The sequence below is a fragment of the Lethenteron reissneri genome, chromosome 48, assembly GCF_015708825.2.
Source record: "Lethenteron reissneri isolate LAM-NWPU_2019-01 chromosome 48, ASM1570882v1, whole genome shotgun sequence".
NCBI lineage: Eukaryota > Metazoa > Chordata > Hyperoartia > Petromyzontiformes > Petromyzontidae > Lethenteron > Lethenteron reissneri.
The window spans coordinates 7,899,430-8,187,787 of record NC_083826.1 but is presented as its reverse complement, the minus strand read 5'-3'; the positions used below and the strand labels follow the sequence as shown (position 1 = coordinate 8,187,787).

General features: G+C 45.4%; 2 protein-coding genes across 12 annotated transcripts; one reads left to right on the top strand and one right to left on the bottom strand.

The window, feature by feature from the left end:
• The first annotated feature begins 35,411 nt into the window (after positions 1-35,411).
• On the top strand, positions 35,412-82,357 carry LOC133354777 (carnitine O-acetyltransferase-like). The gene is made up of 15 exons (XM_061571895.1): positions 35,412-36,173; positions 42,040-42,166; positions 46,346-46,581; positions 58,585-58,703; positions 63,188-63,241; positions 65,206-65,371; positions 67,320-67,494; positions 68,299-68,477; positions 69,388-69,488; positions 70,022-70,144; positions 71,603-71,725; positions 71,978-72,113; positions 74,108-74,170; positions 75,920-76,057; positions 77,191-82,357. Exons 1-15 carry the CDS (start codon positions 36,147-36,149, stop codon positions 77,422-77,424), a joined length of 2,001 nt encoding a protein of 666 aa, XP_061427879.1. The 5' UTR covers positions 35,412-36,146; the 3' UTR covers positions 77,425-82,357.
• A 2,660-nt stretch (positions 82,358-85,017) lies between these two features.
• On the bottom strand, positions 85,018-285,714 carry LOC133354772 (voltage-dependent P/Q-type calcium channel subunit alpha-1A-like). Of its 11 annotated transcripts, none has more exons than XM_061571878.1 (50): positions 285,662-285,714; positions 277,376-277,641; positions 266,638-266,744; positions 260,738-260,877; positions 217,696-217,787; positions 216,812-216,964; positions 215,345-215,538; positions 198,663-198,766; positions 188,624-188,739; positions 181,907-181,963; positions 180,342-180,446; positions 177,436-177,645; positions 175,378-175,490; positions 174,686-174,798; positions 173,223-173,354; positions 171,917-171,989; positions 170,905-171,022; positions 167,382-167,449; positions 161,051-161,157; positions 156,405-156,431; positions 153,643-154,090; positions 152,205-152,368; positions 150,456-150,607; positions 148,601-148,748; positions 143,487-143,616; positions 141,745-141,804; positions 140,130-140,236; positions 138,042-138,138; positions 133,842-134,002; positions 132,705-132,845; positions 131,991-132,192; positions 130,683-130,847; positions 127,970-128,080; positions 127,111-127,194; positions 123,653-123,769; positions 122,858-122,923; positions 120,964-121,055; positions 118,456-118,606; positions 117,178-117,305; positions 115,154-115,250; positions 114,450-114,555; positions 107,513-107,620; positions 106,246-106,355; positions 105,464-105,723; positions 102,080-102,209; positions 95,763-95,873; positions 92,009-92,044; positions 89,857-90,019; positions 89,157-89,374; positions 85,018-88,805 (listed from the first exon to the last, which is right to left on the bottom strand). In XM_061571878.1, the coding sequence occupies exons 2-50, from the start codon at positions 277,638-277,640 to the stop codon at positions 87,924-87,926; spliced, it is 7,239 nt and encodes a 2,412-aa protein (XP_061427862.1). In that variant the 5' UTR covers position 277,641; positions 285,662-285,714; the 3' UTR covers positions 85,018-87,923. The 11 variants fall into 11 exon arrangements, with proteins under 11 accessions (XP_061427862.1, XP_061427863.1, XP_061427864.1 ...); XM_061571886.1 differs by lacking the exon at positions 285,662-285,714 and having other exon boundaries at positions 87,910-88,270; positions 88,381-88,805; positions 277,376-277,846; XM_061571879.1 differs by lacking the exon at positions 285,662-285,714 and having other exon boundaries at positions 150,456-150,604; positions 277,376-277,846.
• Positions 285,715-288,358: the final 2,644 nt, after the last annotated feature.

The window sequence follows — 288,358 nt, the reverse complement described above, 5'->3', positions numbered from 1 at the left end:
TTTACATATTTTAGGCAGGAAATTCGTTTTCAAATTTACATTTTTTTTCTGGGGGGGGGGGGGGGCCCGGATCCCCTGGAAGATTTGGTTCCCCCCCAATGTTGACTCTATGGCTACGGCCTTGCTGTATAAACTTGCTCAGAGATATACACTCGCATTCAGAGCCCGTGTCTATGTAGGGTTGCTCAAAGATATATGCATGCACTTAAGTGTGTCGAAAGCATTGCACAGTCAGGATTGATCTCGTCAGCCATCGTTGTCGTTTCAATAGGACAGCCATCAATGTAAAAACACCAACATTTTTAAAGTAGTGTACATGTTACATATATCTCCTTGGTTCTTTCGGTCACGTAGAAGGGAAGTAATAAAATAATAAAAATAAAACACAATAAAATAATTCTCACGACGTTTCGGCCACAACGCGAGAAGCCGTCCTCAGGTGAAAACCAGGTCTGTCGAGGCGACAGAGTCTGAATGAAACAGCACACGAGCTTGGAGCATATATATAAGCTGGGCGCCTTGACAAAGGAATTTGCATATCAAATTTTTTTTTTTACATATAGTATCAGCACATTAAGAGGGACATGTGAAAATAGGGTAGAGTGTTGAGCATCACTCACATGTCCATTAATTATTAAGAGTATTGGCCTGCAGTGCGTTAGTGAATAGTAAGGCAGGCAAACAGGGCAGCCTCATTGCCATATACGATCCTTGGGCCCAGCATGGCGTATTGGTACGATCCAGTGTGACAAATGCGGTCTATAATTTTCTTGGAGGATTTTGCACCTACATTACAAATGTGTGCTGGCAAGGTTTGCGTGAATGCCGTCATATGTTTATTGGAGGAAATCATTTCGTAAAATTAGAAATGTGTTATGAAGCATCTCCAAAATATAAAATAATATTTTTTTAGTTTTCCGATAATAATAAAAAAAACACAGTAAAAATGCTAAACGTTATATTAATGGTGAATACAGCCCATAGTGCACACTAAGTATAAGCAGAACCCATTATGTACCTCAACATACAAATAAAAAAATATATTTCAATCCATCAGCCTATTGTTTTTGAAGCAGCACTTATTTTTTTAAGTAAGCAAACACTGGCCTGGTTTCAACCTTCTGGGTATCATCAGCAGTCAGGCTTGTTAAACAAACGGTGCTGAATTACCAGATGTTATTGGCACTCCAAAAAAGCAATACCTGTACAACTATGAAATCTAGCAGCATTTGCCACCTTAAGTCGCACTGGCTCATTATATTATTATATATGCTAACTATTTTATTTACTAGGTAAAGCCCACTGAGCTTTAGCCCTTTTTAATGGGCGACGTGGTAATTTAGAGCAGCAGCCAAATCATCTAAATGCACGTTTCTAAAAGTGGAGGGAAAAGTTGGAAAATCCGGAAAAACATCGATGTGACCACCATGAGGAAGACAGAGAGAGAGAACAGGCGGCTTCCCAGTACACTACTACAGATGTCCTACTGGACAGTTGTGAAAAATAGCTTTAGAGTGCATCGGCATTATCATGGTCAGGATAGAACCACCGACCTCCTGCGTACCAGGCGACGGAGATAATAACATCTCCTCGCTCGTGGGCTAATAGCTGCACTGGCAAAGTGTGTGTGTGTGTGTGTTAAGGGGTGGTGGGGGCGGCTGCTGCTGAAATAAAAGCGCTGCCCATTGATGGCGAGGTCATCCGTGTCAAGCGACCCACGCGGGGACAAAGCTCCACGCCCCACCACACGCTGAGCCTTTCTCCGACCCAAAGAAACTCACAGCTGGCGAGGTTGACTTTTTGAAATTAATGCGAGCGTGGCACGAGGGTGGAAGGGAAGGATTTGAGTAGGAGCGCGACGTAAGATACATCACGCTGCCGTGGTCTAACAGGCTGGACTTGCAATCCGTGGATCTCCGGATCGATTCCATCTCCCAGCCAGGGCGGTTGGAATAATGCGAAGGTTTCTTAAATTCCCCCGCCGTCTCTGTCCACCCAGCATTATTAATAGGTACAGCACAGTTAGCGGAACGGCAGTTAGCCTGTGGTGGGGTATAGAGTGGGCACTCCTACCTCTTACAATTTGTCTGGCCAGCATCGAAGTGTCGGACAAATACATTTGATAGTGGAGGCCCTTCCACCAGCAGTGGCATGAGCAAGCAATTGCAGGGCTGCACCTTCACATTCTACGGCCGTCATGAGAATGAAGATAAGAACTTGAGTGAGAATGCATCATAGCACTATGTCAGCTGCGAGGACGTTCAATCTATAAACTCAGTATGCTAAGAACAAGACCACAAAGTCTTCGCCAGACCCTCAAATGGAAATGAACGGCAGAATGAGCTCGAAATACCGAATAAAGAGAGGCTTCAAAGTCGGGCTCAGCATGAACGCGAGCAAGACAGAAGGCCTTGCACAGCAACATCGCATACAAAAAGAGGATGGGAGACGTCTATCAGTGGTAGACAATCGTAAACACACGGCAAAAGTCGCGTGTGACGAGGATCGCGACTGAAGGCAAGCAGATTAATTGGCGATTCTTCATTGGCAGTGCTGCACAGGCACGCATTAAAAAAAAAACTCCCCACACATTCGTCAATAACACCGTGGCCTTCGGCGAAAAAATATCGAATAATATGCGACGGTTTGAGCAATTACCCTTGTTCACAGCTAATGGTGCTTCTCCAGTCCCTGCGTCTTCTGGCCCTAATCAGGCTCCCATCACGCGGAGGGAGTTCAATATCAGACATGATGCCAAACCACAAGGGGCATCACAATCCCATGCTGGATGAAGATCTCCCTAGGTTGTCACCATTCCTCGTGGTCTCGCATTGCAACGATCCATCTCGCTGCTGCACACAAGCACAGCTAATCTCTGCGGTGGGCGTGTTCCGTCTTCATGGAGTTTTAGAAATGTTGAAAGCTCTCTTCTCGTTCGTATTTTATTTAGTTGTGGGTTGAGAAAAGTCTTGCGAATTGAAGACATCAGGCAAATATGTGGGACTTAATATGAACTCCCACAGGCAATGTACGACAACACATACGAGATAAAACATGAAACTCACCATAGTTTTCACGAACACGGCCTTAAAACATAACATATATTTCATATTGGGCTTTATATGGAAAATCAGCTTTAAAATGAGATTATTTTTAAAAATGCGCTGATGACATGAAATGGCTGACGTTTGCAATCGCACTTTTTTTTTCACTCAACATTGATTCCAGATACAGCATTGATGCAACTCATCAAGTATTATCCTGACGCAAAAATAAGAGCGTAAAAAAAAACTGTAACGTTAAACTCGTACAAACCTTTTCATTGCCTTGTTTAAAAAAATAAATGGTAACCAACTATCACGAGTGTCTCACCATGCCAAGCTGGTCACTACTGGGGGCGATGGTGAAAGTGAGCAAAGGATGGTTCGGATATCACTGGCCTCTGATGTTAGCCATGGCAGGGAATCGAACTCAGGTCACCGCGTGCGTAGCGCAGTGCGCTAACCACTGTTCCACCATTCCACCGTCAACTTATGAGAATCACCACTGCATTCTGTTGACCACGGATGAAGTCATACAGCAGCCTGTAGCATCTGTTATGCATGGCTGTCTCTCAACCGCACATTCGCTCAAGCCCACGTAGCTTTTGGAGATCCGATTTGAGATCGGGTACATTCCAAGCGACGGTTTTTACGTGTCGAGCGTGTGACGATACGCCAACGCCATAATTACCAGAAATACCTTGGCTTTTTCGCAAGCACGTTAACACACACGTGGTCACATTGGAAACACACAGAGGCACGTCCGAACAAGAGTTACCATAGCCAGCGGTGGGCCCCCACACATCAAGAATTTTCGAAACATTCTCCATGTCAAACCTGTACTCTCCCATTGGGAAATCACAATTAATAACAGTCAAGCTATACTTAAAACCCCCTTTATGCACATTCCTGTTGATAACCTTGCTGATCAGGGTTAAGTGGTAATGTCTGTAAAGAGTTGGACCATTACACTTTGGAGCTGAACTGAATGTTGGGGGTTCTGGGGCTACGATGTTGCACTACGTATAATTCGGTGTTCTCAAACTTCCATAAGAGGTTTTTTTGGGGTTAGATCGCGTAAATATATAAATGTGTCGTTAAACCAGCCACCACCCGACACTGCCAACTAGTGAGGGTTGTCATGTAAACAGAACGTGGCCAATTCGTCACGCCGGTCAGCGTGTGTGCTGGTGAAGGTGAAACCTATATTATGGATGATACTGGTCGCGAAAGCCTATGTGTTAAACGTTTCCAATCTTTCGATTTAAAGCTTTCGTGACTGCAGGGATTCATATTCTTGGTTCTTTCGGTAAAGTCACGTAGAAGGGAAATAATAAAATAATAACAATAAAACAATAAAATTCTCACGACGTTTCGATTACAACACGAGCAATTACCGAAAGAACCAAGAATATGTTCCCAATCTTGTAACACAATTTTTTGAACACAAGGTTTTAACAGTCGTGCCATGCGGCTCTCCGATGTGTTTTCGGGTTGTACTTCGCATTCTTCCATTCCGTGTCACTCCATGTGCCAAGAGCTTCTTCAGGAAACGAATTGAGCGGATCACTTTTGCCTGTGATTACACATTGCGTTGACTGATGCTGTTCTTGCTGGTTCTTGATGCTGATCGGCTCAAATCTCTGTGATGGAGGCGGGCAAATGCTGTTTTGCTTCGTCTGGGAGGAAAGCAGAGGGCCCGGACAAAGCTCACCACACGTGCATACGAGGGGAAACCAGAGGAAGGCAACACTATTTAATCAAGGGAGTGACTGAATTGTTTAATTCACTCCCCGAATAAGCTCCCAGCTCATGGAAGTGAAATATCATTGGGTATCATGCCGACAAACACCCCCGTGGTACGACAAGAAAGCATGGAGGGCGACACAGCACGGCTGTGAGCGTCCACGTGTCAGATCAAAACGTAGGCTTTCACGACCAGTACAATCTGCATGTCGCCTGGTGATGCTCGTTGTACTTACTGAAGAAACGTCGTACTCCAATGATAAATGTTGTGGGTTTATTCTCCAACACACCAGTGTGCTGTACTAGTGTAATAAAACTCTTTGAGACGACTTCTGGAATCCGTCTTTTATTCACTTTGGGTTACATCTACTTCATGCTGCTGATAGACAATGTGAAGGGACAGATAGACCGAGAGAGACGCACTGCCACGTGGCAACTCAGAGCCCCGCTCTCGCGTGGCTCATTCATCCGTTCGTTCCCGTTCTGACCACGTGTCGTTCCTCTCTACCCCTATTTAATACCCGGGTCACGTAGTACGCTTCAGCCAATCCTCGTTAGCCTGCATCGAATCTTCCAGGCTCCCTCGTAAGCTCCCGGGACCACGTCCCTGACTCATCTCCCCATTGGCTGAGGCCAAAGCCAACAGAACCAATCCTTACAGCTGTCACCCTTCCATCACGTCAGGGCCATGTCCCCAGGCTTCCCCCCATTGGCTGTAAACCAGGACCGGTAGAGCCAATCACCATCACAAGTTGTGATACGTCAGTGAGCCGGATATATTCTCATATTACACTAGTAACGAATTGGCTTTTTTTTTACTTGACAAACCTTACCAATTGGCTGTGTTGGGTGGTGGCGGGTTTAACGACACATTTATATTCACGCGATCTAACCCAAAATAAAACTCTATTATGGTTTAACACGTAGGCTTTCACAACCAATATCATCCATAACACAGTATTTTGGGTTAGATCGCGTATATAAATATAAATGTGTCGTTAAACCCGCCACCACCCGAGACAACCAATTAGTAATGTTTGTCACGTAAACAGAACGTGGCCAATTCGTTACTAGTACAGCACACTGGTGTGTTGTTGTAAATGTTGTGGCTTCGCTCTCATTCACACCGTGTGCTGTACTAGTGACGAATTGGCACGTTCTCTGTTTACGTAACAAATCTTACTAATTGGCTGTGTCGGGCGGTGGCGGGTTTAACGACACTTTTATATATTTACGCGATCTAACCCAAAAAAAACTGTATTATGGACTCTATTAAGGTCTACATTTGTATATTTCCTTCCTGTGCGAAATTGAGTAACCTTTAGTTCTGCCTCTTCCTTATCATCTCCCTATGCAGCCCCTTAACACAGAAACTTAAGGAAAACTAAAACAAACAAAAATCACTTTTATAATATTTAATGCTGGCAGCACAGAGACACACCTCTACCATAGGATGATTTTTGTAAAAAAAAAATCAACGGCTCGCATTCATAATATTATGTCATAGACACCAGTCTGCCAAATTTTTAAACAGGGACTTGCACGTTCATGCTTTAAAGTCCTTAGAATGACCTCGTCACTCTGTGGTTAAACTAGCAACAAGAGTGAGGGGCGCAGAATTTTGTACAGTATAAGTAGTCTGAACACACTTGTGCAACATTATTGTCAAGGGTTCAAACAAACTACCGTTCACGTGATTGAGACAACATTGCCTACGAGCACGTCATCCTGAGTGTGCCCAGTCTCGTCAGATGAGGATATGTAAGGAGGTGTGGGCTTGTTTAGTAATTGGATGTAAGACTTCCTGGCAATAGGGTGTAGCTGGTCGTGACGTTAACTGCCTCGCCTGGTATACAGGAGGCCGTTGGTTCGATCCCAACCCTGACGCCTGTTGTATATTTGGAGTTTGCATGTTCTCCCTGTGGTTGTGTGGATTTTTCTCTGGCTCCTCCGGTTTTTGCCTCCAAATTTGGAAACATACATTTATGGTTTTTGGCTGCGACACATTTCCACGTAATAAGCTACTTCGTTTAGCTATCATTTGTGGACAGGGAGCTTCTAAAAAAGAGCTTTATAGCTCAGTGGGTCTTATCAGGTAAAATAAATAATAGTTTAGTAGGATAGTTTTTAGGATGCCAGCAATGCAATCGATTCACGAATCTATTTGTGCCAAGCCTTGATATTCCTCCCTCGTATGATTCCATTTTCTCCAGGTGCTCCAGTTTCATCCTACCTGTCAATCACGCATTGACTGAATTGGCCAAAACATTCCGATGCAGGACTCCCATACAGAAAACAGTCTTGAGATTGAGTGAGGTCCTCTTGGATAAATAAAAGGCCGTTATGATTATGATAATATAAATTACTCTTTGGTTTTTTCGGTAAAGTCACAAATTGCTACAGCAATTTTACTGGAGCGGTTACACCTGATGACGGAGGCTTGTGTTGCTTCCGAAACGTCGTGATTTAATTTATTTAAATTTTTTACCTACGTGACTTTACCGAAAAAACCAAAGAGTATGAATCCTTGCAGTCACAACTTCAAATCTAGAAACAATCTAAATTAGCAACACTTTCTTTTCAGCTGTAAAAAAATTGCCTGATTGGAAAACTGGTGGCAGTCAGGTAACTCAGTGGCCTTGTCAGAGCCCGAAGCTGGCACTGCTGAGATCGTGGGTTCAAATGGTGGGTTTCAGTTACCCGTGGTGAAACTGGGTTCCCAAGCGCAAAAATTGGTCTCAGAGCAGTCAGAAAATAATTAACTAGTACGCCCCAAGACTTAAAACACACTCAAACTCCGCTCAACTGCAATCCTATTACCTGCAGAAGCTGTAGGGATTGCACAAACGCATTTAATCCACAATTACACACGATTATCCATAGTTTTTTGCTGCATATTATTTCTGAGAGGCTTTGTATCTATCAGATTTTTCGATGGATAAGAGGAGTCACGTGGCAAATCCTTCCCAATATTCGCAATATTTTCCGAGGATACGTAAAGACAGTTCACGACTTTCCTCCCCCACATCACCACAGATATATCAAGAATTCTACCATATATGGGAGCCACTGTGGCGAGATGTTAACTACCTCGCCTGGTATACAGGAGGTAGTGGGTTCGATCCTGACCCCGACGCCTGCTGTATATTTGGAGTTTGCGTGTCTCTCTCCCCGTTGTCACGTGGGTTTTTCTGCGGTTCTTCCGGTTTTTCCCTCCACATTTAGAATCAACATCACGCGTTCTTGAGTATTTGGCAGCTATACATTTCCACGTAAACCACTTCATTAAGCTATCAGGTGTGGCCAGGTCGATTCTGAAAAGAGCTATATAGCTCAGTGGGCCTTACCTGGTAAAATGAAAAGTTAAGTTTTTAGTTTATATGCGCGTACTGTACTGCCACACATCTGCTTAGCAGGGATAATGAGATGTGTGTGCCACTACATTGGGTGGATGTAAGGCAACTGAAGCGGATCTCAACAGAAGTTCTAGAAACTTCCAAAGACTGTTCTCGAACACGGGATGATGCACGACTGCCGGGGGGGGGAAGTTTTCGAACAGAACATCCCTGCATCTCATTACGTGACACCAATGCCAATAGCACATTTAGAATAAAACTGGGGATAGAAAAAAAACATGTTCTAAAAGAAAACCGGCAAGACTGGTAATGTGTCAGAATGTCCTTAAACAGCCTCCAGCTGGGAAAGGGGGGGTGGTGGTGCTTGTTAAACACGTTTTCAAGACGTGGAAATCCGTGCCTTCGTTATTCGTTAAGTACCTATTGGCAAGGGTCCGGAAATGCACGGGATTCTGCGCGGTCGTTGTGAGTGTCCGACAAACAAGCCGGACTGCGTGAGACTTGAGAACTTTGCCATACACAAGAGCGAGATTTTTTTTTCTTCCAAGCTGAACTGGGGGGGGGGGGGGGGTATTCGCCACCCGTCAATTATAGGATTCACGTATATTAAAAAAAAGATGTTTACTCAGTATACGGACGCAGTGCAACCCCTGAAATACCTAACACATGTCATTGGTGGTGGAAGTGCCTCCACGAGAGGGAGCCATAGAGGGCCCTTTAAAACAATATTGTTAGGTTTTTTCGGTAAAGTCACGTAGGTAAAAAATAATAATTAATAAAAGTTAAATTAAAAAAAATCACGACGTTTCGGAGGCAACACAAGCTTCCGTCTTCAGGTGGAACCGTCACAGCACGATAGCTGTATCAAGTAAAAACACATTTTTATCTTCTCTTCCATGCTGGCCAGATGTCTTGGAAGGGGTACAATTACCAACACCACACCGCACCATCTGCAACTTGCCGATCGACTGATTGTGGCTGTAACCCAATCTTGCGCTTCTGCGGCCGTCTGAAACACTCTTTCTTCAAATATTAGGAAGCCACTGGAGTTATGAACTTTTAAATCTACAGCGAAAGCTAGTTTCTTTAGAACTGCTTTTTGTGTGTCAGTTTGTTGTCCTTCCTCTGCACCTCCGATTAGCTACGTACGGTGCGAAAGAAGTTCAACATAACACGTAGGGCTTTCGCGACCAATGTTATTCATAATCAACGTTTTTGGGTTTAGATCGCGTTATTTATAAATGTGTCGTAACCCTCCACCCGATGATGCTGGATGCAATTACCAGCGAAACGTCGTACTCAAATTGTAAATGTTGTGGCTTTAACACACCGGTGGGCTAAAGCAGTGAACTATTGTCTTTTGTCAACGTGACACTTTTTTACTGATTGGCCGTGTCGGGTGGTGGAGGGTTACGACACATTTATAAATAACGCGATCTAAACCCAAAAACGTTGATTATGAAGTTCAACATACATACATTGACAGAGGTAGAGGAAGATTTAAGATACCTGCAGAGCCGAGTGATCAAACCGGCGATCTGTGGATTGCAACTCTTGCGTGCGAACCATGACCAGCACGGCAGCAGCATCCCACTCGGTACAGCGATCGTATATAATAGTGACGGGCAGAAATATGAAGACATTAATCGTGTAACACATGTAAATCGAGTTAACGAGACAAGGGTGCGGAATTGGATAGGCCACGTTGTTAGATCAGAGTGCGCAGAATCATGTGGGGTGGTGACAGCATAGGGGCCGTCCATAAATGACGTCACGCGATTTTGGGCGATTTTTGACCCTCCCCTCTTCCATCACACGGCGTCACAAAAAGTCAGACCCCCCCCAACTATGACGTCACAAAGCTTTTCCCCCCCAAAAAATAAAAAATGCTTCAAATCGCTTTAAACTATTGTCATTGTAGTGCGTATTTAATGTACCGCTGCACTCTGATGTTGTAGGAGAAAACACTTATTAAAAAGTATATTTAATTAAGTAGAACGTGTTGTCTATATTTATTTAAAGTTGCGCATTTTGATGTGACGTCACATTTCTCGAACCCCCCCCCCTCCCTCGTCACACATCGTCACAAATGTCTGACCCCACCTCCCCCCCCCCCCCTAGGTGCGTGACGTCATTTATGGACGGCCCCATAGGGAATCCTTCATCCAACAGCAAATAGAAAATGGCAGGCGATGATTGTTCAAAGGCAGAAATACAACAAGAAAAAACCAACACGCGCGGACGAGGAAGATATTTCAATTAAGAGACGCATCCAAAGTGGGCTTGGGCACGGCTGCTGATGAAGTGGTAATGAAACGAGAGGGTGACCCCGACCGAGATGGAGCTGGTGACATCGGTTTAGGGGCCGTCCATAAATGACGTCACGCACCTGGGGGGGGGGGTCAGACGTTTGCGACGATGTGTGACGAGGGGGGAGGGGATTTGAGAAATGTGACGTTACATCAAAATGCGCAACTTTAAATAAATATAGACAACACGTTCTACTTAATTAAATAGACTTTTTAATAAATGTTTTCTCCTACAACATCAGAGTGCAGCGCCACATTAAATACGCACTACGATGACACTAGTTTCAAGCGATTTGAAGCATGTTTTATTTTCAAAATGGAAATATGGTTTTTTGGGGGGGGCAGAGCTTTGTGACGTCATATTGAGGGGGGGGGGTCTGACTTTTTGTGACGCCGTGTGACGAGGGGGGGGACGGTCAAAAATTGTCCAAAATTGCGTGACGTCATTTATGGACGGCCCCTTATGTGCAGGAGGTGGATTCTGGCATTTACAGCACCATAAGGGACGGTGATTGGTATGAGGAAGCCTCCATTCAGCAGCGGATAAAGCACTGATGACGGCCGTATTGTCAAAATGTAAACATGTCCACAGGGCAATCAGTGGACATTCTTGTACGTGTGATACGCATTGCACAGTGCTCGTTTGAGGACAATTAAGAATTACAATACCAGTTTTTCTCAGGTTTATAATTAAAATTCACAAACGTGCCAAATGCTTTAAATGCAGCAATACAAGCTTGGCAGGCTGTGTTTAGTAATACTATGTTCACTTCATATTTCCACAGGCGTTAAATCGGTTTTTTTTTGCTTTGCTTCACGACCTGCAGATTACGATTGATTCGAAATGTCAATGTTTGGCTATTAGGCCGAGCCACTTAATATACATGCAGTATAAATCAAGCTTTGTGGATGATGCTCATTTTAAAAGTCACACAGACCTAATTGAATGCTTGTGTTTTTATAAAAAGCCAATACGTATTTACTATTCCTGAAACACTGTGTGACTTTGTTCTTAAGGATTACTTTCTATTCCTTACTGCTGACCATGGGTGGGGAAGGATTTGACTTGGGTCCAAGTGTCTTCTCTATATATCCCAGACAGGTGGGGCAACTCTAGTTAATTGAAAGTCTTTCTAAACGAGGAGATGCACATTTATCAGCAGCCTGATCCGGATGAACCAGCTGCGCTTAACTTAAATAAACAAACGAGGCGACTTTAGTTGCAACACCAGCTAAAGTCAACCGATCCAGGATGATTAGCGAGCGGGAGTGGGGCGTCACAGCAGTATGCGCAGGGATGTCTCAACACCAAGCAGAGCCGTGTGTGCAAATAGAGGGGAAGGATCGACCCTAGAGACAGACACAGAACGAGACACTAAGAGACCAAAACAAAGACCTCCGTGTGTCACACACAGGCTCTTTGGCGAGTGGTGTTCGCGAGCTGCCGTGAAATGATTTTGCCAGAGTGGCCAGCACCACGCCCAGTCACCTTTGTCTCCCCAGCGCTGATGTTGACACACCGCACACAGGGACTCATTTAAGGCTGAGTTGAAGTAGGGGTGGGGGGGACAGGACCTGTTTATATAATAACCACTGATGTTAGCCGTGGCAGTGAATTGCGCAGAGTGTTAACCACTATGCTAACGCTTCCTTCCTACACTATAACGATGAGTTGCAGAGAGACGTGGAGAGATGTAATTTTCGGAGAGGGTGGATGGATGGAGGTGTCCCTAAAGAAGTTGGGACACATGCCGCACCTCCGATTAGCACGGTTGGCTACGTACGGTGCGAAAAAAGTCCAACATACATACATACGACACTAATTGTAATTGCTCTAAACGTTTTGTTGTGCAGCAATGTTCCATTTGGGCAGACGAAACACCATTTAGAGGGCATTCATTATTGGCTGCTAGGGTGCGGTGAAACCACCGACGGAACTTCATCCCCATGAAACCCACGGGCGTGCGAGATGCCGAGCGAGCATCACTGCCACTTTGCTTGGAAGGCCCTCGTTGGTTGTGGCCACTCACGAGGAAGACGGCGGTGGGCGACTCACGGAATTGCACGAGACGGCGAGTTTCAAAGCAAAAGCAAATTGAACCCGGCCATTGCCGAGGTGACAAGCCCGGCAAGAAATACAATTCGCTCGGCCATGAAGGGAGGACGTTTTTTGTGAGGATAAAATAAATAAGTAAACACGTAAAAGCCGTCTCCTGCGCACACACGTGAAGGCTCACGTCCATTGCAAGCAGGTTTTTGTGGCAGAAAGCAAACATTTTTTTTTGTTATTCCTTTAACCATTATCGCCGCACATTATGCGCAACACAAATTGTCACGCAATTCCGGCTGCTGTGTCACACGCTGAGCCCCTGCCCAACCACCCCCAGTCGTGCCCACGTGCGCAGCTATACGCAACGTATGCTGCCCGCACGTGTTCAAGCAGTAAATCCTCGATGCGTTTGCGCAACTCTGCTGCTGCGGCGTGCAAGCACCGGTACTAATCTGTGTTGTATGGCAATGCTTTAACTTTTCTATCCAGGCCACTTTGTGCTTTTTTACTTGAAATAATAATAACTGATATAAGTAATATTGACAATCCGCTGCTGGATAAAAGGGTCCCCCTCCCTCTACCACGTCGTGTAGGTCATATGGGGGTTGTTTGATAATTATACTTCACCAAGTTATGATTAAAAGCAGTCCCTGTGCCAAGCACAGATTTTTATAACGTTTAATTTTATTTATTTACGAATGTCAGTGTCCGGCCAGGTGGCTCAGTGGCAGAGCGAGCGGCTCGCGATCGGAGAGAGCTGCGAGTTCACATCCTTGTTGGGGGTTAACTGAGAACCACCATCCCTCCAGTATCAATAAAAATTAGTGTTGCCACTTGGAAGGGGAGACAAGATCAGGTTGTCCTATGGATACACTTGCCTCCGCCTTGGGAATGTGGAATTTCTACCACAGGCTCAGGGCTGTGAATGGGAGATAAGCACCGTCTCTTTGCACACTTTAGCAGGAAAGTACTTGACATAGTTAATACATAGTCCCTGTGCCAATGTTCTGACAGCCACCCTCGGTGTTTAATTAAAACTCTAAATAGAATTTGGAAATGATTTTGCCGTACAGGTTTTTCAACAGACATTGGTTCATCTTCTTGGTTCTTTCGGTAAAGTCACGTAGAATGAAATAATAAAATAATAAAAATAAAACAGAATAAAATCATTCTCACGACGTTTCGGCCACAACGCAAGCAGCCGTCCTCAGGTGAAGAACAGGTCTGTCAGAAAGACAGCGTCTGAATGTCACACCTGTTCTTCACCTGAGGACGGCTGCTTGCGTTGTGGCCGAAACGTCGTGAGAATTATTTTAATATGTTTTATTTTTATTATTTTATTATTTCCATTCTACGTGACTTTACCGAAAGAACCAAGAAGATGAATCCCTGCAGTCACGAAAGCTTTAAATCGAAAGACATTGGTTCTTTATTTGCATTCGCGTTCAATAACTGCGATTGTCAATAAATCATAACCAACACATAATGGGTCGTGAATTTCACGTTAAAATCCTCGCGGGCACCTACATTGTGAATACTAAACGACCCGCACGGCAAGTCACAGTCAATCTGAGATTATGGGCAAACACTGCACAGCACACATCAAAGGCACGAAGACAATTTAGCACCGTCAAGTGAAACCATCCGAACCAATTACCGACAACTCAATTGAATGGTTCTGAATTTGGCGTCAGCCAGCAATTGCGGTGAGACAAATAATTCTGCAATTCTGTAATTGAGAAAGAAAATGCATTCCCCTGCAAAGGGGTGGGTGGGTGGGTGGGAGGGGGGTTTCTTTATTATTTTTAAACATGACACAATAGGGCTTAATTTAATTGCTATGATGATATGTCATTTAAAAATAAGTCAGAATAGCGCAAGGGCACGAAATACGGTCCGTGTCCAACTGTGCGAGACGTAGCCTGGAGAAGATAAATCATATCAAGGGGAAGGAGACGCAAATGAATGTAGACTTCCCAACTTAAGATTGATCATCACGTGCTAATCTGAAATATTGCATTACAGTGATGAATTATTCATTTACTGATTTAGAACACAGAAGCAAACTAAAGCATACATCATAGATATTTTTTTACTGAAATATTAGCAAAGGTACAGCTGGTGCGACAACAGCAGCCGCCATTCGCCACTGAGTGCCGGTGACGTCACCGCAGCGGTTGTGTCAGACTAGGTACACAAAGACATGCACACACACACAAGGCCGAGCGTAGTGTGTTCGCCACTTGCATCACGGTTCGAAGCCAGCGGGTCGCCCTGGTTAATACTGCAGGTATATTAACTGCAACAATACGCACCATCGGCTACACAGTGAACGTTACAGATCACGTGGTGTCGTTCGCAAGAATAGGCCATTGTGTGCCGGCATGATGGTGAAACATTTGAGAAATTACCTGCTAATGATTTAATTGGATCTGTACATATCAGACATTGGTCCCAACTACAAAAAAAACTTGGTAGGACCTTCCTGAAATAGTCACCATACTCAGTGTGGCTCTCCTGGTTAAACAAGCATCATAATAATAGTACTCATGTAAGACACAATGTGAATATTTTTCCTCAAATAATTTAAAGGAATGGCTTTGAAGAAATTGGAACAGTATTTTGAATGGCCAAGAACACAATAATGTGCAGTATAAGACATTTTATTCCTTAAATATACGTTTTCACGAAATATTTTTTTAACCACCCTTCAAAAAACAAGCGCTGGAGTGGTGGCACAGCGGCTTTCTTCTTCTTTCGTATGCCATTCTTGCGGATTGCAGCAGATTACAAATTGGTGTCGAGATTTGACATCCATTTCACTGCTTCAGGGGAAGCCGCGTAGATTTGTTTCAGATCGCCGTTGAATGATCCGATTGGGCAGTCGTTCACGGCACAGTGGTCAGAGCACTACACGGACAAACCTGGCGACACAAGTTCGATTTCCAACCAGAGCCAACATCAGTGGAGTGATATGTTAATGCGGTAACTCTTTCCTAGGCCCTCTCTTTAGAACCCTACACTGACCACCAATAGTGAAGTGTGGTCTGACATGGCGTGGAGAGGCATTGATCATCCAGCAGTGGATTGACAAACGGTTGTAATGAATGACAATTTATGAGCACAAAGGAAAATGACAAAACAATAGTTGAGCTGTTGAGAGTTTTGTGACAACCCTGAATCACCCCACCAAAAGCACGCGCCACATGAAAGAGACGGCCGAACGGTGAATTGGGGCCCATTACATACGGAGCTATACAGTACAATTGTGTTCGGATTGACACATTTATATTCAACAAATGTGTTCCAAAGAGGGAGCACTCGAAAGGTGTTTTTCTTTCTTTCTTTCAGAACGAGACACGAAGAAAATCACCGTAACATAATAATATTGGGCTTCTTTGAAGCCACGGCTGTATTCGCTCATCTTATTATTGAACGATGTTGGGAAAAGTGAATTCATGGTAAGGGGTTTGCTGCTGTACGGTAATTATCTACGAAGAGTATGCTTAGTCATATAAACAACTGTTTTTAGCCACAGTGTAGGTCGATAATTTTATTGATGGCCCAGATGATAGCGCACTTGGTGACGATATCGCAGCTGACCTGGGATACAGCATACACTACATATTGGTGATTAAAGGTCAATTACCACTACGTATACGATTCAATAATCAAGCAATACAGGAAATAAATCTGCACATTACAATATAAAGGCAAAACAAGCTGTGTAAAGTTTAGATAGAACTTTATATTTCAGTAACATTCCATTTAAATGAGGTATGAGTATTTGTTGAAAAAACGCATTGATATTTCCCAAGCAATTAGTGCACAATGGTCCATTAAAACACTGCAGACTGTTAAGGGGTGGCATTCAACTCATGAGATGCACTATTGTTCGATGCACGATGGGTCATGCCCGTAATAAGATACCGTGCCGTATACACCAAATAGATTATCGGTTCGTCAACTAAATCATTTATGAGCAGGCGAGATTCGGTATCGCTAGGCGAGGCATTGCATCGGGAAAGTAAATACAGATGCACAGACTCTGTATTTTAGTACTGTACAAGCTGAAGAAGCGATGGGCATAGAAAAGACACGTTAAGAAAGTCAAAGCTTGCCAATAAGAGGAACACGAAGTGGACTAATATTGCCAAACCAGAAACATTTTAGATTAACACGTAACAGTAACCATTGCATTGTATTAACCATATTAAAGAGAGAAAGAGGCGGCTGTGTAAATGATAACATTAAACGTTCGTAATATAGTTTGTTTGGGTTAGAGCGCGTAAATATGAATGTGTCGTTAAACCCGCCACCATCCGACATAGCCAACTAGTAAGGTTTTTCACGTCAACAGAGCATGACAATTCGTTACGACTCTAGTTCAGCACACCGGTGTGTTGGAGAGCAAATCCACAACAATTACAATCTGAGTACGACGTTTCGCCAGTAATTACAACCAGTTCATCAGGCGGACAGCCAGGTTTAACGACACATTTACGCGATCTAACTCCGCCCCCTCCCCCCCAAAACTGATATAATGGGATGATATTGATCTCGAAAACCTACTTGTTAAACATTGACCATTCGCGTTGATCAGATGTACGTCAATCCGTCTGCTCAACTAAACTCGATTCAAAAGCAACGAAGAGTGTCAACCTCGATGGCAGGCGCGGTGCAGTTCCAAGTGCACGTGTTTGGAACGCGGACAAAGATCCCTTCCCCGTATGTCTTGCAACAGACTGTTGGAAGCAAGTTGCTGTCCAACGAGAAACCTATGAAGGCCGGCACGGCACACGATTGGGGAGGGGAGGTGTGTGGCCAGCACCCCGCCACGGCCGCCTTTGTCTCCCCGGTGGCGACGTCTGTACGACACACCGCACCGGGGCAACCCATGTTGAGGCCGAGTTGACCTAGCCGACGACACCAGGAGCACGGTCCGTGCGACCTCCAGGCGGTGCGGTGTGTTTGACCGTGAACGGGAATAGAACTCGGCTCCCGAAGCCGGGGTTTCGTGTGGCTAAACTCTAAATCATTCACGCGCGGACGCAACACCCCCACCCCCCACGTACCCCCACACGTACCAAACGTGGTCAGGTAGAAGCTGCAGTCCGTGAAGTCCGACAGTCGGCTGTAGAGAGACACGCGTCTCACCGTGCAGTAATCCTTTGGCAGTTGGCAGTAAGCAGAAGCCGATTTCAACACAGCTTCGTTTTCCATCTCAGAACCACTTCTCCCCCCCCCCCACTCCCTTTGCCACTGCTGCTTACACTGCTCCCTAAGTTGCCGCCCGTCGTAATATCAGCTGTTCGGTGCGCGAAACGTCTCTGTCTCTGTCTGTTCGTCGGCGTTGCGTTAAATGTTAGAGACTAGGGTCCAGCCGACAAGGGGGGAGGTGGGTGGGAGAAGCGAGCTCCATGTGGCACGCAACCCCCCAAACGGCGAGCGAGGTTTGGTGATGTCCAACGCGCAACCCTCCTCCCCCCCCTTCTTCTTCATCACCATAACTTGGCAAACATCACTGCCCCTAGCAGCCGTGACGTGCCGTTCCCACGGACGAGAAGAAAACAGCCCCCTTCTCTCTCTCTCTCTCACACACCTTGGGTCCGCCTCCCAGGTTTTTTTTTGAACAGCGCAAAAGGAAAGCCACCTCCCATTTCGCCTTTTCGGGGGAGGATCAACGGCAAAAAGGTGATTAAACCGAGGCTCTGGATTGGATGGGGACTCCTCCTGCCCGTTCATTCATCTCTCTTTTTTTTCAAACAGCGTGGCCGGGTTACAAAACGCGACCACGCTCTTGTCATTCTGGACAGCGCGGTGACAGCGGCAGCTACGGAACAGAATTAGGCCAAGTGTTGGTGCGAATTAACCAAGAAAAAAACATATGGAGGAAAGGGGCCATCCGTTGAGTAGGTACGCAAAAAGCTGTCAAAACTTGAGGCTCTACCCCTCCTCCCTGGACGCACGGGGACTTTTTACACACCCCCCCCCCCCCGAATCCTATAGAACGGCCGATATTTAATCCACGCAGAAACGCACAAGGTTGAATAATATTAACGTGTTGAAGCAAAAAGAAAGTCCACCGCCGGACTATCTTAACTCATTTGAAGGCCAATGTAGACAAATTATTATCAAAGCTTCACCCCCGCCCCCCGTTTCCTATGCGTACATTGTCAGTAGACCCCCCATACGCAAGCGTACGCATTTGGGTTAACCCCCCTCCATGCGTACGTACTAAATGGATGGCCCCTTAACATATTTGTGGGTGGAACGGGGGGGGGGGGTAAATATTGACTTTCATTTCTGGAAAGAAGTGGCTAAGCAGATAGGTGGTCTCAGGACAAGCTGTAGAAACGACACTCGCTGCATAACCGCGGTGCCACATTATGGCCAGGTTTCACGTTTCACATAAAAATCCTAGAAATCACAAGAATAAAAAAAACGAACTCCATGTGCCATTGAAGGTATTCTCCGTCTTTTCTCATTATTGCCTTTGTGGCATTTACCCGCAGTGCCTACATAGTTTCACATTGAGCATAGCAACCTTTGAGATACCCGCATTTATTTTCGCTTGTTGTTAAAGACCCCTTTTGGCCCCCGCGTCTGACGAGGGCGCTTACAATGGGCTCGCTCTGCTGAATAGACATCCAGTCAGTCGGCAAATCCCGCTCTGCCACAGACCGCAGCTATGTGATGAGTGATACTGCCGGTCTGAGACACGAACAAGATTCCATTACAAATGACGTGGGATGAGGAGTTAGGGTCACTCCGCTCCTGATGTACATCCCGATTGACCTTGGGTCCAACTCACCACACTCACCGATTCTGTGTGTAAATGGCACACGAGACTCCATGCGATTACTCAATCTAGAGAGATAAGGGCAGCTGCAGGTTTTGTCACAACCTTCAAGCTGTGCACAACAATAGCCCTTTATAGGCACAGCCTGCTTCAAATGACGCTGTAAACCAACGGAACATGATATGGTACTGTGGAAATGTTGGAACGCTATGCATTGCAGATGAATTCTCCGACAATCTGATATCACATATTATTGCTTCCGAAATCTTAATGTCGCATAATTTGGCGAAACGTATACAGTAATGTGATCAAATAAACGTATACAGGGAGCAATGTGTAATGTGGTGTCGGAAGCTATTAAAATCTAGACACTCTGGAAAGTTTAGCAACTCAGCAGTTTGCTTCCACAGTCTAAACACATGCTTGCCAATAATGATCGTGTGCTAAAAAATCATTGATCTATGCTCCGACTATAAATCTGCCCTACAGCATCCTAGCAATTTCTTAACCAATTGTATGTGGCATCTATCAGCAGCATTCATCTCCTGTCCTTGTGACATTCCCACTGAGAATTACCTTACATTGTCCATCATTTATCAGGCCTGTGCACTGTGCAAAGTATAGTATCCCATCCACAGATTATCTGATGTGCGGTCGGTCAAGTCACATCTAGTGTGGGAGCATTCGTTCCTTTGCAGCATTCACCTTCTGTTGCCAACCCCTCGGTCCTCTCCTGGCAAAGACCGACGAAGCAAGCTCCCTTCCTATCCCCGAGTGTCAACAGTAACGGTCGCTCCGATGCGGCCACAAGGTCTTACTCCTCAGCCGACCAGATTCTCTAGCTCGGTGAACCTGGTGGGTAAAGGTCAACAAGGGGGAAGCGATGAGCCACACTTTCAAAGTCCCGGAGTTGGAATTGCCACATCATGCAGGTACCGAGTTTCACATTCATTTCAAAATGTGGTCTCTGGTGATGAGAAAAGACGTGCACTTTGGGTTTTAAAACTAATGACATTTTTTTTTTACTTTAGCCTCATTGTGTATTTCAGGGAGTAGACATCAGATTCGTCTTTACGATCTCATAAACTCTATGCAACACAAGTATGAAACGTATTAACTGGGAATGCAACAATTCTTGATTTTTCGGTCTTGTATTTTTTCACACCATCAGCTTAAATGTAAAATAGCATTCCATGGGTACGTAATTTTCATTAACATAAGGTAACGCGTTCTTGCGCACAATTCAATGCATACAGCGTGGAATAGATTTTAGAATAGATTTTAGGAATAGATTTTAGATAATGAATCGGTGCATGCCTAATGGGCAGAACAAAGTGCTGCGCTGTTTGGCAATCATCGCTCAAGTCAAGGTACTGGGGCATATGCCTGGACGGAAAATAACAGCATTCGATTTAGAACCTAACCCAATAGATCTCCCCTGACGCAATACCCCAAGTGAGCGCAGAGATTGCAAATTCCAGATCTTAGGGTTGCCACATATCCTGGTTTTCCCCGGACTGTCCTATTCGAGGTAAATGAGCTGGGAGATATAAGTCTTCCTGGGGCATTAAACGTTCATAAGGAGCCGTCCATAAATGACGTCACGCGATTTTGGACGATTTTTGACCCCCCCTCGTCACACGGCGTCACAAAATGTCAGACCCCACCCCTCAAATATGACGTCACAAAGCTCTGCCCCCCCCCCCAAAAAAAAAGTATATAAAACATGCTTGAAATCGCTTTAAACTATTGTCATTATAGTGCGTATTTAATGTGGCGCTGCACTCTGATGCTGTAGGAGAAAGTAGATTTAATTAAGTAGAACGTGTTGTCTATATTTATTTAAAGTTGCGCATTTTGATGTGACGTCACATTTCTCAAACCCCCTCCCCCTCGTCACACAGCGTCACAAATGTCTGACCCCCCCCCCCCCCAGGTGCGTGAGTGACGTCATTTATGGACGGCCCCTAATAAAGTTTTTGGGTGAGATCGCGTAGGTATAAATGTGTCGTAACCCTCCACCACCCGATACAGCCGGTAAGGTTTGTCACGTAAACAACGCGGCAAACGTTACTGGCTGTGTCACCATCCAGCTGGATGGTATTGCCCGCGAAACGTCGTACTCAAGTTGTAAATGTTGTAGATGTGCTCTCCAACACACCAGTGGGCTGAAGTAGTAACTAATTGGCGCGTTGTTTACGTAACAAACCTTACTGTGTCGGCTGGTGGAGGGTTACGGCACAACATTTATAACTTACGCGATCAAACTCAAAAACCGTTATTATGAATATTGGTCGCGAAAGCCTACGTGTTAAGCTAAATATAAGTAGGTTTGATATTTTCTTGTTAAAAGCCCGGCTTTTTTTGTTATTAAACAACAAACGTCGTCGATTCCTTTGGCACGCAGTTCAACATATGTTCACTAGACGGCAGTGCATAACCACACATTTGTTGGCAGGAAGCCGCGTACTTCATTTGAATTCGGTAGTTTAAACTGGGTTAGTTGGTGGTGGTGCTGCTACTGCTTTAAATGTCCAAATGATGGGCAACTTTGTTGAGTATTCTTAGGTGTTTTCGGTAAAGTCACGTAGGTAAAACATCAAAATTAATTAAAATAATAAAATAAAAATAAAGATCACGACGTTTCGGAGGCATCCACTTGATGCAGCTGATCTGGCTGTGACTGTCCCACCTGATGACGGAGACTTGTGTTGCCTCCGAAACGTCGTGATCTTTATTTTTATTTTATTATTTTAATTAATTTTGATGTTTTACCTACGTGATTTTACCGAAAACACCTAAGAATATGATTCCTTGCAGTCACGAAAGCTTCAAGTCTAAAACTTTGTTGAGCTTTTATTTGTGGCCAGGTCGCTTTTGGAAAATAAATTAATTCTTCAGTGCCTGCCAGGATGGTGATGGTTTAGTTGTGTTTGTTTGTGTTTGGTGATTTGTTTACCTTTCTTGTACTCTACTCTACTATCGTGTTTGTGCTGTTTGTTGTTGTAACGTTCCTACCTGCCTCTACTGGACATGTGTGAAAAAGAGCTTTATAGCTCATCGGATTTCTCCAGTGGAAATAAATATTCTGCTTTGGCCGGAAGTGCACAAAGCACAAATAGCAAAACATAAACAAACCATCAACGCATTCGTCAATGACACTGCTTTAAAATTTATGAAAAAAAAGTCGACATTTTGGCTAAAACACATCAATCTAATTATGTACATTAAAAGAAAGTACTTTACTCCATACAATTCAAACAGTTGGTGCGAACTCCACAGGATCGTCTTCTCAATTGTGTGTACATTTTTGGCAGACAGGCAAATCATGCGCACTTGAGGTATTGCCTGGAATATTTGATTTTCGATCTGCCCATTCTTGTCAAACCGGTTTACCACATAATGTTGTTCCGGCTTTTTTTAAATGCCACAGCATATCGTGATTGGTTGTGAAAGTCTGAGCAGGAAAAAAAACGTTTACCACCATCCCAACAGGGTTTCTAAGTCGATAACACTATATTGCAATACCTTTGACCGGAGCTTCCAATAATTGCAGTCAACAGTCTTTGCTATTGCGATTGCAGGTAGCGTTCTAAGTCAATAATTAACTGACGAAGTAACGTACAACACGACAAAGAGAGTTGTTCTATACACAAAAAAGTCACCACTTGCAACACAAATGTTGAATACTGCACTATGTATAACACGTTACGTTAATTAACAAAACTGCATTGCATGCACATTCTTTTACCTTCATTATTTCAATAATTTTCATCAAAGACGGAAAGGAAAATACAGTAAAATAATCGCCCATTAAGTGTGTAAGGACGGGCGTTGGTACTTTAACCTTTGGATTAGATTACGTGTGGAAGGGTGCCCGTGGCCTTTGTGGTTGGCTTGAATAACATGTTTGTTCTCGCTCAGACTTAACATTCTGAAGTCTGGTGCGGGAAAAGACACGGCTCATTGCAAGGGCAATGTTTGAAAGCTATTAATTTAAGACTTTCAAAAGGAAGATTCAGATTTTTGAAATAAAAGTTATTAGGATAGGAGGGTGTTGGTAATGAATTGCCGCGATTTTTAAATCGCAAGTGGAAAAAAATTAGCAAGTTCTAACTCGATTGCTAATTGTAGGGGTGCCGTTAATTGCTGCTGTCATTCGCCAGTCAGGCAGGATATATGGTTGACTGCCGCAGTCGTTTATGATTTGTTGACGACAATACGTGTGCTCTGACTTCCCTGTATTCTATAGAAGAAGAAAGTAAAAAAGAACACTATTCTACGAAAATCTGAAATTAATGTCAAATGGTGTTTTCCATAAAAAGGGCGACAGATTTGTACAATAGGCCGTACACCATTTCCTTCCCTTGTCCTCCAAAAATAGCATAACATTCAAGTTCAATGCATGACTACTCAGAACTCTGTGTATCCATTGGGGAAAGAATGAGAAACTAAATTAGAGAACCAACGTAACTTAAACATAATGGAAGGTGTCATAACAAGCAGTAGGAACATGCACGCAGCATAGAGGAAGTTGAGGATTTTAAAAATGAAAATACTCAAGTAGCCCTTGTAGAGCAGAATGGGACAATGCTGCGTAAAAGAGACTATGGCGTAACTAGTGAACACATTCTATGCAGGTATTTATAGCAAAACAATGCATACAAACTATGAGATCTCTTGATAATTGGTTCTTTACCCTTCTATCTGGCAACAAAACGGCGTCAGTTTTGTTGCCAGATAGAAGGGTAAAGAACCAATTATCATATTTTTACTGGCAAATGAGGTCCCCATAGAGTATGAGACGGCTTTCTTTAGAGCCTAGTCCCCATTGGTGTAGGGCCAGATGACACCAGAAGGCGTACAACTCAAACACAGTGCAATATCAGAGTATTGAGAGCTCGGGGTAAGCATTTACACTATGATATCTCTTTTACCAGTGGCAAAATATAATAGTAGGTTTTTACCCTTTTAACTGGTACAAAACTGACACCTTTATTCAAGGCATCATGTTTGCAATGACCACAACACAAGTAGTCAAAAAAGCAAACAAAAAGAAGCAACTCTGATAAGGATGATAATATGCACTGTCCTTGAAGTTGATTGGCCCACACCCGAGACGGCTTTCTTTAGAGCCTAGTCCCCATTGGTGTAGGGCCAGATGACACCAGAAGGCGTACAACTCAAACACAGTGCAATATCAGAGTATTGAGAGCTCGGGGTAAGCATTTACACTATGAGATCTCTTTTACCAGTGGCAAAATATAATAGTAGGTTTTTACCCTTTTAACTGGTACAAAACTGACACCTTTATTCAAGGCATCATGTTTGCAATGACCACAACACAAGTAGTCAAAAAAGCAAACAAAAAGAAGCAACTCTGATAAGGATGATGAATAAAGGTGTCAGTTTTGTACCAGTTAAAAGGGTAAAAACCTACTATTATATTTTGCCACTGGTAAAAGAGATCTCATAGTGTAAATGCTTACCCCGAGCTCTCAATACTCTGATATTGCACTGTGTTTGAGTTGTACGCCTTCTGGTGTCATCTGGCCCTACACCAATGGGGACTAGGCTCTAAAGAAAGCCGTCTCGGGTGTGGGCCAATCAACTTCAAGGACAGTGCATATTATCATCCTTATCAGAGTTGCTTCTTTTTGTTTGCTTTTTTGACTACTTGTGTTGTGGTCATTGCAAACATGATGCCTTGAATAAAGGTGTCAGTTTTGTACCAGTTAAAAGGGTAAAAACCTACTATTATATTTTGCCACTGGTAAAAGAGATCTCATAGTGTAAATGCTTACCCCGAGCTCTCAATACTCTGATATTGCACTGTGTTTGAGTTGTACGCCTTCTGGTGTCATCTGGCCCTACACCAATGGGGACTAGGCTCTAAAGAAAGCCGTCTCGGGTGTGGGCCAATCAACTTCAAGGACAGTGCATATTATCATCCTTATCAGAGTTGCTTCTTTTTGTTTGCTTTTTTGACTACTTGTGTTGTGGTCATTGCAAACATGATGTCTTGAATAAAGGTGTCAGTTTTGTACCAGTTAAAAGGGTAAAAACCTACTATTATATTTTGCCACTGGTAAAAGAGATCTCATAGTGTAAATGCTTACCCCGAGCTCTCAATACTCTGATATTGCACTGTGTTTGAGTTGTACGCCTTCTGGTGTCATCTGGCCCTACACCAATGGGGACTAGGCTCTAAAGAAAGCCGTCTCGGGTGTGGGCCAATCAACTTCAAGGACAGTGCATATTATCATCCTTATCAGAGTTGCTTCTTTTTGTTTGCTTTTTGGACTACTTGTGTTGTGGTCATTGCAAACATGATGCCTTGAATAAAGGTGTCAGTTTTGTACCAGTTAAAAGGGTAAAAACCTACTATTATATTTTGCCACTGGTAAAAGAGATCTCATAGTGTAAATGCTTACCCCGAGCTCTCAATACTCTGATATTGCACTGTGTTTGAGTTGTACGCCTTCTGGTGTCATCTGGCCCTACACCAATGGGGACTAGGCTCTAAAGAAAGCCGTCTCGGGTGTGGGCCAATCAACTTCAAGGACAGTGCATATTATCATCCTTATCAGAGTTGCTTCTTTTTGTTTGCTTTTTGGACTACTTGTGTTGTGGTCATTGCAAACATGATGCCTTGAATAAAGGTGTCAGTTTTGTACCAGTTAAAAGGGTAAAAACCTACTATTATATTTTGCCACTGGTAAAAGAGATCTCATAGTGTAAATGCTTACCCCGAGCTCTCAATACTCTGATCTTGCACTGTGTTTGAGTTGTACGCCTTCTGGTGTCATCTGGCCCTACACCAATGGGGACTAGGCTCTAAAGAAAGCCGTCTCGGGTGTGGGCCAATCAACTTCAAGGACAGTGCATATTATCATCCTTATCAGAGTTGCTTCTTTTTGTTTGCTTTTTTGACTACTTGTGTTGTGGTCATTGCAATGCATACACCTCAGGAAACTATTATTATTTTTCAGGCGAGGAGGAGGATGTTCTAGATCAGCGGTCGGGAACCTATGGCTCGCGAGCCATATATGGCTCTTCCAGTGACGGCATATGGCTCCCAGACAATTTAGAGTTGAAAAAAAATCAGTTTAGAACTGATTTTAAAATACTTGTGATATTGCTTAATAATACTGTGTCATTTTAAAGCAAACAGAAATTAGTTTTGAAGATAAATTTCACGGGTCACGCCTGCACGAAGCTCAACCTCACCACGTATGAACCAGACTACAAGGCCATCAGCAAAACCATGCAGCACCAGAAGTCGCATTAAAAGTAAGACATATTTAATTTATTATACGTTAAAAATGCTATATGGCTTTCAATGAAATATATTTAGAAATATTTGGCTTCTATGGCTCTCCCAGTCAAAAAGGTTCCCGACCGCTGCCCTAGATTATACACCTGTAAGAGGTAACAATTCTTCCTCCAGAGAAAGCTCCCGGAAAATAATCACTTTGGACATCAAAGAAGTGGGACCTACTGCTGGATCAAAGTTATCTGAGCCATTTATTAAATGATTGCACAGAAATTGCCTCAAGTCGTTGAATGATGCCTCGATTCTTGGTCCGTTGAACAATCGGGGATACGAAAGTAACGAATTACAAACCCTTTGGTTTTTTCGGCAAAGTCACGTAGGTAAAAAGGAAAATAAAATAAATGTAATCATGACGTTTCGGAGGCAACACAAGCTTCCGTCTTCAGGTGGCACCGTCACAGCAAAATTACTGTATCTGAAACGTCGTGATTTAAATTATTTTTATTTTATTTTTTACTTACGTGACTTTACCGAAAAAACCAAAGAGTATGGACCCTTGCAGTCACGGAAACTTCAAATCTAGAATGAATTACAAACCATTAGCATCTTATTTATGTACATGAACTAGACATGAAGACCACATAGACCAGAATAACAGTCAATGCAGATGCCAACCAACCATGAGAGCAAGCTGGTTAATGAAAAGTATTTTCCACGGTGAAACAAAATCTTTGGTAAAGTCACGTAGGTATAAAATAAAATAAATCACGATGTTTTGGGTGCAACACAAACGACCGTCATCAGGTGGGAAAGCTTTTCCGAAACGTCATGATTTATTTTATTTTATACCTACGTGACTTTACCGAAAGAACCAAAGAGTATGGATTCCTGCAGTCACGAAAGCTTCAAATCAAGATATAAATCAGATTCTAGAAAGTACCAATGCATGTGAAATAATACAATTCCTAGGCTTTTGTTAAGATAATTAGTGGGCTTGTGCAAGGACACAATTTCTAGAAGGGACAATAGTTAAATTATGTGACAGCTGCAATAGCGATGCTGACGACATGGATGGGCCATCATCCAGCAGTCGATGGAGAAATGGCTCGTGATGATGATTACAACTGGAAGTGGCAAATCTAAATAAATGCATTGAATGATGCTCATTTAGAAATATCTATGCTGTACAAAAGCATCTAAAGATGGCGTACAGAGCAATTCACATAATTATACTGGTAGGAACCACCTGGTTCCACCAGCCCACAGGGGATTATTGTGTCCGTCCGTCCGTCGTGCATCCAAAAATGGGAAGAGAGGGGAGGGTGGGGAGGGGCTGGGTGGGGAGGGTGAGGAGGGGCTGGGTGGGGAGGGTGGGGCTGGGTGGGGAGGGGAGGGTGGAGAGGGGCTGGGTGGGGAGGGTGGGGAGGGGCTGGGTGGGGAGGGTGGGGAGGAGCTGGGTGGGAAGGGTGGGGAGGGGCTGGGTGGGGAGGGTGGGGCTGGGTGGGGGGTGGGAGGGGTGGGGCTGGGTGGGGAGGGGCTGGTCACCCCGTGGTGCCCTGATAAAACTCAACGTTTAACCTACTCACGCCGGCTTGTGCCCGCCCTCACAATCGGCCATATTTGCGGAATACACCACGCCGCCGTTGACCCTGGCCATTGACCGAGCAACCCAACGTTCCTACCAGCTCCCTCCGCAGGAATGTGTTAAACGAAAAAGAAAAGTGACAAACCAATACAAGTATGACGTCATGTGATCTTTGTGGCAATATGGCAATGCACGCAGCTCATTATCATTAAGACGTTCTTTACTTCATTGCTATACTTTATGTTCCTTGTTATGATTTTGTCATCTTGGTTACCCAGGTCACTCTTGCAAATGTGACTCCATCCTGGCCTCTTGAGTTCTCACCTGGTTAGCGACCGTCCATAAATGACGTCACGCACCTTGGGGGGGTTAGGCATTCGTGACGATGTGTGACGAGGGGGGGGGGGGGGTTGAAAAATTTGACGTCACATCAAAATGCGCAACTTAAAATAAATTTAGAATTGTTATAACAACACTAATTGTTATAATAACACTCCTACAACATCAGAGTGCAGCGCCACATTAAATACAATGACAATAGTTTAAAGCGATTTGAAGAAATGATGCTGCTAATCCTACATAATGCACGGGCATAATATGACTTTGAGACCCCCTCCTACGCATTCCACAAGTAGTGACTAATCCCATATCTGCATTTTCCATAAATATGCTAAATTCATCTTGATATGCAAATTCCTTTGTCAAGGCGCCTTTCCCCCTCTAACCCAGCTTAAATATACGCTGCCAAGCTTGGTGGTGCTCATTCAGACGCTGTCTTTCCGACAGACCCGTTCTTCACCTGAGGACGGCTGCTTGCGTTGTGGCCGAAACTTCGTGAGAATTGTATTTTATTATGTTTTATTTTTATTATTTTATTATTTTCCTTCTACGTGACTTTACCGAAAGAACCATGAAGATTTGAAGCATGTTTTATTTTCAAAATGGAAATATGTTTTGGGGGGGGCGGGGGGGGGGCAGAGCTTTGTGACGTCATATTTGAGGGGGTCTGACTTTTTGTGAAGCCGTGGGATGAGGGGGGGGTCAAAAATCGCTAGAAATCGCGTGACGTCATTTGTACACAAAATTAACTTAAAAAATATAACGTGAGTTCAAATGCCAAATGGGGCCAATTCAACCCGTAATCCCTCTATGGGCAATACAATGCATACTTCATTCTGAAAAATAAATAACGGTAGTCCTATGAAGACAATGCTGTATGTCATTGAAATATTGATTTCCACCATCATTGGTTCTGAACTGCCACCCAGCGTTTGTTTGGGAATATGCATGCGTTACTTTGTCAATGATAAAGCATATAGCCTATAACTATACAGTACTTAGATTGCCTCTCGGCCTAGCCCAGTGGTATCATGTGACCTAAATGACAAATAGCTTTCAAGTTAACGCGTGAAAGTTGTTGAGAATAGCCTGACCTTCATGCCTAAGTTATCTGCCAAAGCAGGCAATACCGGCTCAACAGGTATTTTTGTTTGTCCTGATCGTGCACGTTTCCTTTCTATCACACACATCGGCCAAGTGTTTATTCATGACAGTAATGCCATGTGTCAGTTTTCTATACGTTGGGAACTTTTACAGGAGATAATTTAGGAACTGTTTTAGGTATAGTAGTTTACTGAGTTCAGTTTCCAGCACGTGGAGAAAAACGTTGGACTCCATGGCAAACAAATACGCGATACAACCTCAACAGACATTGGATAGTAATACAGCAGGTCCGCGAAATCCTACGCCCTGGTTTAACAATTAACTACAGGAGCACGTTTTTTTTAAAAATCTATATGGCTTGTTGTGGTTGCGAAACCCGAATAATCCATGTTATACCTTAACCAATGTGTCGTGGTCCATGAGTCAGTTGTGGCTTAGCAGAACCCATGTAATGTATCTAATTAAAATACACTGGGACTTTAATAGCGATTGGCACATATCCATTATCTGAACATTCAAATACAAAAATAGCCTTGGGTGATGGTGCTCACCTCATGTGTAGTGTGGGTCCCTATAGGTACTTAGCATCATAATTATAATCTACAGCCCTTTGCCAATCCACTGCTGGATGAAAACTCCCCATGTTGTGTCACTCATGCTTCACCATGCTGGTCACCGTGGGTTTGTGCAGGGCCTGGGGTCTGATGTTGGTCTGAGCTGGGAGTCAAACTCAGACGATTGGAACTGCACTGCCACGAACAACACGTTCCCAATCGACCATTCAATGTGTATTCACTTTCCATTCCAATGTGTTATTTGAATAACAGTTGTTAGGTGTTAGGATGATAAATGTTTACGTGTTTACAAAAGTATTAACTTACTCGTGTTACTTAAATAATACATATTTTACATTCCGTCAAATAAATGCATTTAGACTTCTATTCGGGATACGACTGTAAAAATACTTTACAGTTTATTCATTACAAGACAAAAACAAGTAGCTATTATGTAAGATCAGCAATTATATATTGGGGACCTTTTGCCAGTATCAACACGGTGAAAAAAAGAAAAGGCATTATCGTTTCTGGAAATAAAACAGGTGTTAAGATGTTCAAACACCAAATACATTCCTTGAAATAGATATCTTTTTGGTGTTTGAATATCTTACCACCTGTTTATTGCAAAAAAGGGTAAGGCCTATTCTTATAAGCAATTATGATTCAGGGAATGTTAAATTACTCAACCCTTTTGAATACAAACAGGTTTTTTTATTCCCACAAGTTGATGGAGGGGGTGAGCAGTGGCTTCCAGGATAAGTCCTGAGCACAGCTAACATCAATGATAACTTAACTAGTCTAAAGTCCAGCTTCACCAATCTATAATGACTGGTGTGGTGAAGTATGGTCAAACAACTGCTCATTACATGAAGCAGTGGGGAGGTCTTCTTGCCTTCATCTAACAGCAGATTGACGTAACTCTAGAATTTTTTGTTATGTCCTCTGCCTCTTAATGGAATCATTTCAAACTTGAAAATGTACGAGAAACCCCATCACAACAGAAAATGGTTGCAGGCCAGACCAGCACACCTTATATTTAACAACTCAATGACAACGCACTTGTCATGAACTTGAGGTCACGCTAATGCGTATAACTGAACTGCTGCAAATGCAATGCACATCTTAGTGTGTTGTTGTAAAATATATTCCCGTACAGCCAGAATATGTGGCTAAACATGATAATGTTTGTTTCTACAGAGCATCACGAGATATAAGGTCAACAACAGTGAGTCAAACAGAGAGCCAAATGAGTCAAAGAGCCAACGATAGGTACACGAGTGGGAAACACAGTCCAGCCCTGGACAACAACAGCCGCCATTCGCCACTAAGTGTCGGTGATGTGACCACACCACTTGTGCCAGGCTAGGTGCACTTTGAGGCCGCGTGAAGTGTCAAAGGATCGCTGGCAGGGCAGTGGACAGGTGCAAGTGCCATGGGTTGAGTGACGACGATGACTTGCGGATGCACCACCTGTGCATGACTGAGATCAGAATCAGAATATTTATACTGGAGGAATCCGACGAGCTGTAAAGCTCTTTTTCACAGATGTAAGTAGGGTGGGTCAAAACGTTACGATACAAAAATATGATAGGTGTGCAAAGTAAGGTGAAAAAATCACTTAAAAGCATACAAATACAGCTGGACTTTTCTTTTTTACATCTTACCCAGTAAAACCCACTAAGGTGTGAACTTATTTTTCAGAAGCGACCTGGTCGCAAATGACCGGACGTGCAGGCTTACGTCTAACGGACAGCACACGTCAATATAATGGCATTAAACTCCACAGCCACGCAGAGTGGCTTGCTGTGCGCTGCTGCAGCAGCAATAATAATAGCTGCTGCCGCTAAACGCGTGGATTAAATTCTCAAGGTTAGGCTGTTTCCATCAGCTCGCCGCGACACCGGCAGAAGAAGAAGCAACTTGGCTATGAACGGCCACACCACCAATGTCCTTTGGACACGCCGGGGTTGGGGTGGCCAATTCCCGTTGTAAGTTGGGCACAGCGGTGCGGTTCTGGCGAGAGAGTGCCAAATCGTGTGAAACAATAAGAATAGGTTTAACCCTCTCTGGCAATAAAACAGGTGTTAAGATTTCGATTTAAAGCTTTCGTGACTGCAGGGATTCATCTTCTTGGTTCTTTCGGTAAAGTCACGTAGAAGGGAAGTAATAAAATAATAAAAATAAAACATAATAAAATATGTTTTATTTTATAATAAAATAATAAAAATAAAACATAATATTTTATTATGTTTATTTTTATTATTTTATTACTTCCCTTCTACGTGACTTTACCGAAAGAACCAAGAAGAGGTGTTAAGATGATCAAACACCAAAGATAAACCTTTTGCAAGGGATCATATCTGCATTAACCACACGTAATTGTGTGGTGAACATGCAAACAAAACATGCATTTATAACAGTGTAACATTTTTTTATTTCTTTTGTTCCTGGGTAGTAAGTGTTATTTCCTAATTGCTTATGCCTCAACAGTACAGAGAATGACTGTTATTCCCGAGAAACTTTGCTTTTGTGACCAGGACATTGATATTTTGAAATGTACCTATTTTCCAGAACATTCCAGATAGATTCAGTGCTGAGTAAACTTGGAGTAACTTCTGGAACAGTATAGAACTTTCCAGTAATATCAATAGTAGTATAAATACAGGGGCCTTAAGCCCACCAGTTAAGTTTAGTTCCAGCTGCTAAGTGGACACATATTTGAATTTTTATGAGATGACATCCAGAGGCTGCAAGCATCCGGCAGACGCATTTTGCTATGTCTGCGACCAATTTATGAAGACGAGCGAAAAAGTACTCTGAGGAAGCATCTGCTAAGATGTGTGAGGCCTACAAGGCATTTTTCGGCATGCCTGTAGGGGATCAAGACAAACCCTTTGCACCTCATTTCACCTGCGAGCAATGCAAAAAAAGTCTGGAAGGTAAGATGGACAATTGTTACTTGGAATTTTATGTTATAAAATGTGTTACAATTTTTAAACTGTAAAAGTGTTTTTATTTTAAAATGTTTTACAATTTTCAATGTTATTGAAAAAATATATATCATATATGAAAAATGTTGCGAGAATCTCTTACACATTAATCATGGGTGAAATAAATGTATTTTTGTAGGATGGTACAGAGGGGAAAAGAGAGCCATGAAGTTAACTATCCCAAGAATTTGGCAGGAACCCACTGACCACTCAAGCAACTGCTACTTTTGCATAGCGAACCCTTCCAAACGTTGGACTGGCAGGAATGCACCAGCTATCACGTATCCGGACCTTCCTTAATCCATCACCCCGGTGCCACACTGCCATGAGCTCCCCATACCCACTCCTCCGGAGAGAGAACAGCCATCTTTAGAAGAGAGAGGGAGGAAGACGTTGTAGATCCAGATGACAATTTCAGAGGTGGAGCTGAGGAGAGAAACTCATACTACCCCAACCAAAAAGACCTCAACGACTTGATCAGGGATCTTGGTCTCACCAAGTCCAATGCCGAGCTTTTGACGTCTAGGCTCAAGCAGTGGAACTTGTTGGATGAAAGTGTGCCAACTCGCAGATCATAGGAAGCGTCACCAACCTTTTTGCAGCTTCTTCACCCGTCAAGATAGGCTCTGCTTCTGCCACAATGGACCAGTCTGTTCGAGGCAATCGGAATAGCCTGTCACCAGAATGAGTGGCGTCTCTTCATTGACAGCTCATCCAGGAGCCTCAAAGCCGTGCTGCTCCATAATGGTAACAAGTACCCCGTCTCTTCCCCTGGCTCACTCGGTGCACCTCAAAGAGGATTACAACAGCATCAAGACCTTGCTGGACGCCTTGAAGTATGATGAGTATGGCTGGGAGGTCACCGGAGACTTCAAAATGGTGGCATTCCTGATGGGTCTCCAAGGCGGTTTGACCAAGTTTCCCTGCTATCTTTGCCTTTGGGACAGTAGGGACACCAAGGCGCATTACCACAGACGGGACTGGCCACAGTGGACCGAGTTCTCTTTGGGGAGGAACAACGTCAAGTGGGAGCCACTGGTGGACCACCGGAAGGTGCTGATGCCACCACTGCACATCAAATTGGGCCTTATGGAACAATTTGTCAGAGCTGTAGATAAGGAGTCGGCATCCTTCAAGTACCTTCAAGACTTCTTCCCTAAGCTGTCTGAGGCAAAGGTCAAAGCCGGTGTCTTCGTCAGACCACAGATAAAGAAAATCCTGGAGTGCAATGAATTCCCCAAGAAGCTCACTAGTAAGGCGAAAGTGGCTTGGGACAGCTTTGTCGCAGTGGTTCGTGGCTTCCTGGGCAATCACAAGGTCGAAAACTATGTGGAGCTGGTTGAGACTCTGGTGAAGAACTACGGCACAATGGGCTGTAGGATGTCCCTCAAAGTCCATATGCTTGATGCTCATCTTGACAAATTCAAGGAGAACATGGGAGCGTATACTTGGAGGAGCAAGGCGAGCGCTTCCACCAGGATATACTGGACTTTGAACGCCGTTACCAAGGACAGTATAACGAGAACATGAGACTACATTTGGGAGCTGATTCGTAAAAGTGATTTACAGTAGAATCGTAAATCTCGAAAAATTATTCACTTCTAAATCTTTTGTACTCATTTTTGTATTACTTTAGCATAAATACATGTTCGTTTTGATTCATATATTTTTTCCTGACTGTATATGAACAAAAATACACAAATTCTCCCAAATTGAAAATAGGTAAATTCAAAATATCACTGTCCTGGTCACAAAATCAAAGTTTGTGGGGAATAATCGCCATTTTCTGTACGTTTGAGGCATAATCAATTAGGAAATAACGCTTACTATCCAGGAACAATAATTGTGTTATATAAGTGTAATTATATAAGGCATTGTTTGTTTTACACTGATTGGCTTACACCAGAGACAGCCTTCTTTAGGGCCTTGTCTCACCAGTGTCAACCCAGAGAACGGCGAACGTCTGGTACAGACCGAACAGTTTCAAAGACAATATTAATTATCAGAGCATGTTTTTCGATTTAAAGCTTTCGTGACTGCAGGGATTCATCTTCATGGTTCTTTCGGTAAAGTCACGTAGAAGGGAAATAATAAAATAATAAAAATAAACCATAATAAAATAAAATTCTTATTTTTATTATTTCCCTTCTACGTGACTTTACCGAAATAAGAGCATCTTCTTGGTTATTTCGGTAAAGTCACGTAGAACGGAAATAATAAAATAATAAAAATTATACATAAAATCATTCTCACGTTTCGGCCACAACGCAAGCAGCCGTCCTCAGGTGAAGAACAGGTCTGTCGAAAAGACAGCGTCTGAATGGGCACCACCAGGCTGCGTGACTTTACCAAAAGAACCAAGAAGATGAATCCCTGCAGTCACGAAAGCTTTAAATCGAAATTCAAGAAGAGCATGTTTTGCTTGCACGTTCACCATCATACAATTACGTGTGGTTAATGCAGACATGATTCCTCGCAGAGGGGTAAAAAAAAACCCTCTTATTTCCCCATACTTTATTACCGGTCAATCACGAAATAAAGGTCTCAATTAAGTTTCGAATTGCCTTTCCTTAGCCATGGCCCACCGTTGTTGAAGGGCATTGGTGGGAGGGGCGAGCGATGTGGGCGTGGCTTGTAATGCACGGGGGGAGGAGCCAACTCGCCTTGCCCCTCCCCCTTTGCCTTGACACACGGTGACACCCACACACGCGTGTCCCGTGTGTCCCCTTCTGCCCAGTGGTGGTTGTTGTTGTTGTTGGTGGTGGTGGTGTTGTTGACGGTGCTGTCATGTCGTGTCCCGTGGCGAATCGGCGTTCACCAGCGCAGGCCAGCGAGCTGCAATGCGAGCGTTGAAGAATAAAACAAACCACAACGAAGGGGCCAAGGCAAGCAAGCAAAAGCTTCGTCGTCTTCTTCTTCTTCCCATCGTCATCATCAGTCACCATCCCTTTCCTTCGTCTCGCTCTCTTGACGAGCCGACGTGACGAGAAGATGCTGTCTCTTCTGAGAATTACAGTGGTAAGTCGTGGTGCGTGCTTCGTCTTACGCCGTCGTTTCGTAACGATTCAAAGCGTGCATTGGGCGGATGATGATGTTGTGTGCCCGGGCTAATTGTGGGTTTCAGAACTGTTATCAATGCTCGTGGTTGCGAGGGTGTGTGGGGGACATACACTGCCTGTCACTGTGATCACCGTTAGATTGTCTCACTGTGCCACCCACCGTGCAACCCACTACCCCCAACGCAATCAATGTTGCAAGACGCTGTGTGTGTGAGACATCTTTCGCCTTTTGCATGCCCCGATAACAGCTGTGTTGTGTTGTTTTTGTCTTCCTCCCCCCCTTTTGTATTTCCTGCTCACAAAAGTCCTCGCTGCCCTTGACACAATAATAAATTGTCGTCGTCGTCGTCATCGCGTTTTGACAGCAACCCCAGTTAGCACCGTGCATTTTGATCTACGCGCAAACATTTGCCTCGGGTGCCTCGCATGCACATTCTGCGATGGTGCAGCCCTGCCAGATTGGTATCCCCTTGCTGCTGCTGCACATTCTGTTTCTGGAAGGACCCACTCACTATCACGCCCAAACACGCCTATCCTTGAGAAACGACCTTTACGTGGGGAAATAATGGAAGGGGATATGCATTTCATCTCCATAATACCTCCTCCCTCCCCATCTACAATACGGACATTGGTGCAGTCCGCTGCAAAAGTCTTGAGGGCCATAGCAACAACGGCCTGCACCTGCGACCTTTTGGAATGTTTCATCTTACGTGGGGGTGGCTGGAAGGGATGTTCTTGAGACATTCACAAGCCTCTTGGTTACACGATGCAAAAAACAACCATTGCGTCATCTTGTTTTCTCTCGTATGGTTCGGCTCCAGTAGCAATTGGGCAAACTCTACGGTGTATATGTGTAGTAATAGGAATATTTTAAGCGGATATCAAAATGTGGTCCTCTGAGCCATTGTTGGCATTTTAGAAAAAAATATGGCACAGAATTTCAAACTCGTCCTGTTGTTTATGGCTGTGTTAGGTTTCTTCACAATGCACATAGCTCGTCTCCGGCTCAGATTTGTGTTACCTTTGGATATTTTTGTTGTTGCCAGGAAGATTTACCGCGAGTGTGTGGTTAATTATTGTTATTTTTATAAGCCACTGCATTATAAACCGTGCAACGTAAATGTGATTCCTGGCCATGGCCAGACCTGACCTTCCCCACTTCTGCCTGTTACCAACTATAGCTGACCAGCATGGCGAAGTATGATCGATGCGGCGTGGGGGAAGCATTCGTTCTGCAGCGGATCATGAATAATGATAATCTTGATTTCATGATGAGCCTTTTCATAATGAAATATCTCTAAACGCTGTACATTAGAAAAAAACACACTCCCAAGTTCTGTATAGGTAAAATCCAATCGAAATACAGTGAAAGCTGATAATCATAACTACACTCGCAATATAGCTAAAATGAAAAAAAAACTCAAATAAAAGACAATAATCTAAATATACCCTTTATCCAGAAAAGCCTTTGTGTCACAGAACTTCTTTAGAATGGCACTGCATTAGAATGTTGGGCAAATTCTCGACAGCAGATACTGATACATGTAAAGTTTTTCCAAGGGTGGTTGAAATAGAAACCCTATTGATCTGGTGGCAACAAAACAAGCCATGTATTCAGTCCACGCGCCAGTAGTATTGAATGTCACCAAGGTACATTCATGCAACTCGACTTCATTTTTAATGGGGGGACTATGCTCGCAGTCATGGATAATGGAGAAAAAAGATACTTTCCTTGGCTAATCAGATAAATGTAATACATTTATTATGTAACAAACTCAATAGACAGCGAGAAAAGTACAGGAACACGTTGATAGCAAATTAATCTGTCTAAATATCGTAGTGTTTATGTTCATATATTTGTTATACTGTGGTTACAAAATCTGGTTCATGGTTGTTTTATTGGAATGGAAACTCACTTTTATGACAGAATGGAAACCAAAATTGGCAGTCACATTCCTGTTAGCTGTAAGTCAGCTACAAACTTCCTCAATGAGTGTCTCCAAATATGGTCGTTACTTTTACAATGTCAAGAACTCGCTCGTAAATAAACTTTGACCAGTTTCAGAAAAAAAAAACAAAGTCAAATGCCAGGCCTCTATATATGTATGTAGTTTTCATTGTAACTGCCAGGTACAAACAGTGTCCACAGTGACACAGCCCTCTCTCCATCTGTCTTATTTTGTCATTGTTTACAGGTTTCCTGACCTAACTCATGGTTATATTTAACTAGGAGGGAACACTTGATCGGGATGGGTGATTAGTTGTTACTGGACACCAAGAGCTGTCAGCCAACCAAATCTGCTCGCCAAAAAAAAATGGTAAAAATAGTTGCCCGTGCGCAAAGCCAACGTGTGGGATGTGTGTACCGCATACGCACAGTCATCTCCACAGCTAAACTCCAGACCCCAAGCATCGTAACTTCTAGATTGTTGCAACAAAAATACTTTCACGTTTTTTGAGTTGTATCAAATAATTTCCCAGTGATATTTTTCAACAAACATCTCCTATGAAAAGATCCACCCGGGACCTTAATACTAAATGCGCAAATGGCCCTGGGTAAATGGTATTTTATTGCGTAGATTTTATGTCAGAAATGTAGTATAACTTCTAATTTTTGTAGTGACGTAGGGGGCAAAAATTGCAGATCCTATTTTCTGTGATGTCTGCTAATTTATTAAAAACTTTATAGCAAACAAACAATTCGGATAATAGGAAGTTGTTCTGCAATATGGGATGGGAATAAACGTGGATAAATATTAAAAATATTAAGAATAGTGCACGGATAATAGGAGTATCTGCAGACCCTACAGCTCCCACAGATAAAATATGAGTTGCGGGTAATAGTTCTGCTGTTTTGTGGAAATGTATAAGATGTTGCTTGTAAGAAACGGTTGAATTAGTTTTTTTGTGCCACATGTCCCTCATGTCCCCACGTCATGTTTAATTATGATACGGTCCACAGTATATATATAGACACATATTAAAAGCTAAGTATGTCTCCATATACCCAGAAAAGTATCAGGCGCTGCTCATCTTGAACCGGCGTTGGAAATTCCACATTTAATTTGGCAGGGACTCGCCTCTCTGAGAGAGTAACTGCTGTTCATTTCCCACATAGGGGTGCTCAAGATCGTACGAAATTTCCCCACCACTGAGAAATATTTACTAAGTCGTGTATTTATGTATGTTGGACTTCTTTCGCACCGTACGTTGCCAACCGTGGAAATCGTAGGTGTGGGGGAAGGACAACAAAGTAAACATAATTCTAAATAAATTAGTTTTCAATCTACCATCGTGTGAACTTGTACGTCACAGAAAGACACCGCAGTGTAATTCAAACAAACAATCGACGACTTAATAAACAAGAGCTTGCTACCCTACCAACTGAGCAACCTCAGTCCTTGCAGTGTATACACACATTGAAATCGTCATCATGAGCCTTTGCCAATAACCATCATGAGATGAAACTCCTTCTCAAAGCGGCCGCCACCTCCCGTAATTACACGATGTAATAAAATTCCGCTATGTGCTGGCATACCAGCTGTGATTTCTTCGTTCCATCTCATTGGTGGGTATCCTCTTCGATGCTTTCCATCCATTGGCTGCTATTCAAGTTTTATTCTTGACCACCTGCCATCCCTTCTCGCAACGTGTCATGCCCACTTATTTTTCTTGAGAGTTTTAATGATGTTTTTAGCCTTCGTATGTTTTGAAATACACTTGTTCCTCTTTTTATTCTTCTATCAGTGTAATTTCAAAACCAAATATTTATTGAGTATTATAAATGGTAATGATGTATATAGAAAGGCTCGAAAAATGCTATTTGGTAAAGATAGTCTATTCTGAACTATAACTATAATGTTATGAATTTGGACCTCCAAAAATTACAACTCCATAACATTTGGGGATGCAAAAAGTTTTGGTATAGACCGAGTTCGAGGAAAATATTCATCTGAATGTTTATAATTTTGCAGAATGCACTTGTTAATCATGTTTTAGAATCCAAACGCAAACAATTCACATTTAGGGCCTTACAGAATTTCAGTATTTATTTATTTTCGAATTAAGTTTGCATGAAACATTGCATTGTCAATAATTTAAACTATTCAGTACTTTATTTTCAAGTTTGGGAAAACCAATAGAAAGCATGCGCGACCGACTCCAGTTTATTAATAGTTTTGTTTATAACTTAGTGAAATCACAACACCTTGCATTGCAGAGTATGTATAATTTTTTTATATATGGCTGAAATATGACTAAATATGCAAGCGGCTGTGTGTGAGTTCAAATGCCGGGTGGGGTAGGTACCTTACTCTTTGGCTATTTCGGTAAAATCACGTAAAGTCAGCAGTTGTTTCTTGCTGTGGTTGTCCCACCTGATGACGGACGCTTGTGTTGCGCCCGAAACGTCGTGATTCAATTTATTTTATTTTTCTACCTACGTGATTTTACCGAAAGAACCAAAGAGTATGGATCCCTGCAGTCACGAAAACTTCAAATCTAGATTGGGGTAGGTACCTGTTTGTGCGGATGAGTTGGGAAAAGGTGTCTTAGCTGGAATCCTCTTGAAGCGCAACTGTAACAAGAGATGATCGAGATCACATGATGCAGGTTCACTGTCCCTGTACACAGCTTATCTGTATACATTACAGTACCATTGATCAGACCAAATCTATCCGCGACAATCGATGCCTCGATTCTGTGGTGTGGGACAAAGTGACTTGTATTCAGAACTCTCCTCAGCGATCAATGTGTCAGAGAACAGCTCTGCAAAATGACATCCATTCCAAAGGCACCCCAATAGCACTCAAGTAAGCCAGTCTTCTCTTGTACAGATAGTGCACCTTTAACCCTCTGCAAACATTGCCCAGCACATAAACATTTTTTTCTTTTGATTCAGAGCTGCAAAATGCCAACAAAATGTAACGCAATTTTTTGTTGACTGTTGAGAACATCAACTTGCTGCAATTGATAAGCTTTGTTTAATCATGAGTGTTCAGAACCTGTATTGAAGCCCTGCTTCTCATCCGTGTTGTATCATTGGGGATCCTCTGAGGCGCATAGCAACCGCACTTGAATTGTACAGATATAAACCGTGAAAGTGTTTTTTTTTATTGTATTTGAAGTGTTGTTCTACTCACAAATGTATTCCTTTTGTGCTACCAGCATCATGTTATAAGATGGAAAAATCTATTCCGAAATCTTGCAGAGCAGTGCATCATCCAGTGTCGAAGAATGGCTGCACTTTCGTTTTATTACAGGGCTTCTCCAAAAATCATCCATCAAACGTCCTTTTTATACTTTACAAAGTAGGGTGCACACCTTTGAAAACACTCTGCTATGAGATTGTTTCATGGCAGTTTAACGGGTATACATTTTTTGTCAATAAAAAACTGGAATTTCGTCAAATGAATCAACACAGCCAAATAGAACACGATGGTTTGTTTGTTTGCAGTCATCGGTGACCAGGTGATGATCAGGCTGAGAAACCGGTTTTAAATGCAGAGTCTCACAGGTGCCAACTCAGTGTTCTGACCTCTGAGTCAACTTATAATATAAAATGTGTGTGTGTGTGTACTGCTGCATAGGTTTTTGTGATTGTGCTGTGTACCTGCCCAGTGTGTTTTCAGGTTTGACCACGTGCTGTTCGTCGTGATAGTGGACAATTAGGAACCAAATTTCCTGGGAGCTTCTTCCAAACACTGAATCGAAAGAGTCACCAGCACGAAACGTTGGACATCGTGCCGATCAAACGGGCAGCACGACTCGGAAGCGCACGGGAGAGTTAAATGTGTGTGTTTGAAACTGTTTATGTAACCGCGCAGGCAAGGCCACTCAACGGGCTGAGGATCTATGGACAGCCGACTGTCGCGTGCCTTCCCAGCAACAGCAGCAGCAGCCACAGGGACCATGAAGCCCCAAGCCGCTGCTTTTCTGGTGGTCCCCTGCTGGGTAAGAAAATCAATCATTAGCCACCTGTGGGGGTGTGATAATTGTTGTGTTTATGTACGGCAGGCTGATGAAGCCATTACTGAAAGACAGCCACAATTATCGTTGGGATTCTGCCGCGGTGTAACGGGCAGGACACTGGACTGGTAATCCAGAGGTCACCGTGTTGATTCTCCTATCGTGGCAGATGAAACAGTGGTCCAAGTTTTTTAAAACCCCATGCCTCTGTCCACCCAGCAGTATAAATGGGTACGAAACAGTGGGTTGGCATTTCGATTTAAAGCTTTCGTGACTGCAGGGATTCATATTATTGGTTCTTTCGGTAAAGTCACGTAGAAGGGAAATAATAAAATCTTTTATTATTTCCCTTCTACGTGATTTACCGAAAGAACCAAGAATATAGTGGGTTGGCAGTTAGACTGCGGTGGGGTGAAGTGTGGGTACCTCTTACAAGTTGTCTGACCAATGTGGAAGAGTAGGCTTTTGTGTCAGCAGCGGCACGAGCAAGAACATTGCAGGGTTACACCTTTACCTTATACCACTTTTCTATTTTTTTTCCAATTATATTTTTGTATTGATTTATTTGGAGGAAATAGAATTTTCAGAGAAAACTCATACATTCAAGTGAAAAAGTCTGAAACTCCACACAGATAGTCTGATATAACCTACTTGCTCTGCTACCCTACTTTACAAGAGGGGGATACAGACTGGACTGTCAAGGACATGGCTCAGAGGGCAAGGGTCTGAGTAAGAGGCAATTGCTCCCACTCTGATAACTGCAGCTTAGTGCCTGTGAGTCCCACGAGAAGGCATATTTTTGGTGTTGGTAAACAGGTCATAATTCAGCTGGTTGCAAGACTCAACTCACAGCTGAAAGGTCACAATTCAAAATCTTCTTCAGGGGCTGACTCAACTTGTCATCTCTCTGGGGGTGGGGTCCATAAATAAAAACCACCCTGTGAAAGGATAATAGTGGTTGTCTTTGCGATTGACTGATCCTGACCATGTGGAACTTCAATCACTGTCTCAGGGATACCAACAACGTATGAGCATCACTGAATTCTCAATTGTGCATTGGCACACCTTGAAATGTGTATATTGGTCTTTGTTATCCTAATATATAATTATTAATATATATAAAAAGCGAGAACCCTGATGTCACGCTAACTCCGTAACGCTACCATTAATAATACTCATGAGCGGAACATTATTTTCGATTGCATTTTTTCAGATTTACTGCAATACGTCCATCCTTGGATGGGCTATAGCAGGGGTCCTCAAACTTTTTAAACAGGGGGCCAGTTCACTGTCCCTCAGACCGTTGGAGGGCCGGACTATAGTAAAAAAAAAAACTATGAAGAAATTCCTATGCACACTGCATATATCTTATTTTGAAGTGAAGAAACAAAACGGGAACAAATACAATATTTAAAATGAAGAACAAGTAAAGTTAAATCAACAAACTTGTCAGTATTTCAATGGGAACTATGGGCCTGCTTTTGGCTAATGAGATGGTCAATGTCCGGTTCCATATTTGTCACTGCTAGTCGTAACAAGTGATGCAAGTGTGCATCCGTTAGTCTAGATCTGGTTGGAGATTTCAAATGTTTAATTCTGGAAAAAGTCTGTTCACAGACATAAGTGCTGCCAAAGATGGTTGCAATTTTGAGTGCATGGTTTCTGAGATGAGGATATGTCTCAGAGGGGAGAGATGCATAGAAATTATGAAGGCTGCTTGACATGAATGCGTCTTTCAGAGAGTCACAATTCTGCAGTTCAGCCAGTTCCATTTGGTAAATTGTATCCACATTTTCAATGTCAATAAAAAATGGATTACGGAAAAGCTTATGTCCTGTTCATGGAGATGAAGCTCTTTAAATCCAAATTGGAACTCCTTTTGCAATTTTTCCAGTGAATCCACACATGTTTTGTTTGGGAATGCAACCAATGGTTTTTCCGCTAACAGATTTTGAGTTTTGGGGAGATGGCAGAAGTTTTCCTCCTTCACTTGTTTGATGAGGAGGCCTAATTTTACTTCAAATGCTTTGACATGTGATTGCATATCACAGATGAGCTCCCCCTTTCCTTGAAGTTGCACATTGAAACTGTTGAGTAGCTCTGTTACATCTGTCAGAAAGGCAATGTGCCATTTTTATTCTGCATCATTGAGCTCTGGTACTTCTTTGTTTTTTTAAAGCAGAAAAGCTGTAATCTGTGGAAGTAAGTCATAGAAACGTTTCAAAACTCTCCCTCGACTCAGCCAACGGACTTCTATGTGATACAAAACATCTTCATAGTCAACATTTAGCTCAGACAGAAATTCCTGAAATTGTCTGTGGTTTAGTGCATGAGCTCTAATGAAGTTAACACAAGATACTACAATTTTCATAACAGAGTCCCACTTCAGTGATTTACTACACAGCGCTTGTTGGTGGATGAGGCAGTGTATGGCTATTGGATGAGAATGGTTATGTTTGTCCATCTCTTGGTTAATGCTAGCAATTATTCCTTTCTTAGACCCCACCATGCTAGGAGCACCATCAGTTGTCACACTGGCTAGTTTAGCCCAGTTCAGCTCCAAACTATTCACAGTTTGGCAAACCTTTTCATAGATACCCTCTCTTCTTGGTTCTTTCGGTAAAGTCACGTAGAAGGGAAGTAATAAAATAATCAAAATAAAACATAATAAAATAATTTGCATATCAAGAGGAATTTAGCATATTTATGGGAAATGCAGGAATGTTATTAGTACTACATATGCAGCACGGGCATATATAGTACTAATCACATTCCTGCATTTCCCATAAATATGCTAAATTCCTCTTGATATGCAAATTATTTTGTCAAGGCGCTCTTTCCCCCGTTTCCAACCCAACTTATATATGCTCCAAGCTCGTGTGCTGTTTCATTCAGACGCTGTCTCCCCGACAGACCTGGTTTTCACCTGAGGACGGCTGCTTGTGTTGTGGCCGAAACGTCGTGAGAATTATTTTATTATGTTTTATTATTTTATTATTTCCCTTCTATGTGACTTTACCGAAAGAACCAAGAAGATGAATCCCTGCAGTCACGAAAGCTTTAAATCGAAAGATATCCTCTCCTGTAGATGTTCCTTTGATGCTTTGCAGTGCAGCAAGCTCTTCTGTGACTTCGAAATAGTCATTCGTCCCACGAATAAAAATTAGAAGTTGTGCAGAATCACGAACATTATTGCTTTCGTCGAGTGCCAAGGAAAAATAGGAAAGTTTTTGTGTGGAGTTTTGCAAATGCTGATGCAAATTGTCTCCCATTTCTTCAATCCTCCGTGTAATTGTAGGTCCTGAAAGACTCACTGTACTAAATAAATCGGCCTTCTCTAGACACATCTCTTTGGCAACAGAAAGAAGGCATTCTTTAATAAATCCTCCCTCCACGAATGGTCTGCCAGTGCACGCTATTAGCTTGGCAACTTGAAAACTTGCTCGCAGTGATGAAATATTTATCTGCTTCTGCTTCACAAAAGTATTTTACTGAGTTGTTAATGTATTTTTCAGTTTTAATATTTTATCTTTTCTCACTTCTCCGACCAAACAATCATATTTATCTTTATGTTGAGTTTCATAGTGTCGACGTAAATTGTATTCTTTGAACACAGACACTATATTCTGGCATATCAGACACACAGCTCTTTCCTTGTACTGCATGAAGAAGTAATCATAAGTCCACTGTTCTTTGAATATCCTACACTCCGAGTCAATTTTTCTCTTTCTTGACATCATTGTTTCCTAGGGAGTCAAGATTGCTATTAGTAAAATACCAATATATATAGTGCTACAAAAACAATATACCAGCAATAACTTTGCCCACACAGAGACATACAGACTGCACTGCCCATCAATGCAGTCTGATTGGGGGAACTCCGCCCCCTCTCCCTCTTCCACCAATGACCGTCCTTCTCATGTAGAAAAAAAGTAACAGACAGGCAGCGGCGGCAAAAACACCCGGCGGGCCGGATAAATGTCCTCGGCGGGCCGCATGTGGCCCGCGGGCCGTAGTTTGAGGACCCCTGGGCTATAGGCTAGTATATATCAAATATCTGACGTTTCTTATTGTCACGATTACACACTACCTGTCTATTAAAAGTATTTTGCGCTTGCACACTGTTTTAAAACGAACTGCGTGCCTGCTGTCCTCTGCCACCAGGGCCAGACCCAAGCCCAAGCCCCAGCACCTCCGCGGACGGTTCCTCTCTGCCGCGTCTGCCGGTGCCGCCTCTCAAGCAGACCCTGGAGCGCTACCTGCGTGTGCTGGAGCCGCTGGTGACGCCCGAGGAGCTGGAGTACACGCGCAAGTTGGTGGCCGAGCTGGCGCGGCCCGGGGGCCTTGGGGAGGTGCTGCAGTCCCGCCTGGAACGCAAGGGTCGCAAGACCGAGAACTGGGTACGAGCGTTGCGCCCCTCGTCATAATTGTTGTACAGCCACAGAAAATTCTGCAGTTGTACGATTGCATCGTGTTGTTTACCTGATAGTAGTAAAATAAATCCGAAAAAATGTGTTCCCCCAGATTTATCCCGATTCAGCTATCGCTGTCAGGTTGTGAAACGAACAATCTGTTTGGAGCTCTCCCAGAGCGGTGTGACCAACCTGTGTTAGAGGACAGTCTGCAGAAGCAGCTAGCACAGAGCTACTTTCTGAGATTACTTCAAGTAACCTCTAGCTATGTACAGTGCGAAAAAAGTTCAACATACATATATGGTCAGCAAAATGAGGGACAGCACTTTCCAAAATACCCTCTAAAGTCTCTTTTAAGAGCTCCCTCTGGTGAGCACGCAATTAAAGGGCTGCACCTTTACAATTATAATGAGAAACAGATGCTACAGAACCTTTGTCGAATTGTGTTCTTGTCAATGTCTCAACGTCCATCTGTCCGAGCAGAACAGCCCCCAGCTGCCCCAGAAATCGAATTTTCCTCACGTGAAATCACTCTGTGTTGAGTTCACTAAACTTCAATGTCCTCAGAGTTGGCTATGCTGTTATTGTTATGGGTAAACACCCCGGTGGCCAGGATGATATTTCCAAGCACAAATAGTCATGTTTATTACCTTCTCCTGTGGCAAGAGATTGTTTATTATTTCATTTATGTTAAATACCTTCCAGTAAATCTTTCTGAAGTTGAATGTCAACCTCAAGAGGCCCTGAATTATACACTTGCACACAATTTATATGAGGAGTGAGTGTAACGATTCTACATATTTTTCGATTTAAAGCTTTTGTGACTGCAGGGATTCATATTCTTGGTTCTTTCGGTAAAGTCACGTAGAAGGGAAATAGTATAAATAAAACACAATAAAAATTATCACGACGTTTCGATTGCAACACAAGCAATCATCATCAGGTGTGAAAACTAAAACAAAATATTGCTGTGGTTTTCACACCTGATGATGATTGCTTGTGTTGCAATCGAAACGTCGTGAGAATTTTTATTATGTTTTATTTTTATTATTTTATTATTTCCCTTCTACGTGACTTTACCGAAAGAACCAAGAATATGATTCTACATATGCTTTCACGGTATGAGGTACCAGCAGTGTCAAGATCGGCTTCTCTGAAGGAGGTTTGTGAAGGACGCGACTAGGGAATAGAGGCAGTAGCCCTCCAGAAACAATGTTGGCCAGAGGAGTGACGCTCACAACAACGAGCAGAGCACCGGGCGGTTAAAATGCAGAAGGTTGGCACGGTGGGGAACACAGTTGGTGAATCGGCCAGTCTTCTCAGTCAGTCAACCCATGGCACCTGGGTCTGTTCCGTGACCTCCTACCAGCAGGCTTTCAACACTTCACGTGGCCTCAAAGTGCACGGAGCATGGCACAAGGGCCTTGGTGAGGTCACCGCTAAGTAGTGTTGAACGGCGGTTGTTGCTGCAAAGCTCTCCAATGCGTTTGTGGGTTCTACCGCATGTTGTTTGGCACGATGTTCGACAAAGCACATATGAGGAAAACGTCAGACATAATGTAAGACATGATGCCGAACAACACGTGGCACAACCCTAAAACACTTTGGAGAGGGTGTAACAATGCACCGATTTTTTTTATGAATATTGATTCTTAAGATCACGCTATATGTGTAGAGGTGATACGCGCTGGGATTAAGGATCGTATGCACAGTGCGTGATGATTGGCTGTGTAGGTGGTGACGCGCGCTGACGGTGGAGGATCAGGGGTCAGCGCGGGGTCGTGGGTTACGGGGTACCGATTGGCTGTGGGCGGTGACGCGCTGAGAGAGAGTGCGTCGTGATTGGGTCATTAAGGAACGACGCTCACGTCGACGCCGCATCAGCTCCGTCCCTCGTGAGCAGGGGCTATAAAAGGGGATGCACACAGGCGTAAGGGCAGTGTGTAACCAGCGAAGAAGGAAGACGGGGATGAAGACCTAGAGCCCTGCGGTACCTAGCCCCGCTGTCCTAAGGGGACCGGGACTCTGTGTAACCCAGAGGCGAGTGTAGTGGGTGTAGCCATAGGTCTACACGAGCCGAATGTACTATGTGTAGCCAGGGCATAGGGCTTACACGAGTCGAGTGTATTGTGTAGCCAGAGGCATAGGGCTTACACGAGTCGAGTGTATTGTGTAGCCAGAGGCATAGGGCTTACACGAGTCGAGTGTATTGTGTAGCCAGAGGCATAGGGCTTACACGAGTCGAGTATATTGTGTGTAGCCAGAGGCATAGGGTCTACACGAGTCCAGTGTATCGGGTGTAGCCAGAGGCCTAGAGCTTACACGAGATTAGTGGAGTGTGTCGGAGGAAGAAGAGAGACCACACGTTGTATTGTGATACCTAAAGGATTTAATAAAAGTGTGTTACCCGTCAAGAAGTTCCTGCCGTCAATTCCCATACTTCAACTGGCGTCAGAAGTGAAACGGTCCTCCAAGCATGGATACAAGGAGGAACCGTCGGACCCACGGGATTGACCACGAGGACAACCTCGACGACGCGGGCCAGCGGGCATCAGGGGGTGAGGAAGAGGAGCTGCCCACGGGGCAGGATCCACCGACGGCGCCGGTCGAGCGACGGGGGACTGACACCGTGCTTCGCGAGGCACACTCCCGTCTGGCGGAGCTGCTGCTCGCAGCCGCGTCCATCTTGGCGGAGATCAGCTCGTCGGGAGGAGCGGGGACGGCGGCCGACGTGCTACAGGATCGCCCTGCAGATTCCCGCCAAAACGATTTGGCGATTCCCGCCATTTCATCCGCTCCAACTTTTGGCGGGAACGGCCATCACCACGTGGCAGCGGTTCTCCATGCGCGGCCGCTGACGTCACCAACGCGCGCGGCGGACCGCCATCACACACCCGCCACTGGGGCCGCCATCTTACACACCGACGGGGGGGCAGAGAGGAAGCACGAGGAGGAGGACGACTTTATCTTTCAGCAGCGCCTTCCCACGTTGTCAGCATTCAAGGCGGAAGGCGGGGATTGGAGCCAATTTCAGCGCAGATTTTTGGCGCATCAAGAGATGTCCGCCTGGTCCGACGCTACGGCACTGCGGGCACTGCCTGCCATGCTGGACGACAACGCGCTCGCGGCCTTCACGTCCGCACGCAGGTCGGACCGCTCCACGCTCAAGGATGCGCTGGCTCTCATGGCCAAAGTCTACGGTCCTCCCTCGGCGTGCCGCCATCATTTCTACGCAAGACGGAAGGCGGACACGGAGACCGTGCTCGCCTACCGCACGGCGTTGCTCGCTCTCGCTGACGCCGCGTTCCCTCGTATGGACGAGGAGGGCCAAGATGCGATGGTTTTGGAGCAGCTGCTCAAGTTGGCGCAGGACCTGGGGGTCCCCATCAACACGGCCGACGACACCGATATTTCTTCATTACGGGTCGCCACGAGCATGCAAGCGCACGAGGTCCTTCAACGAAAGCAGGGGGTCGTCTGCAACGCTGCCGTGGCCTCAACTCCGGGTCCGGTTGACACCGTGCCCCAAGTCGTCAGCCCACGAGAGGACGCGTTCATCGCGGGACGAGCGGGGGACTGGAGGTCGGGGGGTCGTTCGCCTCTGCGAGCGGCCCGCAAGCTGGAGCAACCGAGATCTCCGACTACTGTCATCACCTGCTATAACTGCGGCCTTCGTGGCCACGTGGCCTCCGGTTGCCGCGCCCCACGTCAGCGCGCCATGGGACCTCGGCTGGACGACGACCAAGGCCCCAAGTCATCACTGCAAACCCCGGCAAGTCGCGGCACCTCACATGCTTGGCCCGCATACTCGACACGTATGGGTCGTCGCGTTGCGACGAGGGAGAGCCGAGTAGAGTTCGGGGATTCGGTTCGGAGAGGGGGGTTCGGCCGGGACCGGGGAGACATTAAATGGTCGGAATTGGGGCACAGAATAGTGGCTGCCTCAGCGGGTTCATCCGTCGTTACCGGATCGATTGATGGGGTCGAGGTCAGGGTGTTAGTGGACACGGGGGCATCGGCGACTATTATTTCGGATCTCATTTATAATATTCTCCCGGTACAATGTCGTCCGCTTCTTCCGGTGGATGTGCCATTTTACGCCGCAAACGGGGGATCGTTGGGCATTATCGGTCAGATTAGGGCGTCCATTTGCATTGGTGATATCAAATTGTCGGGACCCGTTTTCGTTTCATCTTCCCTGGCGGTTCCTTGCCTATTGGGCACTGATTTTTTGGCGAAAATGCCCATCAAAATTCTCATTGATCAGCGTTGCATGGAACTACCATCGGGTCGCCGTATTTCATTTTTGACGAGCCCTAATGTAATTCGGACGGCGTGCGCTACCATTCAGGCGTTAGCAACACAGACCGTGCACGTGCCCCCGGGTTCACAAATGTTGATTCCCCTCCGGTTACGGAAGCCATGGGGGAAGGAGGCCTCGGAACAGGCCATGCTTTTGGGTCCTTCTAATAGGGCTGTTGGAGGTCTCGATTTATCGGTGGCTCACACTTTGGTTGGGGCAGACAGGGATCCGTTTGTCATGGTTTTAAACGCTGGGGCGCGGCCGGCCGTCATTCAGCAGGGCACCGTGCTGGCTCACGCGGCACGGGTCCCTGCGGAGGAGAGGCTGGTTGCGCAGGCTGATCCGAGCCCCACGAATAGCGTACCATCAAAGGAGGACCTAGATTGGATTGATATGCTGTGCGCGGACTCTGACGATTTGTCAGCGCTACAGTTGGGTGCGTTGCGCGGGTTGCTGATTGAATTTTCGGATGTCTTCAGTAAACATAAGTATGATATCGGATGCACGGACCTGCTACGCCACCACATTGAAACGGGCGATGCGGCACCGGTCAGGCAAAATCCCTTCCGACTGAGTCCTGCTGAGAAGGAACATGTTCAGTCGGCAGTTAACGATATGCTGGAAGCCGACATTATTTCGCCTTCTTCCAGTCCTTGGGGAGCACCTATTGTGCTCGTTAAAAAGCAGGACGGGTCCCTGCGATTTTGCGTCGATTTCCGCCGCCTGAATAAGATCTCGGTGGCCGACGCGTATCCGCTCCCCAGGATGGACGAGTCTCTCGACGCATTGTCCGGTGCGCGATACTTTTCGACTCTTGATTTATTGTCCGGATTTTGGCAGTTGCCACTCGACGAGGAGTCTAAGCCTAAGACTGCATTCCGGACTCCAGGGGGCCTGTTTCAATTTAACCGGTTACCCATGGGACTTCACTCCTCTCCTGCGACGTTTCAGCGTCTTATGGAATTGGTTTTGTCGGGCTTGCAGTGGGAGACGTGCCTCATTTACCTTGACGATGTCATTGTTTTCGGTAAAACGTTCGAAGAACACCTCCAGCGATTGAGAGGGGTGTTCTTGCGAATGCGATCGGCTAAATTAAAGTTTAAACCGGCCAAATGCCATCTTTTTCGTAAATCCGTGAGGTACTTGGGTCACATTGTCGACTCTTCGGGGATTTCTACCGATCCTGCGAAGACGGACTGTGTCAGTTCGTGGCCGACGCCCACGTCAGTGTCAGACGTGCGCAGTTTCATCGGTTTTGCTTCGTATTATCGCCGATTCGTTGAGCACTTCGCCACCATTGCAAAGCCCTTGCACGCTCTAACGGCAAAAGGAGTGAAGTTCCGGTGGGGACCGGAGGAGGAGGCTGCATTCTGCTCCCTCCGGGACGCCTTGGTAAGGGCCCCACCCTTGTGCTATCCAGACTTTGAGAGTCCCTTCTTGCTAGACACGGATGCTAGCAACACGGGCATTGGGGGAGTGCTGTCCCAAGTCGTTGGAGGGGTCGAACGGGTGGTCGCCTATGGTAGCAGGGTGTTGTCGCCGGCAGAGCAGCGCTACTGCGTCACCCGTCGTGAACTACTTGCCATTGTTTTTTTTGTACAACAATTCAGGCCATATCTCTATGGTCGTCATTTCACGGTCCGGACGGACCATGCGGCGCTCCAGTATTCATTACGGGTTGCCCAGCCCTCGGGCCAATTGTCGCGGTGGTTGGAAGTCCTCCAGGACTATCAGTTCACGACTACGTACCGTAAAGGGTTGCGACACACGAATGCCGATGCCCTGTCGCGGTTGTTGCCTTGTCACAAATGTGCGTGCTTATCGGGATCGGCGCGCTGTAAACCTCCGGTTACGGAAGGTAGGGAGGCGTTGGTTGCGACCGCGAGCACACCAATTGGGGATGGTCCCGCTACCCCAGGGGGTCAGGACTCGCTGCTCTCACTGTCGTTGATTGAGTGGGGCCGTCTCCAAATGGCGGACAGCTCCCTGCTGGCATTGCGCCGAAAGACGGAGGGTTCCGAAGGTAGCCACGACCGAACTGGCTCCTACGAGCTTAAGCAGGGCCTGTTGATGAGATGGGACAGTTTGTCCCGGCGGCATGCGATTGTGGTGCCTTCTGCTGTGAGGGGGAAGGTTGTCTTGGCCGCACACGAACGCCTCTTGCATTTGGGAGTTAACAAAACGCTTGCCCTGCTTCAGCGTGACTATTATTGGCCGGGAATGGGGGGTGACGTGGTGAATATTCTGAAGGGTTGTGTTGAGTGCGCCAGACGGAAACCACCGCCCGTGGCAGCTAATCCACCGCTGCAATCTATTCAGGTCTCGCGCACTAACGAGCTCGTTGCACTCGATATTCTGGGGCCCTTTCCGGTTACGCCTAGGGGTAATAAGTACCTGTTGGTGGGGGTCGAATATTTTACCCGGTGGCCTATGGCGTGGCCACTCGCCAACCAGTCGGCGGCGGCTGTGACGGACGCCTTTGTCCAGGGCTACGTCCTGGACAAGGGGGCTCCCGAACGCTTGCTGACTGACCAAGGGAAAAATTTTTCGAGTAAATTACTGCAGGAGGTGTGCGACCTGTTGGGTACCAAAAAGGTGCGTACCTCCCCGTACCACCCGCAGACGGACGGGATGGTGGAGAGGCTTAACAGGACATTGACCTCTATGCTGTGCCAGCAGGTGTGTGAGTCGCATGTTGATTGGGACCTGCAGGTCCCTGGGGTCCTTGCCGCGTATAGAATGGCCCCCCATGCAGCTACGGGGTTTTCCCCGTTTTTTCTAATGTACGGTCGGGAAGCCGACCCGCCCATGGAAACGCAGCTGGGTCTGCCCGCACCACGAACTAATTCTAAATTGGCAGAGCATATTAAATTTAATATTCATAAACTGACAGAGGCAAGGGAGGCCGCACGGCTTAATTCGCGGGCTCGCCAAATTGCGAACGAGCGGTTGCGGGCACGGAAGGTGTCCGTGCACAATTGGGAACCAGGTGACAAGGCCTGGCTGCATTGCCCTCAGGCACCTTTGGCCACGTCGCCTAAATTGTTGAAGCCGTGGCGGGGACCCGTGGAGGTCGTGCGGGTGGCACGCCCCCAGTGCGTTCAGATAAAATGGGGGAAACGCCGTTGGTACGTCCACCCCTCCCGACTGAAACCGTTCTCGCCTCCGTATGGCCTCCCCTTGTGTCGTGAGGGCCGAGCATGTGACGTGACCGACGACCCTGAGGGGGAATTGTCCTTGCCTGCTCCTCACATGTCTCCGCCTGATCCGCTCCCAGGTGTCTCGGAACTGACTGCTGCCGACCACCGGCGGCCGGATCTTCACGGCGGGGCCGGTCCTTCCAGGCCCGACCCGTGCCGTCTAGAGCTGCCGGAGACACCGGACGGTCGCCAACGTCCCGTTCCATACGACGGACCGGCCAGACGGACTCGCGCTAGGTCGCGCTACTTTGTGTAACCTACCACGTGCGGAGTCGAGGCAGCCGGAGCGCCTCGGCACTGCGTGGGTCACAGTGACACTTGGCGCGTTCGTTTTACGGTGTTCGCTTTTATTGTGTTGTTCGTCGGGCTGTATATTGCTTCATATTTAAGGTTGTGTTATGTTGTTGTTGTTGTGTTACGGGGCACACTGGGATGTGGAGTTCTTTATTACTGCGTTGCGTTATGTTGTGTTGTAGGTTAACAGCCGGGCCGGCTGCAAGCTATGTGGGAGGGGGTGATGTAGAGGTGATACGCGCTGGGATTAAGGATCGTATGCACAGTGCGTGATGATTGGCTGTGTAGGTGGTGACGCGCGCTGACGGTGGAGGATCAGGGGTCAGCGCGGGGTCGTGGGTTACGGGGTACCGATTGGCTGTGGGCGGTGACGCGCTGAGAGAGAGTGCGTCGTGATTGGGTCATTAAGGAACGACGCTCACGTCGACGCCGCATCAGCTCCGTCCCTCGTGAGCAGGGGCTATAAAAGGGGATGCACACAGGCGTAAGGGCAGTGTGTAACCAGCGAAGAAGGAAGACGGGGATGAAGACCTAGAGCCCTGCGGTACCTAGCCCCGCTGTCCTAAGGGGACCGGGACTCTGTGTAACCCAGAGGCGAGTGTAGTGGGTGTAGCCATAGGTCTACACGAGCCGAATGTACTATGTGTAGCCAGGGCATAGGGCTTACACGAGTCGAGTGTATTGTGTAGCCAGAGGCATAGGGCTTACACGAGTCGAGTGTATTGTGTAGCCAGAGGCATAGGGCTTACACGAGTCGAGTGTATTGTGTAGCCAGAGGCATAGGGCTTACACGAGTCGAGTATATTGTGTGTAGCCAGAGGCATAGGGTCTACACGAGTCCAGTGTATCGGGTGTAGCCAGAGGCCTAGAGCTTACACGAGATTAGTGGAGTGTGTCGGAGGAAGAAGAGAGACCACACGTTGTATTGTGATACCTAAAGGATTTAATATATTAAATCTCAAGTGCAAGAAACAATGTTTTTCACTTCGTATATGTTGTTGGTAATGGTTTCACATTACTATTGCAGCACAACAATTCCCCACAATATAAAAAGATAACTGACTGAATCACAACAATGAATCATATTCCAACAGATGGCCTCACAATAATCTTAAGAATTCACTTTTTTATCCATCGTAATTGAATCCATGGTAATGGAATTCATGGAATTACACCATAGAACACGGAACCTAACAATCACAAAGTTTTAATATCGTTTTAGCTCATATATGGATTATAAATGCTGTCACACACCAAGTTAATGTCGTACATAACAGCCCATTGCATTGCTGCATCTAATTTGCCTGCATTATTCTTTTAACTACATTGACAAGGAACTGCCTGTATGCAAAACTGTACCATATACTCGACTGAAATTAACATGGAGAGACAGAAAAAAATAACACGTAGCTTCAAGGAAATAACGTGGGTTAATAACGTCATTGAAACTGGGATGACAGTGAATGGTGAAGAATATTTATGGAGTTGCAGGCAAGGTATGGAGCTCATCCGAGAGTACTGAACCGACTCGCGTGCTGGTGCTATGTGGATTATCACACCGTGAGAGGTGGGGGCGGGGCTTGGCGAGGCCTTCATTGAGCAGTGGATTGACCATGGCCATATGCTGAGTGAACCATGCATGCGCCTGAAGTCACATCAAGACAAATAAAGAACCTGTATGGCCAAAGTCAAGTGAGAGTGTTTCCCTGCTCACAATAGGCTTGATTCAATCGTGGAAATTCCACATTCCCATGATGGGAGCCATGCAGTAAATAGGATGATCACCCGTTGACTTCTCACAAAGTGGCACTCCTTTTAAAGGAAGAGTAGATGGAGTTTACGCTCACCGGAATTTGAACTGGAAATCTCCCGATTGCGGTTGGAGCGCTGTAACCGCAGTGCTCAAACTACAGTATACCATTAGTGGGGCATGCCACCGCATTATGATTGTTGCCAAAGCGACATTCAGAGACAGATTTAATTTCGTATTAAATCGCTTTGCATTGTAATGCAATATGCACCATTATTAATGTGCGACAGCTAGGCCATAGTTATAGCCAACTTAAATCCAACAAATCCTTTAATTTAAAAGCCACTTTTTGATTGGTGTCCTGCAAGAAACAGCTGAAACGTATGCTTATCATAGCTTCTGGGTATTTCACAAAGCAACTCATCAACATCAGCTATGGTCGATCTACTGCTGGATTAAAGGCCTTCCCAAGTTGCCGCCATCCCTCCAAAACCTGCGCTGTAGTAATCCAGCTAGCACCTGCACACATGCCGATTCCATCATTCCATCTCCTTGATTATCATCCTCTTGCATGCATTCCATTCCTTGGCTGCCACTCCAATATTATTATAATTGATCACCGGTCATCATTTCACCTAGTAACGTGATGGGTCCTAAGCCAAAGTTTTTTCTCAAGAGTTTTAATGATGTCACTCACCTGCATAGTTTCTCTAATCCATGTGTTCCTGTTTCCTTCTTGCAGTATAATTGCAAGCAGGCATCTCTCTGCATGCTTCTTTGTGTACTTGTCAGTTTTTGTTCACTTTTGTTATTGTTAATGGTCATGTCATAGTGAGCGGTACTCCCTGAGTTTAGTAGTTCTTTTTGTTGCACATTGATATATCATTTGTCATTTTAAAGTTCAACTCCAAAGGCATGCACCCCAATATGTGCTGTTACATTCACTAACTGATATATCAATTATATATCAGATGCAAATACCACATTAGCATGGGAAGTACATCACACTGATACAGCTGTGAAATACCCACCCACAGCCATATACCCATTGACTATTGGAAACAAACCCGACCTGGTTCAACCTAATCACATTCCGTGAATCTCCCTGTCCATAACTCCCTACAACTGCAAGTGCAGGCAGCTAATAGCAAGGTGTCAAGTTCAGCAGGTCAGGCAACGACTGTGAGCTTTGCTCTCATGCCCATGGTTTACATTGGTTGTTTTCAAGCAGTGGAATCCGCTTCTGTTGCAACACACCCTGTTATTGCTCACACACTATTTTCATTGTCAAAGCCACCCCAATCCCCCATCCCGCCCCCACCGATCTCACCCATTGAAGCTGTAAGTAAACAACTTGAGCACTTCACCTCTGATTATTGGAACGCTGTTTGTGTTCCAGTGCATGATAATTATGTTCAGGCACGCACAGAATTCATAAACAACAACTGAAGTGCTGAGTAGGTTTGACCAGTGGTATGGAGCCCAGAGATGTAGCTTGTACCCTTGATCTACTTTTATGCAGCACGGATGTTTACAGAGCCTGATGCAAATAGCTGACAAGGACTTCACCCTAGATGAACTCAAGTTAGAATGGGCACCCTCACCATACTTCAACTGGGCCCCGGGAGCAGAGATTGTCGTATTTTGTTGTTGTTGCTGTTGCGATGTAGCCCTGGCCACGTGTGAAAAAATTGTGCACGGAAGCATTTTTTGTCGCTGCACGTTATAGAGTTTCAAAAGTGGGTTATATCATGATTGTTATTTATTTCAGAGCCAAACTTTGCCAGTTGATTTGCAGGATCTTTACACAGGCGATGCTTGTCAAATGCATATTGGCATCTTTCAGTGGCCGCTATATTTTCAGATGCAGCAGGGTGGTACAGCAGTATCGTTTGTGTTTCAGAGCAAGAAGCGCCTGGGTTTGATTCCTGACACGGTTACCTTTCCGTGTGCAGTTTATACGTTCTCCCCCTGTTATGCATGAGTGTCCTGCAGGTTCTTGGGTTTTCTCTAATACATGAAACAACAAATAAAATATAACCAGCATTGGCAAAACCTTCCAATACTGAAAATATACCCGCGAATGAATTTTGGATTATACGTAATAACATGGCCCCCTACTGAAAAAAACATGGCGGGACCCACCTAAAAATAGTTGAGTCTCAGTGAGGCTTTCCTGCGTAAACAAGTGTAAGAACAATAAAAACGTGTTGACATGAATAAGCAATGAAGTCAATGATTTTAAACTCCACTGCGGTGCTCTTTTTTGAAAGCAGTCATTGTTCTCGTGCAAGATAGCCTATCGCTTAGGCAGTGGCTTGCTTCAACGTCAAAGCACGCTGATTGTGTGTTACTGATTGCCATCGTTGTGTTGTCAGTTGTGCCCAGGTTATGAGTGCTCATGGTTGTGTGTGTGCGTGCGCCTGTGCTGGTTGCTATTGCAGCTGTTGGACTGGTGGGTTAACACGGCGTATCTGGAGTGCCGCACGCCTCTCGCCGTTTACTCCAGCCCTGGGGTTGTCATGCCCCGGCAGAATTTCCGCGACACCCAAGGACAGCTCAAGTGAGTCCTCACTGATGATTTTGTATGGCCGATGTATGGTAATTCTAGATTTTAAGCTTTCGTGACTGCAAGGATTCATATTCTTAGGTTTTTTCGGTAAATTCACGTAGTTAAAAAATTTAAATTAATTAAAGTAAAATAAAATAAAAATTACGACGTTTTGGAGGCAACACAAGCTTTCGTCTTCAGGTGGAACCGTCACACCACGATAGCTGTATCACTTGATATCACTTGATACAGCTATCGTGCTTTATTAATTTAAATTTTTTACCTACGTGACTTTACCAATGTACGGTAAGCATTGGAGATCCCGTTCCAATTTCTTCATTGGAAGTTTGTGAATTGCAGATAGACCACCCTGAAATGTATATTTAGGGCATCTCCAGGTTCAATGGTCCATTGTTTGGTGTTGGTAGCTGCAGATACACACAGGAGAGTTTTTTTTTTTAAGTTCTACTTGTACACAATCGCCTCATAAACATCTTCCGTTGTTTGTGCAGATTCGGTTAAGCGGTGCCCATTGTTTAAGTTAAAGATGGAAGCTGGGCAGTATGGTGGTGGTGCGGTTGCTGAGCAGGTGTTCTTTGGCACGTTGCTAAAAACCCTTCAAGCAACATAGGACACCAGTGACAAGCCGGTGGTGGAGTTGAAGGCAGGCAGGTGAAGGCATGGCCACATTAACTTTAATGTGGGCCCTGAGTTGTTAACTTTTGAGGGTGTTTGGTTATTTCAGTTCTAGTTTTTTAAGTGATATACGAATCGTATTTTTTTCTGTAATTAAAAATTAACTAAATTATTTTAATTTTGGCACGTAACTGGTAAATAACAATGAGCGACGCTGTGGCTTAAATTACCAGGTGACCTATGGGATTTATCTTTGTGCAACAGTACTGTGATTCATCCATTAGAAAAGTCGAATGCTCCCACATTAAGCCGGCCCTGGCTGCAGGTCACTATTAACAACAAATGCATTCATCAGTCGACTGCTGGATGAAGCCTTCCCCACATAATACAACAGAGAAGGTCGAATTGGTGTACAATTTTGATACCGACTAAATACATAAAGCCAATGTGTGAGCCTAATTGTGCATAATTACATAAATAATAATGTCCTGCCTCTTTGTGAATCTACTGCTGGATGAAGGTCTGGCTACCCCGTGTCGATCATGGGAGTTGTTTGACCATACTTCTCCAAGCTGGTCAGTGCATGTTGGTTAAGGGGGCACCCAGGTCTGGTTTAGATATCACTCACCACTCATTTCGGCCATGGCTGGGAATTGAAATCAGGTCACCGGCTGCGCTATGAACCACTGCACCACCGCTCCTCAATGAAATTGTATGCAGAGGAATACTTTTAATTGGAAACATGGGCAGGAGGCATGTTTGCTTGAAGATGGGAAATGGAATCTAAATATACATTGCGATAACTGAGGTCCAATGGATAGGGTTCTTGGCTGCCAATGTAGGAGACCTCATTAACAGCACATGCCAGTGGGGAAATTTTACTCCCTGTATATACTTAAATTTCAACAAATTGCATTGCAATATAGATAGGATTTTCTTTTAAATGAGTTAACAAAACCAGTATTGTTCTTAATTAGGTGCATGTTACAGCAGACGTATTTTTGTGATCTTTTCAAGAATGTGATTGTGTTACCACCATGGGCAGCCAACCTGATACCCGCTGCTGCGTGGTATCCATGAGATTAAAACAAAGACACAATGGCTCAGAATCTTCACAGTTTGCCAATAAATACACGTACAATCCACTGCTGCATGATGATCCCCCAACGTGTTGTGCAGGTTGTCGTAGGGGGATACTTTACCACATGAATCAGATTTATATTCTTAGGTTTTTTTCGGTAAAGTCACGTAGGTAAAACATTAACATTAATAAAAGTAAAATAAAATAAAAATCACGACGTTTCGGAGGCAACACAAGTCTCCGTCATCAGGTGGGACCGTCACAGGCACAGCCAGATTTGCTGCAAATCTGGCTGTGCCTCCGAAACGTCGTGATTTTTATTTTATTTTACTTTTATTAATTTTAATGTTTTACCTACGTGACTTTACCAAAAAAAACTAAGAATATGAATCCTTGCAGTCACGAAAGCTTCAAATCTAGAACACATGAATCAGTGCAGAATGGTGAAGTTTCAGTTTCATTTATTTGGTAAAGCCCTGTGAGCCATTCGGCTCTTGAATCGGGTGCAACCACAACAAACAAAAAACAAAAACATGAACAAGAAAACATCTTAAAGTGACTATGCGCAAACAGAAAAATCCAGGAAAAAACTGCAAAGTCTTCCAGAAAAAAAAAGCACCGTACACCAACGCTGTGCACAAATCCCAGTGGGATGCAAGTCAAACAACAACAACAACCACAAGACAACTTAGATTAAAGCCATCATTCTAACTCCGTACTACAACAAACAAACATGGCCAAACCAACATTTTTTCGAAATCACCAAAATAAAGCTATAAGCAATGTAACAGTGACCATAGGAACTGTGACCGAAATTTCACAATAAACGACATAAACCACCATAGCTGGCTGCATGAGTCATTCCACAACAGCAGGAGCATCAGTCGGAGTATCAACATTTTTAAATGCACCTTTAAAGATCAGCACACAGGCAGGGAGCATTGATGCAGGAACAAAGTAGAGTGCAACAATCGATTTTGCTGCACTCCTCTCTGCTGTTCACATTGTAATGATACTAATTTTTATCTATAAGGCGAAAAATGCATCCATGGATCTCAGTGCGCCATGTACAAAGTTAGGACATATATATACTACAAAGTCAAGAAGCCACTGGTCATACATGGGAAGTGTAGGCCAGATGAAACAGGTAAGTCTTTAGCCCTGCAAGAGCTGATAACACCATTTGTATGCGTGGTAGTTGCCCATCAAAACACTTAGCTTTCGAGATTGGACGAGATTGCATGCATTCTGGATGATTTTGTCAAAGGGGACATGACCTGAAAGTCGCCAGTTGAATATAACTTTGCAAGCAGCAGGAAAACATCATGAACGCTCCAGTAAAAAACGTGTTAGAAGTAATTTACTATTCAACACTTGCTGCTGACGTTTGAAATGCTGATGTGTGATGATACTCGCAATATATACCGATTCATTTTCACTCCGAAACCTAAGCCCCATGTTGTCAGTTACAAGCAATCACAGGAATCTGTGTGCCCCTCAGGGTGCCATCACGTCGTGTCAAAACGCCTTCTCCGATTATCTTCATGGTGTCCACAATGTGCCGTTACCCCCGTGTTAAGATATACCATCACATGTTGCCCGTCATATAATAAGCGGTGATGAAATATGGAATGACAGGCGACATATTGCGAGTGAATATAATTGGAATATGTAAAAAGGTAAATATAGGTCAAAAGTGCAGCCCTGCAAAAGCTTCGCTCATGCTACTGCTGGCAGAGGGGCCTCTGCTAGAGGGAGCTGTAGAGGGTTATTTGGCCTACTCTTCCACACTGGCTATTCATTTTGGAAGAGGCAGGAGTTTCCACACTTCACCTGACCACAGGCCCACTTGCCGATCGTATCACTGTGGTGTACCTATTTTCACTGCTGGGCGGGCAGAGGTGGGAGGCGTAGACGATTGAATTGGCGACCTCAGATTTTTAAGTCCAGTGTGATGACCATTTATCGGCAGCAGCATCACCATGATAATATTTAAACACAAATCATGACGATGGGTCACTATACATTCACAGCATCAGACCATCGCAGTATTCACTTGAAGCGGCGACTCGTCCAGAACGTTCGTTGATTTATTATTAATCTCATTAGAATTGGAAAATCCTAAATCGCCCTCTGTGTGATTACCATTGTGTTGCCTGTAACATTTACAACAAACACGCTTTAACCAAACAGAGCCTTAGGTAGCCGTCAGGGCAACAGGAGATTGATGGGGCACTACTTACATCGGTGACCTTCAGCGATTTGGTGGGAACTCCACATTTTTTTGCCGGACCAAATTAACATCACGAAAACCACTGCTATTAACCTGAGACAGATGGTGAGCTGTCGTCCCTTGTCCAGGTTTTGAACTCGCAATGTTCAGATTCTGAGTTGAACAGTCGTGCCATGTGGTATTGATGATGATCATCAGCACTGCTAGATGAAGGCCTCCCAACATAATTGCTACTCATCATATTCTCGCGATGCCACAATCCATTCCGCTCCTGCATACAAGCTAAACTCATCGCTCAATCTCTTCGGTGGTCATCTTGGGCAAGCTCCCTCATGCAACTGCCATATCATCACCAATCTCCACTATTAGCCATCCACGCTTAAAACAATGTCTCCTGCCCAATTCACTTATTTTGGACTTGTTCTGTTATCCACGTGTTCCAACCTCTTGTCAGTCCCTTCCCACATTCCGAGCAGATATGACAACAGAGTAACAGCGAACATCTCGGTGAAAACCTAACACTGAAGTCTCTGTTTTCCATTGCAGGTTTGCAGCCAAGCTTATTTCTGGGGTACTGGACTTTAAGCATATGCTGGACACGTAAGTCTCATCCTATTACAAATCTCAGAGAGAGAGAGAGAGGAACTTTCTGCTATGCAGAAGCGCCGTTTCCCCAAAATGTCACCTATTTGATATATTTCTTCCCTTTCAGGGCCACGGTGTTATTGACAAATGTGTGACCTTGTTTTGGTAAATATTAGTGCCTGTGCACCACTGCCAACGCAGCACCAAAAAATATATGTGTATTATGATTACCAATTTGTTTGTGTGAAATGCATATTAAAGACCCGTTCTTGAGCTACAGTCTCTGTAGTCTTCCGATTGCGGCCATGCAAAGCTGTTATTGTAGATTGCCGGATGCTCTTGTGGCTGGGTTTGGATTAATTGAGACATCGCTTCTTTGTCATCACCTTCGGAAATGAAATGGCCAAAACGTTATCCGGTATGCTGTGGCTTTAGAGAGACGGCATTGGTTCTTTTTGGTAATGGAATATGACAGCTTGGTGCCATAAAGCCTGCACTTCTTTATTAGCTTGCAGGACCTGTTCTGCAAATGGTTGCTTTCTAAGTGTTACATTTCTATACAGTATATATCTAGCGTGCCCTTTATTTACCCATACACGACATTGGCTGTGACAGTGTTAGGTGCAAGTGTGATGTGCAAGTCGTGGCACGATTTGCTTATTGTGTAGGTATTGTTTGTAAACAGCGTCAAGAAAACCAGTTTGAAACAAGCTGTCAGGTGCATTACTCTGACAATACGAATGCACAGTATGTGGTGTTCATTTGTGTTTGCTCAATGTATACAGCTGGGATTTCATATTTCAAAGAGACGGATCCATGTACGTAAACAAAGATCCTTTTGATTTATATCCTGCCATATGCATTTAGTGTAATTATTTGCTTTAAGTTTAGATTTTGTCTCTCTACTGTTCTTTTGATTGGCATCCCATGTATTTGCTGTGGTTTACAGTAGCTGTTATTTGTAATTGCAAGCTATAACTATGAAATTTTAATTGTTGTACTGTAACTGAAACTATTAAGCTTATCCTTATTTGACTCATGTCTCCGTTGAAAATGATATTTGAATACTTTGTTGGTTCTTATGTTATTTAAGTTTCTTTTGGTACAGCTAAAATGGTTATAATATTATTGCACATTATTATAATGTTACATGCATTTGCATTGCGGTACATTCTTTGTATAATTTACAACAAATACTTCTGTGTTGGGCTCTCTGTATGCGTTTATTGACTAATGCGTTGACTTTATTGATATTGTATTGAGCTCTTGTCAGTTGAAGCCAATGCCCAGATACAATCCAGAGCGACCCCTGCTGATGTGGGGGGAGTATTTCAGCTGCTCTGCCTGGCCATATATTTGAAACGAACGGGCATCTGCAAACATTTAATCATTTGAGTTATTTTTATTTGTACGCTTTATAACGAAAGATGTTCAAAATGTAATCAAGTTTTAGTGTAAGGTTATCCTACTCTCAGGGATGTTTTATTTTGCAAGCCAACCATATTAATCAAACAACAGAAAAAGGACAGGGTATAAATCTACAAAACACATTTGGTCTTGATAGCTACCCTTTGGCTTCCATATCGGTATTAAATACTTCAAAGGCCAATGACAGGTTGGAAAGTAAGTGTTACAGAATCCATGCAAATGCATGATTTTTCTTGTTCCATATTTATTTTTGGGTAAGGCCACGGAGTGATTTTTCCGGCAATTTTTTTTTCATTTACCCTCCACTCCCCGACAAGATTGCCACGTTAGCAAACACATTGTTCACACGTGCCAGTGTATCGATCAAAGTCTCTGTCCAATAAAGTTTAAGACTTTTCACGACCGAATTCAACGCCTACACATGATGTTTCGCGCAAACTGCTTTGAGCACCACGAGTTGGTTCACCCGGCAATAATTGAACGATTTTTATTCCCTTGTTTTTGTATTCATTTCCCGCCCCCCCCCCCCCACCCCCGACATCTGACGGCAGGAATAGTCTGCCGCACGGCTACTTCCACGGCAAGCCGCTGTGCATGAACCAGTACTACCAGATCTTCTCCTCCTGCCGTATCCCTGGCCCCCGGCGCGACACGATCGTCAACTACTCTCGGCAGAACAATCCGCCTACCCACATCACGGTCGCCCACAACTACACCGTAAGGAATGCCGCGCGACTCCGCGCCTATGATCAGGCTCGACAGCTGCGTTGCACAATCGCTTCAGTCCCCTGAGAACGCCTCTCGCCTGCGGTAACGTGGGTATGCAGGAGGTCGTGAGTTCGATCTCGACCCTGACGCCTGTTGCGTGTGTCGAGTTTGCATTGTCTCTCGCCCTGTGGTCGCGTGGATTTTTCTCCGCGTCCTCCGGTTTTTCCCTCTACATTTAGACTCAACATGCGTTAAGAGTATTTGGCTGCTAGAAATTTCCACATGATCAGCCGCTTCGTTGAGCTATCATTTGTGGCCAGGTCGCTTCTGAAAAAGAGCTATGTAGCTCAGTGGGCCTTACCTGGTAACATAAACAATAGATAGATAGTTAATGTTTAATAATAATAAAAATCCTTGGTCACATCATGACCCTGTGGGATGCACAAAGCAAACAAACAGCTGCGTTGAGTTATCGGAACAGATGTATTTGTTTTAGGACATTGAAATTATTGTGATTAAAAATAAATAAACATCGTGGCTGTGGAGGCCTGATAACTCTATAAATAATCAATTGTGATTATCTGCAGAAGTGTGAACACTACTTCAGGAATGACAGCACAATATAAACAAATCAAAGTCGGGCAGCTAAATCCACAGATACAAATTCACGTTGTATCATCACTGCACTGCGTTTCTGGACATCTGTGAAACTACTGGAAATGTGTTAGAAAGTGCTTGATAGATAGCTCATGGGATTTCTCCAGGATAAATTAGCATAATTTCGGGAAATTATACATTGTTCTATTTTCATTTAATTTTATTATTTTATTAATTTTCCTAAACCAAATATATACAACATTCGATCCTAATATCTACACATTTTCACAAGTTATATACGAATCTGAGCAAAGAATATTTGTTAAGCACTCCTATTTGTGCCTTGTTTTGTGTTTGAGATAGACTTTTTATAATGTAACACAACTTACTCGACTTCCGTGCTTTGTTTTACAAATTTGATAATTCCAAGACATCAATTTTCGGCAACACCTCAGCTGACAAAGTGAGAAATGCACGCTAAATACATCACAGCAAAGTCGACTCTGAAGCATCCGGGGTAATGGGGAGGAAGGGGTGACCAGACAAAAACAAAAACTACTGGTGAAGCAAAACGGACATAAAACTAAGCGAACAAGTACAGGTTTCTCTAGCTTTGTGCGCTAGTTGATGCGTTGCTCAAAGCGAAACAGCACAAGATCGCTGCCTGCTGAGTAGCGCATACACCACAAACAGTACACAATGTTGTCCCACGTCCGACCGCATAGCCGCACGTAAGTGAATTTAAACCACATATATGCTAAATCGCACAAAGTGAATCCGGATAAAGCTAGGGAAGCCTGTAACATGTATTCCTTCCCTGCATGAAATGGCAGTAAAGATGGAGAATGTGTGCCTGCTCCGCTTTTATTGGGGTCCTTTTAAAATAACCACCTTGCTTAACGACGCGGTTGTGATCGTGTGGGCACCGTCATTGACTCTCGCACATTGAAGGTTAGCCCATAACCCGGACAGTCTGCTCACGGATAGTCACGGCTTAACTCTACTCATCTTATATTCTTGGTTCTTTTGGTAAAGTCACGTAGAAGGGAAATAATAAAATAATATAAATATAAAAACAATAAAAAATTCTCACGACGTTTCGACTGCAACACAAGCAATCATCATCAGGTGTGAAATCCACAGAGATAATTTTTTTTCTTGTTTTTATATTTATATTATTTTATTATTTCCCTTCTACGTGACTTTACCGAAAGAACCAAGAATATGAATCCCTGCAGTCACGAAAGCTTTAAATCTAAATCTACTCATCTTATCCCAAAGTTTTTTTATTTTAAGATTCAAGACTGTTCAATAATTATCTTTTGTCCACGTTTTTTTTCTGTTGTTGTTGATGTCATAGTTCTTCAAGCTGGAGGTTTACCACCCGAACGGAGATATTCTCACAACTGGCGAGATCTACCAGCAGCTGGAGAAGATCTGGAACTCCTCCATCAAGACCACCAAGGAGCCGATTGGCATCTTGACAGCCGAACAACGGCACCGCTGGGGACTGGGCCTCAACATCTTGCTCAAGGGTGGGGAACCCACAGGCGGCAGCCTATAAGCACCCGTTTTGTGGAGAGTCGTCGGCGATCCAAGCCGGAGTCAGGCTGAACCCGACCTTAGCATTATGAGATCTGAAGAAACTACATGAGCAGAAAATCACCCCTCCTTGCCATGGCGTATATGTCCATCCACATAAAATATAAATGTATTTTTTTTTATGAATCCCATGAGCCAAATCGACTGTCTTCTGGGACTGTGTTATTTCAGTGTTGTTGATGGGATGTGTAAACATAAAAAAATTGCGCTTAAATTTTTTTTACATCGAGGGACAAATATAGGAAGGGAGGTGTATTGTCTTCTCATTTATCTAGTTACTTGTATTCTCCACAACGATGGCTCATTATTATTTTGTCATGTGAAGAGATCGCCCATGTTCCAGGAGAATTGGTCATGGGCATGTCCACTGTACAAGTAGAGGTGCAGCCCTGCAATTGCTTGTTCATGTCACTGCTGACAGAAGGGGCTTTGGAGAGCCTCCCTAGAGGGTAATTTGGTCTAATCCTTCGCGCTGTCCAGACATCTTGCAAGAGGTGGGAGCACCCACACTTTACCCCACCACCACATGGGACCTACACCGATTAACTATATCTGGTGTGTACCCATTTATGCTGCCGGGTAGACAAAGGTGGTTGTTTCTAATGCCGCACGGGGAAATAGGCATTTAACAGGTGACCAGTGTGCTAACCATTGTTCCACGGCAGCATACATCTCCTATCCGTGTGTCTGTGCAATACGTGAGCGGCCGTGTAACAGCTGTGACGTTTTACCCACAGACAAGCTGAACAAGGAGTCCTCGCGGGTCATCCAGAAGGGCATCTTCGCCGTCTGCCTGGACGGGCCCATGCGGTGCGAGTCCAACGATTTGACCATGAGCCAGATGGCCGCTCAAATCCTGCACGGCGGCGGCAGCAAGGCCAACACGGGCAACCGCTGGTTTGACAAGACACTGCAGGTGAGGCGAGGCGGCCAGGTGGCTTGAAGGTCGCCAGTTAACTGCCTTCGCAAAAACACAAATCCATCACTTTCACTTTGGTTAAAATAATAATCTCATCTTATGTAGATGTATATATCGCTTTATTAAGATGATGACAGTGATCGATATAAAGATCGGGGGTTATTAAAAGTGCGAGTGTATATATCGTTAAAGTTTGGAGCACAGGTGGGAATGGTTAAGGAGGGGTTGGAGGTAGGCATTTTAGGGGTTTGGGTAGTGATAGGGGTAGGGGCAGTGATAGCAGTTGGGGTAGTGATAGGGGTAGGGGCAGTGATAGGGGTAGGGGCAATGATAGGGGTTGGGGTAGTTATAGGGGTTGGGGTAGTGATAGGGGTTGGGGTAGTGATAGTGGTAGAGGTAGTGATAGTGGTAGAGGTTGTGATAGGGGTAGGGGCAGTGATAGCAGTTGGGGTAGTGATAGGGGTAGGGGCAGTGATAGGGGTTGGGGTAGTGATAGTGGTAGAGGTAGTGATAGTGGTAGAGGTTGTGATTGGGTTTGGTGTAGTGACAGGCATAGGCCTGGTTGTAGCGAGGGGACAGGGGCAGGGAGTAGCAGCAGTAGGATGGGCTAGAGGACAAGAGATGTCGGTTTTTAAGGGAGGGACAGAAGCTGGTTCGTGAGGATGATTGTTTTATGTTCAGTGGGAGTTTGTTCCAGTGAACTAACACTAATAATAGGCAGTGTTCCGGGCAATGGGACCCTCTTCATAGCACATAAATTGCATGCTGGGAGCTTATTCAGCCGAGTGAGGGAGTTTTGTTTCTCATGCTTGGGCACCACTGTCAATGCACCGTCAGCAAAATAATGTGTCGACCCCTTGATTGGAAACCTGGTGTTTGATTGTCATTGTTTAACGGCGCACGACAGTTCATCATCGGCGAGGACGGCACGTGTGGCCTGGTGTACGAGAGAGCGCTCGCTGAAGGAGTGCCGATCATGCGGATAGCCGACCACGCGATGGCTTACTGGTAACAGTTCGGTTTTTAACACAACATCTGCAAGCACGGTGAACATTCCTTATCACAGCTGTCATCACTTCGATCGGTTTATATCCCTATAAGATCATCGTCGTCATCATTATCAACGTCGTCGTTTTTTGCGCTTGTCATTAAGATTGAATATTTATCTGCATAGTCATCGCTGTAATCAACCCCTGTCATCAACATCATCATCTTTGTGCTAATCATTGAAATTGTATACTTATTGGCACTGCCATTGCCAAAATCACCGCCTGTCATCGTCATTATCATCCTGGAAATTGAACACTTCACACTGGTGTCACGGCATGGGGGAGGCCTTCATCCTTCGGTAGGTTAACAAAAGGATGAAAATGGTAAAATAGCAAGTAAGCTTTTTTAATATATACATAACACCTTTTCATAAGAATTCGTGATACTAATCTAAATTTTCCTTTGGACTGCCAAAGTTACTGATACATATCAGATGACAGGTCCTGGCTTGAGCTTCATGGCGCACGTGTTTGACTTTCTTCTCGTTCCAGCAACAAGAAGGAGTTTATCAAGTGCATGACTAAAGAGCATCTCCCCATACCCACCAAACTTTACTTCAACATCAACGAAGAGGTGAAGCGCATGATCGAGTCTGCCAAGTTCCACCATGACATGTGAGTGCACAGAGATATTCTTTCTGGCGTGTTATAAGTGCACCGGAGCTCATGGTAGAACACTAGCCAACGTCACTGAAAATCTGCTTCTGATACCGAGGTCTTGAACTGTTACAGCCTCACGTCTGTATACACTACTAGAAACTACACTTTACGCTACTACACACTACTATACACTACACCACCATACACTACACTATACACTACTTGTCTGCAAAATCTGCCGCGTTATAAATGTCATATTGTATTATTTGAGGAGGGGTCGACCATACTTCACCACCTTGGTTCTTTCGGTAAAGTCACGTAGAAGGGAAATAATAAAATAATAAAAATAAACATAATAAAATAATTCTCGGTGAGAATTTTCGGTGAGAATTATTTTATTATGTTTTATTTTTATTATTTTATTATTTCCCTTCTACGTGACTTTACCGAAAGAACCAAGAAGATGAATCCCTGCAGTCACGAAAGCTTTAAATCGAAACATACTTCACCACTCCGGCTTGCGTGGGTTTGGCGAAGGGAAAGCCGAGTGCCTTGCCTGCCTGCTGTTGGGTTCCCCTGTCCCAGTATCCCTACTCAGGTCTACAAGGCCTTTAAAAGTCTCTTAAACCTGGGCAAGAAAGTGAATCTTTGAAGAGGTGGATCATCCTAGGTTCTAAAAATAAGTACTTTAATGATAATTTTGTAGCATTGTGCCTTGCTTTCGTTTTCATGACATTCGTTCGTTTAGGCATCACGATAAAACATTAATTTTTTTACAAAGAGTAAATTTCGATTTAAAGCTTTCGTGACTGCAGGGATTCATATTCTTGGTTCTTTCAGTAAAGTCACGTAGAAGGGAAATAATAAAATAATGAAAATAAAACTATAAAATTCTCACGACATTTTCTTGCTATGGTTTTCACACCTGATGATTGCTTGTGTTGCAATCGAAACGTCGTTATAATTTGATTGTTTTATTTGTATTATTTTATTATTTCGCTTCTACGTGACATTACCGAAAGAACCACTAATAAAGAGTAAATTGTTAAACTACTTTGTATGTATTCACCATTGTGCTGTACAGCTCTCCGATGTGTTTTGTGGGTTGTCCCGTGTGTTGTTTGGCACGATGTCTGACGATTCGCTGCACGTGCTGGGAGCTTCTTAAGGAACTGAAGAAGCCGAAGAAGGTCCAAGCACATGGAGTGAATCGTCAAACATCGTGGCAAATAAAACGCGGTGCATCCCGAGAATACATCGGAAAGTTAAATCTTTAGGCTTGCATGAGATGGTGACACAAAGTCTGAATCTCCAAGACTGCTGTCTAATTTTTTCGATCGCAGCCGTAGTTAATCATCTCACGACCTACAATTATGAAGTTAATTAATAAATTACTACGTTAAGTTTAAATGCTGTTGCTCGGCCTTTTAACCAGAAATGCAATAACTCCTCTCCCTTTCCTTTCCTTCACAGCCAAGTCGGAGACCTCGACATCCAGTGCTTTGTCTACACAAAGTTTGGCAACGCATTTCCCAAGTTCCACCGTCTCAGCCCTGATGGCTATATCCAGATGGCCATACAGCTTGCCTACTTCAGGTGCTGACCTCAAGAGAATACATGTGCGTAGATGCATATAGACTGGCACAAGCGCGGTGGTGACGTCACCGCCACTTAGTGGCTATTGGCGACTGTTGCTATTGTACGTGTGGTTAGTGCACTGTGCTATGAACCTGATGACCTCGGTTATATTTTCAGCGAACTAACACCGTAGAAGCGCAATATCGTAACCAGTGCTGGCTCTCCCCCCGGACGTCTCGGCCTCAAACAAATCCCCCGCTTCATCCACAGGCTGCACAAGGAGCTGAGCGTGGCTACAGAGAGCGCCACCACGCGCATGTTCCACCTGGGGCGCACCGAAGAGATCCGCTGCACCTCCATGGAGTCGCTGCGCTTTGTGGAGACTTTCGATGACGCCAACGTGTCGGTACGGGCACCAGCCGCCAATCTGCCATTCAACCAGTGGCGGCTCCTGCAAAATCTCTCAGGGGGGGCAAATGTCTGGATGATTGATAAGGATAAGGTCCACCTATGCAATGGATAAATTAACAGCTTAAGCATGTAAAGGCAACTTCACTTCTTTAATATTAATGAAAAATAAAGTGACTCTTACAATACATCTTGTTTGTTTCTATACTCACTATTAAAACAAACCACTCAAGTTTATTTTATTAAAGATTCCACTAGATTTTGATGTAAAACTTTCGTGACTGCAGGGATTCATCTTCTTGGTTCTTTCGGTAAAGTCACGTAGAAGGGAAGTAATAAAATAATAAAAATAAAACATAATAAAATTATTCTCACGACGTTTCGGCCACAACGCAAGCAGCCGTCCTCAGGTGAAAACCAGGTCCGTCGAGGCGACAGAGTCTGAATGAAACAGCACACGAGCTTGGAGCATATATAAGCTGGGCGCCTTGACAAAGGAATTTGCATATCAAGAGGAATTTAGCATATTTATGGGAAATGCAGGAATGTGATTAGTACTGCATATGCATGTGCATTATGCAGGATTAACATCATCAAAGGGAGCTGCAGTTGCTGCTGCTGCTGCAGTTGCTGCTGCTGCTGCAGTTGCTGCCTTATCCATTTTAATATAACACTTTGTATTATTCTACCCACCCTAATGTGTTTCACACTGCTATATATTTACTATACAATTACGACATCATACATTACTCTGCACACTGCACCATGCCAGTGAGTGGAACGTTGTGGCCGAAACGTCGTGAGAATAACTTGCGTTGTGGCCGAAACGTCGTTAGAATAATTTTATTATGTTTTATTTTTATTATTTTATTACTTCCCTTCTACGTGACTTTACCGAAAGAACCAAGAAGAAGATTCCACTAGGTGGCGATAAATTATATTGTTGGATGAAACGTGCTTACGTATGATGACGTTAGCACGTATGATGACGTAAGCACGTTAGGGCTTGCCCTCCCGGAAGCCATAGAGAATGCATTGGAGCGCCCCCGTTCGAAAAAAAACATCTTTCAATGTAAGTCTATGGGGCCACTCGGGGCGATTCTCAGCCGGAGTGAAATCGCCCAAAAAGAGGCGGTACTCCACAGAACGTGACATGACGCTGATTGGACTATATCCAGAGGCTGACAGTGACGGCAAGCGTGACTCTGTGGTTCAATGACATTGGTGGTGCGTCGCCCAATCGCCCTAATGAAGAAACCGCCCCTGCATTCAACAGTTGTCTCCGTCTAGCTCGCAACGACATGTAAATAAGCAGACGGCGTGGGGTCTTTCCGTATCTTTCCTCTATGTAGAAATGTCAGTATTTTGTTTTCTTCTTCACAGCCCATCAGAGATACACGGCCTGTTGAGAGAGATTTATTTCTCAGTAGCGTCGGTTTAATGCAAGCAAATTCTGTCCCTGATTCAACATGTAGTGTCTCATCAAGAGTCAGGCTTGCTGAACCCAATGCAAATATGGGTAGTATAGCCCGCTATTTTGTTAGTTATATTCTCCAAAACTGATGCAAATTATTAATTCGTATTCTCTATCTAGTGTCATCCTTCTAACTCAGGGTCAATGTGTGATGTATATACAGTAAAACCTTGGATTGCGAGCACAATTCGTTCCGGAAACGTGTTTGTAATCCAAAGCACTCGTATATCAGTTGTGATCACGTGACGCTCGGCAGACAAAGCGTATACACGTACTACTCGTATTGCAAGACCTCGCTCGTTTATCAAATTAATATTTATTAAAACATTTTGCTCGTCTTGCAAAACACTCGCAGACCAAGTTACTCGCAATCCAAGGTTTTACTGTAGCCTCATTTGTAAGGTGTCTTGGCTCAGTTATTTTTAAGAAAGGCATATTAATGCGATTGCTCATAATTGTTGATATATATTGTTGTTACTCTTGTAAATACGAAGCGAACATTTTCCTTTTCTGCATAGAATGAAGAAAAGATGCAGACGATGAAAGTGGCTGTGGAGGCGCACAAGGAGTACACGCAGTGGGTGAGTGCCGTTAGGTGAGGGTTAAAGGTGAAGCCCTTGCGATTCCTTTGCTCGCGCCACTTGGCGGAAGCGCCTCCACGAGAGGGAGCTCCATTTGTCACACTTTCAATCTGACCAGACTTCATGGAAGAGGTGGAAGTTTCCCGCACGCTTCACCCCACCACATGCGGCCTGCCGATTGACTTAACTGTGGCAGCACACACCCATTCGTGCCGCTGGGTGGACAGAGGCGGCGGTGACGGCGGCGGCGATGATGAGTTAAGAAACCAGCTCCGTCATTTCAACTGCTGCTGCAGCCGCCGGCCAGGAGAACAAACCAGACCGGCGACTTGCGGGTTTCGCAAGTTCCCAGTGCGCTGACCGTTAACACCACGGCGGCATGAAGTGGCTACGGCTGCGGAAAATGTTTAAAAAGATTGGGCTTGGCAGCGTTATAAACGGACTTTTTGATGAGCTATGAGTTTAAACTTGGCCACACTGCCACACAGCAATGATTGTCACACTTGTGCACTTGCCACAGTTGTTTTAGGCACTTTTGAATGCAAAGTATGGGCGTTAAACAAAAAATTGCATGACTAATTATGGTGTGTCATGTTTGGCAAGCATCCCCTGTCGAGAGGCCGAAATACCCTTTAGAGTTCTCCCCCTAGTGGAGGCCCTTCTGTCAGCAGTGGTGTGATTAAACTAAAAACTATAAAAGAAAATTATTTTTCCAGGTAAGGCCCACTGAGCTATATAACTATTTTTTCAGAAGCGACCTGGCCACAAATGATAGCGCAACGAAGTGGCTTATTGCGTGGAAATTTATAGCAGAAAAATAGTCTAAACGCACGATTATCAATGGAGAACATGCAAACTCCAAATATACAGGCATCAGGGTCGGAATCGAATCTACGACCTCCCTAGCAGAGCTGCACCTTTTACATTTTATGCTGCCGTTGTGTCTATGAACAACTCATCTTCAATTTGCCTAATCTCTTGGGTGGGCAATTCCCTTGCATAAACAGGTGTTATAGGCTGCTGCTTCATTGTGGGCAGCAGAGGGAGTTCAGTAAAGTCTGTCGCTATACTGTACCACATCCCTCTCTATGAATATGAAGTGACCAGCGTGAAGTATGGGTAAATAATGGCCACATTCTGCACAGAATGGGAAGGCCCCTTATCCGGCAGTGTATTGACAAAGGGCTGTACATGTGATATTTAAACACAATAGACTATATATATAAAACAAATAATTATGGAACGCACGTAAAAAAAATTCTGTATAATATAAGACACAGATCTAGATTTGAAGTTTTCGTGACTGCAGGGATCCATACTCTTTGGTTCTTTCAGTAAATTCACGTAGGTATAAAATAAATTAAATTAAATCACGACGTTTCGGGCGCAACACAAGCGTCCGTCATCAGGTGGGACAACCACAGCAAGAAACAAATGAGCGGCAAGGGGATTCCAGAAACGGGGTGATGTTGATATGTGGTTTTTACCTAACTAGATATTTTTAAAGTAATTTTCAAACTTTGTTACATTTGACCGTGTTGCCAGCACACATGGATCACTCTTTGTTGAGTAACATCATGGGATCTTCAGCTCACCTGTGAAGTGGAAGGCACATGCTATCCACACCACAGCGAGACTTCTGCAAACAAATTGCGCCATCGATGCTTGTCCATGTCACTGCGAGCAAGTCCGTTGGGCTTTGTGGTTTTCAGAGTGAGAAACGCAGGGATTTGTTTTGTTCTCTACCAGGCCGTCAATGGGCAGGCCATCGACAGGCACTTGCTTGGCCTGAAGTTGCAGGCGATTGAGGATCAGTACAACATCCCGGAGCTGTTTATGGACACGTCCTATGCCATTGCCAGTCACCTCAAGCTATCCACCAGCCAGGCAAGCCACACATCACGATGCGTCAGTGTTCCTGACTTCATAAAAGTGTGTGAGTTGCAATTGATTGAAGGGCATTACTGAACGATGAAGGGTATTGTGTTTTTGTTTTACGAAGGTCATATGGAGGGGTCATGGATTTTGATGTGGGTATTGCACAAGCATCGCACAAAGCAAACAGGTTTTCAACTGGAACAAATTAACATGCATATTTAAACATCATAAGAGAAAACGGGTAAAAAATTATGAAAGAAAAGAAACCGGAGGCATTAATAAAAACCACAGGTTATGAACAACGATTCTAAATACGCCTAAAATGAAATTCGGAATAAAATAAATATATTTTTAAATGTACAGTGGTACCTCGGTATATGTCGTTAATTCGTTCCAGAAGGTAGTACTTATACCGAAAATGACGTGTACCAAACACATTTTTCCCATAAGAAATAAAGGTAAAGGAAATAATCCATTCCAGAGTATAATAAATTATATTTTTATGGCATATTATACATTAATGGGGTTGTATTAAATAATTTAGACACTACTTATTACTAAAATGCATACATAAATTTATATAAATAGAAATAAAAATAAAATTTTACATCACTTTACCTTGCTGAGAGGAGTTGATAGGCTACGAGGATGGTGGTGAGGAAGGGGCGGAGTCGTGAACGGGGTCTACGCGGATACGCGGTGACTCATCCCGACCCATACAAGTTCTAGCAAGCGCGTCGTATCCCAAGCAAGACGTCGTATCCCAAGACATGTTTTTCTCGTCAAACACAACGTATACCAAATTAGACATATTCCAAAGCGGTCGTATACCGAGGTATGACCGTACTGTGCTATGAATCTGGCGAACAGTTTAATTCCTGTCTATGGCGAACGTCAGTGATGAGTGATATCTGAACCTGTCCAAGCCACCCTCACCCCCCCGCCAACTCTTCAACCCACATAGATCGAATTGGAGAAGTATGCTCAAACAACCTCACGCTGTGTGTGCCGAGTTCTACATCCAGGGAGCGGATTGACAAAGGGCAGTCGAGTGGAGTAATTGTCACGCGGCACAACGTAACCTCCCGTTTCTTTACCCGCCCGTGCACCGTTTGCACCGTCGCCACCCGTCGGCTCGGCAGGTCCCTGGCAGCATGGACGCGGTGATGTGCTATGGTCCCGTGGTGCCCGACGGCTACGGCGTGTGCTACAACCCGCAAAACGACCGCCTCAACTTCTCCGTCACGGCGCTCAACAGCTGCTCGCAGACGCACGCCAACCTGATGGCCGCCGAGATCGAGAAGGCTCTCACGGACATGCACGAGCTGCTAAGCTCGCGCTCCGGGGACTCGCCCTGGGAGCAGGCCCAGTGGTGAAGGCACGCGGAGGGCACAGCGGGGCACAGCGGGGCACAGCGGGGCACAGCGGGGCACAGTGGGGCACGGCGGAGCAGCAGGCCTTCGAAAGTAAACTAACTAACTAAACTATTTTTAGTTTAACATGTAGGCTTACTGGGTAAGGCCCACTGAGCTATATAGCTCTTTTTCAGAAGGGGCCTGTGGCCACAGATAATAGCCCAACAAAGTGGCTTATCACGTGGAAATGTATAGCAGCCAAATACCCTTAACGCATGTTGATACTAAACTGGGGAGGGAAAAACCAGAGGGCCCGGAGAAAAATCCACATGACCACGGGGAGAACATGTAAATTCCAAATATACAGGCGTCCAGGTTGGGATAAAACCCACAACTTCCTGTATACCAGGTGAGATAGTTAACATCTCGTCACTGTGACGCCCATAAACCAAAGGTAAAAATGGCACGCGAGGTGGCTGGGTGGCTCAGAGTGGCGACGTGTCAGCGCGCCTAACTGCTGCTGCTGGGAATCCAGTTTCCACTGTGGGTTTCACCCACATGTGATTAAAACGAGTATCTCAAGTAGGGTTGCCACCTGTCCAATCCCAGGATGTAGCCATCCTGGGACATCGGTTAAGTGTCTCTGAGACATTCAACTTTAAAAGTCTCGGTTTTGCCAATTGTGCGATAAAACACCACTCTAACAACGTATTTATACGTGGTTATCCATGTATTCTGGTATCGTGAAATATTATTTTTTTCATGATATCGCCTGGTTTTAAATTTTGTGGCAAACCCTACTTGCAAACCAGGGCTCTCCAATTTTATACAATATCCGTACAATTGAGGCAATTGCATTTAAATCCGATCATGGCATTTGGCAATCCTCACTAATGTATTAAATTATAATATATTATTATTAGAAATGTCAGCCCTACCGGGTAGTTGGTTTTAAAATATCAATCGTAATTAATCTAAGGCAGGATGTCGATGCTACTCAACCCGTGTGCCAACCTTTGTCCTTTAGTGTTATCTTCGCTGGGGAGCAGGAGTGCAGCGGTTAGCGCACTGCGCCACAGACCTGCGAAACCCGGGTTCGACTCCTGCTCACGGCCAACACCAGTGACGTCTATTTGAATCGGTGCTGGGCCTCCCCTAGGTCGACTTAGCCTCAAATAATTACCTGGTGCGATGTGTAAACCTCGCCACTGGGGAGGCAAAAGCAGCCGGGCGTGGTGCTGGCCACCCACCCCCTTGTGTGCTGTGCCGGCCCTCATAGGTGCTCGCTAACAGAACTTGCCCCGACAGTCTGTTAAGGCTACATGGGGGACCTTTGTCTGCGCTGAAACTGTGAGAGTAAAATTAATAAACATAAGGAATCGTTCCCCGAAGACATGGTGCTACAAAGTTTGGGCCTTGCTAAATTTTGAATTGGCAAACCAAACGCCCTGCGGATTGAGTTATAACTAAAAAAGTTTGGAAAACATGACACCCAAGTGCAGTGAATGGTTATGTTTTTATGAATTTAAATTGACAAATTGAGAGAAATGCAGGTGTTTTCAGGGGCCTTAATGTGACATTAAATGCAAATGAGGCTTATTTTGGCTATAAGGTGGACATTTCAAACCATCTCACTGATCCCTCGCACGTAATATTCCCACTGAGGACTGTGACGCATTCTTTGGGAATGAACGTCAGATTAGGCTCCTCTGTGTGCACTGCTGTTTAGTGATCCTTCAGAGCTGAATCGCATAGCACAAGATGTCCACATAGCAGATACTGTGGTATAGCTCGCACCATGAATGGGAATATGCTACCAACGCCCAGGAGATGTCTAGTTCGACTTAAATATCATGTCACGCCAGACCAAGCGCAAGTGACTCCTTGCGTAGATGGTAGCTGGGGTAGCAGAAGTCAGTGGTGGCACGAGGCATTAGCAAACCAAGCAAATGCTTATGAGCCCAAGTAGCTCAGGGGGCCCCAGGTTCTTGAACAGTATAGGGCTGCATCAACTATCAGCTCAAATTCAGATGCGAATTAACAAGCTATTTAACGTACAAAAAGCCAATTCATATTTCATCTTTATCTTGTCCGAATCTTATCACTGCATCTACATTTGTCTACATATCTCTTATCTCACAACATATCCACGAACTCTCTCCCTGAAGCTCTTTCGTGGCGAGAAGATGTTAACCTTGGTATTTAGGTCTTCAACATGTTGCCATATGCAAGAGTAGGATTTATCAAGTATAAATATTTGTTCTGTCATCTCGCTGGGACATGACACGTTGAAACTGAGCCCCCCCCTCCAAAAAGTGTACTTCTATTTAGGCCCCCCAATGGGTTAGCACCACCACCACTGGCATTAGTTGTCCATTGGCAGCACTGAGCGAATAGTTGGAAAGCTATTGAATTCCAACAAAGTGGTACTAATTTTATTGACCTTGTTAGAGATGATGGGTTGAGCCAAACACCCAACCTGGAATTTAACTCGACTACCTTCTGATTGTGAGTCAAGGGCTCTTACAGCAGTGCCACCATCATCGTGAAACAATCAATGTGCACAAACATCCTGTCATCTCTTGCTGTGGTCATTTTATTTTAACTCAGGAATGTTTTGTTGTTAAGTAGATGTTTATTTTAAATAGTTTTAACGCTGCATTAGTGTGTTCACTGCAAAAGTTCCGTTTTAACTTTTCACGTGGCATTTTGTTCAATGTGTATTTCATTTAATATTTGCTCAGTTTGCATCTACCATAATACCTTTATTTAACTTTAAAATGTGTTGTTTGTCGTTATGGAGTATTTAAAAGTTATATTGTACCGCATATATAATGTATTTATGCAAATGCTTGTTTTTGCATTTCCTTCAATCTGTTGGGCATTTTAAAACTTGTAGTTGCACTGTCAGCACCAGACTTGTGTGTGTTTCGCTTCATCTATGACAGCCACTTATTAAGATATATTTTAAGATATATTTTACGACTGCATAGGTTGTGCACTCCGATGTAGGTTCGGGTCGCACCGCATATTGTTCAGGATGATGTCCGACGTTTCACGAGACGTGCTGAGGAGCTTCTTCAGCACATGGAGCAAAATGTCAGACATCATACCGAATAGAACGCAATACAAGCTGAAACACATCGGAGAATCGGACACATTTTACATTGCAATGTGGCATGTCTTTTGTGTGCAAAAAAGGAAAATGTTTAACTTTCAACTAATCCAACAGGGTGCCAGTGTAATTTATGTAAAAGCTTCATTGTCATCACCATCATCTTAATCGCAAAGGTTTATATCCTCGGTTTGGCACGTTTCGCTTGAATGGCTTTGACGTGAATGTGAAGCAATCTGCACCAACAACCTCTGTAATACGTGAAGTGAAGTGTGAGTGATTTGTTCCAAATCTATCTGCTGCTCCTCCACCAGGTAGTGTATTTGCTCCCACGCAAAACCAGCAGCCTCCGTGTACTGTGTGCACCTCTGCATGCTTGTAGTTCTCAACTGCAGCCACATTTAACTAATGAAACGTCAACAACAAAGGGGGCATCAGCGCTCGTAACAACAGCTGGCATATTAGTCCATGAGCCCAGAGCAAATACATTACTCGTTGGTACCCACCGATTATGGGGTGGCTTTCGTGGTTCTAATTTCTTGGTGCGGCCAATAACAGCGAATTGTGATATCCATTTGAAATGAGTGGGTTGCCGGGTAGTTGGCTCGTAATATCCACGTGAATAAATTGGCACGGTAAAATTTTAGTTCCCTTTGTGGCGGTACCAATGTCAGCTCATGCCCATGGACTATATTTCAGAATTGAACTCTAGTGGTAGTGTGTGTGATTAGATTGTGTTCGTGGTAGGTGATATTGTTGAGAGATAAAAACATTTAGACAAGGTGGCACCTAAATGTTGACACTTTAGATTGTCTTGCTTTATGGCAGGAACTAAATATTATATTGACAGTTGAGCACTTATGGATTATGTAAGGCCTTTTGATTAAAATGTGGAGTACTTTTGATGAATGTTCACTTTACATTTAATATAATATATTTAATATAATGCACATGGCCAGAGTGGCATAAATAAGACATTTCAGGGCTGCATCTCCATCTATATACTCACACATATTACATGGATAGTTGACATAGTTTCCATGGATCAGAGAAGTAATATGCAATGGATGTGTACAGGAGTGTGTTTTTGATATGACGAAAGCCATTTGAGTTGGACAAAATTATTGAAGACATCTTAAGAACCCTATTTCATTTCTTGGTATGAAAAAAATATAGATACTTAAATTAAATGAAAAGCTAAAGCATATAAATGTATTTTAAGAGTTAAGTATTAATATGTATGTGTTGCAAACGTAAACCAAATATGTCTAATATATTGTAACATGGCTGAATTATATGTGTACGTGTGTATTTATGGTGTTTGCACTGTTCATGAATGGGGTTTAATCAATGCAGCAGAAATATAGAATGAGGAAAATGGCCCTGCAGTTTGATTTAAAGATTAAATCATCATCCTGAAGCCCGGATGGCATTTCCTGGCAACGTAACAAGGCCTATTCTTTGTTACCCTTTTAAAATGTCCCATTACAAACCTATTATCATCAGTCACTATTGGCCACTGCGAATTACCATTTGCCGATTGCCTCCTTAATTTAACATTGCCGCAAGTGAAGTTTTACTCTTGCCGAGCCATTTCAGAGCTCATTCTGTCAAGAGAAGTGACAGATTTAGTCTGACATGCCTCAGTGTGCACACGCGAGAAGCAAGGCTTCTCAAATTAATTGCCTAAAATTAAAATCATGCCAAAAATGATTTTGTTTGAAGACCGGATAATGTTTAGATTTAACGTTTGCGTGAACAGGTTGATAACTGTGATCCCAATGATTTAATGACGTTATGCTCTTACGGTGAAATAAATGTTTTAATGTGTTTCATCTACATTCTTCTGCAGCGAGACATTCTTTGGAGCTTTTTACATTTGCAATGCTTGAATTTTCTTATATATATGCTGCAATGGGGTCCAAATGACCGCTTGCAGTCACTGGAGGCCGCTGCATTGACCAGTGTTCAGCAAAAAAACTGATTATTTAATTAATTTATGGCCCCCAAATCGTGAAACGTCATCATATTTAGTAGGATAAGGGGGGGGGGGGCAATAACCATTACACCTCTGTACATCAACAATCCTCACCATCACCCCCATGCAGTATAGCCAAGGGGACCCCCCAAACCATTGGCAGCTCTAGCTGTGTAGCAACAAAGATAATGCAGCAATGGCATGAAAACAGGCATGTTTGCCAGTAGGAAGGGGGGGCGATATTGCAATATGGTTCCACAATTAAGTAATTTAAACTAAACTAGATTATTTTTCACCAAGTAAGGCCCATTCAGGTATATAGCTCTTTTTCATAAGTGACTTGCCCACAAATGGTAACTCAGCGAAGCGGCTTATCGTGTGGAAATTTACAGCAGCCAAATACTCTAAATGCACGTTTCTCAATGTGGAGGGAAAAACCAGGGGACACCGAAAAAACATCCATGTCACCACAGAGGAGAACACGCAAACTCCAAATATACAACAGGCATCAAGGGTCGGGATCGAACCCATGACCTGCATACCAGGTGACAAAGTTAATATCAAAATTGGACACGCAATGCGAGCACACGTGGCAAACTCTTTATCGGATGTCACGGGATCTTGAATGACGACCGTGAAAGCAGTTGGTTTGCATTTTATTGTTAATTCAAGCGCAGTATTAACCAGGGAAACCACTGGGCTCAAACCACGTGCCTTTTTGTAACAAGCAATACATGAGCTATCGCTGGGCCATATAGCGATGGCTTTAATAATGAGTTGTAAATTATTGTTGTCCTGTTAATATATCATTTCCATTGAGGTCTCTAAAATATCGCATGTAAAACCATCGAGATTTGTAATGCCAAGGCTGGCATATCCGCTTCTATCTTGGATTCCCAAGTAATGGAATGTAAATAGTCATTTAACAAGTGGAAAATCGTGCTCGAAGCATCTGTAATGCTTTAAGCACGATAAAGTAACGTGTTTACCCGCCCCCACTGGACATCTGTGAAAAATATATTTATAGCTCATCGGATTCCTCCAGTGATTATAATTCTAATGCGCACAGCAGTCTGATCACACTGTGTTCACTGCATTCATGTTGAGGTCTCTGGAAGTGGTTGAACTCAAGGTTTGTTGTTCTTGAGTTCGTCGGGAGAGAGAATTCCACGCGACAGGGCCTTCTGGAAAGCGCGGGTCGCCACGCGTCTCGAGGCGGGGTTCATCTCACGACGACAACGACGACGAGGTTCCACCACGAGCAGCAGCAGCAGCAGTCGACCTAAGGAGTTGTCGATCATTGGTCACATGCGTGTGAATAAAACCCGACGAGCAGTCCTTGTTTGTCCTGAAGCTAGAAATGTAAACACAACAAAAGGAGAATGGCTGCTTAGAATGAAGTGAACTCGTCTATGGCAGAAATTGCCCATTTTCCTAATGGACCTCTGATAAAAATGTACTGGGTTATGCATCACTGTCAATATTTGAAAGCATCGACGGAAATAGAAGCACAGCCAACTGCTTTACTGGCTGGTAGGATGACAGATTGAGGCTTCAGTATTGCTCCCAGCACACATTGTGTGGTCTGCTATTGGTAAGTGCTTCAATTCTTAAATGCCATGGGGTGGCATTTGCACGATGAAATGTAAAAATGACAGGACAAAATATCAACACTATACCGTTTCAACTCCACCATGGACTTTGAAGACCCGAGTCTATATTCAATACAATGAATTATAATTTACAGCCCGCTAATAATCCACTGCTGGATGAAGTCCTCCCTACGCCATGTTCGGCATGGGGTAAGTTTGACCAGACTCGACCATGCTGATCAGTGTTGGCCGGTGAAGGCAGGGAGCATATACGTCAGAGCATAGAAGTACAATACAACAATGGATTTTGCAGCATTGCTGTGTGATGTGCATCGCAGGACTCAATATCAACTGGTTTAGTTCACCGTGGTCACAAATCCAAGCACGATCCACGCTCAGCCCTGCTTTGCTTTTGGGACCTGATGAAAATCGGGCACATTCCGGGTCTTTTTAAAAGTCGACGGCTCGATCATGTAAAGTGTTTGTATGGCATTACAACATCTCAAAACAATGAGCACATGCTAACGAAGTGTCGACAAGTCAAACGGTAAGAGCGTCACACGGGAGTCTGAAAAGTTGCATTCTTTCATTTTTTTTATTTTAAAGGTATATTAAGGACTCTGAATAATACAAAACTGTTTGGATAAGAAACAGCATCAGGCTTTTATATTTTAATTTTTCCGTGTGTGATATTGTGTCTAACAGCTGTGGGCTGGCTTCACAAAGACTGCTCCCGAGGGATGCAGAACTCACTGGGCACGCCCGTGCACTGTGAGCCTTACGCTCCGCCATCTCAAAAGCGGAGAGCTTTTATTAATACCACTCCATATACGTTTGTAAAGTTGTATGTTGTATTATTTATTTAAATTGCAAATAGAAACTTTGACACCCACACACCCCCTCCCCCCCCAAACCCCACACCGCCCCCCTTTTGCTCAATATGAAACCCCCAATAAAATCCACAAAGATGGATGCGAGAAACGAGGTTAACGTAAAATCAAATCTTGAATTTGTTAATTGTTTTCTTCCAAGTTGCCCGCTCTGCCTGTTGCGGGTTATAGCACACCTTTTTATCGCATGCACCACATCACATGCATATATTTGTTGCAGAAAAGCACAGGGTTCAATGAGCGACGCAACAGCAGCGTCGTCGGTCCGGACCGGTAACGAGGAGCGAGGCTTGACGCTGGCCGCACGAATCGAATGAAGGCGCGCTTTGAAAATTAAACTTGACAGCACGCCCAAACCCATCCGCCTCCCCACCCCTCCTCCCCATGAGTTTGGTCGTCAAACCACCGTGCAACCTGCGTGTGAAACACTCATTTTGTTACAAACAAAAAAAACACCGACATCACGTTTGTAAACGCTGGGGTATTCTGTTTTTCAATGTACTGCGTGTACATTGTCATTTCTTTAAAAGCGAATATTTGTGTGCGTGCTGCCGTGCGGGAATTAACGCCGCCTCTGGCTGTTCACTGATTGCATCCAACGTTGATCTTTCAGAATGGGTCACATGACCAAGCTTGGCCGTTTTCTTGGTGGACATTTAAACCATAGTTGAGAAATTTTTTCTTAATTTTTTTTTATATCAACACTGCAATTAATTTATTCAGAACTAATGTTGAATGAAAAACGCCCTCGGCTAAACATCAACTCTACTTTACCACATTACCATCATTCAGTAATTTTTTTACTGAGCCGAGCATATTGCTAAAACACTGAGAAATCTTACAGTATTTTAAAGCTATATAATACTCTTTGCAATTTGCCTCAATTGCAAAAGAACATTATTGATTTGTTGATTGAAACTGAGTGTTTGCTTTGGGGAACTAATTAAGATCAATACAACACCATTACATTCTTTAAAACAATCGTCACTATTAAGTCATTCTGCTTTCCATAGCATACCACTTGTTATGACACTTTTATACAGCGCTGATAAGTATCACAGTATTTGCAGGTTTACCAATACAGTGCTTTAACCTAAACAGACATTTTACTTGAAATTATCCTGTTTTTACACAGACCCTTTCCCAATAATATACCGTGCCAAAAAGAAAATATTAAGTGACAGAAAAAAGCCCTGTATAATATAAAATAGGATCTGTGAGAAAAAATGTATAGAAAACAATATTAATCATCATCATCATCAGCAACCATAGACTACCTACTGCTGGTCGAAGGTCTCCCTCCACACCATTTCCATCCGTCACAGTCCCATCTCACTCCAGCGCATCAACTGATTTCATGGATCCATCTCTGCGGTGGTCGTACTGTGGGGTACGTTCTATGCTTTGGTTGACAATCTGCGGCCAATTTCGTCCATTGGTCTTTTGAGCGATGTGTACCACCGTGGCCCACTTTACCTCCTGTAACAGTCAACGTGATGCGATATCATGATGGGAATTGTTCGAATTTACAGAATGTAAATAAAAATCACGCAAGCTACGTACAATGCGAAAAAAATACAATCGGCATTCGAAAGAACATACTGGACATCATATGCACTAATACATATTGATGGAATAAAATAAATGCAAAAAGAAAAACCCATATTGCAAGCTGTTGACAAACTTCACCTAAATTCAAAAGTAATTACCCCCAATAAACATAGAAAACCATCTGCGCTTTACACGCATACCATGTTCAAGTCAAACCATTTGACCGGCAGCGCCCATTGGTGTGCTCGTTTAATCATCCACATTTAAAGTGTAGCTTTCCTGTCCTTTACACAATGTACAACATTTATCAAATGTATTGCCCGTTGATAAATTATCCTGGCACTGGCAACTCGAGTTGGCAAAGGAAGGGTAAAAAAATTAAATATCCATTAAAAATGTAATAAAGACGACAATCGCCATAACAAAATGAATCAATATGCTCAATATACACGGTCCGACATCCCAGAAAGCCCAGGCTTTCAACCATGTAGCAACGTGAGTTAGGGTTTGGCCAACATCGCAGGATTAGCGCTGCACAAGGTACAAACGTAAACATGCCCACGCAAAACGGTAAGGGCCAACCTCTGACCGTAGCGCGACTGACTCCCGCAAAAACCCGCGGGCGAAAACGCACACCCAATTTTTTGTTGTAAATCCAGCCGAGCGTCACTAAAGTCGCCTTCTCCTCCACGCGTTACTTTTGCGAATACTGCAGTAACAAACGGGGGACGGGGAGGAAACCTGTTTAAAATTTGCGGAGCAGATTTTTTTTCCCGTTATAAAACAACCGTATATATATAAATCAATCGATTAAGAAATACAAATCCTGCGGGTACTCCGCAAAAGGCTGGGTGGCAACACCAATACATACACACGCACACACCCACGCACGCACGCACACGTCTCAAAAGCATGCAAAACGGCGCGCAGTTGCATAGCCTTCGTCAAAGGCCACAAAGCGCCTTGGAGCATTTCTGCAGCATGCGTAGATTTAACGGAGGGGGTCTTGGCACCCACCACAAAACAAGCGGACTCGATCGGCAGAACAAGGCAGTCAGATTCTTGCACAACAGCAATGCAAATAAAGCATGCTTGTCGACGATCGGAGAGGAGCGATGGCACGACTGAATTCGGAACGAGCTGAAAAACCCAAGGCATGACCAACGTTACCGTGAAAATCAAGCTCGAGATCTGGAGGAGGAAGTAGAAGATGAATAATAAAAAACAAAACAAGACTTTGCCGTCCTTCTCAAAGCCGCCATGCAACTGTTTCCACTAAAGTCACTCTATTTTATTACTGTGTCCCTACTGGTTGACGCTTCACTTGGTAGCTCCGGAGGGCTGCTGTGCGCGATTGCGCACGCACCCCCCCCCCCCCCCCCCCCCATTCCTCGCTAGCACCAGTCGTCTTCGTCCGTCTCGCTGAATGTGTTTCGTTTCCTCGCGGAACTGCCCAAAACCGCCCCGGCTCTCACGCAAAATCCATCCCCGCCGCCCTCAGTCCCGTGCCGACCGCCGGCCGCCCCGGCCCCGCTGTCTTCCACCGTCACCGCCACCGTCGTCGCCGCCGCCGTTGCCGCCACCGTCACCGCCGCATCTCCTCCTCCTGCCCCGGCGCCAAAATGGTTCCCGTTGAGAAACCTGCGGCCTCCCGCCACGCCAGGCCCGGCACGGCATGGATGCTGCTGCTGCTGCCCGCCCACTGCCCCTCTGGCCGGTGCCTTGGATGAGGCCGCGCCACCTCCGCCTCCCCCGCCCCTATCTCTGTCTCGATCTCGCTCCCTCCTTCCCACCCTCGTCTGCTCATCCACGCAGAGGTCAAGGTAAGGATCGGAGGCGTGGTGTTGCCACCTGCGGTGCTGCTGCTGCTGCCGCAGTTGCGGTTTACCTTCCAGCAGCCGCTCGGTCGAGCTGGCGTCATCGCCGCACGCCGTCTCGCCCACCGTCGCCCCCGCCGTCGCCGTCGCCCCCGCCGCCCTTCTCAGACGGGGAGACACGTTCCCCGGGGCCTGTTCCCCGCCGCAGATCTCCCCGCGACCGCGCTGGGAGGCATGCGGAGAGGACAGGGGCGAGTAGCCCTCAAGGACGAGCGAGGAGACGCGAGGCGTCGTCGTCGGCGGCGGCGTGCCAGACTTGGCCGCGCGACGGGCCGGGGAGTACATGACGTTGGGCCGCGGCGTCGCCGGGGTCTGCGGCAGCTGGCGGCGGCCCCTGCGGGGAGTCACGGAGCCCCCCGGGGACAGCAGGATGGGGCTGCCGCTCAGTGAGCGACTCGTCTGTGTGTGGGGGGATGGGGGGGGGAGAGGCAACGGTGAGTCAGAATCGGATTTAGACTGGAGGAATCTGAAGAGCTGTGAAGAGATTTTTTTCCCACAGATGTCCAGTAGGGGCCCGTCAAAATAAAAATGTGGGGGCGCATGGAGCACCGGACACACGAGCAGATATTCGCCGTGACACGGAGCTACTGTGCTCACGAAATCGTGCCGATCTGTAATATCTGCCCCTTCCAGTATTGTGAAATATTCACGTTCCCATGATACGGCCCGCTTTTCTTTTTGCACCTCGTGAGGCGGAGCATGCACGTGCACGCGTGCCGAGGAGCATAATAGCGGCACAAAACCGCTTACCTGCCTGCCACGCTCTGGCGAGCGGTGGTCCGGACAGGTGGGAGGGATGCCAGGGCCCAGGGGCTGCTTGGAGGGGTCACAAGGGCCCGGCCGAGGTCTGGGCCTTGCCACTCGCTCCATGTCCATGTCCACCAGGGAGCCGGTGTGCTGCTCTTTGCCTCCTCCTCCTCTCGTCGTCCGCTCTCGGTCACCCCCGACAACGAAGCCACTGCTCCCTACTGCTGAGAATCAGAACCACACAAGGTCCGTGTATGAGTCTTGCGTTTTTTGTTTGTTTGTTTGTGTTTCGTTACAAAGTTGGCGAGCACAAACGTGAAGGCACGAAGCGACCGGTGCTGCCAGAGTTGCTGTACTACAAGAGTGAATGCGTTTCTTAAAAAGCTATGCGTGCTTGACAAAATAGACGTTGAGAGGAAAATCCAACATGCGCAGTCTAAGAGAAGAAGCATAAAGAGAAGTGTGTGATGACCTGCAGTGTGGTGAGCGAGTGGTTGAGTGAGTAAGCGAGTGGTTGAGTGAGTGAGCTGGTGAGCGAGTGAGTTGTTGTGACCTGCGGTTGAACAAAGTAGGGATGAGACAAAACGGCCGATCTGCTAGACTCGAACACTTAACATGGGTGGAGGAATGACCGGGTAAAGTTTATGGGAACAGTGACCAAGGCAGTAGCAATAGCAGAGTGACAAGGTGGTTAACTCCGCACCCGACTCCCCGCTGTAGCGGTGTCGCACGCTGCGTCTCTGGGCCCTCGGGGCCCCGACCGGGCTGACCCTCTCCAGCGAGTAGTCATCCAGCTGCGGCCCAGGGGACTGCGCCTGCCCCAGCAGCGACACGGACCGCTTCATGGGACTTGTGTCTCTGATCGGCTAACGGGGACACAGAGAGGGGCCCACACGCGCATGTGCACGCACAGGCACGCACACGCACGCACACGCGCGCATGTGCACGCGCACGCACACGCGCGCATGTGCACGCACACGCACGCACACGCGTGCATGTGCACGCACACGCGCGCACGAGCCAACGCGACAAACGTGGGCGCGGCGAGCAGCGCGGCCAACGACACAGAGGACAGAGGATGGGGAGGGGGGGGAGGAAATTGTTAAAACGATTGCTTCTCCCTGAAAATTGAACAAGCAAAGAAAATCATGCATATGCATAGATACGGTTATGCTTTCTAGCATGCGTTTGTCCTCGAAATGATTTATTTTGATGTTTTTAATGAATGCCGCTGAGCTTTGGGCTACTTCTTTGATGAATTTGGCCGGTTTCCAATGGAGTAAGTCCTCAATAGCAACACAACTTTACACCACAAACAAAATAATTCACTTTATTAATCCAGCAAAGCCTCACCGAGCCTTAAATCATCTTTCTCAGCCAGGTGACAGGAACTAGAATACTGTAGAACACCCATGCACATAAGGGGGTGACACTCGCCATTTTGCACAGATAGATTCAAGAATCCACTTTCATGCTGGCATCTCCTGAATACCTCACAGACCAAGCCTATATCACCTGGTATGCTTGGCAGTTTCCCATCCAAGTACTATGGAGGCTCAACCCTGCATAGTTGTTTTATGAACTGACAAGATGTGGCACAATCGGTATCTACAGTTAATATGACTCATGTATACATCTCTGTGAAATGCTTAGAGAATATATCAAATGCGTTCCGAAGTAACGATTTTCCAAACCTGTGCAGGCAAATCCAGAGACCGCAGATGGGATGCATGCCATGCAGTGGTCACATCACGTTCATGGTGAGTGAAATTAAGCGTGTAAATAATGTACAGGTATGTATCGACCATCAGCTGTGTTCGTGTTGATGTTTCTGTGAAAATTGGGGCCCTGAACCGAAGTTTAATTAAAATGTAAAAAAAGTTTTTAAAATAAAACAATTTAAAAACTCATACAAACTTGAAACATGGATGTTACTACGTGCCCAGAAGTCAAACCCAAGCCGTGTCAAATCTTCTAACGAAAAACGTGCAAAGATGTGGAATACAACCTTTGCCCCCATCACTCACAGTTGCTTGGGCACAGCCAATTTAAACTTGCATTCGTAACGGATCAATAAACTGTGGTTTATGCCCCTACGAACGGGGGATCCAAACGACCTTCATTTATTACCCATATTTAGCAAACGTTCGTCATTAAAAATGTGGTCTTAAAATGAAAGATAAAACCAAAATTTATAACAAGCAACGTTGTTGGAAATGGCCCTTATTTAGAGCAAATACACCTTCACACCATTTTTTAGCTATGAAGAAGGACCATGACCGATAATGTTGTCCATTCTATATTTTTCCTTTTAAGGCCAAGGTGTTATTGACAAATGCGTTGAGTTTTGTGTTAATTATGCCTGTGCACCACTGCCAATACAGCAGCAGCATCACCAAATAATCACACTGTACGATCAATCCACAATTAGCCTCTCATCACGTGTCTATAAATGATTCACCAAGATTATTTGTAATGGAATAATAGAATATGTAGAGGCTAACCAACCACGTGAGCGAGCAAGATTTAGGAATGGCTTCTCTACCGCCAACCACGTTCATACTATCATGCAAGTGCCGAAAGACATCAATGGATTTCAAACACCAATGTGGGTAGTTAAGTCTCTGTGCTCTATGAAAAGGCATACAATTCAAAACAACACGGAACAAATTTGCCATGACACCCCATTTGCGAGTACCGACATCTGTCGGTACTCGCAATTGGTCGAAGCAGGGAGGGGGAGGAAGGGCGACGAAGGATGGTATCGTGAAAAGTGTGACGGGCAAGACTTTCTGGCGCACCAGACACAATGCAGGTGAACAGTGGGAAGGGTATGAAAAGCAGGCGTTACATACAGGGAGGCTGGGACGCAGAGGCTGAGAACGTCTCTTCTGCACACGACACAGCACCACGTGACGGACGGACGGGTGGGCGACGGCCAGAGATGGGTTACAAGCCGTGGACAGGAGACGACACACGTGACCAAAGACGACATTTCCAAGGAGTGGACAAGGGGAGGGACAATAGAGAGAAAAAGGCAGGGATTGGGTCTCAGAGTCAGTGAGCAATTAAGGCCTGGCAGAGCACACTGCACAGCTGATGGGAGAGTTAGTCACCAATTAAAGCGTTATTATAATCAAAGGTCAATAGGTTCATGTTTCCTTGATCAAATGAGCAGTGAGGTTAGGGCCACCCGGAGGTGGAAAAAAAAAATTCTGCCATGGACCTCACACAAAGTGCTATTGTCACCAATGCATAAGAGGGCTGGGGCCCACATTGAAATCTTCCCTGGGTATCGATGTCCAGGACTCCAGGAACCCATGGGCAGCCCTGAGCGGAACTCACTTCAAGTGGTGGAAATTCCATGTTCTTGTGGCAGGACCAGTAATATCAGAGGATGGCGACGTTTGACTCTCCACAAGTGGTACTTATTTTTGTCATGAACTTTGGAGGAATTCTAGATCCCTGACTGGAGTATAAACATGCCATCTTCGACTGGTACACCTGTGGCATTGACAACAGCTGCTTTACAAGTATATTAGAACATGATAATTGGTTCTTTACCCTTCTATCTGGCAACAAAACTGACACCTTTTTGCAAGGAGTCATGTTTGCATAGACCGCAATACCTGCAGTCATAATACAAACAAAAGAACATAACTCTGATAATGTGCACTGTCCTTGAAGTTGATTGGTCCACACCCGAGACAGCTTTCCTTCGAGCCTAGTCTCATATGGGTTGGACCAGATGACGCCAAAAGGCGCACAACTCAAGGACAATGCACCATCAGAGTATGAGAGCTCGGGGCAAGACTCCTTGTAAAAAGGTGTCAGTTTTGTTGCCAGATAGAAGGGTAAAGAACCAATTATCATATTTTTACTGGCAAATGAGGTCCCCATAGTATATTAGAACAGTCTTGCATTGTAGAGCAAAACAAATGTCTAGATATTTTGAATGTGATGTTGGTCTGCTGCAATCAAACCTGACACGCAGGGTCAGGTTTTATTGTCTAGAGATATTGTAAAGAAAATACAACCACAGTAAGGTCTTAGAGTACGCGGAATCAGAGTACGCGGGCCCGCTCACACGCGACTGACCCTGACTCACACTAACACTTTGTGACTCGTACTTTCGCTACTCTCACGGGGCGGGAAATGAGTAAAATTAGCCCCCACCATCTTATGAACATGTACTTGCGGGCGTGTAAGAAATGAATCCAAATTAATCTCTAGGGTTGTATCTGACCTGGATGCTCCCAATGATTAATTAGTCATTTACAGCACAGTACTGTACTTTGTTAAAGATGTATGTACATTTATATACATGATATATACACACTCTAACATTTTATATCTACACTCGTATATAGGCAGATGTCAACTTACGCGAATTCGCGCTTACGTACGCGGGGCTACAAGGAACCTAAACCCCGGCCGCGTACTCTGAGACCTTCCTGTAATTCTAAGCCTCTACACATCTCCCGCGAATCTCAATACACTCATTACAGCCTGTGATGTCCTCCTCTGAAAGATAACGTTGAGAGAGAATGAGCCATCGTTTTCACAGTATTCAATCGCGAGTTCGGGGAGAGAATTAAGGGGGTCATTAGAAATCAGTGGGGGAGCTAAAAATGAATCACCCTGTATTAAAATACAGATCTAGTCTCTTCTCAACAGGTGATTGAATAATATAAAGGTGATTATTCCGTATCTCACAGAGGACCAGAGCAAAGATGTAACACGTGTATCGATATCGGTGGGAGAATATGCTGAGCATTAAATGTTGATTTCTTCTTTTTTTTGCCAAAAAAATAACACCTCAGGGAAGTAGTTTATTATTGAACTAAATGTTTTGGTACAAGCCTAAATTAAATAAGTGTGTTTCTTGCCAATGTTATCAGGTGATAGCGGGTAAGTGCGTGTGTGTAAAAATACACACGTGTATAAAAATGTTGATTTATATATAATCCTCTCGATCATTTTGGTGGGGCATCCGTCAATATTTGGCAGCAGTGGTATGTCAAGAAATTGCAGGTCTACGCCTTTAACGTTACCTCGATAAATGGATCACCCTCTATGTTTCTGGATGGATGTGTGGCTGGACCATATCCAATGTGCATGAGTAACAATCAAATGTATACCAATCACTGTCTATCACACGAGGACTAAACTTAAATCAGTTGCTACATGGGCATGTATTCAGAAGTGATGTTATTGGATTTCAACAAGATACTTCGATGCGCATCCACTATGTATATATGTAAATCTACAAATGCCCCATCACTTACAAATGATGAATGTTTTTTTTATAGGAAATTATTATTTTGCATCATCCACTGGATGGCAAAAGAGGGCCTTGGAAGAGGAATTCAAGCTCCACCCCTTCTCTATTTCCCATTCTCTTCCTCTCCTCTTGCCCCTCCACGCCTTCCTGTTCCTCCCCTGCCCTTTCTTGCCCCATGAGTACCCCTCTGTCGTTGTCACTCATTCCTCAACCCTTGCAGCACGCCTCTGCCATCTAAATCATTCTATTTTTCGATTTAAAGCTTTCGTGACTGCAGGGATTCATCTTCTTGGTTCTTTCGGTAAAGTCACGTAGAAGGGAAGTAATAAAATAATAAAAATAAAACATAATAAAATAATTATCACGACGTTTCGGCCACAACGCAAGCAGCCGTCTTCAGGTGAAGAATGAAACACCACCAAGCTTGGAGCGTATATTTAAGCTGGGTTGGAGGTGCTCTTTTTCCCACCTCCCCCCCCTCCAACCCAGCTTAAATATACGCTCCAAGCTTGGTGGTGTTTCATTCTTCACCTGAGGACGGCTGCTTGCGTTGTGGCCGAAACGTCGTGAGAATTATTTCATTATGTTTTATTTTTATTATTTTATTACTTCCCTTCTACGTGACTTTACCGAAAGAACCAAGAAGATCATTATATTTTGTCACCGTTTTAAATATTACTACGTTAAGTGCCTTGAGTGACGGCGTTCTATGAATATAAAATACGATTAAATTAATTGCCATCCCATGTTTGTTTTATCCTCTTTGGTCTAAAGTTAGCAAATGAACGTGGTCCACCTTAACCTGCTCCTGTTGAAGGAGGGAAGCCTACACAGAGGACACCACAACTCCACTGTCATGCTGATACTCGTGTTTATATGTGCCCTCTGCTGTGATCGGTGATGTTGGTTCAATAAAATAATAATAAATGTATTAGTTGCCTCATGACACGCTCGATATGGGATCAAATAGACCCCCAAGAGCCCCATGCTGTGTGACTGGGCTAAGGTCAGCCGCTACTCAGTCATCCAGCTGACTCCCCAAAAAAGCCTTAGCAAACGTCCACGGTTATTTCAATCACATGCATCATTACGAGTCAGATTAACTGAAAATTTGACTGAAATCAAAGAGGAAAAAGGAACTAAACCTACATGAAGGGAGAGGTTGGGGGGGGGGGGAATTACATATTAATTCATTACAAGTGGCCAGCCAGCTGTGATCTGAGCCCTTGTCAAAAAGAGACAATCCAGCTTTTGATAAAGTCCACTCTATAGGCGTACAAGACCTATGGTGCGATAGCAAGCGGTGTGTGTGGGAGGGGTTGTACCTGGATGTCAGGGGTGAGCTTGGGTAATGACGTCGTGCGCCCGTAACTCTCCAATGCCATCTGTGCCTCTGGGTCGTAATACCCAGGGTGCACCATGTCCCGCATTTCCAACTGCTCCCGCATCACAAAAATAATAGCAAAAACAAACTGTGATGGATTTGTTATTATTTGCGATGGATTTGTTGTGAACACTGCTCACAATGTTGTGGATTTACTCTCCAAAACTCCGGTGGGCTGAAGTAGTAATTAACTGGCGCGTTGTTTACGTGACAAACCTTACTGGCTGTGTCGGGTGATTGAGGGTTACGACACATTTATACTTAAGCGATCTAACCCTAAAACCTTTATTATGAATACATTTTCCTTTCTATTCTAAAGGCTTGGTTTTGTTTTTATTTAACGCGCCATGGTGTACCTGTACAGCCCGCTAGTCGACCTACACCCATCCTGACCGATCTATCTGGTCAGCATGTGTGTTTTTGGTATATGCGGGCAGCATCCATGTGGGAGCACAGAAAGTACAGACCGTGAATGAATTTTTCTGCCTCACGTCCCTCTCCTAGCGTCCACCAGAGGTCGCAAACGGGTTTTGGTTCCTTACCCGTACCTGGCCACACCAGGGTCAAAAAAAGGTACCCGTACCCTACCCGATACCCGGCTACCCGTACCCGGCCGGGTATCGGGTAGGGTACGGGTATCGGGTACCCGGTTGCGACCTCTGGGATGAAGCCATGTTGCAGGCGCGGGTGGGTTGATTCTAGGAACTTGAATTTGTGAGAAGAGACAAGACGTTGGGAAATGAGTGACAAACAGTTACTCACCAGTGACTCACGTCTACCCGTACCCGTACCCGGCCGCACCAGGGTCGCAAACGGCTACCCGTACCCGGCCGGGTACGGGTAGCCGGGTATCGAGTAGGGTACGGGTATCAGGTACCCGGTTGCGACCTCTGGCGTCCACGCAGCGCTCTCCTCCCCCTACCCCAAACCCGCCCCTCTCCCCCCCTTGCCCCTCCCCCCTTTCTTACCTATATAACCTCTTGCCACAGCAGCTCTCTCTCCCACTTCAGCAAAAAAAAAAATTGCTGTGGTTTTCCCACCTGATGATGATTGCTTGTGTTGCAATCGAAACGTCGTGATTTATTTTATTTTATACCTACGTGACTTTACCGAAAGAACCAAAGAGTATTGACTACCAGGAGGTAGGCCGGGGCCTCCTATTGGTGCAGAGAGGCCTCCATAGTGATTGGTCGGGAAGGACGGTTTGAAGTGATTGGAGGAGAGGTTCAAGCTGAAAAAGCCAGGAAGCGACGGTTGAGCGTTGAGGCGACGGTGGAGAAGCGTTGAGGGAGAAGGACGGGGATTGGCTGAAAGGAGAGTGGCGAGAGAAGTTTCGAGAGAAGGGGCTCGAAAGGGATACAAGGGGAGAGCACAGGGAGAGTAGGAGTTTCAAGAGTGGAGCCAGAAGTGGGGCCCAGTGTTGGTGCTGTGTCAAATAAGGAAAGGCTCCAAGTACAACGCGTGTCAGCGTCTTTACACATGCACACCGGTAGAATTTTACATCTCAGAACCACAAGCGATTGCAACGGATCTGGGAGATCCTTATCCAGCCGTGGATTGATCATGGCTGATGCTGATGATAAACACACGCCATGCTACGTGCATGATTCCACGTAAACAACAATAGATTGGCCACCTTTGCTCCTCGGATTAATAACACCCACGTGGACGGTTAAGCGAATAAAAAAATAATTACCGCGAATAAAATCTCGTTGCGCCACTGAATATAATTTTTGAGTCAACGTTGCGTCAAATTGTCGACTGAACTGTGGGGCAGAGCCCTGCTGTGGACACGCCAGCCGGGAGGTTTTGTCTCGCTTGGCCATCGTGGTGGGCTGGGGGGCGAGAGCCAACATCAATGTTCACTATCTATGGCACCTTTTTGCCAGTATCAAAATTGCCGTTCTCTGTTCTAAGACCGGTGAGACAAGGCGAAACAAAAAGGCTGTCTCTCTGGTGTAGGTCCCATCAGTTTCAAAGACAATGCATTATTTTATCAGAGCATGTTTTTGTTGGCATGTTTTGTCATGCGTATATGTGGGTTAATGCAGACTTGATGCCTTGCAAAAGGTTTGGACTTCTTAACACCGGTTTTATTGCCAGAAAAAGTCAAACGTATTGTCAATATATATTTCCAAGCCTGCTTATTCCGGGAAGACGTCACATTTATGCTGTTGGATCAATCAGTTTCAAAACAATGAATATATTATCAGAGCATGTTTTGTTTGCATGTTCACTACAAGTACGTGTGGTTAATGCAGACATGATTCCTTGAATAAGGATTCTGTTTGGTGTTTTAACATCTTGACACACCTGTTTTATTGCGAGAAAGGGTAAAACCTATTGTTATATATCTTCTTGGTTCTTTCGGTAAAGTCACGTAAAAGGGAAGTAATAAATATGTTTTATTTTTATTATTTTATTACTTCCCTTCTACGTGACTTTACCGAAAGAACCAAGAAGATGAATCCCTGCAGTCACGAAAGCTTTAAATCGAAATCTATTGTTATATAGTTGTGTAATAAGAGCCTATGTTCGGCTCATGTGGTGATCGGCTCTGCTGGTCCTGCTTTACAGCCAATGGGGGGAGAGCCTGGGAGCATGGCCCTGGCGTGATCGAGGGGTGCCAGCTAGGGTGATTGGTTCTGCTGGTTTTGGCCTCAGCCAATGGGAAGACAAGTCAGGGGCGTGGTCCCGGGAGTTGATGGGGAATCTAGAAGATTCGGCGCAGGCTACCAAGGATTGGCTGGAGCGTACCACGTGACCCAGGCATTAAATAAGGGAAGAGATGAACGACACGTGGTCAGACGAAGAACGAAGGAAGAGAGGGCCCACGCGCGAGCGGGGCTCCGAGTGCCACGTGGCGGTGCGTCTCGTGTGGTCTGTCTGCCTACTTCCCGTTGCCTGCCAGCAGCGGGGAGTACTTGTGAACTGGAATAAATAAAAGGACCGATTCCACAAGCCGTCTCCAAGAGTAGTATTACAGTTGGATGTTCATCGCGTTACACTGCGTAAAACTTCTACAGTGCACGCAGACACACGGGCAACACCGAGCCTCTTAGCTGAATTGGCTGAACACAGCACTAACAATGCGTGCATTTTACATTCTTACAAACGTATCGTACTCCCGTTTCCCCCAATATATATAAGTGGTTTAAAAAAAATCAATACAGATCGACTTGTTCTTGTGAGTTAAAATTGGCAGTGAAAAAGAAACTGTCCCTGTCAAGAACGAACAGCCCACATGGCAGCTGTCGTTTTGTTTTGACGCGTTGACAATCTGTGTGTGTGAGTGAGGGCACCTAGACTAGATCCCGTGGCCTTGCTACAAGGTTTTCCTGACAATGATAAGACTCCAACTACTTGTCAGGTCCTGTCTCATATGCATAAAAGGAGGTTGCCTCTGGTGTAGGCAAATCCGTTTCAAGGACAACGCATATACTATCAAAGCATATTTGTATGCATGTTTTACCACAAAGCATGTGCGGTGAGTGCAGAATTGATGATGAGTTGTGACGATAGGTGCATATTTGGGGTATGAACATCTTAACACCGCCTGTATTGTTGCCGGAAAGGATGAAGCCTATTCGTTTTTCATCATCTGGATACTGGCAAAAAAGGGTCCCACAGATATAAATCTATATTCCCTATGCTTCTTTGGTATACCCCTATGTTTGAAAAACATATTCTATTGTGGCTTTAAATACATGGTTATGAATAGCTATGAATGTTTATGTAAATCCACTTCTGGATGAGAGCCTCACGATGCCTAATTGGCAGTCGGGGTGATTTGACCATACTTCACCACGCCAGTCAGTTGGGGTTGGTGAAGGGGGTGAGACCCAGGACTGGTTCAGATATTACTCGTCGCTGATTGTTGGCCGTGACCCCGAGTCAATATCGGAAAGGAGGGATCGTAGCGCAGTGCGCGAAGCACTGTGCCAACAAGCAACCTCAATATGAGAGCACTGCAACCTTAATACCGTGATACAATTTGAAAATAAAGCTAAGAAATGCTTTCAGACTGCCGTCTTCAATAATTTCAGGTTACCACAAGTTAAGCGAAGCCAATCAAAACTAAAAAAAATATTTTAAAAAACTACAGAAAATTCTGATGATGATTGTAATAATGGTTAGAAAAAAAAATGCTCAAGTCAGTTTCCATGGCTGCCATTTGTCTTCACACAACAAAGCACAAAGCCTGCCTTCCTTTAACATGCAAATTATGAAGCTAATAAAAATGTGTTTACCGGCGCAAGCGCCAAGAGAACGTAACGGTGATAAATATTGTGCGTCCGTTCATTTGATCACGCACTGCCTTTATAAGCCCAAAGTGCCTTTTGGCAGCTGAGCGGAAATAATATATGAGAAATATAATTGCACATAAATCGCAGGAACTGCATGGGCAGTGCTGATAATGCATAAGCCCAGGTTGTCTGTCATCTTTGTGACCAAGGCTCGGCACGAAGGAGAATTAAACACCGCACATACGCAGAACGAACGCTCCGTGCCCTTCATCACAGCTGAATGAATGGAGATGTATTTTATTTGGTCTCGGTAACTCATACAAAGCCAGAGAGATCCTATGACTCACGTGCAGACAGATCTTTCACAGTGAGTGCTTAATAAGAAAAGCACTGTCAAGAGTGACGTACATATGCACTACCCACTACAAGTGTTCTTTCGACTTGATGCGTAAAGCAGGGCATGGCCATATAACACTGGGAAATACATCTAATAGTGGAATCTGAATCAAATTCAGGTCATAGACTGTTAACCATGTGTTAGTGGAACCAAGGGGCATAGTAACAATGCACAGGTTACATAATCGAAATTCATTGTAAAGCTCGCGATACACGCTTCGAATCGTTGTGTTTGAGAATCTATACATATGTAGTGACAGGGTGCCATCTGTTGACCAGGAGGGATAATTACGGGTATGGGTGCGTTATATAATAGCCAACCATGAGAGGGGCGCAACTGGGCTAAAGGTCAGGGGCGGGAATCAGTCGGGAAGCTCCGGGAACCTGCTCGAAGGTTCTAGAAGGGGGCATGGCTGGAGGCGGGGCTTGGCCACGCCGAGGAGTATATAAAGGGGACGTAACCGGGGGTTCGGGGCTGTTGTGGGAGTCCGGGTCCTGGCTGCCGTCGCTGTCTTCGCCATCATCCCTTCTTCATCGTCCGCTGTACAGCTCCCATCGTCGTCGTCGCTGTATTAGTCAGCCAGCTATATAGTTAGATGCCGGCGATGGGGCTGTATGAGTGGATCAGCGATGCGTAGCCCAGTATATATGTGTCGCTCAGTGATTGTGCCTGTAAAGCGTGAGGAATAAACAAGGAGCCCTCGACACGTTGTGTCTCGGAAGTCACTCACTACACATATACAGGGACTCCCCTACTTACGGACGAGTTAGGTTCCAGAGGTCTGTTCGTAAGTCGATTTTTCCACTTACAACTTTACTCCTGTCGATTCCAAACATGTACGGCATGTACCCTAAACACGGGGAACAGCTTTAAAAGTTATATAATCTCCTGTAGATGCCACTGGTTCTTAATGTTCTGCAGATGTAAATGCCACTGGTTCTTCATGTTCTGCAGATGTAGATGCCACTGGTTCCTCATGTTCTGCAGATTTAGATGCCACTGGTGCTTCATGTTCTATAGATGTAGATGCCACTGGTTCTTCATGTTCTGCAGATTGTAGATGCCATTGGTTTCTTCATGGGCCGACCATCACACTCACCTTTTTCCGTCGAGGAGCGTAAACCATCATCAAGCGAACTTCAGTCATGCTTGCAGCAGCGGCTCTCAGCTAGCCATCGGACAAAGATGGTCGTCGCCGCATTGCGCGACACTTTCAGATGCGCTTCTGGGGCCGTATGGAATGATCTTCCTTCTGATATTAGGTAGCCACTGGAGCTATGCACGAGATTGAAAACTAATTTCTTTAGAACTGCTTTTTGTGTTTAGTTTGTTTTCCTTTCCCCGCACCTCCGATTAGCATGATTTGTTATGTACAGTGTGAAATAAATTCAACATACATACATACATACATCACGCGGTCATTTATAGCACCCAGATACTCTAAACGCATGTTTCCAAATGCGGAGGAAATAACCAGAGTACCCGGAGAAAAATCCACGTGACCACAGGTAGAACATGCAAACTCCAAATATACAACAGGCGTCAGGGTTGGCATTGAACCCACAACTTCCTGTATACCAGGCAAGGGAGTTAACATCTCGCCACCACGCTTACCTGGGAGGGCGGCCGTGCGTCCGGCTGCTCGTCAGACCAGCCCCGCTCGCCAGCCCGGCGCTGCCGCGTGCGCTGCACCATCTCCTGCGCCCGCTGAGTCACCCACGACGGAGACGCCCGTAGGTCCCCGCTGCTCAGGGGTTGCGGGGGGTATAGCGGCAGGAGAGAGGTGCAGAGTTTCGAGATTCAGATTCAAGACTTTCACTAATAGAGGTTTTTTTGGGGTTAGATCGTGCCACCACCTGGCACAGCCAATTAGTGAGGTTTGTCACGTAAACAAAACATGCCAATTAGTTACTATCTTCTTGGTTCTTTCAGTAAAGTCACGTAGAAAGGAAATAATAAAATAATAAAAAGAAAACATTTTTATTTTATTATTTCCCTTCTACGTGACTTTACCGAAAGAACCAAGAAGATGAATCCCTGCAGTCACGAAAGCTTTAAATCGAAATTAGTTACTAGTTCAGCACACCGGTGTGTTGGAGAGTAAACCAACAACGGTAACAATTAGAGGACGACGTTTTGCCAAACTCAAGAATTTCTACTTCCCCTCCTCTCTTCTGGCAATGACCGACGCGTTTCAGGTAAAACGTGCCCACCCAGCGCTCGCTGAGCTGCGTTGGCTTCCGGTTTGAAAGTCCACAGCTCCAGTGGCTTCCTGATATCGCAAGGAGGAGCATTCCAGACGGCCACAGAAGAGCATCTGAAAGCACGCGATGCGTTGGCCATCTTTGTTCGATGGCCGGCGAAAATCCGCTGCTGCGAGGATGACCGGAGTTAATTGAGCGCAAAGACGCATGGCACGTTATATCTCCTTCCCAAGTTAAGTCGTTGTTCGAGCACAAATCATCAGACGAGTAGAAGACTAAATGCATTGTGTGCATCACTCTCACCTGCCCCAGGGCTTCGAACCAAAGTCACTCACACGGTGCCGGCTCATTTGCATGAGCCATGCAACAGTCTACTTTCTACATCCTAAATCGCCTTTGTCTCTTTTTTTCCTATCTTCTCTGTGGCCGCCCGAGCTGCATGTGTCAGCGATTCCATGCATTACGCACAGCGAACCGAACGAGACAGCCCACTGTCCCGAGCAATGAATTACGAGCCGATCGTGGAATCATTCGTACGGATAATAAGAAGAAGAACAAGAATAAGTAAATGTTGCCAACATTGCAGCAGGGACCGGAATAACACGGCGCTACATTCTCAGAACGTACGAGCATCAGCTGATGTTGCAAATGTGCTGAGAAAGCACTTGTGAGGATATGTTCTACCTGCTAACAACAACAACAACAGCGCCGCACATGCACAACCAACGCAAGGGCGGTGCCACGCGCAAAGTTCTCGGTCCTTGGTTCGTTGTTCTCAAACGTGCCTTTTCGGTACCCGCTCGGATGGCAATTGCAGACACAGATTTTCGTGAGCAATTTTACGTCTAGATCAGAAATGCTGATGACATCAAGGTTATTGTCACATAGTCTCACGTAGGAAATGTGTCATCAAGGAATGCTCCGAGCGTGATTTTGTGAGAGAATAGCGTTCTGGAAAAGATGGAGAAAGCAGCAACTAATGTTAGATTTGAAGATTTCGTGACTGCAAGGATTCATACTCTTAGGTTTTTTCGGTAAAGTCACGTAGATAAAATTTAATAAATATTAAAAATAAATACATAATAAAAAATAATAACTAATAGAAATAAGAATAATAATATTATTGCAATGCAGCATTTATTATTTATTTATTTATACCTACGTGACTTTACCGAAAAAAACCTAAGTGTAGCAACTAATGTGACACGAAACAACGACGGAACGTGAATGTAATTAGAAAGCGTGTCTACATGAATCAGAATGGCATACGCACGCAGCTTTCTTCCCATAGTGGATATCAGCAGCATTTGCCACCCCAAGTGGTACCAAAACAACCCCTCTTTGGTCCCATGGGTGACCTCCAGGCAATCAAAACGACCAACGCAATGCACTTGGGCAGCACGCTGTGTGCAGGCCGGTGTGAGGTCTTTTGGGCCTCCGGCAGACATCCACAAATGGGGTCCCCCAGGTACCCCCTTGGATATGCCTTCATTGCTGCAATTAAAATAATAACGTGCTGCTGCTTCTGCTGTTTCCGTGCCTATGCACCCATGGTTAAAAGGTTTTTAGCAAAATGCACGTTATGTCTAAGCTTAAATGCGTGTTCACACGACGTGTCTCCACGGGGTTTCAGAAACTACTTTAGACTTAAAACTTTCGTGACTGCAGGAATTCATATTCTTGATGAAAACCGCTTGTGTTGCGATCGAAACGTCGTGGGTTTTTTCTTTAATTTTTTTTACTTTCTTATTTTTATTTTATTTTTTTAATTTGATTGTTATTTTATTATTTTTTTTCTTTAAAACTTTTTAAAATATTTTCTGGTTTTCTATTTACGTGACTTTACCGAAAGAACCAAGAATATGGACAAACTACTTTCTTCAGCTGCGCGGTTTGGCGGTGTGGGAATTGTGCGTATACGCGCGGAGCGCGACTGCACGTGGCGACGTTTCCTCATCTCACTTCTTGGTCCCACCATGGGATGGCTTCATGATTTCATAGCGCACGCACGATTCAAAGTTGCATCGTTGCACGTATTTATTCATTGCCTGCAATGTATATGACATACAAGTATTTCCTCGCTTAAAGCGTTTTTTTTGCTGAACGCGGCACTATTCAGGAATGCATCTACTGCGTTAAGCGGAATTACCGTACAGTGATGCCCTGGTTTACTTAGGGGTAGGAGGGGGGGATTCCTTCCTGAAAGGTGTGACAATGAATATCTAAACGACGTCAATCAAAGCGACTTACGGGGTGAGGTGGAAGCGAAGGCTGAGAGGCGACGAGTAACAGACGATGCCGTCGGCGACGTGAGTGTGGGTTGAGGTGACGCAAATCAGGAAGTGGTGTTAATGATGGGGAAGACGTAAATCAGGGTAATATCATCGATAATAAAGGTTTTTTTGGGTTAGATTGCATAAATATCTGGCTGCCGCCTGATGATGCCGGTTGTAATTACTGGCGGAACGTCGTAGTCATATTGTAAATGTTGTGGATGTGCTCTCCAACACACGGGTGTGCTGTACTCGTAACACATTGCCATGTTCTGTTTACGTGACAAACCTTACTAATTGGCTGTGTTGGGTGGTGGCGGTTTAACGACACATTTGTATTTACACGATCGAACCCAAAAAAAACTGTATTATGGGTAAATCAGGGTATTACTGCATCTGTGGTTCGTTCTGAAGAGGTAACCGGCGACCTCTCGATTCCAAGCCACAGCGCTCTCACCGCCACGCTATCCACGCCACAGTGCTCTCACCGCCACGCTATCCACGTCACAGCGCTGCCTCACCAGCGATTGGGTTCGCCCAGGAGCGGCTGTCCGAGCTGCAGGTCCTCCGGCCGGCCGGGGGGCGGCATGTCCATGAGCTGTCCTCCCGGGCCGCTGGTTCCCATCGGGCCCCTTGGGTCGCCCCCCGCCCCCCAGGGACCTCCGGCACCCCCGACGCTCCCAGCAGCCACCACAGCCACGACCGCCCCCACCGCTCCCACGGCACTCCCGGCACCGCCGGGCACTCCCGGTCCTCCCAGCCTCTGGAAGAGCGTGCGGTTCTGCGGTGGGCGACCGCGGTGACGATCAAAGAAAGTTAGCGTCATTTTGCTGCAGTTGTTCAAATGGGGTGGTGCTCATCCTATTGGGGGGCTTGTACAAGATGGCTATCGCACGGGGGGAGGTTACATCGATGAAGGCTGACCAGGGACCAATGGCGAGGTTTCTGTTGACCAATGATAATATTACCATCACTCATTAACCTATGGCATTCACACGATTCGTATGATATGGTGGTTAAATTACATCATTGTCATTTTCTGACAGCGCGTGCTTTATTAGCGTCACAGATTGCAAAGCTGCAAATGATTAGAGTACCGCCGACGTCACCTATTCCCCGCCAACCACCTCCCGTCCAGTGGTACTATTACGTCGGGCGATCGAACCAACAATCGGTCGGGTAAAACTGATCGCTCAAAAAAGTTTCGAGATGCCGGCTCCGGCTGCGTCGCAGCCGCCACCGGCGCCTGGCAGCGCCAGTTCGCTCTCAGGGCGAATTGCGAGCGACGAGCGGACGTGCAAACCTGCTGCATGGCGGCGGCCTGCTGGAGCTGCATCTTCTTGTTCTTGTTGCTCTTGTAGTAGTTGTAGATCATCATGGCCGCGTACACCTTGCCCACCGTGAGGTCGACGGCTGGAGGTGCAAAGCAAATCGCCGTTCGCATCGAGAGACACTCTTCCCCCCCGCCCCACCCCTGACCGGACGCTCCGCTCGGTACCACGTGCACGGTCACACGGCGTTTTGTTGGGACGTCCCTTGACCACATCTAAAACTGTTTTGGGATACCTTCGCCGTACCGAAACATGTTGTGAGTGCTTCTCAGCTGTTTTTGTTGTGTTGTGGCGTGTCCCATAATAATAATGCAATTTATAACGCGTGCAAATTTGCAGACGTAACGGCCGCAACTCAGAGGCGCGGAGCCATAGCCGCATGTAAAAATGTTGAGGGTGTCTGGGTCAACCACAACACCTTATTTACAGTGGCTCTGCCATAACCCATACATGTAAATGTTATGGATATTTATAAAAATATATATTTTGCGAGATAATCAAATGTATTTCTCAGCAGGCATGTTTCGTTATCATGTTATTGTCCTTCCCCCGCACGTCCGATATGCACAATTGGCTACGTACGGTGTGAAAGCAGTTCAACGTACATACACGTGCATACATCTTGACTTATCAGCAGGTTCAAGGTCAGAGTGTCTCCAAGATCGAACATGCGCTGGCTCATTCCCATGATGAGTCCTTATCATGAGACGCTTGTTGTTTTGTTCATTGGAAGTGGTGCCAAAGTGTCTCCGTACACGAAATTAGCACAACTGCCGCGATTTGTTCGGCACGATGTCTGACGTTTCGCACCACGTGCTGGGAGCTCCTAAAGCAGCTCTCAGCACGTGGATCGGAACGTCGGACATCGCGCCGAACGATCGCACGGCACAACCCTAACACCACATCGGAGAATCGCACAGCACAACCACGACAACCCCTCGCAGTTGCACAACCGTCTACACCAGGGGCTGGTAAACCTGCGGCTCCGCACGCGGATCATTCAGGACCACTTCGTTGACGTTACTTGTTAAGGACCCACCATCTCGTATTCACCACATAGTGCATTGTGGCTCCTGAAATATTGAGGATTCTTTTGATTGAATTCGTAAAGAAAATGGCTCTTCCTATCACTTTGGCTGCCGACTCCCTGGTTTATACGATTATAATACTCTCACGTTCACGTGAATTCTCTCACGTTCACGCGTCTTCCCTCGAATCTTTAGTGAAAAGGAACGTCACCTCTGTGCGGTGGCACCAGGATGTCCAGCGTCTTCTGAGAGAGGGTTGGCCAGATTGCCATCATCTCCTTTCGCAGCTCGCTGTCGCACTCAAACTTGTCGGCCCCAGCTGCCAGAACAAACCGACAAGGCATCATTAGTTAATGGGCGCCATGGTGGAGAGATATTCACTACCTGGCGAGGTATACAGGAGGTTGTGGGTTCGATCCCGACCCTGATGCTGGTATATTTGGAGTGTGCGCGTTCTCCCCGTGGTCACGTGGATTTTTTCTCCGGGTCCTCCGGTTTTCCCCTTCCATATTTAGAAACGTGCATTTAGAGTATTTGGCTCCGATACATTTCCACATGATAAGCCACTTCGTTGACCTATCATTCGTGGCTGGGTTGCTTCTGAAAAAGAGCTATATAGTTCAGTGGACCTTACCTGGTAAAATTAAAAGTTTATAGTTTTAACGTCAACGTGCCTCTAAGGAGCCAATGACAGCAACGGTGAAAAGAGAAAAAGATGCCCCAGTTAGCCCAATGGACTGAAGGGGGCAAGCCAAAGTCACGCTAGTGGAGGCCCGGGATAGGCTTAGATGCCACGATGCAAACGCTGTGGATTAGCCACATTATCAGCGGTGACAGCTTGACGATGAAAATTCTGTAAGGAGAGATGTTGCGAAGGAGGTCATGCTTGCAGGCAAAGTAAAATGCTGCTTGACGATTTAAAGGAAGGGTGGGGGGGGGGGCTTACATTGGCATGAATAAGAAAGCTCAAGATCAGAGAGGATGCCGTGCAATATAAATTATTGACCCAAACCACTACCTATATTATTGTACACTATAAGCCCATGAAGGAGATTAAACAAATTTGATCTAGTATCATGGGAATGAAATTAAATGATGAGGAGTGCCAAAATTATTCTTGGAAACAGCGTTCCGGACTGTTCCGCCTTAAGTTAACCACTGCATAGAACCCAGGCTGTCAAGTTCACAGGGCAGTGTGCTAGCCCACTGTGCCACGGCTCTAAACGTAGCAGCAAGCAGTAGCAGCAGTCGCATGAGCACTCAACTGGAGCTGTAATGAGCAACAGCCTTGAGGGCACGTGACATCAGTTCACGGTAAAAGAGAGAGAGAGAGCACTTGTGCCGAGAAAAATGTGTGAGCACAGCCAGCTTGGCCACTCATGGGCTGGCAGTGCTCACCAGCGCAGATGAACGTTCAGTGGTGAGCAAAACTGATCTGTCGAGGCTCTTGAAAAATATTTAAACATCAACACTGTGGACGGTGAAGTTATTTGCATCAGGGACGTGCGGTCAGGGGAGGCAGGGGAGGCAGAGCCTCATCTGTCATACTCCAATGAAAATAGCTGTTACGAAAAGTATAAAAAAAGAATAATGAAATAATATAAATATTAATATTTTTCCACTGATCTGTGTTATAAATGTCATTTCTGTACCAAATTTGTGGAGCTCCGCTGCAATTACAGGAAGAGACGAGAGGTGAGGCAGCGACGAACTCAGCCTCCCCTCTGATTGCGCAACCCCTCAGTAACTGGATGGAGCGAGGGCAATACGCGCGTGCCTGTTACTATCTCAGTATGTCACCAATGTAATGTTTGTAGACTCCTTCATTTCATGTCCTCGCCTTCCATACTCCAGGTAACTTATTTCACGTATGTGTATAAAGATATTTAGGCTCGCTGGTCTCGTCATGAAACTGCAATGAAAAAGCACCAGGGGAGGCAGCTATCACGTCTGCCTCAGTGAGGGGGACGTGTCTAACACGCCCCTCAGTGACGACACGCTCCCTCAGTGAAGCCACGCCCCCATCAGTGAGACCACGCCCCCTCAGTGAGGACACGCCCCCCTCAGTGAGGCCACGCCCCCCTCAGTGAGGCCACGCCCCCTCAGTGAGGACACGCCCCCCTCAGTGAGGACACGCCCCCTCAGTGAGACCACGCCCCCTCAGTGAAGACACACCCCCCTCAGTGAGGACACGCCCCCCTCAGTGAGGACACGCCCCCCTCAGTGTGTGAATCTGGCTCTGACACGAGCCAGTGCCTCCCCAGCCATTGACCTCACGGCACGTCACTGATTTGCATGCAGCTGTCATTGAAGGACGCACACTGGCCATACTGGGTGTTTGGGAATTGCCTTTTTGTATAATTTTGCTTTGTCTCACTCGACTTCAACACTGGCACCGGGCCTGTGCAGAGCACGGGTGATGTTTGTGTAATTTCGAGGCAAGGGTGTTGGTGGATCATGCAGAGATGCGGAAACTACGAAACCCTGGTGGGCTGCGAGGTGTCCAGAAGACGTCAGCACAACAGGTTGGCCCGTGAGCCCATAATGTGCACGCTGTTGAGTGGGTAGCCCATTGTATGTGTAGAGGTGATACGCGCTGGGATTAGGGATCGTATGCCAGCGCGTAATGATTGGCTGTGTAGGTGGTGACGCGCGCTGACGGTGGAGGATCAGGGGTCAGCGCGGGGTCGTGGGTTACGGGGTACTGATTGGCTGTGGGCCCGTGACGCGCTGAGAGGGAGTGATCGGGTGGCAGCGCGGTGTGATTGGTAGAGGAGTGTTAACACGCGCTGGGGAAAACGGATCGTAGAGAGAGTGCGTCGTGATTGGTCCACTAGGGAACGATGCTCACGTCGACGTCCGGATCAGCTCCGTCTCTCGTGAGCAGGGGCTATAAAAGGGGATGCACACAGGCGTAAGGGCAGTATGTAACCAGCGAAGAATGAAGACGGGGATGAAGACCTAGGGCCCTGCGGTACCTAGTCCCGCTGTCCTAACGGGACCGGGACTCTGTGTAACCCAGAGGCGAGTGTAGTGTGTAGCCAGAGGCATAAGGTCTACACGAGCCGAATGCATTGTGTGTAGCCAGGGGCGTAGGGTCTACACGAGTCGAGTGTAGTGTGTAGCCAGAGGCATAGAGTTTACACGAGATTAGTGGAGTGTGTAGTCGGAAGAAAGGAGACCACACGTTGTATTGTGAACGTAAAGATTTAATAAAAGTGTGTTACCCGTCAAGAAGTTCCTGCCGTCAATTCCAATACTTCATATGTGTGGGGTTTCTCCGGGTTTCTCAAGTTTCATCCCATATACAAAGCAACGAGCTGGTCAAACATCCAAACGCAGAGCCCTCCTGAAAAGGATCTCAAGACTCACCGCTGCTTTCTTGAAGTAATACATAAATGACGTAATTCTTATGGGTCGTATGTATTTTGTACTTCTTTCGCAGCGTACGTAGCCAACCGTGCTAATTGGAGGAAGGATGCGTAAGGCGGGGGGGTAAAGTGTGGATAGTATCCAAGTCACATGACTCGAGTCCACACCTGGTGTGGACTCGAGTCATGTGCCTTGGACTCGAGTCAGACTCGAGTCATGAATTTGATGACTTCAGACTCGACTTGGACTTGCATAACAATGACTTTGTCCCACCTCTGAGGTGTGGACTCGAGTCATGTGACTTGGACTCGAGTCAGACTCGAGTCATGAATTTGATGACTTCAGACTCGACTTGGACTTGCATAACAATGACTTTGTCCCACCTCTGGTGGATACCGCCACCGCTTCCATGAAGTCTGGCCAGCATGAACGAGTCGGCCAAAGCACCCTCTCTAGAACTCTTCCTCAAGTGGAGGCCCTTCTGCCAGCAGTGGCGTGAGCAGGTAATTGCAGGGCAGAACCCTTACCTTGATAACACTGGTCAACACACTTTTTCTGGCATAAGGTATTCCAACGGTTTTAAGGTAATTTTGGGGTGCTGATTCCAAATCTGGCATCAGTTTTTGTCTATCACATCAGGTTTTTGAGATATCAAATATTGCATTTTCAATAAAAACTGCAGAAGAAAAATATTAAATAAATGTGGATATCTACATAAAATGACATTATAAACACACTATCCTAAAAATACAGCACCATATTTTAACACTAAAGCAGTCACTGACTCGCAACAACTTGCAATCATAAGTGTTAATTTCGGGTAAAATCAATGAAAATGGGGTATGCCGATAGCATAAAAATGACGTGATAGAGCAAATCTGAGATCAGATTTGAAATCAGCACCCTGAAATTAGTCTAAAACAGCTGCAAAAGTCCAGGCCAGAAAAACATGTTTTTTTTTTGTTGACCAGTGTTATTATAGTTGGTCATCAATGACATGTGATCAGAATGTACAGGGTGATCCATTTTCAGATATCCCCACTGATTTCCAATGACCTTCTTACTTTCTTCCCAACAGGTGATTGAATTGATGTGGAAACGATGTGGCTCCATGACCTCACAGAAGCGGAAAATAAAATGTTTCATAATGTGTGTTGAGATTGATAGAGAACATATAAAGGCTTTGGAAAAAACCGTTCCTCTCTCGAATTTTCCCTGTTCCTTTAGCGGGGTATCTACAAGTGGATTAACCTTCACTCGTGATTATTATCATCGGCCATTGTCAATCCACTGCTGGATGAAGGCCTCCACAAGCCACCACCACCTCTCACGATCACCCTGTACTACATACAGGTGCCAATACCTTGGCATATTTTTCAGGAACAAAAAATAGTAGATTCTCCACTCCCCTCGAAGTGATGAGGAATAAACAGAAACAAAACAACCGTTGAAACACAAACACTCCTGGTTCATCTTCTTGGTTCTTTCGGTAAAGTCACGTAGAATAGAAATAATAAAATAATAAAAATAAAACATAATAATGCAGTCACGAAAGCTTTAAATCGAAATTTAACTCCTGGTTCAGTTCGGGCCACTGTGGGCAAAGCCAATGTTAGTTTAACACGCTTTCGGGACTAATATCTATTATAAAGATTTTTTAGGGTCAGATAAAGTAAATTTATAAATCACAATGGATAACTGTGAGCAATAACAAGTATAGTGATATTTTGGCCCAAAAACAGCAAAAAGTATGTACATAATGTACATGCATAATGTACATGCATGATTGACATGCATTATATATGTTGATGTGTGAATAACCCAACTAATCAAATATATCCATTGTAATTTATATGACTACATCAACTACCCCCCTGGCCTTCGCACCCGATTGGCTCACAGGTGATGACATCACATGTATCCCTCTATTTAAGACCAAAAGAGGAGGATTTCTCCACAAATCTGGCTATCACCTGATGAGGTTGGTTGTAATTATCGGCAAAATGTAGTATCTCGAATTGTAAATGTTGTGCGTTTACTCTACAACACACCGATGTGCTGAACTAGTAACGAATTGCTACGTTTTGTTTACGTGACAAACCTTCCTAATTGGCTGTCGGGTGGTTATCAGGGTTTAACGGCACATTTATATTTACGCGATCTAACCCAAAAAAAAAGAAACCTCTGTTGTGGAAAGGAAATGTTATCCGCCGTTTGGCCATCATGGCAGCAACATGCTCAATGGCAACGCGGAGATGAGAGCCCCATGAAAAATTTTACGTCTGCAAAAGAGCTGACACAGGTGGTGGTATTTACATGCTGAAGCGGAGAGCCCTATTAGTCAAGCGTTTTGCGTTGATGCAGCCGTGGACCGAAATAGCCATTCCACGGTTTGATCTACGGCGCCTCTTGGTACACAGGGGATCTGATTTGCACGAAAAAAGATATAATAATATTGTGGTGGCACACTGAATCAATTAGCGTTTTTTGGGCACCCGTTGTACGTGTTATTTTCCAGGCGCCCGCAGATCTAATCCATCAGAGATGTTGTCTGAGACGTGAAAACACATTGGTATTACATCACTAACCCAAGCGAGGGGCGTACGATTTATAGACTGAAGTAAAAAAACTTGCATCCACCAGTCGTTACAGGACTAATATTAATTTGGGGCTTGTTTATTTCAATTGTAACATTTCCATGGGCACTGTGATTTTACCAGAGTCAAGTGAAATGGTTTCACCGGTCGCGCGCGCGAGAGAGGAGTTCCGTGCTGCAGCCCATCGTCGTCAGCGGTGCTGAGCCAACTCATTGATTACAACTCGTGAGAGTGGCGAGGGGCCTTCGATGGGCAATGTGAAATAAATACACGTTGCTTTAACATACCTTGCAAAAGGAAATTGACTTCAAGTAATGAAATATGATTACGTTGCATTTTGCCAGTTTTGGTTGACAGATTGCCGAACATGGTTGCTAAGTCAAGAAACAAATTTGCCAAGATTCCAACTCAGGTCAATGGGTTCAAAGGGCAGTACGCAAACCACTGCACCGTCGCTCCACCGAATCAACTACGGTATGAATCTTTAACAGTGTAAGGGATGCCGAGAGGCAAACCCTATTCAGAAATACCCATATAAATAGATATCACTGGGTCTAAGGAGCCGGCTCGTGAGTTCGAATTGCGTGCTGTGTACGAACTTTTAACAGGGTAAGGGATGCCGAGAGGCAAACCCTATTCAGAAGTAAATAAATGAATGAATATGCACTCACCGGGTCTAACGGCTCGTGATTTTGACTAGCGGCGCATTACTCTCATTGGCTAGGAGCTATCATGGGCGGAGCCAACGTAGGGGGCACAAATTTTAATTTGAAGGTGGAGAACGTTCAAATCATCGGATTGGTTGTCAGGGACAACCAAGTGGAAATTCGGGGAGTGTGGTTTAAGAGACTGTTAGGATAAATTAAGGAGATTGGTGGAGAGTCATGGGAAGTTCCAGAAAGGATGGATAATAGAATAAAATGAGGGATTGAACGGTATTTGGGGGGCCTGTAAGTTCGTATGTTGAACTTCTTTTGCACCTTATGTATCCAACCATGCTAATTGGAGGTTTAATTACCTGATGTGTGTAACACGCTGTGCGGTAGATGTAACAAAGACAACGTTCAATACTCACCCGGGCTGGAATTCCTTTCCAATAGTACAATCACATTATGAAATCACGATTAAACATGAATATTTAAAGGGAACTTCAGATTTCGGCAAATATAAGTGACCTACCCTTGGCAATCTTGATGTCCAACGCTGTGCGAATGAGTGCCATGAGGGTGGTGGTGAAGTGAACTGTGTTGTCCTCAGCTATCGGCATATCCATCCGCACGAGGCGCTGGCACAAGAAACACAACAAGAATCCGAGATAAATTATTAATAATAATGATCGAGAGAAAGAAAAAATCAACCATATGTCTAATATATTTTTTCTCTCGTATATGTATTCCAGAATAATAATAATTATTATTATTTCAACCATGATTTACTTAATTTACTTTTCAAATAGAAGACTACAAGTCATATCAGAAATTGATTCCAGGGCCAGTACGTTTTTCCCGCAGCGATGAAGTAAACGTATATTTTACGTATCGATGCCATATCTGCATTTCAAACTCTGACCAAGCAAGACCCAGGCCACTTGTTGCAATGCGTCATTTGCAAAGACAAAGCTTCACGGGTTAAAAACGCGAAAAACTCCCCGCAAATTATTCAATCGGGTAACACATCGTGACTTCGGTCCCTGCTGCGGTACTTTATGCAGGACCCCTCCTAAAGAAGACAGCCTTGCGACTCAGTGAGGCTTTCCTGGGTAAGTAAAGGGCACGAAACTAACAAACAAATAAGTAGCAGTCTGGGTCTGGGCCTCGCCGCCGGTCACTGAATGAACAGCACAGTGAGTGCACGTGCGAGTGAGTCAACGGTACGGAATGCACCTTGTACGCGATGCGAACTGGGCACTTCTTTCCGAGGCCGAGCGGAGGGGACATGTGACGCAGCAGCTCATACATCTTGGTGTACGTGATGCGGCCTCTAAACACACACACACACACAACAAAGACAAAGATCCCCCGTATAGCCTTGGCAGACTGTTGATGCAAGTGCTGTTAGCGAGCACCGATGAAGGGGTGGATGGCCAACACCACGCCCGACCGCCTTTGTCTCCCCAATGTTTACACACTGCACCAGGTGCTCATTTGCGGCTGGAGCGACCTAGGGGAGGCCCAGGACCAGTTCAGATAATCGTCACTGGTGTTGGCCGTGAGCGGCAATCGAACTTGGGTCGCCGGGTTTGTAGCGCAGCGCGCTAACCGCTACACCACCGCTCCCCACTACACACACACACAGCACCACGCTCAATGTACAGGAGGGAGCAGTGTGGGTACAGCAGCGTTACGGCTCTCCGATGCGTTCTCGGGTCAACGTCGGACATCGTGCCGTTCGGCACGATGTCCGACGTTTTGCTCCACGCGCTCGGGGAGAGCTTCTTTAGGGACTAGAATTCGGCACGACATTACAATGTCTGAAGACTATTGCGAAGCATATGATCAAGTTAAAGGTGCAAGTGCCTTCATTCTCAAACGAGAATAGTAGACTCTCAATAATTATCCGCATATTTTTCCGATTTGTGCACCTGAGATTTTAACATAAATTAATAACTCATGGATTTTCCCTTTAGCCCAAATTAATAGTATAAAAACAGTTCTACATTGTTATTCTTGGAAAAGTTTATTGCAAGTCACGTATTTAAATCGAACAAATATGTGCTCTGGTTAATCCGAAATCCACGTGATCGGCTCTACAGTACAGTAGTTGCATATCTTTACAACAGTGGGTGGAGTTTTATTTATTTTCATAGGCGTGGTTCTACTATACACGTAGTTGTCTGCTATTAACAAACTCAATTGTAATAACTTAAACATAATCTATACCTATATTAGTGGTTATTGGCATAGAGATCCACAGAAAATTGTGATATATTTTTGGATTCATAATATAGGTTTTTGGGTCAGATCGCGTTATTTATAAATGTGTCGTAACCCTCCACCACCCGACACGGCTAAAGAGTAAAAAATGTCACGTTTTTCAAAGGACAAAATAATTCACTTCTTTAGCCCACCGGTGTGTTGAAGAGAGAATTAACAGCATGTTAAAATTTTAGTAGTACGACGTTTCGCTGATAATTACAATCAGCTTCATCGGGCAAGAATGGTGAAGCTCTCCTGTTCAATCTGGTGCAGTGATTCGAGGCAAAGAAGGGGAGGGTATTGTAATTATATAGATTGTTAATCATTCATCTGTTATTCATTAGTATTTGTTTCCCTTATAAGGAATTGTAATTGTATTTATTTGATAATACGCTTCCAGGCCGCACTAAGCCTGTAGCTGTCACAGCGATTGAAGTTATTACTGTTTCTCTCAATTTCAATGGATTCTCTAATTAGTCTTGGCCATTCGCAATTTTTTTATTATCCGCGGATGTCCTCCCTATCATTAGCTCGGATAATCAAGAGTCTACTGCCATGAGCCAAAGCTCATCCCATTTGGTGATCCTGAGCCAATGGTGAAATTCTTCATTCCCATGATGAGGGCTAGTCTCTCCGTAAGACAGTCACTGTTTTGTATATTAAGAGGAGTGTCCGAGTCCAAGTGTTTCCACGCTCAAATGAGCATAACTCTCTAACTCTCCGATGTGTGTTTCGATTTGTGCTCCATGTTGTCCGGCATGATGTCCGTCGTTTTGATTCATGTGCTGTTTTTTTTTTTAAGGAACTGGATGATAATTATAATAATCGCTCAGCACACTGAGTGAAACGTCAGACATCACGCCAGACATCAAGTCGGACACCACGTGGGACACCACAAGGGACAACCCTAAAAGGCGTAAGAGAGAGCTGTACAAGCAGCACAATCACGAACATCCGACGCGGATATAGCGCCACAGTTTATTTTCACTCACGTTGCAGCGGGATCGTAATCCCCCCAGATTCGCACAAACTCGTCGAGGTGATGAGGCCCCAGGATAGACGAGTCCCGGGTCAGGTACTCGAAGTTGTCCATGATGACTGCCACGAAGAGGTTGAGCATCTATCCCGACAGGAACAGCACAACGTGGTTTAGATACAAGGGTGCATGTCCCTGCAATGGCTCACTCACATCACTGCTGGCGGCCACGGCGAGAGAGGCAGCTGTAGAGAGCCCTTTTATACTGGTAGGAACCTCCTGTTTACACCAGCCCACAGGGGATTCTTGTGTCCGTCCCTCCGTCGTGCAGGGAGGGACTGGGTGGGGAGGGAGGGGCTGGGTGGGGAGGGTGGGGCTGGGTGGGGGGTGGGAGGGAGGGAGGGGCTGGGTGGGGAGGGGCTGGTCACCCCGTGGTGCCCTTATAAAACTCAACGTTTAACCTACTCACGCCGGCTTGTGCCCGCCCTCACAGTCGGGCATATTAGCGGAATACACCATGCCGCCGTTGACCCTGGCCATTGACCGAGCAACCCAAAGTTCCTACCAGCTCCCTCTGCAGGAATGTGTTAGAGGGTACCGTTCCTACTCTTCCACGCTCGTAAGAGGTGGAAGTAGCCACACTTTAGCACACCACACGCGGACTGGCCGCTCCACTGAATGTGCTGAACCCGTTTAAGCGTACGCTGCTGCTGGGTGGACGGAGGCACTGAGGGATTTAATAAACTTGCCCCATTGTGTCCACTGCCATGCCAGGAGATCGAATTGAATCGAATTGAACCATTGCACCACAGCAGCATCCCAACACAACAGCCATGTGGTGCGTGAAAACAATGTCGCTTTTAGAGCTGGCCTCGGTTAAGTTAAGTCAGCAAAACTATTGTCTAGTCATTGTTGAGTCTGTTGAGACAAACAACTCGCTCCGTTCGAGAAAATGGTTTCACTATTTTAAGTTGCTGCTCGATTTTAATCGGGGATCTCAGTATTGTTGTCTCAGAGCCTGTGACACAGGCTCCATTATCTGAACCGGTCCTGGGCCTTCCCTAGGTTGACTCAGCATAAAATGAGTACCTGGTGCGATGTGCAAACAACACCACTGTGGAGACAAAGGCAGTCGGGCGTGGTGCTGTGCCACCCACCCCCTCGTGTGCCCTGCCGGCCTTGAAAGCTGCTCGCTAACATCACTTGCCCCAACAGTCCGTAAAGGCTACACGGGGGATCTTTGTCTTTGGTTTTTGCACGTGGACGTGCGTGTGGACGTGCGTGCGTCGGGCACCAGGAACGAGCAGAGGAAGATGAACGAGACGAAGTAGAAGTAGGCGAAGTCACTGCCGCAAACGTTCTCGCCGTTAAGCGAGTGCTGCTCGCACGGCTTCTTGCTCAGGCAGGAGAGCATGATTTCTTGCCACGCCTCCCCGGTGGCACTCCTACATGCCCGGCACCACCGTCGCACGTCATCACAATACCATGGACTCACAGTCGGAGATCATCGCAATACCACGGACTCACTGTCACATATCATCGCAATACCCTGTTGCAGATCATCGCAATACCACGAACCCATCATCGCAAGGATTGAATAAACAAATACCATGATTCTAGATTTGAAGCTTTCGTGACTGCAAGGATTCATACTCTTAGGTTTTTTCGGTAAAGTCACGTAGGTAAAAAATAATAATAATAAAATTAATAATAGAAATAAAATAAAATAATAAATCACGACGTTTCGGAGGCAACACAAGCCTCCGTCATCAGGTGGGACCGTCACAGCTAAAATTACTGCATCAAGTGAGGCAAAATTCCAAGAGACCAGCCCTTAAATACAAGTTAAGGGGGGAGGGGCTTATCTGAATGTGGTAACCGGTTTAGGTCGAGGAACACCGATTGTTCTCTTGCACATTGACGACGTTCACCAATTTCTCTTGTAGCCCCGCCCACCACCCCCACGTTCCATTCCCTGGTTACCACATTCAGATAAGTCCCTCCCCCCTTAACTTGTATGTAAGGGCTGGTCTTTTGGAATTTTGCCTCACTTGATGCAGTAATTTTAGCTGTGACGGTCCCACCTGATGACGGAGACTCGTGTTGCCTCCGAAACGTCGTGATTTTTTATTTTATTTCTATTATTACTTTTAGTAATTTTATTTTTTACCTCCGTGACTTTACCGAAAAAACCTAAGAGTATAATTACCATGATGCCAATATTATAGATTATCACATGACCATGAACTCACCATGAAAGATCATCGCAACACCATGAACACATTGTCAAAGGGACAGACACAATACCCTGGCCTCAATGTCATAAATGACCACAACACCATTCAACTCACGACCACAAGTTATTTATGGGTTGCAGTGCAGCTGCATTGTTAAAAGCCAATAAAAGCAGAATTCCGTTTGGTATCTCCATATAACAAAAAAAAACTTTCAACCTATCAGGCTATCGGCCCACCAGACAAATATTATCAGGCAGCATTTGTTTCGTCCTTCCGAATCAAGCTCGCTAAATAAATGCTTTTGGAACAGCAGATGTTATTGGCTAGATTTCTCCCATATATATGCATAATTTGACTCAATTCAACAGAAAAAGCCGTCAAGAATAATGGCTGAAAAGTTACTGCAATACCACCAACTCAAGATGACAAATCCTCACAACACCGTGAACCCATCATCTCAAGGACAGACACAATACCCTGGCCTGTGACGCAGATGCTCCACGATACCATGACCATGACCTCAATGGCGGAGAAGTGGCTAAAATTCGTGGCACGCACTATCACAGATCACAACAATGCTCCGAGACTCCACCGTCACGGAGATTGACAGAAGACACTGACCTCATCTTCAAAAGTACAGATACAATCCCACAATTACTATAAGATCTTGACCCCACCATGGCAGGTCATCACTATCCTCCAAGCTGATCGAGGGCAGGCACAGATACGAGGATCTGAAGCCTGTTGTGACATATCATCGAAATTCAATGACCTAAATGTAAAATACGAATCAGCACAATACCTGAACCCTACCGCCACAATAACAGACACAACCAAGTGACCACCGCCATCCCCCTTCCCACAAACACGGATCATTAGAACGTTTGGAAGTCACTGGAATCTTCACCGACCAGAATGGTGAAGTATAGTCATACGAACCCCCATGACCGACACGGCACGAGAAGGCCATCATCCAGCAGCGGATTGGCACGGGTTTGTAAGTTATCATCGACAACAATGTGCACGTGTAACGCGGCAGCGATCAACAATGCTGGTCGTGAGAAAAAGTAATGTTAAAAAAAAACTTCTTTAAAAACACGCTTTAATGAAATGTACCGTACTAGTAATGGAAGAACTCCACGACTCCAGAAAGTGGCCCGAAGCTTGCCATAACGTAAGGGTCCGTGGCCAATTACAGCCAACGTCAGTTTAACGTGGACAATTAGAGCCAAGCCGATACATAACATATAAAAAATAATGTTTTAAAATATGTTTTTTTATTTTTTTATGATAGAATATAGTATTGTCATCAGTATGACATAACTATACCAAGTTTGCAGTCGATACTACATTGGGAAGTGGGTTAAAATTGAGTTACAAGATTTGAGCATACAACAACGACAACAACAGACAGAGTGAGTTAAATAAAAGCGTGTAATAAAAGCGTGTAATAATGAAAGTGTGTAATAATGAAAGTGTGTAATAATGAAAGTGTGTAACAATAAAAGTGTGTAACAATGAAAGCGTGTAACAATGAAAGTGTGTAACAATGGGCCACTACTTACCTGAATAGGAGCATCAACGCTTGAAAGAATGTCTGGAAGTTGTTGTGCTCGGTGATGCCCCCCTCGTCATCGAGTTTCACGTTGCCAAACACCTTCGGATGCGCACAGGTACACACACACACACAGAAGACAAAAGACAAAGATCCCCTGTATAGCTTCAACAGACTGTTGGGACAAGTGCTGTTAGTGATTAGCGAGCGCCTATGAAGGCCGGCGCAGCACACGAGGTGGTGCTGTAGTCAGCACCATGCCTGGCGCCTTTGTCCCCCCCAATGTCGATGTTTACACACCGCAACAGGTACTCATTTGAGGCCGAGTAGACCTAGGAGAGGCCCATGACCGGTTCAGATAATCGTCACCGGTGTTGACCACGAGGGGGGAATCGAGCCCGGGTTGCCGGGTTCGTAGTGCATTGTGCTAACCACTACACTACCGCTCACTACACACACACACCGCCCCCCATGGATTAGTGTTGCTACGGGAAGCAGCATCGTGTTTGACCTGCCAACACAGAGGATGTCACGAGCTTTGTGGGATGAAGGCACCGAGAGCTGCAGCACTAAGTGGCTTATAGTCTCCGATTATCCTCTCTTGCCGTGAGAATTAACGAGGCACCCCCCACCCCAAACTCACACCCTCCGCATAAATTACTGCGCTGATCCCCGGCCACGTACGGCAACTGAGCGCCTGTAATTAAATACAAAATACAAGATTCAACTCGGCACTGGTGGCCGGGTGGCTCATGGGTCAGGGAGCCGAGCTGACACTGCTGACAACCTGAGTTGGAATCCGGGCAGTGGCGTGCGATCAAACACCGTGTTCTCAAGGGTAACTGCATTGGTGTTCTCAGCCCTAATCACCGGCACAAAATAAAACAAATAAAACATCGTGTTGAATATTCTTAGTTTTTTTCAGTAAAGTGACGTAGGTAAAAAATTAATAAAAGTAAAATAAAAATAAAATAAAAATCACGACGTTTCGGAGGCAACACAAGCTTCCGTCTTCAGGTGGAACCGTCACAGCACGATAGCTGTGTTGAATTCCATTCTGCAACTCAATTTGGCTGAATACCAGCTGCGAAAATGTTTTTTTTGTTTGACTGTCATGCAAAGGATATCGCTCTCGTATTCCGGGTGGGTTGGAGAAGTGATGTGCCAGCCCCTCGATTGTGTGGGAACCAGAGATGCACAGAAAAGACTCGAAGTGGACACATCAATGGGTCTCCGTGACATCCACTTCTGTGGGCCATTCTCGAGCACAAAGGCTTGCACTGCTCTGTGAGAGATGGCAATGGATCCTTCTTCTCATGGCGTGATGCCAAGAGCACAATCGGGTTAACATTGTGGGAAATTGATTACCATGTACACGTATACAAAACAATATTCAACTTGCTAAAACTTTCGTCATTATGTCGGCTGGCATTATTAACATATTGCTATATTGGCATAATGCTGTCCACCTTGTTATACATGTATATACATATATATACACTGCATCTGAGTGGGTTGTCAATTTAGGAATTAATTGGTTAATTAATTAATTGCTAGGTAGGTAGGGGGAGGGGTGAAGCATGTAAGAGAGGGGGACAGGAGCGTACGTCGTGGGTAACGAAGGGGTCGTGGACGGGGAAGGTGGCAGAAAGTGAGGAGTCTGGGGGGTTGAGAGGGGCTCTGAGAGAAAGAGCTAAATGAAGCCCTTCCTCTATTCTCCCGTCGTATGTGTTGCTTCAAAATAGCAGACTTATTGTAGGGGAAGCAGCAAGTTGCCAAAGGTTTACGTCAACGTTCTGCAGCAAATCCAGGGCCCTCTGGGGTGAAGGTTTTAGATGGCCTGAGGTCAGGGCATGCGGAGAGAGTACTAGAGAAGGCCAAGCGTCGATCCCCACCCACATTACCTGCATGCCCACGATGGCGTAGATGAAGAACAGCATCGCGATCAACAAGCAGACGTACGGCAGAGCCTGCAGCGACACGGACATGAGTGATCACATCACAGACATTCTGAACAAGTTCTTCCTAGGCACAGCCACTCTGAACAAGTTCTTCCTAGGCATGCTTTGCATGCATTTTTACCCCGGATATCATAACTTGCTATTGCAAATTAAATATTCGTTCTGTTAGTTTGAAAACCAGCCAGGTCTTTTTTGTTAGATGTGCTCACTAAATCACAAACGTGCACAAAAGTAGTTGTTTATACGAATAGATGCGTAACAATGCATCGATTATACAATGACATTGATTTCTATGCTTATAAAATACAAGTGTGAAAATATACTACGTACCATCCATATATATATATATATCACTCGTCTATCATTACTATCATGGTTGCTGTTCTCTTGAACTTCACTCATTGAACCCTCAATCCATATTGAGGCCTCGGCCTATCAGATTCCACATGTGTCATCTCATCCACACTGTGTCCAACCATCACCACCACCACTGCCGCACTGCAGGTCACCTCTCACTTCTCTATCAGCTCCTTTGCTCCCACTGCTCCACTCCGGAATTCCCTCTCCCGTCATCTGGCCTCCCCACACTCTTCAAACATTACCTCATCTCTTGTAAACTTCAACGGGGTTGTTTGTTGCAGGTTGCTTGACATCTCGGGCCTTTGGGTTGGTGCTTAGCAATGGTGATTAGAATAATGATAATCAATATATATGTATATATAAGCATCTGGGCTGTACCTTGAACGACTGCAGGAACGTCCAGAGGAGGATGCGGATGGTGTAGCCCTGGCGTAGGAGTTTTATCAAACGTGCTGCCCGGAAAAGCCTTAAGAAGCTTAGGTTGATGAAGTTTTTCTGTAAGGAGCAAGGAAAAATGCCTGGAACATAAGAGACTTGCCAACGGCGAAGGCCATGGCACAACGACGCACGCCATTCATGGAAATTCAAAGATGCTCTTTGGTTCTTTCGGTAAAGTCACGTAGGTATAAAATAAAATAAATCACGACGTTTCGATTGCAACACAAGCAATCATCATCAGGTGTGATTTTCCCACCTGATGATGATTGCTTGTGTTGCAATCGAAACGTCGTGATTTATTTTATTTTATACCCACGTGACTTCACCGAAAGAACCAAAGAGTATGGATTCCTGCAAGTCACGAAAGCTTCAAATCTAAATCCAAAGATCTCAATTTAAAAGCATACTTTTTCATCGCAGACTTTTCAACGATAAAAGTTCAACAGTCTGACGCGAATCTCTCGTCCGCGCGACAATTTATGGCTCTCCGGAGTGCTCTCAAGGTTGCACCGCCCGTTGTTCGGCAGGATGTCCGACGTTTCGTTGTGCGTGCCCACGCCGGGAGCTTTCGTCAGGAATTGAATTTATTAATTCAGGAAGTGGAATTCATTTTTCGATTTAAAGCTTTCGTGACTGCAGGGATTCATCTTCATGGTTCTTTCGGTAAAGTCACGTAGAAGGGAAATAATAAAATAATAAAAATAAAACATAATAAAATAATTCTCACGACGTTTCGTCCTCAGGTGAAGAACAGGTCTGTCGGGAAAACGCTGAACAATACGTAGCAGGTGTCTTCACGACAGACCTGTTCTTCACCTGAGGACGAAACGTCGTGAGAATTATTTTATTATGTTTTATTTTTATTATTTTATAATTTCCCTTCTACGTGACTTTACCGAAAGAACCAAGAAGAAGTGGAATTCAGTTACGGAAAGAAGCTCCCGTACACGTGGAGAGAAACGTTGGCCACACCATATCGGACGCCACACGATTACGAGCTGAAAACTAGTACGTCATGTTTCTGATATTAAGGTGGAGGTAAGATGACGATCGCTTGTGTTGTGCATGGCAAGTAACCCAGTCACTGCCTTGCAGCACGAGAACTGCTCAAGGCTACTGTCCAACACTGACACTCGTCCGCTAAATGAATGCAACAATTATAATAATCAGCAATGCTATGAAGCCACTGCAATTAACATCTTGTAATCTAGAATATATAAAGACAGAAAAGGGTCTATGGACCGGTCAAGCGATTTAAAGACCGTTATGCAGGAATATGCTGTGCATTCACAATTAAAATTGTACATCAATGCCACTCTTCGACCAAATACCAAGCAGCATTTTTGCCACAAGTGCTTTTTGTCCTAATTGCTGTTTGATCTCTTGGCCCAGTATTTATAAACCGCTGCCACCACATCTCTCCACATTTCTCAGTGGATTTTTGTTTGTTTGCTTTAACACTTGTCATGACACCTGCTACGTATTGTTCAGCGTTGGAAATGTCACGTGTTCTGTATAATACACGATGTATGTATGTTGAGCTTATTTTCGCACCGTACGTAGCCATTCATGCTAATTCGAGGTGCGGGGGAGGGACAGTAACATTATAACTGAACGCGCCTGCTGAGAAATACATTTGACTTTCTCGCAAAATGTAATTAAATGTTTATAGAATATTTACATATATGGGTTATGGCAGAGCCACTGTAACCTTTTTTTAGATGCGGCTATGAGATATGCCGCAGCATAACATACAAAATGGCTGAGAAACACCCACAACATTTTTAGATACGGCGAAGATACCCCACATAATATTTAGATGTGGTTAAGGGACACCAAAGAAAACGTGTGTGACCGTGCACATGGTATGCATACACGGAGAGCTGTTCACAATTCAAGTCAAAGTATATCTCTACATATTTACAAAAATAACGATTAAAAAAACTAGATATTTTTGTAACCGCAATCAAACCACCGCAGTCTGCGCCACAATGAAGAGGGACACAAAAAACCACGACGTACAGATGAGAAGAAAGTGTGGCGTGAATATGCATGTGCGTATGTAGACTTTATTTCGCACCGTACGTAGTGAACCGTGCTAATTGAGGCACGAACATGAACGTGTGTGGCACCGACTCAACGGGGCGGGGGAGTAGGGCGGGTGGGAAATAAAACCACAGCCACCGTGTGTGTCAAGCCATGTGACTCGCGTGCTCGCGTCAGAAAAGGACCGTGCCGTGTGCATGCAAAACTAACCGGGCCTGGGCTCTTTATGGGAGATGGCGTGGCAATGGCATGGAAGATGGAGGAGAGGGAAGGCAGGGGGACAGGGCAGGACGTGGTCAGGATTGACGATGCGTCGGGTGGATGTGTGGAGTGGTGAGGGGGGGGAAGAAGATGGAGACAAACGCACACGCGCAGAGACGCACGCATGCACGTGCGCGCGCGCGCACACACACTTCAAGAGCACGCATCGAGTCAATCGGATGGTGCGAACGAACATCAAAATGAGTTGAAGTCAGCGATTCATAAAATTTGAAGGCAGGGTCGGAGGGGGGGTAAGAGTATGGTTGGGGGCAGAGCCAGCCGATCCTCCGCACGGTCACCGCTGTAGATGCTTTGCAGAGAATTGATCGTTCGATTCGCACCGCCACTCAGAAACTTAGGTGGGAGAATTAGCAGAGCACTCCGTTTGCGCTAAAAGCGGCTGTTTTGAGGTCCAATTGCAATGACAGGAATAGCCCATCGTGTGCCGAAATCAAACCCATTATTTCAAAAATGCAAGTCTAAAGATTCCCGGTTCATGAGAGCAATGGTGTGGCACTCATTTCTGTTCGTGGCCCAAAAGCAGCGGTGGATGCTGTTTCCGCATTTCCATGGCAGTGGTCAATTTGTATCCAGGACAATGATGGAAAAATGAATCGTGATAAAAACATAAAAAATGTCTTCACGGGTCTCCATTATTAAAGACAAGTATAAAATGAATATCAACGTGATGACACCATTGGAATCTCCTTTGCCAGTAGAAAAATATGATAATTGTTTTTTTACCCATTTATCTGGCAACAAAACTGACGCCTTTTTTTACAAGGAGTCATGTTTGCATATACCACAATACCTGCGGTTGGAATGCAAACAAAAACACAACTCTGATAATGTATGCACTGTCCTTGAAATTGATTGGCCTTCCCCCTTTGTCCTCCCGATGACGATTGCTTGTGTTGTGATCGAAACGTCATCGTTTTATTTTATTTACTTTTATTTTTTCTATCTACGTGACTTTAACGAAAGAACCAAATAATATGAATTCCTGTAGTCACGAAAGTTTAAAGTCAAAATTGAGTAATCGACAAACATAAATGTGTGATCGACTGATATTCGAATATGGACAAACTTACCCCAAGCTCCGTGACGAGAATGTCTGTGATGCTTCCCAGCACAGTAACGAAATCGAACACGTTCCAAGCATCCCGAAAATAGTTCTGTGGAGACAAACAAGCATCGACTTACAAAGGTACTATTACAAAAAAAAATCAACATGTTCTGCTTATTGAAGCAACGAAAAAACACTTGGCGTTAAGGTCAAAGTGCCTCCCTGCTGAAATGTACAATTGCACAGCGCTGATCTCCATTGGCAGCTTGGGACCAGTGGTGGGTATTCCACATGCCGATGGTGGGAAGCTGATTGTCCATGGCATGACGACTATTCAGGGCTTGAGTTCTCATGGAATATATACTCTTAGTTTTTTCGGCAAAGTCACGTAGGTAAAAAATGAAATTAAAATTAATAAAAATAATAATATAAATGCAATAATAATAAATAAATAATAAGCAGAAGTGGAAGGCATATTTATTTATTTACTATTATTATTGTATTTCTATTATTACTTTTATTAATTTTAATTTCATGTTTTGCCTACGTGACTTTACCGAAAAAACTAAGAGTATGAATCCTTGCAGTCACGAAAGCTTCAAATCTATAATTCTCATGGAATATTTTCTATAGCCCCCCACCCCCACTAACCCCCAACATGACTCGAAAATATTTTCTAGAGCTCAGCGCTGGACCACTCCGGCTGAAATTAAGCCCTACTTATTAATGGACTCCCTGCAGCATTGGAGTGATAGGCTAAAGTTGCGCAGAGACCACGATTTTGAGCTCACAACCTGTCAATTGTGAGCACAGCGCTTTTAACCGATGATAACACGCCGTGCATAATCCATCATCCCGTTAGCATACCGTGCGGGGGAGCGTACCAGAATTCCAAACGCGACAATCTTCAGTTTGCACTCCAGAAAGAACAGCACGGTGAAGATGATGTTGAGGTTGCGCAGAATTTTCTCGTACTCAGGTGAAGCTTCGTGGTACTGCAAGAGGGAACAAAACGCTGCACATACAACTATACCAATGAGCACAATATATATTTTTGTTACAACTCAAAGAGAGCCCGATACGAAGCGCTGATCACAGAACGGAGGGAGGGGGGGGACACAATATCCGCAAACAGCATCCCCCGAGTTCGGTATGACAGGGCTTAATGAAGTGGGGGAGAATTGGCCACACTGCTCCACCCAGGTGGGGAACCACTAACGGGGACGTGAATGCTCATATATGGGGAGGAGAAAATGGTTAAGGGAGAAAGATAACTAACATATTGGGAGAAAGAGAGGGACAGGGGAAGAAGGGGAACCAAGGGGGGGGGGAGCACAATTCGTTTTCTTGGTTCTTTCGGAAAAGTCACGTAGAAGGGAAATAATAAAATAATAAAAATAAAACATAATAAAATGCAATTCAAATGACGTTTCGGCCACAACGCAAGCAGCCATCCTCAGGTGAAGAACAGGGCTATCGGAAAGACAGCGTCCGACAGCCTGCAATCACGAAAGCTTTAAATCAAAATTTGAGCACAATTTTCTTTTTAATATCACAATTACCGAGCACAGGTCCAAAGGTCCAAGACGCGCAGTGGGCAGAAGGCAGAATTCATTATATTTAATACGTTTCTTGAATTTATGACGGTTGTAAGAAAAGGTAGAGAAAAGAGAGACAATGAGAGGGATTTAAAAGTCGGGCTATATGCGAGAGAAGAGCAGTGTTGTGACCTGCACCATGGGGGTTAAACACAGAACTGTATGGGTTGAGACGGAGCGTTCGGTCCGATCGTCTGAATTCTCAACATTGGGTTGAGGAGTCAACGAGCAAAGTTCTTGCGAATGGTGACCACGATAGCAGCGAGAGAATGACAGGGAAAACCAAAATGATGCAAACGCAAAGCTATGCGCAATGACAGCTTGTGGCGGAGGTGTGATGCAGGGAAGGTGGTTTATGAGAGTATTCAGAATGCGACGGGAAGGATGTCATGAAATCGGTGGTTGCACTATTTTTTTGAGGAACACTGGTCTGGAAATAGCCAGCATCAGTACAAGATTTGATGTCACTGCAAATTAATTATCCATTTCGTTTCGTGAAAGTGTCACCTAAAAACTGCAAAACCCATGATGAAATGTGTCACCCTCTCCACCAAAATAGAGCCACAATCTGCCACTTAAAAATACATGTTTTAAATATTTCAAGAAAACCCCACACTGAAACTTTTAATTGACTCAATGGCAAATATGACACAAGCCCATAGGTCCCAAACAGACTCTTCAAGGCCAGGCGCTAGGTGTCCTGGCTACAAACGATAAATAATAATTTCGTAAAAAGAGAGAATGACTCAGTAATGTGAGGAATCACACAGATAAGCGGGAAGGCAGCCAGGTGGAAAGGTGGCATCAACAATTGCCCAAGCTCTGCGGGTCCTCTATATATGAAGATGTTTTCAGCCAATTAATAAGTGTTTACACGTGGGAGGAAGCCGCAGCAGCCTGAAGAACACCTACACATGTGAGGGGGGGCAACACTATCCCACACAGATGGAACGATAGAGGTCAGTCAAACATGTTGCTGGTCTGCGTTCTCATGGCAAGCCAGGGTATGGTTCCTGCTAGAATGCCACAACGTTTATGTGCTCCAACAACCCTCGCAGCCTCCGCAGTGCTGGATTACAGGCGCAGGCCACCAGTGCTTGGCTATGCGTGTGCGTGCATGTCAATTAACCCCGAAATCGCAACTGATTTCATGAATTGTCAAGATTCAGGGTTGCAATTCAATTCAAGGACAGATTCATTTTTGTCTAATTTTAAAATCTCATTTGCATTGTATATAATTTTCTTTTGTCTAATACAATTTGTTCCGTCCATTAGCCTAAATGTAACAAGAGCATAACATTTGCATGTAATTTCCATAGATCATAAATAACCGAGTCTCGCACGCACATTTCTAATGCACGTTCTGCTAGCACAACAATAAATCAATTAAATAAGGCATCATTATATACATATCCACAGCTCCAATCTTCAGTTAGCGTCTCCGTGTGTTCACGGTCTCATATACCTCATTTACATTGGCAAATCCGAACATTGTATGGTCCTCACAGTACTGCTGGTTTTCTATTGGCTATTTTTCATGCTAAGCCGGAACCAAAAACGGTGGCATGCTGGCCTCACGAGACGTCTAAATCTGGTTCAGGCCAAGCAGGGTCAGGGCTAACAATGCGTTCACTGCGTGTGGCATCAGTCAAGTTCGCAGGTGACACAGCATCGCCACGTCATCTCCATGCGACTCAACTCGCTCAATGAGTGTGACATCAGTGGCACGGCTCGTGTCCTGCAATGGAAGAACAACCTGGGCACCTCCTGACCCGTGCTGCGCTCGTTTGGAAACAACTCCGGCGTGGCTCGGTTTGTACAGCAAGAAAATTGGCATTTAGTGCCGCCACCACTGCAGCTACGGATCGCAGGCCCTCTCTAGAGTGGCTCCCAGCCTCCATGATGCAACCCACCCAGTCACCCCACCCAGACCCACGGCTGGCACGAAGGGAACGGGTGGGAGGGTTGGAGGTTGGGGTCGTGATAGGGGTAGAGATACCTTCATCATGAGGACGATGGTGTTGAGCGCGATCATGGCCATGATGAAGTACTCGAATGGCGGGGACACCACGAACTTCCACATGCGGTACTGGAAGGTGTTCCTGTTCTGGGGCATGTAGCGCGTCAGCGGCTTGGCGCTCACCACAAAGTCGATGCATGCCCTCTGCGAGAATAGGACGCACGAGGGACAGGAGTGCGAAGGCATCGGTAAATGGGAGGAAAGCGAGAGTGGGGTTGGCGTTTAATCGCAATGCATTAGTGCGTTCGGAGATGACCCGCGGTGCCAGGGTTTGAGCAATGAGTCAGCACCACCAAGATCCCTGCGTTCAAATCTGGACAGCAATTGGGTGAATAAATAAATGTAAAGCTTTAAGTCGAGTCATATAGTGAGGGCAAAAAAAGATAAAGGTTCAGCCCTGCAATTGCATGCTCACCCCACTTGCTTGTGGCAGGGCCTCCACTAGAGGCATATTCACAGAGCTCTTCTCTTTTCTTAGTGAGTGTATAAGCACTCATTATTTGGCTGAGATACATTTCCACATGATAAGCCACTTCGTTGAGCTATCATTTGTGGCCAGGTCGCTTTTGAAAAATATAGGCTCAGTAGAGCCCTACATGGTAAAATAGAAAATATATGTTTTTTTATAGTTTAAAGTTGTACTTATAAAGTGGCTGTATTATCTCAGAATTAAAAACCAACGTAGGATCCTGAAAAAAAGTCCCTGGGCTCATTGTGGCATTCGTGGACACATGTTTGGAGGGTATTTGGCTTACTCTTCTACGCTGGCCAGAAAACTTAGAAATAAGCACACACTTTACCCCACCACACCCTACCAACCTGCCGATCGACTAACTGTGGTGCACTCATTTATACTAAACTATAAAACGCTATTTGATTTTACCAGGTAAGGCCCGCTGAGCTATACAGCTCCTATTCAGAAGTGACCTGGCCACAAATGACAGCTCAACGAAGGCGGCTTATCATCGTGTGGAAATTAATATCAGCCAAATACTCCACGTGATCTCGGGGAGAACATGCAAACTCCAAATATACAGCAGGGGTCAAGGTCGGGATCAAAGCCATGACCTCCTGCATACTTGGTGAGGGAGATACCATCTCGTCCTATACTGCTTGGTGTACAGGGATAGTGGAGAGATGGGTGAATTGAAGAAACTTCACCCAATGTTTCAAGTGCCACGTCAGGAGATAGAATAGAAGCGGCGACCTCTGGATTGTAATTAACTGTGCATGCGAACCAGTCCACCGTGGCAACGGCTCCACCACGAACACCGGTGCACCACCAACCTCATTTTTCTCCAAGCTGTACTCGGACATGACTTTGTCTCCTTGCTCTTGGAATGTGATGATGATCAAGGCCACGAAGATGTTCACGAAGAAAAATGGGAAAACGACAAAGTAGACCACGTAGAAAATAGACATCTCCATGCGATAGCCGGGGCTGGGGCCTTGCTCTTCATAGGTCGCCTCCACCGAGTGCCTGAGAACTCTGCACAGACAAATTTAAAAAAACATTATACAATAATTGGTTTTTTACCCTTCTATCTGGAAACAAAACTGACACCTTTTTACAAGGAGTCATGTTTGCATAGACCACAATACCTGCAGTCATAATGCAAACAAAAAAACATAACTCTGATAATGTGCACTGTCCTTGAAGTTGATTGGTCCACACCCGAGACAGCTTTCATTAGAGCCTAGTCTCACATGGGTGTTTTGTTTGCATTATGACTGCAGGTATTGTGGTCTATGCAAACATGACTCCTTGTAAAAAGGTGTCAGTTTTGTTGCCAGATAGAAGGGTAAAAAAACAATTATCATATTTTTACTGGCAAATGAGGTTCCAAACATTATACAGTTACTACATTGTAGCCGGTGAAGGTGCAGTCCTTCACGTCACTGCCAGTGCGAGGTTCTCTGTGCCAGAGGGAGGCTCCGGAGAGCCCCCCCCCCCCCCCCCCGTGCCTGCTGTGGGGTGTGCGTTTTAAAACGGGCACCCACTCTGGCCAGCCTTCACCAGTGGACACCGTGAAGAGGGTGAGAAGGGCCCACAGCACGTTGTCGTAGTGGAAAGGGAACTTCTTCCACTCGCGCCTCTCCGCCTTGACCGCGTTGTCCTTTCCATAGAGCAGGTAGTAGCCACTGGAGAGGAGTTAGAATAAACTTTTAATTCGTTCACGTTCAGAATTCCATCGTTATTCGCTAGGGATACACGCTCTGGAGATTCTCGTGAATAGTAAAACGTCGTGGATAATGATATTGGCCTATAGATATTGCACAGCACAACGTCTGCAGATGCTTCTAAAGCTTCAAGAAGTTAGCTCTCTCTCATCTCTTTATCTCTCATCACTGTATCTCATCACTTTCTCGCATCACACTCTCGCATTACATTCTCTCTCGTCCCTTTATCTGTCATCACTTCATCTCATCAGTTTCTTTCTCTCTCTCAATGCAGTCGCGTAGAGTTCCAGATGTGATTAGCGGATACCTAAAATCGCGAATAGCAAGTTCATGAATAACGAATGAATGCTGTATATAGGTTAACATCTAGTGTACATCTGATTGATTGTTTCTATGATGTCTTGACATACGAAGATGGGTCAGGTGACACTGTTTTAATGACTCCCTGGATTATATTCAGACTTCCAATATCTCAAGCAGAAATCCACCCATATGGAGACCCACAGACTCACATAGATAACCATAGACACACACAGAGGCCCAATGAGAAATTTAAATCTGCTGGCAGTGGCATAAAGAGCAGACATGCAATCATCATTAGTGCCTCTCTGTGTGGTGATGGTAGTGTTGGTGGTGTCAATGCTAGATTGGCCTCTGTGTAGGAGGTTCGTGAAGGATGCTGCTGGGGAGTTGGAGACAATCGACCTCCAGCAACAACGGAGGGCAGAAGAGCGACGCTCTCAAAAACGAGCGGAGCGCCGGACAGCTAAAATGCAGCAAGTTGGCATAGTGGGGAGCACAGTTGGCGCATCTGCCAGCCATCTTAAGTCAGTCAATCCATGGCACCTGGGTCTATTCCATGACTTCCTGCCAGCGGGCCTCTGACAATTCACGTGGCCTCATCGTGCATCTAGCATGGCACAAGCGCCGTGGTGACGTCACTGCCACTTGCTTCACCTGCACTCCTTCTCCAGGGCCTTCGAGTTGTCGGTGCAGTAGAAGAACTTCCCCTTGAAGAGCTGCACGGCGATGACGGCGAAGATGAACATGAAGAGCATGTAGACGATGAGGATGTTGAGGACGTTCTTCAGGGAGTTCACCACGCAGTCGAACACGGCCTGCGCGGGGAGGAGAGAGCAGCAGCAGAAGGGCAGGAGGAGGGTGAAGGAAAGAGACGTGCAACTGAATAGATTTTTTTTCTTTGGTTGTTAATGCGACCGATATTATCCATTCATAAAGTTTTTTGGTTAGATAATGTAAGTATACATTTATCGTAACCCTCCATCCACCCGACACAGACTGTAAGGTTTGTCACGTAAACAAAACGCGCCAATTAGTTACTACTTCAGCCCACCGGTGTGTTGCAGAATAAATCCACAACATTTACAACTTGAGTACACCGTTTTGCTGGTAATTACATCCAGCATCATCGGGCGATTTGCCAGAATAGTATCCATAATAGAGGTTTTTTTCAGTTAGATCGCGGGAATATAAATGTGTCGATAAACCCGCCAGCACCTGACAGAGCCAATTAGTAAGGTTTGTCACGTAAACACAATATGCTAATAATTTACTACTTCAGCACACCTGTGTGTTAGAGAGTAAACCCACAACAGTAACAATTCCGAGTACGACGTTTTGCCAGTAATTACAACCAGCATCATCAGGTGGCAGCCAGAGTTGTGGAGAAATCCTCCTGCTGTTTCGGTCTTAAATAGAGGGATAGATGTGATGTCGTTACTTGTGAGCCAATCATGTGCCAGAGGGAGGAGGGGTTAATGTTGATCATTCAAATTATGCAAATTTAATGCTTTCGTGGTTGCGCCGCGCAGCTCTGCGACGCGTCCCCCCCCGTCCCCCAGCAGGATGTACAGCAAAAACGTCGGACACCGTGCCGAACATCACGTGATACCGACCTTACCACGTCGGAGAGCCAGGTAAAAAGAGACGTATTACACGTGTCTTATCTAAATTTACATAGTGCCTTATTCCAAGGCGTTTTACAGCAATTATACAATTGTACACGATCTGATTGTGGTTGAGAGTGAGTGGGGTTGTTATTCAGAGTGGTGGTGTAGTTATGGTGACATGAGACCAGGTGGGAGTGGTTAAGCAGGAGTTTGGGTAGTGATAGGGGCAGAGGTAGTGATAGCAGTAGAGGTAGTGATAGGGGTTGGGGTTGTGATAGGGTTGGGGTAGTGATAGGCGTTGGGGTCGTGATGGGTGTAGTAATAGGGATTTCCGTAGTAATATGGATTGTCGTTGTGATAGGGGTAGTGATCGGGCTAAGGGTAGTGATAGGGGTAGGGATAGTGATAGGGGTAGTGATAGGTGTAGTGATAGGGGTAAGGGTATTGATTAGGGTAGTAGTGATAGGGGTAGGAGTAGTGATAGGGGTAAGGGTAGTGATAGGGGTAGGGATAGTGATAGGGGTAGTGATAGGGGTAGTGATAGGGGTAGTGATAGGGGTAGTGATAGGGGTAGTGATAGGTGTAGTGATAGGGGTAAGGGTATTGATTGGGGTAGGAGTAGTGATAGGGGTAGGAGGAGTGATAGGGGTAAGGGTAGTGATAGGGGTAAGGGTAGTGATAGGAGTAGGAATAGTGATAGGGGTTGGGATATGCCTGGTTGTAGCTCAGGGGCAGGGAGTAGCAGTAGCAGGATAGGCTAGGGGACAAGATATTTGGGGTTGTTGTAATGCAGGAACGGAAGCAGGTTAGTGAAGGTGACTGTTTGATGTGTTGCAGTGGGAGTTTGTTCCAGTGAAGTGGAGCAAGAAGGGCAAATGAACAAAGCATAGACACGTGGCTATGTGATCCAAACCACGCACACGCACACACATGAAATCAGCACACACAGATACCTCATATGGCTTCCATGTTGGGGGAACCACTGTTAGTGAGCACCTATTAAGGCTGACACTGCGTATCCAGAGGTGGTCTGGTCAGCACCACACCTGGCCCCAGTGATGATGGTTACACACCAAGTACTCATTTAAGGGTGATTTTACCAATCGAAATTTTCTGGATTGATTCAAATATCGCTCGCCACCGATGTCTGCCGTGGCCAGGAATCAAACTCGGGTCACTGGGGTCTTTGCGCAGTGTGCTCACCACGACGTCACCGTTCCCAAGTAATGATCTCATTTCACTCGAAGGAACAAGGGATGTGGTATTGATGATGAGCTACACCTGGAGTCAGAAAACTGAATAACAAGAAGAGCCGCAGTTTTAGAATTGAGAGCTTCTCGCAGCTGGAGTATTGCAATCATATAGACCAGGGGGTCAGCAACCAAAATAACGAGAGCCATTTTTTCTACAAATTCGGTAAAAAAAGAAGATCCTTAATATTTCAAGAGCCCCAATGCATGTGAATAAGAGATGGTGGTCCTTAATAGATAACCTCACGGAGCAGTCCTTAACCCTTTCCTGCTCCGAGCCATCCGCAAGTTGCAGGGTGGCTATCCCGAATCTCGGAACGCGCGAGCGGCTAGAGTTAATTCTATTTAAAGAGGCGCAGTAGGGCCATTGTTTTTAAAGACATTCAACTGTAGCGACACGACCGCCACTCTCTGTGATAGCTGGCGCCAAGCTGTGCCACGTGCCCTCCCCGCAATGGCGTTTAACTTCCGGTTACGCTTGGTGATGTGTACGCATACGCCACCGCAATGGGAGAGGGTTAAAGGGCCGCACGCGGCTCTGGAGCCGCAGGTTTTTCCGACCCCTGAGTTACGCTCATCGCATTGTAAGTGGTGCCACACAGCGGTCAAAGTACAGGTACTCCTCTACTTACGAACGAGTGAGGTTCCAGAGGTCTCAGCACTTAGCACTGGTGTAAATTAATCTCAGTGTTTACTCATTAATGCTCAAAGTTAGGACTTTGTCAGAGCTGACTTTCATACGCTTCTTGTCATTCAGGACAGAGAGCATATGCATATTAATCTGCTTCTTTTATCTCAATCGCCTTGCCATTCCACCACCCACTTGGGAAGCCACTTGAACCCATCGTGACAATCGCACAATCGTTGTAGTGTATATATACATCGTGAGTCTTTTTAAGAGGGGCGGTTAGAGTACAAGGATTTCTCTACTTACAAACGAGTTAGGTACCACAGGTCTGTTCGTAAGTCGATGTGTTCGTAAGTCAAACTTTTCTCCAAACGTGTTGTACGGCATGTACACTTAACACGGGGAATGTCTTTAAAAGTTGTGTAATCTCCTGTCGGTGAAGATGCCAATGGTTCTTCATGTTCTGCAGTTGTAGATGCCGCCATCGCTACCTATTGCTCGGCAGTTGAACTTACTACTCTCGGTCCAAACAGGCAACTGGACATACGGACAGGTTGCTTCGTGTCTCTGAAAGTTTGTAAGTCGAATGTCCGCATGTTGAGGAGTCCCTTTATGGGCATTGCATCTGAAGATGCTTGAGTGGTGGAGAACTAATTCTAATGAGGATTCAGGTCATCCATGCTTGGCCATTTTATTTACGATTGCAATTTATATATAATATATTATATATATTGGACACAGACAAATAACTGATTGAGATGCGATATTGGCACTAGAAATGTATTGCTACAGAAGGATACTGCATCTAAGCTGGGCCCAAAGAGTGACCAATGTATAAGTAATAAAAAAGGTTGTGCATAGAAGAAGGCATTGATGAGAAGGAAACTGGCACTATTTGGGCACACATGTAGGATGGACAACAACAGAAAAACGTAAAGTGTGTTCTTGTTCGGGAAAATGGAAGGAATCGGAAAGAGAGGAAGACCGAACAGAGAATGGCTTGATGATGACGACATAAGAGATCGGTGCCAGAAAGATGTAGCCACTACTTGAGAATATTGGCACAAGACAGAGGAAAGTGGAAATCAGTTACGAAATGTGCAGTGGACACCTATTGGTGATCGGCCCATGTATTGTGAGGATGATTATTTTATATATAGATATCACATAGAATATGGCGAGTATAGCTAATCAACAATTACAGTACTGTAGTGATATACATTAAATATTTCCGCAATTATGGAGGAAGAAAAAAAATCTGAATCTCTATTTATCCTGGAGTAGTCCGATGAGCTATGAAGCTCTTTTCACAGACGTCCAGTAGGGGGCGGGTCAGAAATCAATGCATGAAAGACGACGGCGGTCATACCTTCAGCTTCGGGAGACGTTTGATGGTCTTCAGGGGCCTCAGCACACGCAAAACCCTGAGGGACTTGATCGTATTAAGGTCCTTGCCTCCCTTGTTGCTGGAGGTAGCGACGGACAAACGCACACACGTGCACACACACACACACGTTGCCACAGGGAAGTGAGATAATGAGAGATAATGAGGAGCTGTATCACAGCCGAGAACAGTTGCACCACATGCACTTGAGGCAACTGTTCTTCTCGCCATCGCTCAAATTATTAATATTTGGATGGGGGGGGGGAGGGCGGTGGGAGGGAGGGGGCGCGAAGGGCGGTGGGGGTTCCACGCCTTCGTCTGTCTTCTGCAGCCATCATGCTTTGACTCGCCCCAATCTGAAACCATAGGGAGCGTCCTTCCACTTTGATTCGGAAATTCGGACTCACGCTCTGCGTGACAAGACCAAAACAGCGGGGGGGGGGGGGGGGGGTGCTACAAAGTGGCACGTGAACAAGAACGGCCTCGATGGTGCCTGTGGCGTCAGGTTCGGGCAAGTCAGAGGGGCGAAAGTTTCTGTTGCAAGTAGCTCTTTATAATTCCCTTCGTTATGGCTTTTTCTCTCTCTCTCTCTCTGTGCATCCGGTGCCACATGCAAGGGAGCATATCTCTACGTGAGTAATGCACATTCTTTTTTTTGTGGGTGCCTCCGGGCATGCTAGGAGTTCTGCCGTGCAGGGGTGGAGAGGTTCGGAGGTGAAGAGGAGGGGTGGTGCCGTGCGGGTGGCTCCGTGGACATTTACCCTGCGGGAGTCCTGTGTTGTGTTTTCGAGGTGAGTGAAAATCAAGGGGACGTTGGATTTGAAGCAGAAGAAAAAATAACACGAAGGCGTTAGGGGGAAAGCTAAAAAGAAAACAGAAAACACATCACATCTTTCACTCACACAAAACAAAGACAAAGATTCGCCCGTATAGCCTTAACAGACTGTTGGGGCAAGTGCTATTAAGCGAGAACCTATGAAGGCCTGAACGATACACGAGGGGGTGGGTGGCCAGCACCATGCTCGACCTACTCCTCTCCCGAGTGCCGATGCTTACACACCACACCAGGTACTCATTTGAGGCTGAGTCGACTTATGGAAGGCCCAGTACCGTTTCAGATAATCGTCACTGGTGTTGGCCATGAGCGGGAATCGAATTCGGGTCTCCGGGTTCGTAGTACAGCACGCTAACTGCTACGCCACCGCTCCCCACTCACACGCACGGAGCACGCGGATACTCATCTTCTCGACAGGCCCAGGACTGGACACCTGGGGCAGAATGCCACGTGGGGCCTCCATTATTCGTTGGTGTTAAACAAAACAAATGGCCCATTTTGGGGCCCCTCTATGTGTTAGACCCAGAGTAAATGGGCCGTTTTTATTCCACCCTCCAAATTCTGGGTGGCACTGCTTCTCAATGTCAAAGGCACATTACCGAAAGACCCAAAGAGCACACATTACAAGTATTTGTAAGCGTTACATAGGGACAAACACAAACTATCGTCCAAGTATTCGTTTTGCTAATATTTTCTCCCCATTAAACACATTTATTTTGAGGTCATTATGCCTCAACGATGCCTTGCATCAGGCAGGAGTTGGGGGGTGGGCTCAGCCCCCCTTCTGAATTCTCACAGTCAAGTTATAAATGCTGGTCCAATAATAATCACCACCAGTGGCAGGAACTCTCCAAAGTTCACCTTTTCGGTGAACACCGATAACCACATGCAGTCATAATACAGCCATGTACTCATAAACACAGGAGGGTGGGAGCTAGAGCGGAACACACAGGACATACAAAAGCAGACAGCATAGCTTGTAATTCTGTTGGGCATTGAATATTTCTTTAAAGTTTGTTTAGCATTGACTGTGACATGTGTTCCCCCCTGAGTTTTTTGTATATCCCCCAACCCCACCCCACCCAACCTACCTGTAAACACGGTCACGTTACACGGTTGGCTAACACGGCAGGTGCACTCACAATACTCTCCAATAAACGTGGTGTTTTTATATTTGTTACACTACGGCAAAAAAAAACCCCGCGTCTGTTGTGCAAGTGTGTCCGCAAACTACTCACGAGAAGACGTATGCCATCAGAGCACCACTGACAACAATGAAGTCCAAGATGTTCCACAGGTCGCGGAAGTAGGCTCCGGGGTGGAAGACCAGGCCCAAGTCGATCATCTGCCAAGCACGGCGTTGCATACGAGATACTGTACCAAATAAGACTGAAAAATTAGTATATATTTATTTAATCTACCACTCTAATAGTAATAATCATGAAGAATAATATGCAAAGAGAGGTGGGGAGTCTGGAACGGGCTGCCCAAACGTGTTGTGGAACCTGATTCACTGGAAATATTCTAGAAATTATGTGATGAGATTCTGGGATAAATTTGTTACTTATGTATTTGATATTGATTTTGTATGTAGGATTATGTATGCAACAAAATCCCAATTAGTCTCGAGAGAAGGATACTGCTGAGGGCTATTGCTTTGATCGTGATGGTAAACTTGCAGATGAGACTGTCCAGGTTTTCTTGAGTTCTCACCTGGTTAAACAAATCAACTTGAACCTGGGTTGCCTCTAAGATAATAAATGAAATGTATAGAGTGCCCTTAAACAATTGTTCTCGAGGCGCTATATATAAAATCATGGGAATGGGAATATCTGATAATACCAGAAGAGGGGAGAAGAACATTCCAATTGTTTTGAGAGGTGCATTATTCTTAATAAAGGTTTATGGGTTAGATCACGTAAGTATAAATGTGTCGTAACCCTACACCACCCGGCACAGCCAATTAGTAAGGGATTTGTCACTTAAACAAAACGCCAATTAGCTACTACTTCAGCCAACCAGTGTGTTGGAGAGTAAATCCACAACATTTACATTTTGAGTAGTACGACGTTTCGCTGGTAATTACATCCAGCACCATCGGGCGATTTGCCTACGTGTTAAACAGGTGTATTATTACACATTTGGCACAATCGGGACGTTTACGGTACCGGGTAGGGCATACAGATAGATGTCTTAGCGTAGGGCATACAGATAGATGTCTTAGCACAGCTGTCTCAAAGGGAAGATGATCCTGGGAAAAAAAATGGGACCGGTGGCAACCACGGTCTTGCCACTTTGGGGTGTTTGGCTTAATGAGTGCGGAAGGAAACGCGAGAAAGTCCAGACGCATATCAGCAGTTGAAACTCAGTGCTGTCGTCTCGTATAAGTTAAGTAAACATGTAAATACGGAGCCCTGCAGGTGCTTGTTCAAGCCACACTGCAGGCAGAAGAGTTTCCCGCTCGAGGGAGCTCTGGATATTTTGGCCTACTCTTCAACGCTGGCCAGACGCCTTGGAAGTGATGCGAGCACCCGCACTTAAACCTCACCGCACGCGTCTTTACTAATCGGCCGTGGTGCATGCAGCGCGTACTGAGACAAACGGGATTTAAGAAACTTGACGTTATAGGGCAGTGCCAAGAATTTGCACGAGCGCTTTCATTAGTTGCACCTGTTAACTTCTTCAAATGCAATATACTTATACCAATGCACTACGGTAATTTGCATATTTTGTTCATTCATGTGCACTTCCACTTGCAAGCAAAAAATGAAGTCTGTTCTTGCCCACCCTTGCTGGAGCTCGCATGAGGTGTACGTGAAATTAAAAGTGACGTATGATGATGAGGATTCATACTTTTATGAAGAGCTCAAAAGTGAACACTCCGGTGAAAACATAGTCAAAGTTTCTCAAGATCTGAAAGAGAGGGAAACAACACGAGGAGAGACACAGCAACGTTGAGTGCAACATCATATCTGCCCGAGTGAATCATTTATCAAACCGAGTAATACCCTCCTTCTGAGATTCGCTATATGCATGCACTGCAATTTCTGACAATAAATAGAGCAGCAGTTATGATTTTATATTTATATTTGGTGGTTAATTTAAAAGTTTGCCATCAACGCTACGACACTTGGCATGCAATAGCCTAACTTTTTTCGAATTACGATCCAGGAGTTTTTTGTGGGCGTACTTTCAAGGAACGTGCAACTCCACAAAAAGCTAAATAGCCATTGCTGCTGAAACACATCGGTGCACAAAAGCATCAAAGGCCGATTGACAAGTAATATAATTGATGTTATTCGCATGGAGAAATGGACTTTGCAGGTCCGTTCACTACTTTAATGAAAACAGACCACCTGTTTGTTCACTGCACATTCAATTCACACGGTACAACATCGCAAATTCGACTCGCTGAGAACATAGGTATAGGCGGATATGCGAAAAGGTCGGATAGGCGAACATATATAGATACTCCCAGTCGCAACGCGTAGGAAAAGGTCACAGAGCAAAAAACAAAAAGGGCTTTCTGCTGTGAACGTGGGGGTAACGTGTCGCTGTGCTTTAGACGTAAGCGAATTTGTAAAAGGTCAGATTTGTGAACATCTGTCGAGAAAACAGCAGCTACAACCATGCACAGACAACGCTGCGCCCTGTGCGGGCGATGAGGCGATCGCGGTGAATATGCGACGGTTGCACCGAATACAGGAATCAAAATGGACGTCCTCTCCGTTAATTTCGCCGTTCGTCACAATGGTCTTTCACAATTGGAGACAACCTGTTCCACGGTCTTCCCTGCAAGTTGCAAAAGCACAACGGATGTCATCGAAGTGGCGGACGAACGGCCCACAAAAGGCATCCCGGCTTGAAAACAACAGTTGAAAAGATCCATCTCAGGGCCAAAGTAAAGGGAAGTGCCGTACGAAAGACGAATAATATTTCACAAGAGCTCAGAGTTGGTTATATTTTGTAGACACACGCCTATGCTGTGCATCCCGGATAGCCCTACACAAGTGTGAAGCATTGTTAGCGGGGGGGGGGGGGGGGGGGGGGGGGGAAGGACTTTATGTTATTTTTTAAGTTTTTTTTTGCTCTACCAAGTGAGAACTCAAGAGGTCAGGTTAGAGTAGTCTCATTTGCAGGACTGACCTGGGTCACCAAAGGGACGAAAGTAAAAGTAAAATACAGCAATGAGGAAAAACTGAAATTAGCGCAAAGCTACTACTGTGCATCACACGAAAACATCGCACAAACATAAGTCAATGTTAAATAACAAATGGCACTCCATTGGAGCTTTGATCTCATGAAGGACACACAACTGAGGCAAATATCTATAAGATATGAGCTACTTGATTTTTGTTCTGGTTGGCATGTTTCTGTAACGGCCGCTCCACCCCCCCGCCCCCGCGCTTTGTGGCTGAGATTTTGAAACTTCTGACTCACTTGCTTCATTGCATTGAATAGTCGCGAGTCATGGATCAACATCAAGGAACCAAGAGACGAAGCAACGTCCAGGACGAGCAACGGTTGGCTACGTACGTCGCGAACCTAAAAGTTCAACGTACGTACGTAGACATAACGCGACCTCCGGCCCCCACCTTGTTCCAGGGCGAGTCTGCCTCCACGGGGTCTTCAGCGGCGAGCGCGATGCTGCTCATGGCTATGACGAGCAGGATGCACATCTCGAAATAGCGGAGGGTGACGATGTAATGGCACAGCCTTCGGAGCCTGAAAAAGAGCACAGATTTGTTAAAGCACGACGGCCGTAGCTCGATGTGTACGTAAGCGCGTTGAACTTCTTTCGCACCGTACGTAGCTGACTGTGCTAATCGTAGATGTGCGTGGGGGGGGGGGGGCTGGTCAACAAACTATGGGTCTCTGTGTGAGTCTATGGGTCTCTGTGTGGTGAGTCCATGGGTCTCTGTGTGAGTCTATGGGTCTCTGTGTGAGTCTATGGGCCTCTGTGTGAGTCTATGGGTCTCTGTGTGAGTCTATGGGTCTCTGTGTGAGTCTATGGGTCTCTGTGTGAGTCTATGGGTCTCTGTGATGAGTCTATGGGTCTCTGTGTGAGTCTATGGGACTCTGTGTAAGTCTATGGGTCTCTGTATGAGTCTATGGGTCTCTGTGTGAGTCTATGGGACTCTGTGTGAGTCTATGGGTCTCTGTGTGAGTCTATGGGTCTCTGTGTGAGTTTATGGGTCTCTGTGTGAGTATATGGGTCTCTGTGTAAGTCTATGGTTCTCTGTGATGAGTCTATGGGTCTCTGTGTGAATTTATGGGTCCCTGTGTGAGTTTATGGGTCTCTGTTTGAGTCTACGGGTCTCTGTGTGAGTCTATGGGTCTCTGTGTGAGTCTATGGGTCTCTGTGTGAGTCTATGGGTCTCTGTGATGAGTCTATGGATCTCTGTGTGAGTATATGGCTCTCTGTGTGGTGAGTCTATGGGTCTATGTGTGAGTCTATTGGTCTCTGTGTGAGTCTATGGGTCTCTGTGTGAGTCTATGGGTCTCTGTGTGAGTATATGGCTCTCTGTGTGAGTATATGGCTCTCTGTGTGGTGAGCCTATGGGTCTATGTGTGAGTCTATTGGTCTCTGTGTGAGTCTATGGGTCTCTGTGTGAGTATATGGCTCTCTGTGTGAGTATATGGCTCTCTGTGTGGTGAGCCTATGGGTCTCTGTGTGAGTCTATGGGTCTCTGTGTGAGTCTATGGGTCTCTGTGTGAGTCTATGGGTCTCTGTGTGAGTATATGGCTCTCTGTGTGAGTATATGGCTCTCTGTGTGGTGAGCCTATGGGTCTCTGTGTGAGTCTATGGGTCTCTGTGTGAGTCTATGGGTCTCTGTGTGGCGCAGCCTATGGGTCTCTGTGCGAGTCTATGGGTCTCTGTGTGGTGAGCCTATGGGTCTCTGTGCGAGTCTATGGGTCTCTGTGTGGTGAGCCTATGGGTCTCTGTGTGGTGAGCCTATGGGTCTCTGTGTGAGTCTATGGGTCTCTGTGTGTCTATGGGTCTCTGTGTGGTGAGCCTATGGGTCTCTGTGCGAGTCTATGGGTCTCTGTGTGAGTATATGGCTCTCTGTGTGGTGAGTCTATGGGTCTCTGTGTGAGTCTATGGGTCTCTGTGTGGTGAGCCTATGGGTCTCTGTGTGGTGAGCCTATGGGTCTCTGTGCGAGTCTATGGGTCTCTGTGTGAGTATATGGCTCTCTGTGTGGTGAGTCTATGGGTCTCTGTGCGAGTCTATGGGTCTCTGTGTGAGTCTATGTATGTGTGCACGTTGAACTTCTTTCGCACCATACGTAGCCAACCGTGGGCGAAGGGATACAAAGATATATGAAGCAGACACGTTCCTGGAGCTTCGTGCATATATTTAAACTTCGTATATTTAATAACTTACAATATTAGCACTTTGGGGATGCGTTCTTAGCCTTCGTAACTTACCACTTCGTACTGTAAGCACTTCATAACTTGCCAATCATGTTATAAACAAAGACAATTTGTATTGAAAATAATATCAGATTTTATATTGTACTGTGTCAAATCAGCTACAGTATACAGCTTTAAGTCAGTGCTGTAAGTTCCAAGTTCCTATGGCAGGGGCGAGACTCACCATAGAACAACCACTGTTGACTAGACATCCGTGACAAGGAGCTGCACTCTTCCAGTGTAAATCAAACATCTGATTCTGACTTCCCTACAAAGTGTTACTCACTTTATCGACCCCCAAAGGGACGATGGGCCGAGTCAACCCCCCTCTCATACTCTTACAATTGTGAGCCGTTCGCTCTCCTGCTTAGCCACACTGTGACAACGCCAAGCTGCTGTGGGGCGGACAGCTGCTGTGGAATTGTGGGAAACATTTCCAATGCAACATCGCGTTCAAACCAAAACGGTTTCATTTGGGTTTAAAAGTTGAACGCACGAGATGGCCTGAATTGAATCGTGAGGTCATGACACACCCCATTAAATAGTGTGCAAGAATGTATTGCTTCAGCTACCCGTTCATTAAACATCTATATTATCTATTAATTCGTACTATGAAAGATTACACGCGTACCTTCAAAAACTACTAATATAAACGTCAAATTATCCATATTTTGGGTAAGTTATTGAACCCTGCACTCCAAAATACATTGAAGATGTTGCATGCAGGACTTTTAAATGCACGTCAATTGGTGAGATTATTTTCCCAGGAGAAACTCGCCGAGTCTCAACACTATTATAAAGGAGGGGTCCTACACATGGGTGTTTGGGTTTTTTGGCCCAAACCTCACAGCCGAAACCTACAGCATCTTGTATTGCAAAGGAAGTCTCCCACCCAAGTACTAACCAGGCTCAACCTCTGCTTAGTAAATATATACAAGCAAAAAGTGGTCTGAACATTGTGCAAAAGAATACACACAATACCAATGAATACATTGCCTTACATCCTCTACTCTGATTGCCTATAATGAAAATGCCCCAGAATGCACCTGATCCCATCATATCCCAAGAGCTAAGTGGTAGGCTACCGTGCAAGAAACGGCTTGTCACAAGGAACGCGGGGACTACGTTGCGGACAGCGTAGGACAGTGTGGCAAAAATCCATCATTGTACTGTGCTTCTACGCTCCCACATCGATGATACCCCTCCACCACCACCACCACCCGCACACTGGTCAGCGTGGTGACACGTGGTCAAGTGGCTGCGGAGACGTTCACGCAGCGGCGGTTCAGAATCAGAATATTTACTTCGGACTGGAGCAGGAATCCGATGAGCTAGGAAGCTCTTTTTTTCACAGACGAGGAGAGGAACTGTACAGACGTGTGCCGTGTTTAAATATTGAAAGCCACTTTTTTCAACGGTAGGTTTCCCTGGAGGGGGAAACAAAACCGCTGCTGAGCTAAATTAATGTTCCCGTTCGGTTGCTGCTGCAGCCAAGCTTGCTACGATTGGAGTGCGAGTGACGAGATGAGATTTGCAGGTTAAATATATGCAAATCACCAGCAAACACACATTGCCACCCACAGTATATATATATAGATCTCCTGTCTATTTTAGAATGAAGCTCAGCTATTCGAAAACAACCCCGTCAGCAGAATAGCCAGATAAGAAAGCGGAATGAACATTTCCTGCCGCACCCAGCGTCCACTATTCAATTATAGTTGAGGCTCTTAAAAGTAATTTGCTGCCCTCTGTCAATCCAGTGCTGTTTGAAAGCCGTACCCAATGCCACGTTGGTCATGGCGTTTGTTTGACCATACTTCACCATGCTGGTAAGTCACTTAGTGAAGGTGTGGAGAGGTGGGCGGGGGAGACTCAGGATCAATTCGGAAATCAATCACCGCCAATTTGAGCCGTGGATGACAATTGGACTCCCAGTCGCTGAGTTCTTAGCGCAGGGAGCTATAATGTTGACTTCAGGGAGGCCAAGAACCGATTAAGATAATCGCCACTGATATTTACCGTGGCTGGGAATTGAACCCAGGGCATCGGGTTTTGTAAGGAAGTGTGCTAACCACTACGCAATTGCTTCCCACATTCAAGTGATCAGAATAACCATATACGCACACACGCGGTAACCTCTGAGTCAGAGTAAATTAGTCAGCTACCCTGCCCTCCTATGACATCCCATGCAGGATAAAAAAAAGCATGTGCATGTTAAAAACATTAATTCAATAGATCAATTTTAATATGACATTTTCTGGAGCTCTCCGTCCACATAAATGCCAAAGCCACATAATGCCTCATGTGTAGAACATTCTTTTTTTCCAAAGCCAATATTCACATTAACATTTAACATGAAACATCGGGGTCGCGCGAGCGACTATTCACGACTCCACATCCGCGCGCAATAAACGTGTCCAATGAGACTCTACTTTTCCAATCGTAAATGTTTTATACGTGCAGTATTTGAACCCCCGGCTCTCGCGTAAACATTATATTATAATGTAAACAAAAACTTTGTTCTTTTTCACCAATGGGTTTGAAGGATGGTGGCAAGTGTTGTCTTGTTAAACTATGCCTTTAAAACTGAAAACTACTTACCTGCAGTACCTCTATTTAAATACACTATCGAAAAAATAATTTACACCCCCCTGTCAATCATCGTGTTTCTCAGTGTGGATTTGTGAACACACTTTGTAAACAGTACATAAAATAGTACGCGTTTACAATGCGCTGTTCATATTGTAACAAGCGTTTATACCAATGTTACTCTACAGAGTAGTGGGTCGCCGCTCCTCTTATCCGCATTGATATGAGCGGTATGTGGGGACTATGGCTTAACCGCAAAAAAACTTATCTGCACAGAGGTAATATGATTGTCATCGATTGATCCTGGCTGCAGACATTGGTAGGTCACAAATAATAATGAAGATAAGAGAGCAGTTTCACTGTATTATGCATACCGTTATGACAAAGGATTTAAGTCGTGTAGGCAGTTCGAGCAGCTTCGGATAAGACTTATGATCCTGCCCATACCCGAGTATGGAGTGCATTCGCTTGTTCAGCTCTTCTGCGCATTCGTCCTCGCCGCTGCGTTTGGACATAACACGACAACAGAATGATCTGCGCCAGGCGGGTCGCGGCGTTTATGTGCGCGGTGGGACGGAGTCACCAAAATAAAATGATTTCATAACGATTTTGACTTCCGTTTATTCGGGACCCCGGGGTCCAGCCATGAGGTTCATTCGAACGCGACCAGGTGATAAAGGCATTTTCAAAAGGTCCTGTACTTACGGGTTAGTGGAGCTGAATATAAACATGGAGCTGTACGGCAGGATGGGCTTATGACGTTTGTCATCATCGTCATCATTATCTCCCTTCTCGTCTTTCTCCTCCTCGGCCACCTCATCCGGCTTCTTCAGTTTGACCAGGGCGCCGATGTCTGATCGGAGGAGTGCACAAATGACACTCGTGAAATCCAACACCCTCCGAAGACAATGGGCAGGAAGGGTTAATAAATAAAGAGACAGCTGTCGTCCAGTGTGCATGAATAGACGAACACACTAGAGCGTATTTAAACCGCCTGACAAATGCATTTGTGTACAAAAGAGCTGGTTACATTTTTTTTAAAGATCAATATTGGTGGCGTGCACTATGCCGTATAGAATTTCTGCGTGTTTGTTGGTAAACAACACCATCTGTGTTCTTGCGTTTAACAAATGCAGGTGACAGAACATATATATATGTAAATAAAAGATACGAGAAAATCCTTTGTCCTAATTAAAAAATACGTACAATGAGCGTGATGCTGTGTTTATTTAAGTTTCCATCGGAAGTCGTACATTATTCTTGGAATGGTCATTACGGGAGTATATAAAGAAAATAAATATTTTTCAGATTAAGAGGAAAATTGAAACGATCAAAAGGCTTCACATCACACACATTAATCCATCCGCAATGCGTAATAGTTATGCTTATTGCTCGCTACCCAATAACCCTCAGTCTTAATGTGCTTTACCCGATCTAACCCCATTGGCCTTTTCACACATCAACCGCACGCATTCACCACAGCAGAACATTGCTTCAGTGTGGCCACCAAGAGCCCAATTCTGTCGCAGAAGGCCTATCTTGCGATATTTATCATTGACGAAAAAAATCGAAAATTAACAGCACCCTTTTGCCAATCCACTGCCGGATGAAAGCCTCTCACCATGTCATCTCAGTCACAGGGGTCATATTTGCCCATACTTCACCATGCTGGTCTTGGTGAAGATGGGAGGGCGAGGGGGGGGCATGACTTGGTTAAGAAATCACTCTCCACTGATGTTAGCTTTGGCCGGCAATCAAAGTTGAGGTCGCCAGGTTCATGTTCATAGCACTGCTTTTTCCACACTTTTCTTTCTTTCTATAAACCATCATTCGCCATTAAAATGCATAGCAAGCGTCTGTCGATTCACATAATGGGCACGTTAGAGACCACAGTGATGTGTGAACGCTGCCATTCTTTAAAGGTCAAATGCGATTGGAACAATTTTGTCATCTTCACGCTCTTATTTGATTGCCCGTATTGTCTGCGTCGTTGTGGTTGCCACTTTGAGAATCGGCAGCGGAGTGGGCCGAGCAACTGCGCTCCGAACCCGGCGAGGCGGAGTCAAAACCAGCGTGGGGCTGAAGTCGGTGACAACTATCTCAACCGGTCCCTGGGCCTGCCTCTCCCTAGCTCGCCCCAGCCTCACGTGGGCACTCGGCGCGGCGGTGCAGCCACCAGCACTGGGGTGGGAAACAAAGGTGGCCAGGGGTTGGGGTGCTCGCCACACCACGGCCTTCATAAACAGGGAAGCCCAAAAAGGGGAGGGGTTGTGGAGGAGGGGGGGCATTTGACATTTGCTCCGGGCCTCACGAAAAGAGTGTCCCACAACACGCCCCGTTGTATTGTTGTTAATGAAAAAGGCCTTCCCCCTCTCCCCCCATCCTCTTCCCCAGCCTGTCTCCACCTGACATTCTGCAATGGCCTGTCGCCCGAGGCCTCCATGAATCTATAGATGGGCCCGCTTAATAAATAGGCTGGCTCGCTCACAGTACTTGTCCCAAAGGTGCATCTAGAGTACAGCGGAGCTCTTTATCTTTGTTGCTGCTGCTACTACTGCACCTGGCGCATGGGCAGACTCCCCGGAGGGCCCCGTAATCATGACAGGAATCCTCACGGATGGGTCCATCTTGTTGATCTTCTGATTGGGCAGCTTACTGCTGACGTCCGTCTTGTCGGAGCTTTTCAGGTCTTCCATGTGGCCGGCTTTACTGCTTAAGAAAAAAAACAAAAGCAGTGAAGAAATAAAAACGTACTGCTTAAGAGAAGGAAAACCGATAAAATAATTAAAACATATAGACAGTCGTTTTGTTAAGAGAGAGAGAGAGATGTCATTCTAAAGATGTTATAGAAAGGCTAGAAAACCAACAATGTGTCACATATATAAACAAGTAATAATTATAATAATTTTGATTCATTTAGCATCTTAATATGAGGAACATATATTTAAGCTGTACAGGAACAAATAGTTATACCAAGTAACATCATAGAAGTCGACGCTTATAATGATATAAAATACGAAAAGCTACATTTTTCATCTTGCCCTGCCTTCAATGTTAGGCTAACATTTGAACCGGTTGTTCATTGAACCTTGGAAAGTTTGTGTTGGGTTAACGTAAAGGGTGCTCCTTCCAAATATGACATACGGCTTGGAATAACTCACCTTTATCAGGTTATTTTTGTAAGCGCGCATTGCAAACCACGTTTACCAGCTACGAACACTCAACCAGCTGACTGCATAGGTCAGAGCCATGGTGTTAAACTTCGTAAGAAAACACAGCACAAGATGCCCTTTCGGATTCACCTTTTTAAACAAATCTACGTCACCTGTGCCGTTGACCTTACACATCAGGCTTACTGTTCTCCCGGTGATAGTTTTTTTTCAGAACTGTGCAAAATAACAAACAAACAAAAAAAATCCCAGGGGAAGGAGGTCTCACGACAGGACAATCACACACGAACATTCACATCGTTTGAACCCCAAGCCAAAGCGAAGTGCTATCTGATGAGATACCGGGGTGGGTGCATGTTTTAGAAGGCTACAAATGGTTGTTGTGTGGCACAAAAGAAAAGCGAAAATATTGTTTTTTGCAAAACCATCGCATCTGCTCAATTCGTCTCTTGAGCTCTGCTCTGCCACACTGGGACACGTGGTGGGTGGGGGGGGGAGTATTTACATGTTGATTCATGCAGCCGCTAAATTACCGATTGTGATGATAATGCTGCAGCAAGAAACGTGTGAAATCATAACACTAATCATTCTCCAAATTACCATATGAAAATTGTAATATATGTTTAATTCGGCATGTAACAATTCAATGATTCTTACCCCCTCTTCCCAACCCTCCCCCCTATTCACCCCAACCCTGTCGTATTTGTTCAGTTTTGGTTGCTTCTCTAGTCTGTGCATTCGTTGCATAAATTGCAAACACGGTGGAACTCCTCCGCTCATCCCATTACGTGCGCCCTCTATTCGTGCACATGGCCTCCCATTGCCCACGTGTCCAATCTTCGCATTACCCGCACGTCTACACGGATAGGAGGAATAACCCGGAATTCATTGAAAAAGTAGGCCTATTGTGAGGACTTATCCACAGTTGTTTTGCGCCCCATTTAATTGCAGATGCTAGATGTTGCACAATTTCATCGAATGTACCGTGAGTGTACAAGAATGAGCTTTATTGATCAATGGATTGCTGCGGAGTTACAGACCCAACGCCCGCGCACGCAGCGAGGCCCGTCACCTATGGCAGTGGGGCTGAGAACGGGCCACGGGAAAACTTCGTTTTTATTTGTGTTGTGTAACCTCACCTGCGCTGACGGGCCTCCTTGGATGCGGGGTCGTCACGGCAACGACCTTTGCCCTCTTCCTGCTCGTCCGTCTCGTAGGTGGAGTGCGCGCGGTGGCGCTGCCTCTTGCCCCGAGCGAGGTCCTCGTCCTCCCCTTCCATCCCCTGCACGGCCAGGGCAGGTATCTTTGTGGAACACAAGGCAGTGTGAGCGACGGTGCAAAAAAAGACAAAGATCCCCCTCCCTTAAGCCTTAAGACTACTATTTAAACCATTTTTTTATCTTACCAGGTAAGGCCCACTGAGCTATATCACTCTTTTTTATTTCTTTAGAACTTCTTTTTGCATTTAGTTTGTTGTCCTTCCCCCCGCACCTCTAATTAGGACGGTTGGCTACGTACGGTGCGAAAGAAGTAAAAAATACATAAATACAGTATTGATGTGACCACAAATGATAGCCCAGCGAAGTGGATTATCTTGTGGAAATGTACTGCAGCCACATACTCTAAAACGCATGTTGATTTTAAATGCGGAGGGAAAAAAACGGAGGACCCGGAGAAAAATGCACGCAACCACGAGGAGAACGTGGAAACTCCAAATATACAGGTGTCAGGGTCGGAATCGAACCCACGACCTCCTGCATACCAAGTTGCAGCGGCAAAAGCTTTTGGAGCAAGTGCTTTTCGAGAGCACCTATGAAGGCCCGCATGTCACACGAGGGGTTGGGTGGCCGGCACTACACCCGGCTGCCTTTGTCTCCCGAGCGGCGATGTTTATGCACCGCACCAGGTACTCATTTGAGGCTGAGTCAGTTCAAATATATGCCACTGTTATTGGTCATACGTGGGACCCGAACTCACGTCACCGGGTTCATAGCGCAGCGCGGAAACCACTGGACCTGCGCGCAGCGCGCTAACCACTTTGGACAACCACACACACACACACAGCGCCGACCACACTCGCCATAGCCCAGGACCAGATAGACCCAAAATGTACCCAATCGCATCGCAACTTGGAAGCTAAGTAGGGCTTAGCATGGATACATGCTGGGCGACCACAGTGCTGAACAGGTGCAAAATGTGGCATGGCTATGTGGCAGGCAGCGCAGGTCAGTGCAGCGGAATATATTGTTCTATTCAACTCTCGTGCTCCAAAATCTATGCTCTCCGCCTTTACCGAATCACAGTGTCCAGCGCGAGCATGGTATACTCAAACAAACTGCCACAACCAACGTGGGGTGTGAAGGCCTTCATCCAGCAGTAAATGTTGCAAATAATTAGTCGTGAATACACAGCAGAAAACACACACGCATATCTACATTTATTTATAACACAAACGCTCTTTGATCATCTTGGGGGTAACAACAACATTGCCACATTTGATGGGGGGGGGGGGGGGGGGGAAGGAAAAAGAAAAGAGGAAAAAAAAAACTTTCGAACAAAAGTCGTCCAAACTCGTACCGGGCGCAGATCGTTTGGCCTCCGCAGTGCCCGCTGCTCGCGATCCTCCTCCAGCGCCTGCTCCTTGGGCTGCCTGCGCTGCTTGCCACCGCCACTATCGGCCGCCCCTCGATCGCCGAAGGCTGCGACGGCGACGGCCACGGCGCTGCCGTCGCCGCCTCGTCCGGCCTCGGGCAGGAAGGGAATCCTGGCGACGCCGGCGGCGCGGGCCACGTCGCTGACGCGGCGCCCGTCGCAGGGTGGGGGCGACACGGTGAGCGGCCGGTCAAGGTGGCTCTTCATGTCGGGGCGGATGTGCAGCGACGAGGCGAAGCGGCGGCGCTCCTCGGGGTCGAGCTCGCTGTACAGCGCCTCCGAGCTGGCGCGCAGGTTGATCCGCCGCAGCTCGTTGGTGCGCTGCTCCCACACGGAGCGAGGCTTGCCGCCCTTGCCTTGCGCGTCCTTGCATCTGGCGTGCGTGCGTGCGCGTTGCGAGAGCGCGTTGCGGACGACAAAGAACGTACGGCGGTTAGAGACATCGCCCGAACTGCGAGGGAAAGATGCCGCCGCTGCTGGGAGGGATCATGGCCCCGATGGTCAGGAATACCGAAGACGGAGGGGCGACCATGGAATGGAACGTGTTTGGGAGTACGCCCGCCAACGGAGACGGAGCAATGGAATCAGCTCGTGCGCAGGTGGATTATTGCATCGAAGGCCCACGGGAAATGGTTGCTTGGGGAGGCCTTCATCCAGCAGTGGTTTGATCATGGCTGATGGTGATTCATGTTAACAAGTAAAATGATGTTGAATTGGGGATGTGTAAATAACTGGTGTTAAAGCCATTCGAAAGCGGGTGAAGCCCACTACGAGCGCATAAATAAAATGCATCCATACAACAGTGCACACAAATAAATAATTTTCTCGAACATAATAGAATCCGGTAATGACAAAACAAACTGTAAAAACTCCACCGATGTTTCTACTGTTAAGAAACATCGCACGTGTGATTTAGCCGCGCGCACCGCAGAAGGTTGACTGGCTCGCTCACTTGCTTTGCGTGTCTTGAAGCGTGAAAATAATAATATACAACGTGGCAAATAAACACCGACTCCCAATTACAACGGGGCTACATCGGAGAGACATCATTGCAGAAACGTCAGCCGAGGAGGCAAGAGCAGAAGAAGTGCCAGAAAACAAATTAATGAGTATGTGCCCAAATGCACTGCAGAGATGGTGGGTGTTGTTGATTTTAAAATGGGAAAAAAATTCACGTTTAATAATTTAACATTTACCGAGCAGATTCTAGCAACATTAGCCGTGCGGACGTTCAACACGAGTTTTCGCCACATCAATAAAATGCGTAATGTACTGGAGCAGAATGGCAATGCTTCATTAGGCGCGCTACATTATTTCCCCATGATTAGCATCGTGAATGCATGTTTATCGCTACATTAATTTACACTATGCACATACATCCGATGTTATTACGGACCCCCTACTTCCAGTTGCCCATTCAATAAAGAGATCTATTTGATGGCCTAATAACACAAACTGGCTGCATGCTAAATGTTCATTGGAAAATGTAAAAGATTAGTTGCCAACATTATGCTCCATCTATCAGTGCTCAACAGCATAACTAATCACCTGCCCGTGGCAGCAGAATAGATTGGATGCATTTGTCCTCCAGGTGATTTAAGTTCGTTACGCAACACTGCGCTTCTACGTGTGAGACCCACAAATAGAAGCGTTGCGAGCGAATGTGTGTAGAAGAGTTCACGTTAAGATCGGCAACAGAAGCAGAGGACAAATATTGTCAGGCTTTTTGCCTTCAGTGCTATCGATGAATCTCAAACGCGTTGTTTTTTTCAATTGCACAATCGGCTTCATGTGATGAGATAGAACGCCCTTCTTGGAACTCTCGCAACACCAGTGCCTCGTCCTGTGTTAAAACAAAGAGAGAGAAAAACGCAGAAGGAGATATCCAAACCAGGGCCACTGCGCTTTCCCAATTGTCCTGCTAGACTGAAATGTCTGCCACATTACAGCCAAACTTAAACGCTTAATTATCAGAGCTGGATTTCGTTTGAAAACTTTATAAAAAAAATATTTTTTTTTACTTAATGCGATGTTTCTTTTGTGCAGTCATTGGTGGCTGGACTGACACAACTCCATCAACAAAGAACCCACTTTAATCCTTCGGTAGCGGCGACCCGGAATCGAACCCAGGCTCAGCACTCGGCTCGTGGGCCAACCAGCCACCTCCCCAAAGCTCAACCCCCTGAAAGGATTCACTAATCACACCCTGCACTGTCAATTGGACACAATACACCAGCTGCATTGGGCAAGTTCAATTTGAGAAAGACAAATATTTGCAGATGGCATGTACTGAAGCCCCACGTCATGTTTTAAGAGGTTTGAATTAGCTACTGATTCGTGTGGAGACAGTCATTGCGGTTTTCTTTTCGTCGTTACACGTATTTTGTCTTTCGTCTCATTCCACGTGATCTAAATATTAATATGCACCTAGGCCAGGTGAAAGACTACGACTCTATCACCCGTAGCACGCAAACAAATCCCATCGGGTAATAAATGCCAGTGCAGGAAGGTGGTTCAGGAACTTAAAACGAACCCGGGAACGAACCTTGGCTTCATTCGCCGAGCATCATTCCCCTACGCAGCAAGCAAGTAAAAAAAAACCTCCTCGAATCAGCATCCCGCTAGAAGTCGGCCGCCCCTGAAAACAAGAACCGACGGGAGCGCCGACGCGACCGACGCGAACTCACAGGGCATTTAAATTGAGGGTTGACGTCCTGGGCAGAGCGGAGAGGGGGGATTGATGACGCCGAGCCACGTGCGGCGAAACGTGCGTCAGCGCATGGGTGAGAGAAGAGCACAACAAACACATCGGCGTTAAAAGGTCGCCCCGGTCAAAAGGACGCCGGCGGTGGCGGCGGCCAATTCGACCGGGGGCCCACAGGCGACGTTTCTAACGTCGGGAGGAGAGGAGAGAAAAAAATCCCTAAACCCGTCGTTTTTTTTTCTCTTTTTTGATCATTCTTTCCAAGCTGCACTGCCGCGCAACGAACGGTTCCTGTAAATCTGCAACCTGATTTGCATGGTCGCATTGTCTCTGGGGGAAACGCTACCGGGAAGCGGCGGCATCGTGCGCGGTATCAGGGGGTCGTTTGTTGGGGCCAACAGCGCCAACAATAATTGTGGGGTAATTGAATCAAGACGGGCGGGAGAAGAAAGAGTTGGCAACGATTTTAAAACGCTCGGGTCTCTCTGTGGAGACGCTAAGGTTTGCGAGCGATGTGTATCTACTTATTTGTAAACTGTTTGGTTAAAATGATAATTGTTTTTTTACCCTTCTATCTGGCAACAAAACTGACACCTTTTTTACAAGGAGTCATGTTTGCATAGACCACAATACCTGCAGTCATAATGCAAACAAAAAACACAACTCTGATAATGTATGCACTGTCCTTGAAGTTGATTGGTCCACACCCGAGACAGCTTTCCTTAGAGCCTAGTCTCACATGGGTTGGACCAAATGAGGTTCCAATGGTGTTTGGTTAAACTCATTGTGCGCTGCTGTGGAACGTCACGGGGGAGAAGGTGTATAAACAGACCTACGTTGTTCTGTCTCCACTTAATGATACAATGTTTAAGATATTGGCCTACTGCCATTGCATTCAATATCATCCATCAAAATTTCTTTAACAAGCCAGACCCCGCTAATGAGACCAAGAAGGTCGAAACCGGTCCAGAGTTCGCTTGCTTACACAAGTGCCGCTGCGGTAATATTGGTCTGGAAAGCCAATAGGTTGACGGACTAAACAGATATTGGACTTGTATGAAGGGACGCATACCAGAGGTCTGTGTATTAGATGTCATTCAGGTCGTATGACTGATACCCCCAAAATTTAAAGAGGCACCATTCAGCCAAATGACATTATCGTGCTTTTGGTTGTTCTCCCTCTAACTCTGTGTGGTGAGGGACCTACGCTTCAATCGCTGTCGACCTTTGAAAGTGATCTCGCCGTGACAGGCTGCCATTCACAAACGTGGCCCACACGCGTTCAACAAAGGCAACATTTCACTGCTGGACTTTGACCCACTGCCCATACAGAGACGGCCAACGCTGTGGCCAAGAAACACCCCCGTGGCACGCGATCTCACCGGGTCTCAGAAACTACGCAAGGCTGAGTGAAATATGTGGTCTGCATGACGATTGGGATGTGCCAATTGGTCAAATATACAGGGTGCTTAAAAAAAACATGTTAACACTTACGTGGACCTATCGTTTTGAATGGAAAAAGTACACGGATAATACACTGTAACATGATAACAAATCGAATGTTAATAGCTTCAAAAAGTCAAAGAGTCACCACTTATTCGCCATCATTGTCAACACATGCCTGGAATCTTCTCCAAAGACCAGAGGCACATTTCTCATGGTATTGTTGCAATGTCTCAGAAGTGTAAAACATTTTTTGAAGTACCCTGTATATTGCGCCGGTCGGACCTGTATATCGTTAGCGCTCGTGTCAACGTAAAAAAAACTAAGTCCAAGTTTATGCCCCCTCTTGATTTGCTGCCTAGGAACAAATAAACCAAACTCACCCAATAGTGTCCCGTCTCGCAAGCTAAGCAGGGCCGGGTCTGGATAGAGCTTCGATGGACGACCGCATGTAACTGGTGTTATGTTCTGTGAGGCTGCATCGTGGGTTGTGCATGAAAAAAAATCCATTGTAATGCTCCCATGTCTATAATTCCACCCCTTCTCCAATCAGCACTGGCCAATACGGGTGAAGTATGGTCGAGTAACCCCCTTCCCACGGTGTGGAGAGGCCCTCATCAAGCAGTGGCTTGACGGGGGGCCATAGACTTGGACATTCAGATAGTCAAGGCATTACGCATTTCCATATTTTTGTAGAAAATCAGTACATATACGTGATCCGATGCAAAGACGTGAACTCCGCATCAGGTTTACAGGATTTGGCACCCATATGATTTGAGCTCCACATCACCGCTGCTTGTGTAAAATACTGCTGCCAGCAACGTTTCTTGCGCTGACACACACACACACCTGTAGATACGATCACGCAATAAATTGCAAGCACGGCAAGGTTAAACATGGCATCCTTGAACAACAATAATAACGTTAAAGCCACACGCTGTTATTATATTACACCAAGGCCACACATGCATCAAATCACATCTAACAGTTGAATGCGAAGTGGTTGGAACACAACTGGGATTTATTACAGATCGGGTTCTCAAAATGTTGTGAGTCGATGGTCTCACCCCGGCCACCAATGACTGCACATAAACAATACAAATTTGGTTTTCGCTAAAGTTGCCCAAATTCCAGATATGAGAATTTAAATACATTCGTTCGATTGCCGTGCAAATGAAAATCGTTTTTTTCCCTCCTGATGACGATCGCTTGTGTTGTTTTATTTTATTTACTTTTATTTTTTCTGTCTACATGACAAAGAATATGAAAACATAGCAGTGTGGGTGAAAGCCCCTCCTCCCACTCCCCTGCCCCCCTCGCCCCGCCCCGCCTAATGTGTTGACATAACAAAGGCCTCCTTGAAGGCTTTTTGCGGAGTAAGTTGAGTGAAAATATCTCACGGCCATTCGCACACACGCGGTGTTGCGCCGCTCGCTGAGATACCCCGATGGATTTTTTGGGGGATTACGAGACCGGTAGAGAGAGAAAAAAAAGACCAACACAAATATTTAGAGCATGGGACCTCCTTTGCCAGTACCAAAATATGAGAATAGGTTTTCGCCTTTTTTCTGGCGACAAAACAGCTGTTAAGATGTTAAAACACCAAACTGAAACCTTTTAACCTGAAACGCCTTTTGGCGTCTTCTGGTCTAACACCGTTTTGAGACTAGGCTCAAAAGAAAGGTGTCTCTGGTGTGGACCAATCGGTTTAAAATACAATGCATATAGTATCAGAATACGTTTTTTTGTTTGCATTCTGACCACAAGTATTGTGGTTAATGAAGACATGATTCCTTGTAAAAGGTTTCAGTTTGGTGTTTTAACATCTTAACACCTGTTTTGTTGCCAGAAAAAAAGGGGAAAACCTATTCTCATAAATATTTAGTGCAAAAAAATATACACCATTTACGATACACTACAAATAGAGGAAACGGACATCTAGAGATTGAAAAGGCTACTTTCTTGGAGCAGAGTATACGGGGGTTGCATCGCACGTGCTCGAGAAGGACATTGAGACGGAGTTGTGACGTAAGTGTAGATGAAGACACCTCGTAGAGAGCCAATTCGTAGGCAGAAGATGAAAGGATTGCAGCCAGTTGCATAATAATATTCCTCGTCATTCACATTGGTGTGCACTACAAAAGCAGGAGAAATATCACTCCAAATATTTAATGCAACTGACCACCAAATCTGGGCTGCAGTGGGAGTCTCAAGCAATGTGCTTTGCCACAGGACAGGAATTTTATTCTGTAGGCCCAGCAGCAGCAGAGGAGCGAGTTCCTAGCAAGCAGGCCGATGTTCATCACATGCATAACCTGTATATCCCTGTGTGTGTATAAACGCGCGCAAGTATTATTAAGGTCATGCGCATGTGATGTTAAATTACCAGTCGAGTTTTGATTTAAAGCTTTCGTGACTGCGGTGATTCATAATCTTGATTCTTTCGGTAAAATCACGTAGAAGGGTAATAATAAAATAATAAAGCAATAAAAAATATAAAACAATAAAAATATATATTTTCTTATTTTCTTATTTCCCTTCTACGTGACTTTACCGAAAGAACCAAGAATACCAGTCGAGTGTATATATTTATTTATACAATCCCATGATTTGTATGCATCCGTCCAGCATGGCACATTGGCAGAGAGCTGTGAGATCCTGAGCTGTGGGTCCACTCAATCTTAATCAGAATCTGTGTTCATCCTGGAGAAATCCGATGAGCTATGAAGCTCTTTGTTGTCACAAATGTCCAGTAGGAGCGGGTCAGAAAGTTACAACAACAAACGCTACAAACAATGATCGGAGTGCAAAGTTACGGGAAAGGAATGAAAATCACTAAAAAAAATAAATACGTGAAATAGATAAAGTATATGATTTTAAATTGCAAGGTACACCAATTCCCAAGTTGGTGCAAGGTTGAAGAACAACAGAAAGAGCAGTCCCAGACCACACCAAGACCACACAAAGTCCCTGAATAAAATTGCACGTAAAAAATTTACTATCGTTATACTGGCAAGGATAAAAAGTTACACATCACATTCCCAAAATGCAGCCGTATCCGGCACCAATCTTCTGCTTCAGCATGTTTCTTTTTAAGGAAGATTTTTTTTTACGACGTTAGATTGTTCCAACAATCAACAATCAATCGTCGAGCAGTGATCATCGACGCAGCGGTGGGACACTTACGCGCTGACGGAGAGGTTGGTTGCCGATATAGGGCTCACTTCAGCCACCTCGCGCGCCTTTTGTATCGCCAACTTCTGCGTCGCCGCTTCTTCCTCCTCCTCCTCATCCTGGCCGGACAGATGCGATCAAGTCACTTGTTAAAGATCGACACCGTCGTCGAGGGCACTTGGCGCGACAAAATGAAGGTGTGCGAAGCAAGCCCGCGTCATCCTTATAATGATTTCATTTGTAGATTTGAAGTTTTCGTGACTGCAAGGATCCATACTCTTTGGTTCTTTCGGTAAAGTCACGTAGATGAAAAATATAAATAATAATAAAAATGAAATCACGACGTTTCGGAGGCAACACAAGCTTCCGTCACCAGTCATTTTGCTGTGGCTGTTCCACCTGATGACGGAAGCTTGTGTTGCCTCCGAAACGTCGTGATTTAATTTGTATTAATATTTATATTTTTCGTCTACGTGACTTTACCGAAAGAACCAAAGAGTATGAGTTCATTTTATAGAGCGTCATTCATGCAATTTCCATCCCTCAACGCCGCAACATCAATTTGCCGGTCGCTTACACAGATGATACGAAAAACAAAACCCACACTTGGCAAATAAAAAAATAAAAGACGAATACATCAATAACGAGATAAACAAATGCACGTAACAAGAAAATAATCATCGCAGAGATGACCGTTGGTTCCATCCCTCCCAGCCAGCCAGCAAAACTTTCTATCTTATATAGAGGCCTGTCTCTCTCCACCTTTGTCTTACCCTATGTGTACTTTATATCTCAACTGATCTCGATTGCTCGCGTTGTCTCTTTCTATTTGTTTCTCCATCCATCTGTCCCATCGTCAACCCTCTCCCTACCTCAATATTCTTCTCCCTCCAGTGGAACTCACCCACCTCCGTCTCCCCAACCTCTCGCCCTGCTTTTTCCCCTCTCTCTTAAGCCCTCTGCACCAGCGTGGACGGCACCCTCGTGTTCACCTTCTGAAGCGCTCGCTCGTCACCGTGGCGTGCGCGATGACACCACAACCACCACGTGACTTTTCTTTTGTATTGTGCGCGGTGCTATTAGCGCCACAGCGCGTCGATTTGTAGCGTTTATTTCAATTTGTGTTGCTGGTGACTGTATTTCATATTGAAATCGCCTCCAGTGCTTTTGCTGCTGGCGGCAATAAAAGTTGTTTAAAAGTCTTACCTCTCGCTCTCTCTATTCCCACCTCTCCCCAGCTCAATCTCTCTTAACCCCTCCCGAAACCTCCCCTGCCCGCTGCTTGTCGCCTCCCCCCGCTCTCCTCTTTCTGTTTTGCTCTCTCTTTCCTCTCCATTTGACAACCCTCTCATGCTGCGCCTGTCCCCTCTCTTCGGTGTCCCTCTCCTACCTCCCACCCTCCTCAATCGCATTTGCGTGGGATACACGGTCAGGATAAATGGCGTAATGGAGAAGCACGGACTGGTCTCAACGCTGTGGAACGAGAGTGACATCGTCGTCGTGCCTACGGTGCGCGAACACGCACACGTGCCCACCCGTGCGCCAGCCAGCCAGCAAAACTTTTCTTTCTAAAATATAGTATTCGAACAAATAGTGTAACGCCGCTCATACAGGGCTATAGCCAATTAAACGCATGCATATATTATAAATACCGTACGTTCAAGTAAATTTATTTTTTATGAACCCGAATGATATATTTAAGCAAAATATTTGCACTGCAAGATGTCATTATGAAAATGAAGAAGGATCCCCAGAAGTGATGTGCTATGAGACATTACTGCTGTATACGTGGATGAGCAGTGGCACGTGGGCTACAGCACTGCGCTATAAATCTAACAACCTGAGTTCAATTCCCAGAAACATCGATCCCAGGATGTTATCTCTCCCTTCATCAAGCTACACTGCCTAGCTACACTGACCAGTACGGTGAAATATTCTTAACAACTGACAACATCTTAACTACATCGTTGGGTATGTAGGAGGTCGTGAGTTCGATTCTGACCCTAAAGGGTTGTATATATGGAGTCTGCATGTTTTCCCGAATATCGCGTGGATTTTTCTCCGGGTCCTCCGGATTTTCCCTCCACATTTAGAAACACACGTTTAGAGTATTTGGCTGCTATAAATTCCCACGTAATAAGCCGCTCCGTTGAGATATAATTTGTGACAAGGTGGCTTCTGAAATAGAGCTATATAGCTCAGTGAGCCTTACCTGGTAAAGTAAAAACAAAATGTTTATAGTTTTAGTGTATTATAGTATTATGAATGTATTGCTTTATGCAAAAAAATAATTTTGGGCTGAATACATTTGAAATTAATATGTATGTACGAACTTCTTTTGCACCGTATGTAGCCACCTCCGATTAGTGTCATTGACTATGTATGGTGCCAAAGAAGTTAAACATACATACATATGTAGTGACATAAGAAGGGAGGGGCTGCTGTAGGCTCTGGGTTCCCAGGTGGGTCCAGACGCGTAATCCCCTGGGCGCCAGGCGCTGGGTTCCCAGGAGGTCCAGACGCTTAAGCCTCTGGGCGCCGCCAACGGGGGGGGCTGTGTGTGCTCTGTGGGATGTCTGGTGGCGCACACGGCCCCACCCCTCGTTGGGGACTGGGCATATAACCGGAGCTCCCTGGACGATCGGCCCCAGTTGTAACTCAAGACCCAAGACCCACGACCAGCCATCTGAAGACCCTGGGATGCTGCGAGAGCCAGCGCTGGGACTCTGGAACTCCCGACGCTACGACCTTGTGAGGGCGAGTTCCGGAGCGTAGCCAGAGTAGAGTATCTAGGCTGTGTAGCTAGGCTGTGTACCTAAGCTGTAGCAGAGTATCAGGACTGTTGGAGCGTTGGACTGTTGAAGTGTTGTATTGTAATAAAGAAGTTACCTCTACAAGTGTCTCCGGAACCTGTTACACATACAACCGTGCTAATCGGAGATGCGAGGGAAGGACAACAAACTAAACACAAAAAAGCAGTTCGAAAAAAATACGTTTTCAATCTACATTTAAAAGCGAATAGCTTCCTAATATCGATCAAGAATGAAGAACATTCCAGACCGCGGCAGAAGCGCATCGGAAACCACGCGATGCAGTGGTTGCCTTTATTCTATGGTTAACCAAAAGCCGCTGTGAAAATATTATAAATAATTCGGGTTTGTTTGGCTTCGTGCCAATATCTAAAGCAGATATTTGGGTGCCGTCATGGATATATTTCCGTAGCCAATTCCCACCGTTCGACTCCCCTTCGCTTGTTCCAGGCCCTCTTGACATCACACTCCGTAGGATCGACGCCTCAATGTGAGCATTCACTTCGTCATCTCACCCGGCTGCGTCCGTCAGACTTCCATAACCGCGGAACCATCCACATTAATGTTACAGACTCGTGACTCATGACACCATCTTCTTGGTTCTTTCGGTAAAGTCACGTAGAAGGGAAGTAATAAATAATAAAAATAAAACGTAATAAAATAATTCTCACGACGTTTCGGCGACAACGCAAGCAGCCGTCTTCAGGTGAAGAATGAGACACTGCCAAGCTTGGAGCTTATATATAAGCTGGGTTGGAGGTGGAAGAAGAGCGCCTTGACAAAAGAATGTGCATATCAAGAGGAATTTAGCATATTCATGGGATATGCTAAATTCCTCTTGCATATGCTAAATTTATCTTGATATGCAAATTATGTTGTTAAGGCGCTCTTCTTCCACCTCCAACCCAGCTTATATATAAGCTCCAAGCTTGGCAGTGTCTCATTCTTCACCTGAAGACGGCTGCTTGTGTTGTAGCCGAAACGTCGTGAGAATTATTTTATTATGTTTTATTTTTATTATTTTATTACTTCCCTTCTACGTGACTTTACCGAAAGAACCAAGAAGATGAATCCCTGCAGTCACGAAAGCTTTAAATCGAAATTCATGATACCATGGCTGGTGCTATTAGGATAATGAGATCCAGTACTTGCCGGCAGAGGCCTGGTGCGTCAATATAGCTGTTCGGTCTCAACGTCTTGCGATGTCTAATCCAGAAATGTTGAAGGCAACCAGTGGGTTGCTCCTTCCCTCCTTATGTATGTGTTGGTCAATTTCAGACATTCTCATTTGCATTCACGTACATAAAATATAACATTTGGCCATGCAAGACGACTTTGCTGAAACGGGTCTGTAGACTTAGTGATGCTTTCTTGGGTGAGCAAATTAATTATTCGCCAATATTATCAAGGGATGCTGCCGGTCGGCGAATTTGACTTGCAATTGAGAGATCGCCCCTGTAAGTGTGGAAACTGCCCTGTGGGTCTCAGAGAAGTGGGGCAGACTCGAGAACAGAACGTTTTGTTAAGGACTTTGAATGTAGCGGCCAGAAAAAAACATTGAGTACGTGGAAGAATCACGAACACCCCCTCCCCACCCCTCCCATACACAACGGCTGAAGTAATCAGGCCCAATCCCAGCACTGGAGCAATCTGAGCTCTAAGCTCAGAAACAAGGAAGGTTTAGACTGGTCTAAACCTTAGACCTGGTCTTGAATACCTGAGCCCAGAACGGCAATGACCTGGCCAACGCTCCCTCCCACCTTGCCCAAGGAGCATCCCTTTCCTCGCCCCGCCTGCTCTGATGAGTCTGGTGTGCCTGATACCGACGAGGTGCCCGGCAATTGCGTCCAGAACGTCAGGATGTTGCGATGTGTGAATAGGAAAAATATTGAAATATATATACAACTATTTTATCGCATCTGTCCACGCAGCAATTGGGTTCATGGGTGGAGCGGGGCATGGGGGGGGGGGCCAACGAGCCCCTCCTCCAAACTGAACACCTTGATTCAGATATCTTCAGTAGTTTACAATGAAGATGAACAAAATATTAATAATCTGCACCCGCGATTCCTCATGTGAGGGACAAAGCAAACCCCTTGCTCCCCCCACCCCAAATATAGAATTTAACACGTAGGCTTTCGCGACCAATATTATTCATAATATAGGTTTTTGGGTCAGATCGCGTTATTTATAAATGTGTCGTAACCCTCCACCACCCGACACGGCCAAACAGTAAAAAGTGTGTCACGTTTTCAAAGGACAAATTAATTGACTTCTCAAATATAGAAGTCAAACTCTGCCCATGGGTTCACCGTCGTCAATCCCCATCGACAGGCGATGTGCAGTGGGGTGACATGAGGATACTTCCAAGTCTGATGTCCGGCCAGTGTGGGTAAGGAGGCTACAGCACTCTCTAGAAGGGCTCTCTCATGAGCGGCTCCCTCTATTGGAATCCCATCTGCGGGTTGAATTCGTGAAAGAAAGAAAAAAAAGAGACCGGTGCATCAAGTATGTGTGTATGCTGAACTTCTGTTGCGACGTACAGAGCCGACCGTGTGGTTATGCTTCCTCTTAATTGGTTTCCCCACCGAGAGTGTCGCTGCACTCGTGACATGACATTTCAACCCCAGAATCTTCAGGGTGATGGATAAAAAGCATTGTGGTCGGCCTTGGCAGTGGGCGCATGTTTAATGGTTTTGACGTTTCAACTGGCACTTGACTTTGGGCTTAGCGTGGAGCAGCACAATCCTTGAATCATTTAAATAGTCTTAGCTGGGATGCTCTGCAGAAATATATTAATGAACATGTAATATAACATTTTCCAGGAAATCCTCTATCTATTAAATCAGACCGATGCTTAGAATATTTTAGGCTATAATAGTTAAAAAAAAAATATTTGTAGTGACTTTGCACGCCATTTGTTCTCACAGCATGTCGAACTTTTAAACCTTGAATTATTTTAATGCGAAAAATAAATATTCCTTTTCGAATTCGTATTGTAGTGCACCCAAAATTAATAACATTTTGACACTTGCAGTGTGCAATTGTGGTGAAACTCCCGACCAATAACTCGAAAAACAATGTAACCAATCGTTTCATATGATTGACGCAACATTTTTAAATTAAACCACAAACACCAATGTCACGATGGTCATAAATAATAAATCGACGCGTGCGTGGGGTTCTCTCAGTCACATATTCACTTTAAGATGTTTTTTTGTTCATGTTTTTTTTGTTTGTTGCGGTTGCACCCGATTCAAAAGCCGAATGGCTCACAGGGCTATACCTAATAAATGAACTTGAACCTCTCTCTCTCAATCTTCTTGAGTTGTCATACACATTTAAACAGATGCCGGTAGACACGCACAGCGACACGGGGGGGCCCTACAAACGGCACGTAAATATTTAACCACAGCCGCCGCTGCCGTCGTCAGCCACACGTGCTCACGGGCAGAGGACCTCGTTGTTAAACGAGCCGGTGAAACGCTTCCCGTCCCAGGGGGCGGGTGGGTGGGTGGGGGGTGTACACGCACCTTCGTGAGCTCCTGCGCGTTGGCCAAGTTGTCCACAGCGATGGCGAGGAACACGTTGAGCAGAGTGTCTGAGTTGGCGCGCTCGTTAAGGCTATACGGCTGGGTCATCACCTCCGCGTGCCCGCTGGCAAATCGACAAAAAACGTGTATTCTCACATCGAAACGGAGTTTTTGTGAGATGGGCGCTATCGATAGTTCCGAGGAATCTCGGCCGCGTTCTTCGGGTCATGCCTTGTGCTGTTCGACATGATGTCCAACGTTTTCCCCACCCACGTTCTGGAAGCTTCTTCAGTTCCCGAGGAATGTCCCCTGTGCTGCCATCTCGAAGACTGCTCAGGATTCACCTCTTTCTCCCAATAATTTGAACTTCATGGTTCGGGTTCATGATTCCATTAAACAAATGCATCCTAATTTTAATTGTTCTCCTGCCTCTTTTGTGTTATTTCTCATTTATTCTGCCCATTTTCTACAATGCCATTGTCTCCACTTGCCTAGTACAGCATCAGCATCTCAAAATATTCGTGAGCAGAGTCGGGGCTCTATTGAGCTCCTCCGAGTGGAGGCCCTTCCACCACCAGTGGTCTTAGCGAGAAGTTGCATGGCTGTCCAGTTTGTATCGTAGCTTCCCTGGGATCCACCGACAATAATCCGTTGCCTATGTTTCTCTTTTGCTTTTATCTTTGGTTTCATTGTATCGTGATTGGGTCCTTACTTGGTGTGTACTTGTTTTATTTACCTCTGATACACAACGTTTAGAGATTTGAAAGCCGTTTTATACAACGGAGTTGATTATTATTGTTATTAAATTTGCAGCAATTTTATACATTTTCTCCACGCATGGCTCGGCGCATGTGGAACGTACGTAAGAATACATTTCAATCAATTAGTTGATGCACAGTTTATTTATTTATTTATTTTACCAGGTGAGGCTCACTGAGCTATATAGCTCTTCTTTCAGAAGCGACCTGGCCACAAATGCTAGCCCCAATGAAGTGGCTTATCACGTGGCAATTTTAATAGCCGAATACTCTAAACGCATTTTGATTCAAAATGTGGAGGAAAAAACCGGAGGAACAGGAGAAAAAATCCACATGACTACGGGGAGAGAGAGACACGCAAACTCCAAACATACAGTTGTCAGGGTGGGAATCAAACTCACGACCTCCTGCATACCGGGCGAGGTAGTTAACATCTCGCCATCACGGCGCCCTCATACTGTCACGTGACATGCCTCATACTGTTAAGTGCGGGAATCACATTCTAGCATTGCTTTCGTAGACACAAGCAGGATTAACTCAGGAAGTGGCCAAGCATCCCCAGTAGGAAGTTGTCTTGAAACATTTAATTCGAGTTTCCTATGTTAACAATGCAAAGAAACAGCGCATTATAAATAAATTAGAACCAATTTATCCATGTCATCTTTCACAAAAGCAATGTTGTAAAGGTTTAAAGGGATGACTACACTTTCTATTCATGTTTCTTACATGAGTTGCTTGGAGCCATAATCCATTTTCCTACATTTTAGAGATTATTTCTTTATTTGCCTAGGAAACTAAAACACTAGCAAACTCGTATTGAACTTTACACGTAGGCTTTCACAACCAATATTATCCATAATAGAGGTTTTTGGGTTACATCGCAAAAATCTATTTGTCGTTAAACCCACCGCCACCCAACACAGACAATATTTAAGACCGAAACAGGAGGATTTCTCAACAGCTCTGGCTGTGGCCTGATGAGGCTGGTTGTAATTACTAGCGAAACTTACTGCTCCAATTGTAAATGTTGTGCCTTTACTCTCCAACACATCGTTGTGCTGAACTGGTAACGAATTGGCACGTTCTGTTTACGTGACAAACATTACTAATTGGCTGTGTCGGGTCGTGGCGGGTTAACAACACATTTATATTCACGCGATCTTACCCAAACACCTATATTGTGGATGGTATTGAATTGAGTGGTGATTGGACTTTGGCTAAGAATCAAAACTATGTTTTTATTTATACAGTCTGTGGAGCCAGCTCGGCCAGGATTGGGCAAAGTCTCGCCAACTACTTTTCACCCAGGAAACTGGAGAGAGGCACAGACTCAGTGTTACCAACCTAACAATAACTCATTTAAGAATCACAATTAAAAAGACAAACAACGTATAAAATACTATATAAAACATTTTATCTCATCAATGGTCCACAAAAATAACTCCTTTGCATAGGGGCCACCGGTTAAGAGCAATTAACTCGCCATCGGAAGATGGTCGTGAGTTCAAATCCTGATTGTGCGACAACTTGGCCCCCATATAACCCCAAAAGGCGCGCATATTCAAAATGTGGACGTTTCAAGGAGAAACTGGCTCACCGCCATGCAACGTGACACCGCTGGCTTCCGTGGCTCAGTGGTGTCAAGAGATTAGCAGCACTGCAAGCTCATTTAGGCAGGGAAATAATACGTCTGAAAGGACTACCGAACTATAACCGTTACACACTGCTTACGTGTTCATTACCAGCCAGTGAATACTGTGCTTCCACGACCAACCTGTGCTGGGCCGTTCTTAGAAAACTCCAGAAGGGCGTGGTTCTTGTCCTAACACACTCAGAGTTTAGTCCCTCTAATTCTGTCCCCTCCACCGTATCCTTCTCATTATTTTTGTTAAGCGTAATGTATGTTTGGATGAGATTTAGACTTTTAAAAACTAAAAACGAACACATTCCTGCGGAGGGAGCTGGTAGGAACGTTGGGTTGCTCGGTCAATGGCCAGGGTCAATGGCGGCATGGTGTATTCAGCAAATATGGCCGACTGTGAGGGCGGGCACAAGCCAGCGTGAGTAGGTTAAACGTTGAGTTTTATAAGGGCACCACGGGGTGACCAGCCCCACCCAGCCCCACCCCTCCCACCCCCCACCCAGCCCCACCCTCTCCACCCATCCCCTCCCCACCCTCCCCTCCCCACCCTCCCCTCTCCACCCGGCCCCACCCCTCCTATTTTTGGATTCACGACGGACGGACGGACACAATAATCCCCTGTAGTCTGGTGGAACCAGGTGGTTCCTATCAGTATTAAATATTCTGCTATTCATTTTCAACAAAAATAAGGCCCCGGCCTTGACCGACACAAGAGACACCACTGACCACGCGACTCTCTCCTGCGCTGACCGAGTGACGTTGCGACAGTCTCCGATGGCAGCCCAACGTGTCCCAGTTAAAGGTCGTCAACGCAGCCAAGTTTGAGCCGTCGAGCCAGCTCCGTGGAGGTTACCAAGACAATCGGAGCCCACCTGCCAGGCTGGCATGCTTCCCAGCCGTGGTGAGAAAATGGCGTCTATCTCGTGCGCCAGTGCGAGGCTTGAACGCCACGTGCACGTTGCGCGTCATCGACCGGACGTGGCATGCTAAATCCTAAATGCGTAGCTGGTGGGAGAACACACGGAGGTGGGTGGGGGTGCTCCTGAATGAATGAATGAATGTGCTCCCCTTGCTTTAAGACGGAAAAGCAGAGTTCGGATGAATTCTCTGCGAGAAAGGATACAGTTGCCGAATAGAGTGAGGACAATGAAGTAGATGCAGAAAATGGTTCCTCGATTGATGCCACCCTGAGATTTGATCGCATCGTACATGACGACATTCCAGTCCTCTCCAGTGAGAATCTAGGGCAGGAGAAAATACAACAACGAGTAAAAAAAACATCGCTGAGATTGCATGGCTCATTGTCAATAAAACTCTTGGATCAATATCTCCCCCCATGCCATTTCGATCATTAAGGTCACTTGACTACACCATGTTGATCAACGCTGGTTGGTGAAGTTGGGAAAGGGGGCTAGGTTTGGGGAGGGTAGGGCCAGTCGAGATATGACTCACCACTGATATTCGTCATGGCCAGAAACGATTCTCAGGTCACCAGGTTCAGAGCACAATGCATTAACCACTGTCCCACTCTACAATAATAATTACAAGGAATGAATGTCAACTATGTCTGTCCAGGTCATTGAACTGGAAAATATATCTGAACCCTGGACACCACATATCCAGTATACAATTCACTACAGGCTGTGGCTACTAACCATATGCCACCTACTCCAATCAAACAGCGACGTTTCCATTGCATTGGGATGTGTGGTCAATCAGCATGTGGGAGGAAACCAGTGTACGGTAAGTTCTCAGCTTAACGCAGTGTTCTCATGGCGTGTTTTCACTCGGCCCAACGCTGCAGAGGTTCTGAGATTCAGGGAGATTTGGGCAATTAACATGTGTCACAATTATCATGATCTGTCACCAACAATCTTGAAATTATTTTCATTGACACCATCAATATAATTTGTCCGATCCAGTGTAATCATCATCAGCATCATCATCAATAATTATTCCACACAGATGGCAATTAATATAGCACCTAATAGTCTGACTGTACCAAATATAGCAGGTTCATAAATATAATTGATTCGAGACAACGGAGCCAAGTTTATCCCGCAGAAAATTCAGTTAATTCATTGATGATAATAAAATAATTCTTTTTTTTTTATTAAAAAAAAACTGTCTCTCACCTGGAAAACTGTCATAATAGCAGCTGGAAAGGTGTCGAAATTAGTCGGTGGAGTACATTCTTCAAAATTGAACCTAGCGACAAAGCAGCATTAATGAACGTTAGACTCGCTCAGTCGAAACGGGCATGTACGAGCTTCGCGAAGACATCTCTGTTATTTAAATACGTTTAAAATGTAATCAAAATATGAATCTGTTCAAAATATAATGGAGACCGTCAGGATGTTTACGGTAACGCCCAGAGCAAACCACCGTATCTAAGAGCAATTCAAACGTGTGTTGGGGTGACGATTATCACCATTGGTCGCCCTGAGCCTGCGGTGGAAACTCTACATTATCAAGGCAGGGTCCAGTCTCGCTATAGGAAAACGACTGCAGAATTCCCACGAAATGGAACATTTGTTTGACCAGCAGAGAGATGACGGGTCTAGTCGACTACCATCCTTGATTACAATTCACGACTTTGAACTCATTGTCCGCAATGCGATGTGCCCTGGTGAGATGTGCACTTAAAAAATGGAAACAAATATATACGGGTAAGGGCATGCACTCCATCCAATGTTCCATGCAACCACATCCATAGGCAGCACAGATGCAGATCTTAAAGCGTGGTTTCATTTTGCAAATGGTTTAAATCACGGCGGTTTCAGAAATGCCGTCTCCGTGTGCCAAAGCATTTGCGAAAATATGTACATTTTCTTTTATAGTCTTGGTTCTTTCAGTAAACTCACGTAGATAGAAAATAAAAAAATAATACAATTAAATCAAATACAAATTATTTATATTTATTATTTTTAAATTGTCTTTTTTTCTACGTCCCTTTACTGAAAGAACCAAGAAAATGAATTTCTGTAGTCGTGACAGTTTTAAGTCAAAATTTATATTTTCTTTGTTTCCAAATAAATAAAAAATATTCCGTTCTGGCCCACATGCACAACGAACGATACCGGCAAAGGGAATCGTGTGCGGCAATTGACAAGATGAGTAGATGTGGCCAATGTCAGAAATATTTGAGGAGTGGTTGACTGGGCGTGGCCATTGAAAAGTGGGTGGGGCTGAGTGCGGGAAGGTCACCCTGGATTCCGATTTGAGCCTCCCAAAATTATTTGGAAGCTTTAAACTATTTTTAAAAAATTAGCAGCCAAATACTCTGAACGCATGTTTCTAAATGAGGAAAAAACCAGAGGGTGTCAGGATCGGGATGGGACCCACGACCTCCTGCTTACAAGGCAAGGGAGTTAACATCTCGCCACCGCGACTGCGATCGATTAGTGGCGGCGAGGCCAAGGCAAGGTGGACACCACTCACTGGCCGCCAAACAGCTGCATTCCCAGGAGGGCAAACACCACGATGAACAGGAAGAGCAGGAAGAGGAGCGAGATGATGGACTTCATGGAGTTGAGGAGCGACACCACCAGGTTCCGCAGAGATGCCCAGTACCTGGCAATTGCAGATAACAACAAGACAGCGACTCCCTCGACGTAAGACGTATTTACACACATGCACGTATGTAGTGGTTAGCACGGTTTGATTCCTGGACACGGCTAACATCTGCGGCAGGTGAAATCTGAACCAGTTTTTCACGAACCCGCACTGACCAGCATGGTGAAGTCTGGTCAAACAAATGCCCGCAACTGATGTAGCATGGGAAGGACTTCATCCAGCAGTGGATCTACAAAGGAGTCCAGATAGAGATCTAGTCAGTGTTCTCTGTCATAGCTCTCGACTGGAGGCACTGTGTCTTCTCTGTGAGCAGATTCATTATGCTAGAGCGATTGACTGAAATGAAAAGTAAATGCTCTAAATAAATCCCTGGCAGCTCTGTGTTACATGCAGTTGGGAATGTGTACGGCAGCATTGAGTGCCAAGCTGGCACTACTGAGATCCTGAGTTTGAATCCAGATAGTTACCGGTGAATAAATTGGGTTCTCAAGTGGAATGAGTTGATGGTACTCGCCAATTCACTAATGGCTGGTAATATCAGTTTAACTTTTATTCTGCATTTAATTTTGCTAAATTCCAGCTATGAGAATTAAATATTCGGCTTGAATGTCGTGCGACGAGACGTTTATTTCATATGCAGAGCAGGTGGGTAAGTGCTGCCATCGACTGTGTAGACAAGAGGTCACTTTCAGGGATCTCAAAGGTATCTCTGTGATATCCACTTCTGTGGGCCCATTCTACGACACACAAAAATGTTGCACTGCTCTGCTGCTGTGAGAGATCCGAATGGATTATCCATCTCATGACATGACCCCGTTAGCACGGTCGGAATAAAATAGTGAAATGACAAACGCATTTAAACTCTCAGGTTTTTTTCGGTAAAGTCACGTAGGGGAAAAATAATAATAAATAATAAAATAATAGAAATAATAATAGAAACAAAATGATAAATCACGACGTTTCGGGCGCAACACAAGCGTCCGTCATCAGGTGGGACAACCACAGCAAGAAACAAATGTTGAAGTGGGCAAAAGAGCTGCTGTAACAAGGGGCTATATAGGTAAGAGACGGGGGAGGAGCGAGGGAGGAGAGACAGAGAAGGGGGGGGGGAAGTGGGCGGGGCTGGGAGTGGGAGGAGGAAGACACTGGAGATGCGCATATGAAGGGGGCTTTTGGCTGAGTTTAGGGGGCTTTTGACTGAGTTTAAGGGGGTTTTGCCTGAGTTTAGGGGGGTTTTGGCGGAGTTTAGTTTTTTATTAAGCATTTAAATCTAAAACTAAAAAGAGATCACTGCTCCAGTCCGCCGCCCCGGGCTGACGGCCACTCACTTAGTGACTTTAAAAATCCTGAGCAGACGCAGCGCTCTCAGCACCCGAATACCGAACGATGTTCCCGGCTGAATCATGGCCCAGATGATCTCGAAGATGCTGCCAATAATGACCTGGAAAGAGAACGGTGAAGTCCTTAATTGATATCTAACATTATAGCATGTTACTTGTTTTTTTTATTATTAATAGGCATGTAACAATTAATCGGTTAAAAGTTGAATGTTATTCTTGAAATATATGCATCAATCGGTCGGTCTAAGAACAAATTATTTTGCAATTCATCCTCATGTTTTGCCAATTATATTTGCTGTAACATTTTTGCTCATGCGAGCCAACATTTTTGCTCGAATCAAAATACGTGTTTTTTTTCTGGTTACAGAATGGAGTTCTGCTAATATATTATTTTATACATTATCATCCACAGCAATGCATAATGATATTGTATACAAAGTAGACCGATGGAGCGAATACAATTGAAATAGAAAAGGAGGCAGCATGAAGATACGGTAAAAATGCCAAAAATAAATTATTAATTTCTGGTTGAATTGCATCACCATCACGAACTGCGACAACTTATCAAATTGCTAGGGGAGGAAGGGGGGCGAATCATTACATGCCCATGAATAAACAAACATTAACCGTATATATAAAATGAACGATTGATAAATAAAAAAGTCAAATTATTCACGTACGCCAAAGTCGAAGCAGTTGAAAGATGAGTGGAAGTAGCTACGTGTGCCGAGTCCATACATCTTGAGAAGCATCTCGGACAGGAACAGACCCAGGAACACAAACTCCGCGTAGGCTGCAGACACAAGGGAAGGCGTAGATGATGGCACAATGGGGGCAGCACAAGAGAGACGGCTGTGGCACCGGGCACAAATAGGTGACACAATTGGGTGGTACAGAAGGGGCTGGCGCAGCGGAGTAACTACACAGCACGCTGGCACGTACAACGTTTGGTTGCGGTGGCCAGGTGTCACAGGGGTGAGAACATTAAGCCGGCAAAGTTGAGATCCTGGGTTTTCATTCCAGGTAGCCCACCCGCGATTGAACTGTCTTTAATAATTGCACGCGCGCGCGCGTGTGTGTGTTGTGTGTCGGTGTTGCACAGATGGCACAGTTTGGGGGGGGGGGGGGGAGCAACAGTTGGTGAATCTGTCAGTCATCTCGGTCCATTTAACCAACACCCGCGCGCTTTTGTCCCGGTGACCTGCCGCTGTCGCCACCACCAGCCGTCGGCAATTTCGCGTCGGGCTCCAAATCGCACACACACACAGCGCTGCGGCGATGACACCCCCGTCGTGCCGGATTAAGCTAGTACGGGGCCTGTAGCGTATGTTATCAAGGGGCCCTAAATAAATAAGTAAACACATTCAAACACACACATTTTAACTTGCATAGTAAAGTAATTGTATTTATTTTTTGGTTCTTTTGGTAAAGTCACGTAGAAAAAAAAATAGGATAACACGTGTCGATTGCAACACAAGCAATCATCATCAGGTACGAATGAATGGTGTTGTATTGCATTATATTTCTAAGTTTACTAGGTTTGTTTTCTCATTCATTCGGACCTGACGATGATTGCTTGTGTTGCAATGGAAACGTCGTATTCTATTATTATTTAATTTATTTTATTTATACGTGACTTTACCGAAACAATCAAAAAGTAATTCCTGCAGTCACGAAAGCTCCAAATCAAGTTTGTATTTTCTCATTTGCTAAACGGGTAGATAATACGACAAATCGCTAACCTTAAACACCCAGTCGTTCATAAAAGTTTAAGGCAGTATAGTACTATAGTAACAGAGCAAGTGCAGAATCACTGAACCGGAATTGATAGCTTCAAAGCATTTAGCGCGGGGCCCTTCAAAGTGCGGGACCCGTAGCATGTGTAAGCTACTTGTGCTCCTAGGATCCGTCACTGGGTGGCCGTTGTCTGAGTGCGGCAGTGATTGCGCTACGCTGCGCTACGAACCCCGGCTATGACCCGAGTTCGATCCCCGCTCGCGGCCAACACCGGTGACCTTAATCTGAACAGGTCATGGCCCCTCCCCCCCGGGTCGACTCGGCCTCAAATGAGTACCTGGTGCGGTGTGTAGTAAACATCGCCACTCGGGGAGTGTTGGCCACCCACCCCCTCGTTGTGCCGTGCCGGCCTTTGTAGGTGCCCGCTAAAAGCACTTGCCCCAACAGTCTTGTTAAGTCTAGATTTGAAGCTTTCGTGACTGCAAGGATTCATACTCTTAGTTTTTTCGGTAAAGTCACGTAGGTAAAAAATGAAATTAAAATTAATAAAAAATAAATAAAAATCACGACGTTTCGGAGGCAACACAAGTCTCCGTCATCAGGTGGGATCGTCACAGCCAGATTTGCTGCATCAAGTGAGGCAGGGATTCAAGATGCAAGCTCTTAAATACAAGTTAAGGGGGGAGGAGAGGGGGGGGGGCTTATCAGAATGTGGTAGCCAATGAATGGAACGTATCGGGAGGGGGGGGCGGGGCTATACGGGGGATTTTTGTATTGCGTGTGTATATGAGTGTCGGTGTTTGTGGGAGCACTGGCACGTGTGTGGTTCGGTCGGTATGCGTGTGCGCGTGTCTGTGTAGTTATGGTTCGGGGAGGGATATCGGGAGCAGTTAGCACGCCACTCAACTCGCTAACAGCACTTGCCCCAACAGCCTGTGCAGGCTATACGGGGAGGGAGGATGGAGGGGGGGATCTTGTCTGTTGATTTGTGCGTGACTCACTGAGCAGATCGGTGAGCAGCACGGGCTGGTCGTAGTGGACGATGGCGACGCACAGCGTGTTGAGGCCGACGAGGCACAGCACGGTCCAGTAGAAGGTGTGCGACTTGACCATGCGGCGGATGAAGAAGCGCATACGCTTCTCCTTGCGCTGGAAGTATGACGACGTCTCCTGCTTGACGCTCACGATGCTCGCGCGAGCGAACGGCGAGCCTGCGGTGCGCACAGCGTGTCACCCGGCCAGAGAGCGATGTTGGCCGATGGCATTCGGTTGTCGTACCCACCACCACACCACCGCCGCCCCCCCAGCCAATCCTGTCCACCGTCTAATTCTGCCCGAGTTACTTTGCGATTTGTATCGTGCATCTCACTTGCTAAAACGTGTTAGTTCTCGCATCGTCCCCTTCCCTTCCTTCTTTCTTTCCTTACGCTCTCCCCCATCGTTCTCCCTGCTCCCTCTACCCCTATATCATTTCCTAAGTTCCCCCTGCCTTGTCGTCCCCTCCACAATCAAAAGTATATTTTGCTCCCGCACGCGGTCCCTACCTGGGTGGGGGCAGCGAGCCCGATCTCCCCCCCCCCCCCATATGCCCTCCTCTAAACCCAGGAGCACAGAGGTCAGAGTTCGGGACTTCTCTCCCTGGAGTTGCTGTGCCCCCTTCACTGCGTCGCGGTTCATACTCTGTACCGGCATCTTGTTGAAATACAATTTAAGACAAATTGATAGTTCTACCTTCTTCCAATGATCTAAAGCGAAATTAGCACATGGTCTGCATCTATTGGCATCTATCGGAAGCAATAGAGGGCTCGAAGAAACCCACGATACGACGCACGTCTACATCGCGTGAACTAACGAGATGAAATGCGATCAATCACCGGTGTGTGCCTACTCGGTCACGTGAACGTCATCAAATGTGGAGGCATTCCGGTGTCTCCGCGCACAGTCGAGGCATGCGGTGGCGCTCATCTCCATTGGTGGCCCTGAGTCAGCGGTGGGAATTTCACGATCCCGTGGCGGGAGAGCCAGGACTCGCCGTACGATCGCCACCTGCTAAATGATAACGAAGTCCGACCGGGTATTTAACCGATGTACTTCTGATTACGAGTCAGGCCCTCTTTCAACAGTGTCACGCAGACAATAGATAGAAACATCTAATAACATGGACACAACTGAAGAAGCGGTGGTGCAGCGGTTATCGCACTGAGTCATGAACCCGGTAACCTGAGTTTGATTCCTGGCCATGGCGAACATCAGTGGCGAGTGATATCCCTAACTGGTCTTGGGCCTCCCTTCATTGACCTGCACTTATTGGCTCAGAGAAGAAAAAGAAAATAATACCCATGACCGGGTTTTTACGCAGCAGTGCTTTGATAAAGGGCTGTTAATTGTGAGTGTTCTTGTTATTATGATGACTGACACAATAACAATATCATAACAATATGCTCATGGTATTGCTCCTCTATACTGTGTCACTGTTGTGGGTTAATGTGGTAGCATTATGGTCTTTGGACAACATTAACCTCTGGATTGCATAAATATAAATGTGTCGTTATCCCGCCACCAGCTGACAGCCAATTAGTAATGTCACCTAAACAAAACGTAGCAATTTGTTACTACTACAGCACACCGGTGTGTTGGAGAGTAAACCCACAACATTGACAATTCTCCAGATCCTGTACAGAAAAAAAAGTGTGTTGGGCTATGTATCTGCCTTGCTAAAAAAATAATAACTTAGTACTGTCACTATTAATAAGCCCTGCTCTACCACTCGCCTATATATTTAAAGGTAAAGGTGCAGCCCTGCAAATCTTTGCTCATGCCACTGCTGGCGAAAGGGCCTCCTCCGCTCGAGGAAGTTCTAGACAGCCCCACTCGCGAGGCTGTTTTGGCCTACTCTTCCACGCTGTTCCAGACATCCTGGAAGTGGTAGTGGCAGTCCTCACACAGTCACCTAGCTTCGGTGGTACCTATGTATACTGCCGGCGTGGACAGGAGTGGGGTGGTGGTACTTTGAGAAGCGTGGTCCGTTGTTTCAACTCTCACACTGGCAGATCAAACCGTATGGATTGCAAGTCCAGTGCTTACCACTACAGCATGGCATCTTCCGTGTATTTCTGTATATGAAAGGTAAGTTAGCTCGAAAGCACTGTGGAAAGAGTGCCAGACTCAAAGTTGTAAGGTTACGAGATAACATTCCGGTCGGTAATTCGCGAAAATAACACTTCTGCGGTAAGGTCTACTTTGCAGTAAGTCAACAAATGATTGTCTGCTGCAGAGACTGACTCAGTCACGGCTGTCAATTGGAGGTGAGCGCCATTCAATTCCTCTGAAGCTGTTAAGAATGTACCATTTAAAAAAGCAGTGCAGGAAACAGGGGCAAAGGCAAAGCACATCGAATGAATGTTGGAGATCACTTTTACGAGAACGTGGTGCTTTTTTCTCGCTCGCAGTTTTATATGAGACGGCTTTCCATTCGCAAGTAAGTAATGCTCCTGTGTAGGTTTCAAAGGTTGCACTGTATATCTCTCCGATGGGCTTTCGGGTTGCACCATGCGTTTGTCTGGGTACGATGTCTGACGTTTCGCCCCATGCACTTTGAGCTTCTTATTAACGGTATTATTATCATTATCATCATCACCCACTTCCTGAAGAAGCTCCCAGCACGCAGAGAGAAACGTTGGACATCACGAGAGATACATCGCACCATCTCGATGTTATCCACTTCACGAGGAAGCGCCCGGCAACCGAATGTCCACCGTTCGCCGCTGGACCGTGAATCGACGATCCACGTTGCGCTGAACGTCGCGCGGCGCAACCGGCAAAAAAAACGCATCGGAGGAGAGGAGTGGGGGTTTAACGCGGCTGGATGTTTGGCTGCTCGATGGAGCAATGCGGCTTGTGAACCCACCCGAGGCTTTCCCTGTGGATGTGATGTCAGAAAACCTCTCATTGAGACCCTCTTCTGCTTGAATCAGATCGGTCCGACTCTTCTTGAGCGTCGCTCGTCGAAGCACTGTTACATTTAACCAACGATAATAATACAGGGTATAGTGCACTCATTTCACACTCTGTGTGTGTGTGTATATATATATATAAAAAACAAGAGAGCCCCACCCCCATGTCACCTTTTTTCAGGTTGCCGGGGCAAGTGCTGTTAAGCGAGCACCTTTGAAGGCCGGCACGAAGCATGGAGGGGGTGGTGTTGTCAGCACCGTGCCCTGCTGCCCGATGTCAATGCTGATGTTGACACACCGTACCAGGTACTCAATTAAGGCCGAGTTGACCTCGGGTAGGATCCAAGACCGGTCGAGATATTCGGCACTGATGTTGGTGGCCGTGATCGGGAATGGAACTTGGGTCACTGGGTTTTTGGCGCAAGTGCGCTAAACCACCGCTCTATAACTGCCCCCATTGTTATATTTAGTCACACAGACTAGAACAAAATGAGAGAGATCCCTTGTGTCAGGATTACAGACCGTCGGAGCCAGTACTGTTAGCGAGCACCTTTACAAGCACAACAATTCTGATACATCCATTAAAAGCATGATACAATGCGGCTAATTACACCACAAATTTGGACATAGCACCGGTGAAGACATATATATGAGCTGCGGGGGAAGGACAACAAACTAAGCACACAAAGCAGTTCTCAAGATATGAGTTTTCAATCCATAGCACCAGTGGTTTCCTAATATCGGAAGAGCGTTCCAGACGGCCGCAAAAACGCATCTGAAAGCGCCGCGCGATGCGGCGACCGTCTTTGTTCGATGGCGAACCAAAAGCTGCCGCTGCAAAGATGCTCACAGAGAGTTCGCGTGATGATGGTCTATGCTCATTGACTACTGGAGAGGGGAGGGCGGGAGGTCGGGGGTGGTTTTCCTGAGGTTGTTTCCTCTCCTGTAATTCACAGCACACCGGTTTTTCAGCGCTGGTGTAAGTGACGCACAGCGCCGAGACACACTTTAAAAGTGCGCTGCTGCGTGCTTTTAAAGTGCCACAACTATTGATGAATGCACGCCCCGTGTCATTTTTGGACCTCCTGTGCCATCCAGTTACGGAGTTGCATCAGCGTGGACAATACCACACTGGAGTCCCACCTCTGCCTCTAGGCCAGGCCTCGATGTTTACACACTGCACCTGGTGCTCATTTTAGGCTGAGTAAACCTTAAGGGGGCGGAGATGGGGGGGTCCAGGCCAGCTTCAGTTACAAGTTGGGAGGAGTTTAAACCCAGATCACCAGATTCGAGCCCACTGCAATGTGTTCCACTGTGTCACCACTGCCCCCCCACAATCATAAGTCCACAAACATGCACGGCAAAATGATCCCGCATCCCATCCCAGCCTACAATGGTGCCTTTGTTTACGCGTTTTGCCAGCTGCATCTCAAGATGCCGGTGTCAAGTGGGGGCTCCCCCCCACCCCACCCCCCCCCCCCCCACCTCGACGACTCCGAGAACCGACAATCCTTGTTACCGTCGAAGGCAGACTTGTCCTCGGCGTTCCGGTCCTCTTCCGCCAACATTACCTCTTCTGGAGGCCGCAACAGACAGGCGAACGGAAACAAATTAACGAGAGATAGAAATAAGGAAACATTTGCACGTATTGTGGCAATGTAATTATTCAACCGCGCTTTCTCTCTCTCTCTCTCTCAACACGTATGTTTTATTTCACCAGGTAAGTTCCCGCGAGAGCTCGACGGCTCTTTTTCGGAAGCGACCTGGCGATCACAAACGAAGAAGTGGCTTATCAGCACAAGGAATGGCGGAGCCAGGATTTTCAGGTAGGGGTGGCAACCCCTCCAGCAATGAGTTGTTAGTAAGTAAGGACTTGTCCCTTGCTTTTTATTCGACGCGTGTGCGGCGATGGCGCAGCCATTGATCGAGGGTCGAATTCGAACCGCGTTGCTGTGATCGGCATCGCACTCGCTGAAGGTGTTGATGCCTTCAGGGAAGTCGTGGACTGTATACGCAAAAGCGCACAATTCTGTGAGTCACTTATAACTGCTTTGCCGTTACTTATTGACAATTATGGACTCAGACTATTGTCCTATCATCTCATAGAGTCCCTGGCACATACGAATATGCTACACAGTGGCAGTGGGTGTCGCAAAATGCCGATGTATTACTAATAAACCCCAATGATCCCATCGAAATTAGGGATTTCGATCGGATCATTGGGGGGGCACATGCCACCCCACCCCCACCCCCCACCCCACTGGCTCCGCCAGTGATCACAAGGAAATGCATAGCAGCCAAATACTCAAAACACATGTTTCTGAAGGTGGAGGGAAAAACCGGGGGACCCGGAGAAAAATCCACGCGACTCAGTGGGCCCTACCTGGCAAAAAATAAAAATCGTTTCGTTTTTTGTTTAGTATTGACCTCAAAAACATGATGGGACAGTATACGCCTGATAAGGATTTGACCTCGCGACTTTTACGATTGCCAGTCTCGTGGGTTTGACCCGGTGCAGCACCGAGCGTAAAAAACAAAACGTGAACACACATATACGCACACGCACGCACGAGCACACAATATATATATGAGTACAAAGTGGTAGGACCTTACTCCCCCCGGAGGCAACACGGAGTGCAAAAAAAAACATAAACACATTGACAAGTAAATAATATAAATTTCGATTGCAAGCATGCCGCTGAGTGTAAAAATTGACGAGGAAGAGAACGATAAGAACGACGAATGCAACGTCACAGCCCCCAGCAGCTTTCGTGAAAAAGTGATTACGGCAAATGGATAAGTTTCACGTCGAGGGACGATCGACGGGATAAGGAATTAAACTGAGGCCGCTTAGAGGCGCCTCTTTTAAAGTGTGACCATTAGGAATTCAATAAAACGCGGCGGCACGCAAAACTGGCTTAATGGACGCGCCGCGGCACCGTCTCTCTTCCGCTTCCCTATTCGTCTCCTTCTTACCCGCAATTGGTAAATCCCGTGGATCCCACAGTGACGGCCAGAACGGGAAAGCCAATTAATTCGGTCAGTGCCCCCGTGTGCCCCCACGTGTGTCTATAAATAGCGTGTCACAGAATCATTCACGTGTTTTACTTAACCGGACAAGCGTTGCACACGTACGGATTTACACAACAGCGCCTCTGCGTGAGTGCGTGCGTGCTTGTGTGCGCCAGTGCTGCGCTGGAAACCGAGATGCTGTGTAGGTATGTATTTGAACTTTGTTCGCACCATACGTAGCCAACCGTGTTAATCGGAGGTGCAGGGGAAGGATAACAAACTCAACACAAAAACAATTCAAAATGAATATTTTTTCAATACATACATGATTTCAAAGTGCACAGCTCCAGTGGCTTCCTAACATCGGAAGAAAGAACGTTCCAGACGGCCGCAGAAGCGCACCTGAAAGCGCGCGACGCGGTGACCGTCTTTGTTCGATGGTTAGCCAAAACCCGTTGCTGCTACAAAGATGACCGGAGTTTGAGTGATGGGTTTATGCTCCTTTTAACGAAATCGACATGTACCGTGGAGGCCTAGCGACTATATAGCTCCACGTGGAGGTGTGCCAGGTCGTGGGATCGTGAAAGTTTGGAGGCCGCACGGATAGAGCCTTCGTCTGGCAAATTTAGTTCAGTGGTTAGTTTGTTGTCCTTCCCCCCGCACCTCCGATTAACGCGGTTGGCTACGTACGGTGCGAAAGAAGTTCAACATACACACATACATGAGTACATTTGGCATACGCGCACCATTTTTGTCGCGCAAGGCCATCACGAAGGCGCTGCGTTTCACAGATGAGTTTAGTCCGCAGCCGTTTCAGCGCAGGTGACGCCGTTGCTCTCCAGTGATTAAGTAATTTGCGGGTAATTTTCCTAATTTGTAAAACTTGGAGTGTGACACCAGCAGACATGGCCAACTCCACGTCTGGGGATCTTTCCCGTCCACTGTGAAATGGGCAGCGTGTACGTTTATGGTTCTTACAAAAAACTATAAACTATTTTTTTATTTACCAGGTAAGGCCCACTGAGCTATATAACTCTTTTAAGAAGCAACCTGGCCATAAATGATAGGTTACCTAAGTGGCTTATCACGTGAAATTTTACAAAAGCTAAATACTCTAACGCATTTTTATTCAAAATGTGGAGGGAAAAACCGGAGAACTCAGAGAAAAATCCACGAGACCACGAGAAGAACACGCAAACTCCAAATATACATACAGGCATCAGGATCGGGATCGAACCCACGACCTCCTGTATACCAGGCAAGGTAGTTAACATCTCGCCACAGCGGCCGAATTGAGTGGGTGGGTTGACGCTGGCTCATGATGATGATGACAATGATCAGTGGGCGATTGTGAGAGCCGTTGCTGCACCAGCAACTGAAAATCAGCGCTTCGTTTCACGAAGAAAAAATAGGGGGGTGGAGAGGACAGGGCGGTTAATGCCACACAGGCATCACTTGGGAGAGACAGGCAGACAATAAAGCTCAACAAGGGGGCCGAGCTGATGCATCACTTTATCTAACGTAGGCAGGCAGCACGGCGCTGTGATTGAGTGTGGCATGCCCATGTGCGGCCATTAAGCCGACCCTCCCGAGTCATAAGATAGGAGGGTCTTCTCTCGGTCCGTCCAGCCACGTTGAGGGCTTTTTTGTTTCCAGCATACCGCGTTGCGTTGCGCGTCTTTTTGGTGCCGTGGCGGGCAGGGGGCGCGCCTGGTAGGAAAAGCCCCCCCCCTAACTTCCCCGTCACCGGTCGCCGCTGACGAGCCGCCGTGAATGTAATCAGCTGACACCGGTGGTGGGTTTGTGTTACGACGGAGATGAAATTGCGCCAATTTCGTTGCGGTTTTGAATGCGTCGCCGCCGCCCCTGCTGACCTGCGGCGGGCGGGTGCGGCGCGACGGAGCGATGAGCTCGGTAACGCGCAGACAACAAAGATAGCTTTGTTGCGCATTTTTAAATAGCCACTTAAGAAGTGTTGGCAAAAGCTGCATTACAACAGAATCCCGCTCTGCTTTCGTTTTTAAACAAAGCAGATGTTGTGATTTATGATAAAAAAAAATTAAGGGTTAAACTGACCACGTAACGATCTGTCCGATTCTTTTTCGGTTTCGCAACCCTCCAGTCTCTGACGTAGCCAAACAAAAAAAATGTTCGCGTGTGTAAGCATTTTACGTGCACATTTTTTTGTATCATAATCGCTTCGGCTCACGAAGAGCAATCCTGAACAACCAAACGTAGCCATTAGATAGCGACGTTTGGCTGGAAACTGCGTCCAGCAACATGAGGTTAGAAACCAGGAAGGCAGAATGGACTTTGGCTATGTTGGGTGGTGGAGGGCTACACGGAAGAAATAAAAAATTGGCGACATCATTACATGGCCTAACCCAAAGATCAATTTTCAATCAAAGGAGCCAATGTAGTGCAGTTATCTAGATAATGGGCTCGTGATAATAAATGGCGTTTACTGCGTTTGATGTTTTGTAATATATGATACGGCAGTAAAGGTGCATCCCTGCAAATACTTGTGCGCCCTGTTGGTGAAAGGGGCATCCACGAGAGGAAGCCTCTAGAGGTCATTTGGTCTTCTCTTCAATGCTAGCCAGAGCAACGAAAACCCACACTTTGCCCCACCTGCTGATCAATTAACCGTAGTCGTAAACATTGATTTTGCTGCGTGGATAAGAAACTTGTGCCGTTATTTCAACTGATGCACCGGGAGATCGAATCTTCTACCTCTGGGATAAAAGTTAAGTGTGCTCACCATTACACCACAGCGGCATTTTTGTCAGGAGCGACCTGGCCACAAACGATAGCTCAACGAAGCGGCTTTCCACGTGGAAATTTATAGCAGACAAAAAGTCTCTACGCATGTTTCTAAATGTGGAGGGAAAAAAAGAGGACCCGAATAAAAATACACACGGCCACAGGGAGAACATGCACGTTTTAAATATACAGGCATCAGGGTCAGGATCGAGCCCACGACCTCCTGGTCACAAATGATTGCGCGAAGAATACCCATCATATTACATTTGGTTCTGCAATTATAAATTTGGCTAAATTCCAGCTCTGAGAATGAACGATATTGTTTTGTCCGTCACGTGATGAATATTTCCCCCAGTGGCAGAGCGGCTGCTATGGAAGTGCTGCTCCATATTGTGCACCCCAGAGGTCTCTTGGAGGGGTCACAGATGTGGCTCCACTTCTGTGGGCCATTCGCAAATTTAAAGGGTTGCACTGCCTTGTTAAATATTAAAATGTATACTTTGTACTCTTAGGTTTTTTCGGTAAAGTCACGTAGGTAAAAAATTAAAATTAATAAAAGTAAAATAAAAAATGAAATAAAAATCACGACGTTTCGGAGGCAACACAAGCCTCCGTCTTCAGGTGTTGCCTCCGAAACGTCGTGATTTATATTTTATTTTTTATTTTACTTTTATTAATTTAAATTTTTTACCTACGTGACTTTACCGAAAAAACCTAAGAGTATGAATCCTTGCAGTCACGAACGCTTCAAATCTAGAATGTATACTTTGTCTCAGGAGATCACGATCGAGACAAAGTTCGAGAAAAATATGAAGACAAAATGAAATTCCTTGTTACTCATAGCAACGTACGACCCAACCTTTTTGAAAGGTGCAAGTGATCGCATTGCCAAGTAAAACAATATATGGTAATTACTTACTATATTCTGTAATGGGGCATAGAATAACATTTTAACTTAGCTTAATCCCAGTGTCTAAGTGAAAGCATTTGAGTAAAGGTTTATGTTTTTAACAAGTGTTAACATTAGCATAAGCATTTGCACAAATGTTATCATTAGGGTTTATTTTTGCTGTTAATCAAATAAAAGCAAGACTTCCCCACTTATTTATTCCGGTTTTAAAAATGAATATAACCCTTGGTAACTTAATCAGCATCATTAAAATTACGTTGAGGTGGCCGGGTGGGTCAAAGGTCACAGTCCAGAGCCAGCAACACTGAGAACCTGGGTTCGATCTGGGATTTAGCTGCCCATGGTCTAACCGAATTCTCAATTGTGGTAAGGTGGCGATCTCAATGTGGCCACTAATCTATGAAGAAAAAAACCTTCCTTAATAAAAAAAAAAGTTGCTGTAAATACATATTGAGGTTTTCTATTAATTTCGGCGATGACAGTTAAAACATTGCTTTGATAAGTTAAACTATACAACTAAACAATGTTTTTATTTTACCAGGTAAGGCCCACTGAGCTATATAGCTCTTTTTCAGACGCGAGCCTGGCCACAAATAATAGCTCAACAAAGTGGCTTATCACGTGCAAATTTATAGCAGCCAAATACTCTAAGCGCACGTTTCTAAATTTGGAGGGAAAAAGCAGAGGACCCAGAGAAAAATCCACGCGACCACGGGGAGAACATGCAAACTCAAAATATACAGGCGTCAGGGCTGGGATCAAACCCAGGACCACCTGTATACCAGGCGAGGTAGTTAACATTTCTCCACCGTGATGCCTCGCAGTAGCCATGCAACAAACTCAATTCCATAGCATCGTGTTTGGAAAAATGGGTAAAGACCAAATAACTTCTTGAAGGGTTGAATAGGGCTTTTGGAGCACTTCTAGGATACGACGCCAATAGTGGGTCAGGAATATAATCGGTAAAAGACCACCAAAGATCGGTCACCACATGGTGTCTATTATTACATTCCACCAAATATGAGAGCACAGGGACTAAGAGTGATATAATCATTTCGTTTATCAAGTAAAATCGATTTCTTAATGCTCATGATTACATACATCGAATCGTGCATGGCAAGAATCAACTATTTCAATCTGTAAAGCCTGCATATAATTCGTTATCATGTTCCCTGCTGCCACTCAAGGCTGCCACAATCACCACGACATTAAAAACAAGGTATGAAAAATCATGCATACGCATGGATGCTGTAATGCTCTTCAACATGGTTGGATGTATTTAATTAAGCAAGTTCTTCATCACAACACAATAAGTCGCTTCATATCGGATCACATTTACCGACGTCACCGTTGACAGACGGAAAAGACTAAGCTAACGACTGAACACTTTAAACGCCAGTTGGAAAGTGATGAAAAAATATATTCCGTTATTGAATCAAACCGTGACCTATGATCACGATAATCTGTCAAACCGGCAGGGGAGAGAATTGTTAAACGTTTCACAAGACAATGCTGGGACAGAGATGCCTCTGCCATCTTGCCGGACCATACCTGCTTTGCAGATCCACTCCATGTAGCCGTTGAGCTCCCGTTCTATCTGCTGTTGGCGCCGTAGCTTGAGAAAAGCCCTCCGATTCTCCACGCGCTCTCGCTCCTTGGCAAACTCCCTGTGCCCCACCGCACAGCCCAAAGCGCCAATGACACACACGCGGACACACGTCATCACGAAAGGGCAGCACCGTCGGAATCGCGGACAGAGTTCGTGATGTTCGTATGTTGAACTTCTTTCGCACCATACGTAATCAACCGTGCTAATCGGAGGTGCAACTGCTGCTCGTGGATTTTTTTTGTACCACGCAATCCCACGCCCAGCATCGATTGCAATCTCGTACAATGTCCTCCCGACCTGCGGCATGTTTCAGTTTCAGTTTCATTTATTAGGTATAACCCTGTGAGCCATGCGGCTCTTGACTCAGGTGCAACCGCAACAAAACAAAAACATGAGCAAGAAACATCTTAAAGTGACTACACGCAAACAGAAAAATCCTGGAAAAAACAGCAAAGTCTTCCAGAAAAAACACCGCGTTTCAACGCTGTGTGCAAAAATCGGAGTGGGATGCAAGTCAAACAATAACAACCATAAGACAATGTAGATTCAAGTTATCAGGCTAACTCTGTACTACAACAAACAAACATGGCTAAACCAAAAGTTTTCAAAATCTCCAAAATAAAGCTATAAAAACAACGTAACAGTGATCATATGAACTGTGATTCAAATTTAACAATTAACGATATGCATAACATGTACGACCAAACTTTGCAGCCATAGCTAGCTGCACGAGTCACTCCATAACAGCAGGAGTATCAGTAGCAGAATAAAAAAAATTCAATACACCTTAAAGATCAGCACACTATAATAAAAACTCAAGATCATACTTTGCAGCGGTCATCCGGACTGATACATTTGATTTCAGGCCATTCTGAATAGCAATGGCAGCTAGGGGTGTACAACTCCTCTAGAGCAGTTTGGAGTGAAGATCTCCCAGGTAGTGATCCAAGTTGCAGTTTATTGGCGATAGCATTCCAGACCCTGGGGGCATCAATAGAAAAGGCCCTTCCTCCAGTATTTGTACGGCAAGGAGGAATGTGAAGCTGGTAAATGAGCGAATACCGTAGGTCACATTTGTTCTTCGAAACAGTGAGGAGATCCAGCAGGAAGTTTGCTGATTCTTTTGTAAGTACATCGTGAATAAATAAGATCTGATGCACAAGCCGTCGATCATTAAGAGAAGTTAAGTTTGACCCAATGTAGAGATCGCAGTGGTGGGTCCTATATGGGCAGTTCAATTCAAATCTTAAGGCCGAGTGATAAATTGAGTCGAGCTTCTTCAGTAAAATACTGGGGGCTGATTTATATACGATGTCATAGTAATCAAGTAGAGGCAGTATGGTAGCTTTCATCAATTCCAAGCGGAACATAGCAGGGAAGCAGTGCTTGTGTCGATAAAGAAAACCAATTTTAAATTTTGTCTTTTTACCAATATAATCAATGTGATCTTGAAAATTCAGTTATTAATCAAAGATGACCCCAATATACTTATAGATCTTGACTCACTCGATTTGATGATTATTTAAGGAATATAATTTGGGAAAAATAACTTCCTGCTTTAGTCCTGGTAGAAGCATAGCACCTTGGTTTTGGAGGTATTCAGGACTAGCTGAAGAGCAACTAGCTGATGTTGTAGTTTGCTGAAATCACCCTGGAGCTTAGCAATCACGTCATCTGGAGAGCGGCCAGCAGTAATCAGTATCGTGTCATCTGCAAACATATTTACCCTGGAATGATCCAGGTCAGTGCCCATGTAGACAGAACAAGAGGGGGCCGAGGATGGAACCCTATGGAACCCCTTTTGTTATCTTAACACTGGTTGACCTCCAATCATCTGTGAATACAGTTTGAGTGCGAGAAGAGAGGTAATTTTGTAACCATTCTACTCCATGTTTCGAGAAACGGAGGCAACTTAGTTCACTAAGCAGGGTATTGTGGTCGACTGTATCAAAGGCTTTGGACAAGTCAAGAAAAAGACTGGCGCAGTACTGATTATTATCAAGGCTATTGTAAATGTGATCAGAGAGTCTACTGCAGCAGATGTGGTGCTGTATTTTTTCGGAACCCATCTTGGTTTTGATGTAATAAATTGTTGTCGGACAGGAAACTGCTAATTTGGTAGTTCAATAATTAATCAAAATTTTTCATCAACGGAGACAAAATTGAGATAGGTCGGTAGTTAATTGGATCATCTTTAGGGCCCCCTTTGTGAAGTGGACGAACATAGGACTGTTTCCATTCTAGAGGTACTGATGCTTCTTTGATAGACAGGTTGAAAATATGGGCTATGGGTTTAGGTGACCAACAGTTAGCAGAGCAAAGACGGGAATACTATCCGCACCGGTAAAGTAGGACCCTTTGAGGTAGGACAGTTGTTTCAGAGCATTACTTTCGTGAATAGACTGGAAACTAAATTCGTTTAATGTTTGGACAGGGGTGTAGGAAATTGCATGAGCAGGGGTGACTCCCAATGCATTATCAAAAGGTCACCAGCTCAAAAATATGAAGGTTAAAATAGTTGAATATTTTTTGGGGCTCTGAAAAATGGTCCCAATTTCGGTTAAGCGCAACGGGCAGATTATCTGCGTTGGATGTTTTTTTTGATACATTTGATTGTTTTCCAGAAGATCCTGACATTGCCATGTGATTCCAGGAGAGTGGAGGAAAAGTAAGCATTTTTTTGCATGCCGTATTTTTTTGACACATCTATTCCTTAAAATCCTGTATTCTAGCCAGTCATTGACCAAATTACTTTTCTGAGCACATGCCCAAGCCTTGTCCCTAGTTTTTTAGAGCTTAGTAATCACACCCTGGTGGGTGGTTGCCTTTAGTTTTAAATCTAACCAACGGAGCATGTTTGTTAAGAATTTGGAGAAACGTGTACCTGAAGGTCTCCCAAGCCGTAGTCAGGTTGGGGATATCACAGACCTTGTCAATATCAGAGTGAAACACATCATTAGTAAATGTCTGAGTGCTGAAGTGTCTCATGGAGTGCTTCTCAAACAATTTAGGGGGGGCTTTGGGTCTGGCTGATGATCTCACTCCAAATATGAAGGAGTGATCACTCAGGTTATTACCCAAAACACCAGTCAGCACGAAATTGTGAGGGGCATTTGTCAATAGGACGTCAAGCAGAGATGACTGTCCCGGATTTTTTAGGTTGGGTCTTGTGGGGACATTTATTAATTGAAACAGGTTAAACTCATCTGTAAAAGTTGTGGCCACAGCCGGCGGGTTTAGTCAATTCAAATTTAGATCACCCACTAAAACTATTTCACCTTTAGGGAGGCCCCCAAGAAGCTCTCTCAGTGCAGATGCAGCTTCAACATCATTGCCACTAAGCGGTCTATAGCAGCACACTACCAATCTGTTGATTATTTGGGAGAGTTATTCTGAGAGCCAGACCTTCAAAGCAACATTTTTTAACAAGGAGTGAGCTGTCTTAATTTTGGAGCTTTCGTGACTGCAGGAATTATTCTTTGGTTTTTTCGGTAAAGTCACGTATAAAAATAAAATAATAAATTAAATAATAGCATACGACGTTTCGATTGCAACACAAGCAATCATCATCAGGTATAATGAAATAGCGACATAGAATATAACCAGAAAACTATAGACAGACATATAAGCAGACAGATATCACCAAGATACATAGAGAGAGCAACCCAGGTACAGAGAGAGGTGATCGTCTCTGTGGGGTGGCCTTAAATAGACAGAGGGGGGCGGAGGCAGAGAGAGGGAGGGGGTAGGGAAAACATTTACATGTCAATGAGTACGAAGGGAGGGGAGTAAGGTAAGCAGGCTTAGAGGGAGACAGAACACACTAAATTAAATAACCTAGCAAAGTATCGAAATGTTATGTAAAACGACACAGAGAGTCGGTCAACACACAATTAACGCATTGCCTGGTCGATTACGTATTTCAAAGATTGCTAAGTTAGAATTTAAGTGTGAAAATTCCAAAGAAAGACAAAACATAAAAAAAGAGGAACGGAGACACACAGACAGAGCAGAACCTAAGAACGATACAAAACGAGTGTTCTCTCTCTCTCTGCCTGTATATTTAGTGTAATTTTCTCTGTCTACACTCGTTTTGTATCGTTCTTAGGTTCTGCTCTGTCTGTGTGTCTCCGTTCCTCTTTTTTTATGTTTTGTCTTTCTTTGGAATTTTCACACTTAAATTCTAACTTAGCAATCTTTGAAATACGTAATCGACCAGGCAATGCGTTAATTGTGTGTTGACCGACTCTCTGTGTCGTTTTACATAACATTTCGATACTTTGCTAGGTTATTTAATTTAGTGTGTTCTGTCTCCCTCTAAGCCTGCTTACCTTACTCCCCTCCCTTCGTACTCATTGACATGTAAATGTTTTCCCTACCCCCTCCCTCTCTCTGCCTCCGCCCCCCTCTGTCTATTTAAGGCCACCCCACAGAGACGATCACCTCTCTCTGTACCTGGGTTGCTCTCTCTATGTATCTTGGTGATATCTGTCTGCTTATATGTCTGTCTATAGTTTTCTGGTTATATTCTATGTCGCTATTTCATTATACCTGATGATGATTGCTTGTGTTGCAATCGAAACGTCGTATGCTATTATTTAATTTATTATTTTATTTTTATACGTGACTTTACCGAAAAAACCAAAGAAGGAGTGAGCTGGTGAACATGCAATAGTATTACAAACATAGATGGCAATTCCACCTCCTTTAGACCCTCGGTCAAGCCAAAAAAGGTTGTAGTTGTCAATCGTAATCTGCAAGTCATTTACGGCAGGAGTGAGAAATGTTTCTGTTAGGCAAAACATGTCCGGGTCCAGATTTGCCACTTCTAGTTTTAGTTGACTTAATTTAATCACAAGCCCTCTGATGTTGACATGTAGAACACCAACACCTTCTCTGCCAAAAAAATCTACAGAATTATACGAGTTCTTTACATTTGGGCCAGGATGAAGCTCAATACCTCCCAGAAATAAGATAAGTAGATTCTAGATTTGAAGCTTTCGTGACTGCAAGGATTCATATTCTTAGGTTTTTTTCGGTAAAGTCACGTAGGTAAGATATTAATAAAAGTAAAATGAAAATAAAATAAAAAATAAAAAATAAAAATCACGACGTTTCGGAGGCAACACAAGCTTCCGTCTTCAGGTGGAACCGTCACAGCACGATAGCTGTATCTCACTTGTGCTGTGACGGTTCCACCTGAAGACGGAAGCTTGTGTTGCCTCCGAAACGTCGTGATTTTTATTTTATTTTTATTTTACTTTTATTAATTTCTTACCTACGTGACTTTACCGAAAAAACCTAAGAATAAAAAAAGTAGAATTAATAGCTTGCACAGGTATTTTCTGTGAAAGGATGAAGAGCGGCGAACCTTGGACGAATAGCAGCAGCTCGCAGATGGCGATATTTTAAAGAGCAGAATGAGTTCTCCCCGTGGTCTCGTGGATTTTATTCTGCAGGTCCTCCGGTATTTATCTCCACATTGCGGTGAAGAATACTTGGCTTCTGTAAATTTCCACATGATAAGCCATTCGTAGACTTATCATTTGTGGCCATGTCGCTTCTAAAAAAGAGCTTAATAGCTCAGTGGGACTTAGCTGGTAAAAAAAAAGTTGTTTAGTTTAATGGTAATAGTTTAGATCAGGATGTTTTCAGCCACTTAACGATGCCTGTTTATGCACGTGAGCGGAAACCAGAACACCCAGCGAATAACTCCCCCACACAGATCGGGCGGGTGATATTAGTCCACATTTTCTCGCACCCCCTTCGCCTGGCTAGCCACTGTCTAGCACCTCGACTACCACGGGAAGGGATTTTTGCAACATTTGTGACATCCACCGACCATTGCATCCACAGTGCTGGATTACAGGTCAAGTTGCATAGCCACCACCACCGTGATTATGGACTCACTACTTAAGGTGCATGCCCAGGATAACATTTTGTTTATAAACATCAAGTCAGTTTGCGTCAACTGGGTCCTTTTTTCTCTTTTATAAACCACCGTCCACAGAGGAACAATTTATTATTCAGCATGCTCTCCGAGTCAAGTTCAATTTGACAAAGTAATAGCAACCCCCCCCCCCGCTCCCGCTGCCCCCCCCCCCTACCCCCCGCAAACCACCACCACCCACAGGCACCTTTTTGTGATTTAATTTCCCGAGTGCTCTGTCATGTATTCGGAAAACCTCCACAATGTGTAAGCTTTAGGCCCTTGAAACATGCAGATCAATTTTAGGATGAATTGCGTCTTAAGTGAAACGCATTTTTTTTATTTTCCCTGGCAATTAATTTGTTCATTACATACGTTTGCTGTCCTTAACAGCGCTTTGGGAGGAAATTTGTGCAAATATAATTTTGAAAATGAAAAACGCACTGCTGCCTGCAAGATATTTAAACAATATAACATGTTGTAAATTAAAATGTACCTTGTTCAAATTTACGTTGAGCGTTTACCATTATTAATACTATCATCATGATCCATATTTAGTCATTTTATTTACTGAAAGTATAACCAGTTGAGCCTTCACGTGGCAATCACGAAGTGTGTCAGCACTTGCTGTGTGACTCGCTTCACGGCAACTTCTCAATGCGTGCAAACGGTGCTGGGCGTGTTATTAGTTCGCTTCACGTATTTATAAAATGGAAGGCAACACCGTTGTCTCGAAGCTTACGGCATATAAAATGTCGCGGTTTAATAACGTACAGTTCGCCACTTTTGTTTTCCCCTCGGTACAATGAAAATGTGCGCACGGTTCGAAGATAAGCCGCTCACAAAAGCTGAACAACTGCAATCTACGAATACAAATCTGCCCGGGTGGCTCAATGGTAGGGCAAGCGTCTCGCAGTGGGAAGTTTGAGAGTTAAAATCCCGTTTGTGGTGAGGGGGAGAAGGGGGTTGCTGACTCAACCCATCATTCCTCTGGGATCGTGTAAAATTAGTACCACTTTGTGGTTGTTCTTTGCAGAGATACCCACCACCCCCCACAGCCACAGGGATGTGGAATTTCAGTTGTCTTCTTAGGGCTGCAAACAGAAGATGAGCACCGGCTCGATGCTCACTTCAGAAGGAAAATCTCGTTGACTTTGAGTTGTTGTAATGTGCGAATTCGAGTTGGACTTTAACCGTGTCATCATCGTCTGCTTGGACATCACTGGATACAAACCGAGAAGCGCGTCAAGAGTGACGACAAAGGAACCGAGGCATCCTTTGTCCATTCCGCGACATGCAGGTCAATCCAATATGGGGCCAATGAATAATTTGAAATCGCAGGGTCAGTACTTCACAAGGCAAGTCCACACCACCGCCGGTGCTGAAGTCCACAGATAACAATGGTCCCGCAAAAAAAGAAAACCACTTCTGTTACGGCATTACGTTACATCATATCGACCCCGCGTGCATAAGTGGTCATGAGTAAAATTATTAAGCACCTTGCACCACTTAGGATCACCCATCACTCAATGAATATGTGTGTGTGTTTGAGTGTGCGTGCGGGGAGCGGTAGTGTGAGCGGTTAGCGCGCTGCGCTACAAACCCGGCGACCCGAGTTCGATTCCCGCTTACGGTCGACACCAGTGACGATTATCTCCCCTAGTTCGACTCAGCCTCAAATGAGTACCCGGTGCGGTGTGTAAACATCGCCACTGGGGAGACAAAGGCGGTCGGGCGTGGTGCTGGCCATCCACCCCCTCGTGTACCGTTCCGGCCTTCATAGGTGCTCGCTAACAGCACTTGCCCCAACAGTCTGTCGAGGCTATACGGGGGATCTTTGTCTTTTGTGCGTGTGTGCATGGGCGCGTGCATGGTAGCGGTGGCTCAGCAGGTAGTGCTACGAACCCGGCGGCCCGAGTAAGATTGCCCCTCACGACCAACATCGGTGAAGAATATCTGAACTGCTCCTGGGCCTACCCTACGTCGACTCAGCCTTAAAGGTGCAGCGTGTAAACATCAGATCTGTGGAGACAAGGGCTGTGTTGGCCTTCGTAGGTGCTCGCTAACAGCACTTGCCCCAACAGTCAGTCAAGGCTATATGGGGGATCTTTGTCTTTTGTGCGTGTCTGTGTACTGCGTGATTGCGTACGTGAAGGCATGCACCTGTGTAGTCGTCATTTGCACCGCATTACGTACGCGAGTCTGTGTGTCTGCGTCTGTCACATCAATCGATGCGTCCTTTACTCACGTCTTATCGATCCACGATTTTATGAAGTCAATCGCACACATTCCACCTGAACAGCATGACATGAATCCCATTCGGTTTAACACGTAGGCTTTCGCGACCAATATTATCCATAAAAGAGGTTTCTGGGTTAGATCGCGTAAATATATAAATGTGTCATCAAACCCGCCACCACCCTACACAGCCAATTAGTAAGGTTTGTCACGTAAACAAAACGTGGCAATTCATGATTAGTACAGCACAACCGTGTGTTGGAGAGTAAACCCACAACATTTACAATTCGAGTGTAATTACTGGCAAAACGTCGTACTCGAATTGTAAGTGTTGTGGGTTTACCCTGCAACACACCGGTGTGCTGTACTAGTAACGAATTGGCACGTTCTGTTCACGTGACAACGACACATTCGTATTTTGATTTAAAGGTTTCGTGACAGCAGGGATTCATATTCTTGGTTCTTTCGGTAAAGTCACGTAGAAGGGAAATAATAAAATAATAAAAATATTAAACAATAAAATTCTCACGACGTTTCGACTGCAATACAAGCAATCATCATCAGGTGTAAAATCTACAGCAAAAAAAAAAATCTTGCTGTGGATTTCACACCTGATGATGATTGCTTGTGTTGCAGTCGAAACGTCGTGAGAATGTTATTGTTTGATATTTTATTATTATTTTATTTCCCTTCTACGTGACTTTACCGAAAGAACCAACAATATGACACATTCATATATTTACGCGATCTAACCCAAAAACACCTCTATTGTGGATTAATCCCATTGTAAAGATGCCTCCCCATGTCAAATGCTGTTCCGACGCAGCGCCTCATAAGCAGGCCTACCAAGAGAGATTTGGGGCCTCAGGTCCATAATATGTTGGCTGGAGCCCTCATCTCTTCCCATCCTCCATCGTCGCTCTCAAAGGAAGAAACCTTGCTTCGGCTAATATCGGTCATCATTGTCATCATCGTCATCATCATCATCATCAGCCATGATCAATCCGCCGCTGACGGCCTCCCAAACCCATCACCATTCCCATGATCTCACGCTGCAATAATCCACCGACCGCCTGTTACACGAGTTCTCCTGTTGTGGTTGCCTCACCTGATGACGGTTGCTTGTGTTGCGATGGAATCATCGTGATCTATTAATGTTCTACCTTCGTGACTTTACCGAAAGAACCAGAGAGTAAGAATTCCTGCAGTCACGAAAGTTTCAAATCGCGATTGAGCTGATGCTGTCACTGCAGTGCTTTGGCATATGTACGCATGCATCAATCTGCACCGTCCATTTCCTCCTATGCAGGACATGGCCGTTGTCTGCACACCATCGGAAGATTCCACGCATGCTACCGTGCCCCGGAGTATAAACTAAAAACGGAACATTTTTATTTTATATTCTTTGGGTCTTTCGTTAAAGTAACGTAGATAAGTTCATAGAAAATAACAAACAAACTACTTTTTATTTTACGAGGTAAGGCCCACCGGGCTAAATAGCTCTTTTATTCAGAGGCGACCTGACCACAAATGATGCCTCAACGAAGTGGCTTATCCTTGTGGAAATTTACAGCGGCCAAATACGCACGTTTCTAAATGTGGAGGGAAAAACCGGAGGATCCGGAGATAAATCAAGGCCACCACCAAATATCCAGCAGGCGTCAGGGTCGGGATCGAACCCACGGCCTCCTGCATGCCGGCGAGGGAAATAACACCAAGCCACCGGTGGTGCCCCAGTGATTTGCTCGTAACTTTAAAGGTGAACCCGTGCTGACGGATGTGCGCGGGAGAAGCCGTCCCCATATGCTGCTCACCCGGATAGAACTCCCAGGACGAGGTTGAGCATGAAGAAGGAACCGAGTATGATGAGCGGCACAAAGTAGAGCCAGTTCCACGTGCTTCCCAAGGCGTCGTTTGTCTGTGGGGACCATAGAGGGATGGGGGGGAGGGGGTGTTAGGGGGGAGAGGGACCGGGACAGAGAGCGGGGCCGGGAGAGGGGATACCGTTCGTTAATATTCTTAGGTTTTTTCGGTAAAGTTATGTAGGTAAAAAATTAAATTTAAATTAATAAAAGTAAAATAAAAAATAAAATAAAAATCACGACGTTTCGGAGGCAACACAAGCTTCCGTCTTCAGGTGGAACCGTCACAGCACGACTGCTGCATCAAGTAAGAGAAATTCCAAGAAAACAGTCCTTGTATATATACTGGTTGAGGGTGGGAGGAGCCATTGTGAGGTTCGGTGCGGCTGGAGCACGTATTCGCTAACAGCACTCGTTCGTTAAGGTGGAGCTGCGATCTCGTGGGACTGGTCAGACTTTAGCGTTGTGATTTCCAGAAATATAATGAGCAATGACAAATATACGCAGAATCTTAATTCAGTGTCTCCGCGGATATACATTTTAAAAATATGTGTTTTAGTCAATCAGCCTTTTGGCGGCTCCAGACCAATTTTCGTTGACACGGTATTTGTTTAAGATAAGCAAGCGCTGCAGCAGTTCAAGACCTTCTGGGTTCCACCAGCAGTCTGTTTTTTTAGAGAAAAATGCTGCTGGTTTATTGGATGTTACTGGCAAGAGGACTCCTGCTCGGACTCCTGCTAGGACTACTGCTGAAAGAGAGTCAGTCCCTGTAATTAGGCTTCTTAATCAAAAGGTCGCTGCGACTACGCACGCGTAACAGTGCAATGCGTATGACGAAACTATGTTTTATGCACGCTTTGAAAAAGTCAATGAAAGTGTGGAAAAAGGTAACGTTGTCGTAAAAACTCACAAGTCAATGTTTACAATGTCGGAGTGACTAAAACCTATATATATATCATATATTTCAGTATTTTTATTAGAAGAAATGACAGGGCATCAGCAGCAACAAAGACAAGGAATTACATTTGTGGGGGCGTCCTAAACCGGGAGAGGAATAAAGCACTTTGTTAATAAACCCACACAAAATCAACATGATCATACGCGCACATTATTTACGCGTCATGTGATACGCGACATGCAACGTGAAGTCACTTCAATGTGGCAGTAAAGTACGGCTCCCACGACTCGCAAGTCAAATAATCCTCAACCTCTTTCATGCAAAAAAAGACGTGAGATGAAGATCCCCTCCCCCCACATACAGCCATAGAAGAGTGCTGTTAGCGAGTACGTTTTAATGCTCGTGGAGTGTCTACGATTCAGAGACGAAGTTTCTCGGAGGCACTTTCTTAAATAACAACTTTCACGCTCACGTCCGCACACTCCCCAAAGTAACTTAGCCTAGCCTGAACACAATACTAGCCGTCGAACACTGAAAGGCCCTGACTGAGATAGCCAACTACTATCCTTTGTAGCTCAATGTCTAGCGGAGACGTTGAGCGATGACGGCGACGACACGATAGCGACGACGAGACGAGTCCACTCCCAGAACCGGCAGCCTTTAGCTCCCACGCTCGGCTCCTTTTATGCTCCCAGCGCGGCCTGGCTCCGCCCTGACCGCGCCTCCCTTCTCGAACCTGCTAGCAGGTTCCAGGGGCCTCCAGACTGGGGTCCTCTGTGACCCTTGCCCGAGTTCAGGGGTCGGCAACCAAAATAACAAGAAGAGCCATTTCTTTCCAATTCGGTACAAAATTCAGTATTTCACGAGCCGCAATGCATCTATGTACATACGTACATATCGTCAAGAAGCAGCCCATAAAGAGCCGCATGCGGCTCCGGAGCCATAGGTTGCCGACCCCTGCCCTAGTTCCTCCGCTCTGCTCACACACCGTGATCACGCTCACCGGCGTGTGCGCTGCCTGTCCACTACAGTTGCTGCCGCTGTCCACCAGCCGGCGCTATTACACTGCACTAGTATGCATAATAGAGGTTTTTAGTGTTAGATCGTGTAAATATATAAATGTGTCATTAAAACCCGCCACCACCAGACACAGCCAACTAGTAAGGTTTGTCACGTAAAGAGAACATGACAATTCCTCACCAGTACAGCACACCGGTGTGTTGGAGAGCCAAGCCACAACATTTGCAATCTGAGTACGACGTTTTGCCAGTAATTACAACTAGCTTCATCAGGCGACAGCCAGATTTGTGGAGAAGTCCAACTGTTTCATTCCTTATGTAGAGGCGTAGATGTGGTGACCACGCTTCTGCGCTCTTGCGCCACGTGGGGGGGGATTACTGAAGTAACGTACATTATGCATTATGCGAGCCCTTTGAACTTGTCCTTCCTGTCTATTGTGTGTATTAACATAGCCGTACCAACGGTAATCCCTATTGCAGTATGCTGCCCATTGCAGGAATGCATTTAAATAACGTGTTATTTGATGATTCGCTTCCACGCAGCAGTAAGGCAGTTAGCTATCCGAACGGTTAAAGTTATTTTTTTTTCTTTAAATGTCGATAGATTCTCTAATTAGTCTTGGCCAGTAGTAGCTAGTTTTGCACAAGTATGCATGTTAAACTTATTCCGCACCGTACGTAGTCAACCGTGCTAATCGCGGGTGCGGGCAGGTGGGACAACTAAACACACACACACACAATGGAACATTAAGCAATTGTGTGGCCAGGACAATGCCCAACCTCCTTTGCCTTCCCAGTCGAGATGGTTGCAACACTGCTGGCTCAAGCTGGGAGAGAGTGCAAAACCGGTGCTGAGACCACTTTCCAAACTGATGTTATCCATCGTCGGGAGTCTTGCCAAAGTTCAAAGCCCGGTGTGGATGAAACCACCGCACGAGTGGTACCCAGAAGCTGTCATGGGCCTTCCATGAGGTTAAATCGGCCTGAAATGAGTAGCTGGGGCGAATGTGTGAACGCCTGCACTAGGCAGAAGAAATCGGTCAGTTATGGCGCTGGCCAAAGTACCCCCGTGTCATGCTGCCGTTAAAACGTGCTTGCGAGGACATCGCGTTTATGTTATTTTATTTCCGGTTCTGTTTGGTTACATCTCCCCCCCCCCCACCACCTTCTTCCCGTCTGCCATAAATACCCCTTGCTTCGAATCGTTACCCCTCTACCGCTGTAGGGCATTGAGTCCTCCCCCAGACCCCCCCATCACCCCTTCCCCGATCGATCCCTAATGTAGAGGGTGCATCGCGCCGGGTTTCGTTCATATCATTTGCTGGTTCCCCCCCCCCCCACCCCCTTTTCGAAACATACTTTGTATTCTGGGTTCTTGAATAACAATAAAAACACACGTATAAAATTATTTTTTGAAAAGTGTCTGTTAACAGCGCTTATTATAAACAACTGCCGCACAGATCGGCGGCACGATGCGGCATCGTAAAACAACACCCTTGGCCGACACAGCACTGGACTGACAGTGGGACGCAAAAAAATATTTGAAAAAATTAACCCGTAAAAACAAAGTTTTTCACTATAAATCCTTTATATGCGTGGCATCGGTTTTATTTTATTATTCATTTCTGTTTTTCTTGAGTAAGAGTTTCAGTTTTATCACATTGGTATTTTAAATTAAATATGAATTTTTTTTTCCTAAAAAGTGGAAATTTTTGAAAACAATGTTCACGAAAATAAATTGTCACGCACAACGAGTCTGTGTGCAAAATGTCAGCTCGATTGGATCACGGGAAGTGGGTTGAAACACGACGGAAAGATTTGCACGGTCGTAAGCGCGCAAGCAAGCAAGCAAGTGAACTTAATATAAAGGATTTAAAAATAAACAGCACCGGTGCAAGCAGTCCATATGAGAGAATAGTTATGTTTATAAGTCCATTCGCTGCACGAATGCATTACACACGCACACTGTTCAGCCTCTCTCCTCAACTGATTCCTGAACTCACTTCTCTGAGATGGAAACACCGCAGACACATTTTGAAACAGCATGGGGGCATGTGATCTGTTTTGTTTTGTGTGACACCTGCAATGCATTGATTTTCAATGAACAATTCTAGTTTCGTCTGCCATCTAAGATGCTCCTCTATCAATAGTAGGGTTGTCACCTCCACGGTATATTCAATAAAAATTGGCATATCGTGGGAAGAAGCAAGCATCTTTCACAACACAGAAAGAGGAAATAACTTGAGTGGTGTATTATTATTGTACAACTGACATAAAAAACCCAGGCGTTGTAATGTCCTGGGACGACTGTTAGAATTTGGCAGACAGCTACCTCCATAAGAGGGCGATCCCGTGAAGATCTGGATGTTTCAATCCTCCGAGGCACTCTCTGAGGACTGAAAACGAAAAAGTGGAATTCCGGCGAGGAACCCAACACGGAGCGCTTGCACGGAAGTGGAATGCAAGAAGCACAGATGAGGGAGTCTCCATCTGACAAATGACGAGAGCTGATGATGAATGGCTTTGGTTTGTGGCCAAGGGTTTTTTTCATTCAATTCGTTTGAGCGGCAAGGATAGGAATTGGGAAATAGACACTGACCGCGAGTGGGTGGATGGGTGGGCGGAGCGGGGAATGGAAAGGCAGTCAAGGTAGCATCGGTTTCATATTCTTAGGTTTTTTCGGTAAAGTCACGTAGGTAAAAAATTAAACCTCTCACTTGATACAGCTATCGTGCTGTGACGGTTCCACCTGAAGACGGAGGATTGTGTTGCCTCCGAAACGTCGTGATGTTTATTTTATTTTTATTTTACTTTTATTAATTTTAATTTTTTACCTACGTGACTTTACCCAAAAAAAAACCTAAGAATATGTAACATCGGCTCTCAAACAGCGCCCAAAGCCTAAGCCCCCCCGCGTTGAGCGCGGGTGGCAGCACCACAGCGGGTGGGGGCCTGCCATTCGTGCCACGACATTTTCAGCAACGCCCCAAACGGCGACCGCGTGGCTCCAAGCGCCGTGGCTTCAGGGCTGCAGGCATTGCCCCACCTCCCCCCACCCCGGCTTGTCGGTCCCCCGCCGCCCGCGTGTCACGATCAAACTAAACGGGAATGCGTTGTCACGTTCACGGCTCCCCGTGTGGCCGTCACACTCGGCACCTCCGATTAGCGCACGGTCGGCTACGTGTGCCCCAAAGCGAAGTGCAGCACACGCACGCAACGCACGTGGGCGGGTGGGCCCCTCCGTGCTACCGCGCTAAGGATGCGTACCCGGCCCTGATGACAACGAGTTTGGCACGGACGGTTGGTGGCGCTCGGCAGAAGCTTACGGGTTGCGCCATGAGATGAACGCTCAAACTGAGATATTTGCAGAGCGAAAAATCTCACAATTCTACTGACACCGTTCGAACAATTATCGTCAACGGAATAATGAGTCTGTTGCCTTCGCTATATCCCACACTTGCGACGCAAGCGAGTTACGCATCTTGTCCATCATGTCATGTTTGTCGCCGGACGATGGGTTCCCTCCAAAACGTTTGGTGGTTCGGGCTCCCGGGAACCACCACTGAGCACAGGGTGACGTACGGCAATATTCCTCATCGCCGACAGAATGACAAATCTGCACCTCACACAGATCAACATCCACTTTGGTCATTGCAGCCAGAGGTTTGAAATGTATCAAGATTTGATTTCTGCGCATGCAAGAAGGATTCTGAAGTTATGGTCCACACCTGTCTGGGGTTTTTTCGGCCGACTTGTCAAATGAAGGAGTTTCAGGCTGCTTCTGCGATCCATCGTAATATCACAATCATAACAGTATGAAAAAGTAACGTTCTTTCCTATTATCCATGACAATGGTGTAAGGGTGCTTTGACAACTTACCCTTGGATATCTGTCAATAAAATATGAATACTAGGATGAATCTGCCACCACTGCCGGGCAATTCCTGTTATCCGTAAAGACCGTGCATGATGTGATTAATACGTCACTCCTGGGAGGTCCACTTCCTAATGACCCATTCATTGATGAGCGTCCATAATGGGAAGAATTTGCTGTCACTTGTGGGTCACTTCTCTTATCCATGGACACATTTGAATAAAATTACAGTGTTTGAATAAGCGTGGCTATCAAGGCTAATCAAGGTGTAAATTTCACGGGTTTTCTGCAGATCAATTGATAAGATGAAGAGCAGTTATGTATGTATGCAGATTTGAAGCTTTCGTGACTGCAAGGATTCATATTCTTAGGTTTTTTCGGTAAAGTCACGTAGGTAAAAAAAATTAATAAAAGTAAAATAAAAATAAAATAAAATAAATATTTTTATTTTACTTTTATTAATTTTAATTTTTTACCTACGTGAATTTACCGAAAATACCTAAAAATATGTATGCAGAACTTAATTTGCACCGTTCGTCGCCATCCGTACTCATCAGGGATGTAGGGTGTGTCTTCCTCTAAATGACGGTGTGCGATGCAATACTCTCTAAAACGTTATTTCCAATGTTTTGACCACGGAAAGGCATGTTGGTCATTGTGAAAAATGAAAAATATGATATGAGGACACATCAGCAGATCAAACCCTCTTCCACTTGATCAAACTGATAGGCTCTACACTGAAGAGTGGTCACCGCACAGACAAAGTTGACACATCTACTGTCTATAGTGTCCTATAATAAGGTAGCGTTAATTACCTTGCCCGCTGGGCTGTTTTCAGTCCATACGCCTAAATGTGTCGCTGTCAACACAGTCACGTACGTGATAATTGTCCCGTGTTGCCCGAGCGCATGTTTCTCAGCCTCCTGACGAATACTCCCCCCCCCCCCCCCGCCACAGTTAAAATGCCTCGAAATATCTCGCGCACCGAATTTAACCACCGCAATGTTATCTCACGCAACAGCTCCCTTATGTTTGGCCTCGACCACGCACGTTCACAATGCTTCGAGTACATCTGAACTAGCGGGCGCAATAGCCAGTGAGTGCTCTCCGCCATCCTGTTCACTCAGAGCACTCTGCTTGGTGCATTAACGTGCGGTCAGGCGTCTTATATAACTGATGCATTTGTATGCGGAGGGTCCGATTATGAAGGTGCATTTTTCCTAAACACTGTTACCCTTTAATGAGATTTACATTTTGACAGCCAAGCTCTGGCAATTATCATTTTGTGCAAATGCCGCGTTTTAATTGCCACGTGATAAAATTATTTGACCATTACCCGTCACCACTGTGAAAATGAGGCTCCGTATTAATCAGTTTTAAATTGATAAATTAGCATTGCATCAATGGAGAACGTAGGCAAGCGTCAGTTATAGCTATTATCAGCAGTTCAAATCTTAAACTCGAGCCGCTGTATAAAATAATTACACATACTATGTAAATCCACAGCCCTTCAAATCGTTACACCACTACTGGCGAAAAGGCCTGAGTGAAACGGAGCTCTTATAGAGCTCCTCCAGAGAGTGTCTTGGCCTACTCTTCCATGCTGGCCCGGCATCTTTGAACAAGAGGGAATACCCACATCATTTCTCACCAGCAGGCGACCTACGCCGCGATCGACTAACCAGTGGCGTATCCTTTTCATGGTGAAGTAAGAGCTTTGCCCGTTGTTTCAACTGCAGCTCCAAGATTTCGAATCGGCGACATCTTGGGCGCATTCCGGTGAGCTAACCAACGGCAGCATCCCCAATTGCGTAAGACTGCCACGCGATAATAATAATAATAGTTCAATTTGCAGACGTAGTGGCCGCAACTCAGAGGCGCGGAGCCAAGCTCAGAGTCGCTCGAAAGCATGATTGTAGAGGTGAGTTTTTAAGTGTCTCTTGAAGGAGGCGATTGAGGTGATGCTGCGAATGTGCAGAGGGATATCGTTCCAGACTGTTGGGGCTGCCACCGAGAAGCGGCGCATAGACATGACCATCCTAAGGCACGGGAGTCTTAAACGTGGGTTCATTCACCACATGTGCTTGCTGAGAAAATGTTTTCACAGAAGTACTGCGATTCCTTGAGACCGCTTGAAGCAGTCAATTGCGTTGTCGCACTGTTCCAAATGCCAGCTGCGTGCCGGTGTTCCGCAGTCAGACGCCTCGTGGCCATTATTTTACTCCGAACTGAAAGTCCTGGTATCCGGCCCCCAGGTTGAGCCTCCAAAAAAGATAAGTTCTTAATTAAAAATTGATTATCTGCCACTGCATTCCGGGTGGGCGTAAGGCGGCGTGGCGTATGTGTGGCTTCTCGCAAAGCCAGAAGAAATGAGCTCCTTCAGAATCTCCATCCCAGAGGGGAGCGCGAGAAAAAAATGTTGCACCCGCCCACCTCCGGCGAATAACATCGTGCAAGCACATTTTTTTTGTTTCACTAGATATCGGAGTTGCAGAACCACGGGGCCAAATGCACGAAATGCCAAGCAGCATCACGCAGCACCACCGAAGGTCTAATCGATGAGAGTTAGGGATGACTTGTGTAGTTATAATTCTACCCCGACAACGCACTTACCATTAAACAGGGCACGCTTCAAAGTTGTTGTTGTTTTTTAGCAACAGTCGGTACACCTCGTGACATCATACTGATCAGACAATGAGAATCGTTAGCTATATTTAATTACGTCACCTCTTTAAACTGGCCTTCAACCCCTAATTCTAGCTGTTTACCCTGGTCCTGTTTATTATTTCCTGCTTTCTATACATGACACATTGGGATCTATTGATAAAATGCGCCTTACAAATGTAAATTAGTATTATTGTTATGCTCATCACAATATGTAACAAAAACACATCCGACAACAAAACAACACTTGACCCCAAAATGTGAAAGTTGTGGAGTGGTTTTTGGAGATAAAATCTCCAATCATCCCATAACAACATGTTCTCAGCGTAGTCATGTGGTCTCACGTGCAGGGCGAAAAGTCAAATAGGCATTCCTACACGATGACGCTCGACCACGTTACAGCAGAGAATGCTTTTGTTTTTTAATGAAAGGTTTTGTGAGCAGATCGTCTGAAACTGATATCCAGGCCGCCCCTTCCCCCCTCTGACATAAATCCGCATGGCTTTTTTTTATTTGGAGGTATCTTAAATGACAAGTGTTCGAAGAGAGAGCTACCCTGCGAAAAACCCTGAACAGAAGCAAGCCTTGAGCGTTGTCAGTCAATTCGACGGTGATTGGAGTATTGGCATCCTTGGATGGCGTTCACCTTACAAATGTAAATTATTATGAACGTATCTGTTGACTCACGTGATGGACACGCCTGTGTGTATGCTCCTTGCACTATCATCAATGCACCAAGTGATCACATCGAGCAAACCTGGCACTGAACCTACTTGGAGGTGGGAGGGGGGGGGAGAAAGAACACGTTTAAGTGCGCTCGATGTAATGGTAAAGGTGTCAGAATGATAGCTGTTGTGCTTTAATATTTATAGAATTTGAAATGGTGGTAAATTGACCGAAGAACCCCCTTAATTCGTCAGAAATAAATAAATATGAACGTGTATTTTATCCAGATCCCATCAGCCACATGGCCTTCTGGTAGTGCATAATTTCAGCAGCGTTGGTTAAATACACATCAACGATGGACTGGTTTCAACATTCAGTCTATCATCAGACGTCATGCTTGCTTAAACCAATTCCAGATGCTTCAAGGCCAACACCCTCTCTGTTAGTGATGGGCCCAACAAGCGTAATCTGATCATTTGGCTGCTGGATTTAACAACACACGCACACACACGTGTGTTTGCTCACAAGCAGCAGCAAGGCACAATCGCCATTACGTCTTGTATGCATGTCATGTGATCACTCCATTGTACACACCGTACACTGTTGCCGTCACACATGCGATGCGGCGGTGACATGGGATGCATGCAAGGCATGATGGGAGTCGTGTGCCTTCTTGCCGTTTGTGAGCGACACACCTTTCCGTGTTGCTAAATCAATTTGTTTCTAGCCGAACACGCATTCTCCTCTCGTGAGCATGGGCTTTCTCATCGTTTGCAGAAAGTGGTTGGATTTGAAAAAACGCGACTGCTACTCTCTGAAGCTGGATGAAATTTGAAATACGCATCCCGAACAAACAGACCCCTTAATTACCATAAGTTTCATAATACCCTAACATGCACACCTTTACCATTATATACACCTAGCGATTAAAGTGTAATTTGTTGTTGTTGAAAATTACATGACTCTAATAGTAAAAATAGGGAATAATTACGTTAACAGAGTTCTAAGGCAGCGCTGGTTGTGACACATGAGGTGTGGTAACAATCGTTCTAAATTGAGTCTTTAGTTATATATTTAGAAGGCGCTAAACAGTATTCTCCACCGTAATTATTGCAATTAAATAGAAGCATGATAATCATAATTGTGTTCAGAGCAGTATCAACCAGAGCAATGTAATTATCCTTAAAGGAGAAGCTTGCTTATTCCTAATTCCATTGTTTAGTTATTTATTTGAAAAGTTAACAATCAAATTAAGTCCGTCCTTTGCAAGCGTTAAAACATTGTTTTCGCTACATATTTTTAAGAACGTTAAGAACTGCTATTTGGAAAACTAATATGAATGAAAACCCAACTTTAAAAGGGCCTTCATAGTACGCTCATTTTTAAGATGCCGAATCAAAGTTTGAATTTCATCCAAACATCGTCTTAGACCAAAAAATCACACTACACGCGCAGAACTCATTACATCCCAGAAGCTAAGCCGCTACGAGCCTGGTAAGCACTTTGATTTGATATAACCTGTGGACGGATGTTGCCTAACAGGGACCTCGTCAGCAATTCTGTCCGTCCAGATGCCTGACCTTGACCTCGCAAGGCGCCAGTGGGTTCAGTCGAACCGCTGCCGGTGTGACCAGCGGGCAGTGTGTGCCCCTTCAGAACATCGATGGGGCGTACTTATTCGTGACATCCCCGCGATGTGAACGTGGGGAGCCAGGAGACCGTGGCACGCAATGTGAAGTCCGTCAGAGGTGGCTGTGAAGTCCGTCAGAGGTGGCTGTGAAGTCCGTCAGAAGTGGCTGTGAAGTCCATCAGAGGTGGCCGTGAAGTCCGTCAGAGGTGGCTGTGAAGCCCGTCAGAGGTTGCTGTGAAGTCCGTCAGAGGTGGCTGTGAAGTCCATCAGAGGTGGCTGTGAAGTCCGTCAGAGGTGGCTGTGAAGTCCGTCAGAGGTGGCTGTGAAGTCCATCAAAGGTGGCTGTGAAGTCCGTCAGAGGTGGCTGTGAAGTCCGTCAGAGGTGGCTGTGAAGTCCGTCAGAGGTGGCTGTGAAGTCCATCAGAGGTGGCCGTGAAGTCCGTCAGAGGTGGCTGTGAAGCCCGTCAGAGGTTGCTGTGAAGTCCGTCAGAGGTGGCTGTGAAGTCCATCAGAGGTGGCTGTGAAGTCCGTCAGAGGTGGCTGTGAAGTCCATCAGAGGTGGCTGTGAAGTCCATCAGAGGTGGCCGTGAAGTCCGTCAGAGGTGGCTGTGAAGCCCGTCAGAGGTTGCTGTGAAGTCCGTCAGAGGTGGCTGTGAAGTCCGTCAGAGGTGGCTGTGAAGTCCATCAGAGGTTGCTGTGAAGTCCATCAGAGGTGGCTGTGAAGTCCATCAGAGGTGGCTGTGAAGTCCATCAGAGGTGGCTGGGAAGTCCGTCAGAGGTGGCTGTGAATTCCATCAGAGGTGGCTGTGAAGTCCGTCAGAGGTGGCTGTGAAGTCCATCAGAGGTGGCTGTGAAGTCCGTCAGAGGTGGCTGTGAAGTCCGTCAGAGGTGGCTGTGAAGTCCGTCAGAGGTGGCCGTGAATTCCGTCAGAGGTGGCTGTGAATTCCATCAGAGGTGGCTGTGAAGTCCATCAGAGGTGGCTGTGAAGTCCATCAGAGGTGGCTGTGAAGTCCGTCAGAGGTGGCTGTGAAGCCCGTCAGAGGTGGCTGTGAAGTCCATCAGAGGTGGCTGTGAAGTCCGTCAGAGGTGGCTGTGAAGTCCGTCAGAGGTGGCTGTGAAGTCCTTCAGAGGTAGCTGTGAGTCCGTCAGAGGTGGCTGTGAAGTCCGTCAGAGGTGGCTGTGAAGTCCGTCAGAGGTGGCTGTGAAGTTCTTCAGATGTGGCTGTGAAGTCCTTCAGAGGTGGCTGTGAAGTCTGTCAGAGGTGGCTGTGAAGTCCTTCAGAGGTGGCTGTGAAGTCCATCAGAGGTGGCTGTGAAGTCCGTCAGAGGTGGCTGTGAAGTCCATCAGAGGTGGCTGTGAAGTCCATCAGAGGTGGCTGTGAAGTCCATCAGAGGTGGCTGTGAAGTCCATCAGAGGTGACTGTAAAGTCCATCAGAGGTGGCTGTGAAGTCCGTCAGAGGTGGCTGTGAAGTCCATCAGAGGTGGCTGTGAAGTCCATCAGAGGTGGCTGTGAAGTCCATCAGAGGTGGCTGTGAAGTCCGTCAGAGGTGGCTGTGAAGTCCGTCAGAGGTGGCTGTGAAGTCCGTCAGAGGTGGCTGTGAAGTCCATCAGAGGTGGCTGTGAAGTCCGTCAGAGGTGGCTGTGAAGTCCGTCAGAGGTGGCTGTGAAGTCCATCAGAGGTGGCTGTGAAGTCCTTCAGAGGTGGCTGTGAAGTCCATCAGAGGTGGCGTGCCGGGCACACTGATTGTTGTTGCCCTGTCGCGTGGCTCTGTGGCTACCGTGGGCCGACGTCCACTCACAGATATATATATAACATTGACGTACAAATGTCGGGATTTAATTTGTTATTTGTCTTGTATGTCTGGTGCTCTTACTGTTTCGCTTACTGAATTCGCAAGAAATACTTTGATGGGTCACCACGAGGGCTGTGCAGGTGGTAAAGGCATGGGGCTAAGAGGTGGCCATGGCATGGCTAAGCTGACTGTCCAGCCCCTTCTATGCACGGTGAGTTTTTTTCCACGGGTTCTCCGGTTTTCTCTCTGACACGAAGCCAAAGCTCATGCATGGCATTTGCGAAACATCCAATTGCAGGACACTCCGCACAAAGAGTCTTGGTGAAGCTTGCCTGGGTAAATAATAATTAGTATCATCATCATCATCATCTAAGTGGAAGCTTTTCTAAAAAGCACACCCAGGCGCTTAATGATTGCCGGTAGCAGCAACTCATTGCTCCTGTATGTAAGTTCAACTTCTTTCGCACCATACGTAGTCAACGTGCTAATCGGAGGTGCGGGGAAGGACACTAACTGGCATACGAGTGTGCGGTGATGAAGATGCCTTGACAATTGCATGTTTACTGGCACATTCAAGTCAGTACTACTCAAATGACACATTTCTAGCCCCACTGGTATCAGGAAATCAGAACCCTCACATGGTCCAACCCAATTTGAATACAAAAAACCCACGATCTTTGTTCCATTGTGTGTCTGCGTGTGCATGTGAATATGCATGTGTGTATATGTATAATTGCAGCCATTGTTACTCGTGACGAATAGACAATGGACAATATATGACCTTACCCTGGGCCTCCCCTCCGTCGGCTCAGCCTTAAATGATATACCTGGTGCACCGTGTTAGGCCTTCATAGGTGCTTTCTAAAATCCCTTGCCCCAACAGTCTGCTAAGGCTATAGTGGGGGGGGGGGGATTCTTTGTCTTTGTAATTGGATGTACTCACATGGGGGAGTGCAAGACTGAGCGTGCAAACCTGGTGACCCGAGTTCGAATCCCGCTTCCTGATAACATCAGTGGCGTATATCTGATCCGGTCCTGGGCCTTCCCAAGTTCGACTCACACTCAAATGAGATACCTCGTGTTATGAGGGGAGAAAAACAAATATTCTCCACTGGGAAGATGAAGACGCCCGAGCGTGGCGTGGCGTTAGCCCCACCATCGCCACGTGCTCCGCAGCGCCCTTAATAAGTGCTCGCTAATGGCACATTCCACAAAAAGCCCGTGTGACTGCAGGGGGATCTTTGTGTGTACTTAAACGAGGAGCCATATTTAGCATGGCTATACTTTCATGGTAAGTGCTGTTAGAAGGCACTTATTGCGGCCATCGTGGTTCACAGAGTAGCAGTTAGGTCAGCACTGCCCATATGCCTGGTGTTGGCAAACTGTACAATGTAGCTAAAATAATACGAATGCCAATGATTTCCCCACGAAAGCCTTATTGATTCTCAAAATTTGGCTGCATGTGGGTGAGATCCAGGAGTATCTGGAGAAACCCACGCATGGTTACAATGGATCGACTGGCCCCGTCATGAGAATGTAGAACTTCCTTCACTGACTCAGGGTCACCAATTAACCGGGATGAGCATCATTCCAATGTGTTGACATTCAGGTGATGAATAATCTTAGGCCACACCTAACAAAATTAACCAGACCAACCAAATCATAACATCCCATTGCCTTTTTTTTACATGAAGCACATTCAGTGTAAATTAGTTTTTTTTACAATTTTGCGTAATAGTAAGTACCCTTGACGAGCAATGTACAGGTCGCTAGTTCAATGTCCCACCATGGAAGTTGAAATTATGGGCAAATTTCATCCCTATGCCTCTGTTGACCCAACGATATCAATGGCGACACCACAGTTAGTCAACCAGCAGGTCACGTGCGATGGGGCAGAGTGTAGTTACTTCCACCTCTTCCAAGACGTCTGGAAGAGTAGACCAAGGTACCTTGTGAGAGGTGCTGTCTAGAACCTCGTCTAGTGGAGGCCCTTCTGCAGCAGCGGGATGAACAAGCAATTGCAGACCTGCACCTTTTATTAAGCAGTCATGAGCCTGCAGACAAATATATACCTGAGGGCTTCTGCTATGCAATCCCACATCGGCCTCTCCAAGGCCATTATAATCAATGGCATTCAGATGACCTGGTCTGTGGTTGTGGCCCAAAGGACGTAAAAAAAAATCAGTGCGCATCATCCCAACCAACGAATGCATTTTTATTGCCGGGCACTGCAAGAATCCATTTCGGAATGAAGCAACTGCCGTCGTTAATGTCGTAATTACTGTCATTCAAAACCATTAGCACGGTGACGAGCAGACGCCATTTCCTATGCCGAATGCAGCATTTGAGCATTGCAACAAAATGTTTTGCAGAAGTGCCCGGCTTTGCACGGAACAAAATCATCAAAGATGAGATGTAATCGTAGAGACCGAGGCATGCATTTTAACGCCTCCAATGCAATCGGGAGCGACGGCACAGTTTAACCGAGAAACCCGATATTGCTGCATTTGCAATCACCCCGAGGATAATTCAGTGGCGCCGTGAATACAGACACAATGGGATTGCAGCCCCCCCCCCCCCCGCCGCACTTGAATAGCACTGATCAGTATTCAGCCCCAGTCCCTTGCGCTTATTTGCCCGAGGAGCGCGGTAAAGCGATAGTCATGGCAGGCGCGCGCCAGTCCATCCCATAGCACGCGCGTGTTTGCTCCCCCCCCCACCTCGTGCCCCCCTGCACTCCCCCGTGCGTGTTTAGCACGCAGACCCCACCTCTCGCCCATGATGTGAAATTAATCAGGGAACCCCCCCCCCCCGTCCTTTCCTCCCCCCGTGGGAAGTCACGGTGGGCAGGTGAGAAACTGTTAGCGAAGCCGTCGGCGCAAAAAGAAAAAAAAGATGTTTGTTGAAAGCTGGCGCCGCGTTTGCATCCTGCACCCTGGGCTGCGAGATGGCAACGCATTCGCTGCGCTTCATCTCGATGGGTCAAAGCGGGGGGGGGGGGGGGGCGGGCGGGAGAGCGGCTGGAGAGAGATGTGAGGGAGGCAGGAACGTTGCAATTGACTAAACTGCAGCTCTCAAAGAAACGAATTCACAACCGCATCCTCCTCATCTTCCGCCTCCCCATCGCCCTGCAGTCTGGTCGATTGAGGAGAAGATGATCGCTCAGACATCAATCACATTTCTCCCAACGCCCCCCCCCCCGCCCCTGCAACGTGAACGCGTCTTTTCCGCCGCTCAAACCGGCGTCGGGACGCTGGCGCTCATTCCCGACGGGAACGTTCTCAAGCAGGTCGTGGCATTTCCACATTACTATGGCGGGGTTAAGTATTTCCCACGTTGCATGTATGCATACCTTTTGTCGCACCGCACGAAGCGCACCGTGCTAATCGCAGGTATGAGGTGAAGGACAACGAACCATACACCAAAAGCAGCTCAAAAGAAATCAATTTTGAATGTAGACTTCCTAGAAAAGCAATTTGATCATATTTGGACTATGATGCCTGCGCACGTGACCTGCCATTTTACGAAAAGCCCAACGGAGTCATTTATTATGACCGTGAATCAGACGTGTGTGTATATGTTTAAGGTGGGGAGTGGTAGTGCGGAGGTTAGCGCGCTGCGCTATGAACCTGGAGAGGCGAGTTCGATTCCCGCTCACGGCCAATACCAGTGACTATTATCTTAGGTCGACCCAGCCTCAAATGAGTACCTGGTGCAGTGTGTAAACATCGCCACTACGGGGACAAAAGCGGCCCGGGCGTGGTGCGAACCACTCACTCCCTCGTGTGCCGTGTCGGCCTTCATAGGTGCTCGCTAACATCACTTGCAGCAAGTATTTTAAAGGCTATATGGCAGGATCTTTGTCTTTGCCTTTGCTTATTGGTAAAACACCTGCAAGCATTAACCAGGGCGGCCGCCAGGCTCAGCCCTACCTCCGCTAAACCTTTGCGACGAGTGGCAAAGACGCGAAATGCGTCTCGGCTCCATCACCGTTTCCTAGCGAGCGGCCAGCATCACAATAAGACAAAGGACAATTCGAGACGCACGCAACACCCAAACGGAGAGCAGCAGCAAGTAGAAGAAACCCTCACGTTGTAGAGGATGTCGGTCCAGCCCTCCATGGTGATGCACTGGAAGACGGTGAGCACTGCGTACAGGATGTTGTCAAACTGAGTGATGCCGTAGTTGGGGCCTTCCCAGTGGCCCCGGCACACCGTGTCGTTGGGACACACGAAGCCTGAGGAATCGTTCAGACACGGCTTCTCATTCTTCGGGTCCGGTTCGTCTGTGTGGAAACACGGGGATAAGAAAAAAATTAACCCATAAAAACAAAGTTTTTCACTATAAATCCTTTATATGCGTGTTCAATGGGCCACAACCCAGCCCACATTGGTCTTTGAAACGGGCGGCTAGAGTCTTCTCGTGCTCTGGCTTGAGATGGCTGCCACCTATGGGTCAGATGATTGCCTGCCACCATTAAGCAATTGGTAATTAAATATAATAATTTTTTTTTTCCTAAAAAGTGTAACATTTTGGAATTTTTTTTCACGAAAATACATTGTCACGCACAACGAGTCGGTGTGCAAAATGTCAGCTCGATTGGATCACGGGAAGTGGGTTAAAAAACGACCGAAAGATTTGCACGGTCGTAAGCGCGCAAGCAAGCAAGCAAGTGAACTTAATATAAAGGATTTAAAAAGTATCCGATTATCCACAACCCCCGATTACACTGGTCAACACACCTTTTCTGGCATAAGGTATTCCAACGGTTTTTAGGTAATTTTGGGGTGCTTATTCCAAATCTGGCATCAGTTTTTGTCTATCGCATCAGGTTTTTGAGATATCAAATATTGCATTTTCAATAAAAACTGCAGAAGAAAAATATTAAATAAATGTGGATATCTACATAAAATTAAATTATAAACACACTATCTTAAAAAGTACAGCACCATATTTTAACACTAAAGCAGTCACTGACTCGCAACCACTTGCAATCATAAGTGACAGAGTTAATTTCGGGTAAAATCAATGAAAATGGGATATGCCGATAGCATTAAAATGAGAAGTTTTAGAGCAAATCTGAGATCAGATTTGGAATCAGCACCCTGAAATTAGTCTAAAACAGCTGCAAAAGTCCAGGCCAGAAAATAATGTTTTTTTTTGTTGACCAGTGTTATCCGTAACTCCTATTACCCGTGAATCCACGGGGACCTAGATAGAGGAGTCCACAAATAAATCATGTTGCATGTGGCCTTATGCGTCTCATTATCCACAATTATCCACAGTGTTCGCTCATACTTTGCGAAATAGCTTCCGAATATCACGCGCCAATTATTTTCGCCGATGACAGGAATTGCATGGCAAATTAATTCCACTCGTCGCAGCCACTGCCCAGGTAGCCCAGCCCTTTGCCAATACTTTTAGTCAAGACTCTTAGGCAGCCTGAAACTGGCCTTGCCAGGCTGTGAGGAAGCATCATTGGACATGGAGGATTTTTAATGTTTAAGCGGTGGTGCATAAGCAAGAGGGCTGCTTGAAGTTGCTGGCGTTTCACTCACTTGTCTTGGAATCAAAGCAGGTGTTGTGCAGCTTCCCCATGTAAAACTCCAGCCCGATAATGGCAAAGATGAGAATGGCGAAGAACAGCAGAAGACTGATCTGTAACAGCGGGATCATGGCCTTCATGATGGATTTTAACACAACCTGAAGACCTGAAACACACACAGACACGCACACAAGGGTGCACATCAAGTTTATTTTGTCTAACGAGGTGAGAACTCAAGTGAGGAGGATACGTCTAATTTGCAACGGCGGTCTGGGTGTTGAACGGAAAGATTAGAACGTCGGGAAGTTTACCAATGAGAAGGAATCATTCAGTCTACCTCGCTCATTAGGGCAGTAAGTCACAGAGAAGCTGGAAACTGGCGCTTACTACAATTGCACCCCAGTACGGGCTGGGGTGGTGAATACTCGCTAGAGGAAATCCTCATCGAGTCATTTGCGGAAGAACAAAAATAGACGTAGTCCGCGAATTTGTGCCATGATGCCAGCACGCAGTGGCCTATTTTTTGCAAAAGACCTCACCGAATCTTTAAATTTGCGTTACGTGTTCAATAGGGTATTTTTTTTCTTGTCAATCGCGGTCGCAGAGCGCAGGCACACATTTTCCCAAAATGCGACCTGGCCAGCGTCAATAAAAGTAAGAAAAAAAAGAAGTGCAAATTTTATTTTTTAAGCTGTAATGGATGAGAGTCACCACCCGTCATGAATTGATCAAGGTTAAAATAACTCGGGGAAAGTGGACAATGGTAGGGTAATTCCAAAGGAGATGCCGACAGAGAAGTTGTTTGCGACCTGCAGTGTGGTGGTGGTTGAACACACCCCCAAACGGACAAATCCGTCGGTCTGTCGCGGTGAATTTGGTGGGCTTTAAAACCCTTACTTGGAATGCCCGAGACCAGCTTGAGAGGCCGGAGAACTCGTACGGCCCTCAGTGTCCGCAGGTCGTAGTACATCCCCACCTTTGCCATGATCCTACAAAGCACAGTGCGGACGGTTAGGACGACACATTCAGGTTAATACCACAGTGGGACTTTTTGTCTGGTAGGATGGGGATGATTTAGTTTAATTTTTCATATGTTTTTTTAATGTTTTTTGAGTGATTTGTTTGAACCGTTCTTGTACTTTGCACTCCCGTTGTGTTTTTGCATTGTTTGGTGTTCAACGTTCTTACCCGCCCCTACTGGACATTTGTGACAATGGGCTTTGTCACAAGGAAGAACTTAAGTGAGTGGGTATAAGGGACAGGGAGAAGGGGGTGAGGGGGGAGGGAGGAGTGCACTTAACTGTGAAATAAAAACAGCTTGCACGCGTCTAGTGAAATTATCAACCAGATAAAGTCCCGCAGAGCGGTAATTAACTCCTGTCCGTCCCCGCCAAACGGTGATTGTTATTCATGACATTTGATAACCCCGGGGAAGACTCACTGAGTTTCAAGACTTAAGCAAGGAGGGTCTAATCACGTGTTCCCACTGAATTCGCTCATGAAAGCACTGATAAACGCTGTTTCTCACTAAACATAATTCGATGGGTGTACGATGGGCTTCGGAGTCGATATTAATTGAAGAATCAATGCATTACAAATCGACCCGTGCTCGTAAAAGCCACCCATATATTTATCCTGTTAGTTTTTGATCCACTTATGGATTAATGTATTTAAACGAAACTTGCTCCGTCTGATACTGCTCTAACCTCTAGGTGACTCTGATGTGTTAAGAATGTTTCGCAATATACAAGGTCAAGGTGCAGTCCTGAAATTGCTTGCTCATGTGACTGCTGGCAGAAGGGTTTCCACTTGAGAGAGCTTTAGATAGCCCCTCTAGAGGACATTTGGCCTACTCTTCCATGCTTACCAAGTGTCTTGATTGCCACAAATGAACCAGATTTCGTCAAGGAGCATAGACCATCATGCTAACTCTGGTCATCCTCGCAGCGGCTTTTGGTAGGCCATCGAACAAGGACGGTCTCACTGCATCGCGCACTTTCATCTGAGCTTCTGCGGCCGCCTGGAACACTCTTCCTTGCGGTATTAAGAAGCCATTGGAGCTATGCATTTTAAAATCTACATTGAAAACGAATTTTCTTTAGAACTGCATTTTTGTGTGTAATGTTATGCTTTCCCCGTATCACATATTATCACGGTTGGCTACGTACGGCGCTAAAGAAGTTAAACATACCTCAATACATCTTGAAAGAGGTGGGAGTAGCCACATTTTACCCCACCACTTACGACGAACGGTGGTGTACACATTTATACGCCTGGGTGGACAGGAGATTGATCCAGCAACTTGTGGATTCCAAGTCCAGTGTGCTACCCACTATACCATGGTGACTTCCATAAATGAAATGTTCCTGTAACTAAATAATGACTCTCATGGAACGTTGTTGACGATACACATAAACAAATATTCTTCCGACAGATCAACATGTATTGGCGTTCAGTTTTGTCAACTGCCTTAGGGAACGATTCAATCCCCGAAGTAACGCGCTTGAAAATAAATAAATCCCTGAAAATTGTAAATGTGGGAAGCGCTTTAACCGTGGCTGTTGCATCGAGACGTGAGCCCAGCAGCCTGAGCTGTTACCCACTCAAGGCTAAAGTCATTGGCAAGTGTTATTTGCACCGGTAATGCCCGCCCCCACCCCAGCCTCTCCACCACCCCAACTTCGTGAAACCTGGCCTGACCTGCGTAGCGAAGCACGGTCAAACAAACCACGTGGCTAAAATATACGTGGGGAGGCACTGATTCAGCTTTGAATATCGAAAATTGCCGTAAATAATTTGTATTGCAATTCACCGACTACAATGGGCGTATGCGAATTAAAAATGCGATAACTTGAAACATTACACTGGTCAACAACAACAAATTCCTGGCCTGGACTTTTGCAGCTGTTTTAGACCAATTTCAGGGTGCTGATTCCAAATCTGATCTCAGATTTGCTCTATCACATCTCATTTTTATGTTATCGGCATACCCCATTTTCATTTACCCGAAATTAACTCTGTCACTTATGATTGCAAGTTGTTGCGAGTCAGTGACTGCTTTAGTGTTAAAATATGGTGCTGTATTTTTAGGATCGTGTGTTTATAATATCATTTTATGTAGATATCCACATTTATTTAATATTTTTTCTTCTGCAGTTTTTATTGAAAATGCAATATTTGATATCTCAAAAACCTGATGTGATAGACAAAAACTGATGCCAGATTTGGAATCAGCACCCCAAAATTACCTTAAAACCGTTGGGATACCTTATGCCAGAAAAAGTGTGTTGACCAGTGTAATCGATGCACACATCCCAATGTGCCGATGGCACGAATGCAAATGTATCCACAGCGAGCGTCAGTAGCTCGCACATTTTCTTCTGCGGTGTCGTTAGCTCCATTCGCGCAGATTCAACATTGGCATGTTATTGGAGTACAATTTTCGTCGAGTGCAAAGTATAATCAATGCTCATGTCGCTTGGCTCTCCGCGTGCATCGTGAGCGTAACGATCCATTCCAGATCGACCAATGGGATGCATCGTCGCGCACCTCGCGTGCTCATACACAGAATCAACAATGAGCCCGCATTGAGCACTCACGAACAATCAGGTGCGCTTCAACGCGGATTTGAAGTCACTCATTACGCGAGAGTCAAAAGCTGGCCGGGAGCCCACAGACAAATGTCTGCATCACTTAACGGAGACCTAATCTGGGAGATGCAAATGTTTTTTTTTTCTCCCCGACGATACTTCCAGTCTTAGGTTTTTTCGGTAAAGTCACGTAGGTAAAAAAATAAAAACATATAAAAAAATAATAAAGAAAATAACTCTATTAAATCACGACGTTTCGGAGGCAACACAAGTCTCCATCTTCAGGTGGGACCGTCACAGCTAAATTTACTGTATCAAGTGAAGAGAAATCCAAGAGACAAGATCTGTATTTCTCTTCGCTTGATACAGTAAATTTAGCTGTGACGGTCCCACCTGAAGACGGAGACTTGTGTTGCCTCCGAAACGTCGTGATTTAATTGAGTTATTTTCAATCTTAATTTGGAGCTTTCGTGACTGCAGGAATTACTCTTTGGTTCTTTCGGTAAAGTCACGTATAAAGATAAATAATAAATTAAATAATAACATGCTATTATAAATTAAATAATAGCATGCTATTATGCTATTATGCTATTATTTAATGTATTATTTTATCTTTATACGTGACTTTACCGAAAGAACCAAAGAGTGAGTTATTTTCATTTATTATAATTATTTTTACCTACGTGACTTTACCGAAAAAACCTAAGAGTATGAATCCTTGCAGTCACGAAAGCTTCAAATCTAGATACTTCCAGCGTCAACCGTTACAGGAAGAGAAAACCACCTGCACATCTGCCCGCGTGCAAAACCTTCGCCAAACCCACCCAGTTTGTCGTGTGGTACCTGCCCAGGCACTTACGATGCAACGTTACCTAGGGGCCGTCCATAAATGACGTCACTTCGATTTTGGACGATTTTTGACCACCCCCCCCCCCCCCCATCGTCACACGACGTCACAAAAAGTCAGACCCTCCCTGAAATATGACGTCACAAAGCTCTGCACCCCCCCCCCCCCCCCCAAATAAAACATGCTTCAAATCGCTTTAAACTATTGTCATTGTAGTGCGTATTTAGTGTGGCGCTGCACTCTGTTGTTGTAGGAGAAAACATTTATTAAAAAGTCTATTTAATTAAGTAGAACGTGTTGTCTATATTTATTTAAAGTTTCGCATTTTGATGTGACGTCTCATTTCTCAACGACCCCCCCCCCCTCGTCGCACATCGTCACAAATGTCTGACCCTCCCCCCCCCCCAGGTGCGTGACGTCATTTATGGACGGCCCCTTACCTAGCCATCGCGTCAAGCAGACGAAGCGACGTGGGCAAAAATAGACGCGGAGGAGACGTCACAGTCCACCATGAAACAGCATCTCGCGCTCCGAAAAGCCGACGTCTATTTTGAGCTCTTGGCTCATGATTTATTTATCTCGGCGGTCTCGTGAAAATATATCGTGATGGAGGTAATAGAATGAAAACGGGTGGGATATTTATTTATTTATTCTCCAATTCCATTACGGTGTTTAATCAAGTTCGAGGGCAGTTGTCATAACATCGTGGTGACGGGAACTGACGGCTGTTCCCGCACGCCCGCCGGACATTTGCCGTGAATAAAACGAACGCATTTAACGTGCACGTAATGCGTGAGGTTATTTGCACGCGTTTATTTAGACAGGTAGTCATCGACTTACGAACGCCCGGCGAACGAACACCCGGCACTTACGAACCCGGCTTCCATGAAAGATTTGATGTTGTTGTAGTTGTTGTCGTTTAAACATTTGACTCAAAACGCGTACTCTCATTTGTACGTTAGAACCGCGGCACTATGTTTTGTTCGGCTGAGCGTTTGTGAATGAATCAGCCTCGCGCGTGGAGTGAGTGTTTGTGTGTGTGTGCGGGCAAAGTGGTGGGAAGCGGTGGTGTAGCGGTTAGCGCTACGCTGCGCTACGAACCTGGTAACCCGGGTTCGACTCCCGCTCACGCCCAACACCAGTGACGATTATCTGAACCGGTCCTGGGCCTCCCCTAGGTCAACTCAGCCTCAAATGAGTACCCGGTGCGATGTGTAAACATCGTCACTGGGGAGACAAAGGCGGCCGGGCGTGGTGTTGGCCACCCACCCCCTCGTGTACCGTTCCGGCCTTCATAGGTGCTACTCGCGTAATTGCGGGTGGTTGATATTGGTGCGCATGTAAATGTCAAAGTAGATTATTGTGTTCAGACTTTACGAACGGGCCTCCGTGAACGAATTGTGTTCGTAAGTCGATACCTGCTCGTACCTGAGTTGTAAACACCCCCCCCCCCACTTCCGTCTTTTCTAATGCAGTGGGCCCCCCGCAACGCAATTGCAGGAATTCAATTACATTTATTGTTACGTGAAGCTGGGTGTGTGGCGGGGAGGGGGGGTAGTGGTGTAGAGGAGTAGCGGGTTCGCGCTCCGTGCTAAGTAAACTGTGGGGGAAAAACTGCGTTCAGATCGCTAGCCGCACGGCTGAAATTGGCGGCGATAGAGACGTGTAAAACTGGACCTAGAGCCACCCCTTTAACCGACCAGGGCTGACCAGCACGGGTGAAGTATGGTCAAAACAGCCCGCCATGACAGAAATGCATGGAGAGGGCCCTCGTCGAGCAAGCGGATTGACAAACCGCTGTCAATGAGCGAATTAGATCTGGTGATCGATTTGTAGGCACCCCACTAAACTAGAACATAACTTACGGAGTCAACAACTTTTGCTGCCATCTTCTTGGTTCTTTCGGTAAAGTCACGTAGAAGGGAAATAATAAAATCATAAAAAATAAAATATAATGAAATACAATTCTGTTTTGTTTCGGCCACAACGCAAGCAGCCGTCCTCAGGTGAAGAACAGGTCTGTCGGAAAGACAGCATCATTCAGACAGACCTGTTCTTCACCTGAGGACAGCGTCTTTCCGACAGACCGGTTCTTCACCTGAGGACGGCTGCTTGAGTTGTGGCCGAAACGTCGTGAGAATTGTATTTTATAATGTTTTATTTTTATTATTTTATTATTTCCCTTCTACGTGACTTTACCGAAAGAACCGAGAAGATGAATCCCTGCAGTCACGAAAGATTTAAATCAAAATTTAACTTTTGCTGCTTTTTGTGTTTAGTTTGTTGTCCCCCCCCGTGCTTCTGTGGCCGTCTGGAACGTTCTTCCTTCTGGTATTAGGAAGCCACTGCAGCAATTATTTTTTGTTAATCTAGATTACATTTTTTTTTGTTAAGAACTGCTTTTTGTTTTTAGTTTGTGGTCCTTCCCGCCCGCACCTAGGATTAGCACGGTTGGCTATGTACGGCGCGAAATAAGTTCAACATTCATGCATACATCCATTTGACTTCAACGCCTCTACATATCGCCCACCAATTTTAATACAACTATAAAATATATTAATATATGTTAACACTCTCCACTGTGGAATGGAGCCATCGCTTTCACAATATTCAATTAAACTACCTGTTGAGAAGAGGGTCATTAGACATCAGCGGGGTAGATATAAATGGGCCGCCGTGTATAATTAAAGCTGGTAGCTGTTTAAATCAGCTTCATCGTAGGCCTGCAAGACGATATCTGTTAGATTATTGTAATCAAAACCTTTTCAGTACTCCTCATATATTTATACATTTGGTAAATTGCAACGTTTGCTTTTACCCCAGTAACCATCTGCGAGTCGATTAACGAATTACGAATTCACAGATGATAATTAATCATATTAATTTGCAACGCGCCGCCACTCGCTCTCGTAGAGTCCTCAAACACGAGGTGAACCGACACCACATCACGCTCCCCCAAGCTCTGCTATCCTCTCTTTATATGAAGGTGGTGTTACCGGCCAATTAATAAGTGTTTGCATATGGGAGGAAATCGCAGCACTCAGAGAAAACCCTATCCCATGCAGATGAAACAGATGAAGTCCACATTTGCTCTACCGCCTACTCTCAGGTTCAACATACATGCATACATATGGCAAGCGAGGGTATGGCAACATCGTCAAGGCCCCCGGGGAGTTTCACAATATTTGGGTGATCCACCAGCCCTGGCTCATCACAGTGCTGGATTATGGGTCACTTGCAAAGCGACCAATCGTAACAATGATTTTATTTGTCTCAATGAGTAAGCACGAACACAATTCAATTCACCTGTGTTGATAGTACCTGTTGCACACACACACATGCAATTTTGAATTGTAATTGTTGTGGGTTTACTCTCCAACACACCGGTGTGGTGCTGAACCACAGTCGTAACAAATTGGCATGATTTGTTTACGTGACAAACCTTGACTTAAAGCTTTCGTGACTGCAGGAATTCATATTCTTTGGGTCTTTCGGTTAAAGCCACGTAGATAAAAATAATAAAACAATAATAACAATATCACGACGTTTCGATCGCAACACAAGCAATCGTCATCAGGTGAAAAAATATAGCGGGAGAGCTGCTGATCGAAACGTCGTGATATTGTTTTTTTTCTATCTACGTGGCTTTACTAAAAGACACAAAGAAAGTGACAAACCTAACTAATTGGCTGGTACGGGTGGTGGCGGGTTTAACGACGCATTCATATTTACGCGATCTTACCTAAAAAAAACTCTATTATGGACATGTAATGTTGTTCGCTTGTGTGAGTTAACGAAACCAGTTGTGGTAGCAATGAACGAGAGAAGAATGCATGGAAAGAAAACCATTATCTAACACTTCACAACACAATAAAAGACAAATGTGCCTTGTGAACACAAGTGAAATGGCACAAAATAACCTACATAATCAACGGTTATTCACAGTGGCACACCAAATTGTTACACAAAATTCCCCAGCACATGTGTGAATGTTTTTTTTTTTCAAATAGGAAGTTCAATTTATTTTGCCCGAAAATCCCATTTATTTTGCCCGAAATCACTCTTGCTCCTTGTAAGTAGCTGCTGTCACATCCACAAAAAGGACTCTAACATCTGAAAAGGCCGGCAAAAAGACACACATTCCAGGTATGGAGATATGTGCACTAAGGAGAAACAGAATTCAATTTGCCTATTTACCCACGTAATTGAAATATGGACAGGGTCAGTGATCACGTGGACCTGCAAGGGTAATTTACATCTACAGATGAGATGGGTTCCTCAGTTTCCTCAACTTGGGCGGCAGGGTGGCGCAGCGTTAACACTCATACCCTCCAGCAAGAGGAACCTGGGTTTAGTTCCTGACTCGGGTGCCTCTGTGTGTGTGGAGTTTGTATGTTCTCTCCCTGCTCTGCAGGGGTTTGCTCCGATTTTCCTCCCATAGAAAAAAATAAAAACCCCAAAACAAAGAAACTGATATAGGCCAAACATTCCAATGCTGAAAATGTATCTTGAAACTACTCAATTGGGATGACACAGCAGATTATCGCCCCCCACCTCCCCCCCCCACGACTTCTATTATGGTGGAAATCGTGAGACTCAATGAGGCTTTTCTGGGTAAACAAGACAATAAAAACAAATAATACATTAGAAGACTCGACTCTCAACTTATCCTTGAGGTGGGGGGCACGAACACAGATACTGTTTACCATTTGTAAAATAGCCTATACAGTGCAAACTTTATTGTTAATCTTTTAAAGGCGGCAGTCAGTCATGGGCAATGAAGGAAAGGGAAAGCCTTGAACAGTGGCACTGAGTTGACAGCGCAGATGGGCTGGCGAGAGGTTTTACTGCCCACAGAGAGAATACTGACTTGGGGGTTTGACAGAATGTTCTTGGTTGATGTAGAACATAGAGGAGAGTAGCGTGAAATGACGGGAGGAGAGGCAGGCAGAGGAGAGTCCATGGAAGATCTTGAAAATGCCAAGTGCGATTTTGAAATCGATTGGGAATTTGGACCGAGGGTGAGTGGATGGATTCATGTAGTGGTGGTGATATCGGTATCATTTACATGTTCCAGTGATGAGGTCTCTAACAAATGGCATTTTGATCATCTAACGTTCAGAGGTGAGGATTATTGGGAAAGAAAGAACCAAAAAATAAGGCTATAGATCCTTGCAGTCACGAAAACTTCAAATCTAGAATGAATCTTGGGAATTGAAGAGAGAGCTGAATTAGGCAACTCTAGAGGGGCTGTGAAGGCACGTTTGAGAACCTTCGCAGTGGCCCGGGTCACGAAGTGAAAGATATGGGAGACGTTGGGCAGATAGAGCTAATAGCTTCTGCAGAGTTCAAGATTTGCCCTGTTAAGCTTGTGATGGGTTTTTTTTTTTATTGTGGTCTCAATGTGGTGAGTCTGTGGGAATAAACTCATTTTGGTCTACGATTTTATGAAACTGATTTTCTTTCGAAATGGATTTGCGATGACGTGGTAATTAGTTCACAATGTGTGACCTGACTTTGATTCCCGGTCATGGCTAACGCGATTGGTGGGCGATTTTGGACCCAGTCCTGGACATTCCACCCATCGCTAACTCAAGCTGACCAGCATGCTGCAGTAAGGTCACGTAGGAAGCCTGTGTTGCCTCCGAAACGTCGTGATTTTTATTTTATTTTTATTTTACTTTTATAAATTTTAATTTAAAATTTTTACCTTACGTGACTTTACCGAAAAAACCTAAGAATATGAATCATTGCAGTCACGAAAGCTTCAAATCTAGAATGCTGCAGTAAGGCCTAACACTATGGCATGGGGGATGCCTTCATCCAGCAGCGCACTTGTACAATTGCTGCTAATATATTTTTCCGTTCTGCCTTAAAGACAATTGTAAAAAACATTACCCACTCACTACAAATAAGAACCGTCCAGTCAAGCCATATTAAATAATAGACTTCTTACAAAATATAGGAAATTAATGCGATATATAAAAAAAACTATTAAATTGCACGGTTGTTTAAAGTTTGATTATGTCCGATTACATGAACAACAATAACCGCCATTCGCCACTAAGTGGCGGTCACGTCAGCACGGTGCTTGTGCCAGGCTAAGTGCATATTCTTAGGTTTTTTCGGTAAAGTCACGTAGGTAAAACATTAAAATTAATAAAAGTAAAATAAATAAATAAATCGGTCGTTTCGGAGGCTTGTGTTGCCTCCGAAACGTCGTGATTTTTATTTTATTTTACTTTTATTAATTTTAATGTTTTACCTACGTGACTTTACCGAAAAAACCTAACAATATGAATCCTTGCAGTCACGAAAGCTTCAAATCTAGAATTAGGCTAAGTGCACTTTAAGGCCACGTGAAATGTCACGGGACAGACCCAGGTGCCATGACTCACCGATGCAGCACCTGTGCCACCTACTGTGCCAAGTTGCTGTGTTTTAACATAAACACACACACGTATTAAATGCAAACTCAGCCATAGAAGAGAACTCCTGGCATCCTCACGCCAGCGTAGCAGTGCTTCTCAAGTTTCCATTTCACGCCGCTGTTGACCCGAGCCAGAGGCTCTGGACACGCTCCTGCCAAACGCTCGCACCACTACTTACCCGGCGTGCCACGTCCACAGCACATTGCCACGTGCGCGCCACGATGTCAACAAATTATAATCCTCCACAGTCGGTTCGCGTCCTCGTGCACAGTGCGTCAACAGTGCAAAACGAATCAAGGCATAGTTCATACATTCCAAATATTGTTACGATTCACTGCTTTCTGGATCGAGTCATTGCCTTTATTTATGTCGCCGTTAAAGCAACGTTTAAAAAAAAATCCGCATTGGTGTCCTATAAAAAATATTGCAGGGAATTGCATGGGAGAGAAAATGGATCTGAGCTCCGAACTCTCCCATATTAAAAATGAGCAGCCCTCACAGTCTACCCCCCCCCACCCCCACCACGCTTTAAACGGGGTCAGGCAACGGGGTTAAGCCCTGCCCTCAACCACCGCACACTCACTGTCCGTGCTCTATTGTATTTTTTTTGTCATAAATAATTTGTATTTACATAGAGTACAAGGATTCTGCTTAGATATGTACGTGCACTTGCAAATAACTGTCCTGCAGCAACGCATAATGAGGATTTACATTGAACAGGGGCCCATAGTTTAACTCGGCTACTCATGCCCAATAACATCTGGTAACACAGCAGGAAGTGTGACACTCTGCTGGTTGAAACCCAGAAGGTTGAAACCAGTACAGAGTTATTTGGTCGATCAAATATTGCTGAGCAATATTGGTCAGGGAAGCCAATAAGGATGATGGACAAAAAATAGTTAAATTCGATTTGTGGAGACGCAAAACGCAGCCCTCGTAATAATCCACAGCAACGCGTAACGAGGTTACGTATCGTTGCTTTTTGCGATGAACAGGGTACACTTGGCAGTAACATTTGGCAACACAGAGGCATTGAGCCCGGTGGACTCAAAAATGTGCATTTCTACGTGCAGACACAGCATGGAGTTCTGTTCACATACCCTGCCACACTTGTCGGAAGCATGAACCCTCATGGGTGGGACAGAAGGTCACCTGGACAGATTGGACCCTCATATGACCAGGCCTAATTGTCCCTAAGCCTCAACAATCACAAGGGCAGGGGTACCATCAGGTGGATTTTCATTTGCGCACGTCCACAGGCAAGGCTCGGCGATGCTGCGCAGATGGTGCTAATTAATCCGTTCTTAGTCCAAGTTACATTTATTGGCAACGGGCGCAGAATATTCAATGCACGTCTGAGCACTTATAGACGCAAGCAAGCACGCACGCACGCACGCACATTAAGCACACGTGTCACAGATGCACTCACGTGCAAAAATAAAGTACCGCGTGAAAATTAAAACTGCGGTGGTTTACGTAACATCGAAAGCCAAACATTGCCACCTATTTTTGCAACTTTGCACAGTTTATACTCGCAGAAAATACTAATTACTCAATTTCACAACCTACCATTCCAGAGTTCCCTTTCTTCACCAGAGGCCCTCTCCCCCTCCCCACCCACCACGATAACCTTTCGAAGTGAAACGCTCGAACCGTCTTCCTTTCTCCCCTTGAAAAAAAAACCTCAACCTTACCCTTCATGTCACAAAATGTCAGACGTGTTCACTCACGTCGAGCACAGAGAACTTTGATATTTAAAATGTTTCTGACTTCTTCTGGATGGGGGGTGGTGAAACAATATATAGCATTTTGTTTTCATCACCCCCCCCCACCCCCCGAATCCAGTAGTTTGTTATAATTTATATAGCGAGAGCGTCCGATTCTATAATCAATTCCTGGCACGCGGTCAACCATCCCACCATTTGCTTGGGAAAACAACAAAATAATGTAATAACTGCCACACGCGAAAGGCTTGGCATTGACACAGCCTTGGGTTATAAAGGAGGAGGAGGAAGATGCGGTGGGGTGGGTGGGTGGGCATACAAGAAGCGCGATCTAACTCTCGCTTATAACACATCGCAGCAGAGTTGAAAATTGAAAATCGTGTCCGCAACGTTTGGCCCTCTCGCGTTTACGCGAATTTAAAAAAACCGATGTAATCTCGCCACCGGTGGTGACGTCCCGCTCGCAAATTCTCCTTTGGTCTGCGGAAAAACGCTTTTCCACAGTGCCATTAATTATTAAATGAATTCATGTCAGACACTTAGAAAGGGGAGAGAGAAAAAAAAACACACACATACACACACAGTCACTGTGCCCTGCCTGACAGTACCCCGAGATTTTGTTTTGTCATCTTAGAAAAATATAACTGTAACGCGTTGCTAAGTGACCAGAGAAGCCACCAACACCACACCGCCACCACGAAGAGGTTCATAAACACCCGTAATCGATTTGATCTTAAAGCCTACATAATCTGATGTCAGTTCTAACTCAATGAGCGCCCTGCATGGATGGGCTCCTCCGGAACGATCACAGGAGTCCGTCGGTTGCAGAGAAGCGCCCGGATTCATGCGGACGAACCCTCCTGCCGGTTTATCCACCGCATTAATGATTGGTTTGGTTTGCGTACCACCGCAAAACCACCTCTGTCTAATTCTAGATTTGAAGCTTTCGTGATTGCAAGGATTCATATTCTTAGGTTTTTTTCCGGTAAAGTCACGTATGTAAAAAATATTAAAATTAATCAAAGTAAAATAAAATAAAAATCACGATGTTTCGGAGGCAACACAAGCTTCCGTCTTCAGGTGAAACCGTCACAGCACGATTGCTGTTTCATTTGATACAGCTATCGTGCTGTGACAGAAGATTGTGTTGCCTCCGAAACGTCGTGAATTTTATTTTATTTTTATTTTACTTTCATTCATTTAAAAAATTTTACCTACGTGACTTTACCAAAAAAACCTAAGAATACAACTCTGTCTAGGCCGTCCCAGCTTTAGAAAGCAATCGTGCGCGCTTTTGTCGAAAGGAGAACGTGGTCACAGTGGTCGGACTTTAATCTTCTAGGAAATAGAGTCGAGTGTCAAATTGTGCAGGAAATGCACGCGGCCAGACATTTCGCGTAATTTCATTAACACATTACAAGGGAAAGAATCTTCATCTTCCAACAAGATAAAAATGTCGCGTCGCATTTAGAGGCCTTTAAAATGTGTGTGTGTGTGTAGCGATAGCTTATCAAGACTGAAAAATATATATTCCTTGTCTGAACGGTTTTAATTATACGAGGACATATTAAATGAGGTGAGCCAACATTTCACAAGCCCTTTTGCTTTTCCCGTTCAGACATTTCAAGGAGTGCGGGGAAAATGTGCAACGTGCTAACTCGGCGGGGTTGTCATACGGGCGAGGCCTTTCGGTGGCCACGGTAATGATGCAGTTACGAACCAACTAACTCACTGGGCCGGCCTCTCTTCCCCGTAGCATCAATCCCCTTTAACAACACAACCCCGTGAACCCCCCCGCCCCCCGCGCCACGGGGCAAATGCACCACGAATCCATAAAATGCTCGCACCACAACGACTGCACGTGAAAGAACATTGCAGTTTAAAAGGCTGCACGGACAGAGACGAGGAAGGATAAATTCTAGATTTGAAGCTTTCGTGACTGCAAGGATTCATATTCTTAGGTTTTTTTCGGTAAAGTCACGTAGGTAAAAAAATTTAAATTAATAAAAGTAAAATAAAATAAAAATAAAATAAAAATCACGACGCTTCTGAGGCAACACAAGCTTCCACCTGAAGACGGAAGCTTGTGTTGTCTCCGAAACGTCGTGATTTATTTATTTATTTTACTTTTATTAATTTTAATGTTTTATCTACGTGACTTTACCGAAAAAACCTAAGAATACGAGGAAGGATTACCAAGACGAGCCGAACGCTCTCGATGCTTCTTCGATGCAGCGTTGATCTGCGCTTGTCCCTCGCCATGTAAACATTCGCAACCCCCTCCCCTGATTGTGACAATTGGGCACCGCAATTTGATTTCAGAATCAATTGTTACTCGTCCCAATTTTCGCATGTCATTTGTAACGTTCGTATTTTTTGTCGTCGTCGTCGGTACGATTTTGCCCGCTGCACACCACCCCCGCAGCGCTGTGTAATGGTCACCACCATACGAGGGCTTGCAATCCACAGGTCGCCGGTTTGATTCGCTGTCCCGGCGAGGCAGGAGAAACAACGGGCAGGTTTCTTAAATCCCTCTGTCCACCCCAGCAGTGTAATTTGGCGTACGTTGCAGTGAGTCGATCGGCATGTCACGGTGGCGAGACGTTAACTACCTCGCCTGGTATACAGGAGGTCGTAAGTTCGATCCCAACCTGTATATTTATTTAGGGTTTGTATTTTCTCCCCGTGGTCGCGTGATTTTCTCTCGGGGTCCTTTGGTTTTCCCCTCCACATTTAGAAACACGCCTTTAGAGCATTTGGCTGCTCTAAATGTCCACGTGATAAGCCACTTCGTTGAGCCATCGTGTGGCCAGGTCGTTTCTAAAATAGAGCTGTAAGTCACGTGTGGTGGGGTAAAGTGTGGGCACTTCCCACCTCTTCCTAGATGTCAGGTCAGCGTTGAGGAGCAGACGATGTACCATCGAGGGAGACAGCCTCTCTTGGAGGCCCAAACGGCGGCAGTGGCAAGACATTTTTCGGGGGCTCCTCCTTTTTCATTCGCCACAAGCCTAAATGTAACATTAGCCTCTCGTGTGCGATTTATTTGCATGCATTGCAATGAATTCGATCCTTGCATTGATTTTAGTCTTTGAATCAATGCGTCGTGACGTGCCTCCTCATCTTCATTGGTGGCCCTGTGCCTGTTTAGGATATTCCCCATGGCTTGGGGTAGAGGCCACGATGAGCCGTTGTGGGTTTTCAACCTCACGCTGTGATTTAAAGGAATCATCTTGTATGCAAATTAATTACGCGTTGTTGTTGTTGTGGAGCTTTGAAGGTTGAAGCAAACACACGCAGAACTTGTTTCTGTGCCCCAGCATGTAAATATAACATAATAAAGGTTTTTGGGTCAGATCGTGATATTTATAAATGTGTCGTAACCCTCCACCATCCGACAAATGTGTCACGTTTTTCAAAGGACAAAATAATTCACTTCTTTAGCCCACCGGTGTGCTGTAGAGAGAATCAACAGCATTTTAAAATTTGAGTAGTACGACGTTTCGCTGATAATTACAATCAGCTTCATCGGGCAAGAATGGTGAAGCTCTCCTGTTGCTTCCGGTCTTAAATAGAGCAGCATCAGGGTGACGTCATCATTTAATTCTATTCATATAAATAAAGCGATCTGACCCAAAAACCGATATTATGAATAATATTGGTCGCGAAAGCCTACGTGTTATATATAACACGTTTTAGTCGACCAGCCCATTGGCTTTCCAGACCAACAACATCCTGAAGACTTTGTTTAATCAAGAAAACTCTGGACTAGTTTCAACATCTGAGTCTCATCAGCTGAGTCGCGGGCTTGTTCAGTAAATGCTGCTGGGTAATCAGATGTTATTGGCAAGAGCACTCGATCTAAAATGATGGGGCAATGTTCAACGCAAAATCAACATTGTATACAGAACTCAAATTACGTGTCAACTTCTTATACAAATTACAAAAAAGGTTTATTCTATGAGCCTATTTGTTCTCCAGATCAATATTATGCAACAGCAAAACCACTGTACGTTGAAGGAGAAGAAGAAAAAAAAAACCCAGTCAGTTATTTATTCATTGCACAAACGTCGATCACGTGTGCCAATTTTTTACGGATTGACATTGCCCATGCTCCCTCCCCGGGAACTGCTTGGTTGGATGAAATTCGCCACCTCGTGAGACGCGGGGAATGATGAAGCCCTGGATGGGAAGGGACTAAGGTTGGGACCTATTTGGAGGTGGCAGTGGTGGGGGTGGGTGGGTGGGCGGGCGGGCGGACGGGGGAGCGGGTTGCCATTTGAGAACCGAGAGTATTTCTGACAGAAGCTGATACAAATTTCCTTGCAATGTGCTGCTGCTGAACTGACCATTAGCACTCCAGGTGTATTGGTGGTGCGGTCCCATTGGAGACCTGAAGCAGACATTCATTTTGGCATTCCCCGCCCCCTTTAAATGTGTAAACTCATAGTCTCCTTCTTTCGTATGAGCTGATATAGATGCAGAGCAAAAGCTACAATTTCACATTCGGGTGTTCAAGCCAAACAACCGCATCAGGAGCAGTGGAGTGTATCGCTGTGATGTCTCCTTCTTATTTGTGTGACGGTGGCAATGCGTCGGTATTACGTTGTGTGTAATTAATACGATGCAACTCTCGTTACTCCTAGTGAGACGTCATTATTATATGTTATTCTTGTGTATGGCAATGTGTTCAGATGCAGTAAGATGAAATAACAGACCTGCAGACAAGATAGAGAAGAGCGAGATAAGTGAGCTGCTTTATGGTAATTGGATTTTATATTTATTAGGATCTGAATTCGAGCATAAATTCGGTGCTTTCAATTTAATGTTCACGAATCTGAGTCCCCTTGAGCCTCTTGGAGCCCAAAGCTTAATTTGAAATTGCGAAATTTTAAAAATATGGAAAGGTGCACCACTGCTACTGCTTGCCCACACAACTGCTGGCAGATGGTCCTCCATTCGAGGCTACTCTAGAAAAGCCATCCATAGGATTAGTTTGCTTACTCTTCCGTATAGGCCACACAATTGTATCAGAATATGTATTAATAGTCGGGGAATCCGATGAGCTATGAAGCTAGTTTTCACAGATTTCCAGTTGTTGAGGTACGTGGTTAGAACGTTACAACAACAAAGAATACAAAAACACACATTTTACCAATCGTTTCAAATCTAGAACACATTTTACCCTGCCATACACACAACTTGTTGATTGACTACCTGTGGTCTACCCGTCCAGGCTGCTGGGTGGACAAAGGCGAAAGGAAATTTAGAAACTTTCCCAATCGTTTCAAATGCCTCACCGGGAGATCAAATCGAACCAGCGACCTCTGTATTGCGAGTGCGGTGAGCTGCTGACCATTACACCACATCAGCAACCCCCACGAAACGAGGAACAAACTTAAAAAACGCTTCAAGCATGAGCGTCTGAGATGTCCCTTCCTCCAGGAAATGTAGTAAAAAAAAAATTTACCCGTAAAAACAAAGTTTTTCACTCTAAATCCTTTATATGCGTGGCGGCTAGAGTCATCTCGTCCTCTGGCTTGAGATGGCTGCCACCTATGGGTCAGATGATTGTCTGCCAGCATTAAGCAATTAGGTAATACATATTTAACATTTTTTCCCTAAACAGTGTAAAATTTAGGAAAAAAAATTTTCACGAAAATTAATTGTCACGCACAACGAGTCTGTGTGGAAAATGTCAGCTCGATTGGATCACGGGAAGTGTGTTAAACAACGACCGAAAGATGTGCACGGTCGTAAGCAAGCACGCAAGCACGCAAGCACGCAAGCACGCAAGCAAGCGAACTTAATATAAAGGATTTAAAAAAGACAAAACCAGTCCATTAAATGGAAGGGACACATGGGGTTGGTTTACCCGCAACCCATATCGCTAAGCGTGGGTTTCTTTCGTTCTTTGCAGTCTTGTTGACATTTCTAGAACAAAGCCCGTTCGAATGTGGCCACTCCGAACTATGCTTCTTAAGTTGTACTACTTTGTATACGGATACAAATATTTATCCCCCTTATTTTGTGGCCCGAGAATTGATGTTGCAAATAGACCGTATTTTATAGGTCCCAATAAAATACACGAACACCACTGCGCACAGTAAGACAATTGTATCGTAGGTAATGAAAAGCATAGCGCATGAAAGAATATATAGCGCATGAAAGAATATATATGCAGTGCTGTGTATATAAAGTAAAGATTGAAAAGGCTACTTTATTTTGAATTAATTTGTCAAAGGCCAGCTTCAGCAATAGCTCCACTTGACGGTGCCCATTAACGTGAGTTTGTATACGAGAAGCTGGGATGAAGTGGTGGCACAGTGGTTAGTACACTTCGCTATGAACCCAGCAATCTAATTTCGATATCTGAAACTACAAAAGCATGACGGGCAGGGCGTGTGGAGACCTTCATCCGGTAGTGGATCCACAAAGGGTTGTACGTTAATATTATTATTTCAAACCGATCCATTGTGATGTATATTACGGGTACATTTAAATCAAGTGGCTTAGCCGTCGTCGTTTAACCTCGGTATCATTATACCGCCATCAATAACCATTTGAACTGAAGAGAAATAAATCGGCAGAATTTTGTCTCACAAATTAAAATGCGACAATAATGACGTGGAATCAGACCGCCACGGTAATAGTGTTCTGCAGAAGACAGAGAATACTGCCGTGGACGAGAAGCAGGCGATGCTATTTTTAACCGGAAAACAGATTTCTGGTCGATCAATAAAAGCAAAGAAAGAAAGCCTAGCAGCGTGGGTCCCTTTGGCTTGGGTATCTGCAAATAATACCTCCACGTGATTTCATTTCATTCATTTCAAAGGCCTGCTTATTTATTTTCATTTCGACAGCTATGTGTACTCTGTATATTGTTTTTTGCGTGCGACGTTATTTTTTTCATGAATTTGAAATTATATTAATCAATCCCTATCTTTTGCGCCATTTTAGAAAATGTGTTCCGGGCACGTTTCTCTTTGTACGCATTTAATTGTTTCATAAATGCAACGAAAAGGTAAGGGCACAGCCCTGCAATTCCCTGCGCATGCTACCACTGGTGGAAGGGCCTCCACTATGGGGAGCTCTACGGGGCCTCTCTAGAAGGTGCTTGAGACTTGACATGCGGCTCCCACTCTGGCCAGATGTGTTGTAAGAGGTGGACATACCCACACTTTACCCCTCCACACGCGACCTGTCGCTGAATGTATTGTGATTTTGAAAAATATGTAACATTATCTTTTAATAGCTTCTTCTTCTTCTCAATAGAAGAATGGCATTAACAAGAAACAATGTTAATTATGGGTTAAAAAATACTATCTATAAGAAAGGTTTTTTTTGGGTTAGATATATATGTACGCGATTTAACAAAAAAAAGAAATAAAACACCCTGTATTATGGATAATATTGGTCGCGAAAGCCTACGTGTAAAAACATATATCGAAAAACATGATGTAAAAAATTACCAGTGTGAAAGACACGTTAAATGTGTAATTATCATCATCATAAGCCTTGGTCAGTCCACTGCTGGATGAAGGCCCTTCTCAAATCAACAACATCTCCCATGATACCCGCGATGTAGGAACATTTGTAAAATCTGTCTTGATTTAATTAAATAACTTCAATGGTAAAAAAGCAAAGTGGCCGATGCCAGTAGAACACTGACTCTTCATACTTCACGTGTGGAAAGAGTGCAATGGATTTTGACATCGCTGGACCGTGACGGATTGGTAAGAGCATGGGCAGGCTTTCATTCAGCAGTCGATAATGGCCAAAGATATTGACGATATGCTAATTTGCTTATCTTTTATATGTATCTCCAACGATCTTTGTAATTAATAATAAATAAATGGTATATATTCGTTTTCTTTGTCTCGTGTATATGTGAATAATGTTAATACATACATTCATAAATACACTGACACACACACATATATATACAGATGTAGGACCGTGTGTACATCTAATTACACCGGGGAATGGCAGTTCCATGTCCCATAACCGGCTCCAACTCACAGCACCATCAGTTCCCAAAATGCCGCAACGCCTTGCAACGCGAGGATGCGCCAATTAAAATTCCGCACCTGCACGGACATGTAGGGGGGAGGGGGGAGGGAAGAGGAGGAGGGAGGGAGGATGGAGGGCTTCGGTGCTTTTGTGCACGCGAGCGTGTGTCGGAGTGGAAAGAGCGGCGAGGATTGGGGAGACCGAGTGACTATCTCCATGGAAACAAGAGGAGCGGCAAAGAGATATGCGGTGCGGAGAGGAAGAGAGGGTGGGTGGGTATGGGGTAAGGGGAGGGTTTGTGGGTTGTGGGGCGGTAGCGGTGGGGGGAGGAGCGGATATGGGCTGGAGAAGGTTGATGTGCACGTGGGGCGAGGGGGCAATGCGATTCGAGGTAAAGCCACTGCTGTTCAGAAATTGCCCGCCGTTGCTTCGATGTGTCCGGAGCGTGGCTTGACGTGGGCAAGAGGCAGTCGCGATGATGGTGATAATGCTGGCCCTGAACATGCGCAAATATATGATAGCCGACGTTTCGGGCAACGGCCCTCCGTATCTCTGCTACGAAGGATCGGGCACTGCTTGGAATGCCGCGCGGACGCTATTTATATTTGTTCCATTTAGAGTAAGGTTGTCGAGGCGGGTTGAGTTTTCGTTTCTTGTGCACCATGCACCACTGACAAAGCAGTGTTGTCACACAAAATGTTCAATTACGATCAAATGCTTGTAATTATTTAACCCCTGACCACCCGGCGATTTGATTAACTGTCACGGTCACGATTTGACCATTTTTTTTCATCGTTTGCGTCGTTTATATTTTTTCTCCCGTCTTTCTCCGGTGGTGGGGGGGGGTGGGCCGGTTTTTTTGTCCACTCCCAAAATCATAAACGTAACGTCGGCACGTAATTTGCCCGTGGTTTGCATGAAATTGTAAGCAAGCCAAAGTCTCACCCACGTGACTTCATGCGCATTCCGTGAGTGAGTTAAAGCTCTATCCCAATCAACGACTAGATGCATTGCTACAAACCCAATTATGATCAAATGATATTCCTAGTAATACAAAGGATTGGGGGCAAAAGGGCTTTGGAATAATATCGTAATACAGCATTGCTCCAATGCAATTATACTGCGAATTTAAAATGCCGTCTTTACACACTAATCGTATTGTATGATATTGCATTTTTGTAAGAGGCATAATGAAAATTATTTTATTGATCAATTTTACGCCTAGTGCGAGTCTGCGTATAATTTTTAAAGGCTGTCCTCATGTCTATTGACTGTTGCAGAATCCACAACAAATCGACTTTCCTTGCATAATTTTCGAATTATTTATTTATAACAATGTAAAAAAATTACGTGAAGGTATTTATGCTAAATCAACAAACCAATGTATTTTTTTTAATAGAAATGCTCATACAGAACCTGTTGCTCTCCTCACGGTCCTCAACGTGGAGCACTACAATTATTGACACTTATTCCATAAGATTCTAAATTCTATACGAGTCAAAGAATATTCCGGTGGAAGAATAACTTTCTTAGGAGCACACATTTAAAGGTTAGAGCAATTTGAAACGTCGTTACTCCCGACCTCTTTGGTGTCACTATCTTTATTATTATTATTATTTTTCTTCCAAACTTCTTCCATCATTTTAATTCAACTCAGTATTTCCGTGTTACAGGGAATAAGTAATATTTTTTAAAAACTTTTTTTTAAACACGCGTTTATGAAATATACTAGTAATGGAAGAACTTCACTACTGCAGGAATTGGCCCTGAAGCTTGCCATAACGTCTGGGACCGTGGCCAATTACAGCCAACGTCAGTTGACCGTGGACAATTAGACCCAAGCCGAAACATAACATATAATAAATAATGTTTAAAAATATATATTTTGTATTTTCTATAATGGAAAATAGTATTGTCATCAATATGACACAAGTATACCAAGTTTGCAGTCGATACTACATTGGGAAGTGGGTTAAAATTGAGTTACAAGATTTAAGGATACAACGACAACAACAACATACAGAGTGAGTTAAATCAAAGCGTGAAATAAAAAAATCCCGTGCCGCCAGCTTCCCAGCTTGTTTCCATGGCAATGGTCCGCAGCCAATAACAATAATTATTATTGGTGGCTGTCGAGAGTAGCCCAGCCAGCAGCCAGCCAGGAAAGTCGAGGCATTGATTATTATTTTTAGTGTTTGTTTTAATTACTCTTTCATTCTTTCGGTAAAGTCACGTAGTTAGAAATTAATTAAAATAAAACAAATCACGACGTTTCGATTGCAACACAAGCAATCATCATCAGGTGGGAAAACCACAGCAATATTTTTTTTTTACTGAAGTGGTAGAGAGAGCTGCCGTGGCAAGAGCAAAAAAATGTTCTTGCTGTGGATTTCCCACCTGATGATGATTGCTTGTGTTGCAATCGAAACGTGATTTGTTTATTTTTAATTTATTTTTAACTACGTGACTTTACCGAAAGAACCAAAGAGTATGGATTCCTGCAGTCACGAAAGCCTCAAATCAAGTTTGTTTATATTGTCGTACGATAGTACACATTTTATTCAACATGCACATGCGGTGGCATCAAAAGTCAGCATCCAAACTCGGTGAGTGATAGGTTTGGTTACACTGGGATGAGACAGATTCATCTTTAATTGCTTATGTTGTCTCTTACTTCGATCACGGGTAGCTGTGGCCAGCAATGGTAAATATTCATATCTATCTATATATAAAAAGGACATTTGTGAATATGTGTGTCTGTTCGAAATGTTTAGCATACTTTCCGACATGCAACAAACTTGAAATTTGGCATGTGGGTAGCTTCCAGACTGTACACAATGCAAAAGCATAAAAATAGACTTTTGTATTTTAGGGGGGGGGGGCGCAATAATGGATATATTTTGCACGGCAAGTGAGCGGTGACGTCACATCTGTGATGTCACCCGCATGCGGCAGCGTCACGCAGTGTGCCTGCTGACGTCACCCCCCCCCCACCCTCCGCGGAGACCGTGTATTAATCCAAGACAAAAATCCAAGTCTTGGGCGAAGCCGGGAAGTAAAGCTAGTCTTTTACTAAAAGGCCCATTTCAATTGTGGCTATTACCAGCAACAAAAATATGCGCATTTCCAACGGTGTATATATTGTTTCGGTTGACATTAAAGGGACTCCTTTGCTTACAAACTTTCAAAGATACGAACAGACCCGTCTGTATGTCCAGTTGCCTGTTTGGACCAAGATTCGTAAGTTCAACCACCGTGCAATAGATGGGGGTGGTGGCATCTACATCAACAAAGCATGAAGAACCAGTGGCATCTACATCTACAGGAGATTATACAACTTTTAAAGGCATTCCCCGTGTTTAGTGTAGATGCCGTACAACATGTTTGGAATCGATAGGAGTAAAGTTGGACTTACGAACAAATCGACTTACGAACAGACCTCTGGAACCTAACTCGTTTGCAAGTCGAGGAGTCCCCGTACTCTAACCACCCCTCTTTAGAAGACTCACGATGTATCTATACACTACAACGATTGTGCGATTGTCACGATGGGTTCAAGTGGCTTCCCAAGTGGGTGGTGGAATGGCAAGGCGATTGAGATAAGAGACGCAAATTGATAGGCATATGCTCTCTGTCCTGAATGACAAGAAGCGTATGAAAGTCAGCTCTGACAAAGTCCTCATTTTGCGCATTAATGAGTAAACACTGAGATGAATTTAAACCAGTGCTAAGTAACTGATGAAATTCTCAGACAAATTACGAAAAAAACTCCACTCAATTTAGACTGCAGTTGGGTAAGGGAATTAATTACACGTGTGTAATTATTACTGCCATAATGCAGCAAGGACATGTTTGGCTTAAGGATAATTCATGACAGTCGTGAAACCAATAGCATAAACACATTTCCAATAACATGTTACAGTGGGGGCATTTTTTAATTCAACCAAGTGTCTGCGGAATAAGAAAGTAAAGCGTTTGGTTTAATTAACAATAACAACCAATTCATTTAGACGCTGTCTTCCCGACAGACCTGTTCTTCACCTGAGGACGGATACTTGCGTTGTCGCCGAAACGTCGTGAGAATTATTTAATTATGTTTTATTTTTATTATTTTATTATTTCCCTTCTACGTGACTTTACCGAAAGAACCAAGAAGATGAACAACAACCAAATTCAACCCGTGTCAGTCATGGGTGGTCACGAGTGCACTCACTTCTAGCCAGCAGTAGAGAAAGTGGCACACAAGCCGAGGTTTGCCCCCCAAATTCTGGTTGGTGAGGTCAGCTCATCCAATCATCCCACTGGGGTCGACATTATGGTTGACCTTCGCCATAGCAATGTGAAATGTACGCCACTGACCCAGGGCTATGAATGGGCGATGGCCACCACCGCAATGCTCATTTGAGCAAATAATCACGTTTACTTTGCGTGCACTAACCACAGGACCGCCGTTCCACATCGTTTGATTTAATTTTGACAATGAACCACATCATGAAATAATTAATATTTAATATCTTCTCAATTATTTATATATAATTTTTGTTATTTTTATTTGATATTACATGATTTTTCACCATAAAACATTTTTTTGCCAGGGCTGTGATTGTCACCAACATAAGTTATGACAAATTATAGCCAACTTACTTTGTTCACTTGGGCTTTGCAATTAACCTGCTAAATTCCACCGGTGTGGCCTCACGCCCTCAAGCATGCTTTGTTAGTGCTCAGAATAGGACATCTCGTGCCCATGCTCAATTCAAAAGCTAAAAAATATATATAAATGTGCGGCCGTGAAATGTCCTGCTAAAGCCGCTGCCTAGCGAAACGGGCCAACACGAAGCAACTCAAGGGAGAGCCTCTAGAGTGTAATTCGGGCTGCTCTTCCATGCTGGACAGATGTCTTTGAAGAAGAGGTCACAGCACCCACCCAGCACACCTTTACCCGACCACACGCAAACCCTGCTGATTGTCTAACCACAGTCCACCCAATCTGACACTTCTGTGTTGACAAGAGGCGGGGGACTTTAAGACAAAAAAAAACTTGCACCGTCCTTTCAACTGCCGCGGCAGGAGATCGGATCGAGCTGGTGCCCCATGGATTACAAGTCCAGTGTGCTCACCATTACACGGCAGTAGCGAGTAAATCGAAACGGAGGCAACTAAAACAACTCAAGTTACCTAAATTTAAGCTGGCAAAGGTGCGTTTTCTTACTGGCTAGTTGAATGGGAATGTCAACCTTTAACCCAACACCACACCAGTAGAACAAATGCAATTTACTGGGAGAGCACATTACGCGTGCCTTGAACCCACTACCGCAAAATAAAAGGGATGTGCTCTCATTATACGGGTGAAATAAGTCAGGGTTAAAGGAACAGCCGTTCAGAGTCTTGCTCACGCTGCTGCTGGAGGATGGGCTTCCACGAGGGGGAGGTATAGACGGCCCCTCCAGGGGTATCTTGGCCTACTCTTCCACACTGGCGTCTCGGAAGAGGTGGGAGTACGCACACTCTTTATTATGACCGCACCGCATGAGACCTGTCGACTGGCAGTGATGTAACCCATTTGTACTGCCAGATGGATGGAGACGGGGGCATTTTAGAAGCTGGCAAATGAACGTGGCCTATTTTTTAAATCCTTTATATTAAGTTCGCGTGCTTGCTTGCTTGCTTGCGTGCTTGCTTGCTTGCTTAGGACCGTGCAAATTATTGTTCGTGAAAAAAAAAAATTCCCAAAATTTGACACTTTTTAGGCAAAAAAAAAATATTTTACATATATTCAAATATAACGCATTCATGGCTTTGGCTGAACGTCAGAGTGTAAGAGCCCAGAGTGTAACCCCTCCACAGGCCGTGGCGGAGTAGCGCAGTTGGTAGCGCCCTCGCTTCCCATGCCAAAGGTCACGGGATCGATCCTCGCGTCCTCCACAGGCGAATATATTTTTAAATCCTTTAAATTAAGTTCGCTTGCTTGCTTAGGACCGTGCAAATCTTTCGCTCGTTTTTTAACCCACTTCCCGTTATCCAATCGAGCTGACATTTTCCACACAGACTCGTTGTGTGTGACAATTAATTTTCGTGAAAAAAAATCCAAAATTTTACACTGTTTAGGGAAAACAAATTAAATATTTAATTACCAATTGCTTAATGGTGGCAGACAATCATCTGACCCATAGGTGGCAGCCATCTCAAGCCAGAGGACGAGAGGACTCTAGCTGCCACGCATATAAAGGATTTATAGTGAAAAACTTTGTTTTTACGGGTTTACTTGTTACGTGATGAAGCCCACATGTGAAGGTTTAACATGCTTGGTGAATGTTTTATCTTCTATGAAGCAATACATGTTTCATGGCCAGCTTTGAGTGCATTGCAATAAATGTGACATTACGCTCAGATTAAACGTCGTGGGCAGTGCCACTTGTACACGTTTAAAATAACTATTTATTGTTACACTATGGGGGTTTTTTTCTCCCCAACAATTCATATTCACATCCAGGTAGGAGTCCATTGAGAGTACAAGTCTCTTTGTTAAGGGAGACCTGGATTACAAAAACACACAAAAGTAGATAATGCACAAGAAGAAGCAGCGCAATAATTGCAAATAACATTGAACAAAGATAAAATTCAAGGTGCAGCCCTGAAATGTATTTCAGCCCGAACTTGTCAGTAACATTGCTGGCAATAAAGCCGTAAAATTGCCGAAAGAAGAAACAGATGTTGTGTACCACAGAAACGAGGTCTGTGATTCATTTCAGGGATTGCGAGGCTGGATCATGTCAGAAATTAACAGACGAGGAAGAAGGGAAAAGTGGCAGTCATCTCAGACAAGCTGAAAAAGTCAAACGATATGGCTTCAGTGCATGTGAGAATACCACTAAATAAAACTGTACCCGATGTCTCTCTCTCTCAACCTGGTACATTTCTGAGCAGATAATTTTAATTGGTCTGGAGCAATAAAACAAAAAGTTACTGCAATCACAATGCCGCGTTCCGTATAATTCCTTGTTTAAACATGCACATAAACCAGGTCTGAAATATCCACAACTGGCACACCACATTTCGATTTAAAGCTTTCGTGACTGCAGGGATTCATCTTTTTGGTTCTTTCGGTAAAGTCACGTAGAATGGAAATAATACAATAATAAAAATAAAACATAATAAAATAATTCTTACGACGTTTCGGCCACAACGCAAGCAGCCGTCCTCAGGTGAAGAACAGGTCTGTCAGAAAGACAGCGTCTGAATGAACACCACTAGGCTTGGCAGTGTATATTTAAGCTGGGTTGGAGGGGGAAAGAGCGCCTTGACAAAGAAATTTGCATATCAAGAGGATTTTAGCATATTTATGGGAAATGCAGGTATGTGATTAGTACTACTTATGCCCGTGCATTATGCAGGATTAGCAGCATCACAGGGAGGGGATAGGGGAAATGCAGGTATGTGATTAGTACTACTTATGCCCGTGCATTATGCAGGATTAGCAGCACCAAAGGCAGGGGATAGGGGTAGCATTAATAAAGGGAAGGAGTGTTAATAGTATGTAGCTGCAGTAACTAAAACCACCACGTAAACAACTAAAGTATAAACTACATGTAATGTATTACTTACTGTTAGTAACTCAGCTTATTGTAGAGTATATTTAGTATACTGATGATACTATGTAGTTTATACTTTAGTTGTTTACGTGGTGGTTTTAGTTACTGCAGCTACATACTATTAACACTCCTTCCCTTTATTAATGCTACCCCTATCCCCTCCCTTTGATGCTGCTAATCCTGCATACTGCACGGGCATAAGTAGTACTAATCACATACCTGCATTTCCCATATCCCCTCCCTTTGATGCTGCTAATCCTGCATAATGCACGGGCATAAGTAGTACTAATCACATACCTGCATTTCCCATATCTCTTCCCTTTGATGCTGCTAATCCTGCATAATGCACGGGCATAAGTAGTATTAATCACATACCTGCATTTCCCATAAATATGCTAAATTCCTCTTGATATGCAAATTCCTTTGTCAAGGCGCTCTTCCCCCCTCCAAACCAGCTAAAATATACACTGCCAAGCCTAGTGGTGTTCATTCAGACGCTGTCTTTCTGACAGACCTGTTCTTCACCTGAGGACGGCTGCTTGCGTTGCGGCCGAAACGTCGTGAGAATTATTTTATTATGTTTTATTTTTATTATTTTATTATTTCCATTCTACATGACTTTACCGAAAGAACCAAGAAGATGGCACACCACATCTTGCTATGGCTGTGTCTCTTAGTCATTGGTTTACTTCAACCTCCCTGCCACCCGGCAACTCATCATCATCATCACCATCATCACCGCCTACGATCAATCCATTCCCGTCACCATCTCTCGCAATGCAATAATCCACTCAGCACCCCAAGCAAAAAAAAAATATCCCGACTGATTTGCTCGATCTCCTCGGTTGGCATCTGATGAGATGCTTTTCATTCCATGGCAGCAATTTCATTGTGTTATTGTTGACCATTTGGTATCCACCCACCCCCTCCCCTCCTAGCGACATGTCCTGGCCAAGCCCACTTACTTTTCTCAAGTCAAAATAGTGTCATTTACTCGGGTGATTCCAATCTGCCAGCGACCTGGAAAATGGGTCGTGAGAAATTAAGTACATCGTAGACAAAAAATTATAGAAATAAAATAATAATACATGAAAATAAATCAATTAAATCACGACGTTTCGGAGGCAACACAAGTCTCCGTCTTCAGGTGGGACCGTCACAGCCAAATTTACTGTATCAAGTGAGGACAAATCCAAGAGACAAGATCTTAAATACTGGTTAAGGGGAGGGGGGAGGGGGCTTATCTGAATGTGGCAGTCAGGGAATGGAACGGTGGGAGGGGGGGGGGTAATTGCTTTATCTTCATTTATTATTATTTTATTTCTATTATTTTTTACCTACGTGACTTTTACCGAAACAACCTAAGAGTATGAATCCTTGCAGCACGAAAGCTTCAAATCTAGAATACATCGTAGACATCCGCATATTTCCTTGGTGACGCCTTGTCGGCAAGCACCAGTGCTTCCCCTTTCAGCCAAAACAGTCCGAAGCACTTTTCCGCGTAATTATTTATAGACGCCACATTCGTCGTGCCTTATTTTATCCCCATATCTTTTTGTTTTCATAGGTAATTCAGGACGATAGGCTACAACAATACAGGATTATTACGGATGGGAATATCTTTTACTCTCGTGGTAGTGCCTTATGCCAATAATTCCTGCTCCAAGCCAGCCGAGCAGCATTCCAGAAAATATCGAGCGAAAAATGAAGTCCTCGCTAGAACCTTTTCCTCCCGCGGAGGGGCCCTTTATTCTAGACAGTGTTGTGTATTATCCTGGAGTGAGCGGGCCCGACTATACATGACACGTGCGGCGGGTGGGTGGTTCATGGGAGAAGAGTGGGGCAGTGCGCAGAGGTCGCAATCGGGTACCCGATACCCGTACCCTACCCGATACCCGGCTACCCGTACCCGGCTGGGTACGGGTACCCGTTTGCGACCCTGGTGCGGCCGGGTACGGGTACGGGTAGACCGTGAGTCACTGGTGAATCACCGTTTGTCACTCATTTCCCATCGTCTTGTCTCTTCTTACAATTCAAGTTCCTAGAATCAACCCACCCGCGCCTGCAACACGGCTTCATCCCAGAGGTCGCAATCAGGTACCCGATACCCGTACCCTACCCGTACCCGGCCGGGTACGGGTACCCGTTTGCAACCCTGGTGCGGCCGGGTACGGGTACGGGTAAGGAATAAAAACCCGTTTGCGACCTCTGGCACGTGCGGCAATGGCATGGTTAGGCGGGATGAACGATGCAGCGGTTCCCCAGAGACGCGCCGCCCTGTCGTGGATTGATGGCGACAATAATGGAGACGTACCTTATTGTAATAATAATAGACCTTCTCACAGCTCGGGATACTTCAATTATAGGTGTACACAGGCCGAGTTAATCATTCCCATATTGAACGGGCACGTGTGCGGCGAATGTTGAAAGGCTGTTTGCGCACGTGCGCGCAAGAGCGTCGCTAACGAGATTGCGGGTTTCCGCGTCTCAAAAATTCAAGTCAAGCGTCACGCTATAGTCTCTTGTCAGCAGATGTGCAAACATCTGTTTGCATGAAGCATCTCTCGGAGCAGGTGGGCTACCGTGGTACCGTCAGGGTGGGAGGAATTGCACGGATGGTGGGTGTTGGCGTACGGTGGAAACGAGAGGTGTGGGACCAGTGGAAGTGGATCGAGGTGATGGGGACTGGCGATGACGATGGGAAATAGGTAAGGATTTTCTATTGTAAGGCACTCAAATGCTTCGGTGAACTCAAAGCATCTAACGTCGTAACGCATCTCAACCATTCCACGGCAGTCTAGCCAAGGGAACTCCCAGTGGCAGCTGTCCTTGTGCGGTGCATGGTATATGCTGCAGCACCAGCCTCCAAATGGTCACTAATCTGTCAGCAGGAGGCGATGTTGCTATGTGGATTCTCCCAATGAAGTTATTTGCGAGAAAAGAGCGAAATTTGCCAAGTTTGGAACCATAACGTCAACACACATTGTGTCATCTAAAAAAAAAAAACGTAACATCCACCGAGTATCAGACAGTGGGTATTTGAGCATAATACACCCACAAAATAGGCCGGGATGACCGCCGGGCACCATCCACAAACTACTGCAACAAACGGTAACATACTGACGATCTGGCCGTGTGTCACAAACGGTGACCATGCGCCGGCATAACAGTGCCTATAACGGTTTAAATTCTGACATATAGGAACTCACGGGGCTTTAGTAATGCCCCCTCCATAACACATCTCAGAATTATTTTGCTGGCAATGCCTCCCCGAAAAAAAAAAATCTTACATTTTTTTTGGCACCTGTCACAAAACCACCGCATGCACGCACGCAGGGCACCTGCCAACTTGAAATTCACGAGCAAAGGTGACAGAAACAAAGAAAAAAACAAACGTGACAAGGATGTATAAAAGCCATCGGGGTCATCCCCTACGCTCCACAGGTCAAAACTTCTCCAGAGCTATCCTGGGCGAGCGCATTTCGCTCAGCAATCGTCTCAAAGACCTGTGCTGGTGGCAAACCCCTTGGCACGAAGCTCTCGTTGAAAGCCTTCAGTTATGGCCCAGGCTGCTGTCAGCAGCACTTTGCCTCTGAATAGATCACTCTTAATGCACCCACCCCCCCCGCCAACCCCATTGGATCTCTGAAGCTGTGCACAATTGAGCCCGGTTCTATTCGCAGCGATATGTTTGGGAGCTAAATGCCAATGTCGAGGTCTGCTTGGCCACGACCAGAGGACTTCAGGAGAGAGGTCGCAAAGTTTTTCTCTTCTCACTTCATTGATAGAGTGCGGATTACAGTGGTTTACAATATGGTCCAAATATCGGGCTGCATGGCCAGTTGTACTGTGGCTCAGTCTTTAGTCGATGGGACGGTACTTTAAAGCAATGAGGTGTTTATTCTGGACATCTGTGTGGTTCCATCCTGACCGCTAGCATTGCTCTGGGTCTGGGTGAGATTATAGGATTTTGACAGCGTGATCCCAGTAGGGGGGTCGAGACTTGGGACAATGGCGAGGAACGCTGTCGAGGTCTTGGTCGATGGGTAGCTTGTGGTTGGGCAAGTGGACGTGGAAAGTAATTTGCAGTTTGCATGTCTCTGCGGATGTTGAGTGGCAGAATGTTCGCCTGCAACAGACAGACGGTTGGGATTGGTGTTGGTTTCAGTGTTCCAGTTATTATTGAACCTGGTGGTGCACTTGAAAAATAATTAAAACATCGTGTCTATGTAAACATCATTCCTCACACGTGGCACGTGTGCATACAAACAGACATCTTCTTATTCTGGTCCCTTGGCCTCTATGACAAGTTTGGGTTACGACCGTTTTCTTAACTGATATCTGCTGGCAGTGGTCACTCTCCAATTATCTCTGTCTGTCGCTGCGTTTATGAATTGGAACAGCTTCGAAGCCCGTCGACCTTAAGATGTTTGATGTCCAGTCAGATCCTGGTCTTGCCTCTGTCCCCTTCCCCAAGCACATCTCACCAAATGTTCCCTTCCATTACCATCTTTTGCAGTCGTTTGCCATTCATCTTGGTGTGTTCTGCCCAAGCCCACTTACGTTTCTTAAGTCAATGTGATGTCTTTACATTTGGTGTATCTTCGCTATTCCTTGTGTGCCTCTAATTGCATGTCAGTATAATTTTGCTTATTGGCACACTTTTCCTCCTATTCCATTTTCCTTATCGATGTCCATGGTTTTGCTCAGTATGCCAAAGTACATAATAAGCACCGATTAAAATGTCTTCTCTAACAGGTAAATCTTGACTTGATACATTTTCAAAAAGCATCCAACCTGCTGTCATCAGCCTCTTTAATTCCACATTGTGTTTATCCCAGCCTGTCTACAATACCTTTAAAGTGTGTTCTACTTATATCTCTCAGAGAGACATGGACATATTTCTGCAATATGTACTTACAATTTTTTTTAGCGAACTGCCATAACATGGCGAGTGATGTAACCTGTACTCATACATCTCGGACTGATGGTGCAAGTAAATCTCGATAATCGGTATGTCGTTTTATACGGGAAATCTGGACTTAAGCCGTTGTTAAGGCTTTCCAAGTATGGTTGAAATCATTAATGCATTAGAGCTGTATGTCCGTCCGTCTGTTGGCAACATGGGGCTCATAATAACCGCCGTGATTCAATGTGAGCACAACTTTAGAGTTGTGTTGCTGTTCGGGGACTTTGAAAACTGGCGTTGATATTCGTGGATTTGATGTTCACGCAGTTCTCCAGAAACGCATTTTCCCCGCAAACATGAAGGGGTTTGCCATGGTTTCATTTCTCACCCGAACATTTCTGCTCGGCCGGCTTAGAGTAGGGATTGTCGGCATACGGCACTACCACGAGAGTCCAAGGTATGGACATCCATAAGAATTCTATATTCCTACAATCCTATAATGGAAAAAATATGAGATGAATGTAGCACGTCAAAATAATTCGCAGAAAAACATTCCAGACTGTCCCGGCTGAAATTCTGCACATTGTGTGTGGCGTGATAAACTCCCTCTGTTTAACCTGAACAGCATATCTCTGGCTCCTGCAAACACACTCGTCATGTATTTTGTATATATAATAAAAACTGCATTTAGAGTGTATTGAGGAGTGCAATAAAGTGGTGCTCCGTAAGCGTGCGTCTCATCGCAGTCGGCACACAGCACGGGCTCCCAGTGGTGCCCAATGTATGCCGGATTTAACTCGGGGTGGTCAGAGATTTAGCATAAGACGGCATCGACTCACTTAGAGCAGGTGCCAGACTAATGCCGCCTGGAAATTAAGCCTCTGCTAGCCTGCTTACGCAATGAGACTCTTCGTAATGACAGATGTTGATGGGTTTTTTTTCTGACAAGTCACCTTTGCCTCATATCAAGATATACATTTGCACGTTGGTGCCATAAAATATCTTCTTGGTTCTTTCGGTAAAGTCACGTAGAAGGGAAGTAATAAAATAATAAAAATAAAACATAATAAAACAATTCTCACGACGTTTCGGCCACAACGCAAGCAGCCGTCCTCAGGTGAAAACCAGGTCCGTCGAGGCGACAGAGTCTGAATGAAACAGCACACGAGCTTGGAGCATATATATAAGCTGGGCGCATTGACAAAGGAATTTGCATATCAAAAGGAATTTAGCATATTTATGGGAAATGCAGGAATGTGATTAGTCCTGCATATGCATGTGCATTATGCAGGATTAACAGCATCAAAGGGAGCTGCAGTTACTGCTGCTGCTGAAATTACTGCTGCTGCTGCAGTTTCTGCTGCTGCTGCAGTTACTGCTGCTGCTGCAGTTGCTGCTGCTGCTGCACTTGCTGCTGCTGCTGCACTTGCTGCTGCTGCAGTTGCTGCCTTATCCATTTTAATATAACACTATGTATTATTCTACCCACCCTAATGTGTATCACACTGCTATATGTTTACTATACAATTACGACACCATACATTACTCTGCACACTGCACCATGCCAGTGAGTGGAACGCGGTCTGAAAGTCACCGTAAACGTGAACACAATCAGTTAAGATCCGAAATGGTTTATTACGTCCTTCCAATGATTGCTAAGCCAGAATCCATCTTCTCGGTTGAAATTGTCTCTGTGTTTGTATATGTGGATCGCCTCATGAACGAATCTCTCATGATAGCCAGATGGCTTGCAGAGAACCTCTGTCTTGGAGAAGTCAATGTCATGTGAGCCCACTGAATTGTAACAGTGATCTGCCACGGCTGAGGTGTTTGTCCTACCGTGTTTCAGGTCTGCCTTATGTTCACGGATGCGGTCCGAGACATGTCGTTTGGTTTCCCCAATGTAACTGCTACCACAGAGGCAACTTAGTTTGTAGACGCCAGGGTACTGTATGTCTGGAACCACATCTTTTACAGACGGGACCAGATCACGGATTTTATGTACTGTGTTGAATCGGACCTGGATCTTGTGTTTAATCAGGATTTTGGAGATCTTTTTTGTGACCCCAGCAATGTAGGGTAAGGTGATGGTCTTGAAAGGCTCCTGAACAGGATCCTTCTTGATGGTTGGAGTGATGGCTTTGCGGATTGTGTAGTCGGAGTAACCATTAGCCTTAAGAGCTTGGCGTACGTGTTTGAGTTCACTGGAAATGTGTTCATGGTCGGAGATGCATTGGGCTCTATGATATAGAGTCTTGATGAGGGAATTCAAGACCATCACCTTACCCTACATTGCTGGGGTCACAAAAAAGATCTCCAAAATCCTGATTAAACACAAGATCCAGGTCCGATTCAACACAGTACATAAAATCCGTGATCTGGTCCCGTCTGTAAAAGATGTGGTTCCAGACATACAGTACCCTGGCGTCTACAAACTAAGTTGCCTCTGTGGTAGCAGTTACATTGGGGAAACCAAACGACATGTCTCGGACCGCATCCGTGAACATAAGGCAGACCTGAAACACGGTAGGACAAACACCTCAGCCGTGGCAGATCACTGTTACAATTCAGTGGGCTCACATGACATTGACTTCTCCAAGACAGAGGTTCTCTGCAAGCCATTTGGCTATCATGAGAGATTCGTTCATGAGGCGATCCACATATACAAACACAGAGACAATTTCAACCGAGAAGATGGATTCTGGCTTAGCAATCATTGGAAGGACGTAATAAACCATTTCGGATCTTAACTGATTGTGTTCACGTTTACGGTGACTTTCAGACCGCGTTCCACTCACTGGCATGGTGCAGTGTGCAGAGTAATGTATGGTGTCGTAATTGTATAGTAAACATATAGCAGTGTGATACACATTAGGGTGGGTAGAATAATACATAGTGTTATATTAAAATGGATAAGGCAGCAACTGCAGCAGCAGCAAGTGCAGCAGCAGCAGCAAGTGCAGCAGCAGCAGCAACTGCAGCAGCAGCAGTAACTGCAGCAGCAGCAGAAACTGCAGCAGCAGCAGTAATTTCAGCAGCAGCAGTAACTGCAGCTCCCTTTGATGCTGTTAATCCTGCATAATGCACATGCATATGCAGGACTAATCACATTCCTGCATTTTCCATAAATATGCTAAATTCCTTTTGATATGCAAATTCCTTTGTCAATGCGCCCAGCTTATATATATGCTCCAAGCTCGTGTGCTGTTTCATTCAGACTCTGTCGCCTCGACGGACCTGGTTTTCACCTGAGGACGGCTGCTTGCGTTGTGGCCGAAACGTCGTGAGAATTGTTTTATTATGTTTTATTTTTATTATTTTATTACTTCCCTTCTACGTGACTTTACCGAAAGAACCAAGAAGATGAATCCCTGCAGTCACGAAAGCTTTAAATCGCCATAAAATATGTTTAATTTTGTACTATTAAAGAAATGTTGTACGATTAAAGGAATTATAGTATGGCCTAGACCTGCAGTCATTTGATAATTTTAACACTTTCCAACTAAGGTCGAATGTGTTAGCGCTCAATCAGTATCCGTGTGTCTATATAATCTTGTGTTGCCATTTTGGACTTGGGGTTTAGAAAACTGGCCAAACTGACCAAAGGATTGCTGTGTGCTCACCATTGCATCACGACAGCCTGCATGCAAATGTCAATGCCCCGCTGAAAATCAGCCCTAACATTGAGACTTTCCCGACTAAAAAGTTGGCATCATTTTAAAACGTAACTTTTTGCAGCCAAAACTAAAATACATGTTGGGTTTTTTGATTCAGCAACGTAGTGAATGAATGCCACTATTGGCAGTTTTATTATCAGTTGGCATTGTTCTTACTAGTAGGACTAAGCACACGAACTTTAGCTGTGTCATAACGTAAGAAATGCGAAGCCTGCATAGGTCACGTGCGGGTCACGACACCTGGTACTGGGAAGCAATGCGACTCCCGCGACTAAAACTGGCCAAGATAGGAGGAAGACAATTACCCCGGCGTGTTTACACGCCCGTGCCTTAAACACAACGCGCTGCCGGTGTGCATTACAGCAATAGAGCTGCGCTGACTCTCGGCCCTCCAGACTGCACGAGGCACAACGGAGAGAGCTGATCGATAGTGCTGGCTATGAGTCATGACAATGGGGTTTTAATAACTACTCCACAAAGGGAGACTGTTTGCACACACGGTGACCTTTTGACACGGCCGAATGCTAATGACAAAGATCCCCCCTCTTCCCTACACCCTGCATAGCATTAACAGACTTCTCCGGCTGCTATCGAGCACCTAAGAACGCCGGCACGGTACATGAGTGGCCAGAGCCTCACGTCCGGCCATCTTTGTCTCCCCAGTGGCGATGTTTACACACCGCATTCATAACTACTACTGCACTAATTTGATGCTGGATCGACCTAGGGGAGGCCCAGGACCGGTTCAGAAAATCGTCACTGGTGTTGGTGGTTGACATGGGCTGGAATTAAGCGATTCGTAGTACAGCTCGCTTACTGCTACACGAGACAATGCACACCTTGAACGAGTGTGGAGTACACAAGCATCTGCAGTCGATTTAACCTTCCTATAGATATGGTTATCGTGGTGGTGCTGCAGTAAAGTGCTTAGCGAGCTGAGCTTCGAGCTGCTGAGTTTGAATCTCAGCCACGGTGAACAGCAATGGCGTTAGGATGGGCCCTTTCTCTTCACACTCGACATAAATCAACAACATCACTATTGTAACAAAAGATAGAAATAAATTTAGATTTAAAGCTTTCGTGACTGCAGGGATTCATCTTCTTGGTTCTTTCGGTGAAGTCACGTAGAAGGGAAATAATAAAATAATACAAATAAAACATAATTCAATAATTCTCACGATTTTATTATGTTTTATTTTTATTACTTTATTATTTCCCTTCTACGTGACTTTACCGAAAGAACCAAGAATAAGATAGACATGCTCTACGGAATGTCCTCGAAATAGCGGGCTAATTCAGGGATGGGGTGGCCGTGTTCTTAACGAAACCCCATTATTACCACAAAGCGCCAGATTTAGCCCACTTATAACTTTGTGTACAGGATGCTGAGCGGTGGACCCTGGTAGGGGCAAAATTCAGATTTCCTTTGGAATACGGTGGCAGGCGGGCCCTTCCCATTGGCAACAGCTGTGGGCCACGCAGGTTCACACTGATTGGCCGAGTGGAGCAGCCAATCAAATGCCTGATTGGCAGCTGGAGGTACTCCCTGCATTTGCTGGGCCCTCCTTGTCACTTGAAATGTCATTCATATTGCTGTTTAGCTTCCAATGTATTATTTGTATTATTCTATTACTTCCCTTCTACGTGACTTTACCGAAAGAACCAAGAAGACTAAACAACAACATTCACCCGTGAAAATACCAAAAATCACAAGAAGATTCGGAAATGCACAATAAAACCTGGACAGTGTGGAAGCACGACAAGTATGAATTTGCTTTTCTTTGTGACGCTGTTAATTTTTTTTAGATTCTAAAGTGGTGCCATGGAAGTGATGTTACTTGCTGTGATGTCACGATTTAGGATAAATCTGAAACGGAATCAATAGATATCGTTCATCTAAAATATCGCATCTTGGCCTCATCTTTTCAGATGAATCCAGAAACTGGGAACACATGCCTAATCTCCACCAATTTTACCGGAACGATTTTTGGAGACAATTGCAAGCTGGACACAACTGTCAAATAAACATCTCCTCGGCAAAAAAAACACAAAGCCAATGGCCACGATAGCCATTCAATTAGTGTAAACATTAAGCGAGCAATTGCCATTTATCCGGCAATTAAAAACATCCTGCAGTTGCACTTATTAACTAGTTACGTACAGAGCTGGCACAACACATTTACAGCTGTCTGCCCCGTGACAATGGGAGAGGGGGTGGTTCCTCAAGAGACAGAGCTGATGGCAGCTTTGGCCCAATTATCCTTTGCTAGTACTGTACTGTTCGAGTATTATTTATTGCATACTGTATATATTGCACGGCGCAGCTCATGGTTTAAAATAATCTATGACAAGGCAAGGTCTTCTGCAACGCGGTGATGTGGGGGTGCAACACCATGAACCCTGTTATTTGTGCGATAATCTGCGAATTTACGCCACTTCCCCGTGGGAAAAAACAATGTGGTGGATAGTAGGAAGCATAGGGTGGCGGATAACAGGAGTTTGTGTGGACCCTACAGCCCCCAAAAACTAATTGTAGGAATTAGCTCCTGTCGTGTTCGAGAGGTGGAGAACGTTTTTTTTTCCTCTCGTCTTCACATCTCGCTCAGATTCAGATCCACAATTGGGCCTTCGCAAATGTCTTTTCTGCCGAACCGTTTGTGTGTATGTACGTAGGTGTGGGGAACGTGTTGTCGGTTTTTTTTTTTTACATGAAAAAAACGAACATCGGGCCGAATCGTTTAGAAATATTTCATCACAGGACAGGACGTAACTTAGTGTATCACGTCCATGTTTTTGTGATTAAAGTGACGTCGCCACGTGATGCAATAATGACAATCTGATGCCACGTTTGTTCACGTTAAAATATAAAAATGTCTGCATTAAAATCGTTGTTTTATGGATGGTACTTCATTTAAAATAAGTTATCAATTATAAAAATGTATGTAAACAACTAAATTCAGTGCACATCCAATAACGGTCATTAAAATGCAATCCATTCAAATCTAAAATCCCCAAATTAGAACTGAAAATCTGATGTCGAAATATATGGAAACGGATTCTGAATATATAATGTTTATATTGTGATTTTTTCTCATCAAAAGTCATGAATTCAACAATGGAAGCCTTGAAAATTCTCAAGACTCTTCTTAACAATTGAAATGTTTGGCTCTTGCCTCAATGAGCGTCACGCACATTGGAAGGAAACCAGGATACTCCAGATGAATGGAAAGGCACGCATTTGTACGTGGAGAATATTCGTTACAAAACGCTGGTGCTTTTGTGAACATATACGACGGATAAGGGTCTAGTTAGAAATATAACAGGGGTTCCAAAACACTTCGAGATCGTAATGCAGGTATCCCTTACTTTACGCGGTAGATAGATTCCGAAAGAATGGGCGCACAAAGCGAAAGGGAACAAGAAAACCGCCTGCAGTGTAGGGCGTACAGTGCACACACAGCGGTGTCACACATCCAGCCGCATACGAGCGAAATCAAACCGCATGTGATCGCGAATTTTGGGTAGAAAATAGGTTCGCCGCATAGATTTGGCGAAATCGCACAAACCGAACTGGTGCAAAGCGAGGGAAACTGCTACATCACCTGGCAGGTGTATGTATGTACGTATCTTTGATAATATGCATGTCTATACATTTCATTGTGCCTATAGAGACACTGCTATTATAATGATGAGGAGGAATGTAACAAACCATCAATTAAAATGTATTATTATGCTCATACATAACCAAACTGTGAGCATAGAAAGGTGTAGGTGCAGCCCTGCAATTGATTGCTCACAACACTGCTGGCAGAAAGGCCTCCAACTCCAGGTGGCTTACGACAGCCCCGGCAGTCGGTTTGTGTAGGGTCCACACAAAGCGACTTGGAAGAGGTAGGGGACCCACACTTTACCCCACCACACGTGACATGCCAATGGACTACCTGTGGTGAACCCATTTATACTGCTGGCTGGACAGAGGTGAGGGAGGTGGGATTTAAGAAACTTGCCCCGTTGTTGCAACTGGGCAGGGAAATATTTCGAGGGGACTAACCATTACGCAATGGACAGCATCCCATTGAATTGTGGTGACAACAGTTGCTATTAGGTTTATTATAGGCAGTTTGTGCTATGGAGAAACATTCAGGGAAGTGACGTAAATACAGTTTCGAGACATTGTTTTGTCATTGGTCTCTTGGTCTCCTTTAATTACAGTGATGTTTACAAAGTCTGCTGATGAGACCCAGATTGTCAAAACTGGTCTGGAGATGATTCTAGATTTGAAGTTTTCGTGACTGCAAGGATTCATACTCTTTGGTTTTTTCGGTAAAGTCACGTAGGTAATTTTTTTTATTAACTCACGACGTTCAGGAAGCAACACAAGCCTCAGTCATCAGGTGTAACTGCTACAGCAATTTCACTGGAGCGGTTACACCTGATGACGGAGGCTTGTGTTGCTTCCGAAACGTCGTGATTTAATTTATTTAAATTTTTTACCTACGTGACTTTACCGAAAAAACCAAAGAGTATGATCTAGAGATGGTTTGTTTGAACAAATCTAGCCGGTCAATATGCACCTCCGATGAGAACGGTTGGCTACGTACCGTTCGAAAGAAGCTCAACCTACATTCGTACAGAGAAGCGGATAGAGAACGTTCTTTTAGTCACTTTTATGTGGATACACAAAACGGAAGTCGATTCATCATTTATTATTTACGTACTTTGTGTACGTTTCATTTAGGCTAATGGAGCGAACGAGACTGTACACGTGAACAAACAAAAGAAAGCGATGCAAATGAGACAGTAAATAAAAAAACGTGTCCAAATAAAAACAACCGATTCTAGAATCAAACGTCGGCCCCCACGAACGGTGACAATTCGTCACATCGCAGGGGACGGTCATTCATGACACCGCAGCTGAATTTCAGAATCACACGGACTCAACGTTTGTCTCGTAATAATTCCGAATCAGAATACCATTATACTGGTAGGAACCTCCTGGTTACACCAGCCCACAGGGGATTATTGTGTCCGTCGTGCAGGGAGAGGCTGGGTGGGGAGGGGAGGTTGGGGAGGGGCTGGGTGGGGAGAGTGGGGCCGGGTTGGGAGGGGAGGGTGGGGAGGGGCTGGGTGGGGAAGGTGGGGAGGGGCTGGGTGGGGATGGTGGGGAGGGGCTGGGTGGGGAGGGTGGGGCTGAGTGGGGAGGGGAGGGTGGGGAGGGGCTGGGTGGGGAGAGTGGGGCCGGGTTGGGAGGGGAGGGTGGGGAGGGGCTGGGTGGGGAAGGTGGGGAGGGGCTGGGTGGGGATGGTGGGGAGGGGCTGGGTGGGGAGGGTGGGGCTGAGTGGGGAGGGGAGGGTGGGGAGGGGCTGGGTGGGGAAGGTGGGGAGGGGCTGGGTGGGGATGGTGGGGAGGGGCTGGGTGGGGAGGGTGGGGCTGAGTGGGGAGGGGAGGGTGGGGAGGGGCTGGGTGGGGAAGGTGGGGAGGGGCTGGGTGGGGATGGTGGGGAGGGGCTGGGTGGGGAGGGTGGGGCTGAGTGGAGAGGGGAGGGTGGGGAGGGGCTGGGTGGGAAAGGTGGGGAGGGGCTGGTTGGGGAGGGTGGGGCTGGGTGGGGGTGGGAGGGGTGGGGCTGGGTGGGGAGGGGCTGGTCACCCCGTGGTGCCCTTATAAAACTCAACGTTTCACCTACTCACGCCGGCTTGTGCCCGCCCTCACAGTCGGGCATATTTGCGGAATACACCACGCCGCCGTTGACCCTGCAGGCCATTGACCGAGCAACCCAACGTTCCTACCAGCTCCCTCCGCAGGACAATGTGTTACCGGACTGAATGAGATGCGGGGCTCTTTTTCACTCCAGTGCCACGTGTTTTTGTCCCCACAAACGCGGGTCGTTTTTTTTTTTGCCCGAGCCAGTCGCTTGCAGAAGCTGCGATGGACACGGCACATCTGCTAAGCAGACCGTACAATGAATCACAACCAATTACTCGCCTTCATCCTGCCGTTCTTCACTGCGCACGTCACGCTGCGATTTAGCACACTTGTAATGCATCCACACCAATTAAACTGAAATACGTTACCACGATGCTTTGTAAGCGTCCCTGTTCTCGGAGGTTGAGATTCACGCCGTTGTTATTTAATGCCACTTGTTTTGACAATAATTAATTACGCCTGGGGCTTAAATGTCAAACGTGCACCAATGGCATGTAAAAAATAAATCTTGCAAAAAAATATCCAGCCTTTCAACAAATAATATGATCAAATAGAAGCGAATACTGGAATAATTAATGATCATATCTTAAACAACAACCCGATGAGCTATGAAGCGCTTTGTCACAGATGTCCATGACTTGATGAAGGCCTCAACACACCATGTCGCTTCTGTCGGTTGTTTGATCATACTTCACCAGGACTGATCCAGATCTTACTCACTATTGATGTAAACGGTGGCTGGAACAGACCACAAACCAGCAGCTTCTGAACTAGCATTTGCCGTAAAGAATATAATAACCGTTGTTTACGGAGGAAAGCCACACCGAGTCTCACTATTTTTAAGCAGAGTCTACTTTGAGAAGTTTGCTCAATGCAGTTAAGGGGCTTTTGGCATGTAGGAAGAAAGACAGAAACACCTGGAGATAACTCATGAATGTCAAGCGACCAACAATCGCATGGTGCATGTATGTATATCTGTTGATCTTCTTTTGCGAACGTGTGTAGCCAACCGTAATAATCAGAGGTGCGGGAGAAGTACAACAAACTAAATACAAAAAGCAGTTCTAAATTAATGAGTTTTCAATCTAGATTTAAAAGTGCATTGCTGCAGTGGCTTCCTAAAACCAGACGGAAGAACGTTCCAGACGGCCACAGGAGCGTATCTGTAAGCGATGCGGCGACCGTCTTTGTTCGATGGCAAGCCAATAGACGCTGTGAAGATGCCCGGAGTTTGCGTGATGGTTTATGCTCCCTTGACGAGATCAGCAAGGTATTGTGGTTCAATTGTGGCAAGAACTCTGCGTGTAATGAGTGCAAGGAGGTGCGCGACGAGTGGAGCAAGTGAGAAAGTATAAACCGCACTGGGTAGAAGCAAAATAAGAAAGCCACTTGATATGCCCGCCCGCACTGCGGTGTGTCTCGACAACCCACGTTCATCTTACGTGTGCACTCTTACCCCGTGACCACCACCACGAAGTCCATGATGTTCCAGCCGTTGTGGAGGTACGAGCCTTTGTGGAACACGAAGCCCAGAGCGATGATCTTAATGCCGGCTTCGAAGCAGAAGATGGCAATGAAGTATGGTTCCGTTTCGTCCTGTGAAAAATGAAAAAAAGACAAACATTCCCAGTATTTTGGCGTCATCTGGTCCAACACCATGTGAGACTAGGCTCTAAGGAAAGCTGTCTCGGGTGTGGACCAATCAACTTCAAGGACAGTGCACATTATCAGAGTTATGTCTTTTGTTTGTATTATGACTGCAGGTATTGCGGTCTATGCAAACATGACTCCTTGTAAAAAGGTGTCAGTTTTTGTTGCCAGATAGAAGGGTAAAAACCAATTATCATTCCCAGCATAGCTTTAACAGACTGTTGAGGTAAGTGCTGTTAGCGAGCACCTATTAAGGCCAGCATGGCACACGGAGGGGGGGGGGGTGGACAGCATAAGGCAAGGTCGTCTTTGTTTCCCCAGTGGCGATGTTTACACATCACTCCAGATACTTATTTGAGGCTGAGTCAACCTAGTGGAGGCCCAGGATCGGTAAAAAAAATCCTCATTGGTGGTGGCCGTGAGCGGGAATCGATCCCGTGTTGCCAGGTTCGTAGCGCAGTGCGCCAACCACGACACTACCGCTCCCCGTTCTCCACGCACGCAAGCGCACATACACACGTGTAGACATCCGAGTAGCTTGGGAAGGCTTGGTCGCTTAGAGGTCAGAGGGCTGAGTAGGCACCGCTGAGAAGCTGGATTCAAATCTAAACTCAAGCCACCCGTATTGAAACCGGATTCTCAAGTGTGGCGAGTAGATGGTCTCAGCACAGCCATCAGTAAATACAAGAAACACCATGACATTATGAGAAGAGGTTTTCCCCTTTTTCTGGCAACAAAACAGGTGTTAAGATGTTAAAACACCAAACTGAAACCTTTTACAAGGAATCATGTCTGCATTAACCACGAAAACTCGTGGTCAGAATGCAAACAAAAAACATACTCTGATAATATATGCATTGTCTTTTAAGCTGATTTTGTTCCACACCAGAGACAGCTTTCTTTGGAGCCTAGTCTCAAAAGGTGTTAGACCAGAGGACGCCAAAAGGCGTTCAGTTTGGTGTTTTAACATATTAACACCTGTTTTGTTGCCAGAAAAAGGGGAAAACCTATTCTCATATTTTGGTCCTGGCAAAGTAGGTCCCATGATGTACCATGACATTAGGTTTGTTTGTTTGGTTTATTTTTCAATTAGTTTGTCTGATTCCAGCTTTGAGAAAATACAAACAAAAAATAGTTTGATTAACAAGCAGTAAACTTCCTTCAAAGGAAATGTAAATGGTGTGCCCCGAGTGTGGAGAGGAAGCCCATTGAGAACCTGGGTTTGAATCCGAATTTCATAAGCCTGTGGCTAAATCAGATTATCAAGTGCAGTGAAATGATGGTCTTAGCTCAGCCTCCAATGATTGCACAATTTTTTTCTTAACAATCTATCATATTAAATTTGGTTTTGCACTTGATTTAGCGAAATTTAAGCTCCGAGGAATACACACATTTGGTTTGAATGTCATAAGGCAAACATTCTAAATGATAGGGCTCTTTGGAAAATGCGTCCCATGCTGTGTAACTCTCTTCCACCAGACATTATCTGTGCGATTTCCAAATGGAGTCTTAGTGTCATGATACCATGAGGGCAATCACACAACTGGAATATATATGTATAAATATAACGTGCAAAAAATGTAAACAGGCGCTATACGCACAAACACACAAGTGGATACGCACGAACATGATCCACTGCACCACTCAACACACAAAATGCATTAACACACATAAAGACAACACGAATATGTGTACCAAATCCATGAAAAGGCGGACATGCAAACATTCGGTCACACGTGAACGCACAAACACACAGTGGGCTTAATAACATGCCTCTTCGTTAATTAATATTTTCACTTTCACATCCTGTACTGGCTGTTTAATGGTTGCATTTGTTTCTGACATCACCGCAAGTCTGTTTCACAGCGCCCTGTCGGAACGCGTGGGTCGCCATAAATCATTCCCATTGTACCAAATAGCAATCTCCGTGCGGCGCATTGCACACTCATTTGCCCACGCTGCCTTCGGCGCGGACAGCAGAATAAAACGCGTTGCGTACAAATGCACTAATCGGGAATTACATTTATAAACAAACAAACAAAAAAATACGTGTGCAATGGACGTGATCTGTTGCCCATTCAGTTTCACCGGCACTTCCTCGGACTGACGTTAAAGCTCCGTGGTGTGATCAACGTGAGCAGGCATCACCAAGGCACTTTCCACTCCCAGGTATCAGGGCCAGGTCTGCTGCAGGTGAATGTGTCTAGCCCATTGGGGGGGGGGGGGGGGAGCAAAGATCCCCTAGAGCTCCCTCGTCCTATAAATGAGTACACCCGCTGGTAATTAGTAACAATAATTTACATTTGTACGCCGCATTTCATCCACAGATCCCAATGTGCCCCGTGTGTGGAAAACAGGAAATAAATAGAGCCGGGGTAAATGGCCAGGACTCGGGGATGAATGACAATTTAAATCGGTGACTTTTCAAGACGTATTCTTAGGTTTTTTCGATAAAGTCACGTAGGTAAAACGATAGCTGTCGTGCTGTGACGGTTCCACCTGAAGACGGAAGCTTGTGTTGCCTCCGAAACGTCGTGATTTTTTTTTATTTTACTTTTATTAATTTTAATTTTTTACCTACGTGACTTTACCGAAAAAACCTAACAATATGAATCCTTGCAGTCACGAAAGCTTCAAATCTATAATTTTCAAGACGTACTTAAATATATCTAACGACTGTGATCGTCTTATGCGTATGATGTCGTATGAGCAATCGTAACGCATGCCAAGGCCTGGGTAGCTATACCGGCAAAAAATCTCGATCACCCGGGGATTGATTGGCAGGCCGCGTATGATCGGGATAAAGTGTGGGGCACCCCTGCATCTTCAAATAAATCTGGCCAGCCTGGAAGAGTAGGCCAAACGGCCTCTCTCGAGAGGGGTGCTCTAAAGCAGTGTCGTTAGCGAGCAATTGCAGGGGCTGCGCCTTGGCCGCCCCGTTCCAGCAGTGACCCGTAACAGGACACCGCGAACAAGGCTTGTTGGTGACTTCAAAAAGCAACCAAATCAGCAAGCGGCACGCAGGAATAAAAATAACATTAATGAGCGAACAGCACATCATTAAACCGTGTTTTTATTTTCTATTATAAAACAGTGCTAATGATGTATGTGCTAGATGTTTTGTTTCATTTACATGCATAGTTGTGCTCGTCACTTTTATCAATGCATTCCTTTAATGGTATATATGATACGTTATATGATGTGTGTGTGTGTGTGTGATAGGACATGAATAGAACGTGCAGCAAACATTCCAAGAAAATAAATGTTCTTCTTTTTTCCAGTTCAGCACTGATATACACGTCACAGACGACGTTTCGGGCAATGTCCCTTCTTCATAGCACGTAAAGATATTATTAGGCGTATTTTTTCATTTGTACGCACATCGTGGTGATTGTGTAACGATCCTGTGTGAAAAAAAGCAATACAATTCTCTTGTTTTCCTTATTCAGGTGAGTTGGAATATGCAGAAAGTGGTTTCTGGAAAAGAAAGTGTTTACACAACTCTTCCTGCAATGTCCGGCAACTAACAGGTTTTTATTTTATTTTACAAAACAGGGCCTCACTGAGCTATACTGCTCTTTTTTAGGAGAATCCTGGCCACAAATGATAACTCAACGAAATGGATTATCACATGGACATTTAGAGAAGCCAAATACTCTAAAGGCGTGTTTTCTAAATGTGGAGTGAAAAACTGGAGGAACCGGAGAAAAATGTATGTGACCACGAAGAGAACATGCAAACTTCAAATATACAGGCGTCAGGGTCGAGTTCGAACCTACGAACCTCCTGGATACCAAGACGAGAGAGTTCACATCTCACCACAGAGGCAACCCTTGCCAACGTTCTTGGCCTGTGGTCATCATTGTATACGAAGCTGCTTAGCTTATTGTGCCTTGCCAACTGAAATAAAGAGTCTTGAGTTCAAACAAAGACTTCTCCGCTAGAAGCCCATCCAAATGTTGTAACATATTTCCACGAAAAGCAGACTGGTGAGCATCAAGCACTGTTGTATCAGGAAATACGTCCAGCATCAGCATTGAATACATTTCACCCAGCACATGCCTATGTGGGGTGATTGTTAAACATCCGAGATGGGGTCTTTCCCTCCCCTCTCAAAGTGAAGCCACGAGCCAAAATATTGTATCACAGATTATAGCTCGTGGGCTCAGACCAATAATGTTGCTGAGGCCACCTGATATGGCCTACACTCGAATTTGCCAACGTATTGAAATGTCCCAAATACAACCGAATTATGCGACAACTTTTTAATTAATACATTTATTTGATCACGTTATTCACTTTTATTAGGTAGCCAATATATGCCTTACACACAAACTGGAATCACGAAATGTTGGCCACCCCCTGGTGATACCCAATTCTGCTCTGGCTTCTGGAGTAAATTTGAGACTCTTAATATATAACTCTGCTATTCAGTTTCCTGACTATAACGAGGTTGTTAAAAGCATTGGTGTGTTTGTTACTTATCACGAGGAAGTTGATGGAAAGGCCAAGCCACAGAGAGAGATACAAAAGAATACTGACCAAAAAATAGCTGCGACAATTGTCATGCATACATCTATTTACATGCATACATTTACTGTGTATATAGCCTGCATGTATCTACTGTTTAATGCGGTATTTGTTTTCCCATTCTTACTCCATTTGTGCCACCAGACAAAGTGTCCGTTTGGAATTCTTATGGAGCAATGCATCACCCCTTGTTCGAGAATGGCCTGTGGACGTTTCTATCACAGAACTACTTCTTAGAGCCTCCCTTGTGACTTCTTATCCACAGCGGGGAGCAGCAGCATCAGCGTGCCACCGCGCTCTGCCGTAGAGATGTTCGTCGCATTGAAATCAAACCAAATGTTTTGAAATTCTCAGAGCTGTTTATCCACATTTAGTAAAGGACCCGTTTATAATGTTGCGGTTTTTTTGCGTGCAGTTGTCGGTGACTTGGTTATGAACTATAAACTCACGAAATGTGATAACTCAGTTTAATCATGGGTGGCTTCCTGGATTGGACCCAGTGTCTCAGTCGTGTCAGCTCAGTGCTCTGATCTCTGAGCCACGCGGTCACTTGGGCAAAGCGTACAGTTAAAGTATCTCCACGCTAAAAGAACAAGGAGATGGCATTTGATTCTGTGGGCAGCCATAAGCCAGAGGTGAAAATGTAGCATTCCCATTTTCTTCATAAGACAACTGTTGTTGACTTTTAACTTCTCACAAAGTGGAATGGAATTTTATTAACCACAGAGGGATGGGTAGGCCAAGTCAGCCCGAGACCAGGATCTGAACTCACAAACCCCCAATTGGTTACTCGAGCACTCTAAACAGCACGCCCGAGTTGGCTACAAATACATACGTATCAGGCCTATGCCAAACATAATGCTTGTATGAGAATTGTGAAGTTGCTAGTTTTTTGTGAGACCCCTGTGTTAACCATTTTAAGGATTTGTATTGCAAGCATTTCAAACTGCCTTGCGTCACATTTCACCTCTTCTGCTCCGCTGTCCTGCAGAATTCCGGACACGGGGACCTCATTGGCGAACTGTCCCTTGCATGGCACGAGGTGTGCACATCGCTGGCCTGCAAATGGGTCCGGTCTGCCAGTAGGTGGGTACGTCTCGAGTCCCCACAGAGTAACGCGCTAGCATTTGGAGGCGACGGATCGAGCGCGTTGCTTTCGTGCGCTTGGATACGTACCAGCTTTTTGGACATGGGTGTGCGGTCGTTGTTGGGAAGGTGCTGCTCCAGCGCCAGCACGATGCAGTTCGCCAGGATCGTGGCCAGAATCATGTACTCGAAAGGAGTGAGACAACAAGTCAAGGAGAAGGGCAGCAACAGTGATGCTTAAAACGAAATCAAAGACACCAATGTACCACTAATACATCGCCGATCTCGTCAAGGAGCATAGAATGTCGCGCGAACGCCGATCATCCCCGCAGTGGCAGCTTTTGGCTAACCATGGAACAAAGACGACCACCGCGTCGCGCGCTTTCAGACGCGCTTCTGCGGCCGTCTGGAACGCTCTTCCTTCCGATATTAGGAAGCCACTGGAGCTGTGCAATTTTCAATCTAGATTTTTTTTAAAACGCATTTCTTTGGAACAGCCTTTTTGTGTTGGCTGTGTACGGCGTGAAAGAAGTCCAACGCAGATACGCGCAACGATGGAAACGCTTCCCCTCGCTTCGCTCATGCGACTCGGCTCGTCCATTGCATGTGACCCAAGCGACACAGCTCGGCTTCTCGCAGTGGATATTACAATTAAAAAAAAACTGGCTCACAGGAATGGCTTGCCACAGCCTCGGCAAGGCTTTGGATGTGCCAGTGATAATGAAGTACCGAACGCAACCCTGTATGTACCGCATGTTGAACTTCTTTCGCACCGTACGTAGCCAACCGTGCTCATCCGGAGGTACGGGGGAGTTGGTGGGGGGGGAAGGACAACAAACCAAACACAAAAAGCAGCCTAATCAAGCAAGGCACAGCACTTGTGCAGTCTTGCCAAGCTCGCAGGTGCAGTGCACGAGCACGGCTTAAGCCGGTTTAGGACAGACCCGATTTAATCTTTTGGAGCCTATTCGACCCAATCGACTTATTGTTCCACTGAGCTGCACCTGTCCAGTTCCTGTGCGGGTTCCGTGTGACGCTAATCAAAGGCTCTGGATGCAACTTGGCCCCTCTCCTCCCTCCCTCCCTCCCTCCCCCAGTGCTCTTTAAACAATGAGTGGACAATGCATGGAGGAGGGATGTGTGCTAAGGTGTCGTGTTTTGATTGCTTTGGGACGCGCATCTCTGCCACGTAATTAAACATGCTGGAATACATCTGCCGGGCTGTAAAGGATGCTTCGTTTGATATCTTCCCATCCAGTTTTGTTTTGTTGGCACAACTCATTAGGCGAAATGTTGTTTACATCAGGATATGCAATAGTATCGCACAAATATGTGTCTATTTTTTTGTTAAATATCGGATTAAACATTTCAACTAGGCTCGTTTCTTAGCTACAATTGTCACGCTCATTGGTTTTTTATTGTTCGTTTTTCTATTTTAATTTGCAGAGAGAAAAAAACTGACTCTACAGGGGATTTTCAGCAATGAAAAGGGTCCTCAACGCAAGGCGATGTAAGGAGATGTGTCAACGTATCACCCACCAGAAATTATATGCAATATATTAAATGTATGTGTATCGGTTTTAATAAAAACAATAAAACACATTACCTTTTTTATTATTCGAAGAAGGCCAATAACATTCGGACATTATTATCTTCATACCGCTTTTTTTCTGGAGTAAAAATAGTGTTTTCATTTTGGCCTGAATATTAACACGAATGCAGTAACATTTTAGCGTACAAATGAACGTTTATTATGAACGTATTTATGTAAATATATTTGTGTGGGCAATATCCTTTATTTAATCAGCTGAGAATCCCTTGATGAGTCATCTTTTTTTGAAGGAGAATATCCTTGAACTATAATGACTAATTAAATAGGGCAGTTATTTTTGGTGTGTAATTGATTTTGTAAGTCAGCTGCTGATCGTACTTAAAAATGCAGATTTTTAAAAAAAATTTGGATAACTCCCCTCTTGCGAATGACGCAACAGCATCTTTAACATCCGTCTTAGTCTATCGCGCATGCCGTTCTCCTCCACTGCTGGATGGAGGCCTACCCCTTGTTGTGATGGTCATGGCGGTTGTCTCTGGCCATACTTCACCAAACTGGTCAATGCGGTTTTGGGACGGGGGTGGGGAGGGGGCAGAACCAGTTCAGGTATCACTCATCACTATTCACGACTATGGATTGGAACTGAGGTTGACGGTTCATTCTAGATTTGAAGTTTTCGTGACTGCAAGGATCCATACTCTTAGGTTCTTTCGGTAAAGTCACGTAGATGAAAAATAAAAATAATAATAAAAAAAAATATTAACATGAAAATAACTCAATTAAATCACGACGTTTCGGAGGCAACACAAGCTTCCGTCATCAGGTGGAACAGCCACAGCAAAATTACTACAGTAATTTTAAAGCATAGCATGCTAACCACTGCACAATTGCCCCCACCTCTACTGCTGTGCTAACCATCGACTGGACTATTTATATCCGGTAACGTGTGTTGTGGTTGAGATGACAAACAGTAATAAAACATTTATTTTTGTTAAATACCCAGTAAAACATAATTTCCTAGCGCAATGGAATTGTATTTACAGAGTCTACTGGCAATTGATTTGATACGGTTAGGGTTGTCAAAGCGCAGACGCTAATATTAAATCAGGTGTTAATTGTATAATTGCAGTATTTGTAACGAGCGGCACACATCGCCCGGCGTTGTAATTTAGTTATAGATATATAATTAGCATCTTCTGCACTGCTACACCAACGTCTGGTTCACAAGAGCCAGCAGCAGCAGCAGCTGGCCCTGTGCGCTGCATTCTATACAGAGCCTCTTTAAAGTATGCATAAATGATGTCTGAATCCAGGGGCTTTCGCTGGCGCATTGCTATGCCGGTCGCATCCATGCTCCAGTGCTTGTTTAATATTAAAAGCACAGATTTGAACCCGCCCTTTTCACCCTTACAATGTGACACGGTGCGGTCATGGTATCCCATACGTGTTGATATTATTCTGTAGACAAGCACTCGGACACAAGACAAAGATCCCCCCCCGTATAGCCTATAACACACTGTTGGTGCAAGTGCTGTTAGCGAGCACCTATGAAAGTCGGCACGGCACACGTGGGGGTTGGTTGCCAGCACCACGCCCGACCACCTTTGTCTCCCTAGTGGCAATGTTTTACGCATCGTAGCAGGTACTCGTTTGATGCTGAGTCGACCTAGAGGAGGCCCAGGACCTGTTCAGATAATCGTCACTGGTGGTGTTGGCCGTGAGCTGGAATCGCACCCGGCTCGCCAGGTTCGTAGCGCAGCGTAGCGCTAACCACTACACTACCGCTCCCATGGTCACACAAAGATAAAGATCCCCGTATAGCCTTAATAGACTGTAGGGGCAAGTGCTGTTAGCGAGCACCTATGAAGGCCGGAACGGTACACGAGGAGGTGGGTGGCCAGCACCACGCCCGACCGCCTTTGTCTCCCCAGTGGCGATGTTTACACACCGCACCAGGTACTAATTTAAGGCTGAGTCGACCTAGGGGAGGCCCAGGACCGGTTCAGATAATCGTCACTGGTGTTGTGCCGTGAGCGGGAATCGAACCCGGGTCGCCAGGTTCATAGCGCAGCGCGCTAACCGCTACACTACTGCTCCCCATGGTCACACACACACACTGGCACATACACGGCGCGCGCTCGCATATAAATAGACTAGCTGTACTACCCGGCTTCGCCCGGGACTTGTATCTACCACGGCCGGCCGCCTTTGTCTCCCCAGTGGCGATGTTAATACGCTACAGCAGTTACTCGTTTGAGGCAGAGTCGACCTAGGGGAGGTTCAAATAATCGTCACCGGTGGTGGCCGTGAGCGGGAATCGAACTCGGTTAGCCGGGTTGGTAGCGCAGCGTAGCGTTAAGCACTACACCCACCGCTCCTCACACACCACACACGCACAGACACACACACAGACACACGCAGACACACACAGACAGACACAGACAGACACACACACACACAGACACACAGACAGCACGCTAAGCACTACACTACCGCTCCCCACACACCACACACGCACACACACAGACACACACAGACACACACACAGACACAGACAGCACGCTAAGCACTACACTACCGTTCCCCCTACACAACACACGCGCGCGCGTCCATAGGTACACATACACGCGCTTGCTGCAGACACACACGACTTTCAGGGTGCGCACGGCAGTAAACGACTGCAATAATAAAGCGGCAATGCTGCGCGAGGAACGCCTTAGACCTGCAACACATTTGTGTAATGCGAGCGTAAACACACAAACACATACAAACACATACATACACACACATACACACAAACACATACACACACATACACACACATACATACACACAGACATACACATACACACAAACACACACATACATACACACAAACACATACACAATACACACAGACATACATGCAGACACACAGAGACACACATAACACACATACATACACACACATACATACACAGAAACACATACACACATACATACACACACACATACATACACACAAACACATACACACACGTACATACACACATACAGACACACAGACATAGACATAAACACATACAAAGAAACCCACATACATACACACACAGACATACACACAAACACATACACACACATACATACACACATGCATACAGACACACAGACATACACATAAACACATACACATGACCCGGCTTCGCCCGGGACTTGGATCTACCACGCCCGGCCGCCTTTGTCTCCCAAGTGCCGATGTTAATACGCCACACCAGTTACTCGTTTGAGGCTGAGTCGACCTAGGGGAGGTTCAAATAATCGTCACCGGTGGTGGCCGTGAGCGGGAATCGAACTCGGTTAGCCGGGTTGGTAGCGCAGCGTAGCGTTAAGCACTACACCCACCGCTCCTCACACACCACACACGCACAGACACACACACAGACACACGCAGACACACACAGACAGACACAGACAGACACACACACACACAGACACACAGACAGCACGCTAAGCACTACACTACCGCTCCCCACACACCACACACGCACACACACAGACACACACAGACACACACACAGACACAGACAGCACGCTAAGCACTACACTACCGTTCCCCCTACACAACACACGCGCGCGCGTCCATAGGTACACATACACGCGCTTGCTGCAGACACACACGACTTTCAGGGTGCGTAAGGCAGTAAACGACTGAAATAATAAAGCAGCAATGCTGTGCGAGGAACGCCTTAGACCAGCAACACATTTGTGTAATGCGAGCGTAAACACACAAACACATACAAACACATACACACACATACATACACACACATACACACAAACACATACACACACATACACACACATACATACACACAGACATACACATACACACAAACACACACATACATGCACACAAACACAATACACACACACATACATGCAGACACACAGACAGACACATAACACACATACATACACACACATACATACACAGAAACACATACACACACATACATAGACACACACATACATACACACAAACACATGCACACACGTACATACACACATACATAGAGACACGCAGACATACACATAAAGACATACAAAAAAACCCACATACATACACACACACATACACACAAACACATACATACACATACATACACACATACATAGAGACACACAGACATACACATAAACACAAACACACATACACATGACCCGGCTTCGCCCGGGACTTGGATCCACGATGCCCCGCCGCCTTTGTCTCCCCAGTGACGATGTTCACACACGACAGCAGTTACGCTTTTGAGGCTGAGTGGACCTAGGGGAGGGCCAGGTCCGTTTCAAATAATCGTCAGCGGTGGTGGGCGTGAGTTGGAATCGAACTGGGGTCGCTCAAGCAGCTTAATGACTGTTTGTACAAAGAACATATAAAGAATCGATTATAATAACCAGGCAAGAGTCCACATTATAGACTGCCAGTACACGCACTCAGCTTAATAAGCAGGCTACAGTGTACATGATAGACTGGCAGTACGCTCACCCAGCTTAATGAGTATTTGTACAGTGAACATTAAAGTAATCGATTGTTGGCGCGTTGGGTTTAAAAGTAATATTAATAGCACACATTGTGGTGGGGGTGTAGTGAAGAGTAGGAAAAACTTTGATGAATTTACCTCAGAGTGGCGTGGTGGGTGTCGAGGCCTAGTAGCGTGCAAAGCCTGCGGCCTCGCCTAAAATTGTCGGCTTGGAAGAGGCAGGGTACGGGTGGCGTTCCTTCCCCCCCCCTAGCGCTCCAACAATACTGTGTAATGGCTATTATTTAATTAAATACGGAGCTTATGAAAGTGGCGAAGGCGTGGCTAGCCGTTGGCAGGGGCAACCGCCGTCCAATGAAACTGCAGCCCTTGGCGAAGGCGTGGCTAGCCGTTGCCAGGTCCAATGAAAGCGGCGAAGGCGTGGCTAGCCGTTGCCAGGGGCAACCGCCGTCCAATGAAAGTGCGTATGGGCCAAAGTCCACACACACACACAGACAGACATGAACGATTTTATATATATAGATGTTCTTCTGATTCTACTGCCCTAGGTTTGGATATTTTAAAAATTCAGTCCAAAAAGGGAAAGTCAGCATACATTTTTTGGACCGCATTTTCTCATGGATAGAAATTAAGAATGGGTGAACAAATAGAGAATGGAAATGATTTTTGAACCGCCTCCGGTGTGTTTACATTGCACATCGCTCTCATAAAAAAAGCAACTTGTTGGGTAGTAAAATAAAACAATATATATTTCAAACCTACATTTCCTGTTGCAATTACGTACGTGTTATTAATGCACACCATATCACATATGTAAAGAGAGAAGAGTGGTGTGGGTGGCCGGGGGGCAGGGTGGGGGGAGGCTGGGAGATGTTGAGGTTACTATGTATTGATCTGGACATTGCACGGGTCACGCTGCGCATGCGTCCACATATGCAGCAGCCACCCTCGTATCAATTATCGCTTTGAGCCGAGTTTTTCCACCGAGCTACCCAGGGCATAGACTGGCCCCTGGTGTTTATGTTACCATTTGCCGTCATCAACAATCCCATGTAATAGGTAGAAAGAAGATGCCCCCCCCCCCCCATTAGGCTAATATATCAAGGTGTAATTTTCCTTCCAGTGATAAAGAAATTAATTTTTAGTTTTTTGGTCAACCTGTTATATTTCACAGCGTACCGATGAATCTGCAAGACAATTTAAATGCCATGTATGATAGGGCTGGTGGAAAACGGCTTAATCCAGCAGTGGATTGATTGTAGATGATTATTAAACATCTGCGGATGTACTCGTATTAAAGACTAGCAATTCATGTCAGAATGGGGACTCATAGAGGATGTAGTGACGGCTTGTCCAACACAAAATTATCCAGAATGCTATATGTTGTTGGAAACCTTCGTAATTAAAAAAAAAACATTCGGTGTGATTTAACTGCCTTGTTTAAAAAGTTGGTATTATGGTTATACATATTACATGTGTCTATCTGACATGCTATTTTGTCCATGCATGTCCTATTTTAGGCAATGGGGATGTGTCTGAAATAAATGTGGCAATAAAAGCCATGAGTTACTGAAATAAAAGATCACGTATGAATGGCCATAGATAAATAATGTGGCAGCGTTATATTCCAACACAAATTTAAGCTTGACTGGTTGGAAGAATAACATTGGGCAATGTATTTTTTTTTTACTTTTGCATTTGTTAAAACTGATGATATTTCATTTATCCCCTTCTGTTTCTACCCTGTTTCGTCAGTTATTTTGTGATAATAGCACAATAAGTCATTTACAAAAACTATTCAGATTTTTTTTAAACTACAGTGTGCATGACATTATTTAAAAATCAAACCTGGAATGAAGAGTAAAACATTTTTTATAATAGAATCCAATTTCTCAATAAATGTTTTTAAATATATTACCAGATACGGCCCACTGAGCTATATAGCTCCTTTTCAGAAGCGACCTGGTCACAAATGATAGCTTAACAAAGTGGCTGAGCATGCAGAAATGTATAGCAGCCAAATAGTCTAAGCACATGTTGATTCTAAAAGTAGAGGAAAAACCCAGAGGATCCGGTGAAAAATCCATGCAACCACGGGCAGAACATGCAAACTCCAAATATAAAAGTGCCCGTTTCGGGATCGAACCCACAACCCACTGTATACCAGGCGAGGTAGTTAACATCTTGCCACCGTTTACAGGCCCGATCGCTCCTTGGCAGAAAGACTGCTCTTTTGTAATGGTACAGACATGTAACCTATGGCATGCTGTGTGATCTCAATTGCATGTGGCTCATCAGAGGTGGCAGTAAGGGAAGTTGAATCAGTGTGTCATATTACATGGGGAGTTCATAACTCTCATGTTCAGTGTGTTTACAAGGGGGGTGGAAACATAGTCTTTAAACCTTCCCCTATTATTTATGTCCCACCTTCTCCCACCATAATCTATGAGCGCAGGTCAAATATTTCACTTGTGGCAGAACTGAAGTGGTTCTAATTTCTTTATGTGACCAATAACAGTGAATGACGTGATAACCATTGGACATGAGAGGGGGTTATCAAATGACCCATCCTTATTGCCCATGTACATGAATCGATTACGACGAAACTTGCGTTGCATCACGTGGTAACGATGTCTGCCCACGGACTACCAACTGCCAAACCAGTTCAGCAGAAGAACAAGGCAGGGCACCTTGTTCAATTGATCTGTGTCCCATATCCCCATAACATGAATCAGGCCCACTCACCTATATAGCCCTTTTTCAGAAGCCACCTGGCCACAAATGATAGCTCAACGAAATGGCTTACCACGTGGACACTTAGAGCAGTCAAGCACTTTAAACGCGTGTTGATTCTAAATGTGGAGGGAAAGACCAGAGGAACGGGAGGAAAATGCACGCGACTGCGGGGAGAACACGCAAGCTCCAAATACGCAGGTAACAGGGGTCGGGATCGAACCCACGGGCTCCTGCACACCAGGCGAGGTAGTTAACATCACGCCACCGCGGTGCCCTTCTGTACACTCTGCATCTCCACCTACAAATAGACGCATGTGCATTGACCACCGGCGTTGATCTGGCATTAATTAATCGCTGCTGTTCTCACATGCAACTGCCGGTGGGAACATCGCGGTGACAAATGAACGTCGTGATGTTTAGGCAGCTGACATTACGACAGCTCTACACAATACCACGCAGGCGAACACCATACCCTATGCGCACGCGCGCGTGTGTGTAGGGGGAGTGGTAGTGTGACCCTTAGCGCACTGCACTACGGACCCGGCTCACCAGAGTTTAATTCCCGTTCACGGCCACCACCATTTATGATTATCTGAACCGGTCCTGGGCCTCCCCTAGGTTGACTCAGCCTCAAATGAGTGAGATGTGTAAACATCCCCACTAGAGAGACAAAGGCGGCCGGGCGTGGTGCTGATACACCCACCCCTTCCTATGCCGTGCCGGCCTTCATAGGTGCTCGCTAACAGCACTTGCCCCAAAAGTCTGTACACGCTGAGCGGGAGGAGAGCTTGGTCTGGTCCAAAGCATCACTGCTCTTTGGATTTGCGAAGCACGGGGGGCCTCCAAGTCGCTGTATGAACAACACTCGCTCTAGAAGTCGCGCTCGGTGTATTCATTATTCCAGTAGCGTGCAGGGAGAGGTTAGCGCGTCCGAAAAAAAGACGCGTCCGTTCGAACAATTTCATATCTGCGCTCTTCGTACTAACACGGCGTATGCAATAGGCACGTTTACAGTCTCCAATGCTTATTGGATTGGTGGGTGGGGGGGCTTCTGTGTGTATAAGTGTATGCATTAAGCATCTCCTCTCTCTCTCTCTCTTATCCATTACACTAACCCCCACGATCTACATACCTACACGCGCTCAAGCACCCCCCACCCCACACCGTCACACACACACACACACAACGGTACAAGGCGTTCTTGCGCTTGACACCGGCGTTGACGTTTGGTGGAAACGAGGAGGCGATTTTTTTGCACACAAGCGGCGAAATATCGGTCCGGGCGGCGGGTAGCGCGAGAGAGAGCGAGAGGAGTCGGAATATAGAGTGGTCGTGGTGGTGGTGGCGGGAGGGAGGGGGGAGGAGGAGGAAGGGGTGGATGGGTTCCAAAGAACGGCTGTCGATCGATTCAACGGCGAGGCGAAGCACACAATGCAACACATTTATCGAAACGCAGAGTAACCCATGCACAGCCTCCACACAAAGCGCACGCGGGGAAGCCTCGGATGGCTAAACAGGAGCAACAGCTACCGCTACCACAGCTGCTATCGGAGCTGTTGCTGCTGCTGCTCTGTTGTCACTGACGCGTATTACTCCCACTATTATTATCATCATCATCATTAGCATCATCAAACAAACCTATGGTCGCCGCTGCTGTTGTTAATGTAACCGCTGGCGAGAGAGCAGCCACCTGTGTGTGTGTGCGCGCGCGAGTGAGTGAGCAGAAAACAAGCATCCGCGTCGCGTAGCGCCCGGAGAGCCACCACCACCACCGTTAGAACCACCGTAGAGCCACCACCACCGTTCCCGCAGCACCCAACCACCCGACTCGCGAAACCGCGCGGCGCTCCAATAGCTCTCCTCTCTCACTCCATCAATCCGCGGCCGCCCCAAAACGGCGCACACACGCACGCACACGCACGCACATGCACACGCACGCACCCACACACGCACACGTGCACACACACGCACACACACGCGCGCGCACAACCCCCCCCCCCCGCCCCAAAACAAGGATATGGCCACTCGATGATCCTCTTGGCGAACTTTCGGACGCCGTTGTCTTCGCCGAAGAGGAAGAGGGAGCGGTTCTGCGTGAAGCAGTTCTGCCGCACCGGGATGGGGTTGTACAGAGCCATCGTGCGCGCTCGCTGCGCCTTGGTCTGCTTGAAGACGCGCTGTTGCTGCTGCTGCTGCCCGCCTCCGCCCTGCGCGCTGCCGTGTCGGCTGGGGCCGCCGACGCGGCCGCCGATGTCTCCGAGGCCGTCATCGTTGAAGCGAGCCATCCTGCGCGGTTCGCACGGAAGGCCCCGGGGTCAGGGTGGGTTCGGAGGAAGGTTTTCAGTTGTGCTCGGGGCACGTGCGCGCGCGTGTGCGCGAGCGAGCGGACGAGCGGACGAACCCGCCCGTGGTGGCTCCTCGTTTCCACTGGAAATCTCCCTTCAAGGCATGAGATTAATCCCCTCGCTTGTGTCTTTCAGCAGTCCGCCAGTCGGTCCGTGCGCACCACCCAAAGCGCCCGCCCGCCCGACTTTCCCCCCCCCCCCCCACCGAGCCTTGTGGGGCTCAGATGTTGCCGTGCTCGTTCGCTCGCCGTTCCCCGTTTGAACGCAGCGGGTGCGGTCAATGCAGCAGCATCAGCAGGCTCGGATAATAAATAAATAACTATGAATGGATGCTATATGTGTCCGTATGTGTGTGTGTGTACACACACGCACGCGCGCCTCCTCCACTGTTACGCATGCACTGTGTGCGTACTCCCGTCTGACGGATTTAAATAAATAAAAACTACGACTGCGAACCAGCGCTCGCATGAACAATCGCCCTCGCTGTCGTCATCTGTGCTGCTTTATCATTCCGCCTATTTACTGTGGCGGCTGATAATGGTATGAAAAACAGAGGGTGTGTGGAGGGGGTGGGAGGGGATGGGAGGGGGGTTGGGTGGCGAATGGGAGGGGGGGGCGTAGGGGAGGGGAGAGAATGGTAATAAATAAAATAAATAAATAAAACTCGCTGAAAGAGTGCCCGCTCTGGCCACGTTTAACCATTCACGAGCGCACGCGATGCGAGAGAGAGTCTGGCAGGCAACCCGCGGAGCGCCTTGTGACATCACGCGGGAGAGAGGGGTGGTGGTGGTGGTGGTGGTCGGGGGGGGGGAGACAGTGGCGAGCGATTCGGTGGGAATGTTTGCACGGGGCGCGTGCGTCGTGTAGGCGGGGCTCCTCGGCGTGCGTCCTCTTCCTCCACACGCAGCCACGAAGCCAACGATTCCCACCACCACCAACACCCCCCCCCCGTGTTGCCTGTAACAGCGAGTGCTGTTAGCGAGTAGCACCTATGAAGGCCGGCTACGGCACACGAAGGGGGGGTGGGTAGCCGGCGCCACGCCCGGCCGCCTTTGCATCCCCGGTGGCGATGGTTTACACACAGCACCAGGTCCTCATTTTGAGGCTGAGTCGACCTAGGAGAGGCCAAGGACCGGTTCAGATATTATGTCACTGGTTTTGGCCGTGAGCGGGAATCGAACTCGGGTTGCCAGGTTCGTAGCGCTACTGCTACCGCTACATTACCGTTCCCCACCCGCCAACACACACACACATGATGCATACATGTGTGTGTGTGTGCATACATGTGTGTGTGTGCATTCATGTGTGTGTGTGCATACATGTGTGTGTGTGTGCATACATGTATGTGTGTGTGTGAATACATGTGTGTGTGTGAATACATGTGTGTGTGAATACATGTGTGTATGTGCATACATGTGTGTGTGTGTGTGTGCATACATGTATGTGTGTGTGCATACATGTGTGTGTGTGTGAATACATGTGTGTGTGTGCATTCATGTGGGAATTTTTTGTCTGACGCATGAGCCATTATAAGTCTCCCTCGCACTCCTCCACTAAACGCCACCCACCCCACTTAGCCCATTTAGAATTGCCCTTCCGAATGGTATTAAGCGATGGGCTAATTAATTAATGGCAGATTACGAGATAATTGTTCATAAATCAATGGGATTATTACGTAATTACGCAACCATATGTATATGTTGTGATTTGTTATTGACGACTGACGCGCAGTTTATATATAAATTACATTTTTTTAAAAATACCTTACCGACGGATGGAACGTCTGCTCATTTTTGCAGATAATCAATTGATGTGCAGTGAATTCGAGAAATTCATCATCCACCCCGCTGCTGGCGAGAATGCTTAGCTCGGGCGGGAGAGCGAAACGGAGAAATGAACGAGGCGGCGACTGCCGTGCATGGTTGTGTAAGCGTCGACACACACACACATGGAAGACAAAGATCCACCGTATAGTCTTTAACAGATTGTTGGGGCAAGTGCTGTGAGCGAGCACCTATGAAGGCCGGAACGGCACACGAGGAGGTGGGTGGCCAACACCACGGCCGGCCGCCTTTGTCTTCTTAGTGGGGATGTTTACACATCGTGCCAGGTACTCAAATGAGGCTGAGTCGACCTAGGGGAGCCCCCAGACCGGGTTAGATAATGGCCACTGATGTTGGCTGTGTGTGGGAATCGAACTCGGGTCGCCGGGTTCGTAGCGCTGTACGCGAACAGCTCCACCACTACCGCTTCCCAACACACAAAAATACACCGACACACATTGTGTACACACGTACTAACAAATGCGAGCGGACACTAACGCACTCAAAAACGCGTACAAACCATAACAAAGACAAAGATCCCCCGTATAGCCTTAACAGACTGTAGGGGCAAGTGCTGTTAGCGAGCACCTATAAAGGCCGGCACGCCACACGAGGGGGTGGGTGGCCAAGACCATGCCCGGCCGGCCGCCTTTGTCTCCCCAGTGGCGACGTTACACACCGCACCGGGTACTCATTTTGAGGCCGAGTCGACCTAGGGGAGACCCAGGACCGGTTCAGATAATATAATCGTCACTGGTGTTTGCCGTGAGCAGGAATCGAACCCGGGTAGCCAGGTTCGTAGCGCAGCGCGCTAACCGCTACACTACCGCTCCCCACAAACCATACCCCCCCCCCCCAAAAAACAAAGCCAAAGATCCCCTCTATATAACCATAACAGACTGTTGGAGCAAGTGTTTTTAACGGTGACAACCTATGGAGGTCTGCACAGCGCACGAGGGGGGCGATGTAGCCGACACTACGCTCGACCGCCTTTGTCTCCCCAGCGCTGACGGCTTACACGCCGCGCTAGGTACCCATTGCAGGCTGAGTCATACAGGCACGCGCACGCACGCGTGACAAAATCAACGACGCCGAGATTTTTGGGGGGTTGTGGTATGGGGGAAGGGGGGGGGGCGGATACAGAGGGAAGAGGGCGCACAGCTCTTGGATGAATACCAAACGAGGGGAGAGAGCGTGTGAGCAACGCTCTCTTCACTCGCACGTAAGGGTGGGGGGGGGGAGGCACACGGGATGCAAGCAGGCGATGAGCGAGCGTTGGCTGGGGCTCTACCGAGGTACGCGAATGCCCGTGGGGAACCCGAAGCGAACCAGCAAGAAGGGCTCTCTGAGGCTTCTGGGCTCGCATGCAACCTCAACAAAGCCCCCCCCCCACGTGTGCCGCTAAATGCGTAATTCGAGTATATTTAGTCTCGCTAGACAGCAGGCTGCGATATGTGATTTTTTGTTACAATTTCTATGTAAATCGGGTTTTTTTTTTTACGCCAGTGGCTTCTACGTTGCTCCACAAGATAATGAGTGTAAACATTTGTTTTTTTTTACTGTTGATTAACATTTAAAATAAAAAGTGCAAACCGCAATACTGTCGTTGGATATTTCGAATAAGTCGGATTTATCCAATAGTGATTGAAGAATAGGTGATGAATACACCGTGTGCTAAGCTCGTTCATAAGACATTAACGGATTGCCGAGCATTATTCATCAGGTTTTTTAAATGATAACAACAGAGACCGGAATTCACGATATGACTATCATTAATAATGTATTGACCGAGACAATGATTATCTAGATTAGTGTGTAATAAAAACATGACTACTTCATTTCTTCCAAAATGCTTGTTTGTTTATATCTATATATGATTCGTGCCTATATATCGTGCACATTCAGAAACTCGTGACAGATACATTGCTGAAACATACATTCCTCGATTTTTCGATTCATGGAACAATGCCTGCCATATACAAAATATATACTGCATTTAAAGCATCTCATACCCATAGACAAACTTCAATGAAGCAAATATGTATTATGTTTGAAACGAGCTAGAAAGCTGATGTTTTACACAAATGTAGTTTATGCTTAAAACTACATGAAGCCGTAAACTGAAATGTAGAATTTGGGACCCCAAAATTATGGTTCCGAGGTTGAATTAAAATCTCAATAATGATTTATATTGGACGAAATTTCACAGATTTCCAGTATATTGGTTTCATTCATAGGGCAGACTCATCCCAAATGTTTACATTACTGTAGGTCTCATGCTAAATCCGTAAAGATATATAATCATCGTCATCATCATCAGTGAATCAAGTGGTTTACCTACTGTGGAGTGTCACGATCAATTCTTTAGGAAGCAGGGAGTGTTCACGACTTGTTGCTTGTATGTCAATATCGCTCATAGTATGAGCTCCTTCATTGGTGTAATATAGGAGCAAAACAACTGCACGAACTCTTCTTCTTGGTTCTTTCGGTAAAGTCACGTAGAAGGGAAGTAATAAAATAATAAAAATAAAACATAATAAAATAAAATAATTCTCACGACGTTTCGGCTACAACGCAAGCAGCCGTCACGTAGAAGGGAAGTAATAAAATAATAAAAATAAAACATAATAAAATAAAATAATTCTCACGACGTTTCGGCTACAACGCAAGCAACCGTCACGTAGAAGGGAAGTAATAAAATAATAAAAATAAAACATAATAAAATAAAATAATTCTCACGACGTTTCGGCTACAACGCAAGCAGCCGTCTTGCGTTGTAGCCGAAACGTCGTGAGAATTATTTTATTTTATTATGTTTTATTTTTATTATTTTATTACTTCCCTTCTACGTGACTTTGCCGAAAGAACCAAGAAGATGAATCCCTGCAGTCACGAAAGCTTTAAATCGAAATGCACGAACTCTCTTTCCTGAAGCCCTTTCATCCTGGCTGGCAGGCCTCAACATTGGCATTTAGCTCGTGAACATATTGCCATCCACAACAAATAGCATATCGCGAGTGGATTTTAATATGTGTACAAAATCACTGCGTCTAATGTCGCTTTGACAATCGCAAAATAAATCATATAAACCTCGGCAGGTGAGTGCAAAAAATGTGCAACAAGCATTTAAAAGATGCAGGATATTCTACTTGCAGACGGTAAATTTAGGTTGAAAATCAAGCGTGCTGGCAATGTGAACAGCCGTCTTCATTTACGGGGCTTAGGTATCCACATTGAATTGCGAAGACACGGTTAATGCCATTCTGCCTGCCCTATGCCGTATGAAGCTACTTTGCCTTCTAGCATCACAGACAGCCGCTCATAAAAAGCGGGCGTCTTCAGCACCACGGACAGCTCCGCAGTGCTGTATCATAGGCAGACACTCATAACTAGATAAGTGGTTTCTTAACCTTAACTGCAGTCTTGCACCCCTTTGGTTCTCAATCGTACGTGGCCCTGCTTAATTTGTGATTCGATTATTTACCTTCTAAAAAAAACCTGGCCATGTATCGCACCCCCAGGAGGTGCGTGCACCCCAGGTGAAGAACCACTGCACTAGATGCAGCCTTTAGTAGACGATTTTATGATGCATTGATTCATTAATATCGATTTTTCAAGGTTCATCATACATCATGCCTCTAAGTTTGTGTTAAGAATCGATGGGGTTTTAATATATGCAATAATACACACATCTGCCAATGTAACAGTCGGGCGAGTTGAGCAACCACATGTGAAATAACCACAACAAAACTAGAGAAACATTGAACTGATAAAAGTAAACAAAACTAAATAATGAGTGAAATCGCTGTCCCGATTTACGATTCGCCGAGAGGAGAGGGACGCGGGTGGGGAGGTGGAAATGGGGGTTGACGACACGCCGATGCCCAACAGCAATCGCTACAATTCGGCATCACGATTCAGTTCAGGAATCAATTATTGCACATTTTCTGGAATTACTCAGAATCTTGTACAGCTCTGATTAGGATCCACGAGTCTCCATGTTACACTGCGATATAATTTCACTATAATTTGCCTGCATTGAAACATAACAGCTATCCTTACACTCCAAATTAGATGCGTGAATTGTGAGCCTTAATCAGCAATGCTAATGGGTTGATCAAGGTATTGTTATAGTCGTTTACGGACAGCCCTGTATTTGTTTAACACGTAGGGCTTTCGCGACCAATATTATTCATTATCAACGTTTTTTGGGTTTAGATCGCGTTATTTATAAATGTGTCGTAACCCTCCACCACCCGACACGGCCAATCAGTAAAAAAGTGTCACGTTGACAAAAGACAAATAGGTCACTGCTTTAGCCTACAGGTGTGTTGAAGCGTGAAACGTCGTACTCAAATTGTAAATGTTATGGTTTTAAGCTTCAACAGACCGGTGGGCTAAAGCAGTGAACTATTTGTCTTTTGTCAGCGCTGTATTTGCTGAATCAGTCTAAGTATTACATTGGCATATCACTTTAATTTCATTTTCCTCAACTCAAATCAAACAAGTGTTACGCTGCAACTTAGATGCATGCATACATGCACGAATAGTGTATGTTGATTCTTCATTGTTCATATTAATCGATTTCGAACATGAATCGATTTCGAAATCAATGCATTGTCATAACCCCCCCAGGATTGGACAACTTGCTCACTGCCCGAGGCAGCCTTCAGCACCACGGACAGCGCCCTTCTCTCCGCAGCCATCAACACAGCAGCGAGCGGCTCGCACACAGAGCCGCGGGTGAGAGGACCATTGGCTCCACGCAGGGCTCACGCATTCGCTAGGCGGCGCGGCGCCCATACGGTTTTCGCGAAGCCGTACAATCGTTTTGGCCCGGGGTCAAACTGTGCGTAAATTGTTTACGGGTACGCTCGTGTGCACGTAATTACGCACACGCTGTCCCTGCCAGCAATGGGAGGCGCTATATATTAGAACAACAAAACCAGTGAGACGCGTACACGGGACGGGGAAATCATTAGGGGGGGGGGGGGCGGTTGATGTGTTTTGTTGGCAACTGAATGTGTCACGTACGTGTGTCGCCAAACATTTGGCCCGATGCGGTTGCGCGCACGCCTGTAATTCCTAGGCTTTGGAGTGGAACTCTCTCGTTCTTTGTGAAACTGCTATTTCCCGCTGGGCTGTAACGGGGCCAGGAGATGGCATCACACAAAAAGTGGGCGGGTTTCTCACCCATCCGTGCGGACCTTTTAATGAATGGTGGATTTTTTTTCCATCGGTTCCCGTCCATGTGCAAACCATCTTCTAAGAATAACTTTCAAATCAAAGGAGCATTGATATTCAGTTTTTTTTTCTTCTGGACAATAAATGCCATTATTGTAACTGTCTTAGGACTGCAGTGAAGATTCAGATTTTTGCACTGAAGATTCAGACATTTGGAACAAAATTTATTTTACTTAACACATCCGGCCAGACTCCAGTGGGTTTACAAGTCCAATAAAGAATATTTTTGTATACATAATGGTATTAATATATGGGACCTGTTCATCTATGAGTCATCCGATGAAGCTGAATTCGCTGTGCAGCTTTGTGAGCCTATATATCAGTGCACTTGTCAGACATTTATATATGATGTATATACTATGTGAGTACAGTACTGTATATTTAAATGTTTGACAGCTCTGATTGGGCTCCCACGAGTGGCGCGATTAAATCTGAATCCAGCGCAAATGATTTCTGATTATTTTTGTTCTCTTCACTAAGGAGCACATTTCTAGGCGTTATCGGTTGTGTCAGAATGCATTCTTCCACAATATTTTCAACTCGAGTGTGCACTTCATCGTGTTGTAAAAAAATAACAAGAACTTCTTGCACAACCACGTGAACGTATGACACAGTTGTGTTCAATATTTATGTTCTTATTTTTAACCCTTCCAGCTGACAGCAATGCAACCCCGCCGAATTACCATGCGGGCTAATCCACAATCGCTTTCTGACTCTGGCGGGGTTGTAATGTTAATCCTATAATTCACCTGCAGCTTGACGGATAAGGCGTTGCTTTAAACGGCAAAAAAACCCTATCAATAATTTACCTGCTCTACATTCTACTCACCATGAACACCCCCCCACTCCCCAATTCCTCCCAGATTCCAGAGTTCTACAAAAGGTTGTACTCACTCCCATGCCGCGCGCCGTGCTTGAGATCCACTGCCTTTGCTGCCGAGGGCTGCCCTGGCCGCTCCCTTCCTTCCCCGTGAGCCTCTTGCCGTGCTCCGGGGAGAATCCTTCCCGCAGACGGGATCCATCGTCGCCTCGTCCACCCTCACGCTGTACACGGCGTGATAGTAGCTGAGCGCCTCCACGCAGCACGACGGCTCCTGCGAACTTGAATCTCCGACAGAAGATGAGCCGTCTCCTTCTAGCCCGGAGCGAGCATCCTCCTCCAACAGCTGCCTGGGAGCTCGCCCCTTGCCTGTTCCCACCAGCTCCTCCTCCTGCCGCAGACCCAACGTCTCCCTGGAGATATGCGCCTCCTCCCTGATGTTGCCTTCGTCTGCCTCCACGTCCCTGGACCTCGGGCTCAGCTTGTGCCACACGGCGTGGCACAGCAGCCTCCAAACTGCAAGAGGGTGACGGTGGAGAGTGAGCGGGACGGATGCACGTGGGGCTGGTCCCGTAATCCAGCCACGCTTAATCTGTCTTGCACCTCAATAGCACGGAAACTGCCACCGCCTAGTGTAGCTGCCATTCCTAATTCACTTTTCCCTTGACTGATTGCACCAGACCGTTCAATCCAGAAAATGAAAATGAAATTGCTTTTTCATTACTTGATGTCCTTCGAAAAAAATCGAAGACACGTGTTTGCATTCGCGTGCTTTATCCTTTTGTTGTTTCCCGGCACAAAGAGAATGCGCCAAATAAAATTTAAATGTTTTTATTTTGACACATTCATTTGGGATGTGTCGATTGCTGAGTGAATTTTAAGCGTCGAGTAACCAAAACTAGCCGATGAATTGGGTGAGTCGTATTCTTTTTTATCAATTACTTACAATACAACAGATATTAAAGAAAACGTCTGTACATGCTACGTAACTAACAGCATCTCTTGAGATCGATGCTGTGCACAGCAACTGGGAGGGTGAAATCAAAGTGCAAAGGTCAATCGCCAACACTACAACACACTCACCTACACTGTCCATCATAAACACCCTGCCCTTATCAGATGTAAGAAGATAGGCGGGAATAAGCTTGGTTCATACTTTCAAGTTTCATTTATTAGGTATAGTCCTGTGAACCATGCGGCTCTTAAGTCGGGTGCAACCACAACAAGCAAAATTGTGAACGGAGAACATCTTAAAGCGATGACACACAACAGAAACATCCTGGATAAAGTAGCAAATCTTAAAAAAAAACCGCTGTGTGCAAAAATCCCAGTGTGATGCAAGTCAAACAATAACAACCATAATACAATCTAGATTACCCATGTTTTCAAAATCACCAAAATAGCGCTACAAAAACAATGTAACAACAGTAATCATAGGAACACGTGTGCGTGTGTCTGCACAAGACCTGAGTGAACTTCATACTTGGACTGATGACCACCAGACTTGCCAGGTGTTGTAGGTGTGGAGCTGCGAGGTGGCCAGCAGATGGCCGCATTAAAGCCAACACTCTTGAAATGAGTTATCCAAATATCTAAATATAGGACCCGTGGCGTAGCTGCCGAATGTGCAGGAGATGCAACTACACCAGGGCCATGGGTCAGAGGGAGGCCGTGGTGCCGGCCTTTTGAAGAAGGGTCGGGGGGTGAGGGGTGGTGAAATTGGGCAGGGGGCCACCACTTTACGTCTTGCACCAGGGCCGATGCCAGCGATGCTACGCCACTGTGGTGTAGGTCACCAACAGAAACACCGTCTTGAGACTCGGTGAGGCGATCACCCGGTACATAATTGCTACCATTGGTATTACTCGCCATATATTGCGTCACGGTAGACTGCACGTAAATCAGCTGCTTGCGTTACGGGGTGGGGGGGGGTCTAGCTGCAGTCGGCTTTGAGACGGTTTTTGTTTTTATTCTCAAAAGTCTAACATTTCTCACCTGCGGTGCACGTCAATCGAGAATGGCATGGGAGCGAACGATCCAGCGGTGGTGGCAGATGCCCAGCCGGTTGTTTCATCGTCACGGTGTCTATGAATAAACCTATATCGCTATTTCTTTATGTTTACCAAGATAGGCCCACTCAGCTCCGTAGCCCTTTTTCAGAAGCGACCTGGCCACATATGATAGCTCAAGGAAGCAGCTTATCAGGTGAAAATTTGATGGCAGTCAAATAATCTAAATGCACGTTTCTAAATGTGGAGGGGAAAACCAGAGGACCCAGAGACACAAATCCACGCGACCGCGCGGAAAGCGACACGCAAACTCTAAATATACAACAGGCGTCAGGATCGGGATCGGGATCGAACCCACGGCATCCTGTTTACCAGGCAAGGGAGTCAACATTTAGCCATCGCCGCACCCCCAATGTGTCGCTTGTGAAAGCCCATGTAATATTTGTGTCAAATGGGAAATGGAGGAATAAAAATGTCTAAATCAAGACGCAGTGGGCGCTGAAGACAATCTCGCGTCAAGGCCCATCAAGCGGGCTATGCATACGGGCTGCAGCGTGTGGCAAATAGACTATAAACAGCATGTGGTTACTGCACGGCTCTCCTCTCTGCTGGAGAGACACGGCAGATTTGTGTGCCGCATATTGAAAGACTATACCATTGGAAACAAAAAGTTGGAGGGTGCGTGTGTGTGGATGGGTGAAGAGTCAGTTAATATACAAATAAGATTACATTCGTGCATAAGCATGGGTATTGACAAAAACA

Coding starts and splice junctions, on each gene's coding strand:
- LOC133354777 (XM_061571895.1), top strand. CDS start 36,147: ATGCTGTCTCTTCTGAGAATTACAGTG. Junction 65,372..67,319: donor CGGTCGCCCACAACTACACC/GTAAGGAATGCC, acceptor TTGATGTCATAG/TTCTTCAAGCTGGAGGTTTA. Junction 70,145..71,602: donor GCCAAGTTCCACCATGACAT/GTGAGTGCACAG, acceptor TTTCCTTCACAG/CCAAGTCGGAGACCTCGACA.
- LOC133354772 (XM_061571878.1), bottom strand. CDS start 277,640: ATGGCTCGCTTCAACGATGACGGCCTCGGAGACATCGGCGGCCGCGTC. Junction 117,306..118,455: donor TCTTCCTCTGCTCGTTCCTG/GTGCCCGACGCA, acceptor CTGTCGGGATAG/ATGCTCAACCTCTTCGTGGC. Junction 89,375..89,856: donor CCGCTACAGCGGGGAGTCGG/GTGCGGAGTTAA, acceptor GATTCTCAGCAG/TAGGGAGCAGTGGCTTCGTT.